Source organism: Giraffa tippelskirchi, chromosome 13 (assembly GCF_054371585.1).
Source record: "Giraffa tippelskirchi isolate mGirTip1 chromosome 13, T2T-mGirTip1v1.2.pri, whole genome shotgun sequence".
Lineage (NCBI taxonomy): Eukaryota > Metazoa > Chordata > Mammalia > Artiodactyla > Giraffidae > Giraffa > Giraffa tippelskirchi.
This window is the reverse complement of record NC_137287.1, coordinates 79,131,298-79,382,761: the sequence shown is the minus strand read 5'-3', so window position 1 is coordinate 79,382,761 and position 251,464 is coordinate 79,131,298. Positions and strand designations below refer to the sequence as shown.

At 41.0% G+C, this 251,464-nt stretch overlaps 2 protein-coding genes, 1 long non-coding RNA gene and 1 pseudogene across 14 annotated transcripts; 1 reads left to right on the top strand and 3 right to left on the bottom strand.

The window, feature by feature from the left end:
* Positions 1 to 2,511: 2,511 nt before the first annotated feature.
* LOC145530959 (ankyrin repeat domain-containing protein 26-like) lies at positions 2,512 to 27,788 on the bottom strand (annotated as a pseudogene).
* Positions 27,789 to 30,510: 2,722 nt separating this feature from the next.
* On the top strand, positions 30,511 to 251,145 carry LOC145533452 (uncharacterized). Of its 12 annotated transcripts, XR_014074076.1 has the most exons (6): positions 30,511 to 35,180; positions 40,173 to 40,237; positions 127,009 to 127,071; positions 156,705 to 156,847; positions 157,813 to 157,947; positions 207,371 to 207,907. XR_014074076.1 is itself a non-coding variant. In XM_081560871.1 (5 exons), the coding sequence occupies exons 1-5, from the start codon at positions 34,485 to 34,487 to the stop codon at positions 157,837 to 157,839; spliced, it is 921 nt and encodes a 306-aa protein (XP_081416997.1). In that variant the 5' UTR covers positions 30,511 to 34,484; the 3' UTR covers positions 157,840 to 160,364. The 12 variants fall into 12 exon arrangements, 3 of the variants coding, with proteins under 3 accessions (XP_081416997.1, XP_081417000.1, XP_081416998.1); XR_014074073.1 differs by lacking the exons at positions 127,009 to 127,071; positions 207,371 to 207,907 and adding an exon at positions 249,242 to 251,145; XR_014074077.1 differs by lacking the exons at positions 127,009 to 127,071; positions 207,371 to 207,907 and adding an exon at positions 249,242 to 249,412 and having other exon boundaries at positions 156,705 to 156,843.
* Positions 73,728 to 86,272, bottom strand: LOC145533453 (uncharacterized). The gene is made up of 3 exons (XM_081560875.1): positions 84,816 to 86,272; positions 75,831 to 75,996; positions 73,728 to 74,104 (listed from the first exon to the last, which is right to left on the bottom strand). Exons 1-3 carry the CDS (start codon positions 85,012 to 85,014, stop codon positions 74,062 to 74,064), a joined length of 408 nt encoding a protein of 135 aa, XP_081417001.1. The 5' UTR covers positions 85,015 to 86,272; the 3' UTR covers positions 73,728 to 74,061.
* LOC145533456 (uncharacterized) lies at positions 121,212 to 124,949 on the bottom strand. The gene is made up of 3 exons (XR_014074092.1): positions 123,950 to 124,949; positions 123,717 to 123,862; positions 121,212 to 121,579 (listed from the first exon to the last, which is right to left on the bottom strand). It is a non-coding gene; the product is annotated as an uncharacterized LOC145533456 (long non-coding RNA).
* Positions 251,146 to 251,464: the final 319 nt, after the last annotated feature.

The window sequence follows — 251,464 nt, the reverse complement described above, 5'->3', positions numbered from 1 at the left end:
AATAGAACTGCCATATGACCCAGCAATCCCACTGCTGGGCATATACACCGAGGAAACCAGAATTGAAAGAGACGCGTGTACCCCAATGTTCATCGCAGCACTGTTTACAATAGCCAGGACATGGAAGCAACCTAGATGTCCATCAGCAGACGAATGGATAAGGAAGCTGTGGTACATATACACAATGGAATATTACTCAGCCATTAAAAAAAATACATTTGAATCGGTTCTACTGAGATGGATGAAACTGGAGTCCATTATACAGAGTGAAGTAAGCCAGAAAGAAAAACAACAATACAGTATACTAATGCATATATATGGAATTTGAAAGATGGTAACGATAACCCTATATGCGAGACAGAATAAGAGACACAGATGCATGGAACAATTTTATGGACTCTGAGGGAGAAGGTGAGGGTGGGACGTTCTGGGAGAATGGCATTGAGACATGTGTATTGTCATATGTGAAACAGAGCACCATTCCATGTTCGATGCATGTGACAAGGGCTCAGGGCCGGGGCAATGGGATGATCCAGAAGGATGGGATGGGGAGGGAGGTGGGTGGGGGATCCGGGAAGGGGAACACATGTAAACCCATGGCTGATTCATGTCAATGTATGGCAAAAACTATTACAATATTGTAAAGTAATTAGCCCCCAACTAAAATAAATAAATTTATAAAAAAAAAAAAAAAGAAAAGAAACTCAACAGCTACAGGTATAAGAAGGAAATTAAAACACTCCCTAACATCATACACAAAAATAAACTCGAAATGGACTAACGACCTAAATATAAGGACAGGCCCTATAAAAAACTCTTAGAGGAAAATATAGGCACAACACTCTCTGACCTAAATTACAGCAGTATCTTTTTCTTAGAATAATGAAAATAAAAATGGAAATAAGCAAATGGGATCTAATTAAACTTAAAAGCTTTGGCACAGCACAGGAAATCATAAACAAGACAGATGACAACCCACATAATGGGCAACAATACTTGCAAATGATGCAACTGACAAGGGATTAATCTCCAACATATTCAAACACCTCAAAGAGCTCAATAGCAAAAAACAAGCAACCTGATCACAAAATAAGTGTAGGATCTAAATATACATTTTTGTAAGGAACATCTACAGATGACCAAAAAGCATGAAAGGATGCTCAGAAAGGATGTTCTGTATCACTAATTATTAGAGAAATGCAGAAATACTACAATGAGGTATCATTTCACACCAATCAGAATAGCCACCATCAAAAAATCTATGAACAATAAATACTGGAGAGAGTGTGGAGAAAAGGGAACCATCCTGCACTGCTTATGGAATGTAACTAGGTACACCCATTGTGGAGAACTCTATGAGGTTTCTTTAAAAACTAACTATAGACTTGCCATATGATTCAGCAGTCCCAGTCCTGGACATATATCTGGAAAAACCATAATTCAAATAGGTACATGCACTCCAATGTTCACTGTAGAACTATTGACAATAGCCAAGACATGGAAGCAACCTAAGTGTTCATCAACAGAAGAATGGATAAAGAAGATGCAGTGTACACACACACACACCACACACAAAATGGAATATAACGCAGCTATAAAAAGAATGAAATAATGCCATTTGTAGCAACACAGAAGGATCCCGAAATTACAATACTAAGTGAAGTAACTCAGAGAAAAACAAATATCACATCACTTACATGTGGAATCTAGTCAAAATAAGCTTATTTACAAAGCAGAAACCAACTCATAGATCTCAAAATCCAATTACAGTTATGAAAAGGGAAACATGATGGGAGGGATAAATTAGGAGATTGGGGTTAAAACATAGACACTATTTTCCAGTAGTGATGTATGGATATATGAGAGTTGGACCATAAAGAAGGCTGATTGCCAAAGAATTGATGCTTTTAAACTGTGGTGTTGGAGTAGACTCATGAGAGTCCTTGGACTGTAAAGAGACTAAACCAGTCAATCCTAAAGGAAATCAATCCTGAATATTCATCGGAAGGACTGATGCTGAGGCTGAAGCTCCAATACTTCGGCCACCTGACGTGAAGAGCAGACTCACGAGAGAAGACACTGATGCTAGGAAAGACTGAAGGCAGGAGGAGAAAGGGGACAACAGAGAACGAGATGGTTGGAGAGCATCACCAACTCAATGGACATGAATTTGAGCTAACTCCACAAGACAGTGGAGGACAGAGGAATCTGGCGGGCTGCAATCCATTGGTCCCAGAGTTGGACATGACTGAGTGACTAACACTTTCAATTTGAATATGGAAAACTTAACAGTGCTGGGTTTTAAATGTGACTAAAAGTAAGTTAGGTGCAAAAGTACTTAGATACTACTGCTTAAAAGCAGTATAAATACTACTTAAAACTGGTATTTTTAAAATACCATATAAATTTTCATCATACACACAAAAATATTTCCCTTTAATAAAGACTTTCTCATCATGTTTAACGGGAAACAACTAAAAATGTCATGAAAACAGTCCAGAAGGGAAATTTTTAATATTTATCTTTCAGATCATATATTTTTTTCTTCAAAATCTGTACATATTCTTGTGATATTTTCAAAAGTAGGTCCTGATACAGATTTGACCCATCTGTAGATCCTAGAGGAGACACTCCATAGGACTCAGATTCAAATTCAGCAGCAGCAGGAAAGAAAAAGGATTACATTCTTTATCTAAAATACTTGAGTTAACTAAGTATTAGTTAAAAAAAAAAAAAAACCTGAGATATTTCTAAGTGTTGCGAAAAACGAAACATATCTATAGATGACAGGAAACAAAATACAAGATTACAATTACATAATCTGCCCTTGGTCCCACATGTGGCTAAGTGTCAGAGCTTCTGGTTTTCTCATTCTTCATTCATTTACTCAATAACTATGTGCAAACGTGCTGTGACAAACCCTGGAAATACAAGATGAAGGTGACCCAGTCCACCCTGAAAAATGATATCCCATAAACTGGAAAAACAGACAAACAGGCAATTTCCACACAGAGTCATAAATACTAAGACATAAAAGACAGCACAAGAACCCTCAGGAGGGAGAGCCGGCTTTGTGTCAATCCTGCCAGCTTTTTGGTGGAGGCGCTGTGGAAGCAGATACATGAAGGACAGGAAAAAGTACCGGAGGAGATGGAGCAGAGAAGCATGTACAAAGACCGGAGGAGAGGAAGCGCACCTGTGGGATCCTACAGTCTGTCTGGTGAGATGCAGAGATAAGGAGGGTGGTAAAGAGATAAGGCCAAATACTTTGGCAGGATCCATATTGATGTGGGTGGCTGGAATTCTTCCTGAGGGCAAAAGATAAACTAGTGACAAAATCAATGTCTGGGAAATTAAGGTCACCCACCAAGTGACGGCGACACAGACGTGATTGCTTGAGTCTGGGTTTCCAAGCCTTAACAACTACCAGAAACTTCACAAGTTGATGAACTCCATGTTTTCTGAGAATAGTGTCAGGGTGCAGGTGGATAGTTCTACAGAGATGGCAGAAGTAGAGGGAGGATATAGCCAGGCACAAAAAGAAACACATACTGTCGTGATGATTGTAGCTCTGTAGTATAGTCTTAAGTCAGGCAAGTTGATTCCTCCAGTTCCATTGTTTCTCAAGATTGCTTGGCTATTCAAGGTTTTTTGGGTTTATATACAAATTGTGAAATTATTTGTTCTAGGTCTGTGAAAAATACCATTGGCAGCTTGATAGGGATTGCATTGAATCTATAAATTGCTTTGGGTAGTATATTCATTTTCACTATATTGATTCTTCCAATCCATGAACATCATATATTTCTCCATCTATTTGTGTAATCTTTGATTTCTTTCATCAGTGTTATATAGTTTTATATAACTCTTTTGTTTCTTTAGTTAAATGTATTTCTAAGTATTTCATTTTTGTTGCAATGGTGAATGGGATAGTTTCCTTAATTTCTCTGTTTTGTCATTGTTAGTGTATAGGAATGCAAGGGATTTCTGTGTGCTAATTTTATATCCTGCAACTTTATTATCTTCATTGATTCACTCTAGTAATTTTCTGGTGGTGTCTTTAGGGTTTTCTATGTAGAGGACCAAGTCATCTGCAAACAGAGAGAATTTTACTTTTTCTTTCCCGATCTAGATTCTTTTTATTTCTCTTTCTTCTCTGAATGCTGTGGCTAGAACTGCCAAAACTATGTTGAATAGTAGTGGTGAAAATGGGCACCCTTATCCTGTTCCTGATTTTAGAGGAAATGCTTTCAGTTTTTCACCATTGAGGACAATGTTGCTGTGGGATGAGAAGTGAGGAGATTTACTTAACAGTTAAGTTTGGGACAAGGAACTTCTCCCAAAGTGCTTGGTTGGTTCCAAATCTCTTCTTCGAAAAGATATATGTGTCCACAGCACCATGAACTCGGGTCTGCAGTAGGCAGCCTGCCCCTGGGACGGGGGTCAAGCATTTGCTTCCTCCTCTTAGGCCTGTGTGGGAAAGTCTCTGACTTGGGATTAAGTGTTCAGAGGCCTGCTGCGCTGCACAGCTAAAGCACGTTCTCCAGTTTTACAGCTCTCAAGTACTAAGACCCACCGTAGCCACAGTGCTGTTGAAAAAACCTTAGATTGCTCTTCTAAGATGGCAAGAAGCCAAATGAGAAAAAGGTTGAGACTGTATTTAACAAGGGCTATTTTTATCTGTACCACAAACATCATGAAAATACCATCAAAACCATAAACCCGAGTGCACTGACTGAAATGGATATTTTAATCACAATGATTGCACAATGATAACTAGTTGCAATTTAAAGACTCCCCATCATTGCTATCTCAGTCATCATTCATCCAGGTGATGTCAAGACAGAGACAAAAGTGAGCTTCAGTTACAATTTTTAAATATTTGATTTAACTACAAATTTAGAAACATTCTATAACTGCTCAGCACGATATTTTTTAGAAATTTAAATGAAAAAGCTATAAGTAAAATAGTAATGAAATACCTACTCTTGTATAAGAAAATAACAAAAAATCAACCTAGAACCAGAAATTAATCTTCTGACTTAGTATCACAAGTTTGTTTAATTCATTTTCAGTTACTAGGCAATAAGATTCCATTTCTAAATTAGAATTTAAATGCAGCTTTTCAAGAACCAGAAATTAATCTTCTGACTTAGTATCACAAGTTTGTTTAATTCATTTTCAGTTACTAGGCAATAAGATTCCATTTCTAAATTAGAATTTAAATGCAGCTTTTCAAGAAATTTAAGAATTTAATAAGTATCTCTTAAAAACGAGAAACCTAGGACCAAAAAAGATCACAAGATTTCTGGGTCCTTGATTACCACAGTTACTTATGGCTTTTACTTAGTGTGCATAAGTCAAATAAACAGCTCAGAAGTTCACCAAATCAAAAACAAGAATCACTTATCAGAAATCAGAAACTCAAAGCAAAAAGATAACAGAACTACCCTTAGTCAAGTAAATCTCAAAGCTCTTATGTAAAGGGCATGGAATTGAGGTAGAAACCACTACATTTGCTCTTGGAGTAAGATTTCAGTTGAGCACTAAAGTACTATAGAAATTTCTAACACAAGGGGGCTCCAGGACTGGCCTCGTGGTGAGAGTGCTGAGTCAAGTTTTGTTCCGCTGTTTCTCCACCTCAAGTTTGGTGCTGATCTCTGCCAGCCTCTCAGCAGTCCTGGAGAAGACGGCAAATAGCAATTTCATTTATGTTTCCCTAAAAAAGCATCCACATGTGGTTAGTGTTTCAATGCCAGTCAGTCCCTTATGCTGAGGGGTGGGAAAGCTGCGGCGGGTGCAGCGGAGCCTGGAGCTGATTATGAAGCGCGGCCACAGTGAGATCAATTAGAAAGTTAATCAAACTTCTGAAAGTACACTTTTGGTTACTAGACAATCAGATTCCATTTCTAAAGTTGAATTTAAATGCAGCTTTTCAACAAATTTAAGAATTTAATAAGTATCTCTTAAAAATGAGAGACCTAGGACAAAAAAACCATTAAATGTCTCCTTGATTATCACAGTTAAGTATGGTTTTACTTAGTGTGCATAAGTCAAAAAAACAACTCAGAAGTTCACCAAATTAAAAACAAGGATCATTCATATCAGAAATCTGAAACCCAATAGAAAAAATAGAAGAGAACTAACCTTGCTCAAGTAAGTTTCCACACTGTCATTTGAAGGGCGTGGAATTGAGGTAGAAAACCTTATGTTTGCTCTTGAAATAAGATTTGTGTTGAACCCTGAAGCAGGATTGAAATCTCCAACAGAAGAGGGCTCCAGGACTGGCCTCATGGTAAGACTGCTCAGTCAAGATCTGTTCCGCTGTTTCTCCACCTCAAGTTTGGTGCTGATCTCTGCCAGCCTCTCAGCAGTCCTAGGGAAGATGGCAAACAGCAATTTCGTTTATGTTTCCCTAAATGATTTACATTTTTTAAGTTGCCACATAGTAAATGGTATTCCCATTCAACTTTTTCAATACTGAAAACACAGAGCAGACCTACTGTAACCAATGACAGCTGTAACCTTGTTCTAAAGAAGTCCACATGAGTCTGGGGCTCCTCAAGTAACAAGTGACAGTTGGGAGAGGAGAGAAAGCGCATCAGAGAGAAAGGGAGGTGGCCACACAGTGACCCCTGCTGCCCTCTGGGACACATCTGCCTCCAGGAAACAGTTCAGGGATGAAGAAACACACCATCCCACAAAGCCATTTTAAGCACTTCCTTTTACCATTCTGGTATATACGTTTCACTCATGACCTCAGAGAAATTAAGTATTTGGCTCTGAGGAATCACCTAGAGCCACAATCTCGAGGGGAAGGTGAGAAAGTCAATCGATGAGACTGAAGAGAGCTAAAACAGCCCCAGGAATAATTACAAGTATTCCCTGCTTTTCCAAAGTTCACTTAATGCTACTTCACTTCATGTTACTTCACTTCTACGAAGGGCCTATGTCAGCAACTGTTTTTGATTGGAAAAAAAAATCTGAAGAGAATTTTTGGTTTAATTTCAAAAGGCAAAAAGTCAAAACAGCATTCAGCATATGTTTTTACAGTGAGAGGCATTATGCTCTCCAAGCAGGGAGAGTGGCTCCACTGTGCTCCTTCTCCAGAAGCCACACCCCACATCACAGCATCAAGTTGCCACAGCCCTGAATCCTCTCTGCAAGCACCTGTGCTTCTCTTGTGTATACTTATTTTATGCATCAACTAGCAGAATGTGTCGGAGAAGGCAATGGCACCCCACTCCAGTACTCTTGCCTGGAAAATCCCATGGACAGAGGAGCCTGGTAGGCTGCAGTCCATGGGGTCGCTAAGTCGGACACGACTGAGCGACTTCACTTTCACTTTTCACTTTCATGCATTAGAGAAGGAAATGGCAACTCACTCCATTGTTCTTGCCTGGAGAATCCCAGGGATGGCGGAGCCTGGTGGGCTGCCGTCTATGGGGTCGCACAGAGTCGGACACGACTGAAGTGACTTAGCAGCAGCAGCAGAATGTGTCCTCTGTTAACTGCTTCTTTGCTTTATGCTGTTTTGGCTTATGAAAGGCTCCCTAGGAATGCTCTGCTTTCAGATGTTGGGGAAACCTGGACTAGGCACTGCAGGTGGGATCTGCCTTTTCCATTCTCCACACACCCTGGTCAGTCAGGTCACCATGTTAGTTTCAACCACTTTGTGAATTACCTTGCCTTTCAACCCTGTGTTAATTTCCCCCTATTTCACAAGCATGCTTTTAAGTAGTGTAGAAAAACTTGATACAGTATTAACACAGATTGTCTTAGAGCACCTCTAGAAATGACTATCTAGTTAGCATTCACTTCCTACTAATCTCAGGCACCCAGCTCTATAAAAATTGGCTTTCAAGACAAAGTAATGAACTAAATTTATTTTCTGTGATTCTGTGTTGACTTGTTTACTTTATTTGCCAATGACTTTCTGACTCCTAGTTTTTCTAGGTAGAGTTGCTTATATTTTTCCCACTCTGCTTTATTATAATCTTCTGGCAAAGTTTTCATCTTGAAGAGTTCAGATTCCAAGTCTTCAGTTCTGAGTTCCATCTGATTTCTTTTGGAAACATTATTCTTCTTGTGTAACTACTCTAAGTTCTCTTGAGATGCTGCTTGTTATCTGAGGCAAATGTAAAAAGATAACATTTTTAAAATAATTTTAACTTGGATAATTATACTTGTTCCCTTTAGTTTTGAGTCAGTGATTCAGAGAACAATTTTCAATGTGAAAAAAAGAGTGGAAGTTTAAAACAGTTATCGTCAATTTGAAGTGAATTAAATCTGAATTATAAAATAAAAGTGGAATCAATGTTATAGGAGTACTTATATAATCTGATAATTCAAAGACTACGAAGATCAACTTAAAATTTTAAACACTGAACAAGACAACTTAAGAATAATTCAAGAGGATGGTGCTGGTTCTAAACCACAATATTGTCTTTTCCTCCTAATAGTCTTGCTGTATACCAATTGTTCTTATAAGTAAAAGGATTCTCTAGTGAGAATCATTCTGAAAGGTCAGTTTACTGGTAACTGTGATGGAAACTGAAATATTTAAAGGGAGAAACAAGTGTCCCCTTCCTTCCAGAAATCAACAAAATAAACTGCTCTAAGGGAAGTAGAGGGAACACATAAGCTGTATACATCCCAAATGTAATGTACAGTGAGGTGAATTCAAGCACATGACAGGTCAACAAATTAGCCTGTAAAAATAGGTTGACTTCTTTTCATTTCTCTACGAGATCCTGTCTCGCTCTTTCTTCAGTCTCCAATATACACTGTTCTACTTGACTGTGTTCTATCATATTCAGTCCTATATGACTTTTGAGGGTCACTACTTCTTGCTGCAACTGCTTTTTCTTCTCTAGTTTTTCACATTTCTTTTGCATTCCTTTCATAGATAATAACTCCTTGCAAAGAACTTGTTTTTTCTGCATCCAGGTGCAGATATTTTGAAGATGCAGTTCCTAGCTCTGCTGGAAGATCATCAATCTTCAAGAAGAAAACAATACCATTTGGTAATGAGGCAAGTGGGCTGAGCACAGCCTAACTCAAACCCCGGATCAAATAAATATGATGTTATCTGTATTATAGAATGTAGGGCCAGGTATTACTCAGAGAATCAAGAAAGAAGTTCAAACCACCAAGAGTCAAAATATACTCTTCACTGTCATCATCTTTGTCACACAACATTTGCATTTGATTTTACACTTTTATTGTTCTACAATAAATATTTTTCTACCTTTCCTCCATAAAATGACTGTAAGTCCCCTCTTAGTAGAATATCTCTTACTCCTCTCCATCCCTCATCTTAATGCCTCAAGGTTCTCAAAGAAGTGTGAGGGATACTGTATTGGGTTATCTAAGGCTGAGTTAATATCCCTCCCAAAAGAAGACTGTGACAACAAGACTCTAATTACTAAATCTGTAAATATGGATGCTAACCCCATAAGCCTTTTTCTGAACTACAACAACTTTTTGCTCATTTGAACTGTATTCCAAAGCAGTTAAAGAAATTCCATTTCCCAATAGTTTACTGAGATAATCTATACATTTACCTGAAAAGAAAAATGCCACATTCTTGTAAATCTTTGTTACTTTCCATTTATGCAAGATAAGTGCTGTGTGTATCAATAAATATTCCCTGTTAGACCAGTATGTACTTAAATAAGATTCTCCCTCATGGAAAAAATGACAACACCGTAAACTTAAGGGCTAAACTGCTCTTCACAGACTAGATGACAAGGGCTAAAGAGAAAAAGTTCCATGAGAGCTGGACAGTCAGAAAAGATCCATGAAGGAGCAGAGACTGGGCACCAGGTCTGAATAAATGGAGGACTACCCAAGAGGAAAAGAAACTGTAAACACAGAAAGGACTGTCTGAGCAAAGGCCAGGAAAAGGTGAAATCAGCCAGTGAACTCTGAGGATAAAATTCTACCTCAGGGAAATAAAAATATGCCCACACAGAAACATGTAAATCAATGTTCACAGCAGCATTATTAATAGCCCCAAAGTGGAAACAACCCAAAGCGTCATCAACTGATGAATGGATAAATGGCTTAGTCACAAGCTGTTCATTGTTTGACAATCAACAGAAACGGAAGAACTGATACGTGCTATCACATGGATGAACCTCAGAAACATGACGTCAAATGAGAAAAGCTAATCCCAAAGGACCACATAGTGTACAATTCCATTTATATAAAATACCCAAAACAGGCATGTCTCCAGAGACTGATATTAGACTGAGGGTTGCTTGGGACTGAGGAAGATGAGGGTGGGGGGGCAAAGGCGGTAGCTAAGGGATGCAAGGCTTCTTTTGGAGGGTGATGGAAATGCTCTAAAATTGACTTTGGTCACAGCTGACACCTCTCTAGACTAAGAGATACTAAACTACACGTGTTGAGTGGGTGCATTCCATGATACGTGAATTATATCTCAATACCTTTTTTAAAAAATTCAATGGAAGGATCTAGATAATCTTCTTAATTCTCTAGTTTGGATGAATGTACTATACACCATCTGAGTACCTCCATGTCTTTATAGTATATCTAAAATGAAAAGAAGGCAATGCCTTACTTCAACTGCTTTGTGTAATACCCTTTCTGCACAAGTTATACTTAAATGCACGAAATAAATATATACAGAACTCTACAGCCATTCACAAAAGTGAAGATGAGAAATGACAATTTTCTGGAACATTCCATTAAACATTATCCTCTGATTTTATCTGGCTTGCCTCATCACGGTAATAAAAAAGTCTATCAACTTGTGTGAAGAATGAGGTGCAATTCTCAACTTTTCTAAGGGTACCTAATATAAGAAAAAAATATATAGTGCAAATGGCAGAATGAAAGTCAGAGTTTAAGAAACAAGTGCATTTAAAGATAGTAAAACTGTAGTAAACTACTTGTAATGAAAATACAAAAGAAAGCTGTCTATGAAAATGAGTGTTCTAAAACACTTTATCCTATATGTTGACTGTTGACACATTAAATTTCACACCAAACTGACTTGTGAGTTGAAAAGTTGTTCCTTAAGTCCTGTGCCTCAGCTTCTAAGCTAGCACAATAATGTGACATGACCTCCAGTGAAGCCTCTGACATAGACTGGTTTCTTAGGGTATCAGCCAGTTCTTGTTGAAGTTGTCTCACAACTGCCTAATAAGATGCTCTGTCACTGAGTTTATAAGATCACTTTACTATTATGTTATGCTAATAATACATAACGTCAACATATGTACTTTGATCTCATCTCACATGATAGCAAAGTAACGCTCAAAATTCTCCAAACTAGGCTTCAACAGTATGTGAACCAAGAAGTTCCAGATGTACAAGCTGGATTTAGAAAAGGCATAGGAACGAGAGATCAAATTGCCAACAACCGTTGGATCATAGAAAAAGCAAGAGAGTTCCAGAAAAACATCTGCTTTATTGACTGTGCCAAACCCTTTGACTGTGTGGATCACTACAAAGTGTGGAAAATTCTTCAAGAGATGGGAATACTAGACCACTTTACCTGCCTCCAGAAAAATCTGTATGCAGGTCAAAAAGCAAGAGTTAGAACCTGATATGTAACAACAGGCTGGTTCCAAATTGGGAAAAGAATACATCAAGGCTGTATGCTGTCACCCCACTTATTTAACTTAGATCAGAGGACTTCATGCCAAAGCTGGGCTGAAGGAAGCACAAGCAGAAATCAAGAGTTTCAGGAGAAATATCAATAACCTCAGATATGCAGATTACAACACCCTTAGGGGAGAAAGCGAAGAAGAACTAAAGAGCCTCTTGATGAAAGTGAAAGAAGAGAGTGAAAAAGCTGGCTTGCAACTCAGCATTGAGAAAACTAAGATCATGGCATCTGGTCCCATCACTTCATGGCAAATAGATGGGGAAAGAGTGAAAATATGACAGACTTTATATTCCTGGGCTCCAAATCAATGCAGATGGTGACTGCAGACATGAAATTAAGATCCTTGCTTCTTCGAAGAAAACTATAGACAGTATATTAGAAAGCAAAGACATTACTTTATCGACCAAGGTCCATCTAATCTAAGCTATGGTTTTTCCAGTAGTCATGTATGGATGTGAGAGTTGTGTCATCAAGAAAGCTGAGCAGCAAAGAATTGATGCTATTGAACTGTGGTGTTGGAGAAAACTCTTGAGTGTCCCTTGGACTGCAAGGAGATCCAACCAGTCCATCCTAAAGGAAATCAATCCTGAATATTCATTGGAAGGACTGATGCTGAAGCTCCAATACTTTGGCCACCTGATGCAAAGAACTGACTCATGGAAAAGACCCTGATGCTGGGAAAGACTGAAGGAGGGAGGAAAAGGGGACAACAGAGGATGAGATGGTTGGATGGCATTCCTGACTCAATGGACATGAGTTTGAGCAAGCTCTGGGAGCTGGTGATGGACAGGGAAGCCTGATGTGCTGCATGCAGTCCATGGGGTCATGAAGAGTCAAGACATGACTGAGCGACAACTAAACTGAACTGATGTACTTTGAAAACTATCACCACAGACATCTACTCACCTTCTTTTCTATCCTCACTGAATTTCGTTACAGACACAGAAGTGTCTCTGGCCTTCCTGATACTAAGTTACTCAGAAAAAAGATGCAGACCCACTGTCCACGCCCTGCCCCTCCCAATAAATTTGCAGAGCTTCACCACCTCATGTCCAGAAAGAAACAGGTGTGAATGTGGGACAAGTGGTGGAAAATTCCACACTGTGGAACATTTTCACTCTTTCTTTATTAGAGGTTTGATTAAGTTCAGAGATCTTCACATATTCTATCCAGTGCTCAGATCTTTCCAATAGATTCCTATCTCAGCAAAAAAAAATGAGGCCATTCCCTCGCGCTTATCTATTTTATATCTAGTAATGTGTCTATGTTAATCTCAAACTCCTAATTTATCCCTCCTCCCCACCTTTGCCCTTGGCTAACCCCAAGGACTAGCATAGAACAGGGAACTCTACTCAATATTCTGTAGTCACCTATATGGGAAGAGGATCTAAAAAAGACTGGAGATATGTATACATATAACTGAATCAACTTGCTGTATATCTGAAACTAACACAAAATTGGAAATTAAGCACATTCCAAGATAAAAGAAAAATGAAATTTAAAAAATGAGGTTGTTCCCATGGCCTTCAAGGAGCCTCGATAACCTGGACTCCACCTGCCTCCAGACCGCAGACCCTACAGCCCACTCCCCAACTCACTCCATTCCTGCTGCTCACGAATCCTGCCACCCTTCAGTTTTAGTGGACAAGTGTGTATTCAAATGATAGTAATTCATCCTTAAAATGAGAATTCTCCAAGCCATGCTTCAACAGTATGTGAAATGCGAAATTCCAGATGTTCAAGCTGGTTTTAGAAATGGCAGAGGAACCAGAGATCAACTGTCAACATCCGTTGGATCATTGAAAAAGCAAGAGAGCTCCGGAAAAACATCTACTTCTGCTTTATTGACTATGATAAATCCCTTGACTGTGTGGATCACCACAAACTGTGGAAAGTCGTTAAAGAGATGGGAATACCAGACCACCTGACCTGCCTCTTGAGAAACCTGTATACAGGTCAGGAAGCAACAGTTAGAACTGGACATGGAACAACAGACTGGTTCCAAATTGGGAAAGGAGTACGTCAAGGCTGTATATTGTCACCCTGCTTATTTAACTTATATGCAGAGTACATCATGAGAAATGCTGGGCTGGATGAAGCACAAGCTGGAATCAAGATTGCCGGAGAAATATCAATAACCTCAGATATGCAGATGACACCACCCTTACAGCAGAAGGTGAAGAAGAACTAAAGAGCCTCTAGATGAAAGTGAAAGAGGAGAGTGAAAAAGTTGGCTTATACCTCAACATTCAGAAAACTAAGATCATGGCATCTGGTCCCATCACTTCATGGCAAATAGATCGGCAAAGAGTGGAAACAGTGACAGATTTTATTTTTTCAGGCTCCAAAATCACTGCAGATGGTGACTGCAGCCATGGGATTAAAAGAGGCTTACTCCTTGGAAGGAAAGTTATGACCAACCTAGACAGCATATTAAAAAAGAGACAATACGTTGCCAACAAAGGTCCATCTAGTCAAGGCTAAGGTTTTTTTAGTAGTCATGTATGGATGTGAGAGTTGGGACTATAAGGAAAGCTGAGTGCCGAAGAATTAATGCTTTTGAACTGTGGTGTTGGAGAAGACTCTTAAGAGTCCCTTGGACTGCAAGGAGATCCAACCGGTCCATGCTAAAGGAAATCAGTCCTGAATATTCATTGGAAGGACGGATACTGAAGCTCAAACTCCAATACTCTGGCCACTTGTTGCAAAGAACTGACTGATTTGAAAAGACCCTGATGCTGGGAAAGATTGAAGGCAAGAGGAGAAGGGGATGACAGAGGATGAGATGGTTGGATGGTATCACCGACTCAATGGACATGAGTCTGAGTAAACTCTAATAGTTGGTGATGGACAGGGAGGCCTGGCGTGCTGCAGTCCATGGGGTCGCAGAGTCGGACATGACTGAGTGACTGAACTGAACTGATTTGATTTAACTGAAAATGAGAATTATGAGCAAATTGTTTGCAAAAATGTTCTAAGTAAATCATAAATAGCAGATGCAAGAGTAAATCAAGAACAGTTTGGGTAAAGCTCACTACTTGAGTCCCAAATTATGATTTAATGACATGTAGATGCCTTTAAACAGTTGAGAGGCCACAATAATAAATGATTCAAGGCTGAAATGTTTCTGAAATTAATTTAAATTGACATGAAGAGAAAGAAAATTATCCCAAGAAATATCTCCAATAAACACCACCACTTGCTAGCTTTAAAAAATGTACATCTGATACCTAACCTATACAGCTACCCCAAAGTAAGAGCCTTAGCTCTGTACATATTGAAACAGATTAAATTTTGTAAAAAAATTTTTTCTTGAGAATATGCTACTGTTCTAACATTATAATAGTCAATTATAAGAATTATACCTATTGATAGCTGCACTAAGCACTTCTACAAACATCAATTAACTCATTAGCTATAATGATTTGAGAAAGGAAGACGTTAGAAATATAAGTAAGCTTCAGATTTTTCACCAGGTCTTCTGACTCTACTAGTCCTCTTACATCAAACCAAGTTACTTCTCTAGTACAAACATATAAACACAAAATAAGCCTCTCATTTCACTCATGGTACATACACTAATGGTAAATAAGATAAAATTTAGAGACCTCTTCTTAGACAATCATGAGATTATTTGCTGCTTCCATAACTTTCAATACCTTTTCGTAATGTTTAAAATAGTAAGATAGGGCAAAAGACAATGAAAAACACTAATTAATTATCACTAAATATATATTATGGCATATCTGTCACTGTTTTCAAATGTTCCTTGTACTAAAATAGGACACTACTAGAGCAAAGTGTTAACTTTCTCACAAGAATGACAACCAAAATTCAGTCTCTGAATTGCCTGTATTTTTCCTCCTTACCATCAGTGGAAGTGATAAACTACCCTAATGATCTATCAAGGAAGTGAAATCACTACCAAAAATTAAGAGTATCTATTGCTAGTAGCAAGAGTTATGGTTTTTCTTGGGGGGCAGGGGAGGCGGGACTTTTAGAAGTTTATTCTGAAGAAGTTACTTTTTAAAGTGTTCAAAATTGTTTCTACAACTGATCTTGCAGTTTTTACAAATTGGAATATGGTAAATGATGTGCAAAGGTCGTTGACAGGGTATTGGTTAAAGAAATGATAGTGGAGCCAAGAACAGACTCTGATTTAGACACTGAAGGTGATGACGTGCATGGAGTGACGCACACGCTCAGTCCAAAGCAAGGGACTTGGGTGGGTAGTGCAGTCGATGGTGGACCACACGCCGTCTTCCTGACCTGAACCACAATCATGATGCTGGTTCCTCTGAGATGGTTGCAATAATTTTGAGATCAATTCTGATGGAAAATATTAAAGGCCTCCTTGGATGAGGTCATTGTCCCTACCTGACTGCTGTAGACAAATGGATCTGAATTACAAATATTACTTTTCCGACAGATGAAAAATGTCATCCCTCCTCAAAATATAGATGTATAGGCTTTCACAATCCTCTATACTTTCTATGATGCATACTGTTGGTTTATAAAATATATTCATACACAGATACATACACACACATATTGGAAAATGACTACAGAAAATACCTCAGAGTTCATTTCCTTATTAGCCATTTTTTCTCCTTTTGTTTGGCAAGGTGATTGGCCAGGATTCCCTCCTGCAAGATTCTGGCATTCCGTTCTCCAGAAAGCTGCTTCAGAGTATCATACGTCACTCTTCCATAACCTGGAGAGACATTATATGAAGTTTTTGGGCCCATACCATTAAAAGAAAAAAAACAGTTAAAAGCTTAGAATCAGAATATAAAATGCAATAAAACTGTCTAAAGGAAGTAGCCTTTTAAAGCATAAGGATCTTTATCCCATGTGAGTAACTCGGATCTTAATTTAAATGTCTGCTAAATTTCAGTTCAGTTCAGTTCAGACGCTCAGTCGTGTCCAACTCTTTGCGACCCCATGAATCACAGCACGCCAGGCCTCCCTGTCCATCACCAACTCCCGGAGTCTACCCAAACCCATGTCCATCGAGTCGGTGATGCCATCCAGCCACCTCATCCTCTGTCATCCCCTTCTCCTCCTGCCCCCAATCCTTCCCAGCATCAGGGGATTTCCCAATGAGTCAACTCTTCGCATGAGGTGGCCAAAGTATTGGAGTTTCAGCTTCAACATCAGTCCTTCCAATGAACACGCAGGGCTGATGTCCTTTAGGATGGAATGGGTGGATCTTCTTGGAGTCCAAGGGACTCTCAAGAGTCTTCTCCAACACCACAGTTCAAAGCATCAATTCTTCGGCGCGCAGCTTTCTTCACCATCCAGCTCTCACATCCATACATGACTACTGGAAAAACCATAGCCTTGACTAGATGGACCTATGTTGGCAAAGTAATGTCTCCGCTTTTTAATATGCTATTGAGGTTGGTCATAACTTTCCTTCCAAGGAGTAAGTGTTTTTTAATTTCATGGCTGCAAGCACCATCTGTAGTGATTTTGGAGCCCAAAAAAATACAGCCTGACACTGTTTCCACTGTTTCCCCATCTATTTCCCATGAAGTGATGGGATCAGATGCCATGATGTTAGTTTTCTGAATGTTGAGCTTTAAGCCAACTTTTTCACTCTCCTCTTTCACTTTCTTCTAGAGGCTCTTTAGTTCTTCTTCGCTTTCTGCCATAAGGGTGGTGTTATCTGCATATCTGAGGTTATTGATATTTCTCCTGGCAATCTTGATTCCAGATTGTGTTTCTTCCAGCCCAGTTTCTCATGATGTACTCTGCATATACATTAAATAAGTAGGGTGACAATATACAGCCTTGACGTACTCCTTTTCCTATCTGGAACCAGTCTGTTGCTCCATGTCCAGTTCTAACTGTTGCTTCCTGACCTGCATACAGGTTTCTCAAGAGACAGGTCAGATGGTCTGATATTTCCATCTCTTCAAGAATTTTCCACAGTTTATTGTGATCCACACAGTCAAAGGCTTTGGCATAGTCAATAAAGCAGAAATAGATGTTTTTCTGGAACTTTCTTGCTTTTTCAATGATCTAACAGATGTTGGCAATTTGATCTCTGGTTCCTCTGCCTTTTCTAAAACAAGCTTGAACATCTGGAAGTTCACGGTTCACATATTGCTGAAGCCTGACTTGGAGAATTTTGAGCATTACTTTACTAGCATGTGAGATGAGTGCAATTGTGTGGTAGTTTGAGCATTCTTTGGCATTGCCTTTCTTTGGGCTTGGAATGAAAACTGACCTTTTCTAGTCCTGCGGCCACTGCTGAGTTTTCCAGATTTGCTGGCATATTAAGTGCAGCACTTTCACAGCATCATCTTTCAGGATTTGAAATAGCTCAACTGGAATTCCATCACCTCCACTAGCTTTGCTCGTAGTGATGCTTTCTAAGGCCCACTTGACTTCACATTCCAGGATGTCTGGCTCTAGGTGAGTGATCACACCATCGTGATTATCTGGGTCATGAAGATCTTTTTTGTACAGTTCTTTTGTGTATTCTTGCCACCTCTTCTTAATATCTTCTGCATCTGTTAGGTCCGTACTATTTCTGTCCTTTATCGAGCCCATCTTTTCATGAAATGTTCCCTTGGTATCTCTAATTTTCTTGAAGAGATCTCTAGTCTTTCTCATTCTGTTGTTTTCTTCTATTTCTTCGCATTGATCACTGAGGAAGGCTTTCTTATCTCTCCTTGCTATTCTTTGGAACTCTTCATTCAGATGGGAATATCTTTCCTTTTCTCCCTTGCTTTTCGCTTCTCTTCTTTTCACAGCTATTTGTAAGACCTCCTCAGAAGCCATTTTGCTTTTTTGCATTTCTTTTCCATGGGGATTTTCTTGATCCCTGTCTCCTATACAATATCATGAACCTCTGTTCATAGTTCATCAGGCACTCTGTCTAGCAGATCTAGTCCCTTAAATCTATTTGTTCACTTCCACTGTATAATCATACAAAGCACGGCAGCTGTGATGGACCATGGACAAGTGCGGTGGTTGTGATAGACCATGCAGAAGCTCAGCCCAGAGCAGCTACCCCACGGCTGAGGCAGGGGGTGGCACCCGAGAGGAGCTACCTCGGGCCAGAGGTCACGGGGAGAGGCTGAGAGGAGCTACCCCGCGCCCGAGGTCGGGGGCGGCAGCCGAGAGGAGCTTCCCCACATTCTACGAGCAGTGGCTGCGCAGGCACAGGAGGGCTGAGAGGAGCTACTCCACATTTAAGGTCAGGAGGGGCTGCCGTGAGGAGATACCCCTTGTCCAAGGTAAGGAGCAGCGGCTGTGCTTTGCTGGAGCAGCCGTGAAGAGATACCCCATGTCCAAGGTAACAGAAACCCAAGTAAGTCAGTAGGCACTAAGAGAGGGCATCAGAGGGCTGACACACTGAAACTACAATCACAGAAAACTAGCCAATCTGATCACATGGACCACAGCCTTGTCTATCTCAATGAAACTAAGCCATGCCGTGTGGGGCCACCCAAGAAGGATGGGTCATGGTGGGGAGGTCTGACAGAATGTGGTCCACTGGAGAAGGGCATGGCAAACTACTTCAGTATTCTTGCCTTGAGAACCCCATGAACAGTATGAAAAGGCAAAAAGACAGGACACTGAAAGAGGAACTCCCCAGGTTGGTAGGTGCCCAACATGCTACTGGAGATCAGTGGAGAAATAACCCCAGAAAGGATGATGGGATGGAGCCAAAGCAAAAACAATACCCAGCTGTGGATGTGACTGGTGATAGAAGCAAAGTCCGATGCTGTAAAGAGCAATATTGCATAGGAACCTGGAATGTTAGGTCCATGAATCAAGGCAAATTGGAAGTGGTCAAACAGGAGATGGCAAGAGTGAACGTCGACATTCTAGGAATCAGCAAACTAAGATGGACTGGAATGGGTGAATTTAACTCAGATGACTATTATATCTACTACTGTGGGCAGGAATTCCTTAGAAGAAATGGAGTAGCCATCATGGTCAACAAAAGAGCCCAAAATGCAGTACTTGGACGCAATCTCAAAAACGACAGAATTATCTCTGTTCATTTCCAAGGAAAATCATTCAATATCATGGTAATCCAAGTCTATGCTCCAACCAGTAACGCTGAAGAAGCTGAAGTTGAACGGTTCTATGAAGACCTACAAGACCTTTTAGAACTAACACCCCCCAAAAGATGTCATTTTCATTATAGAGGACTGGAATGCAAAAGTAAAAGTCAGGAAACACCTGGCGTAACAGGCAAATTTGGCCTTGGAGTACAGAATGAAGCAGGGCAAAGGCTAATAGAGTTTTGCCAGGAGAACACACTGGTCATAGCAAACACCCTCTTCCAACAACACAAGAGAAGACTCTACACATGGACATCACCAGATGGTCAACACCGAAATCAGACTGATTATATTCTTTGCAGCCAAAGGTGGAGAAGCTCTATACAGTCAGCAAAAACAAGACTGGGAGCTGACTGTGGCTCAGATCATGAACTCCTTATTGCCTGCTAAATTTATCACAGAGAAAAAACATGCAGATATACTACTGTGAAAGGAAATTTCTTTACTAAGCATTTAACTAGTTCCTTCACAGTCTCAAGGCAAGTTAGCCTGTATTTTAACATTAAAAAAGCCAAAATTAATACATGGATTGGAATTAAGAAGATTACTTTGTCTACTGTATCAAAAGTGCCAATCATTATGTTAATAATTAAGCTCAAGTTACATCCATTCCTCCACTCAGAAAACACATACAGAGCATCTATTAAAAGCCAAGAATGGCAAGAAACTTATCACTTAAACTCTGAATGTCACAGTTCATACCTAGGTTGAGATTACATTTTGTTTGAAATCTAAATAATACATATTAAATAAAAGGGATATTATAAATAATATTGATGCAATGGTGTTAGAAATTTGAAATTTTCACCAACAATTACTCTACCTGATTCAGATCATTTCCCAGTCTTTAGTTCTATCTAGTGCTCTGAGAGTGAGTTCAAGTTGCTGTTTCATTTCAACTTCTTTACTGTATTGGTCTTCCTTTCTTCTTAACTGCTCCCTAATTTTTCATATAACATATCAGACTTTCTTCTATTCTCTTCTTCTTGCTTTAAGGTGAATCTGCAAAATTTATAGAACTCTTCTTAAAAAAACACGAGACTATTCACTGCTGCAATAACTTTTATTCCCTCTTCACAAAGTTTAAAATAGTAAAATGGGGGAAAATACAATGAAGAACACTTAATAATGATCACTGTTTTCATGCAGAAGGTTACAAATAAAACAGCATAAATTTTTTTTTTCCTTTTCTGTCTTTAGAAAAATGGCTACTTGTTATTTCTGTGGGTGGGAATGTAAAGTAATATAAACTTTCTTAAGAGTAGTTTAGAAATATGGATCAAAGACTGTTTCCAAAAATTCTTATAGTTTAACCAAATAATACAGTATTATTAAAGAAAATGAATTTAAAATAATTAGAAATGTAGAAATGAATTTGTAGAAAAGATGTTCTTTGTAGTATTAAATATAATACAGTAAAGTGAAAACCAACCAAAAGTCAATCTGTTAAATCATTAATGAGGTTTCCGTTATGGTGGACTTCTGTATGATCATGAAAATAGTGATTTGGAAAAATACACATTAAGTCATTAGAAGCATTCACTGTTAAGAACTTCTATTATTTCCATGAATTTCTCACTCTACAATACTAACGACGTTTTATCCCCTGTAAAATCCCAGAGGGTAAGTTAAAAATTAGAACACAGCTACGTCTCTGCAGTATTCAAGTCAATAATGGTTCAAATATTTCTTTATAAGTAGGATGTGCGGTATCTCAAGCTGCCGAGCTCTCGTTCCCACTTCACTTTCTGATGCCCTAACTGTGATTCACTTCTTTTCTTTCGGACAGTTCTTTCTGTAGCTCACCAACCTTATTTTCCAGTTTTTAAATTTCTCCTCTAAGTAGTTCACAGTGGCTTTTTTAAAGTTCTATTTATCTTTCATATGAAAGAATTGCATCCCGAATTTTCAACAAGTTAACACAATCTGCACCATGAAGAAAACACATAGAAACAAGAAACACATTGATATGAGTAATTTTTGAGTATAAAGGACTGTGCCTTTCATGTTCACACCTCCATACACTGAACAAGTATTCAGTGTTTATAAAGTGAAGACAGTATTCTAAGCTCTCCAGATAAAACAGATGATCCTGGCTCTTGGTTAGCTTGAAGTCTAGTAGAAGAGAAAGAGAAATAAAATAACTACATATATATATATATAAAATAATTATAAATTCAGGTACAGTAAGGATGATCATAGGCCTATAGCTCAGAGTATATATATACTCTCTTTCACTGTCTTTTAATACAAAACATACTTCTAAGATGCACAGCACTATAATATATCCGTAGCTCTAGAGCAGTACTAGACAAAGTGTGCATATATTACTACACTATATACAAACAGGCTTTGTATTGATATTTACACCATGGTCCTACCTTTATACCTCAAGCCAAGTGCTTCTACTTGCAATGTGGAATTCTTAGAGTCAAGACATCGCCATCCTTGGAAGCAGTTTCAGATGACTGAGTTAAGTCATTCAGGTAGCTCACGTCATTAATCTGTTCTTTGACCTACACATACATAATACTGTTTCACAATGTCCTTAAAATATTTATAAAATATACTAACTGTAAAAAGGTGATAAATAGCTCTTCATTAAATCAAAAACAGACACTACTTAAAAGGACAGATTTTTATCAAAATGATAATTTGATCAATAGTGTTTCTAAATTAAGTTCTCAAAGTATATGTCTCTACAACAAATGAAGATTTTTTGTTTTTCCACTATTCCTGTTACAAAACATCTTTTACTTGGATGATATTTTTTATAGTTAACTTTTTTATTATACCTTGTTCTTTTCATTACATGTTTTCTTCACAGTCCTAAAATAACAAATGATTCTTTTCAGGTTAATATTAAATACTTAAAAATACAAACAATACCTAAACTTTGGCTTTTTACATAAAACCTTTGCACTGGGAAGTAATTTTTTATTAAAGGATTAAAGAATAAAGAGCAAATTAATAAATATAAATAAATTAATAAATATAAATAAAAAATTAATAAATATAAATAAACATAAATATAAATAATAAATATAAATAAAGAGTAGCATTAATGGACAAAGAAAATATATTAATAATACTATAAAGCATTCACTTTAGATCAAAGGAAAAGGAAAAACATAACGTTATTTGTGCTATTTGATAGGAAGCAGTATACCAGGGTTTTCGGCAGGTGTCATTTCAATAAGAACTACCTTCTAGGGCGATAAAACCTATCTCGGAAGTATTCCTAATTCCTTATAAGAAAGAAACCCATTTTTAAGAAAACCATAATAACCATGATATTAGCCTTCTGAGGACTTCCTATGCAACTGCTATGCATTATTATAAGCACTTGACATGTCATAAGGCATTTTAATCCTCACAGTAATTCTGAGAGACAGGTAATACATTAGGTCCTTTAAGAAATGGAACATGGAAAGGCTGAGGATCTTGCCCAAGCCCACACAGCAGGTCACCAACAGACCCAGAATTCAAACCCAGGAAATCTGGCCTCAACACTGTGGTTCCAAAACATGCTGAGAAAGTAATATTTAAATAAGTCTTTCTAAGTAATATGATAGCAAATGAATCTATATTATTATTCCATGTCTAGCAATAACTATAAATAATAATTTTTGAATCTTAATATATTTCTAAAAAAATCAAACATCATTCCAGGTAGGCAATATTGGAAACCTACTTGCAATAAAGATTTGCTTTTTGTAAAGAAATTCGTCAATAGGCATTCATGTAACCATTCTGCTGTTTCTTCACGTACCTGACACGCACTTATTGAGCACACAATATGTGTTAATGACACTCTATGTATGGGAAGGATGGTAATTTAGAACTTTATCATCCAAAAATAATAATTAATGAAAGATTGTCAATAGCTTTTTCTACTGAATATAAACAAAAATTTCCCCTCTTCCCAGGAATCTATAAACAATATGAAGTTAATATGATGTGATGTTTCAGAGTACCTCACAAAACCGTAGCTACTCACGATGATACCATCATCCAGAATCATCAAGGAATGATTAAATCCTATTCAGTATAGCCTAAGTATTTGTGTATTCATGATTCTATAATTTTTTAAAATCTATGTATGATAGAGTTAATTTAAGTAATCATCTGCATATTCAATTACATAACAATATTACACTTCAGAACCAATGAACAAGCCTTTACCATAAAGCTATATATGAACAGAAGTATTATGGACAATTAGTTTACTGTAATAGTTTAAAGATGTCATACAATCAATAAGCTTTCTAATATTGGAAATGGAAACAAGATTCAACTCAATAAACACGTCCTCTGCTGGCTCATTTCCAACAGCTCATATACTCTAAAAGCTCCCCTCTGAACATAAAACAAGAAACTCCTTTGAACTCCCCATTCCTCTTCAGTTACCATCCAGTTCTCCATTGCCTGTCCAAGGAAATATTGTCTATGGAGCTGTTTACATGTATTCACTACAGTTCAGCTTCCAAGGGGACTATTCACTGAAATGACTTCTGGCCAAAGGCACTCGTCCTCACCTAACCCTTTTGGGGTTAAGTGAAAAATAACTCGCCTTACCCAATTTTGTCACAAACTCACAAACCCAATTTTGTCCCTGTTTGAATTAATTCATGTATATTAAATCTACCAAAAATGAATTAGGAGATGATTTTTAATGTTATAAAGGCTAGCTTCTCTTGAAAACATTAGAGGACACAAATAGATGGAGAAATATACCGTGTTTATGGATCAGAAGAATCAATATAGTGAAAATGAGTATACTACCCAAAGCAATCTATAGATTCAATGCAATGCCTACCAAGCTACCAACGGTATTTTTCAGAGAACTAGAACAAATAATTTCACAATTTGTATGGAAATACAAAAAACCTCAAATAGCCAAAGCAATCTTGAGAAAGAAGAATGGAACTGGAGGAATCAACCTGCTTGACTTCAGGCTCTACTACAAAGCCACAGTCATCAATATGGTATGGTACTGGCACAAAGACAGAAATATAGATCAATGGAACAAAGTGGGAAGCCCAGAGATAAATCCACGCATCTATGGACACCTTATCTTCGACAAAGAAGGCAAGAATATACAATGGAAAAAAGACAATCTCTTTAACAAGTGGTGCTGGGAAAACTAATCAACCACTTGTAAAAGAATGAAACTAGAACACTTTCTAACATCACACACAAAAATAAACTCAAAATGGATTAAAGATCTAAACATAAGACCAGAAACTATAAAACTCCTAGAGGAAAACATAGGCAAAACACTCGCCGACATAAACCACAGCAGGATCCTCTATGACCCACCTCCCAGAATATTGGAAATAAAAGCAAAAATAAACAAATGGGACCTAATTAAAATTAAAAGCTTCTGCACAACAAAGGAAACTATAAGCAAGGTGAAAAGACAGCCTTCAGAATGGGAGAAAATAATAGCAAACGAAGCAACTGACAAAGAATTAATCTCAAAAATATACAAGCAACTTCTGCAGCTCAATTCCAGAAAAATAAACGATCCAATCAAAAACTGGGCCAAAGAACTAAACAGACATTTCTCCAAAGAAGACATACAGATGGCTAACAAACACATGAAAAGATGCTCAACATCACTCATTATCAGAGAAATGCAAATCAAAACCACAATGAGGTACCATCTCACGCCAGTCAGAATGGCTGCTATCCAAAAGTCTACAAGCAATAAATGCTGGAGAGGATGTGGAGAAAAGGGAACCCTCTTACACTGTTGGTGGGAATGCAAACTAGTACAGCCACTATGGAGAAGAGTGTGGAGATTCCTCAAAAAACTGGAAATAGAACTGCCATATGACCCAGCAATCCCACTGCTGGGCATACACACTGAGGAAACCAGACTTGAAAGAGACACGTGTATCCCAATGTTCATCGCAGCACTGTTTATAATAGCCGGGAAACCGAAGCAACGTAGATGTCCATCAGCAGACGAATGGACAAGAAAGCTGTGGGTACATATACACAATGGAATATTACTCAGCCATTAAAAAGAATACATTTGAATCAGTTCTAATGAGGTGAATGAAACTGGAGCCTATTATACAGAGTGAAGTAAGCCAGAAAGAAAAACACCAATACAGTATACTAACGCATATATATGGAATTTAGAAAGATGGTAATGATAACCCTGTATGTGAGACAGCAAGAGACACAGATGTATAGAACAGTCTTTTGGACTCTGTGGGAGAGGGCGAGGGTGGGATGATTTGGGAGAATGGCATTGAAACATGTAAATTATCATATGTGAAACGAATTGCCAGTCCAGGTTTGATGCATGATACAGGGTGCTTGGGGCTGGTGCACTGGGATGACCCAGAGGGATGGGATGGGGAGGGAGGTGAGAGTGGGGTTCAGGATGGGGAACACATGTACACCCATGGCGGATTCATATCAATGTATGGCAAAACCAATACAATATTGTAAAGTAATTAGCCTCCAATTAAAATAAATAAATTTATATAAAAAAATTTCCCCTCACTATATCTTAAACAGAGAGTCCCTACAGCACATTTGTAAGGTTTTGTTTTTTTTTTTTTTTTGAGGACTAATATCTGGAGAACAGACAAACTTTATATTACTAGGAGCCAGAATCTATTAACACCAATCAGAAAGAGGAACCAATTCCTAAATTTTAATGCAAATTATATATAATGATAATGTTATACATCAATACATATTACCTGCTTACATTCAGTTATGTGTGTGCTCAGTCGTGTCTGACTCTGCATCCCCTAGGACTGTAGCCTGCCTGGATCCTCTGTCCAGGCAAGAATATGGAGTGGGTTACCACAACCTTCTTCAGGGGATCTTTCCAACACAGGGACTGAACCCAGGTCTCCCAACAATACTGGAGTGGGTATCCTATCCCTTTCACCAGGGGAACTTCCCAACCCAGAAATTGAACTGCGGTCTCCTGCATTGCAGCTGGATTCTTTACCAGCTGAGCTACCTGGGAAGCCCCTACATTCAGTTATATTAAATCCTAACAGCCACCAATGAAAGTGGACAAAGCACTTTTAATAATATTTACTGATTTCCCATCTGGAAATGAAATAAGTTAGAAAGTTATTATTTGTACCCTAACAACAAAGGCCCAATCTGAAAGGTTCAATTCTTTTAATAGGCAGTTGGGCTGATTCTATGACCTACTCTCTCCCTGAATGTTCATCCCTAAGTCCATCCTAAAGGAGATCAGTCCTGAGTGTTCATTGAAAGGACTGATGTTGAAGCTGAAACTCCAATACTTTGGCCATCTGATGTGAAGAGCTGACTCATTTGAAAAGACACTGATGCCGGGAAAGACTGAAGGCGGGAGAAGAAGGGGACGACAGAGGATGAGATGGTTGGATGGTATTACCGACTCAACGGACAAGAGTTTGGGTAAATTCCAAGAATTGGTGATGGACAGGGAGGCCTGGCGTGCTGCAGTCCATGGGGTCACAAAGAGTTGGACACGACTGAGAGACTGAACTGAACTGAACTGAAGTCAACTATGCCAAGATATCAGACAGAATGAATCTTTAGTTTTGGCATCAGTGACTGACAATTTCAACAAAAAACCTTGACCACTGGCAATGATTTCTCTTTCCACATATCTAGGTCAGGGACCATCATCGTCATATTGTTGATAAATTCAACTCTTTAATCTTATGATTCAGTATTTGGTCTCACCTTCTTTATCAAGTAAATAAATTATAAAAATGGAAGAAGTAAACAGTAGTCAGGAAAGTTTTTTGCCTCAGTTCCAAAGACAAGCTATAAATTATAACAAATTCTAACAATATTTTAAGTTTTCTAATTGAAGTGCTATAAAAACTTAAATTATCATCTATCGATTCTAAAAGGCTACTTTTGAAAGGTAATTTTATTTGTTATGAACTCTGTTGAAAACTGTATTATGTTGTTAAAGAATAGAAAACAGTATTAAACCAGAAATTTAAATTTATATTTTTACATACCTGTGAATGGTTATTTTCATCTCCATCAGATTTTTCTTGTTCTTTCTCTGATATCATTTCTAAGTCTAGTTCTGCTGACAAATCTGTATGTTTTGTTAAAATTACTTAGAATGTTTAGATAAAAGAATATTTAAAACATAGATTTCAAACATTGTATCAAATGACAGCTTATATCAATTTTAATCTTCAGTTGCATGTTTACTTCTTTAAGAAATACTTCCAATGATCGAAAACTTCAAGAAACCTTTTGGGAAATACCAGGATTCATCAGGTTACAGGCACACAAACATCTCAAAGATTCATTCACAAATTCACCCAAGCATCAGTGAACAAAACAATCAGAAACCAAACAAAATTTCAAAATACAGGACAGACATATAAAATTACAATATATTCTCTTCTCTACTTCATAACAGGACCTTGATTACAGATATCTTTCCCCAGATAAACAGGTATCTTTCCTTGTAGCTACCTTAGTACTTCATAGATTTTTCTAGTGTATCTTCATCACCTGAATGTAAATTATTTCTTCACATGTCTACCTTCTTGGCTCTTAGACTGCAGAGGACAAGCTCTTAAAAATCACCTTGGTATACGTTAAGTCTTTATTTCTTTTATTCAACAATTATTTTTCGGGTTTCTGCTCAGTACTAGACACCGGAGCTTAAAGAAAAATGTAGATAAAGGGTGTCATGAATGGCTTTTCTAGAGGTAATGCCTGAATGCAGACTTACACAGTTCAAGTGAACAGAGGGCAGGAGAGGGAGAGCATGGAAGGCTGTAGCAAGATGAGGAGAGAAGCACACACAAGACAGGGTAAATATTTGTCCAAAGCACAGGGACAGGTGAGGAGGGCATCAGCAGCAGTTCAGGATTCCAGAGGAAAGGACAGAAAGGGCGAGGGATGGAGTGTCAGGCAGAAGTCAGATTATGAAAGCATCATGTGTCACCTTAGATGTCTAGGTATTAATGTGATTTGACGAGTGGTTCATGGGTCATATATGCTTTTGAGACAGGTGACTCTAAACACTACGGGAGATAGAATTTGAAGGGCATACAAATAAATGGAGGGAGATGAATCTGAAGGCATTAATAATGGGGAAAAAAAAAGGTGATGCAGGCCTGAACTGGGAGAGTGTTTCCAGAAATATTTAAATAAATATTTAAATAAAACTTTTTGGGTCGAGTATAGAATAAAATCTTCATGAAATGAATACATGTACAAATCCTGGGACCATGAAGGAGAAGACTGCTGGTTACTCTATACAAGGCATCAACTGACAAGAGAAACAATCTACATGAACTGTCTGAAGCTGCTTCTATTTATTTGGTGGTTTTCCTATGTCACATCTTCCAGTGTTGAAGGGATTCATGTAGGTATTTTATTTGAATTTGTGCTTCTTGGACCTACCAATCTCACTGAGAAACAAGAGCAAACAAGTCACTTGTAGAGATTTAAAACAAAACAAAACAAAACCATTTTGAGTTTATAGCTTGTAGTCACTATTCTAGGAGATAACTGAGAATCTTTTGTAAATGCAAAGGTAACTTCTACAGATAAGGAAAGAAAAGAAATGATAGGAGTGAAAAAACAAACAGCTTATTATTTCTTACTATAGCCCTGATTGTATGACTGATTGAAGGCACTAAATTAATTGGTATTTATGGACAACACGTATTAGATGTGGTTCCTCAATAGACTGGGCATCCCAGTAGAATAAGAATTGCTTTTCTATATACTGCTTTTAAATGATACAGCACTCTTTAAAACCAACATTCCTTCTGAACTATTAATTCATTACAAATAATGGAACAAGTTGATATATTAGATGGATACAACTGAGGAGGTACTATGTAGCAAATTTCCCATGACTCCCATTATCACTGGGAAAGCCGATGGTAAACTATGTAAAGTCATAGAAAACACAGGAAATATTTTAGTATTTGGCTTCAGAGGTGCTTTTGCAGTCATACTGTATATAATTTATAACTAATGCTTATGAATTCAGAGCTATATAAAAAATATAAAAAAGGTATATAAAAAATATAAAAAAGGTATATAAAAATATAGCTAGGAAGCCACATTTTGAGAAGGCAATCTCTAGATGTGTATCTAGGTCTCCCAACTAGATGCAAAATTCTAAATATAATCCTGCTACCCACTCTCAGGTATGCTACATACTAGCCTAAAAGAATTTACTTTCTCCTAACTCTCTTTGTCATTTATTGTCTTACTATGGTCAGAGGAAGAATGCAAATGCCTTACTAAGAAATACTGTTTGGCTGTAGGTTGCATAAAAGGAGTCAGTGCAAGGTAGATTTTGCCACAAAATCTAATTTTGGAAATGTCAGTGCCCAGGTGGCCCAGGGCTGAGTGCTCTGGGCTTCTTCATTACTGTGTTTGCTTTCTCTGTTTTCTGGCAGCTGAGACTTGCACAGCTGATGGAGCGTGTAATTCCCTACGAGAAACACCACTCCAATATTCACCTTTTCTTTATCTATTAAGGTTGTCAGGGGAGTGTGTTATTTCCTCGGTTCTGTCTTGTCACAGCAAAAATTTGAAGCGACAGACATTAAAGCCCTTGGCGCATCACAGCTCTTAGACAGTGTTACAGCTCTGTGTTACAGCTCAGTTTTATTTAGAAAATAAAGGAAACTACATCCTCAAGACGTGAGGGCATGCCGACCCAAAAGATGTGAAGAGAAGAGAGGGGGGGAAAGAGAAACAGGGATTGTGAGTGTGGGAGAGAGACCCTTGGCCCTTTGGCTCCTCTTTTTGTATGTTTTTTCCCTCCCCCTGGGCTTGCCCCATGTAAATTGGGCTAGCCAGGAGTGCTGTTTGTTCTACCTAAGGTCCTCACACCGGTCCTCAGACCTTCCTTTGTTCTCTCTTTGCGGGCTCTACCCTTCCTTGTCTTTTAGCCACCGCCATTCTGGACTCTTTTTTCCCATTCTAACTACCTAACAAGGTCATCTGTCCCAATTCTGTGGATGTTGACTGATTTTTGATCATTGATTGTGAAATCAATGGACACTGGTCATCAACTTGCAAATGCCTGGCTCTTTGACAAATCTCATTATTGAGGCTCAAATTAGTAGAATCCCAACTGGAAAAATCTGCAAAGTCTCCATTTATTAGAATGTGAGTAAGAATACAACTCTGACTACATCCTACAAACTTTTATTTCAGAGAATCAGTTCCATGTCCTCCTCTCCCCTCAAACTCATTACTCCTTCACAGCTTGTTGTATCTTACATGTCTCTGCCATTCATGAAGAGATGTTAACTAGTGTGTCTCATTTTGTCTACTTTTTACTTTTCTAGTATTACTTACATGAATTCACTCAATCTGCTACCTATTCTGTATTCCATAAGAATTTTATTAATAATTTAATTGCCACAGAATTATTAGATATTAAAAATCTTGCATGTTTCAAAATCAGTGTAGTACTTATTGAAAATAACAATTCTAGCATTTAGGGAATGAACCCTATTAATCTGTTTTGTTTCAAAACTTAGTTTGGTTTGCTACATCACGCTAATGTTTCAAAGGATTTTTGTGAAACAACTGCCAAAAAATCAGCTATCTTTAAAAAACAAAAGTCAGTGCCTTCCATATTCAAATTAATCCACTTCAAATAACACATACCAATACAACATATACCTTTGATGCCTGAGAGTTACTTATAGTGGCTGGGGTTTCCCCTACTTCTAGCACCACCACACCTCTCCCCCACCCCCAGTGTTGTCTGGAGCAACAACGATCTTATCTCTTTTCAGTGGAAATACACTGAAGCCATCTAGTAGGAATTCTCTCAAGTGTCCTCATCAACTCCAAACTCACCCTCTAAGGACTTACTTTCCTCCTTTCACTAGATTCTCTCTTCTCCAAAGGGTAATCTCTGGGTCTGTGGTCTTAATTCTTCCCCCTTTACATTCTTTCTATGGATCATCTCCACCACTTCTTTTTCCCTCTTTGCTTAGCAATGGTATCTTACACCTGTAATTGCTACTTCAACACTTTGCTTCCCTCTGGCTATAAACACGCTCAGAAAGAAAAACAAAATAACGCTTTTTCTTGATCCTGTTATGTCCTGCACTATCCAATGCTCTTCTTCCAGATTTCTCTAAATGCAAGGCTACATCCTTGCTGCTCGGAGAGCTTGTTAGAAACGCAGAATCTCAGACATCCTGCTCAGCAAGTGCACTTCCCACAATGTCCCCAGTCAACTAATTAAAATTTGAGAAACTCTGGTCTATACTGAGTCTGCTTCTACATTACTTCAACTTAATTTATTCTTCTAAAATCTCAGCCTCAACTTACCCTCACTCTAACACTTCCCTCCAAACTGAAACTGCATTAGAAGTTGGAAACTTTCCAGTGTACTCTGCATCAGGCTGTAGGTTCCTTGATCTCCCCATCATGGCCCCTGCTCTCTCCTTCTTTTCAGTTCTCTTGTTTTTGCCTATGTAACACCATCCTATAAAGCAGCAACCTTTCATATGACATCAATTTGCACACATTTACAGCTGAGTACCTATGCCCATGTTCTTGCATAGAGGCTAACACACAGTTCCGCATGCCTAGGAACCTCAATCCTGAATGCCTTCTAACAGCCAGGAAAACAATAAGACGGGGAAAACTCTGCTGGTCTTCTCCAACAAGCTCACTTCAAATTCATCGCCCATGTCAAATATTCTCCCTTTTTCTAAAGACCTATCTTACTTATTGCCACCTTCCCTCATAGACCCTTGCTTCCTTTTCCTTCATTTCCTCCCTGTACTCTATGCCTCTCTCATCCTTCATTCCCTCTTTCCTCTTATTTCTCAACCTTCCTGAGGTTGTAGAGTATCTTGAAACAGAACTAACAATTTTTTTCTTTTGGCCATGGACCACATGGAATGTTAGTTCCCTGACCAGGGATCAAACCTGCACCCCCTGCATCGACCACACAGAGTCGTAACCATTGGACCAGACCACCAAGGAAGTCCAGGAATTCACAATTTAGCTCCTTAAATGGCATTCTCAATTTAATCTGTGGCTGACACCTGACAAGATACACCATTTCCCTCCTTGTCTTTTTTGTTACTACACATCCAACAGGTGATTCTATCTGGCTATTAGAATGTGTCACCAGTCTCATTTTAATTCAACGTTTTGTCAAATGACTTTTCTATCAAATCCAGTTCTTACCTTCTACTTGTCCATTTAATGTCTTTTTTCCTCTTTGACCAGCAGTTCCAGATAAACGATCCACATACTTCTGTGGAAGGCTCTCAGAGATACTCAGTTAAAATTAATACTGAGTTGCATGAAGATTTCCTAATCCCTTTCTAAGAAAATACCGTACTTTTAAAAACTGCCCACGTTTAACCTGGTTAAGACAGGTTTTGCCAAGGTCCCACAGATGCTAAGTGACAGAACCAGGATGTTGACTTCAATCATGGTGCTTGATCACCAGGCAGCAGCCACCTGCAACTAAGAGATCAGGGCTTCCTATCTCCTTCCATAGGTGCCACCTTCAAACAGGGCATCCTTACTTTCTGTTACTTCAAGTATGGCTGCCATACAGGTTTTCTGCACATCCAAAATGGTTTGTACTTATTAGTGTAAAAGTGAAAGTCGCTCAGTTGCGTCCGACTCTTTGCGACCCCATGCACTATATACAGTCCATGGAACTCTCCAGGCCAGAATACTGGAGTGGGTAGCCTTTCCCTTCCCCAGGGGATCTTCCAGACTCAGGAATCGAACTGGGGTCTCCCACATTGCAGGCGGATTCTTTACCAACTGAGCTATCAGGGAAGCCCTTACTACAACATCACTAAAGCAAACTGCTGTTGTCATAACCCCACATATTTATCACTACCCCTCATGCTTTTGCTTCTCTTGAAATGCTCCTTGCAGATCAACTTGACAATCCAAATGTAGTACTACTTTCAAGTTTCAAGAACTATCTTTTCAAGGCCGAAGTGGTAAAAAACCACAATTCAGCCTGTTTCTCTCTGACCCTCTCCAGCAGTTTTACACATGCATATGTACTAAAGAAAGATACATTTGGTTGGGAGATTTGGGCTGACACATACACACTACACACTATTGTGTATAAAATAGATAACTAATAAGGGCCAACTGTATAGCACAGGGAACTCAACATTCTGAAACGGCCTATATGGAAAAAAAATTTTTTTAAAGAGTTGATATACATATATACACATAACTGATTCCCTTTGCTGCACACCTGAAACTAACACAATACTGTAAATCAACTGTACTCCAATAAAAATTGAGGGAAGAACGGAAGGAAGAGACAAAAACATTTGACTATAGACTGACCTGGAATAATGTAGTAATTTTTAGATAAATGTAACTTCAGAACCCAAAGTGTGGGGTAGAAAAATCACAATATTGTCATTATCCTCTAATTAAAAGTAATTAGGAGCCCGGTGGCGGCGGGACCCACGCACTGGCCAAGCCCACCGCTGGCGCCTCGCAGCTTTCTCCAGGCGGCCCCGCCGGCCCCACACGGAGGGGGCCCGGGTTCCAACGCCAGCTGCCCGCCCCTCAGGCCAGAGGATGACCGCCCGCCTTCCAGGCTAATACTGGCACGGGGCGCCGGCGCGGGTTTTCCACTGACAGGGCCCCGTACCCGGCTCACATGCCCTCAGCGCTGCCGGCCCGGCTCACCGCTCACACGCTCCCCACTCACACACACCCCTCCACCTGCTCCCCGACGGCCCGGGCACACCGCTCACATGCCGCCCTCGCCCCAGTGCGCCAGCCCGAGCTCCCCGCTCACATGCCGTCGGCAGGGCTGGACTGCGCTCTCCGCTCTCACAACCCCCAACGCCGGCCGAGCTCCCCGCTCACACGCCCCCTGCCCAGGAGCCTGCCCAGCTCGCCGCCCGCACAACCCCCGACCCCCAGGCTCCGGCCGGTGTTCGCCGCTCACACGCACCCTGCGCGCCGCCGGGTCCTCCGCCGCCGACCCTCGCAGAGGCCCAGCCTATGCTCTCTGCTCGGCGCCTGCGCCATGTTCTGCGAGAAGGCCTCGGAGCCGGTCCGGGAGCTGCCCCGCGAGGCCGAGGGAAGGCTGCCTGAAGCGGGGCACCGTGAGAGCGGGGGCGGGCGGGAGCCTCCCGAGGCCGCTTCTCTGGGGCTGCACAACGGGGAGCGGGATGGTGGGTGTGCCTGTGGTTCCACTCCGTGGTTGTGGGCAGGTCGGTTTCGGTGGCTTCCCGCGCGCGCGGCGGTCGCCGCCATTTCCTCACCGCCCCCCCGCCGCCCCGCGTTCTCGAAGCCGCTGTGCGCGCGGGCTGGGCGGTGGGCGTTTCGCCCTGGTGACGCGCGGAGAGACCGAGAGACTGGGTGTTGGAGTTCAGGTGTGAGTTACACCGGGGAGGTGTGGACCGGGGTAGCCCAGGCGTTAGGGCCGCGCCCTGAGAGCTCCGGTGAGTGTAGCCCCACCTGGGAGCCGGCCATGCAAACACACTCCCCTCCCCGCCGGGGAAGGGCGGGCAGCAAGGGGGCTCTGGGGTGGGAGGTTTGCTCTTCACTCACAAGGCATTTCAGAGGAGTGATGGGATTACTTTGTGTTTAGATAGCTGTCGGAGCGTTTGTGGCTGTGCCTGCAAGGTGGGAGACCTGGGTTCAATCCCTGGGTTGGGAAGATCCCCTGGAGAAGGGAAAGTCTACCCACTCCAGTATTCTGGCATGGACTGTCGCAAAGAGTCAGACTTTGCAAAGAGTCAGACTGAGCGACTTTCACTTCACTAATTAAGGGGCTTCCCTCATAGCTCAGTCGGTAAACAATCTGCCTGCAATGCAGGAGACCCGGGTTTGATTCTTGGATTGGGAAGATCCTCTGAAGAAGGAAATGGCAACCCACTCCAGTATTCCTGCCTGGAGAATCCCATGGACAGAGGAGCCTGGCAGACTACAGTCCATGGGATTGCAAGAGTCGGACACGATTTAGGGACTAAATCACCACACAGCACTTTGGGGAATGGATTGGATAGAAAAAAGACTGGTTCATGAGTGGGTTATAATAGACCACAGGAGAGATGGATGCGGTCAACAGCCCGGTCCCTGAACACCTTGTCCTGAGACGACAGGACTTGTAGCTACAAAGACAGGGGTGGAGGTGAGAGGAGTAGTGGGGGATGGGTGTCTCTGGAGACTTCTCTCAGGTAGCAGAGTATAAACATTGGCAGTCAGCGGGAAGAGCCTTTTGGTGAGTTTTCTTTTGGTTTTTTTTTTGTTTGTTTGTTTTTTTACTTTACAATATTGTATTGGTTTTGCCATACATTGACATGAATCTGCCATGGGTGTTTATGTGTTCCCCTTCCAGAACCCCCCTCCCATCTCCCTCCCATCCCATCCCTCTGGGTCATCCCAGTGCACCAGCCCCGAGCACCCTGTATCATGCATCAAATCTGGACTGGCGATTCTTTTCACATATGATAATTTATATGCTTCAATGCCATTCTCCCATATCATCCTGCCCTCGCCTTCTCCCATAGAGTCCAAAAGACTGTTCTATACATCTGTGTCTCTTTTGCTGTCTTGCATACAGGGTTATCTTTACCAGCTTTCTAAATTCCGTATATATGCGTTAGTATACTGTATTGGTGTTTTTCTTTCTGGCTTACTTCACTCTGTATAATAGGCTCCAATTTCATCCACCTCATTAGAACTGATTCAAATATTCTTTTTAATGGCTGAATAATATTCCATTGTGTATATGTACCCACAGTTTCCTTATGAGTTTTCTTTTGAACGTTCAAGAGCAGTTAGTCTGACACTTGGGTTATTTAACAGATGGGGAAACTGAGCCACTGGAATGAAGGATCAAGTTAAAGGGCTTGTCTGAACCTGCAGCGTGTTGGCAGCAGAGCCTCAACTTGAACAGGTTTCTTCGATTCCAGCCTGTTGTTCTTGCAACCTCAGGCAGTTACCTTGTCTAAAAAGTTAGGAGACCACAGCGGGAGGTTCACTGGAGCTGCAGAATGCAGAGGGGTGGTGGCTGTTGGTCAGTCCTTAATCCATGCCCCAGTCTTTGTGACCACATGGACTGCAGCATGCCGGGCTTCCCTGTCCTTCACTGTCTCCCTGAGTTAACTCAAACTCATGTCCATTGGGTCAGTGATGTCATCCAATCATCTCATCCTCTGTCCCCCACTTTTCCTCCTGCTCTCAATCTTTCCCAGCATCAGGGTCTTTTCCAGTGAGTCAGCTCTTTATGTCAGGTGGCCAAAGTATTGGAGATTCAGCATCAGTCCTTTCAATGAATATTCAGGACTGATTTCTTTTAGGATGAACTGGTTGGATCTCCTTGCAGTCCAAGGGACTCTCAAGAGTCTTCTCCAACACCACAGTTCAAAAGCATCAATTCTTCCGTGCTCAGCCTTCTTTATGGTCCAACTCTCATATCTGTACATGACTACTGCAAAACCCATAGCTTTGACTACCTGGACCTTTGTCTGAAAAGTGGTATCTCTGCTTTTTAATATGCGCTCTAGGTTTGTCATAGCTTTTCTTCCAAGGAGCAGGGATCTTTTAATTTCACTGCTGGAGTCACCACCTGCAGTGTTTTGGAGGCTAAGGAAATAAATTATGCCACTGTTTCCATTTTTTCCCCATTTATTTGCCATGAAGTGATGGAACCAGATACCATGATCTTAGTTTTTTGAATGCTGAGTTTTAAGCCAGTTGTTTGAGAGGGGTGGAGGCTTTCCAATATGGCCCCATTAGAGTGGGAAGAAATGAGCCCAAAGGCGTAGACACTGCCCATAGGGGCTGGCTTTTCAGACTGTTGGTGCAGCTATTTTTTCGCTCAGATTTTAAGTGTTGGTTTCTGGTAAAGCGTCTGCCTACAATGTGGGAGACTCAGGTTCGATCCCTGGGTTGGGAAGATGCTCTGGAGAAGGAAATGGCAACCCACTCCAGTATTCTTGCCTGGAAAATCCCATGGATGGAGAAGCCTGGTAGGCTACAGTCCAGGGGGTCACAAAAGGACACGACTGAGCGACTTCACTTTCACTTTTCCCTCTTTGGGAAGGGGCAGGGGGGAATCACGGGTGGTCATAGAAGTGTAAAATCCTGGCTTTTCTGGGTCTTAGAGGGTGTAGGTGCACCTTTTCTTGCAGTTGCTCCTGCCTTTGGGGGCTGGCCACTGGGACAGCTGAGCTGGGTTAGACTAAGAATTGATCTTGATCTGATTGACCCCACACACCCTTGACCCGCACATCCTTTCGAGAATCATTCCTTCCTGACAGATGGTAGCTGGTTGAGAGCATGGACTCTGCCTGTTCTTTCCAGAATCCTCCATGGTTAGGTGCTGTGTTTGGCAAGTTGGAATGATGCACTTTGTTATCTGCAGAACTGATAATCGTTTGAGTCTTTAGGAAAATATTCTTGAGTTCCCAGGGGCTTACAGCTGGAGATGGGACCACAAAATGATGCAATTCCCAGTGTAAATTTAAAAAAATCTAAGTCTTTTTTTTTTTTTTCTTTTTAAAAATCTAAGTCTTAAAAAAATAAATAAAAATTTGAAAATCTGAAAGCTTGGCTGTATCTTTAAAAGTTTACTTCATACTTGTCTTTTGTATACCTGCTGATCTCCTAATTGTGCAAGGGTTTCAACTGTTCCTTAAAATAATATTTGTGATAAAAGGAGTATTTAACTGAATTCTAGGAAATCAGACTTTTCCATGATAACTTTTTAACCAGTTGATGAAAGAGAAGGTAGAAGTCACGTTTCATCAGAAATCATTTCTTACATTCAAGCAGGGTTAGGTTGTGTAATTTTGTAATTTTACCAGTAGTGCTAAAGCATTTTTGCTAATGCATATATTTTGGCTCCAAAAAGTAGATGGGTTGCTTATTGTTCTTTTAAGGTTTTTTTTTTTTTTTTTGGTTGTCATTGTTATAGCATTAGTGGTTTGTATTATTTTTTTTTCTTTTGTAAAAATTTTCCTTGAAGTGCAGTTGATTTACAGTGTTTCAGATGTAGGGGTTGTTTGTTGACAGACATTGTGTAACATTTGTGAATTTTAAAATTCTAATGTTTATATCCTACCAAGGGAAGTTTTTTTAGAAATTTGCCCAAGTAGATAACAGAAAAACTCCTTGGACATTTCTGTTTTCTATCCTAGCAGTGTGTAGTTTTCTTTTTGACAGTAACCTTTTAGGATCCTTTTCCAGTAAATAATAAGTTCATTACATGCTTTTGTCATGCATTTTTACTTCTGTAGGATTATTGGTTTTTTATCATTAATTTTATTGAGGTATAATTTATATACAACACAATACACATTTTAATAGAACTTTGAGGTTTGACAAATGTGTACAATCCTTGTAACCAGCAACCCAGCCAAGATTTCTGCTATCCCAAGGGTTCCCTTTTCTGTTTTGTAGCACTTACTACCTCCCATCTGCAGCCTTAGGTGACAAAGGATTTTCTTTCTGCTACAGATTGTATTTGTCTTTTTTAATGTATTTCTGGAGTCAGCATGACCGGAATTGCAAACTTTTCTGTTCAGGACCAGTTAGAAGCATACAGTATGTCCTCCTTTCTGTCTTACTTCGCAGTACAGTGTCTTTAAGATTATTCTTAATGACTATGTTGATTGTGTATTTTGTTAGTATTTCATTCCTTTTTATTTTTTTTAATTGTGGTAAATGACACATAACAAACATTGCCATTTCTAACCATTTTTCTGTTGTCCCTTCAGTGGCATTAATTACATTCCCACTGTTGTGCAGCCATCACCCCTATTTCCAAAGCTTTTTCATAACCCCAAATAAACTCTATAGCTTTTAAGTAGCAACTCCCCACTCTTCTTCCCCTTCAGCCTGGTAGCCTCTAATCTACTTTGTTTCAATGAGTTTGCCTATTCTAGACATTTTGCTAAGCAGAATCATACAAGAATCATCCTTTTCTGTCTGGCTTAGTTCACTAAGTATAATGTTTGCAAAGTTCATGTTGTTGTATATATCAGCACTTCCCTTTTTTTGCTGAGTAATAGTCCATTGAATGGACATACCACTTTGGCTTATCTGTTCTTCAGTTGCACATTTGGATTGTTTCTACTTTTTGGCTGTTGTGAATAATGTTGCTGTGGATATTTGTGTACAAGTTTTTGTATGAACATAGGTTTTCAGTTCTCTTCTCTTGAGTGTATACCTAGAAATAGACTTGCTTGATAATAGTAATTCTATATTTAACTTTTTGTGAACCCACAAGAATGTTTCCTTAGGGTTATACCACTTTACATTCCCACCTGCACTGTTCCAGGTTCTCCCCATCCTCTCCAACACTTGTTATTATAGCCATCTTAGTAGGTGTGGAAGGACTATTGGTTTCTCATAAGATACGTAAGCATGGAATGTTACTACAAGTTTGGTGGGGGAATTAATAAGTGTAATTTTATATGTTCCAGGAGGATGGAGTCAGGCAAGTTCTGGAGGAGAGGAAAGCTTTACACAAACAAAACCAATCTGATGTGTAAGTTGGTAACCTTGATATGTTAAAACAATTTAAGAAATACAATATTGAAATCAGATGCATCTTAACATTAGTTTTTAGATATGATTGGATTTTAATTCTCTGTGAGCCTGATCAGACCCTGGCTATACAGAACTAGAGGGATCTGTGTTAATGATTGCCATGTCTATAGGGACCAAATAGCGCTTGACACATAGTAGGTGTTTGATAAATAGTTATTGTTTGACGCGGTATGACTTGAAAGGAATTAGAGTGGATCCAGAAGAGTTGAAACGGGAGCAAGTAACAGACCTAACGAGTGAATTGTTTCCATCGCTTGTTTTCATCAGGTGAGGCCTTAGTGGGTTAGAGGGAGAACAGGCAGGTTGCAAATTTAGCAGTAGTAGCAGTGACTTCCTAAAGCTTCACTGAAGTTCGCTGGGAACTCATGCTACAGAAGGCTACAGCTTGGTAGATTAGAGGGTTCTGGAGTTGCAGACTATTTACAGCCAAACATGGTAGTTGGCACAGCGGAGAATTTGGGCTGAATGACAAACTTCCGAGGATCCTGTGACTGGGTGAAGAATAAGATGACAAGAGTACTACTAGAGGAATGCAGAGGTATTCAGAACTCATCATGGAGGAAGGTTGGTCTGCAACATGAGATTTTGTCCTTGGCCTTGTTAGATAGTGTTTTCAGTTAGTTGGGCATAGAAATCAGTATCCTGTTGTTAAGGTTTGTGGAGTACACAGAACAGTAGGAACACTTTGTAGTGACCATGTTTAAGAATAGATACCAATGAACAAGGAACTGATGTGTAAGAGATCTGTAGTAAATGCAAGGGAAATGGAAAGCCCTGAACTCAGGTTGCCAAGTCATTCATTTGTTCATGCAACAGATATGCACTAAACAATTACGAGCTGATAAAGGGCTCTGGTATTTCCACTGTAAACAGCAGAATCAAGATATTTGCCCCCATGGCCCTCAACAGTGTCATTCAGAAGGCAGATGTTAAATGCAAGTAAACAAGTCAGACTACCTGCTGTGAAGGAAAGCGCAACACTTGGAGAGAGAGTAATGCACTGAAAATATACGTAGATTGAGGAACCCGGGAAATTCTCTCCAAGGAAGAGACACTTCAGCTGGAGCCTGAAGAAGCAGGTTTTGGAGAGGTAGTAACTGTGGGCAGAGAGCATTCTAGTTGGAGCAAACAGCATGTGCAAAGGCCCTGAGTCATGAAAGAGTGTGGGATGCCCAGGGACCTGATCATTCCCAAAGGCCAGTGTGGCTGGAACTTAGTGAGCAGGCAGAGGGCGACACCAGGGGAGATTTTTAAGCATGTGGGGCAGGTGGTGGCATGTCTGTGTTCTAACCATCACCCTGGCCCCATGTGGACAGTGACTGGTGGGACTGAGAGGGAGGATGGTGGTCGTGCAGGTAACAGGAGAGGTGAGCCAGGCTGGGGAAAGGAGAACAGTTTACAGACCTACTGAGGAGGTGACTGAACAAGCCTTGGTCCAGTAAAGGCATGATTTTCCTGTATTCGTACCATTGGGAAATTCATGATCCAAAATTTTGTGCCCTATCCTCCTAGATTGGTTCTGGGCAGGACAGCCACTATTACCAGTTTCTGGTTAAAATTCTTTGTCAGAAGAAATCTATTCCTATTTAATTGCTCCTGTGGAAATGTGAATCTTTTAAGGAAGTTCTTGTGTACTTAATCAAGTACTTTGATGTTAAGTTAGGTGTATTTTATTTGTGCTATTTCTTTATAATCAAGAGCACATTGTAAACAATGTGGAGAACAAATCTAATGTTTATAGAGTGGCAAAAGCGTCTAGAACAGATCTAGAAGACATGGTACATGTACATCTGTACATGATACAAATCTAGAAGACATGGGACATATATATTGCCTCTATTTTCACGACCTAGAGCAGGCACATACATTTTGTATTTATCTGTTTCCTTTTAAAACTCCACAATGATACTTATTAATTCTGTACCTCTGGTTTTGTTTTCCTTTTTTTTTTTTTTTTTCCAGTTGTGGTAAAGATACACACCAGGTAGCTCAGTGGTAAAGAATCTAGCTGCCAATGCATGAGATGTGGGTTCAATGCAGGGGATCTTCCCAACCCAGGGATCGAATCCCAGTCTCACATCTACAGATAGTGCAATAATATTTATGAAAAAGATAAACTTGCATATATCTGGACATGCTTGAAAATGCAAAGAAAATGGTTTGTAATGATAAACTCCCACTTTTTAACACTTTCATTAAGAAGAGGAACATGATAGAAGGAAGTTTTAGGACAGAACTTAGGGTTCTTCTATTCCCACTTTTTATTTTATCCATTTACTTCTAACTTTTTACAAGGAGAATGTTATGTCTGTAAAGAATAAAAATAGCTAAATGAGGTGTACCAGGTTTACCAAAGCCTTACCTGAGAACTATGCTTCTAGATGATCCCCTCAAAGGTAAAATCTGCCACTTAGAACACAGGGAAAATCTGTGCCTTTTGTGTGCAGGTGTGTGTGTGAGTGTTTGTGTGTGTGTGTCTGTGAACAAGCCAGATTCTCCCAGTCGATTCTGAGTCACATAAGCACTCATTTCATTCGCCTTTAAGAAGTGCCTCTCGTATTAACTAAATCCTGAGAGGATGGGTGCCAAGGACAAATTTGGGACCAGTTAGATCATGGGATCTGGTCCCATCACTGCATGGCAAATAGATGGGGAAACAGTGGAAACAGTGAGAGACTTTATTTTTAGGGGCTTCCAAATCACTGCAGATGTTGACTGCAGCCATGAAACTAAAAGACGCTTGCTCCTTGGAAGAAAAGCTATGACCAGCCTAGACAGCATATTAAAAAGCAGAACCACTACTTTGCCAACAAGGGTCCACCTAGTCAAAGTTATGGTTTTTCCAGTAATCATGTGTGGATGTGAGTTGGTCTATAAAGAAAGCTGAGCACCAAAGAATTTATGCTTTTGAACCCATGGTGTTGGAGAAGACTCTTGAGAGTCCCTTGGACTGCAAGGAGATCCAACCAGTCCATCCTAAAGGGAATCAGTCCTGAATATTCATTGGAAGGACTGATGCTGAAGCTGAAACTCCAATACTTTGACCACCTGATGCGAAGAACTGACTTTCTTCCAGGTGAAGAAAGACCCTGATACTGAGAACAATTGAAGGCAGGAGGAGAAGGGCTCAACAGAGGATGAGATGGTTGGATGGCATCACGGACTCAATGGATATGAGTTTGAGTAAACTCTGGGAGTTGGTGATGAACAGAGAGGCCTGGCCTGCTGTAGTCCATGGGGTCACAAAGAGTTGGACATGACTGAGTGACTGACCTGAACTGATAGAAACTATTCATGTACTAAGGAAATAATCACTTGTTCCTGTATTTTGAGTGATGAATATCCCCCCACCCTGTTCTCCCATTTTTCTGGTTGCTGTGCCTTATGTTTGTAGTTGAATTAACTTAATTTTTTAAGTGAGTTCTGGATTTTGTTGCAAAATAGACAGTGGTTTCCCTTGCACTACAGCTTTCCTTGTGGCTCAGCTGGTAAAGAATCTGCCTGCAATTTGGGAGACCTGGGTTTGATCCCTGGGTTGGGAAGACCCATGGAGAAGGCAAAGGCTACCCACACCAGTATTCTGGCTTGGAGAATTCCATTTGCAAAGAGTCAGACTCGGCTGAGCAACTTTCACTTTCACTTTCCCTTGCAGTAATTATAATCTACTTTAAAATTTACTTATATTCCTTTCTTAAATTGTTGAAGTATAGTTGATTTATAATTGGGTTAATTTCTAGTGTATAGCAAAGTGATTCAACTATACATATAAGTTTACTTACTGTTTTTTAAGATGGCCAAACATTTTATTCAGCTATTGCAGTAGCAGAGAGACTTCAGTGTAAGCTGAGCTCATCTTTGCTGAAAAAAAAAGATGGGAGTGAGAGGGTAGCAGGCAGCCAGGCAAGGGGTCTCCAAATGGAGGAAATAGGCTGCAAGTGTCAGACAGTTTTTTATCTCTCTCTTAAGGGGAAGGAGGAAACAAACTACAAGTGTCAGATTTTTTCCTTCTCTATACAAATTTAAAAGAAGATTTCTTTTGAAATTCTGTGTTGCCATGACTACACCTCGTTCCACCTGAACTTAACTTTTCTCAAACTGTGAGCTAACCAATTGGTTTTTCTTATAGAAATGTTTTTCTTAAGCTATGTTAAAGAAGTATGTATTTACCCTAGACTCTGTCTTTCTTCAAGTCTATTCCGCCTAAGACCTAGAACCAACTTGACAAGCCAGTATGTTTTACTCATGCAAATGCTCTCTTAGGCTATGTTAATGAGACTATGTCTTTGCTTGGAAACCTGCCTTTCTTCAAGCAAGATTGATGTCAATCGTTTTATGGCCCAGGACAACTCACCTTGTGCAATGTTATCTCAAAATGCATGTTGTGGGTGAGGGGCCTGGTGTCACTCTGAGTTTTGAGACATTTCCCTTCTCTGATTAGTAGCCTGCTGATAGGAATATAACATACTGCTGAAGGCTAGCAGGAGGGTACTCTTTCTGCCCGCTTCTGATGTCTATGTCAGAAGCTTTGTCTATCTCTTTTATACTTTAATAAAACTTATCACACAAAAGCTCTGAGTAATCAAGCCTCGTCACTGGTCCCAGATTCAATTCCTCTCCTCTGGAGGCCAAGAATCCCGGCATCTTTCACAGTTCAGCAACAACCTCTCAGAAGGTTTCTATTTATTTGTTTACTTAGAGGATAATTGCTTTACAATTTTGTATTACTTTTGTTGGGGCCAGTGTGAGGAAAGCAGGAGAGACTCCATCTTGAAGCCTGTCATCCCTCTTAAAGACAGGATGTAAACTGGGCCTAAACCCTGCCCAAGAATGAGGAAACCATTGCTAATGAAAACCAGGTCTCCTGGAGACTTCACTCCCTACAGATGGCAAACAGAGACTGTAGTTGAGGTCAGGCTGCCCCTGTTACATTAACCATGGAGACATCCCCCCATGATGTATAATCAGTGTTTCCCCCCTTCCACCTTAATTGTTTGTTCTCCTAGCACCTTCTTGTTGTAAAACTCAATCATATAAAACAAAGAGGTTGCTAACACGTAACCAGTCATGTAGCAGTATTAGGGGACTGACTGAAACCACCCACCCTGGCCAGGCGCCATAGTAACTATTTGCATGAGTTGTTTTAAGACAGGAGGTCCTGGTAAGGAACACAGAACTAATAAGCCACCACCAACTGGAAGAGTTCAGGAAAGGTCAAAAGGAGATACCACATGTCCGACCACCTCCCAGAATCTCTAGCATCCATCTTGGCTGAACAAGGCGTGCACCACCAGGAAAGAATCTGAGTCAGAATGATTGGCTAAAGACAACCCGGAAGCTAATCCCATCACCATAAAAACCTGAGACTGTGAGCCTGGCCGAGCTGTTCTCCTGAGTTCCCTTACCCTACTGCTCTCCACCTGGGTGCCCTTTCCCAATAAAATCTCTTGCTTTGTCAGCACATGTGTCTCCTTGGACAATTCATTTCTGAGTGTTAGACAAGAGCCCAGTTTTGGGCCCTGGAAGGGGTCCCCCTTACTGCAACAGCAGGGGGTATAAAACTGAGCCTCTAAGAAACATCAGGTTTCCTTGTTGGGAATTGATTCCCCTTGGACCCTGCTGGTTTAATAAACTCTACTCCACTGTCTTGAGTGTCCTCTGAGGTGTGTTTTGCAACTCCAGATTCCACAACACTTTCTGCCGTATAGCAATGTGACTCAGGCATAACTATATATAACTATATATATCCCTTCCGTCTTAAGCCTCTTTCCCACCTCACCCCATCCTACCCCTCTAGGTCATCATAGAGCGTTAAGCTGGTCTCCCTGTGTTATATAGCAGCTTCCCACTAGCTGTCTATTTCATACATGGTACTGTTTATAGGTCAACATTACTTTCTCAATTTATCCCACCATCTTCTTCCCCCACTGTGTTCATAAGTCCTTTATGTCTGCATCTCCATTCCTTCCCTAGAGATGGCGTTATCAGTACAATTTTTCTAGATTGAACATATGTGTTAATATACAATATTTTTCTCTCTTGGACTTACTTAGCTCTGTGTAGGAGAAGGCAATGGCAATCCACTCCAGTACTCTTGCCTGGAAAATCCCATGGACAGAGGAGCCTGGTGGGCTGCAGTCCATGGGGTCATGAAGAGTCACACACGACTGAGCGACTTCACTTTCACTTTTCACTTTGATGCATTGGAGAAGGAAACGGCAACCCACTCCAGTGTTCTTGCCTGGAGAATCCCAGGGATGGGGGAGCCTGGTGGGCTGCCGTCTATGGGGTCGCACAGAGTTGGACACGACTAAAGTGACTTAGCAGCAGCAGCAGCAGCAGCAGCTCTGTGTAACAGGCTCTAGGTTCATCCACCTCACTACAGCTGACTTAAATCCACTCCTTTTTATGGCTGAGTCAGTTCAGTTCAGTTCAGTCGCTCAGTTGTGTCCGACTCTTTGCGACCCCATGAACCGCAGCATGCCAGGCCTCTCTGTCCATCACCACTGAGTAATAATATTCCATTGTATATACATACCACAACTTCTTTATCCATTCATCTGTCCATGAACATCAAGGTCATTTCCATGTCCTGGCTATTGTAAATAGTGCTGCAGTGAACACTGGGGTACATGTGTCTTTGAGTTGTGGTTTTTCTCAGGGTACATGCACAGTACTGGGATTGCTGAGTCGTATGGTAGTTTTATTACTAGTTTGTTAAGGAATCTCTATACTATTCTACATGATGACTGTATAAATTTGCATTCCCACCAACTGTGCAGGAGGGTTGCCTGTTCTCCACATCCTCTCCAAAATGTATTGTTTGTAGAGTTTTTGATGGTGGCCATTCTGACGAGTGTGAGGTGATACTTCATTATAGTTTTGACTTGCACTTCTCTAATAATTAGCTGGATGAAGCACAAGCTGGAATCAAGATTGCTGGGAGAAATATCAATAATCTCAGATATGCAAATGATACCACCCTTATGGTAGAAAGTGAAGAAGAACTAAAGAGCCTCTTGATGAAAGTGAAAGAGGAGAGTGAAAAAGTTGGCTTAAAGTTCAACATTCAGAAAACCAAGATCATGGCATCTAGTCCCATCACTTAATGGCAAATAGATGGGGAAACAGTGGCTGATTATTTTTTTGGGCTCCAAAATCACTGCAGATGGTGACTGCAGCCATGAAATTAAAAGAAGCTTACTCCTTGAAAGGAAAGTTATGACCAACCTAGACAACATATTAAAAAGCAGAGACATTACTTTGCCAACAAAGGTTCATCAAATCAAGGCTATGGTTTTTCCAGTAGTCATGTATGGATGTGAAAGTTGGACTATAAAGAAAGCTGAGCATCAAAGAATTGATGCTTTGGAACTGTGGTGTTGGAGAAGACTCTTGAGAGTCCCTTGGACTGCAACAAGATCCAACCAGTCTATCCTAAAAGAGGAGCTACCAGGCTCCTCTGTCCATGGGATTTTCCAGGCAAGAGTACTGGAGTGGGTTGCCATTGCCTTCTCCTACACAGAGCTAAGTAAGTCCAAGAGAGAAAAATATTGTATATTAACACATATGTTCAATCTAGAAAAATTGTACTGATAACACCATCTCTAGGGAAGGAATGGAGATGCAGACATAGAGGATTTATGAACACAGTGGGGGAAGAAGAGGGTGGGATAAATTGAGAAAGTAATGTTGACCTATAAACAGTACCATGTATGATCTCTTTTAGGAAGGACTGGTGTTGAAGCTGAAACTCCAAAACTTTGGCCACCTGATGTGAAGAACTGGCTCATGTGAAAAGACCCTGATGATGGGAAAGATTGAGGGCAGGAGGAGAAGGGGACGATGAAGGATGAGATGGTTGGATGGTATCACCGACTCAATGGCCATGAGTTTGGGGATGGGAGTTGAGGATGGACAAGGAAGCCTGGCATGCTGCCAGTCCATGGGATCACAAAGAGTTGGACATGACTGAGCGACTGAACTGAACTAAATAACTAGCAAATTATTGTATTTATCATAAAATTATTATAAATTCTCTGTCTCCTGAGAAACCTGTATGTGGGTCAAGAAGCAACAGTTAGAATCAATCATTCAACAACAGACTGATTGAAAATTGAGAAAGGAGTATAACAAAGCTATATATTGTCAACTTGTTTATTTAACTTATGTGCAGAGTATGTCATCTGAAACGCAAGGCTGGATGAATCACAAGCTGGAATCAAGATTTCCACAAGAAATATCAACAACCTCACATATGCAGATTTGTTGTTGTTTAGTCACTCAGTTGTATCTGACTCTTTGCGACTGCAGCACTCCAGGCTTCCCTGTCCTTCACCATCTCCCAGAGCTTGCTCAAACTCATGTTCATGGAGTCGGTAATGCCTTCCAACCACCTCATCCTCTGTTGCCCCTTCTCCTGCCTTCAACCTTTCCCAGCATCAGGGTTTTTTCTAATGACCCAGTGCTTCCCATCAAGTGGCTAAAGTGTTGGAGCTTCAGCTTCAGCATCAGTCCTTCCAATGAATATTCAGGACTGATTTCCTTTAGGATTGACTGGTTTGATCTTGTTGCAGTCCAAGGGACTCTGGAGAGTCTTCTCCAACGTCACAATTCAAAAGCATCAGTTCTCTGGCGCTCAGCTTTCCTTCTAGTCCAACTCTCACATTCATATATGACTACTGGAAAAACCATAGCTTTGACTAGATGGACCTTTGTCGGAAAAGTAATGTCTCTGTTTTTTTAATATGTTGTCTAGGTTGATCATAGCTTTCTTCCAAGGAGCAAGTGTCTTTTAATTTCATGTCTTCAGTCACCATCTGCAGTGATTTCAGGAGCCCAAGAAAATAAAGTCTCTCACTATTTCCATTGTATCACCATCTATTTGCCATGAAGTGATGGGACTGGATGCCATGATGTTAGTTTTTTGAATGTTGAGTTTAAAGCCAGCTTTTTCACTCTCCTTCTTCACTCTCATCAAAAGGCTCTTTAGTTCTGCTTCACATTCTACCATAAAGGTGAATGTAGAAAATGATACCACTCTAACGGCAGAAAGTGAGGAGAAACTAGAGCCACTTGATGAGGGTGAAAGAGAAGAGTAGCCCACCATGCTCCTCTGTCCATGGCATTTCTCAGGCAAGAAAACTGGAGTGGGTTGCCATTTCTTTCTCTAGGGGAATCTCTCTGAGCCAGGGATCAAACCTGCGTCTATTGTGTCTCCTGCATTGACAGGCGGATTCTTCACCACTAGCATCACCTGACTTCCTAGAACATGGACTATCTGCAGTGCCTTCCAAGCCTGCAGATTGAAATTGTGACACATTCTGCATTCCCCTTTGCAATCTGTAGTTTGAATTTGAGATCGTTAGATAGAGTTCTTGGTTTTGACTTTTCTGGAGAATTTAAGTCTATCAAACAAAATTCTTTGTGACAGCTCCATGAAAGCTCTTAGAAGGAAGATTTCAGAACTTGAACTTCAGCTTTAGAAATCAGATATCTAGAAAGAAATGACAGCTCATTTTCCACAAATAAATTTAAATTACAAGGTTTAAAACTTTCCAGAGTGAAGCTCTGGGAAGTGATAGCATTTGGGCACTAGTTTTGCTAATGGGTAATTTAAACAACATATGGTAACATTTACAAAAATATGTAAGTGATTAAAATGAATTCATTAAGTATTTGTATTACTGTCGTGTACTTGCATAGGTGTTTCCTGATTCTATAGGGTCAATGGTTCTTTTCATGACATAGCATATAGCAAGCAGATGGAAAACATTAACTACTATTTTCCATAGTTGTCAAAAATATTTTGTAATCATTACTCTATGTATACTTATTGTACTAAATCACAACAGAGAAAATATTCATGATAAAGTGGACCACTGGTGTGAAAGGAAAATAAACTAGACTTTAAAAGGAAAACAAATATGAGCTGGATCTTGAGTAGTAATTTCAAATTAAAAACCTTGGAGAAATAAAATGATAAAGATTGGATTTTGCTTTCTTGTGTCCTTATAAAACATTTCTATGTATTTTTAGCATCTACAGAGCCTGGGCTATATCTGATACTTCACAAATCACCTCTGAGAGCTAGTGACAATTTTTCATCAATGCAAACTTGATAACTAGCTGATAAAGCAGATTCTGAACCAGTTGGTCCAATTGTATCATCGGTACTAAGTTAGCTAAGCCCTCCATTTTTAATATTTGTCATATTTTGAAGATTTTAAAAATGTTATAAATTACCGTTGATGTTTTTAACATCAGAGCTAAAGAAGTTTAAAGCTAGTAAGGAGGCAGGCAGTTATCTGGTCCACACCTTTTATTTTACACCAAACTGATGCATTTGCACAGAATTTAAATGGTTTATTCATGTTGATTGGGAGCTGTTATTTCTACTTTGCCTCTTGATTTTTTTTTTATCCTCTTTTTGCAAAGAAATTCTGCAACCCTGGTGATTTTTCTTTTGTCTGTTTTTTGACATGACTAATAACTTTCCAGGTGGCTTAGTGGTAAAAAACCTGCCCGTAGATCCAGCAGATGCCAGAGGTCAATCCCTGAGATGGGAAGATCACCTGCAGGAGGAAATGGCAACCCACACCAGTATTCTTGCCTGGAGAATCCCACGGACAGAAGAACCTGGTGGACTACAGACCATGAGGTCACAAAGAGTCAAGTTGGACGTGACTGACCATGTGTGTGTATGCGCGTGTGCACACACACACACGTACACTTCTTGGTTTGCTATTTGTATTTTCTTTTGGCTGTTCAGTAGAAATTGTTGCTGTGAGTCTATAACCTCTTGAACTCTCAGTGACTAGCAGAGAAAGTCCTTATTAGCTGGATAACTGTCTTATACTTTTGCAGTACCACCTGTTGATTAATTAACGTAAAGAAATGAGAACTATGTTAGGTTAAACTTTCTAAAAAGTACCTTAAAAAGTATTTTATTAAATGTACACTGTAGACTCTTAAAAAACAACTTATGTTTGGAAGGTCTTGGGTGTAGGTGGGTCTTGGGAACTTCTGGAACCAAGCCTTGAATGTCATCAAGATTCCCAGTGGCTTTTCCTTTTTTATTTTGGTCTGCTTTGCATTCCTTCTTTTTGAATACAAATGAATTTTTCTCCAAAAATCTACTACCATATCTGAGTTTGAATCTTAACAGTATTCCAATTCTGATCCTAAAATTCTAGGTGAAGGACACTGACTGGCTTAGCCTCAATCACATGCCTACTTACAGACAGGTCGACTCAGGCCAGGAAATGAATTACCGGAGTTACAGCATCTTGTTTCAAGGGAGAGCTCTTGGCTCCAAACAGTGGTATCCAGGAAGTGGGATCATTCATCTCCCACCAAAACCATGAATTACCGGAGAAAGAGTAGTTTCAAGAAAAGTGGATTCCGGAGGAACAGTTGTCTTATGGGTCATTGTGTGACCAGACTCGAGATTTGCTCTTCACGTTTTCCTAAATCACCATTCCAATCTCTCCTTTCCCCAGCCATGTAGGAATAAGTCAGAAATTTTAAAGCAGTCTAAAGAATTAGTCTTTAGATTTTACCCACACATCTTTATACCAGTACTGGAATATTTTTAACAGTTTTAATTGTGTAGTAGATGATACATATAAAAGTTCATAAGTGACATTGATGTAAATTAGGAAACATAAAAATAAATCCCTGTGAATCCATAACCTAAGTTGAGGAAATAACATATTACAAACACTGCTAAAGCCCACAGTGTGTACACTCTGTAGCCTTCCTCAAAAAAGTGAAGTGAAATGTTAGTCGCTCAGTTGTGTCCTACTCTTTGCGACCACGTGGACTATAGCCCACCAGGATCCTCTGTCTATGGGATTCTCCAGGCAAGGATACTGGAGTGTGGAGACATTCCCTTCTCCAGGTGATCTTCCCCACCCAGGGATCAAATCCAGGTCTCCTGCATTTGAGGCAGATTCTTCACCAGGGAAGCCTCTGACACCTTACTTAATACAGTAGATAAGTATTATTATAGTTCCATTTGTTGGCAGAAAGACAATGGAAATAATAAAGGTAAGGCTTTGGATCAGAATTCTACCTTTTTCCACTTATTACATGCATGAGATTAGGTGAATTACTTCATTTCCCTGTACTTTTCTCTAGTTTTCACCTGTGAAATGGGATTAAACTGTTTCCTTTTATAGACAGATTCATTAACAAGGGACAAGTTAAACAACTGTATGCTATTGGGCACAGAAAAAGAAATCAGATTTTTTGTTCTCAAATGGGAATGAAAGAAAGGGTTCTCCTGTGTTTCTCTGGCAATAGAAGCAAAAACTAATTACATTTCACTTAGAAAGTAGAAGATATGAAAGAATCTGAATATCTTTCAGTGATACCCATTTCCTAATATCTATTTATTTTATTTTCTATTGCCAGGTATACACACCTCTACTTTGAAAATATACTTAGCAAAATGGATGCTAAAGCAATGAAATCATCCCTTGGGGAGAGAAATTCCATTTTTTAATTTTATTTAATGTGAATTTATCTGAAACTAAACTGTAGCCATGTGGACACTAGTGAAATTAAAAGCATTGTCATGTAGTGACCATTTGGGCCACCTATTTTGGTCCTTTCAAGGGTCTGTCTGTAAATACAGGCAGCAAAACTACTTGAGCATTAGTGAAGTCTCAATGTTTTCTGCATAATGTTTCTGTCTACAGGGTTTTCTTTGTGGATCCATGATGTATCCCCAAAGCAGAACTTAGTGTATTTGTTGAAGAACTTTAAACACACACACACGTACGCATGCACACACACACACACACACACACACACACACACACACACACACACACACACACACACACACACACACACACACACACAGCCTGCTCTGTAGAGCAACGGTCCCCAGACTTTTTGGCACCAGGGACCAGGTTTATAGAAGACAGTTTTTCTGTTGATGGAGGGGTGGATGGTTTCTGGATCATTCAAGCACACTACATTTATTGTGCACTTTCTTTTTATTATTATCATATCAGCTCCACTTGAGGTCATCAGGCATTAAATCCCGGAGGTTGGGGACCCCGGCTCTAAGAGCCTCCCAGGAGTGCTTTCTCTTGGTCCAAACAAGGTAACTCTCACTGCTGGCAAGAGCTGCAAGGGAGGGTGGAGGCAAATGCCTTAGAAATTCTGGCTCTCCCCCTGTCTCAGCGGTCAATTCACTGTTTCCTCTTGGCGATCTTTTCGTAATCGTGAAAGAAGTTTAAAAACATATATATCCAACTAGAGCTGACAATGCAGTTCTACTGCACAAATGACATTTGGTCTTAGTACAGTTACATGCGTCAAACACACATTTAGACGTCTGATAGTAATGGCTGACATAAGTTTAACATTTACTTTGTGCTCTTTCTATTTTAATTAATCTGCAAAACAGCTCACTGGGGCTTCCCTGGTGGCTCAGTGGTAAAGAATCTGCCTGCCAATGCAGGAGACACAGGTTCGTTCTCTGGTCTGGGAAGATCCTTCATGAGGAGGAGCAACTAAACCCGTGCACCACAACTATTGAGCCTGTGCTCTAGAACCCAGGAGCTGCAACTACTGCAGCCCACACTCCCCAGGCTCTTATGGAGCCTGTGCTCCGTAAGAGAAGCCACTGAAATGAAAAGTCTAAGCACTGCAACTAAAGAGTAGCCCCTGCTTGTTGCATTTAAAGGAAAGCCTGCACAGCATCGAAGACCCAGCTCAGCCAAAAAGTAAAATAAATTATAAAAAACAAAACAGCACATTGATGTGATTATTACCATTAGCCCCATTTTACAAATGAGGAAATAGGCCTTAGAGATGAAGTAACATGTCCCAATCTATCCAGCCACTCAGTGGGGCAGCTGGAAATGATGTTCTCCAGTCACAGCCATAAGACCTCCTAGAGCAGCTGGTATGGTCTCCCAGGCTTCCAGGCTCTTAACTAACCCCAAATAAGGCATAGAATACCTCCTCCTCAGCAGCTTCTCAGGAGACCAGCACATTGCTAGACCCTTTGACAGAAAGGAATTAATGCCTGTCCTTGATGAGCAATGTCCTAGAGGCTTAGAGAGTTAAAGATACTTGACAGTTGGACTCAGCCAACTGGCAGTTTACTCACCTGGCAGAATCTGGTCAATGGGAAAAAGGAAAGAGCCAGAATTAGCAGATAAAAACCACCACTTTTCCTTTTCCTGAAAGTTACACTGGAAAAGGATTCTACTTTTAGAATATGTAAAATCTAGAATCAAAAAGGACTTCTAGAAGCAAAGAACAAATCACTTCTAGTTGCTTTTTATTGTAAGTGAATTCTTGAACGTGAGTCTTTGTTTTAAAATGTTATATACATTTTGAAGTTTTACAATAACCAAACATGGCTGGTTTTCAGGTCTTAAATTTCTCCAAAAGGAAAAGGATTGCCTTGAAAGCCTTTCTAGCTTAAAAAAAATGCTTCAGCAAGCCCTGACTTAGGAATCATGAGCAACCTTGCTCTTTCTCAAATGGTTCCACTCAGAAGTCATTGCTATTTACTCCCTGCCAAATGGCTGGGCTACTCTCCACCCTGCTGCCTCCCAGAATTCATCTCCAGGCAAATTTGCCTTGTGGCCTCTCCCAGTTGATCTGCTTCTGTGCTCCTGATCAGGGGGATGGATCCAAAGGCTGTAATACACTTAGGTGGTATTTTCCCTTTGTACTGCCAGCCTGACTCAGACCCAGATGGGTGGTGATTCAAGTTGAAACAAACATGGGCTCGGTCCAAGCCTTTGGTTTTGATCTGCAGGAAAACTTTGTAATGTGTGCCAGGGAAAAGCAATTTAAAAAATAATAATAGTATGTAGGGAATTGTTATGTAAGACCTAAGACTGCTTTAGGGTCCCTTGGCTGGGCTGTTTAAAATGCTGTATTGTGAGAAGAAAAATGTAAAGTGGAGGAATATTACAACTAAGTTTTGGTATAAAAACATAGCCTTTTAAAGGAGGTTGGAGTTAAAGTGCTCCTTGTAAACGATTTTGAGGCCATCATCCTTCAGCTTCTCAAAAAGTCAGCCTAATGGCTGATGTTGGTTTCTCCCAAATTGTGAGCATGTTGGAGGGTGATGAATTACAAAGCCAAGAAGAATCTTCTCATTCTTGTTCTCATCCTCTGGCGAGAAACTATTGCAGGAAGACTCTTTACTATCTGAGTTATCAGGGAAGCCCATATGACTGTATAATATAATATAATAATGTAAATAATATCCTTTAAAAGAAATTAGGTATAAAAGGAGATGTCTTGAGCTCTAAATTTATTTATGTGCTGTGCTTCGTCTCTTAGTCATGTCCGACTATTTGCGATCCCATGGACTGTAGCCTACCAGACTCCTCTATCCATGGGGATTCTCCAGGCAAGAATACTGGAGTGAGTTGCCATGCTCTCCTCCAGGAGATAGTGCCAATCCAAGGATTGAACCCAGGTCTCCTGCATTGCAAGAGGATTCTTTACTGTCTGAGCCACCAGGAAAACCCAAATTGATTTATAGTTTAGGTAAATTTTTACTTAAGACAACATAGGCCCAAATTGACATCAAGGTCATTTATTTCTCCTTTCCCATCATTCAACCAATTTTAATCTGTAGAATGAGGTGGATCATTGTAAAACATTATTCAAGTAAGCCTCATTAAAATTTTATAAAACATGCATTGTTAAAATGATTGCTTCAGTTCTCCATTTATTAATGTAATGCTGACATATCATTTATAGAAAAATTATTTATACTCCAGTTTTTCTCTAATTAAATATTTTTATTATTAACATTATAAAACATATTTAATGCTCATAAGTCCTAAGAATGTGTATAATAACAATCTGCTTAAATTAAACTATTTTTTGTGCATCTCAAAATTAAAATTTGTCATTAACAAGCAAAATCAATACTTTAGGTATTGAATTTAGGTGGAAGGTGTATGGAAACTCCCTGTAAATTTCTTTCAACTTTCCTATATATATGAATTTAAGTAACAAAAAGTTGTCAAATAAACTAGACTTACCTGATGTAACCTCTCTAAATTTTTTATTAAAATACCTGGGAAGATACACAAATGGCCAACAACTGGAAACAGTGCTGGAAACTTAGGGGCAAAGAAAACGCTGTTTGCAGCATTGAAAGACAAGTGCTCTATTGTGTCCCTGGAGGTGGGCTGAGGGACACATTCTGGGGCTCTGTGTGCTGTGAACTCTAAACTAAAGCAGCAGGGCTAACAGCAATAAAGCAAAAAGCATCGATTCACCTGATCTGCCTGCCCAGAACCAGGAACTGTCTTGGACTAAAACACTGAAGAAGCATTCAGCCATTGACTTCTGTGTGTGAGCTCTATTGTGAGCTGGACAGAGCTTTCTCACTGACCCACTCCCAGCCCCACTAACTGCTCCTTTCTTTCCAGATCTACCCAGAAGGTAAAACTTCTGCCACAGTGCAGGCAGGTAGTAATCTGTTTCAATATAAAATGATTTTTTAAAGAATATAGTCAAGAAGAAAGAAAGAAAGAGCCCCAAGGATAACATCTGTAGGGGCTGTGCTCAGTCAATACAGCCCTGACTCTTTGTGATCCCATGGAATGTAGCCGGCCAGCTCCTCTGTCCATGGAATTTTCCAAGCAAGGATACTGGAGTAGGTTGCCATTTTCGATTCCAGAGGATCTTCCTAACCAAGGAATTGAACCTGCGTTTCCTGCTTCAGGCAGATTCTTTACCACTGTGCCACCTTTCCAAGGTCACAAGAGAGCTGGAGACAAGGGCCAACTCTTTGTTGCAGCTGGAGAGCCCGCACTCTGAGAAGAAAAGGCTCTAGTTCCCTTAGGGCAAAGGATTGGTGACCATGACTTGGGTTTTAAATCCAAGCTTTTATGCCAAGCAAATCTTAAGCTACATATTTATTATCCTTTTGATCCCTTCATTTTGTCTTAAGAGTCTTACTTCCGCTTGGTATCATCTCCCTTCAACCTAAAACCTGTTACTTTTTTTTTTTTTGCAGTGACTGTCTGTTGGGAAAGAGTTCTTCCAGTGGTACTCTGTAATGTCTTTACCTTCATTTTTAAAAGAGGTTTTCAATGGATATAATAGTTTAGCTTGACAGCTTTTTAGCCCCTTAATTGTCCTTTCAGGACTAAAGATATGGTTCTAGTGTTTTCTGGTCTTCATGATTTCTGAGAGAATTTAGCCTTCATTCTTACCATCGTTTCCCTGAAAGTAAAGATTTTTCACTCTCTGGGTGCTCTTAAGGTCTGTTCTTGGTCTTTGCTTTTTAGCACAGTTTGACTCTCATATGTCAGGGTTTCCCAGGTGACATTAGCGGTAAAGAATCTGCCTGCAGGAGACTCAAGGGATTCGGATTCAATCCCTGGGTTGGGAAGATCCCCTGGAGTAGGTAATGGCAACCTGCTCCAGTATTCTTGCCTGGAAAACTCCATGGACAGAGGAGCCTGGTGGGCTACAGTCCATGAGGCCACAAAGAGTTGGACATGACTCTCCAGTCATGACTGTTCCAACAGTCCCATCCCAGCTGTTTTCTTTGTGTTTAACCTGCTTGGAGTCCACTGAGATTCTTGAATCTGTGAGTTGGTATCACTAATCAACTGAAGAGATTTCTCAACCATTATTTCTTCAAATTTTTCCTGTGCTCCACTCTCCTCTCCTTGGATTTTAATTACATGTACAGTGTTCGACTACTGTTGTTATTGTCTTGCAGAACTCAGATTCCATGGCTTTTTAACCTCCTTCCCTCCCTCTATTTAATTTTGGATCATTTCAATTGACTTGTCTACAGGCTTCACTAACATTTTTTTCTCTTCTGTGTCCAATTGGCTAAGTTCATTGAATGATTCTCATATCTGTTATATATTTTCTAACATTTCTAAAACCTCCAGTTCTCTGTGGATTTTGCCCATCTACTTGTGCAGTGTCCATTTTCTACCCACTAGAGCCCGTAACATTTATTATTTATTATAGTTATATAAAGTCCCTGTCTGATAAGCCCAACATCTAGGCCATTTCTGGGTTTGCTTTTATTGACCGTTTCTTTTTTCAACCCTAGCTCATATTTTCTTACTTCTTTGAATGTGTCTTAACTTTTGATATTAGATAAGACATTGTAAAAGATAAATGGAGAGGAAGTTAATAATATTTGTTTCCAGAAAAGTGCATTTCAATTATTCAACATGGCTCTAAGGTTAGGGGCCTGAGTTCCTCTAACCTGTGTGTGAGTTAGTCGCTCAGGAGTGTCTGACTCTTTGTGACCCCATGGACTATAAGCTGCCAGGTTTTCTGTCCATGGAATTTGCCAGGCAAGAATACTGGAGTGGGTTGCCATTCCCTTCTCCAGGGGATCTTCCTGACTCAGGGATTGAACCTGGGGCTCCTGCATTGCAGGCAGATTCTTTACCATCTGTGCTACCGTCTAATCTGTAGTTGAGCTGAGTATGGACTTTGTTTCAGGTTTGCTAGATTCAGGTCACTAGTTTCACATGTTTAGAGAGAAGAGCTAGCACTTTCCCTTCAGCAGGACATGGGACCCTACAGTTCTCTTGTTCTGTAGCCAAATTACCCAGCTTGCTAAATCATGGGAGATGTCTCTCTGCTCTATAGGCTAGCTGCTAGCTTTTGGGGTCCATGGGAAGGTCTCTTTGCTTTTCATCTGTGATTCCCAATCAGGGCCTCAGGAGGTTTCTCTGCAGCCTACCCTCTGGCTTTGGAAGCCTATGCAGTGCTCTCAGTGAGGGACTGGTGTCAGCCCTCTGACATCCCTTAGCCATAGGAAGCTGCCAGCCAATGCCTTGCACTGAACGAAACCTTCAGAAGTTTCTCTCAGCTCTCCTTGCCTGCTCTCAGGCCTTGGCTCAGCACCAGTGTGTATTCAGCGAAAGCCCATGGGATAGAGTTGACAGGACTATGAAGACTTGATCTGTGGATAAGGCTCCTTGGGATTCTAAGCCGTCATGACCACCCATGTGATGCATTAACATAATGGGATACAACTAAAGTTGCCTTCAAGGAAATACTGCACAGACTCTTCCAGATAATAGGAGATAAAAAGAGGGAAGACTTACTTTGTGAGAGTAGCTTAACTTTGATACTAAAGTCTGACACAGGCAACACAAGAAAGGAAACTCACATGCAAATCAAAGTGAGTAACATGTAAAAAGGATCATCCATCATCACCAAGAAGGGTTTATATAAAAGATAAAGATATTTTTTAGAATTATTTATGTATTTATTTTTAGCTATCTTGGGTCTTCATTGCTGCATGCAGGCTTTCTCTAGTTGTGACAAGCAGGGGCTACTCTTCTTGCAGTGCATGGGCTTCTCACTGCAGTGGCTTCTCTTGTTACAGAGCATGGACTCTAGGACACATGGGTTTCAGTAGCTGTGGCGCATGGGCTTAGTATTTGTAGTTCCTGGGCTCTAGAGCACAGGCTCAATAGTTGTGGCACATGGGCTTATTTGCTTCACAGTATGCAGACTCTTCCCAGACTAGGGATCAGACCCATGCCTTCTGCATTGGCAAGCGGATTCTTTCCCACTTAGCCACCAAGGAAGCCCAAAGATACAGATTTAACATTAGAAAACCAATAAATGGAATTAATTAACAAATGAGATAAATCCTATAATCACCTCAACATATCCATAAAAATGTATCTGATAAAACTCATTTCCATTTACAATTAAAAATCCCCAGCAATTGTGAATAGAAGGAAAATTATTTGTAGACAACCCAAAAACCTTCCATAAACTTCAGATATAATGATGAATCATTGGAAGTTGCCCTTTGAGTTCAAGAAAAGACAAGAATGTTCATTACTACTTTTTCAATTCAACATTTTAGTGGTATTCCTAGGCAGAGCATTAAAGCAAGAGAAAGGCATAAAAGTTTGATGACTGGAAAGGAAGAAATAAAAGTGGCATAATTCACATATGACATGGTTGTGTTTGTACATGAAACAATGTAATTTAGAAATACAATATTAGAATCAGTAAGAGAGTTTAGTAAGGTAGCTCTATATAAAATCAGTATACAAACTCCAATTGTATTTCTGTAAAGTAGCAAATTCTTAAACTTATGATTTGCAATAGCATCAAACAAAGTCAATTATCCACGAATAAATCAGGCTAGGGATATACAAAACCTTTAGAGGAAAAGAAAATAAAAAATTTCAGAGACACTTATCGATTTAAATGGGCTTCCTAGGTGGCACAGTGGTAAAGAATCTGCTCGCCAATACAGGACATGCAGGAAACTTGGGTTCCATCCTTGGGTCAGGAAGATCCCCTGGAGTAGGAAATGGCAACCTACTCCAGTATTCTTGCCTGAAGAATTCCATGGACAGAGGTGCCTGGCGGGCCACAGTCCATAGGGTCGCAAAGAGTTGGACATGACTGAAGCTATTTAGCATGCAGCATGTGTTTTAAGGTGAGTTAGTCCACTCCAGTACTCTTGCCTGGAAAATCCCATGGACGGAGGAGCCTGGTAGGCCACAGTCCACGGGGTCGCTAAGAGTCGGACACGACTGAGCAACTTCACCTTCACTTTTCCCTTTCATGCACTGGAGAAGGAAATGGCAACCCACTCCAGTATTCTTGCCTGGAGAATCCCAGGGACGGCGGAGCCTGGTGGGCTGCCGTCTATGGGGTCGCACAGAGTCGGACACGACTGAAGCGACTTAGCAGCAGCAGCAGCAGTACAAAAACATTTGACATCAATATAATCTTACAGGATTGTTCTAACCAATAGTTTCTACTTCTCTGTAAATCTAGAGTTAATGAAAGTGAGGTATCCTGTGTGTTGTTGAGAAATCATTGCACAACAAAGGATATCTTAACTCATTCAAACTAGTGGGTTATTTTTCCAGTTTATTTTATACTTGGAGTTAATGAACACGTGTAAGAGCTCCAGGAGATCAGAATGATGAACCTGGTGCTGCCACTTGTGTGACCTTGTGTGTGACACTCAGACATTCTAGGCCTTCATCTCTTTGCTTGAAAAGTGAGGTTGGAGTAGAAATCTTTCAAACCTATATAGTGTTAAATGTGTAATATTCTTTGAAACCGTGGCTAGCTGTGGTGAAGTAAAGAAGCAGCAAGGTGTTTCAGAACTGGAAGGGATTATAGAGACCTGCTATTATTTAATTTGCTGTCCCTCCTGTGCCTCTTATGTCCCTGTCCTTTTTGACCAGTTTCATTTGTAAACTGAGAAATGCACCTTAGTTATAATCACACTGATTAATTATACATTTGGTCTCTTCCAAGTGGAATGGCAGGAGTTACTCCTTCCGTCTACAGCTTAACCGTTGACAATGAAGGCTGAACCATACATCCTTTAGAACAGTATTGCTTAATCATTTTTGGGTTGTGGATTCCTTTCAAAATCTACTAGAGAAGTTTAGACTCCCTATCTAGAAAAATGCCCACATAGAATTTAGAATGCATTTTCATCTGACAGTGTACCCATGGCTAAAATCTGCTGCCTTATCCTCAGAGCCTGTATTAAAAGTTGTTTTACATCCTTGCCTTTCCTGACAAAATACCGTTAATGACAAGTGATGTTTTAAGGATTAGTAATTATGTAAGAAACCCCCCCCAGCTCAGTATCTGGCTCGTTGTCAAAGTTCAATAAATAATAGCTCATACTGTTGCTATCACTTATGTTATTGTTATGGTATCATTACTACTACTGCTCAGTAAGGGTCTTCATTTTTGTAATATTGTCTTTGGTGAGTTGAGTATAAATATAAAAGTTTTCTATTCTTAAATTAAGAGTAATTGACATTTTGGGGCTTCCCTAATTTGAAGATTAATGTTGGGGAGAGAAGAGAATTTTTATGAGTAGTCTTTTAAGATTCTTATTAGTGCTGTCACCTAATTCATGTTGGAATTAAATAAAATTAGTTATAGTTCAATGTTAAGTAGAAAAATCTCCAATTTGATTCTTTTGTTTTACTTTGCTTTTGTTGTGCTGGTTTTGTGACCATCAGAAAGCAAAATTGGGAAAGGGAGAGTTAGTCCTTCAAATTGAATTAATGACACTGGGTTTGGAAAGTACCAAGAGGCCATTATGTTTTGCAATATATCCTGTGGACAGAAAATATCTTTTTAGCAGCAATAATTGCAGTCTATAGAAATAGTCATACATTTTTTGTCCCCTGCAGTTCAGACATGAGATAGTTATTGTCTTGATTTTATTAATGCAAATAAGTCAATAGAATGGTCTCATCCTGCTTAGGAGATAATGTGAGGGGAGATTTATTAATTTTATAAATCTAAAGAGCTTTCACGAAAACTTTTTGAAGAGCTTCTAATAACTGATATTTATGCCTTATATTAAATAAAATAATTCTGGAAGACAAAATCTTGGAATACTTTTGTGATTATCTTTTCCTTCCATTTCATGCCTTCCTTCCTTTCTTTACCATTTCGTAGGTGTAGTCTTTCATTATCCCTTATTATAATCATGGCAGTTTCTTCTCTTGATTTTCTTAGATTTTTTTTTCTGGCATTAACTTTTCAATATATAGAGCAGTTCCTGCCATTCCTTTCTTTGGCAGCCTTTGGTAGCTGCATATTGCCAACTAGATTTCATGCACCGTACCCAGCATTGCCAGAGGATACCTACACTGGCCAGCGTGTGACCTTCAGCCTTCACTTTTTATTGTATCTCGTCTTTGCACTTCAGTAATAGTCAGACTACTTGTTTCAAAATGCTCAACTTCACATCTTTCTGATTCAAAGTGGATGACACGTTAGATTTCTTAAAAAATTAATTTGTTGCATTCCAAAGGACTTCCTTTTCCCCTTTTGTCTATGTCAGTTAAAGCATTACATGTTTGCTAATATCATTTTCTCAGAAGGGCATACCAGTACAGTTATATTTAAAAAAAAAAAAACTCTTTTCATACTTGGGAAATGGAGCATGGGAAATATATTTGCTAGTAAACTACTTTGCTTTGGGGATTCTTTAATTGCCTTTCCAATAACTTAATTCCTTTGAATATACCTGCGATGAGGCCGTATTTCTGGAAGCTGACTATATTAGCTCTTCTTAAGTTGTATCTAACTTGTGACAAAATACAACAATCAGGAAGATTTACCAAATGTTTAGAAAGGAAAGTCGAAATTACTCATCTGCCTTTTTGACATCTTTTTTAGCCTGCTCTTGAAGTTCACAGATGATACTTTTGATCCGGAACTTGTAGCAACAATAGGTAAGCCCATGTTTAAACATTTAGTAGAAATGCCCAATATTTTCTTGCCTTCAGGCTGTTTTATCTAACTCCCCCTACCCATCCTCTCACTACCCCACTGCTTCCATGTCTGTCAAAATCTTGTCTTTCAAGTGTTACCTTTGGTAGTCATTCAGTTTCCGAAGTCTTTGTATGCTGCCAGGTAAAAGACATCCCACAGCACAGGAATGTGTATACAGATAATCATAACATCTTCAGTGTTAACAAAGGACCATGAGACAACATCAAAGGAAGTTATATTTTTGCTTGGTGAGATCTACAAAGACTTCAGAAACTGAATGACCGCCAAAGGTAACACTTGAAAGACAAGTAAGATTTTGACAGACACGGAAGCTGTATGGCACTGTCCTAAGAGGTGGGTTATGGTGATCAATAATACAGACCTGGTTGTCTGCAATAATGGACCTAGCAGTGTCACCCACAGTAGAGTGTGTTGATTTTGTATTTTTAGCATTTCGTATAGTATCTGACATGTATTCTGGGAACATATTTATTGATATTAGTTATTAAAGACTGCACATAAATGCCTTTTAAAAACTGAAGTTTAGATTGCCTGAAAGTGGTTTGCCACACCCGCTTATTAGAATATCTGAGAAGACAGAGCTAGATATTTTGGTATCACCTGTCTAGGGAGTAGATGACAATGTAAAGGTACAAGAGACAACTTGCAGTAGTAGAAAGAGCTGAGTCAGAGCAGGATGAGCGTCTCGGCTCTGCCTTGAACGTTGTCATCTTGAGCAAGTCATTAACTTCCTCGTCCTCATCTGTAAGTTGCGAGTAATTTGGGTGAGAATATGTTTTTCTTCCAGCTCTAAAATTTCATGATCTGATGAGCAGAATGTAGTAAAGATCTGATCTTGTATTACTATTAGGGAAAGTGTCTTAATCAGATTCCCAAAATGTTCACATTTATCACATATGCATACTCTTTAGCATTCTCTCCACATACACATACACAGTATTCCAGGTCTTTTTGAATTGTTTGAGAGAAAATTGCATTCAGTATCTTCAGTGTCTTTAACTCTAAGTACTTTAATGTATATTTCCTCGATGAGCATGGATACAGTTCTCCTGTATACAGATAGATTTTTATCAGTTGTCCCACTTATATCTTATATACCAAAGAAAAGAACTCTTTCTGGTCCAGAGTCCAGTCCAGGATCCTACATTGAATTTTGCTGTCATTTTTCCTTAGCCTCTTTTAATTTGTACAGTTCTTCATTCTTTCTCTGTCTCTTTGTGGCCTGACATTTTTGAAGAGCATGTGCAGGCCAGTTGTTCTGTAGAATATCCTTCCATTGCAGTTGTCCATGTGTCCTCATGGTTAGATTCAGGTTGTGCATTTTGGGCAGGAATTCCTCAGCAGTGCTTCTCAGAGCGTGGTGTCTATTGGTGCCGTTAGTGGTGATTGGACTCAGTTACCTAGATGAAGTACACCATGTCTCTTCCTGTCCACTGTCATTCCAACTCCGGTGGTTTTTCAAATTTCATCATCCCATTTACACTTCCTACTTAGAATTCTGCAAGGAAGAGCTTTGGACATGAGTCTGAGTAAACGCTGGGAGGTAGTGGAGGACAGAGAAGCCTGGTGGGCTACAGTCCGTGAGGTCACAAAGAGTCGGACAGAACTTAGTGACTAAACAACAGTGACAGAGGAAAGGCTTCTCTTTGTTTCTATCAACATGATCTCATGGTGCCTCTAAATTTAATAAATTATATCAGGCATTACTTTGCTTTTGTATGACATATTAGCATCGACAGATTTACTGTTATGTGTGAAAATGGAACCATTTAAAACACTACTAGTTCAAAATCTGCTTAATTTGGTTTTGGTATATTACTTGCTTCTTTAAAAAAATGAGCTATTAGTAAAATTTGATTTTACTCAGAACATCCCTGGTATTGGATAAGCAAAGAGTAGAGAATAGTAAGTGTCAGGTAAATAAACTTGCCTAGAGTTAAATTTTTGCTAAGGGAATGATCCTATATATAATATAAACTTGTTGCTTAGTCTCTAAGTCGTGCCTGACTCTTTGAGACCCCATGGGTGTTGGCCATCATGCTCCTCTATGCATGGGATTCTCCAGGCAAGAATACTGGAGTGTGTTGCCATTCCTTCTCCAGGGGATCTTCCTGATCCGGGGATCAAACTCCTGTCTCCTGCACTGGCAGACAGATTTTTTACCACTGAGCCACTAGGGAAGCTCATAATATAAACTTTCTTCATTTCAAACCTAAATGTCATTGGGGTCTTGCAGATTGAGAGATGATTTGTTGTCTTTATTACTAAAAAGGTTCTGCTTTAAAAACAAATACTAAGATTGTAGCATACTGAGAGATCATTCATAATTTGTCCCCCCAGTCAACCCTGGGTCTTGAAAAGAATCTTTTACATTTTGGGATCAGATAATTTTCTGCCCTAGGTTATAACCAATACACACAAGAGGTTTTGAAATAAAAATAATTATCTCAGTTGTTAATGGCCATATGCAAATTAGTATTTTATGGAAAATTAGTATTTTACCTCACAGTGTAATAGTAAGTAAAGCACACCTTTGTCTTTCAGTAGTATAATGAGACATTCAAGTTTCTGTCGTATATAAAATACTCTACTAACATTAATTATTGGATTTGGGGTTTGAAGATGGTACTATTAAGTTGGTATTTTCTTCTGCTTTCTGGCAATTGGCTAATAACAACAAAGACAGGGAAAAACTAAAATACAAACCCCATAGTCTACTAAGCCACAAAACAGGGGAATGGCTGCCTGAAGCAGTGGAGACCAGGCAGGCCACCTGTGGGAGAAAGTGGACGATGCCATGGCTGCAGAGCTTGGAGCCAGCGGGAGATGCTTCATGAAGTTGAGAGGCCCACCCTGAGGTGCAAAACCTGTTAGCCTTTGTTTGTAAGAGCAGAATGGCTTCTCAAGCCAATGGCAGGAGTTTCTCTGCATCTGGTTTTATTCTGAGAAGTTGGGAAGTGAAACCAAACAGGGAGTCATCACACTGCCAAGGGGAGGAGATGCCTTTGACAAATGTCAAGGCCTTCTATCTCCTCTGGATGCTGAGAAGTAAATAGCTAACTGATTCTCATGTAAAACCCTGAACCAAAACAGAATTTTGCTGGTGCAGAACTGATCCACTATGGCCTTCTGCATTAGCTTACTGTAGACAGCTTATCCAGGAAAACGTCATCACTTTCAGTGATGACTTGGCAAAAAGTATCCAGCTCAAGACCACTACTGCCATTCAAGAATCGAAAAAGGAGAAAGGAATGGAAAAACAAAGGACAGGTGAAGAATACTCATCAAAAAACAATATTGTTGTAAAGAAGATGAAAACAATGACCAAACATTTTGCCATGAATTTAAGACCATTAATGGAAATATTTATCAGTAAGAGCACAAAACAGTGGTATGAAGTCAGGGAAGAGACAGTGTGACTACATGAGAAAGTGCATTGTAAGCTGACTGAGTGAAAAGAAAAATAAGATAAGAAAATAAAGCTATGGCTGAAGTGAAGATGAAATAGGAAGGCTCACAAGGGACAGTAGAGAATGTGGAAAACACAATAAAGAACAATAAGCTAGAAATGGATGAGTGGGTAGAATTTACCAAAATGAGTAAGAATGTTAAAACAAATTAGAGTGAGAAAACATGGAAATCACAAAAGAAGATTGTTACATAGTCTGTTTTCATCTTAAAGAAGAAACATAATGAAACAGCCAATATTTAATGATATAATCCAAGGTAACATTTCTGACATAAAAATAAACACACACACAGATAAAACTGTAAGAATATTTTGACCAGGCTTTTGTTTGTAACATGGGAGTGTTTTGAGGGGAAAAATTAGATTTTTCTTTTTTCCGTGGCCAGGCCATAAGATGATGCTTAATCATGTCTTTACCTAAAGTATTTAATCAGCTGCATAGATACAGTTGGTTGAATTTGAGCATGGATATTAGATCTAGTCTGAGTAAATAGCCAAAATTTTCTTCATGTATTTTGTTTGTGTTTTTTTTTAATTTACCCTTTCTAAAGAAACCTTGGAATGCAAAAAGAGTGCTTTAAGTAAAACTTTTCAAATAAAGAGAAAATTTAGAACTGATTCTCTACTTAAGACAGGTTCACAAGCTATTTCTTAATTTGTAAGACTTATAATTATTACAAATGCAGAAGTATTTTTGGGGAGTTGATGCATTTCAGCTTAAGTTAGACAAATTTTGGTTGTTGTTGGTGGACTTAGGTCAGTGATTCTTATCACTCCCTTAGTAAGTTTTTAAAGATACCCATTTTGGCTTCTAAGGGCAGATACAAGATCTCCTCCATCCACATGTTACTTTATCATTTGGGCTTACGTAACAGAAAGATAACTTAATGAAAATAGAAAGCAGCTAATACATCTTGTTTAATGCCATAACACAACCTTGTTAAAATACTTGGAAATGTGAGATAACCTAAAGAAAAATAGAACTATTCTATTTCATATAATTTTATTCTGGTAAGCATTTTAAATGGAATAAAGCTATAAATATGGCTCTAACATTTCTTTACTTAGAATAATGACAAATGGTGTTCATCATATATAAATTGTTTCTTTTTTCCATTCTACTTAGAGGCTTTATTAGGAAAGGTTTTGATTTTTTTCTCATGTGCTTTTCAGCACTGACTATGGCTGACAGACCTTTTTATACTGAAATGCCCTTGCTTTCTTAGTTAAGTCTTTACTCATTTTGTTTGATGTATTTCTGGATTTGGTATATTGCTTTGGGTGGTGTAGTCATTTTCATAACATTCTTTCAGTCCACGAACATGATATGTCTCTGTACTTGTGTCACCTTTGATTTCTTTCATCCAGTATATTTTTCTGCATTCAGGTCTTTCTGAAGTGATTCATGCCATCAGTGCCTTATTCTGATTTTATTTTTTTAACTTGTTGCTTAGACTAACCATACATCTCTTTGGGTGAACTGCCATCCTACATCTTTTCCTGGTTTCCTTTTTGGACAGTTAGAATTTTCTTCTTGACTTTTTCTTTTGTTTTGAGTCATGAGGACTCCCTTCCTTAACCTCTTTTTTCTGGTTGCTATGGATAAGTTTGTGATTGAATCAACTAATGCTTTTTTTTTTTTTTTCCTTAATGAGTTTGGGATTTTGTGTCACAGTAGACAGACTTTTTTCTTTCTGAGATTATAATTATCTACTTTTTTACACTTAAATACTGAGCCATCTGGAAACTTATTTTAAAGTAATGTAAAGAGGTTGAGAATCAATGATATTGAATGCTTGCTTCAAACAAAAATTGTTCCTCCTTTTCATAATATGGAATTTAATTAAAATATGGCTGCCAAATCAAAGACTTCATTTTCTAAGTCCTTTAACTTACATGTGTGGCCATGTGACCAGTAGTCACTAGAAAATATACATGAGAGTGATGTGTGTCACCTGTAGGCCAAGACCTTTAAGAAGTTCTCTGTCCCATGTGCCATCTAAACACAGGCAACAGAAGAGACAATTGGATTCTGACACCAGAAGTTGGCAGGAACCTGGGTCCCTGAATTACTGGGGTCAAGATAGCCACTCACTGACCAGGAACATCAATAGTGACTGTTACACAAATGAGAATTACACTCTCATTGTGGTAAGCCACTACAAAGTTGGGGTTTATTTATTGAAGTGGCCAGTATGGCTTCACCAATACAGAATCCAGAGAAGCTAACATTCCCTGAGCACTTGTGTCTGAGCACACTTCACTGTATTCAGTGAGCACTCTGCCCACTGTCAATGAACAGGAAATGTTAGTTACATAATATTTGTAAAGGCTCGGGAAGGGGGGGCGGTTTATCAGTGGGTGACTTTCACAATTAACTACATGTTAAAGTGAAAATTCTATTCAGTGCACTTGTGTCATCCACATCACTAAACTAGACCATGGAAAAATCTGAACGTAAAAAGCAGAGGTATATCAAACTAATCCAGGCTTACTTTCATTTATCTCTTAATAATAATACTTCATTTAAAACAAGGCATCCAGTACGAGCTTAAAATAGATGGTATACCAGGATGACAGTAGGAAACAATTTTGGCTTCTGGAGACAGAATTCACAATTGTGCAGGAAATTTATCAGTGACCTATATTAAGCAAAATAGACTTCATCTATAAATATGAATGGATAACCCAAGATTACATCTGGAGGAATACATGAAAGGAGGAGATGAGCTAATAAAATACCTAAAGTGACTGAACAACAAATATTTGGCAATTAAGTTGAGGTTGAATTAAAAATATTCAAGCATGATAGCACACAGTTGTTCCTGTTACTGCCCAGTATCAGGCAGAGTTTACAAATACTTGATTCTTTGTGGAACTACTTTGAAAATCAAGCTGCTGCTCTGCAAAGTTATTGAGCTAATTTGTGAAACTGTGACTAGTTTCTGAATAGAGTCCTCTACTCTTTTTTGTTGCAATTTGTTCAAAATCAGTTGTGATTCTTTAATCAAAATGTTAAATGAAGGGAACACCATAGAAGCATAAAGTTTTGAAGACTTGAGCAAAATGGAATTCTTGAAAACATGGTACATAAATAGGAAGTTTGAATTTGTCAATTCAAAAGTGAGGGATGAAATGACAAAATCAAATAAGAAGAGTTCAGTGTACCTGATTGAACTTTCATAACTGTGGTTTGTAATTTCATAACTTGTGAGAAGAATTTTTGAATGAGCTTCCATTTGTGGGGTAAATTTACATTCTATAATGAATAGAATGAAATTGAAAAGCCCTATTTTTGTGACATCTCTATTTTGTTTGGCAAAGTATTCAAGATAATGAGAAACAGAGACAACACTGTTGAGGAGTTTTGTGTTATAAAATATTTGTCTAAGAATGAGTCTTAATGAAATAAAAATGATAATATGATGAAAATATTTGGACTAAAATATTTAAACATTTCCATACATAAAATCATAACTATGTACCTTCACTGAGAATTTTCCTGAGCTTACCAGGAATCTTAACATATGTAGAAAGAGTTAATTTTTTCAACAAAATATGGGCTAGAGAGAAGAGCTTTTTGAAAGTGTCAATAAATTTCAATTTATTAATGATAAAATGCAATCTTGGGGACTATTATAATTTTATGACAACTGAAAATAATGAGAACATATTTGTAATTAAGGTCACTGAATGAAAGGGGAGAGACAATGTGGCAGAGAAAAATTTGAAGAAGGCTAAAATATTTCCAAATATGATGGAAAATATCAAGCCACAGGTCCTAAATGCTTAAAGATATCTAAGAAGATTGAATAGAAAAAAACACCACATATAATCTCATCATAGTCAAATTGCTGAAAGCCAGTAATAAAAAAATATTAAATGAATATAGAGGGAAAAAAGGCATATACCATAGAAAAGATCAATATGAAAGTAAAGACTGAATTCTAATCAACATTGAATCAAGAAGACAATGCAATGACATTTTTAACATGTTGAAGGAAAAAAGTCTTCTCAACCTAGAATTCTATATCTGTTTAAACTATTTTTCAAAAATGAAGAGAAAATAAAGGTATTGTTTAATTCATGGTCAAAGAAGAAATCACAAGGGAAATAGGAGCTTATTTTGGAATGAATGATAAGGAACATCTCTCATAAAAAAATTTTGTGGATACAGTTAAAACAGTAGCTAGAAGGAAATTGATAGCATTAAGAGTTTTATCAGAAAAGAATAAATGTAACTTATCCTACCACCTTAAAAAACTAGAAAATGTAGAGAAAGTTAAAGTCAAAGAAAACTAGAGAGAATAAAGAGTACAAATCAATCAATTAGCAAATAGAGAAACAAAAGAGAAAATAGAGCCAAAAGTTGGTTCTTGAAGAAATTTAATAAAACTGATAATTCCTTAAGAAATAAAAGGTATATAATACAAATTTCCAATGTCAAGAATTGCGTTGGGGATTTCCCTAGAGACATTTAAATGATAAGAAAATAATTGGGCTTCCCTAGTGACACATCAGTAAAGAATTGGCCTGCCAAAGAAGGAGACTCAGATTCAATCCCAGGGTCAGGAAGATACTCTGGAGAAGGAAACAGCAACCCACTCCAGAATTCTTGCCTGGGAAATCCCATGGACAGAGAAGCCTGGTGGGCTACAGTCCATGGGGTCACAAAGAGTCTGACATGACTAAACAACATGAAAATAATCAATTAGCCAATTAGCAGAATGGAAAAATTCCATATAAAAGAAACATACCAAAATTGACCCAAGAAGAAAAAGAACATCTTAATGGCCTTCTATTTGTTAAAGAAAGGGAATCTGAAATAAAAATTCTTCTCAGAAAAACTCCACGCCCAAAGACTTCACTAGTGAATTCTACCAAAATTTGATAAGAAATGAAAAATGATTCCAACCGTACATCATATATTTCAGAAAACAGAAGAAGAGGAATATTTACAGGCTTGTTTCCTGAGGGCAGTATAGCCCTGATATCAAGATCTGAGAAAGACATTACAAAAAAGGGAATTGTAGACGAATATGCCTCAAGAACACAGGAACAAATATCACTGACAAAATATTAACAAAAAAAACAGCAATATGTGAAAATAACAACGTGCCATGACAATATGTGAAAATAACAATGTGCCATGACCATATGTGAATTATTCTAGGAATGCAAGGTTAGTATAAAATGATTCCATGTAAGTTGATTTGATTTAAAAAATCATTCAGTACAAGTTATCACATTCCACAGACTAAAATAGAAAAATAGACATGATAATCTCAGTTGACAGAAATTTGACACAATTTAATACCCATTCATGTTAAAACATCCCAGAAATCTAGAAGTAGAAAGGAGCTTCCACAATCTGACAGAAGATGGCTATGAAAACCTTCCAGGTAATCATTATATTTGGTGAAATATTGATTCCATTCCTTACAAAGTTGACAAGGCTATGGTGACTCTATGTTTTCCTACATTTTCCTGGATGTTTTAAGCCAGTGCTTAAGTAAGAGATAAAGTTTATGTAGGGAGAAATAAAATGGTCTTTGTGTGATCTTTACATAATTGCATAGATTAAAAACTACTTAAAAAACTACAAAAATCTACATGAACTAATAAATGAACCTAAAAAGATTACACAGTATAAGATAGGTATACCAAAACCAATTGATTTTTATGTACTAGTGAAAAAAAATGAAAAAGGGGTTTAAAATACTTACAATGCTAAAAAATTAATATACTTAGAAAGTAAATCCATGTATATTTATAGGATACTTCTGAGAGACATTAAATAAGGTAATAAGTAAGAGATAAGCCATGTTCACAGATTGGAAGATTCCATATTGCTAATACATTGATTTTCCCCAAATTGATCTGTAGATTTACCGTAACCCAATTCTGATCCCAGAAGCCTTTTTTTTTTTTTTTTGGATAAATGGACAAGTGACTTTAAAATTAGTATCTAAATGCAAAGAACCTATAACAGCCAAAATAATTTGGAAAAGAGGAAAAATGCTGGATAACTTACCTAACGTAATTTCCATAATTAATATAAAGCTTCAGGAATCAGCACAATATAGTATCCACTCTATTTTGCATTGATCCAACAGATCAATGCAAAAAAAATAGAGCCACACGTAAACTGTCACATGGTTCTCTGATAGAGGTTCCAAGTTAGTCCATCTAGTGAAAGGATAGGCTGTTCACTAAAAATGCTGGGACAACTGGCTAACTATTTACCAACAAACATAGATCTACGAATCATAGATATAAATGTAACAATAAGACTATTAGCATTGAGAAGAAAATATAGATGATTTTTTGTAATCTTGGATTAGGCAAAGATTTCTCAGAAAACACTAACCATAGGAAAAAAAAGGATACATTTGATCCCAAAACTTTAAAATCTTCTGTTTGTCAAAATACACCATTAAGAAAATGCATAGTAAAACCTCAGACTAGGAGAATAGTCAGTTGCACCTTTACATAATAATGCATATGAGAAGTACAATGAAAATAATAGTCTATTTTAGAGTACAATATATAAAATATTTGAATTCCAGGCATAAACTACTAATGATGAAATAAAAGGACAAATAATTGGAAAGTTATGCTTGATTGTATAGACTATAATAAAGATGACAACACTTCCTAATTTAGTAAAGATATTTTAATGTAAGACAAGTTGATTTTTCTTTTTTCTTCCAAATTTTAATTTCATGGCTACAGTCACTATCTGAAGTGATTTTGGAGCCAAAAAAAAAAAAAAGTCTCTCACTGTTTCCACTGTTTCCCCATCTATTTGCCATGAAATGGTGGGACCAGATGCTGTGATCTTAGTTTTCTGAATGTTGAGTTTTAAGCCAACTTTTTCACTCTCCTCTTTCACTTTCATCAAGAGGCTCTTTAGTTCTTCTTTGCTTTCTGCCATAAGGGTGGTGTCATCTGCATATCTGAGGTTATTGATATTTCTCCCGGCAATCTTGATTCTAGCTTGTGCTTCTTCCAGCCCAGCGTTTCTCTTGATGTACTCTGTGTATAAGTTAAATAAGCAGGGTGTTAAATAACATTTTTAAACAGTATTTATAAGCCTAAGAAGCATGCCTTTGCTTTTAGTTTATTGACTACTTTTAATAGTGCGTTTTCATCGGATTGGATTGGGCCAATAAGGAATTCTATAATTGGTCTTTGATATGTTAGTGGCTATTCAAACTCACTTTCAAAAAAAAAGGTTAAGAATACTGGGATAAAAATTAGACCATGAGCAGCTCCAAATAACATCACAAGAAACATAGTCTTAGAAAATATCCTGAGGATGTATGCTTCATACCCCTGTTATTGTTGAAACTGCATTTTGTCACACAGGATAGCCTAGCAGATACAATGCTTCAATGACTTTTCGGTTTACTGAGGGCACTGAACTGGAAATGCATAGGAAATGTGACCAGAAAAGTCAAAAGAAAACCCTATACAAATAACAAGATTAATCATGGCTTTGCAGTTAAGATTGACATTCCAGAAGGCCACAAATCCCATGATGCCCATGATCACAGAAGCAATAGCAAAAGTTACCCACAAAGAACACAGAGGATGAGGAATTAACAATAAGGAAACAATGAACATCGCTGTTGATGCAACAGTCACATTTTGAAGAGTGTTTTCTAATTTTGCACAATACTGATCAAAATACATGAATGCCTGGTTGTATGCCATTAGGGGAACTTTCACACTTCTCTGTCATGTCTCAGAACTGGAGTAACATCAGCTTTTTATTGGTTGAAGAAGAAATACCCGTGGTTTGAATGAAGGCCTGGGAACAAATGATTTCCTGTGGTGATGTAATATTAATATCATACACAGAAAGTGGAAATTCCATTAAAAAGTGGGAATATTGCTTAGAAAAGCTGTTTTATTTAAATCTTGATGGAGTTTTCCCATATATTTTATATATTCTCATAACCAAAACTCTGTAAGGTTTTTATCTACAAACTCACTGTTTCAAAAATCTGCCAGACATTTTTCCAATTTTGCCTACTATCTTTATCCCAGTAGTCAAGAGTCTGTACAAAGTGCAGAGTTATTACAGAACAAGGAGTGATGAGTTGTTTTGTGGACTCAGAGGCAACCAGAGAAGTCGTCAGAGAAAGCAGTATCCAAACACAGACTCCACAAGATCATTGAGACCTTGAGAGATGGGCAAGGTCTATCTCTGGGATAACCATAACCCTGGGACTATAACTTGAAAACTCTTCTTCTACATTAAAATATGGTATGGTGTAGAAGTCATCACTTGCCAAATTTCAGAGATCTAAACCTTCCTGCACTCAGAAACACCCATATACTACTTATGATGTACAAAATGTATAGGAGCACTACAAAAATCTTAGACTCGGTGCTTGCGAGAAAAGGACCAAAATAGTATATAAAGAATAGATTCACTGGATGGATATCAGATTTATGTTCATCTTGGAGAGAATTACATGAGAGGCAGCAGGACTATTTAGTGAGGAAAAATTTTGGTCATTTGTTTCTGGCTTCTTCAACCAGCATAGACAGACTACTTCTCTTTTCCCATCTAGGGCCATAAATGCTCCAAAACAGGTGATGTTATAAAAATAACAAAAGATGTGAAGTGATTGGCCCCCAACTAAAATAAATAAATTTATAAAAAAAATAAATAAATAAATAAAAATTAAAAAAAAAAAAAAAACAAAAGAGCAGGGTTGTTCCTGTATAGATGCAAAAGTGTTGTACAGACCTGAAAGAGGTCGTAATTCCTGTATAGAAGGCCAGGACATTGGTGATGGTGGTGATTGTAATGGGTACTGCCACTTTTGCATAGACATCAGACATCCGCTTGCTTATGCTATCCATGAGGCTGGTCTTCTGCCAGGCAGAAATCATGGTAAACATGTCATCGACACCTGTTAGAGAAAGAAACAGTCTTTGTACTTTTTTAACATCCATTAAAAATTAACCAGATCAACTCAAACCGTTTTCTTTGCCCGTCTCTCAAGGTCTCATTGATCTTGTGGAGTCTGTGTTTGGATACAGCTTTTTCTGACATCTTCTCTGGTTGCCTCTGAGTCCACAAGACAACTCATCACTCCTTGCTCTGTAATAACTCTGTGCTTTTTACACACTCCTTTTTATACACATAGTGCAATACACTCTACTCCTAGTCATCATTCAGGGTGTTCAGTGAAGAGTCAGGAAACCTGGCTGACTGGGTATTAGGTGAAGCAGGATTAGCAATGTATCTCTGATTCCATCAGAACATTTGAGAGACCATTTTCTCTTACAAACCATTTTACTCTAAGGCACTAATATTGAGGTAACATCCTGCTGTTTAAAATATGAGCTGGATTTATCTGTTCCCCAGTTAGCATCTAGCTATCGATGTGGTATGATTTTAAAGGCACCCCATAGTTTATATACATACACACACAACACACACACACACACAAACACACAGATATATACATACATGTAGCTTTCCTGTTAGTCTGTTTCTGATACAAAGAATGCTATCATTCAGACTTCACTTGCCCAGGTTAAGGCATTATGTCAGTAAAATGCAGGTACTCTTGAGATCAGAAACCTTACGAATCCTTTATATATTAAGTGAATACTAAAGTAACCAGCCTCTTCCACAGTGATGTTTTCTGATTGATTTGTAATAAAGAGGACTGGAGAACATTTGAGGACTCTGAAATTGTCACCGAAGTTTAGGAGAGGAGGACTACAGAGAAGAAAGAGGGTTACAAAGGACAGCCTAAGCATGTTGCAGATAAATTTCACTTCCCTCAAGCTTCTTACCGCTTTCACTCCTGTATACCTCTGTTTCTGTGTGTATTGATACAAAATCAATACTTGGAACTGAAAAGTGAGAAGAAAGTGAAGTTGCTCAGTTGTGTCCTACTCTTTGCAACCCCATGGACTATAGCCTACACTAGGCTTTTCCGTCCATGGGATTTTTCAGGCAAGAGTACCGGAGTGGGTCACCATTTCCTTCTCCGGGAGATCTTCCTGACCCAGGGATCGAACCCAGGTCGCCCGCATTGCAGGCAGACACTTTACCCTCTGAGCCACCAGAGAAGCTTGGAACTGAAATGCTGATTGATTTTAATATCAACCTTGGAAGATCTTCTCCATGGATTACATGGGAAGGTACTGGGAATTGCACTTTGCCTCTAATTTCGATGTTCTGTGTGTATGATCTGGGAGAAGGGACTACAGTGACACAGGCTTATGTAGTCTGTCACAAACTGCATCCTGACACGCCCCCTGCTGCCAGCTTTGTGGATTTTGCTTGCTTTCAGCTGGACGAAGGGCAAGAATCTGAACTACTAAGGACCACAAACAAACTCACTGATATGGAACAGGTATTTAAAAACCGGTTTTATTACTTATGGAACTTGGTTCAGAAATTGTCCTCATACATTTCTTGAGCTACTGAAATCACAGCCCCCCCCCCACACACACATGAGCCCTTACACTCACATGTCTATGTATATACAGACAATATGAAGATGGTTGACATGAAGTCAGTTGTCTACACTTGAGTTGTTTGTGGCTGTGGGAACATTGAATAAGAGTGAGTGTGTGCTAGGAAGGTATACATCCAGGGCACAATTCCTCCCCTATCTCCCCTAGGAAACCAATTATTAATTCTTTCAAGCTGTTTACCTTCCAAAATATAAACATATTTACCTTCTTACACTTACTGGAAAATAAACCCTGAAAGTACAGGAAAATACAAAGAAAAACTTTAAACTGCAATTCCACCTGTCAGGGATAATCCTTGCTAATATTTTAAGTGTTATCTATCCAGAATTTGCTATACAAATAGACATGTATATTTGTATATATTGCTCAATTTTAAACATCTTGTTTCATAACCAGCATTTTTCCTTTAACACTTTATATCTACCTTTTTTTGAAGACTGAATAGGATTCCAAAACTTTGATGTGCTCTGAGCAGACCAATCCCATGTTGATATAGGATTAGCTTGTTTTTGAACACCAAGAACCACCAAACTATTTTTCACAGAAGCTACACCATTTTATATCCCACTAGCAATGTATAAGTTTTTACGTTTATAGTTGTTATATATTCTTGATTAATTGGCCCTTTTATAAATATATAATGTCATTCTCTCTCTTCTAACAGTTTTTGACATAGTCTATGTTGTCTTTTATCAGTACAGGCACTCCTAGTATCTTTTGGTTACTATTCATATGGACTATCTTTTTCAGTCCTTTTAACTTTTGATCTATTTATGTCTCTGGATCTAAAGTGAATCTCTTGTAAATAGCATATAGTTGAATCATGCTGTTTCATCCATTCTAACAATATCTGCCTTTTGATTGGAAAGGTTAATCTGTTTAGATTTAAAATAATTGCTGACAAGGAAGGACTTACTTCTATTGTTTTGGTATTTATATTCTGTATATATTATAACCTATTGTCTTCATTTCATCCATTTATACCTTTTCTTTTTGGCCAAACCCAGGCCCCAGCAGTGAAAGCACCAAGAAGTCCTAACTGTTGGACCACCAGGGAACTCCTGATTTACGCTTTCTTTAATGTATAGTTAGTGAGCTGTTTTGATTGGTCATTTTGCTGTCAGTGATGCCCAAGTCAACCTGAACCCTGGAATCACATGAAGACATTTTTAGACACATGGATTCTGCAACTTCTCTACAAAATGTAGATCAGAGTCTGCGGAGCTCTGTTCCAGGACTGCAGGAATCTAAAGTTCTAAGACTCTCCTAAGTGATTCTGATAAACTGCTTAACCAAAGTCCTTCTTGGGGACTAAAAAATCTGCAAGTGTATTCACTAGTGTTCTACATTCACATCTTTCCTTCTATTGCCTATTGAACATTAAAATAAAGGTCATTTAGAGGGAGTCAACACAGTGACTAGTCAAAGTCAAATCACTCTAGCCAATAATATACTTCACTGCCCCCATCCTCTGAAAAATTTATACCACCAATCCACAAACCTGAAAGAGGGAATAGGGCTAAACATGTCATATGTAGCTTTTATCCTGTTAATCTTTCTGATTTCAAGGTTCATCTTGTTACTTTTATCTTCAGTTCAGTTCAGTTCAGTCGCTCAGTCATGTTCGACTCTTTGCGACCCCATGGACTGCAGCCCACCAGGCCTCCCTGTCCATCACCAACTCCTGGAGTTCACTCAAACTCATGTCCGTTGAGTTGGTGATGCCATCCAACCATCTCATCCCCTGTCATGCCCTTCTTCTCCCACCTTCAATCTTTCCCAGCATTAGGGTCTTTTCCAATGAGTCAGCTCTTTGCATCAGGTGGCCAAAGTATTGGAGTTTCAGCTTCAACATCAGTTCTTTCAATGAATACCCAGGACTGATACCCTTTAGGATGGACTGGTTGGATCTCCTTGCAGTCCAGGGGACTCTCAACAGTCTTCTCTAATAATACCACAGTTCAAAAGCATCAATTCTTCGGTGCTCAGATTTCTTTATAGTCCAAATCTCATATCCATACATGACTACTGGAAAAACCATAGCCTTGACTAGACGGACCTTTGTTGACAAAGTAATGGCTCTGTTTTTTAATATGCTGTCTAGGTTGGTCATAACTTTCCTGCCAAGGAGTAAGCATCTTTTATCTTAAACTCCTGTAAATCAATATTGTTGCTTTAAGAAAGTATTGATTGTAATCAAATTTTGTCGTAGTAAAGAAATTTACTTTTGTTTTGGTGCATGTATGTGTGTGTGTGTGTGTGTGTGTGTGTGTGTGTGTGTTGATTTGGGGCCCTGAGTTTAACTGATAGCACCAGCAGTTTGAGAAAAGGTGAAATAGAGACCTTATAGTTGTTTTAATAAGAAGAAAGTTTAATTATTTTAATGTGGTCTTGCATGAATAAGGTGTTTATTTATATTCTTGCTCTTTGGGAATCAGTAACTCCATTTCTGTAGTTGACTTTCTTTGTCTTCAAACAAAACTTAGTTTCTCTCTCCTATTAAAAGTTTTTAGAGGCATTTATCAGTCATTTGTTTTGAAGCAGTTAGCAATGAAGTAAAACAGAGACCTAGAGATTGTCATCAATATTTTAAGATGTAAAGTTGTGGTTGTTGGGGAGTTAAAGTATTAAATCTTCAAAATGCTGTGTATATATTCCCATTTTTGTTGGTCCAACCTAGAAACAGGCAAAAGTTGTGTTATTCAAAATGGAGCAGGTATTACTTTTTTTGCAATTAGTAGCCACTTTTCTTGGGCTTCCTCTGTGGCTCAGCGGTAAAGAATCTGCCTGCAATGCAGGAGACACAGGTTTGGTCCCTGGGTTAGGAAGATCCCCTAGAAAGAGGGCACGGCAACCTACTCCACTATTCTTGCCTGGAAAATCCCATGGAGAGGAGCATCGTGGGCTACAGTCCATAGGATCACAAACAGATACGACTGAATCAATGAGCACACACATGCAGCCTCTTTTCTAGAGCACACTTCTCTAGCAGAGGAGAACAATGAAAATCTTTTAGAAGGAGGCTCTCATTCTTTTTGTTAGCCACAATATATATATTAAGCCAGCTTTGACATACAGGAGGTATTTAGGATTGTGTTTATGGCTAATTGGAGTCATAAGTGGGTGAGAAGATACCTGGACATGGGCACTTTCATGCTGCTTGCTTCCATTCGCTCTCCTTTGAAGATCAGAGGGGAATTAGCTATTTGCAATGTTTCAGTGTATCTTTGTGGTTCTGAAAGGCCAGTCAGTGGATTCATGCTTGGCTCATTACATAAGAATCGACCAGAATAGTTACATTTCATGCAAAGATGAGCACAATAAAGGACAGAAATGGTATGGACCTAACAGAAGCAGAAGATATTTAGAAGAGGTGGCAAGAATACACAGAAGAACTATACAAAAAAGATCTTTATGACCCAGATAAGCATGATGGTTTGATCACTCACCTAGAGCCAGACATTCTGGAATGAGACGTCAAGTGGGCCTTAGGAAGCATCACTATGAACAAAGCTAGTGGAGGTGATGAAATTCTAGTTGAGCTATTTCAAATGCTGAAAGATGATGCTGTGAAAGTGCTGCCCTCAATATGCCAGCAAATCTGGAAAACTCAGCAGTGTCCACAGAACTGGAAAAGATCAGTTTTCATTCCAATCCCAACAAAAGGCAATGCCAAAGAATGTTCAAACTACCACACAATTGCACTCATCTCACACACTAGCAAAGTAATGCTCAAAATTCTCCAAGCCAGGCTTCAACAGTATGTAAACCATGAACTTTCAGATATTCAAGATGAATTTAGAAAAAGCAGAGGAACCAGAGATCAAATTGCCAACATCTGCTGGATCATCAAAAAAGCAAGAGAGTTCCAGAAGAACATTTACTTCTGCTTTATTGGCCAGTCCAAAGCCTTTGACTGTGTGGATCACAACAAAATGTGGAATATTCTTCAAAAGATGGGAATACCAGACCACCTGACCTGCCTCCTGAGAAATCTGTATGCAGGTCGAGAAGCAACAGTTAGAACTGGACACAGAACAACAGACTGGTTCCAAATCAGGAAAGGAGTACATCAAGGCTGTATAATGTCACCCTGCTTATTTAAGTTATGTGTAGAGTACGTTATGCGAAATACTGGGCTGGATGAAGCTCAGCTGGAATCAAGATTGCTGGGAGAAACATCAGTAACCTCAGATACACAGATGACACAACACTTATGGCAGAAAGTGAAAAACTAAAGAGCCTCTTGATGAAAGTGAAAGAGGAGAGTGAAAAGTTGGCTTAAAACTCAGCTTTCAGAAAACTAAGATCATGGCATCTGGTCCCATCACTTCATGGCAAATAGATGCGGAAACAGTGGCTGACTTTATTTTTGGGGGGCTCCCAAATCACTGCAGATGGTGACTGCAGCCATGAAATTAAAAGCTGCTTGCTCCTTGGAAGAAAAGCTATGACCAACCTAGACAGCATATTAAAAAGCAGAGACATTGCTTTGCCAACATCAGTCCATCTAATCAAAGCTATGGTTTTTCCAGTAGTCATGTATGGATGTGAGAGTTGGACTATAAAGAAATCTGAGCACCAAAGAATTGATGCTTTTGGACTGTAGTGTTGGAGAAGACTCTTGAGAGTCCCTTGGACTGCAAGGAGATCCAACCAGTCCATCCTAAAGGAAATCAGTCCTGAATATTCATTGAGAGGACTGATGCTGAAGCTGAAACTCCAATAATTTGGCCACCTGATGTGAAGAACTGACTCATTTGAAAAGACCCTGATGCTGGGAAAGGTTGAAGGCAGGAGGAGAAGAGGACAACAGAGGATGAGATGGCTGGATGGCATCACTGACGCGATGGACTTGAGTTTGAGTGGGCTCTGGGAGTTGGTGATGGACAGGAAACCTTGGGTGCTTAAGTCCATGGGGTCGCAAAGAGTCAGACATGACTGAGTGACTGAACTGAACAGATTCCCAGCTTTTCTGTTCCCTCCTCCCTCCTTTATTTTTGTTCAGTTGCTCTGGGGTAGTGCCTGGAAATTAACTTTATCCTGCAGACAAGTATGGGAATTATTGCCCATGAGGACTCAGAAGAGGTGTCTGAGTCAAGAATGTTATGAATTGCTGGAATTTCAGTATGGAAGCTACCACCACAATTTCCATGACTTTTCCTTCCAAATTTACAGATGTGACTGTATACAAAACAAAATGTGGGTCACAGCCTTTGGAGTCGTTTCTGCTGCCTTGGCAGTGGTGAGCAGCTTTGACCTGATGTTGTACATTGGGGTGCCATTTGTGATCATAGTTGCAAATTCACCGTTTCTTATTCTAGGTGAGTAAAACAAAGCGTGAGGCTGCACACTGTGTATGTGGGAGTGTGGGGTGGGTAAAGAAAGGGTATTGTGTTGGATTAAGCAAAATAATAATATACAGGTGACTCTACAGATCCAAAATGAGGAATCAGGAGAAAAATAAAATCAAATGGAATTATGTGCCTTTAGAGTTGGAAAAATCTAGTACCCCAAATGGAAAAACACACACCAGGGAAATGAATATGCTGTTCACACACACACACACATACACACACACACACAAACACAGAATCCAAAATACTACTAATCATTGAAAATATAAGAAAGAAATATTTGACTTTTTGATTAATCAAGGGATGCAAGTTAAACCAAAAGTGAGATATCTTGTCTTCTTATTAGATTAATGAATATTATAGCAAGACTGAAGGTTTGGGGAAGGCTGTATGAAAATGAACACATATTCTGCTGAGGAAAATTTATAAATTGATACACTTTTAAAATATAACTTTGCAACAAATCAAAAGACTTAAAAATTTAAACCAGAATACCTTTGACCTGCCGACTTCACTTCTGGGAATTTGTCCTAATTATTGGACAGATTCTTACAAAATAGAATAAGTATGTTAATTTCAGTGTGATTTAGAAGAGGAAAAAGCAAAAACAAGCTAATCCTATATCCACATGCTTGCTCTACTGAATGAATAATTCTGAATATGGTCAGTGTTGGGAACTTCTCTCATATGCAGCCAGCAGCCCCCCAAAATGAGCTAACTCAATGGGAAGCTGGTGGACCACACGGAAACATCTCTAAGTAAGTGTGAGCTGACCCCCTAGGCCAGCTGCTCCCCCCTTCCCAGGTAAAATGCTCTTTTGTTGTTCAGTTGCCCAATTGTGTCCAACATTTTGCAACCACATGGACTGCAGCATGCCAAGCTTCCCTGTCCTTCACCATTCCTGGAGTTTGCTCCAACTCGTCCATTGAGTTGGTGATGCCTTCCAACCTCTGTCATCCCCTTCTACTGCCTTCAAACTTTCCCAGCATCAGAGTCTTTTCCAATGGATTGGCTCTTTGCATCAGGTGGCCAAAGTGTTGGAGCTTCAGTTTCAGCATCAGTCCTTCCAATAAATATTTGGGGTTGATTTCCTTTAGGATCAACTGGTTTGATCTCCTTGCAGTCCAAGGGACTCTCAAGACCTCATAGGCTGAAGGGGAGGGCTTGGAGCCTCTTGAGCCACAGCACGCTTACCTGGTTGGCTCCTGCAGGCCAAGCAGGTTGCTCCTAACCCTGGATGAACTTCTGGAAGCTTCCATTCCCTTACTTGAGTTACTCCTCCTGTCCTGCCCCCTACTGCCTTTTTCCTTGTGATAGCTTATGGTGAACAGTGTCGGATTCGTGATCTCCAAAGAAGAACATTTAGCTTCGGGACCGGGGACCAGGCTTGATCACTCAAGAGCTTTTGTGTAGCAGAGTTTTATTAAAGTACGAAAGGGGACAGAGAAAGCTTCTGACACAGACATCAGAAGGGGATGGAGAGTGCCCCCCTGCTAGTTTTAGCAGGCTGTTTTATGTTTGTTAGAAAGTTATTAATCAGATAAGAGAGACACCTCAAGGCTGACAAGGTTTCACCAGGCCCCTCTCCCACAATATGCATTTTTGAGATAGGATGGCACGAGGTGTGTCATCCTCCAGCCATAAAATTATTGATATGAATACTGGTTTATTGACCTATTATCAGCCAAAAGTTAGTCTTAGGTGGAACCATTTTGAAGAAAGGCAAATTCCAAAGCAAATATATAGTTTCATTAACATTGCCTAAGAAAAACATTTCCATAGAGAGTTTGTTTCCTCCTGCCACTTAAGGGAGAGAGAAAAAAATGTCTGACACTTGCAGCCTATTTCCTCCATTTGGAGACCCCTGGCCTTCCTACCTGTTAGCCTCTCACTTGCTTCTTCACCTCTGTCTGGGGTAGAGCTTCCAAAAGCAGGTACAGGTGACAGGTCCTGTTCCTTAGCAGGTGGCAGCCTGGCAACTCCCGTGGACCATCCTGCAGAGCCCCCCTCAGCCTGGGCTACCTGCAAGGTCCTCACTCCTTCTCCAGCCCAGTCCCAGGGCAGAAAGCATGGCATCAGGTACAGCTGCAGGCACTCTTGCTGCCTGGAGGGGGGCGTTATAAAGACTCAATCCAGACACACCTAAGAAAGGCTCAGTGACTGGCCTGGGTCAGCCAATCCTTGCCCATCAGGGGCTCATAGTTGCAAAAAATGGGTCTTGCTGCACTGCCAGTTCCAAGGAACAGGTTTGAGTCCTCAGGTTCAGAATGGACATGTGGCTGCAGCTCTGGTTTTGTTTTATAACCATTTTAACTGGTCCATGAGTAGGAAGCAACTTCCCAAAGCCCCTCTCTGTACGAGAGGAACCCAGGAGTCAGGGAGAGGAGGGGTGGTGGATGCAGACAGGTGCCCAGTGCCCCAGGGGCCATGGAAGCATCTTGAAGATCTGCTGGAAGGAGGCCACACAGAGGGAAGCCCGGGATCACAGACCTGTCCAGGAGCTGCTGTTTGTTAGTTCAGGTCCTGCTGTGAGGGGCTCAAGGTCCGCTCTGACCAAGAAATGCATTGGGGATGCTCTGCAACAAGGGCTATGGGCACGGTTCCTGTGCACCAAGCCTTGCCTTGGTGCCCGTCCAGATGGGCCTTGTGCCCTAGAAGGGGCCTGGCTGTGTGAACTTGGCAGGCTGCTGGATGCCTGCTCACAAGAGCTCCGTGCCTGGTGCAACGAAGCCCATGTGTCACAACTAGAGAGAAGCCTTCACGCTGCAAGGAATGAGCCTAAGATTCCATGTGCTGTAACTAAGGCACCATGCATCCCAAAATAATCAAATAAATAGATATTAAAAAACAGAAAACCTGGAAGAAATGGAGAGATTCCTAGAAACAGCCTCTCAAGACTAATCATGAAGAAATAGGAAATTGGAACACACCAATAATGAGCAGGAGGCTGAATTGGTCATTAAAAACAAAAACAAAAAAACCTTCCCAACAAAGAAAGGTCAGGATCAGATGATTTCACTGAACCATGTTTCAATTCTACCAAACACTTAAAGAAGAATGAACGCTAGTCCTTCTCATGCCTTTCAGGTCCAAATTCTTATACTCAGTCGTGTCTGACTCTTTGCAACCCCATGAACTATAGAGTCCATGAAATTCTCCAGGCCAGAATACTGGAGTGGGTAGCCTTCCACTTCTCTAGGGGATCTTCCCAATATCAAACCCATGTCTCTCACATTGCAGGGGGATTCTTTACCAGCTGGGCCACAAGGGAAGCCCAAGAATACTGGAGTGGGTAGCCTATCCTTTCTTCAGCAGATCTTCCTGACCCAGGGATCAAACCCAGGTCTCCTGCATTGCAGGTGAATTCTTTACCAGGTGAGCCACAAGGGAAGCCAGTCCTTCTCAAGTGCTTCCAAAAATTGAAGAGGAGGAATAGTCTAAAGGAGAATTTCACAAAGAAAATATCTGTAGAAGATACAAGAAGTATGGGCCACTTTCTCTAATTCTCCTCCCTCACCCTTGTCCCTGTTGTCAGCCTGCCTGTTTCATCACTGTTTCTCTGCAGACATTTGTTCTCTCAGGTTTATGGCTAATGGTGAGAATGTCAGAGCTTCAGAATTTACACATCCTATGATTAAATCTCCAGTGGGGATTCATGACATCTTTGCATTTCAGGTCCAAATTCTTGCAAGATAAACTGTCTCATTGGTTCGGTTGGGCTTTATTGGTAAAACTGAACCCAAACATCAGTGGCTACACAGGTGGTGGCGGCAGCTATGGCTTTGCAGGCTATAGGCAGAGCACACTCTGGGAACTGAAAGACAAGGGCACCACGACATCTTTGTATATTACATGTGCGTGTGTGCTCAGTGGCTCAGTGTGTCCAACTCTTTGTGACCCTGTGGACTGTAGCCCACCAGGCTTCTCTGCCCATAGAATTTTCCAGGCAAGAATACTGGAGTGGGTTGCCATTTCCTACTCTAGGGGATCTTTCTGACCCAGGGATTGAACCCTAGTCTCTTGGATCTCCTGCATTGGCAGCCAGATTCTTTACCACTAGAGCCACCTGGGAAGCCTATATATTTCTTAGTTGTCTACATAGACAGTACTGATGGCCCAAGTCAATCCGGGCAAATTTCAGTGTGTTTGCTTACAATTTGCTTAGCGTATCGGTGACTTGTGCATTATAGAGTGGTGGAGAAAGGCTGGTGATTTGTGTTCACAACAAAGAGACTGTGTTTAAATATTTAAGCAGTGTCAGTATGAGACAGAGAAAGGCATGATTTAAATGGTGCTGGGTAGATAATTTTAGCCTCTGTTGTTGTGCTGACGTAAAAAAAGAATAACTTTTGTTGCTTTTAGAGGATAAGGAAGAGATAAGTAGTTTTCCAAAATTGATTTTTTTAAACTCAGGATTGAGGTTTGTTGACATTGTCTTTATTTCAAGGTCAAGAAGATGGAAAAATTTCTAGGTGTGAGAGAAAGTCAGTGTGTTTTGAGGAAATATGACTATTGAGGACAGTCTTAAAGACAAAAGAAAAAATCGGTTTATTATGTATGCTGTGAGTGGTGAATTCTAAGTATAAGGGAAGGAAAGAAAGATTGCTGAAAGATAAGAAATAAATGAGGAGTGTGAGAAGCCTGTTTGGCCAATTTAAAAGAAAAAATAAAGGGAAGGCAAAATCAATACAGATTTATTCCTCAAGTTCATCTGGAGGAAAAATAAAAGTATCAATAATTGGTGAAAATAGAAAGCTTTTTAAAGAGCAAGTACAAGGAGAATAACGGGTTTCTCCTAATGAAAAATATAGTGTAAATATTATATATTTAATATAAAAATAAACTAGATGGCTACAAGAATTAAAGGGGTGGCTGCTGCTGCTGCTAAGTCGCTATAGTCGTGTCCAACTCTGCGCAACCCCATAGACGGCAGCCCACCAGGCTCCACCGTCCCTGGGATTCTCCAGGCAAGAATACTGGAGTGGGTTGCCATTGCCTTCTCCAGTGCATGAAAGGGAAAATTGAAAGTGAAGTTGCTCAGTCGTGTCCGACTCTTAGCGACCCCATGGACTGTAGCCTACCAGGCTCTTCCATAAAGGGGTGGGGCACTGGTCAAACACCTAATAAACAAAGCAATAAAACAAAATAATGAGTCCTTAAAGAGACTCGAAAACTAAAAAAAAAAAAAAAAAAACTTTGAAAATAAGATACAGGAAATATCACAAAGCAGTGATGAAATAGGATGGGGGAAAAGATAGATCTTTGATTTACAATATATGCTCAAATAAAATCCAGGAAGAGGGAACTAATGGAAACAAAACAGAGGAAAGAAATAATATTTTCCAGGTAAACTAGTAGTTGGAGTTGAGCTGAATTTGGTTGGGAAATGACTTCACAGTTGCTCAGCCTTGCTGTGTCCCTCCACCCAAGGGAGAGCTAACTGATCACAGAGTGAGAGCTGACTTCCTTTCACCTGTGCGAATTATCTCCTGAAACAGGGGGATCTGGGATTTCAGGATCAGGACCTGATGGCTCAAGACTGTGTTTCTCTCACTGTGGTCAGTAGACCAACTGCATCCGAACCTCCTGAGATAAACTATGAATGAAGGAATCAAGGAATGAAGGAGGAAGAGGAGAGAAGGAAGGACAGGAGGGAGGAAGGGAGGGAAGAAAAAAGGGAGGAAAGAAGATACAACTAAAAAGAGAAGATTAAAAAGAAATTTAGATTCTATCTTAAACTGAATTAAAGTCTCTGGCAGTACAGCTCAAGACTCTATTTTAACCCATATTTCAAGCACAGTATTAAGTTTTGAGAATTGCTGGCTTAAAAAGAAACATTGCTAAGTGGACTAGAAGGAGGGCTTTTGAACAGAGGTGTTAGAACATTTCATGGTCCCTATTGTGACATCCCAGGGTCACCCACAGGAAGACGTGGGTTTCTGGTTAAGGACAAGGCAAGTTCCCTGACTCTGATCCCACTCTCTACCCTTCACAGCCCCTGCCATTCTGTCTGGCTTCACGGCAGCAGTTGATCCATTTGCTCACAATCAATGGGTAAAAGTGCAAGAGAGAAATCTGTACAGTGTCTAGGCGGATTTTCTGTTGCTTGCAGAGAAAGTAAGCTACTTGCCATTTGTCATCACTGGACAAATTCCTGTTGACTAGGTCCAAACCAGAACTGGCTCATTCAATCTTCATTTCACATTCCTTCTAAGTTTGAGAGGTTAGAAAGCTGAACGCTCTATTTCCCAGGCTTCTTTGCTGTTGGAGGTAATGGATGAAAATTGGATTCTAGTCCTCCTGAGAAAAAAAAGAAAGGAAAATTGGATTCTGCGAACTGGATTGACTCACATGATACTTGGATCATAGGAGCTCAGTGAAGATAGTCTTCCCGTGCTCTCTGCTGCTAAGCCAGGGGACTCTGAAGCATCTTCCTATTATACGTCCCCAGTTTCTTGGTGTATAGACACCAGAGTCTTGTTGATGTGGGGACAACTCCAGGGGTGGTCTCCAAGGAGGTAGTTCTGCTGGTGGTCTGTTCTACAGTGTTCTGACAATGAAGATCCTGGAATCCCAGCCTAGAACTTCTGTTAGATTCCACAGTAACTGTGTAAGCACCTAAGACTACTCAGCCCTTTCTTGCTTAAAATATGCAGAGTGGATTCTGTTCTTACACCAAGACTTCATGAACAAAAAAACAATTAACAGTGTCAGGGGTTCACCTTTAAATGTCTTGATCAGGTTTTAAAATGCCAGTTTCACTGATGAATGACCTTGAAGAAGCAGTAACAATTATTAATTTTACTATTTACCCTTAAAATACGTGTCTTTAAAATTTTCTGCATGATGTAATGGGAGGTAAGCATAAAGCACTTCTGCTTCACGCTAAGTTGTGTTTGTCCAAAGGAAAAACACTTGGAAGGTTGTTGAGTTGTGAAATAAACTATTTACTTTTTCCACAAAACATCATTTTTACTCTAAATAACAAATGACAGGCAAAGCAAGTTTATTGGGATTCGGGTATTGGCAGATATTTTCTCAAAAATGCACAAAATAAACCTGTCATTGCAAGAAAAGTCACTTGGCAGTTGTTGTCAATGACACAGTTTGAACTTTCAAAGCAAAAAGTAAAAATTTGGGAAATTTGTGTCCACCACAGTGAACTTGACATTTTCTCAACTTAAACATTTTTCTGATGACATTGGTGGTGAAAATACTAAGTACATTTATTCCTGTTGTAGAATGTAGTGGAATATATTAAAACTCATAACTCAGCAGCCAGTGGCTTTCCAGATGGTCACAGGTCAGTGTTACAAAATCAGGTGTGGATAAAGATAGATTCAAAGTGCAATAGAGACAACAGATTTTAATGTAACAGAAAAGAAGTTCACTGATGGGCTTTAAGATTTCACAGAGCAGCTAAACCTTAAGGAACTACCACTTGTCAGATTTCAATGTAGTATCAGAGAAGAATATACCCTATTATTCGAAAAGGCTTTATACCTATGAGGGTGGATTTTCTTCATGTACTTCAACTAAAGCATCGCCTTGAAATTGACTGAATGTGTAAGTGGACATGAGAATCTAGGTGTCTTTTATTAAGTTCTATACTAGATACGCAGCAATTTAAAACAAGACAGTTATTCTCACCAATTTTTTGTTTTGGGAAACTGATATTTTTCATGAAGATGTTATTTATATTAATATGTAATGACTTTATTATTGCTATTTTAATGCTTTAAGAAATGTTAACATTTTTGTTTGCAATTTATAATACTATAAATATTGATTCTCAATATTGATCCTCAATAATTTTGGGGTGTGCAGGGGTTTCTGTGAACAAAAACCTTGAGAACTGTTTTAGTGTGCGGTTCAATACCACATGTTACCAGGAGGTGGAGTCATGAGCACACGTTGCACGCTCCCCGGCAGTGGCTTAAATTGAACGTTTCAGTTTCCGCAGCACACACAACCTTGCACCAACAACCTAAGGAGTCTAATACTCTACATGAGTTGATGGTGAGGAAGGAGACAATAAAGAGAGGAAGATCGACTCTAACTCTTATTAAAGCCTAAAAGAACCTGTGATCGTCCTTAGGGAGGGAAGGAAGAAAACCAAACAGATGGTTGGAAATCTGCAGGGGTGAAGTAAGTGCGTTTTAGCGGCAGCGCCTACATTAGCGATGCTGGCTCTTCTGCACCTTGAACCTGGAAAGCATCTCTCTATGCCCAGCTGTTAAATGAGACCAGACTTTTCCCCGAAGGAAACCTTCTACTCCTCTGGTTGCTCTTTTCACCCAGAGAACGATTTCTTGCTGTGAACATCAAGTTACTGTGAGACTTGGCCCTAACTTCATTCTTCATTGTCCACAAACTCAATTTCCCTCACCAAATTAACAGAAGCAGTTCTCTGCGTGGTAAGTCACAAAGCTGTAGCTAGTGTATATGTAGAAGTGCCAATTTTCTAGCATCATGAAAAATTATTTGATACAGCATATGTTCATGTGGTTCGTTCCGTGGGAAATTTGTTCTGAAAAAACCACATCATTTTGAAGATGTGGTGCCCACCCCCTGGAATGTAATTGTGGTTATTGTAAGGTTAGACTCTTCACCAGTTCTTTGCTGCTAATCACCCAGCCCCAGGAGCAACGCTCTGAAAGGTCAATGTCCCCTCCATGGACTGAGGTCACTGCGCTCAGAGGTCACCCACCCCTTCTAACTTGCAGCTGCTCTAAACTATGAAATGTGAGGCTATTACTGTCCTGAGCTTCAGTTCTGGAGCAGCGTCACTTCCTTTACCGACCTTCCGTCTCTGTTTCCTGTTCTGTGTCTGAATCCTCCTTGCTGGGCTGGCGCAGGCTCACTTCGTTCCTCCTGATTTTCATTTCTCTGTCCCTCAAGGAAATCCCCATGCCTTGAGCTGATGTCACACCCCCTGGCCTTGCTCTCACCACCCTCCACCCTCCACCAGACAAGAAAAGGCAATAGCTGTGTCTTCACCTGCAGAAGGAGAACCCCATCTAGATCCGGCATGGATAGGAGATGAGGCAGGATTTCTTAGGGTTTCTCACTTACTACTGTCCCTTTTACCCTGCTTTTCAGAGAGCCAGATGGACTTGACCATCAGAGCCACCCCTCTGATTTGCGACCCCATGGACTGTAGCCCGCCAGGCTCCTCTGTCCATGAGATTCTCCAGGCAAGAATACTGGAGTGGGTTGCCATGCCCTCCTCCAGGGGGTCCTCCCCACCCAGGGATGAAACCCACGTGTCCTGCATCTCCTGCATTGCAGGTGGATTCTTTACCACTTGAGCCAGAAAAGCAAAAGGCCTGGGACAGACAAAATAACTTTGAGAAAAGAACAACAGAGTTGAAGGGATAATTTCACCTGATTTCAAGAATTCTCATAAATCTGGACAATGTTTAAAAGTTCTGAGGCACCCATGCTCAGCTGGGGTGGGGCTGAGCAGCAGGAAGTTTGAGTCTCCCTAATTCCTGTGTGCTAATTCCTCTGGGCAGACTACTCTGAAAATCTACTTTGAAAGATAAAGTGAACATATTTTATGAGACCATTAGGGGGCAGCCTAAGCTTAGGACTGCTGGGATATTGCATTTGCATCACAACAGAGGGTCAAACTGACACTGCCTAATTTTTTCAGATAATCAGATAATGTAGGGAACAGGGGGAAGGGGAAAGAATAAAGAAAATAAGACGGATGCTTACTACCTCTCGTAGTACTTTAAAAAATGCACTAAATGTTCACTGGGCATGGGGACTGAGCATGCCTCTATTGGTTTTTGATTCTGTGTTGATTGATGGCGTCCTGATGTAACAAGTAGCACCTACTGCCTACACATGTTGGTGGCTGATAGAATTTCAGACTTAGCCTGGCACTTTAAACCTTGTCAAACAAGGCTCTAGTTTAAACTTCCATGCTCTTCGAAGCTTTCCCAGACTCCTCCATAAACCCTCTGCTTCAGCCACATTGGTCTAGTCTAATCACCTCTTTCTCAACTTGAGGACAACCCCACTCTGACCTTTGGGTCACCCAGACAGAGAATGCCCCAGTCCTCTTCCCCAGGATGTCCTCTGTTTCTCTCCAGCCCTCAGGGACCGCTCCTCCTCAGAGTCCACTAAGACCTCTTGTTCCTTGCTGGGAATTTATTACAAGTGTGTGCGCATGCTCAGTTACATACAACTCTTTGCAACTGCATGAACTATAGCCTGCCAGGCTCCTCTGGCCATGTAATTTTCCAGGCAAGTATACTGGGATGGGTTGCCATTCCCTACTCCAGGGTATCTTCCCCACCCAGGGATCGAACCCACATCTCCTGCATCTCCTCCATTGGCAAGAGGATTCTTTACTACTGAGCCACCTGAGAAGACCCACTTATTACGGGACACCCCCCTGTAATCCTGAATTGCTTTGCACCTTATCCGACTGACCATATTGGAAGGCTCTTTGAGTCCTGGAGCCCCACTCCCTTTTAATTTAATAATCGTTGGTAGTGTTGCATGTAGATGATTGATGATATTTACTTGATGAAAATTTTGTTATGATTAGATGAGCTTAAAGTGAATTTCCCAAGAGAAGAGCTACATTTTATGATTCTTAACCCTTGTGCTTAGCATCCTGCCTGGAACACTGCAGGTGCTTGATATATGATCATTGCCTTGAGATAAATGTGTCCACATTCAGTATTTCCTTGCTTTAAGCTGAATCTTTTCCCTCCTCCTCTTTTTTCTCCTTCTCTCTTTTCAAGAGACAGCTTGGTGCAATCTGGCCCTGGGCTGCTGCTTTTCCTTCCCTCCTCCTACCTCCCCTCTCTTCTCCTCTCCTCTCTCTGATACATGTGCATCTGTGATAGAATAAGAAACCCAGGTTTGGTCTCTGCCCCCAGTTTCTGGCACAGAACTCGCAAAACCCTTGTAACTTTCTGAGTGATGGGTGCCGGGAACATCTCTTGGTTTAATATTTGGTTTTTGATTCCCAGTTCCTGACACAGAGCTCCTGAATTCATTGGAATTTCAGGGGTGATAGGAACATCTTTTGTTCTAATGAGGTCACTCTGGGTGGGCTCCCAGGTGGCTTCAGAATGGAGGGGGGTCACCAGAAAGACAAAGATGTGATTAGAAGCTTAGGACTTTCAGCTCCATCCTCCATCCTCCATGAAGGGAGAGAGGCTGGAGACTGAGTTAGTGAGAGGTCATGCCTACGTGGTGAAGCCTTCATTTAAAAAATCCATAAACTATGGGGTTTGGGGAGTTTCTGGGTCTGTGAACACATCCACTGGTGTGGGGTGATGCACCCCAACTCCGTAGGGACAGAAGCTCCTCAACATGGGACTCTTCCAGACATCACCCTACTCACCTCTTCATCTGGCTATTCATTTGTATCCTTTGTCATAAACCAGTTGGTCCTAAAGGAAATCAATCCTGAGTATTCATTGGAAGGACTGATGCTGAAGCTGAAGCTCCAATACTTTGGCCACCTAATGTGAAGAGTTGACTCATTAGAAAAGACCCTGATGCTGGGAAAGACTGAGGGCAGGAGGAGAAGGGGACGACAGAGGATGAGATGGTTGGATGGCATCACTGACTCGATGGATATGAGTTGAACAAACTCTGGGAGATGGCAAGGGACAGGGAAGCCTGGTGTGCTGCCATCCATGGGGTTGCAAAGAGTTGGATACAACTGAGTGACTGAAAGACAACAATAAACCAATGTAAATGTAAGTGCTTTCCTGAGTTCTGTGAGCCATTCTCACAAATAATGGAACCTGGAAGGGAGTCGTGGGAACAAACTCCAGTCTAGACCTGGTTAGTCAGAAGTACAGGTGATGTGCCAACTTAGGAAGTGGGATCAGCCTTGCAGGCCGATTCCCTGACATGTGGGTTCTGTGCTGACTCTGGGTAGTTAGTGTCAGCATTGAGTTAAGTTATAGGACACCCCTTACCACTGAGGTTATCAGTGAGAAGAAAAACCCTATACATTAGTGTCAGAAGTTTTATGAGGGGAGAAATGGTTCTCCTTGAGCTTTATTAACACATTCAATAACAAGACTGAAGCAGAGACAGGCACAATAGCCAAGGTATTTACAACAACTCTCAAGCGTTCTGCACAGAGCCATGATGTTACTGGTGACACAGTCACGAGAGCCACCAATGCCACTCTGGTTTATCAACCGATGTTCAGGGTTGAACAAAAGTGTTAAATTGTGGCAGAATTTAGTGAGCATGAAGGTGTAATTTCTCCCCAGATATGCTCACAAATCCATTCTGTCTAGAAACCTTTGGTGCCGGGAGGGGTCTGTGGTGTCCCCAAGTTAAAAACCTCTCTGTAGCATGATATGTGAAGCACGTATTTTTCTTCAATGGTCAAACGAATTCTCTTTCATTTTCTTTTTATTAAAAAAATTCTAATCTTCAGAAAAGTTTCTAAGCTGCTACCTTTGAGTATAAGGTCCCACGAATAACCTGAGACCAATATCAATGGCACTTAGACTTAAGCATCGGAACCAGAGGGCGTGTTCAGCCCAGAGGCCAGGAATGGCTCACCTGAGGCAGGTAGGCACTGAGCATCTTCATCTCCAGCAAGCTCCCAGGTGATGTTGCTGGTGTGGGATGCCCCTCCGAGTGCCACTCCCTTATAAGAGTTTGGCCTTCTGACATGCTGAGAGTTTGAATTGGGCGAGTGACCACTTGGGAAGGAGGTAGCCCAGGGGAAGCAGGAAGAGCTGCTATGTGTGCTTATGACCTGAGGGGGCTTTGAGGGTGGACAGCCTTGGGGAGGGGCTGTGTGTGGACACTGGAGATGGAGCCAGGTGGCAGGTGGCTTGGACATCCCACCTCGCTCTGTGGTCACCTTCTAGCTTGCTGACGTTGCCTGGGGCCAGGCCTGTCCCCTGCATCACTGGGGTCATATGCACCCCGGGAGATGGGTGCCCTGGTTGGCAGCATCTTCCCGTCGAGGTCTTGGAACACATTCCCAGCCTCACTATTCTTGCACTACCTGCTTCCATGTGGCTGAAAGCCTGTCTCCCAGGGCAGGGAAATGCAGGCTGCATCCCACTTTACCTGCTGTCTCTGCCTTTCCTGTCTCACCCTCTTCTCTCTCCTCTCACCTTCCAAAGAAAATGACTGCTTCCCCAGTGCTTCCAGCAGGGGCTGTTTTGTGGGGGAAACTCGATTCACCCTAAGGCTTGCCTTCAAATCCCAGTCTGCCTCTCACCCTCGGGGCGCCCCAGGAGTGGATTGGTCTCCTCAGCTCCATTTTTGCACCAGAACTAGGGGGTCCACCTACCTACTTCCCAGCTATCACCGAGATGGACTCATGTTCCAGAGACACCCTGGGGCCAGAGCCTGCAGTGGGTTCCGGAGCTCAGCAGAGTGTAGTCCCTGGTCCTCCCTTGAGGCTGGCGGCAACCTGGGAGGAGGAAGAAAGAAGGCAGAGGAGAGAATGAAAGTGTCAGATCCGTGAAGCCCACAGACGAGGGGTTCATATCCACCTGGTGATCCTCAGGGTGAGTGGGCGGACTGCGTCTCCACTCCCCAGAGATGCAGCTTTCCCTCTTAGAGAATCCGACTGACAGCAAAAACGTGGGTGGTGGCCTCGGATGCTTTGAGCCATCCTGCTTATCTCCTGGGATTTAAAAATCCTCCTCCCACAGCGCCTTCTCCCATATAACATATTCAGTTTCAGCGGCCGAGTTCTGAGTGGAGAAGATGGCCTCATTGATTATCTAACAACCTGGTCTTGCCTTCTCCTCCCTCCTCGTCTCCCCCAGGAAGTGGGTTTGCATTTTTATTATTCTGATCATTTATCGCAGAAGTATTAATGACATGTCTGGCATTCACTGGTTTGTTTGATGCTGGACCTTTTAATTTATTTATGGTTTGGATAAAATTCTATACAGTAGAGAAAGAAATAAAAAAAAATTTAAATTAATTTCAGAATTTCTTGCTCAGCAAGCGTCTCCTCTTCCAACTGAAAACAAGATATTGAAACGATCAGACAAGTGGTGCAGATGGAGAGAGTCTATCAATGGGACTACTTAATTTAAAAGAATTTTAAAAGACAGTTTTAATGAATTCAGACTGAAAGGAGGGCATCTTTCTTCTGAGGAAATTTTACATGTAATTTGAAGTACGGAGCTGTGGATAGCAAAGTGCGCTTTATCTGCCATTTCATCCCTCAACTTGGTCTTAGCTCAAAAGAGCCTGTGTGAGCCAGTGAGTCCATCTTTCTGGCTCCTGGCTGAACAATGGAATGTGACAGTGGGTTGGGAAGATCAGGGAAGATTTTAAATAGACAAATGGAATTTGAGATGCAGATGATTAAAAGCTAAGAAGTTGAAGTGAATCGCTTGTTCTTTTGATAGATCACAGCAGCCTGTTTCTTCAACCACAGTAGACACCAAGCTGCTTGGGTCCAGGATTCATACCTGGTACATCCTGAGTATTTTCATAGCACCCTTGGCCCTTGAAAAGATCTTGTGCAAATAGTTTTAGCCTTCAGATTTTATTGCATAACATCTTTTCTATATATAGTGTGTGTGTATAAGCAAGACTTCAGATATCAAGTGTATACATGTGCATTCACACACTCGGAGTGAAGAGAGAGAAAGGATAAAGATAGACAGAGACAGAGACAGAGAGAGAACTTTAAACACAGAGCCCAGAAGTTTGCATTGAATTCAGTTGGCCACAGGAGTCGGTCACTAAAAGTTTGTGCATAGAGTATTGATAAAACCAACATTTGCTTTCAAGAAATTCATAATGGTGATAGATGGATTATTATCTAAGAATTGGTAGTGCTGGTGTTGGTGATTAGAAGTAAAAAGGATAATCTGGAAGCTCTTGAAGATTGTCTGGGTGAAAAATAAGTCAAGCTTAACCAGTACCAGGAGCTTCCTGGGGGTTCAGATGGTAAAGAATCTGCCTGCAATGCAGGAGACTTGGGTTTGACCCCTGGGTTGGGAAGATCCCCTGGCGAAGGGAATGGCAACCTTCTCCAGTATTCTTGCCTGGAGAATTCCATGGATGGAGGAGCCTGGTGGGCTACAGTCCCTGGGGTCACGTAGAGTCAGACATGACTGAGTGACTAACACTTTCACTTTCACCCAGTACCGGAACAGAGGTGAATTAACATGCTGGGAGACATTGAAGGAGTCGGGGTCAGTGACACAGCAGCTCCCCATGTGAGGGGGGGGGAAAGGAAGGAGCCACAGAGAGTTCAGAAATGCCACATCCTGTCTGTCCATCTCTGAGTCAGGACCTCAGTAAAAGAGTCCCACACCCAGTTATTTATAGTGCTGGAAAGTCCTCCCAAGAAATGCTGTGTGTCCACCAGCCTCTGCTACCCTAATGCTTGCCATGCTGTCTATTCCACAGGTGACAGCACTCCTTCCTTCCAGGTAATCAGTGTGAAGGCTCTGGTTTTATATAAAAGTAAAGGGGCAGCCTTTTAACATTGGATATACTCTTTTTAGGGCTTCCCAGGTGGCTCAGTAGTAAAGAACCCACCTGCCAATGCAAGAGATACAAGAGACAAAGATTCCATTTCTGGGTTAGGAAGATCCCCTGGAGGAGGAAATGGCAATCCACTCCAGTATTCTTGCTACAGTCCATGGGGTTGCAAAGAGTTGGACATGACTGAGTGACTAAGCAGCAGCAGCATACTATTTTTTGAGATGGAATTTGGTTTGCCTTTATAAGATCAGCTGAATTATCTGAGAAGGAGAGAAGATGGCCTCCTCAACTTTTGGATGGGAAGATGGTACTTTGGGACACACAGACAACTGGGACTCTAGACCTCACAAAGGATGGTAGGACCTCAAGAGTGCCAGCCTGGATGTTTCTGAAGTCTGGGCAGTAAGCACTGGATCTGGGGATGAGAGGAGAGGAACCCCAGGGGTCCAGCCAGTGGTCAGTGGGGTGGACATTAAGAGGGACACACTTGTGGTTTTCCTGAGCCAGACTTCTTTCTTGAAGCCATGTTAGAAAACCTCTGGTTTGTCTATGGCCCAAGAGATGGAATGAGGGAGCCACAATAAGGACTGACATCGCATGGACATCTTACTGGTCCTAGTAAATGGAATCTGAAAGCCAGGCTTATCTTGATTTTTCTTTCACAGGTCTGTTCTCAACTTCACTCTGTTCCATTGATCCATTTGTTTATTTTGTGCCAGTTTCATACTTGCTTAATTATTACAGCTCCATCTGTGTGCTAAGTCACGTCAGTCATGTCCAGCTTTTGCGGCTCAGTGGACCATGGCTCACCAGGCTTCTCTGTCCATGGGATTCTCTAGGCAAGAATTCTGGAGTGGGTTGCCATTTCCTTCTCCAGGGGATCTTCTTGATCCAGGGATTGAACCCAAATCTCTTAGATCTCCTGCATTCGGCAGATGGGTTTTATTTTTTTTAACCACTCGCACCACCTGGAACCTACCACAGCTCCATAGTAAGCCTTAATATCTGGTAAGTCCTTCAGCTTAGGTTGTTTTCTTCTAGATGATTCAGAATTTCCATGTAAATATTATAACTAGTTTGTCACTTTTCTATAGGAAAAACTTCTGGGGTTTAGGCTGGAATTGCACTGAATCTATAAATCAGTTTTACATCTTTGTAATGTCAAATTGTTCTTCCCATATATGAACATGGCATATTCCTCCATACATGAACACGAGTCTCCCTTAATTTCTCTAAATAATGTTTACATTGTTTTAGAGAATAAAGACATAGGGTGATTCATCTACTAAAATACTGTGGGCCACAAATACCTGCTACAGTGATTAAAATGCATGGCTCTGCGGTTTTATTGGGCGTGCTTTTTAGAGGTGTTTCTATGACTGATTTAATTGGGTTTCAGTTCAGTTCAGTTCAGTCACTCAGTCGTGTCCGACTCTTTGCAACCCCAAGGACTGCAGCACGCCAGGCTTCCCTGTTCTTCACTAACTCCTGGAGCCTGCTCAAACTCATGTCCATGGAGTCAGTGATGCCATCCAACCATCTCATCCTCTGTTGTCCCCTTCTCCTCCCACCTTCAATCTTTCCAAGCATCAGGGTCTTTTCCAATGAGTCAGTTGCTAGCATCATGTGGCCGAAGTATTGGAGGTTCAGCTTCAGCATCAGTACTTCCAATGAACACTCAGGACTGATTTCCTTTAGGATGGACTGGTGGGATCTTCTTGCAGTCCAAGGGACTCTCAAAAGTCTTCTCCAACACCATAGTTCAAAAGCATCAATTCTTTGGTGCTCAGATTTCTTTATAGTCCAACTCTCATTGCAAAACGCTCAGCGTCCTGGGCTAGCCTGATGCTAGAGTGGAAATCTACAGCAATGTCATCAGGGGCTGGGGAAATATAAGCTATGTTGTGGATAATTTGTTTGACCCTTGTTAATTGTGCATGTGTCTCTAAGATAAGTTCTTTCTGAGCCTCAGCATGGTAATTCCAAGTCTGTTATACCATTCTGGAGATTGACATTGGGCATCCCTGTTGCTGTTGTTCATTCTCTAAGTTGTGTCAGTTTCTTTGTGACCCTATGGACTGAAGCACACTGAGTTCCTCTGTCCTCTGCTATCACCTGGAGTTTGCTGAAATTCATGTCCACTGAGTCAGTGATGCTATTGAACCACCTCATCCTTTGTCTGCCCCCTGCTTGTCTTGGATGGGTAGGATGATCATCTCTACTGAAGAGGAAAGTTACTTTCAGATCAGAAATAAATAGGAAATATTTTTTCTCTTCTTTTTTTACCGGAAAAAAAAAACCACTTTGACAACTGCTTTTCCCTTTAATTGTTTAACTAAGATGTAGTAAGATGTGACCTTATCCTGTGGAATGCTGGGTTAATTCTTTTAAAAATATACACACACACATACCCATAAACACACATGCAAACAAACAAATGTCAAGTCATCTAAATGGTAACATTACTTGCTTAGGACCTTATATCAGGTTTTTTGAATAAAGCTCTTGAGATTCTGCACCAAGGCTTAGAATCTATTTTGTAAAAGAAGAAGATAACCCTGTATTGGTCTAGAGGACACCTTAGACTAATGAGTGGAAGTTATTTTAGGGGGCTGGCTTCAATCTGATATGTGAAAAAAGAGCTTTCTTACAATCATGACATGACTACGTATTCATAATACACTCTGTTATCGGTTTTTAGAATATCAGTTTTTAGAGCAGTCTTTTCTTTAATTAGTTAATTAATTTTCAGCTGTGCTGAGTCTTGGTTGCTGCCCATGGCCCTTCTCTAATTGCAGTGCGTGGGCTTCTCATTGCAGTGGCTTCTCTTGTTGCAGAACAGAGGCTCTAGCGCTCACAGGGCTCAGTAGTTGCAGTGCACCAGGTTAGTTTCCCTGTGGCATGTAGAATCTTCCTGTACCAGGGATCAGACCTGTGTCTCCTACATCGGCAGGTGAATTTTTAACCACTGGACCACCAAGGAAGTCCTAGAGCAGTCTTTATAGTACAATACTATTTTTATCAAAAGGAAAACGTGCATATATGCACAGTAAAAAAAGTTTGATAAGACTTGAGTTTAAAATGATAGTAGTATTTTTCTTTCTTTTAACCTCTGTTTTCTAGTATGTATCCACAAGTCTGCATTTCTTGTGTCATAAAAATAGTCATGCAGAACAAAAGGACTTATTGATAGCCAGAGCTGTTCAAAGATGGGGCAGGGTATAAGGCAATAAAACATTCATCAGCAGAGGAAATGAGAAAAAGTGAGGAAGTTAATTGATAGGAATTCCATAGAAAGAGAGCCTTCCACTTAGCTGCATTGGGCGAAGATAGCCTCTAATCCCCAGCTCAGCCCCAAGGTCTGTAACTCAGAATTCCTCTCATATGGGCTCTATTTTTCCAAGCCAATTACAAATACTCTGACAGTAATGGCTCCTGGTCACATGAAGTGAAGAGACTGCTAAGATATTTTTAGCCAGTGTTAAATCTCAAATATCCTCGGTATGTATTTTTTTCAGCAAAGTGAAAAGGGTACCATTTTGTACAGAGACTGGGCTGGTTGCACAGTAACTGTCAGCATCCCTCATGCAGACCTGCCTCCTTCTGGCAACCTCATTTCATTATCCCCGAAGGAAGCCAAGTTAGCGGTCACTTAATGGCAGATCGCTAACTTCTTGATGAAGTAAATAAAATAATTGACAAATAAAGGATAACCCAGATTTTCCTGGCACAATGCCATCTATCTTTTTTTTTTTCTTTTTAAGAGAAAAAGCTAGAAAACATTTTAACAGGCAGTCATCCTCCTATCCAGACAGGCTTTTAAAAGAAAGGGAAGACCCCACAATAGGGCCTGTCCATGGGGGCCCTTGTTCAGTTTCTGTGGCTGGAGCAAACACTTTTCTATAGAAATGAGAAAAGCTATTTGTGGAGGATCAAAGCAACGCTTCCTCATGGGGCAGACAGGAGCGGAGGGATCTCGTCAGAAGACTTTATCCATTTCATGGGTCTCCTGCGTCTCACCTTGTGAAATGAAAGGAACTCTGTGAATAGAAACCCCAACTCATGAAAGAAAAGACACAAAACACCGAATACATTTTCTTCACTTTCCTCCTATTTTTTTTTTTTTTTCTCTCTTAGGACAGTTTGTTAGGCTGGTAGGACCTGAAGGCCGCCTGGCCCCATACCTACCGTTCCTCTAGATGTTCACTGGTCTTCTGCTTGTCCCAGGTGACTTCTCAGAAATAATGAGGTTAGCGATTGCTGCTGTGCAGAAATTAGCCAGCAGAGAGGGCGTCTCCGCCTAAGTAACCCCACGCTTCTTCTGGGATCATTTCTTAAGAAAAAAGATGAAGTTCAACCACTGAGGGAGATTTTTTGCATCATAGTTTTCTTTGCCGTTTTTGTTATCGCTGGGTGAGAAGGGCGGTATGACAGGGTTTTTGCTAATTGCAGGATATTTGTTCGGCATCTTGTGTCTAGCTTTGACACTGGGCTTTCTGACTGCACAGGGCTTCAAGGCCCCCGATTTTAACTCTGTTCACAGACTGTCTTAAACCAGCTTTCTGAACTGAAGTAGCAGTCTTTCATATCTAAATCTTTGTGAGGGATTCATTTTCCGTTTTCCCCTTCCATATAAAATTATTACACAGACAATATTGCGATGGGAAGGAAGGCACCTTTTATTTATTTGCATTTCCTACTACACAGCCTTCCTCAGTGATCAGTGCAAAGAAATAGAGGAAAAACAATAGAATGGGAAAGACTAGAAATGTTTTCAAGAAAATTAGATACACCAAGCGAACACTTCATGCAAAGATGGGCGCAATAAAGGACAGAAATGGTATGGACCTAACAGAAGCAGAAGATATTAAGAAGAAGTGACAAGAATACACAGAAGAACTATACAAAAAAGATCTTCATGACCCAGATAATCACGATGGTGTGATCACTCACCTAGAGCCAGACATCCTGAATGCAAAGTCAGGTGGGCCTTAGGAAGCATCACTACGAACAGTGGAGGTGATGGAATTCCAGTTGAGCTATTTCAAATCCTTAAAGATGATGCTGTGAAAGTGCTGCACTCAATATGCCAGCAAATTTGGAAAACTCAGCAGTGGCCACAGGACTGGAAAAGGTCAGTTTTCATTCCAATCCCAATGAAAGGCAATGCTAAAGAATGTTCAAACTACCGCACAGTTGCCCTCATCTCACACACTAGCAAAGTAATGCTCAAAATTCTTCAAGCCAGGCTTCAAGAGGATGTGAGCCATGAACTTCCAGATGTTCAAGCTGGATTTAGAAAAGGCAGAGGAACCAGAGATCAAATTGCCAATATCTGCTGGATCATTGAAAAAAGCAAGAGAGTTCCAGAAAAACATCTACTTCTGCTTTATTGACTATTCCAAAGCCTTTGACTGTGTGGATCACAACAAACTGTGGAAAATTCAAGAGATGGGAATGCCAGACCACCTGACCTGCCTCTTGAGAAATCTGTATATAGGACAAGAAGCAACAGTTAGAACTGGACATGGAGCAACACACTGGTTCCAAATCGGGAAAAGAGTATGTATTGTCGCCCTACTTATTTAACTTATATGCAGAGTACATCATGCAAAATGCTGGGCTAGTTGAAGCACAAGCTGGAATCAAGATTGCTGGGAGAAATTTCAATAACCTGAGATATCCAGATGATACCACCTTTATGGCAGAAAGCAAAGAACTAAGGAGCCTCTTGATGAAAGTGAAAGAGGAGAGTGAAAAAGTTGACTTAAATCTCAACATTCAGAAAACTAAGATACGGCATCCGGTCCTATCACTTCATGGCAAATAGATGGGGCAACAATGGAAACAGTGACAGGCTTTATTTTTTATTTTGGGGGGCTCCAAAATCACTGCAGATGGTGACTGCAGCCACAAAATTAAAAGACACGTTCTCCTTGGAAGAAAAGCTATGACCAATCTAGACAGCATATTAAAAAGCAGAGACATCACTTTTCCGACAGAGGTCCATCTAGTCAGACCTATGGTTTTTCCAATAGTCATGTATGGATGTGAGAGTTGGACTATAAAGAAAGCTGAATGCTGAAGAATTGATGCTTTTGTATTGTGTTGATGCAGAAGACTCTTGAGAGTCCCTTGGACTGCAAAGAGATCCAACCAGTCCATCCTAAATATCCATTGGAAGGGCTGATGTTGAAGCTGAAACTCCAATACTTTGGCCACCTGATGCGAGCAACTGACTCACTGGAATGGAACTGACTCATTGGATGCAGGAGGAGAAGGGGACAATGGAGGATGAGATGGTTGGATGGCATCACTGACTCGATGGACATGAGTTTGAGTAGGCTCCAGGGGTTGGTGATGGACAGGGAAGCCTGGCGTTCGGCAGTCCATGGGGTTGCAAAGAGTCAGACACAACTGTGCGACTGAACTTAACTGACCACACAACATGTGGGATCTTAGTTCCCTCACCAAGGTTTGAACTCATGTCCTCAGCAGTGGAAGTGCAGGCTCTTAGCCACTGAACTGCCTGGGATGTCTCAGGAAGGTGCCCCTTTTAACTGAAAAAATACGATCTCACCCTAAGGTATCAATTATTTTGTACTGTTGTGCTTTCTTCTGATCCTTATGTGTATTACATATGGTGCATATGTATTTTACAGAGGTATTTATAGAATAATCCAACTGTTGTTGGCTTCATATTCTGTGGTTTTCAGTTACTTTGTGTTGTAAACACCTTTTCCCATTTCTCATGGTTGTTTGTAACTACTCTGTGACATAATATCACAGGGTATGATGTACTGTAATTTTCTAGGCCTTCTCTTATTGAACTTCTGGTCATTTTATTAATATATTCACACTATTGTAGATATGATATAAAAATAAGCTTTGTTTGCATTTTAGTAAAGACACAAGCTATCATTTGACTCCCTAATGAGTTATTAAAGATGTCACTAGCTGTGTAATTGTTTGTTAGTGTCTTTTATACACAATTATAATGCCATTAGCCTGTTGTGTTTAAGGCATACACTTTCTACTGATTGGCTTTCTGGGAAACTAGAATTGAAACACGGCACCATGAGGGCCGCTCAAGTCTGAAAATGAAGTTTATTTATAAAAAGAAATTTGAGAAAATCCAAAAAGACCTTGATTAAACAAGAACAGTTGAGGGGAGAGTGTTCAAGTTTATCGAATTTCCTGATATTTGCTACTGCTGTTATTATTAGCATATATGTAGAGGTTAAAAAACCATTTTCATGATGATGTTGTTGTTGTTTTATCACCAAGTCATGTATGACTCTTCGCGATCCCATGGACTGCAGCACCCCAGGCTTCCCTGTCCCTCACCATCTCCCAGAGTTTGCCCAAGTGCATGTCCGTTGAATCAGTGATGCCATCCAGACGTCTCATTGTCTGCCGCCCTCTTTGTCTTCTGTTTTCATGGTATACTATTTTAAATCATGTATCTTGGGTTTGTAGAAAGAAAACATTGTTCCTTCTTTATCTTGGTTCCCAATACTGTGTGTAAATCCATGTGTCTCTCTGTGTCAGGGCAGCGCCACAAATAGTCCCTCACGTGGTGAATGTAATCCGCCCCCTTTGAGAACGGGCCATGTAGACTTGCCCGCTGACATTCTGGACACTGTGCAGCTGGAACATAGTCCTCGCCGTTGCAGTAGAGGGGCCACAATATGATGAAATTTGAGGATTTGGTCCAGAACCCACGGCTGCCTTTTGCACGCATGACCATTTCAACAAGATTCCAGATACGAGTATTTGGGTCTGTACATTTTACCTGCTCTTTCCCATGACAGTCAATTGCCACAAGAAATTCTAGATAATCAAGGATGCCATTGTTTAAGGTCTACAGAACTCCAGGACTTGAGAGATGGCAATGATCATCCAGGTGAGGAATTTAAAGCCCGGAGGAGTCATAAGTTTTCTTCAGAGATTAGGGCTTAACTTGAAGCTCTGAAGCTTCATGACCCAGTGCTCTTTCATCACCTTCAGCTGATATTTAAAGTTTTATTGCATATACTCTCGGATCTTTTTTTTTTGAAACAGAAGCAGTTGACAGAGCATCACTTAAAACATTCACTGATCTTATCCTTGATTTTGCTGTCAACTTGCTTAACAGGACTGCATTAAGTCATAAAGCCAAGATACTTGATTTATTGTCTTTCTTCTATTAAATTTTTTTATTGTGTATCTACATTGTGTTAGAATACGAGCTAGGTGCCTCAGAGTACAAGACGAAGACAGTTTGTGAGCCAGTTTGATGTGGTAGTCAAACATACTGGGGCTTGAATCCCAGTGCTGCCCTTAGGAGGGCTCCCCAGGTGGCGCTAGTGGTAAAGAACTGACCTGTCAGTGTAGGAGACATAAGAGATGCAGCTTTGATCCCTGTGTCTGGAAGATCCCCTGGAGGAGGACATGGCAAACCACTCCAGTATTCTTGCCAGGAGAATCCCATGGACAGAGGAGCCTGGTGGGCTACAGTCCACGGGGTCGCAAAGAGTCGGACATGACTGTAACAATTTAGCATGCACACACACTCCCACACACACAAACTGCCCTAAGGAACAGTGGGTTGTTGACAGATTCATGTATTCATTCACAAACTTTCAAAGACTGCTTCAGTAGCACACATGTGGTGAAAGGATAGCTAATACAACAATAAACTGATGAGATGTTACAAGAGTGTGACACACATGGGAAGAGGCCAAAATTTGGAATCCTGTGCAGTGACGTGCTACCCATGGGGCAAGAACAGCATGGTTGTCTCTCAGCAGCACCTGGAAGAGAGAGGGCACAAGCAGTAGGGGATTTACAACCAAAATCAGGGTGAAGACATGGTTTTCCAAGAGGCTAGTGAAGAAAAAGTTCCCTTGAATCCTGATGTTCAGTCTTTCTTCAGGTTTTGAGAGACATGATAGCAGCCTGAACATTAGAGTCGGAGAGGTCTGGTCCTGTCACAGATGTCAGCCAGGATGAGTGTCAAACCTTGAAACTCAGGGCTGTCATGTGGGATAAACAGAACCACTCCCTGTAGTCCCAAGGTGGGACTGAATCTTTGTAAAAGCATCTTAGTGTTATTGTCGTTGCTGTTTCTCCTCCTCCCTTTATGTTAGATGTAGCAAGAGGAGTGGAAAATGAGTTAGAAACCCTCTTCGCTTTCAAGGGCGTGCTTTTGTCTACAAATGGAAAATTACCTACACTCTGTGAATGTGAAAAGAAAGAGAACTTGTAACTCTTTTGAGTGGAGTGAGGAGCCTTATTCTTTGCACTCAGGCACACTGGATGCTGACTAATAGAAAGTTTTATGATATTTGTATGTGAAGTTAAATGAGTGATGACTCAGGAAACCACGGTGAATGAGTGATTGTGAACCAGGCAAAATATTTCTGTGTACTCCTTCCTAATTTTTCATTAAGTGAGTCACAGAAAGGAAATATGAAACTGACTCCATAGAAGCCAACCTGTTAAGTAAAAAAAACAACCCAAAGCTTAACAGCAGAAAAAAATGACCATAAATTACTCTCCCAAATGGAAGCTTGATGACAGTGTGGGGCTAGTGTTCACTGCTTTCAAAAGCAAGAAAAATTGAGCTACAACCTTTCCTTCTTCTCAGATAATAAAGAATGGAATTGCAATTGGAAAGGAAAATTTTTGAAGCTGGTTTATTCTAAATGAATAGCGCTGTGTGGTCCCACATGCCAGAGACCAACATTCCACCAGATTCATGGTCTCGATGGTTCCAATGATTTAATTCTATGTAAGAAACAATCCCAGGCTTCCCAGGTAGTGCTAGTGGTAAAGAACCGGCCTGCCAATGCAGGAGATGAAAGAGACGTGGGTTTGATCCCTGGTTCAGGAAGATCTGCTGGAGGAGGACATGGCAACACGCTCCAGTATTCTTGCCAGGAGAATCCCATGGACAGAGGAGCCTGATGGGCTACAGTCCACAGTGTCTCAAAGAGTCGGACACAACTGAAATGACTTATCATGCACGCATGCGAGAAATAATCCCAGTCTTCATTGGCTTAAAACAATTAACTGTCCATCATATCTTATAATTCCTTAGATACTTCAGGATAGCTGCTTCTGGGTAGTTATTCTGTGCCATGTGATATTGCCTATAGTCACTTGCTAGTATCCATCTAGCAGGAGAGCTAGTCCGGAGGGTCCAAGGTGGCCTCACTCATGCATCTGGCATCTTGGCTGGGGCCACTGGAGGGCTGAGCTCCACTGGGATTCTGGAACGGAACACCTACACGTGGCATAGCCCAAAAGGCAGTCTCAGGACAGTCAGATTTCTTCCATGGCAATTTAAAGCTTCTGGAGTGGGGATCAAATATCATGAGTGATAGCTGAAAGCATTCACACATGAAAGCTCAGCCCTCAGTCCCAGAACATCAATTTTACCACATTCTATCATTAGTCAAGCAACTCACCAAGTGCAGCCCTGTCTGAAACGGAAAAGAGTGAGAACTGACCTCCTCATGAAAGGAGTATCTGAGAATTTGTGGCCATATTTATTTGATTATAGAGACCAACTCCTGGGTTATAAATGCTGGGGACAATTCAGACTCAAGTTTCTCATTATATACTATCGTTTAGCTCTGGATACGGAGAAGGAAATGGCACCCCACTCCAGTACTCTTGCCGGGAAACTCCCATGGACGGAGGAGCCTGGTAGGCTGCAGTCCATGGGGTCGCTAAGGGTCGGACATGACTGAGAGACTTCACTTTCACTTTTCACTTTCATGCATTGGAGAAGGAAATGGCAACCCACTCCAGTGTTCTTGCCTGGAGAATCCCAGGGACGGGGGAGCCTGGTGGGCTACCGTCTATGGGGTCGCACAGAGTCGGACACGACTGAAGTGACTTAGCAGCAGCAGCTCTGGATAAGCATCTTTCTGTGTATTCTGAGGGCCTCTTCCTGCAATCATTCATTACTCTCTGCCCAAGAGTTTTCTCTGGCCACAGGGTTTTTCTCAGCCCAGTTGAGGATCAAGCTGGAAGACCTGGTACTTAATGCTTGCCAGTGAAGAATGGAGATGAAAGGTTGGTATTATTGTGTTACAGAAAATCATCGTGTTGGACTCATTTATCACTGAGGCTGTTTAGAAACTCTGACACACGGTGTTGAATACAAGCACTGTTAATGAACATGCCTGTTTAGCTCTGAGATGAAGAAAGAAAACATTAACAGTCACCCAAGAAAACACCATGTTCCCTCATCCTAGCTACTACCCCTCTCCCGAGGGCTACCACTCCCCTGAATTCTAACCCCATAGATTGGTTTTGCCTACTTTTTTTAAAAAATTAATTTTTATTGGAATATATAGTTGCTTTACAATGTTGTGTTGGTTTCTACTCTACAGCAAAATGGATCAGCCATGTATATACATATCTCTTATCTGTGCTCAGTTGTGTCCAATTCATTGTGACCCTGTGGAGAGTAGCCCTCCAGGCTCCTCTGTCCATGGGATTCTCCAGGAAAGAATACTGGAGTGGGTTACCATTTCCTTCTCCAGGGGATCTTCCTGACCCAGGGATTGAACCCACGTCTTCTGTAGCTCCCGCATTGGCAGGGAGATTCTTTATCACTAGCGCCACCTGGGAAGCCCCTATACAAATGTCCCCTCCCTTTTGGACTTCCTTCTCATTCAGGTCACCACAGAGCATTAAGTGGAGTAAAATGGAATGAAACTGGGTCATTGGTTTTGCCTGCTTTTGAATTCTGCCTGGGTGAAATTGTATAGCATATGCTTTATGGAATCTGGCTTTTCTCACTCAACATTATGTTTAATCGGCTGTTTAAATCACTGGTATATGTAGCATCTGTAGAGTGTCCCTTTGTTTAATATATCACAGTTTACTTTTCAATTCTGTTTTTCAGACATTGACTGGCATTTGGGTGGATTTCTGGCTTGGGCTCTTATGAACATGTCTTCTGATGGAAACAGAGAGCATTTCTTTGTTGGGCATGAACTGAGAAGTGGAGTCTCCCAAGTCTTCTCTGGAAATGCATTTTCCTTTCCTTTTCAAACACTAGACCTCTACTCATCTTTGCACCTTTACTTATGTCTCTCTTGAGCTACTGCAACACTTTCTGGTTTAAGTAGATCCATTCTCCAGTCTGTCTGTTTACTCTTTCATCACAGTTACTCTTCTGAAACTGATATGGCTTGATGTCCCTCTTCTAACCCCAAAACATCTGGCGAATCTTCACCGTCTTCAAAACAGAGAGCAGTGTGGGGGCGTCTTCCAATCTCATGCTCTGACCAATTCTGCCAGCTTCCGCTGACCTCTGCATCCTCTGGCACATTCTGTGGATTGGTCATATTATCTTATTCACAGTTCCTGAGTCACAGGAAGAGCTAGTGGTAAAGAACCTGCCTGCCAATGCAGGAGACATAAAAGATGTGGGTTCGATCCCTGGGTCGGGAAGATCCCTTGGAGAAGGGCATGGCAACCCATTCCAGTATTCTTGCCTGGAAAATCCCATGGACAGAGGAGCCTGGAGGACTACAGTCCATAGGGTTGCAGATCAGACATGACTGAAGCGACTTAGCATACACGTGTGAGTCACACCAATCCTGTTCTTTGGGGGTATTTGTTCAGCCTAAAATACTTGCTCTTCATTTTCCAGTTCTTGAAGTTTTAGACAAATGTTTGTAGCACAAAATGACAGTTGCTGTAGAATTACCAGTGGATCCTTGGTGACAGAATGTGTGCATGCTCAGTCGTGTCTGACTCTTTGTGACCCCATGGACTGTAGCCCCCCAAGCTCCTTTGTCCATGAGATTTCCCAGGCAAGAATACTGGAGTGAGTTGCCATTTCCTCTTCCAGGGGATCTTCCCGACGCAGGGATCAAATCTGCATCTCCTGCATGGTAGGCAGATTCTTTACTACTGAGCCACCAGGGAAGTCAGCTGTGAAATAAGTATTGGCACCTTCTTGATGGACTCATCCTCTATCTGCTTCTCCTCCACCCCAACCCAGTCAAATACCCTTCGCACTGGCTCAGCTCAACTCGGAAGCCACCTTCACATCCTCCTGCCCTCCTCCTCTCCACATTCAACTCCTGAATGGGTTCCGACCACCTGCTTTCTCTGCAGAACTCTTCCCGGCTCTGACTCCGGCTCCTTCCCGCTATCGGTCTTGTGCCAACTTCAGCACTCCAAGCTTGGACTGCTCTGACACCTCCCTGTCTTCCCAGCCAGTCCCTTGCTCTCTGCAGTCAGCTCTTCACAGCAGCCCACGTGATTTTTAAAAATGAATCCATTCCACATCATCCCACGATTCTGAAAACCCTCAAGTGTTTCTGACTTCACTTGAAATAAAACTCAGCCTCCTTACTGCCGCCTAGAAATCTGCACGATGGGATTTCTCTCATCAGTGTCTTCTTCCCAAATGTTACTTCCTCTGAGATGGTGCCCGGGCCCCTCCAGCTCACTTGTTCCCCCCTTGCCCTGCTTTAATCTCTAGACTACTGCTGTCACAGGGTGGCCTGGCATGCTGCAGTCCAAGGGGTTACAGAGAGTCGGACACAACTGAGCGACTGAACAGCAGCAACTGAAATAATACTTGTCATTTGTTTGTGGTCTCCACTCATCGGCATGTCAGCCCTGATGGCAGAGCTTCATATGGGTCATCCCTGCACCCCTTAGGAACATCGTAGTGTCTGCCCATAGTAGGCACTGAATAAATACTTGTTACGTGAGTGAATATGTGAATGAATAAATAGATCAATAAATACACGACACCACATTTCCTCTACTCATATCAGGACTCCAGATAAAGGCTTTCACTGCCCTGCCATTGTCCACAATGAGATCGACTTGCTCCTTCCTCTAGAATAATTTATATCAACTTTTCACATACTACTTATTTCATTCAGTCTGATAAACATAATCAGCTTACTTGTCAGCCTCCCCTGTGGGTGACAGGCTCCTGAGTGCAAGGCCTCTCCACGCAAGGCCATCTCTGTGTCCCAAACAGACAGACCCTGCACGTGGGCTTCCACCCTTCCAAGGTCGTTGGTGCATCATGGAGAGCACCATGTGCATTATGGGAAATTATTCTGCAATTCTTGGTTCTACCAGGAGGTGCCTGTGATGTCCCTGGTTCTCTCATGTGAATGTGGAGGATACATACGCAAAGGAAATGCCACCTTGCGCAGAACCCACAAACATTTGTTTATTTATATATTTATTCATTCATTCATCTGATAGCATTTACTTTTTAATAACCAAAGGGAGTAATAGAGATACAGGGACATCTTCTTTTCTCTTTTGAGATTTTCTGGTAGGACATCTCATGAGAACTAAAGATGCTTCATATGTAAAGAAAGAAATAGAACTTATGTTTCAAGCCATATTTCAATTATTTTAACAATCATCTAGGGTTTCTTTCTTTTTCCCCTTCATTATTCTGCCATCAAGTAAATAGGACAGATAACCAGGTCATCAGAATAACAAAAAGAAGTCTGACATAAAATCCTATGAAGTAGCAAATTCCTATTTTATTGCAAACGTAAAAAGTAGCAAAGTGGATGTTTCATTGATATATGAATTTCTTTTAAGTCCCATGCTAGTTTAGATTTCATAGCCCTAGCTCTAAAATGATTGGAGGCATATGGGTATGTATAGAACTTTAGTCATATCTCAAATCATTCCATCATATCTCTAAAGCCTTCCCAGGAGGCATTAGTGGTAAAGAATCCCCCTACCAATGCAGGAGACACAAGAGACAAGGGTTCAAGCCCTGGGTCAGGAAGGTCCCCTGGAGGAGGAAATGGCAACCCACTCCAGTATTCTTGCCTGGAGAATCCTATGTTCAGAGGAGCTTGGTGGGCCATAGTCCGTAGGGTTGCAAAGAGTTGGACATAACTGAAGGGACTTAGCATGCACGCACGCATGCTGAAGTCTACAAAATGACAATAACTTGTTATAAGAATGATACTGCAATAATAAACATCTCTTTGGGGAATTTCACCCTAAAATTTAACCATGTATAGTTAAGGGGATATAGCTGTGACACATCTAGTGCTTAAAAGCAAATCTTTCCTGTGATGACAAACACCATCTTTCTCCAGTCTGGCCTCACCGTTTACTAGCAAAATAAACTTGGATGAATTACAAGGCTTTGATGAGGGTTCTTGGTTATAAGCAGCAACTAAGACTCTGGCTTACTTACACAGGGAGGGAGTTAATTAAAAGGATAACAGACAGGAAGGTTGAGAAACCAGGGAGGGGAAAACACGAAAGAACAGGGAAACTAGCGGGAACCACAGCCTACATCCTGCCCCATAAGCATCTATTGAGGGGCTGCAGTCACTATGCCTGGACTCTAGTGCCACAACCACACCAGACACCCCCATGGTCACCCTGGACTTGGGTGTCATAGCAATGATAGTGTTGAAGAGGCCCAGGTCAGTCCTTGGTCTTCTCATCACCATCTACACTCAATCCCTTCATCTCACCTGGTCTCACAGCTCTAAACATTATCTCTATGATGCTAACTCCCCAGTTTACATCTTCTCTTCTCCTCTTTCCTGAACCCTAGACCCTTATCCAGTTGTCAGCCCAACATCTCCACTGGGATGTCCGAGAGAGAAAGCTCAACATAGCATGTCCAAAACTGGACTTCTGTGCTCTCTCATTTCAATGAAAACTCACTCTTCCTTTTTCTCACATTCTACTTTCCATCCATTGGGAAATTCTCCTCCTTCCATATTTAAAATATATGCAGAATCTGACCTCTGCTCTTTGCTCCTGCTCCCACTCTGATCTGAGGCACCATCATCTCTCATCTGGATTATTGCTCGAGCCCCTATTCAGTCCTCCTGCCTCTGCCCTCGACTCACCACCCCACCGCACCCTGCTCTTAGCACAGAAGCCAGAATGATCACGTTAAATGTCAGTCCTTGCTGGTCTCATGCTTGTTTCTCACTGCTGTAGCCATTCTGCCATCCTCAGGGCATTGGTGTGGACCGCTGCCTCTATGTGAACGATTTTCCTCTGGGTCCATGGATCTTCAGATGTGTACTCAGGTGCCTGGGGCATCAAATCCAACTCACAGAGGCGCTGAGGGCTATTTTCCACAGCTTTATTGAGATATAATTGGCATACATCACTGTATAAGCTTAAGGTGAACAGCAGAACAGTCAGATTTACATGTATTATTATATTTTTAAAAGTCAAGGGAAATACAGTGACATCTGCTGGACACACCACAAACTACTAACTTCAGGTTCTTAGCAGTTTCAGCAGTAGGTTGTGTCACATTACTTTCTCGGATATTCCAGTTGTGGGGGAAAAAATAATAATAATCGTGGAAGTTAACAAGGAAGCACTGAATGAAAATTAACATAAAACAAGAAATGAGATAGTTCTTTCCTAATCCAATCCCAAATTGTTGCATGTCCAACTAGGCATCTGAAAGTAATCCCATTAGAAAGCTATCATGGTCATTTACGAATTCAATAATTTTTTTTTCTATTAAGGAAAGCTAAGTAAACACGCCAGGGTCCATGCATAGAAATGATCACCGCTTACTCAGTCTTTGCTGATGGGTGGTGAGGTAGTCTCCCATCTGAATTCATACAACATCTGAATTCATACAACAGACTTTCCTAAACTTAGGGAGAGTGCAGAGACACTGGATAACCAAAGTTTTAAAAAAAGGTTCACATCATGATGTAAACTCTCCCTGCCTTAGTTTATTCATAGATTACGTGGGGCTTTTAATAGCATCTACCTTTCAAGGCATTTTGAGAATGAGAATGAGGAGATCTGATGCCTAGAAAATAGTTAGCAAAGTGTCATGTATTCAAGGGACTCCAGGTCATTTAAATGAGTACTTTGTCTTTTTTTTTTTTTTTTTGGCTGAGACCTGTGGGATCTTAGTTCCCTAACCAGGTATTGAACACATGTCCCCTGCTTTGAGTGCTTCCCTGGTGGCTCAGCTGGTAAAGAATCCAACTGCAATGCAGGAGACCTGGGTTCAACCCCTGGGTTGGGAAGATCCCTTGGAGAAGTGAATGGCTACCCACTCCAGTAGTCTGGCCTGGAGAATTCCATGGACTGTATAGTCCTTGGGGTCACAAAGAGTCGGACATGACTGATTGATATTCACTTCACCCGTGCATTGAAAGGGCAGAGTCTTAACCACTAGACCACCAGAAAAGTCCCAGTATTTTGTCTTTGGGACCAATACAGCCCATTTATGTATAGGAGCTGTAGTTTGATGAATTCATCAAGAGAACTTTAGAGAATATGAGGGCACTCATACCTCTTACCCACCTCAGCTACCTTTAGTGTTTCGCTTCTCATAAAGTCTTCAGGAAACAGTGGTATTTGGGTTTTGTTTTATAATTTTCAAAGAAAAAGTATAATGTAACATTGTTGAGTCTTCTGCAAGGTGAATGGACATGTCAATGGGGTAACCATTCAACTTAGATGAAGCATAAGACTATCTGTTTTACTGAACATCTTCTAATCCCCTAAAGATGATAATTCACACAGAAAGTAGAATTTGATTGAGCACTCATGCATGACCATAAAAGTATTAGAAACCAACAGGAGAAATCAGCTCGGGTGGAGCAGTGGATAAAAGGCTTTAGTGACAAGCTCATTTTTAAGACGGCTCCTGGATCTAATCATGTGGGCATTTGGGCTGTTGATTTTTAATTTTTAAAAATGGAAAATATTTTTAAAATTTTTAAAAATTAATTTTTTTTAAAGTTTTAGAGCACTGTGTTGGTTTCTGCCATACAGCAACTTGAATCAGCCGTACTTAAACATACGCCCTCTTCTTTTTGAGCCTCCCTCCCCTCCCCCCCCACCCCTGTAGGTCATCACAGAGGCCAGACTGGGTTCCCTGTGTTATACAGTAGCTTCCCACGAGCGGTCTATTTGACACATGATAGTGTTTTTGTATACGTTGATGCTGCTTCTCCGCTCGTTCCACTCTCTCCCTCCCCCACTGTGTCCACAAGTGCATTCTCTACATCTGCATCTCCATTCCTTCCCTGAAAATAGGTTCATCAATACCATTTTTCTAGATTCCATATATATGCATTAATATGTGATATTTGTTTTTCTTTTTCTGACTTACTTCACTCTGTATAACAGGCTCTAGGTTCATCCACCCAGGGCTGCTGATTTTTAAAGAGGAAGGTGCTTATGATGTAGAGGTGTGTGTATTTGGAAGGAGAGGCTGAGAATGTCAGCAGCTCACCTGTTTCTCTTCTGAATACATTCTGGTTAATTCTGCATTGGATTCTTCTTCTAAATGACACTACCGCTTTCCTGGTGCACTAGGCATGAATGGTCAGGGCACCTTGGATTCAATAACTATTGGGTTGGTATGCCTTCAGGATTATTATTTGTCTCAACTCTTCTTGCTCCAAAAGATTTTGTGTATATGTGTGTGTGAAATAGTTAAAATTGTAGTAAAAATTTTTCTCTTGCTCTGTGTAATATTCTAGTCACTTCTGTTTTTATCTTACGAAAGTGGGATAATGGAGAATCCATGGAATTCTCCAGGCAAGAATAATTGAGTGGGTTGCTGTGCCCTCCTCCAGGGGATCTGCCTGACCTGGAGATAGAACCCGCATCTCTTATGTCTCCTGTATTGGCAGGCGGGTTCTTTACCACTGGGGCCACCTAGGAAGCCCCTTGTCCATCTTTAATGTTCAATAAGAACTCTATCATGGCCTCTCTTGGAAGCTGATTTTTCTCCTTTGTGCTGTTTCCAGAATTTGAGCTTCCATTTACTTTGCTCTTTTATTCTATTGGTCCCTAATCCAGAGCCTTGCTAACAAGATTGCCAGCTGCTTTAAAAGATGCCTTGAGTAAATGCCAGAAGGTACAAGTGGCATTTACTCAGAAAATATTTTTAGAGCTGCTGATGGTGTTTACAGTTAGAGCGATACTTGAAGGCATCATTTTCAATTCAGAAGCAAGTAAACAAAAGGGTCTTCTCAGCTTGAGATGTGTTGCCTTTATAAAACATCCATCTAGCTTGGAGAAGAACAGTGACGTTGACTTACTTTCACCCTCCACTCTCTGCTTGACACCAGCAGCCACATTTCTACTTAGAAGAAAGCCACATCATCAAACAGTTTGAGGTTAATTTGGTTTTTTGTTTATTTGTTTAATTAAAAAACATTCTGGATAGCTGAAACATGACAAAATACAAAAAGCGTAAAATGTTATACAGGGGAAAGTATAACTATTTCCCAGTCCTGTCTAGTTCCCTTTCCCAGAGGCAAACACTGTTGGAGGTTTCTTATGTATTCTCACAGCTAAATTTTATATATACTTAGCACAGGTGGTAAAGAATCTGCCTGCCAATGCAAGAGATACAAGGGATGCAGATTCGATCCCTGGGTCAGGAAGATCTCCTGGAGTAGGAAATGACAACCCACTCCAGTATTCTTGCCTGGAAAATTCCATGGACAAGAGGGAGCCTGGCGGGCTACAGAACATGCGGTCACAAAGAGCGGGACACGACTGAGTATGCACACAGTTCTGTTCTAGTTCTAGACATACTTTACATATATGAATATTTTCCAAATGGCACACGCTGCCATGCATCTTGATTGTGTCGACTGACGCTAAGTCTTAGAGGTGCTATTACACAGTAATATACAGACCTGGCTTATTCTTTGTAATGAAGGGGTGTAACTTTCTACCATGCAGCTCCACTGTCATTTGTTGAACCTGCCTCTGCTGATAATCATTCAGGTTGTTTCACTATTACAGGCAGTCCTACAATTACTATCCTTGCACACATCATTTCTCATATCTGTAAAATATCTAAAGATAAATTTTTAGCTGCGATTTTCTGAGTCAGTGGGCATGTGCCGTTAACTTCTAGTAGAGACAGCAGGACCTCATTAGATGTTTTCATTTTCATGACCCCCAGCGGGCCAGCTCCTCCAAATCCTCCCTAAGCCTGTTTTCAAACGTGATGACTTTTCCAATCTGACATTTGAGAAAATGAAATTTCATGGCAGGCGAATTTGTGCCTCTCCTATTGGAAATGATGTTGAACATCATTTCATGTGATTTAGGGACTTCAAGATGTCTTATGTTTTTTGTTTCATGTCCCTTCTCTATCTTTTCTATGAGGTCTTGCTCACTTATCTACTTGATTTTGGAGATTTCTTTACATATTTAGAAAATAGTTTTTCTTGTGATATGGGTGGCAGCTTTTATTTTTCAGAGATTGTCATTCGCACTTTGGCTTTTTAAAGAATGTTTTTGTGATGCCGAACTTCCTCCATCCTTCCCTTCTCCTAACGCTCCCCTCCGCTTTCCTCCTTTTCTTTCTTTATGCTTAAAAGGACTTTCTGCACTTCCAGGTTAGGAAAAACCTCCCATGTTTTAGCTGAGCTCTTTGGGGACTTTGTTTCTGCTTTTATGTTTTGTTTTGTTTTGTTTTTAATCTATCCAAAATTGATTTAGCACAGGCAGAGACACAAACACATATCTTACTTGGAAGCTGCTTGGATGTTTTGCACCATTCATAGATAATTCATTTCCCCCATCTCTGACATGCAGTATTATCTTTATCAGTAAAATTTGGATTTACTTTGTAACATTTGTCTGTTTCACTGTGGTCTTGCATTTGAGGGCTGTCTTGTACCTATAAAGAGTATGTTCTTATATCTCATTGGGATAGTTCCCCTTCATTCACATTCTGGCTATTTTTGCTTTTTTTTTTTTTCCATATAAACTTTAGAATCAGTTTTAAATAATTTAGAGTTTGTTCTTTTAAAAAAAATCTTTCTGTAAATTTTTTAATGAATTAAAATATATTACTGATTCTTTCTGTCACAAAACAGGGCATGCATTTTTTTCGTGTTCTCGTGTGGCATTTTACTGTTTTCTCCATATAAATCCTGTACATCTTTTGTTAAGTTTACTTCCATACTGCATGTTTTTTCTATAATCTACATATATTAGTATTTTAATTTTTTTCTCCTAAGTTTTCTTTTCTTTCTCTTATTTCCCATTTGGTTGTTGTTTATATATAACTGAGTATTGATTTCTGTATATTTATGTACTCAGGCAGCTTGCTGAATTCTGGTTTTAAAAGCTTTTCAGTTTGTTCTCTTGGGTTTCCCAAGGTATACAGTATATAATACATAATTCATAATAATTTTACCACCTCCTCTCCAACTTTCAAACACCTATTATTTCTTTCTCCCACTAACTGTTATGACTAGGACCTCCAGAACAATGTTAAATAATAGCAGTAATTCTGGACATCCTTGTCTAGTCACACTTTATTAATGTTGTTGTTCAGTCACTAAGTTGTGTCTGACTGTCTGTGATCCTATGGACTGCAGCACACCAGTCTTCCCTGTCTTTCACTGTCTCCCAGAGTTTGTCCAAGCTCATGTCCATTGTGTTGGTGATGCCATCCAACCATCACATCCTCTGTTGACCACTTCTCATCCTGCCCTGTCCTCAATCTTTCCCAGCATCAGGGTCTTTTCCGATGATTCAGTTCTTCGCATCAGGTGGCCAAAGAATCGGAGCTTCAGCATCAGTCCTTCCAGTGAATATTCAGAACTGATTTCCTACAGGATTGACTAGTTTGACCTCCTTGCGGTCCAAGGGACTCTGAAGTAGAGTCTTCTCCAACACCACACTTTATTTTTTCCCCATTCAACAGGAAGTCTAAATGTTTGCAGGAGACACATAGCATTAAGAATGTAGTTTTCTAGTCTTATTTGACTAAGAGACTGTTTGCTTACTGTTAAGAATAGATATAGAATTTTAATAAATGCTTTTCAGAATCAGAGGTAGTCATATTTTCTTTGGATCTATCAATATGTTGAAATATAGTAATAGATCTCCTAATAATGAAACATCCTTGAATACCTAAAACATGCACCATTTCTCCATATCCTGTTACTCTTAAAATGTGCTTTCAGCTTCTATTGTGCAAGATTTTATTAGGATCTATGTATAGGGTTTTGGCATCATTGTTATTTGTAAGTAGAAGTTAGAATTTTTCCTTTTTTCAGTGATTTGAAACAATATAAGTACATGCTGAGGTATCTATTTTTTAATGATGTGATAGAATTCTTCTGTGAAAAAGCCCAGAATTTCAATTTTTTGAGTTAGAAAGAACATTATTCTTTGAGATTTTTCTCAGTTGTTTTCAGGATTTTTAGTCTCTTCAGATATTTCTAGTTTTTTTGGGGTCACTGTTGGGTCACCATTGACAAATTCTATTTTCTAGAAAGGTGCCATTTCCCCTACATTTAAAAATTTTAGGATTGAAAAAAGCTATCTTTCATTAGTCTTTTAATTTTTTTCATTTGTATTATTTACCTGACCTTGTTTCTTGTTTTGACTATTTTATGCATTTTCATTTTTTTTTGTTCCTGGATGGAGGTAGCTACTTTACTGTGTTCCCCTCCAAAAAAATCAACTTTAAACTTTTTCTACTTATTCTTATATTTTCTAACTTATTAATGAATTTTAATTTTATTAATTTCTTTTTCTGCTTTCCTTAGTATTGCATTTTTTTCTAACTATCTAATTATTTTTCTTTTTTTCTTCATTTAGGTATATGACTATCAAGTTTCCTCTGAGCTTTGGTTCAGCTGAATCCTATATTTTCTGATATATATCTAAATCACATATATACTTATATCCATATTCACATTTATTTATATAGTAGACAAATGGTTTTACTGTTACTTTTCCAGAATTCAGTAATTTTAACTTTCTTTTTGATGCAAAAAAAATTGTAAGCAGAATTATTTTTAACTTCTAGGTAGATGAGCTTTATTCACTTAAAAAAATTAAATACTAGTTATGTTGTAGTCTGAGAAGTGAGGAAATGAATGCCCTTGGGGTGACTTTCAGATTCTGAAGTGTAGAAGTTGGTGGACAATGCCTCAGTTCCTCCAGCAGCCCCAGCCTCTGTGGAGTTGTTTCTGAGTTGCCCTGGACACAGTATCTCAGAAAGTTCCCAGCTGAATGGAGTTCAGATTTCCCATGGAAGTAACTCACTTATTAATGCACTCACTTGGCTTTTCTTTTTTCTCTATTTCTTTCTCCCCTTTCCATCACTATCCATAGAAACTAACAGCAGCCAGTCCTGTCATGGTGTCTGTGCTGGGAGAACCTAGGTAAGACACAAGGTATCTTATGAAAAACCACTGGAGAGTGATATCATGTAGTATTTTACTGCCATAGAAGGATAGAGGTCAACATTGGCTGGAAGGAGAAAGAAATGAGAAGTACTTCGATGCTTAGAGTGACTGGAAGTGTTAGAAAGAAGAGAGAGAGAGACCATATTTAGTGGCTGAGTAGGAATATTCCAGAAAGGTAGACTAGCATAATCTAGATGGGATACCAAGAGTGTGTGATGTCACAGTCAGTGAAGTTATCCACAGATTTGCATGGCTCAGTGGGTAAAGAATCTGCCTGCAATGCAGGTGACACAGGAGACATGGGTTTGATCCCTGGGTTGGGAAGATCCCCTGGAGGAGGAAATGACAACCCACTCCAGTACTGTTGCCTGAAAAATCCCATGGACAGAGGAACCTGACAGGTTATATTCCATGAGGTCACAAAGAGCATGACTTGACTGAATGACTAAGCACTCACGAACACCTTGAGGGAGTACTGAATGCCAAGCCATGTTCTAAGAATTAGGCTGCAGTGGAGAAGAGACCCCCAAATCTTTCCCCATAAGAGTCTGTGTTCTTCAGACATAGAGAACAGACTTATGGATATGGCTGCAGAGGTGGGGTGGGGAATGAAGGAGAGGGCGGGATATGTGGAGAGAGTAACATGGAAACATACATTACCATATGTAAAATACATAGCTAATGGGAATTTGCTGTATGACTCAAGGAACTCAAAACAGGGCTCGGTAAAAACCTAGAGGAGCGGGATGGGGAGGGAGGTGGAAGAGAGGAAGACACAGGGGACATGGGTAAACCTATGGCTGATTCATGTTGATATTTGGTAGAAACCAACACAATACTATAAAGAAATTTCTTTCAATTAAAAGTAAATAAATTGAGAAAAAATAGTCTGTGTTCTCCTTGGCCACCTGCAGTGTGATTCTGTGGATCAGACAGATGTGGCAGGTGCGACATGTCAGGCATTTGAAAGACACAGGGGAAGTAGTAATTACAATGACTATGGAACTGGGTGCCTCTTGCTAAGTATAAGTGATGTGTTGGAAAAATTTAATAAAAGGTCAGGAGTGATTAATCACAGATTTAAGGCAAAATGTGAAAGTCAGAGGACGTCCTTGCCATTGTGTGAAGGAACTGTCATATCCTGCAGCCGGAAGGCAGTACAAATCCAAGGACCAGGCCTAGAATTTAATTTAAAACATGGCAGAATTCCAGAGAAAGTGGTCCAATTAATACCATCTGGACACCCTGTTGGGCTAAATTAACAAGGATGGGCAAGAGTACAGAGGTCTTGGTAAGAGTCATGTGTTCCAGATGAACGGATAAACCCTACAAAGGATTCAGGGCCTCCTACATCAGTGACATTGTTAGGGGTACAGTGAGTTAGGAACATGGAGGATATTCCATGCAAATTATTGGGTCTTCACAAAACTTTGATCACTAAGAAGGAAGCACAACTCCTGGTAGGACTTTTCAGATTCTAGAGTAGCATGTCCAACACATCATGTGTTTCTGATCCATTTTCTAGATGGCATGGGAGACTGCCAATGTGGAGTCAATGCCAGAAGATGAAAGACTCTGCAGCAGGTCTAGACTCTGATATACACAGTCCTGCTGCTTGGCCCATCAAATCCTAAGGCATTAGAGGAGTCTTTGGGGCAAAAGATAGTATGTAGTCTACATAGTGTGGCAAAGTCACTATGTAGAGTTTGGCAAACCCCTCCAGGGGCCAATCTGCAGCCATGACTGGGAGAGGCAAGCATAAAAAAGCTGCCTTCTTACCCTCAACTTGTGATATCTCTGAAGGACCATCTAAGCTTCAGAACATCTCCTAGGGTCAGCTGAGTCTCTGTTGAGACTGAATCCATTTAACCTTTCCCTTTGCCCATGCCCGTGACCCTCATTCTCTGCAGCGGCTCTTAAGGTTTGTTCAGAAACTGTTTGGCATTCCTTCCCTCAAAAGGTGGAGCTGAATTCCCCTTCTCTTGTGTATGGGCAAGACTTGAGGACTCACAGATTCACAGAAGCCATGCATGGGGCATTATACCCTGGATTAGCTCATGGGAAGACTGGTTCAGCCTCGCATACACCCCATCCCTCCCTCACTCTTACACTCTTTCAAGGAGGCCAGCTGCCATCTTCCAAACACTGGGAAGGCAGTGAGCTTGAGAGTGGATCCGCCAATGGACAGCTTGATGAATCCTTGTGAGAGCCAAAACCGCACATCTAAGGTTTCTTGAATCCCTGACCTACAGAAACTGTGTGAGACAATGAATGTTCATTGTTTTAAGCTGCAGAGTTTGGGGTAATTTCCTACATAATAGATAGTGAATACACTCTCTTACAAATGTCCTTGAGAGAACTCTCCAGGGGATGTCTTGCCTGCAGATCTCTGCCTCAGAGTCTGTTTCCCAGGAAATCCATCCCAAGAGAGAAAGAAAAGGCATGTTGATATTACAGGGCTGGCTTTTTCTGAGGGATGCTGAATAATTTATTGCAGCTGAGTGTAGGGAAGCTGATTTATGACAGTGAATGTGATGGCGAGTGAGACAGGAGGTTTTCTAAACCAGGCTTATGAAATGTAACTTTTATTGTATAGGCAGTTGGGGGAGGGGGACTACTGAAGGTTTGGGGGCCAGAAGAACATTCTGGAAACAGAATGAAGGGTGGAGAAAATGGAGAGACTAGCAGTAGGGAAGCAAATCTGCAGCTGGGTGTGATGTTTGAACAAGATATAAGGAAATAAACTACCCCCTAACCCTAGTTGGTGGAACCTATAAAGTCTACCTGACAAGGAGTTGTTAAGACTGAGTGAGTCGACAATGGCGAAGGGCTGAGAAGAGCTCCTGGCCTGTTGAGTCCCTGTGCATGTGTTCGTTAGGTAAAGGTGTGCTAGGCTGGATGGTTCCTCCATGGACAGAGAATTTACCAGTCAATACTGGAACATCCAGAGTTCAAATAGGAGGGAAGGGCAGACAGTGGTGTGATTCATGGTAAGGTCAGTGTTCTAGGAAACTCACTAATGGGAGAAAACACGTTGGATTGATGGTCATCATTCCAAGTTCAAGGCCTTGCTGCCTCTCTCAAATTGGGTTTGTGCTCTTGATAATAAGGGCCACTGGAAAGAGAGGCAAAAATCCATCACTGTGACAGTAAAAATAAATCCAGATCTTACGTCTTGCTGACATCTGATCAGCCACTCTGAAGTCTCCCGAGGAAACTTCAAGATGGAAGCCTATCCATCACGGCTGGCTGTGGCCTTTACCCTACTCTCGCTCTGCAAAGTGGATGCACGGCTGGAGACTTCCAAAGCCTTCACGGCTGCACTGTACCTCCTCCACGAATAGGAGGGTAAACTGCGGATGATTTGACCTGGCAAGTTCCTGCTGCCTCATTGCATAGGTCACAATGGATTATTTTCCTGAAAGGAAATTTCCCACTTACTCAGGGCTTAAAAGGCTTCCTCTGATATTTCGGTTGCTGGCTCCAGCTAATGGACCCGGCTAGCCCACATCAGTCACTCAATAGCTATGTAATTAAGAAAGTATTAGATGTCATGTAGAATAAAGAGGAGGAAGTTTATGGCAAAAATAATAATAATAATAAGATGGACTGATGCCACCTAAAAACTCGGAAATAAGGCAGAGTCTGCCCAAACTAGGATTTTAGGTACAAAGCCATCTAATGGAGGTGCTTCAATGCGGGGCTTTTTTGAAGATGACAAGTGAATTTCTGGAGAGCCATGAAGCCCGCATTCTCGAGGGGAAATGACATACAATTTTCTCAGCTGGGATTACATCCTCGAAAGAGAACCTGTGCCAGGGCTTACACAGGGAGTCTGTCTGGGAGAGTGAGTCCAAGGTCAGGGGTGGGGCTCTGAGAAGAGTCCAGGTACACGCACAGATGCTATTGCAGTGTGATTTTTTTCACAACTCAACTGCATGTTTCTGTCTTTGTGGGTAAGTCACGATTTGCTTATCCATTTTCCCATTGTTTAGTATTTATGTTGACCCCATTTTTTTTTCTGTTAAAAACAGCATTTTGAAATGTCCCTGTGCATTACCTTTGCAAGCATAGCTGATTTCCCTAGGATAAATTTTAAAACCGAAATGGCTGAGTCAAAGATTTTGATGCAGATTATCACATTTTCCTACAGAAAGTTATACTAATTTGTAAATTAGTATACCCATGCTTTTGGGTAGTGTATGGTAATATATATTCCTTCCTAAGTGGCATATTACTATTCTTTTCAATTTTTCCTAGATAGAAAATGAGATCTCAGTTGCTTATTTCTGATGTGAACATTTTAACCTAGAACAGAACATTTAAAGATGTACTTATTGGCCATTAGAATTTTTTCTTTTATGGATTTCCCATTCATATCTTTTGTTCTGTTTTTTAGTGAGTGTGCCAGAATATTTTTCGTATTTATTTGAACAAATTCTTTATATAATAAGGAGTTTAGCCCTTTGCAAATATATATATAAAATACATATATTTTCACCATTGTTGCTTATTTTAAAATTTTGTTTTAACAATGCATGAAATTTACAGTTTATAATATAAAATCTGTCAAGTTAAAAATATTTTATGCTTTTCAACTAGAATGTGTAAGTGCATATTCACCATATATTTAAGATATTTGCTTTCAAGATAAATTAGTTTTATCTTGATCAAAGTTTCATTTTCTGATCTTTTCTTTCTCAACTGATCTGATGCTATCTTTATCATAAAATAAATACATACACTTGAGTCTGTAAAATAATCACAAGATGAGAAATACAGACATTTGAAAATGTTTAGAGGAAACTGTGTATAACTCTATGCTAATAACTTGCAACCATAAGTGAAATGGCAGTTTTCTATGAGAACATGAATTTTCAGTTAATCCGTATATAAAATTTGAAAAGATCGATAACCACTTAAGAATTTTTTACCTTTTAATTTTAGTTTTGAAATGAATAGAAATTGAATTTTTAAACTTATCAAATCTATATTTTTTTCTTTTTGATATCTTATTTGTAGACTGAAAAAAGCAGCTCTTTTGCCTGGATGAATGAAATATTTTCCTTTAGAGTCATTTATGATTTATTTAATTTTGTATTAACTCATATCCCATCCAGGATCTAATTTGTGTAAGGTGTGACACAAAGAACTAACTTAATTTTCTCTTTCAAACAGTCAGCTTGTAAACACCAGTTGTGAATCATCTATTTGTTCCTGTTTTGCTGGTGCTTCTTTTACTGTATACTAAGTTCTTAAAAATTATAGGCTCTTTCTCAGGGCTTCAGCTATGCAACCATGGGTCTCGTGTTGATACTCCAACTTCCTAATTACTGAAAAGCTACAATACCAAGTAGGTTTTTATCATATGATTTTAAACCATATAATTCTTTTATTCCAGTGTGAGGCTCTTAAGAGTTACATGGTGGAAAGAGAACATACGGCTCAGAGAACCACACCTCAGGTATGCTGCCAAGTAACTGGGTGGCCCTTGAGAAGCCTCTGAACCTCCCCAGCCCCCAGTTTTCTCATTTGTTAAATAGATAATCAACCCTGAATATTCATTGGAAGGACTGATGCTGAAACTGAAACTCCAATACTTTGGCCACCTGATGTGAAGAGCTGACTCATTGGAAAAGAAAGACTCTGAAGCTGGGAAAGTTTGAAGGCAGGAGGAGAAGGGGGCAGCAGAGGATAAGATGGTTAGATAGCATCACTGGCTCAATGGACATGAATTTGAGTAAAATAGGCCTAAGATGGTAAAGCATCAGCTTGCAATTCAGGACACCTGGGTTCCATCCCTGGGTCGAGCAGATCCCCCAGAGAAGGGAATGGCAACCCACTCCAGTATTCTTGCCTGGAGAATTCCATGGACAGAGGAACCTGGTGAGCTACAGTCCATAGGGTCACAAAGAGTTGGACACAACTGAGCGACTGAACAGATAGATAGAATCACATTAACTTCCTGGTTGCTGGACTTAATTCCTCCAGAGAAACAAGCAATTATAATGTGTAAACATACACACACAGAGAGAGACAAACAGAAAGAAATAGAGACTGAGTAACAGAGAAACAGGGGCAGAGAGAGACAGAAAGATAGAGACAGACAAAGAGACAGAGAGAGACTGAAATACTTATTGCAAAAATTGATTCATATGGTTGTGGAGCAGGGAAAATTTGATGCTGCAGTATGAGTCTGAAGGCATTCCAGAGGTGCAATGCCTTCCTCCTCAGGGGACCTTGGTCTCTTCTGTTAAGGCTTTCTCCTGATTGGATGGATAATTTGGCCACCTGATGCGAAGAACTGACTCATTGGAAAAAAATCCTGATGCTGGGAAAGATTAAAGGCAGGAGGGGAAGGGGGTGACAGAGGATGAGATGGTTGGATGGCATCAACGACTCGATGGACACGAGTTTGAGCAAGCTCTGGGAGCTGGTGATGGGCAGGGAAGCCTGGCGTGCTGCAGCCCATGGGGTTGCAAAGAGTCGGACATGACTGAGCGACTGAACTGAACTGAATTGAACTGATTAGATGAGGTCCCTCCACACTGCAAAGGGGAACCTGCTTTACTCAGAGCCCACTGATTTAAATCTTATCATGGCTTAAAGTGTCTTTACAAGCAGTAACTAGACTGGTGTTTGGCCCAAAATGGGATACCATGGACTAGCATCACAATTATATAACCTTCAAGGTACTTTTACTTCTAAAGTTCAGAGGTGCCATGAATCTGAGTACATGCTTCTTGTGGGTTACATACATTCATTGTCTCAGATTCTTTACTCCATTTGGACTCCCTGTCCCAGAACCTTCTCACTGTAGTTCCTTCTTTAGCCTACGCTGGGTGGATGACCTGGGTTTATCCTACAAATGTGATATCCCATGTTAAGTCAAGTTCTGGGTCTCTTTCTCCCATCAGTGCTGTGTCCTCAAAGATGTCTAGCTTTCTTGTGTGCAGGACTGGAGTTGCTTTGCCAGAAAACACCCCTTCCTTAACATTCTCAGAGAAAACACAGATATTAGGAATGGCCTCTTTCTGAGCATAAATTTGGTGTCTAAATTTGGACTTGTCAAGGAGCATTTCCCTTGCAGGATATCATGTTGTCTTCCTGACAGTTCGGAATGTTTGAGAGTGGAACAAGGAGTGGCAAACTGCCATCTTGCCTTGGAATAGCATGACTTTTCTTTCCCAGAGTGAACTTAGTACAGTCCTGCATTTGAAGACTCTCTCCCTGAGACATCCCATAACCACTAATATCTCACCCTTTCCCATTCAATCAATTGAGTTGACTTTTATGAAGTCCTGTTATCCACAGCTTCCTATATCCAATTTAGGACAGACATAACAGTCATGCAGGAGACCCAGTAACTCAGATAGTAAAGAGACTGACTGCAATGCAGGAGACATAGAGATGCAAGTTTGAGCCCCTGGTCAGGAAGTTCCCCTGGAGAAGGACATGGCAACCCACTCTGGTATTTTTGCCTGGAGAATCCCATGAACAGAGGAGCCTGGAGGGTCGCAAGGTGTCAGACATGACTGAAGCGATATAGTATGCATGTATAGCCGATTAACAACGTTGTGATAGTTTCAGGTAAAGAGCGAAGGGACTCAGCCAGACATGTACATGTATCTATTCTCCTCATCCACTTTGCACAAAAGCTTTATACCTCATCCACTTTGCACTAAAGTCATGTTATCTGTGACATAACCTACTGACTCTGCTTTCAATGTCTGACTAAACAAAATTAGAGTAACACATACTTCAGAATCTCAGTGAAAACAAATGTGACGTATTGGTCACATCACTATTTGATGTTTACTCTTAAACATTACCAGGTCGAATCATGAGACATTCACGCTAGCCCTTGTTTTAACGTGTGACTTTTAAAGAAGGTCATTTTATCTTTTTTCCTTGAGCTCTGGATCTCATAAGACTTTAGTCAAACTCATAAAAACTCTGACCTGATCACAGAGAAATGATCAGGCTCCAGGAGAGGGGACTTGAGAGCTACCCAAGGAGCTGCATGTAAGGTGAGTAAGTGCCTCTCCGTGTTGGTTCTGATTGTATTACTGCTGTTCCGTGTTCCAAAAGGGAAATTCTTCTTGATTAAAGGGTAAAAAAATTACATTTTTTTTAAACCAGAGCTTGTTCAACATAGTTTATTTTGACAAGGACATATTTGAGTAATTCTGGGTTATGGAGTGAAAGTGACAAGTTTTATTTATTAGCCTCAATTGGCAGGAAGATACACCACAGTGAATACAGCTCTGTATTCATGCAGGGCAGCCAAGGGAGAGACTACACCTTCTAAGCATATTCTCAGGGCTTTAATTGTATCGTGAAACCACAGACAGGACAGATGTAGAATTAAGGAAAGAAACATATATATACATATATATGTATATATATATATGTCAGTTTCCCAACTCAGCTGGGTAATAAATAAATTTGATTTATTTGCATAATTCAAGTTAATATTTCAAACCTATTTCTGCCAGAGTGACTTGGAACTAGCGCGACTTTTCTTTTCCAGGAAGAATTTATTTTAAGAGGTGAGAAGAAAAAGAGAAATGGGAACAACAGTAAGAAAAGAGAGGCAGGAGGTGGTCTTCAGGGCTCAGAGACTCCAACCCTATCCTCAGGGAGAACAATTCTCTTATCTGCTGTCCCCATTACATGTCCCTTTCACCCCACTTCCCCACATCTTTCTTTCTAGCTTTATTTGTTCCTCTCTTTATAAAAGGGAATACCTTTTTGCCTAACTCTTGAGATGCCTGTAGAGCTTCTAGGGTTACAGTGTTTTCCATTCTGCAACAGCCTCCCCTCCTCTGATGACAATAGCTGACCCCTACGCTTTCCAACAATTCAAAGTTTGTTTTCTATGGGACAACAAGTATTTTGATACCCATTCCACGTAGAAAGGAAAGTTGAGGTTGGCAGGGGTTGATGTGTGCCCGGGTCTGGTTGTCTGAAGCTTAATGAAGGTTGTTGAAGAGCGGCACAGGCTGAGTTGAACCCCGGGTCCTCTCCAGATGTCACTTCTGGGGCTTTGTGTACTGCCACATGGGTTCTTTCTCAGTGTTCTTGCAGGTGACTTTGCTTGTGTAAACTGAGAAGATTGGAATAGAGTCCAGTTCTGAAAAGATGCAGGGACAGTACAGAGATGGCCCGATGCCCAGGACAAAGCCCAGAAAAGCTGTGTCAGATGAGAAGACCAGGCTCTCTGACACTTGAGAGCCCTCAGAAAGTGAGCTGTCTGCTCAGAAAACATTCCCATCGAAAAATAAACCTAGGAAGAGAGTGATAGGCTCAAAAGAGGTAGGGGAGGGGAATTCGCCCATCCAGCCTAAAGTCTAAAAATAAAAATCTGTGTGCCAAGTTTTCATATTAAGAGAATACATCACATGAAATCTTTGGGTGTATCTTGGCTTGTTCCTATCACTGAGATCTGCTTTTGACTCATTCTGGTTGCCTGAAATTATCTTTTGTCTGCTCTGTCAGAGTGAATTGCTTCTAAGGAAAATCCAGAGAAAGCTTACAGAGAATCTCTGTAAGTTATGGGAAGGAGTTATGGGAAGGAGATTCAGGCAATGCAGTGTGGTCCCAAGCCAGCAGCATCAGCACCCCTTGGGAACTTGTGAGTAACGCAGATCCCCAGGCCCCATCCTGGCCTCCTGAACCAGAAATGCTTGGGGGTATGCACAGACTTCTGTGTTTTGACAAGCCCACTGAGGGATTCACATGACCCTCAAGGGTGTCCTGGCTTAAGGATGGGTTTTCAGGTCAGGTCTGCCCTGGGCAACAATCCTGAGGATGAACAGGGCTTTGCCATCCTAGACTCCTCCCTTCTCAGGCAACTGTGTTCTGCAAAGTAACTCAGCCCCACCCCCTCTCAATCATGCTCCCTTCCCAGGTGTCCTTTGAGAGTGTCTTTTTTTTCCCCCTAGGAGTTCCTGTATTCAAAAAAAAGAAAAGGAATCAAAATGTATTGAGCATCCATGAATGTGACAGGCACTTGGGCTTGGCACCTTTGATGAGTTATTTATGTGATCTTCACAAAAGCCCAAAGGGTAGAAAAACACGTCCCATATTTCATACAGAGGGATATCTGAATGTTGTTAGAGGAACCCTTAAAGACCTAAAACATTTCATGACCTGGAAGGATTTCTATTGGTGGAATCTCATGCACTTTATGGGGGTGGAAGAGATATTTTTGTCAAGGAGGAAGGCCAGGCTGGCACATGCACTAACAGGATGGTACTTTCTAATGTAACTGTGGTCATCTTGTCATCCCCTTTACCAGGGTGCACACAGACCCCCAGGAGCAAGGCTTCATCTGTCCCGATTCTTGCTACATCTTCTGGTCTCAGTATCCCTTTTGCACAAGATTTCAGATTAAAAGAAAAAAAATTTCCACCAAAACATGGCTGATGGCTAAGCATGCATGTCCCCCTTCAACCTTTGTTTTGCAGATTTAGTAGCCCCTGTTTTCTCATTTAAGAGTAATGCTGCCTCAAAGGAGTATTACTTGGTCATAAAAAAGAACAACATTTGCAGCAACCTGGATGGACTTGGAGGACACTAGGCTAAGTGAAATGTCAGGCAGAGAAAGACAAATACTGTATGATCTCATTTACATATGGAATCTAAAGCATGCCGCTAACTAGTGAATGAAACAAAAAAGAAGCAGACTCACAGATATAGAGAACAAACTTAGTGATCACCAGTGGGGAGAGGGAAGTGGGGCAACACAGAGGTAGGGAAGGAAGAGGTACAAACTCTTAGGTATAACATAAGCTATAAGGATACAGTGTACAGCACAGGAAATAGAGTCAATATTTTATAACAACTATAAATGGAATATAACCTTTAAAAGTTGTGAATCACAATGTTGTACACCTGTAACTTACATAAGATTGTACAGCAACAATACTTCAATTAAAAAAAAAGGAGTAAAGCTGTCTGCTAGGTGTGTGCCTGGTGGAACAGCTGAGAAGGGGGAACCCAGGCTGCCAATCTGGGTTCTCTCCTTCCTTTAAAAGTCTCCCTAAATCCACTTGTGTCTATATCGGGGAGTTTGAGGCTGTCTGTAGAGCAGCCAGAATGGCCTGCAGGCTAGAGTTTTGGGCTCTAAAGTCAGATCCTGATGAATCAATGGTCAAGGCTGTGACCTCCAAGGACTCATTTAACCATCTACCTCCAGCTTCTTCCCCTGGAGAATGTAGTATTGGTGCTTCCCTCATGGCACCATTGTCAGGATTAAATAAGACAATACATACAAAATACTGAAGCACAGCCTGATTGGAAGAAAGCACTAAAAATCATAATCATCACTATTACTATTCAAGGATAAAAATGAATAAATAGGTGGATCCATATGTTGGTGAGGGTAAATCTCAAAACCGTGTGTGTGTGTTACAACAGCATGTTCATGTTCATGTTCATGTTCGGGTAATGTACATGGCATCTTCCAGATAGTGGTTACCTCTGGTGGTGACGGTGGTGGTGTGTAGGGGTATGTGTGTGTGTGTGTGCACGCATGCACGCATGTGTGTGCACATGCACGTAGGCAGAACAGAGGTGGTCTGCATGCTTGGAATGTTTCATAATTAAAAACTTTGGAGAAGGCATTATAAAAACTTCCATCTGATAATGAGAAGGCTGTCTTGCTCATTTGTATTCTGCTTGGCCGTTCAAACTTTCCTTTTGATATGCAAGAGAAGCTGCAGTGTGATACCCATCTGATATGTGAATTATTAATGAGGCTTTTGGTCCTGGGATCCTTCCAGACCAGGATTCTGTGGCTGGAATGTGGGGGCAGGATGGGAGGAAGGCCAAGAGACTGGTTTTATGAATTTAACAACATACTGCCTTCCATGATCTGGGGAAAGAGAGATTTACAGCAAAACACCACAGACAGCTTGCTTAATCTCTCTCAGAACATTCCCTTCACTATAAAATAGGAATAATAAATCATATTTTACAAGCTTGCTGTGAGAAGTAAATAAACACAGAACATGGCACTTGGTAAGCATATCGAATACCCAGCATTCTGACACCCAATTTATTTTTAAAGCTTCTATGTGACAGACTTTAGAGAGGGAAAAAATATCCATCATTTGCCAGGCTGAAAGATGTTTTCTGCAGGGGTCAGAGCAACCAGCAAAATCTCCCCTCCACCACAACCTACCCCAAATCAACGGGTGCATTTGAGACACCATCAAAGAAACATCCAAGTAAGATCTTTCTGGGTGTTTATGAAACCCTGCCTGTCTTCCCCTACCTTGTGATGTGTGAGTGCTTCAAGCATCCAGTGAAGGGGGTGGAATGGGAGCAGGTCCCTCCCTGGGAGGGAGGACAAACCGAAGGCAGCGGCCACAGGTGGCTTTGGGAAAGGGTGAGAGGCTGAGCAAAGCCAAGAGAAGGAGGGTTTCAAGGGAGAGAGGGTTGCAGGTGATGGAGGGAGGAGCTGCCGAAGGACCAAGGCTCAAGTAGAAAAGGTGAAGGCTGAGTGATGCCGTCCGAGGTCAGGGATGATATGTCTGAACTACAGAGCAGGGAGAGGAGAAATGTGACTTCCAGTGGAGGATCGGATCCAGGAGTGCTCTGAGCCTCCTAAACCAGCTTGTGACTTCAAGCTGGACAACACAAAGGTGTTCTTCCTGTATGAATCTGTAGTTAATCTATCCATCAGGGACTAAGGTAGCAAGAACAGCAGATAGCCATAAATGAATCTTCAGTAGGGGGATGATGTGTTCTACACAGCCGGGAAAATCAAATATCATCTATGTTGCCAGTTCTGCTAATGATTCAAATCTCCATTTTGTGACTCTTGTCCTCCATGGATGTGAATGTTTAAAAAAATCGCCAAGCTATTTGGTGCCATTTTGACTCAGACATCACCATTTCAAAAAGCGTTTTTGTCACTGATGCTTTTAGCCACAAAGGATGACAAAAGAAAAGTGTGTGGACTCCATTAGGAGGCAACTCAGTCTGGTGAGAAGAGTGATTTTGAGGTCGGACATACTCTGGCTTGCTTCCCAGGTGGCACAGTGCTAAAGAATCCACGTGCCAATGCAGGAGATGCTGGTTCGATCCCTCAGTCAGGAAGATCCCCTCCAGCGTTCTTGCCTGGAGAATTCCATGGACAGAGGAGCTTGATGGGCTACTACGGTCCAGGGGGTTGCAAAGAATCGAGTACAACTGAGTATGCTTGCACACAAGCATACCCAGACTCATCCATTGTTTCATTCAACAAATATTTATGGAACATGTCCTATGCACTGGGCTTGTAGTATTTACTTTCTAGTAGAGGGTGATAAAAATGCCAGTAAGAAGTGAAAGATGATGATGTAAGGTGTGGTAGAGACAGTGAAGGAAGTAAAGGGAAGTGACTACATCAAAGTGTCCAGGAAGAGTGGGGGCTTTATAATGGGGTGACCGTAGACTGCAGCCTCAATACAAAGCAACCAACCCAGTGTTAGTTGCTCAGTTGTGTCCAACTCTTTGTGACCCTGTGGAGTGTAGCCCACCGGGCTCCTCTGTCCATGGAATTCTCCAGGCAAGAATGCTGGAGTGGGTTACATTCCCTTCTCAAGGGGATCTTCCCAACCCAGGGTTGAACCCAGGTCTCCTGCATTGCAGACAACTTATTTACCACTGATCCACCAGGGAAGCTGGGGATGGGCATTTCATGCATTTCATGTAATGAGCTCACTCTGTACTGCTCTATAGGAAGGCACTCAATTTTAGTGTACCATTCATATTTCTAAACATCTTACCCAATTTTCATAAAATTTAAATGGTTTGAAGTGGACTCTATTGAGTTTTCTAGGTGGATGAATATATAATTGAAAGATTAATTACTTGTCTCTCCTCCCCCTTTTAAAAATTGATTAGCTTGAATCCCCAGAACAGTTTTGCATATAGTAGTGACAGCTGGCATCTTTTCTTTGTTCCTGCTTCAGTGGAATTGCTTATGATGTTTCCACATTTAGTGTGGTGTCTGTTGAAATGGTCTAGTAAAAGTAATTGAGGTTTTTGCATTGTTGAAATTTGCCATTTAGTATTGGAACACATTCTTGAATAAAGATGGTTATGTTAGACATCATTTTAATGCTCATTTCTTGTTTTATTTATTGATTATTTTTGCTAATGACATTACTAGCTACATATTTTGTATATATTTTAGACTATGGAAATGATGTTAGGCAAAATGCAAATTCAAGCGATTTTCTTATTTGATTACAAGATGGGATGCAAAGCAGCAAAGACAGCTCGCAACATCCACAACACATTTGGCCCAGAAACTGCTAATAAATGTACAGTGCAGTGGTGGTTCAAGGAGTTTTGCAGAGGAGACAGGAACCTTGAAGATGAGGAGCACAATGGCAGGCCATCAGAAGTTGATAATAACCAATTGAGAGCCATCATTGAAGCTGATCTCTTACAACTAAACAAGAAGTTGCCCAGGAGCTCAACATCCACCATTCTGTGGTTGTTTGGCATTTGAAGCAAATCAGACAGCTAAAAAAGCTCAATAAATGGGTGCTTCATGAGCTGACCAAAAATTGTAAAAAAATCATTTTGAAGTGTCATCTTCTCACATCCTATGTAACAATAACAAACAATTTCTCAATTGGATTGTGATGTGCAATGAAAAGTAGATTTTATAAGACAACCTGATATGACTAGCTTACTTGTTGGACCGAGGAGAAATTCCAAAGCATTTCCCAAAGTCAAACTTGCACCAAAAAAAGGTCATGGTCACCACTGGGTGGTCTGCTGCTGGTCTCATTCACTACAGCTCTCTGAATCCTGGCAAAACCATTACATCTAAGAAGTATACTTAGCAAATCAATGAGATGCACCCAAAACTGCAACGCCTGTAGCCAGCATTGGTCAACAGAAAGGGCCCAATTCTTGTCCCTGACAATGCCTGACTGCATATTGCACAACCAACCTTCAAAAGTTGAATGAATTGGGCTACAAAGTTTTGCCTCATCCGACATATTCACTTAACTTCTCACCAGCTGACTACCACTTCTTCAAGCATCTTGACAACTTTTTGCAGAGAAAATGCTTCCCCAAACAGCAGGAGGCAGAAAATGCTTTCCAAGTGTTTGTCAAATCCCTGAACACAGGTTTTTATGCTACAGGAATAAACAAAATTATTTCTCATTGGCAAAAACGTATGATTGTAATGTTTCCTATTTTGATTAATGAAGGTATGTTTGAGCCTAGGTATAATGATCTAAGTTTCATGGTCTGAAGCTGCAATTACGTTCACACTAACCTAAACAAGTATCTTTCTCATTTTGGTTTGTGAAGAATTCATTTTTTTCCCCCTAAATTTTCCTGGCATCTGTGGCATTTGTTACAGGTTTTTTCTTCTTTAAACTGTGAATATAGTAATTTACATGAATGCTTTTTAATATTGAATAATTCTTACTTTTCTTGGGTAACTCTCAGTTATGATCATTTTGTCTCAATATGTATTCAGCAAGCTGATATTTTATGTAAAATTTCTCCCATCCATATTTGTAAGTGAGATTGGCCTATGGTTTTGCCCATCCTTTGCAACCATTTTATAGTTTATGCATTGAAAATTGTACTTGTCTTACCAAATGAAATGGTAAGTGGTAGACACCACTCAGAAATAATGTATTTAAGATGGAGATTATCTGTTCTTAAAAGTTTAGTGGAATACTCCTGGATCTACTGCCTTTCCAGGGAATAAATCTTCCACTACAGTAACATTTTCTTCTGTAATCGTTGATCTATTCAGATTTTCTAGTTTTCCTGCCAAGTTTGATGGTTCATATTTTTTTACTTTATGTTGTATCAATTATCGATATAAATTTGTATGTAGTATCTTCTTATGTTTATGTTTTCTGTATTTGTTAATTATAATTTTTCCTCATGGGTGTGTATTTCTCCTCTCATTTTCTGTTTCTACCTTTTTGAGTCATACTAGCCAAAGATTCATCTCTTTTATTAGTTTTCAAAATTTACAATTTTAATTATCTTAACTATATTGCATTTTTGTTTTGTTTAGCACGCATAGTAGTCAGGATTCTTCAGAGAAAATATATAAAATAAGAACAAAGAGATATAGACAGATCTATTACAGAAATTGGCTTAGATTATGGAGGCTAAGAATCTGCTATCTGCAAACTGGAGAACCAGGACACCTGCCTGTGTAATTCAGTTTGAGTCTAAAGATCTGAGAACTGGGAGCACCAAGGATGGAGGGCAGGAGAAAGTGCAGGTCCCAGCTCAACAGAGAGCAAATGTGCTCTTCCTCAGTCTTTTTGCTCTTTCTATTCAGGCCCTCAAAGGATTGGATGACGCTCACCCGTGCTGGGTGAGCTCATCTCTCCTGGAAACCCCGTCACAGACACAACCAGGAACAATGTCTTATCAGCTTTCTGGACACCCTTTACCTCAGTCAGGTTGACACACAAAGTTAGCCATCACAGCATCTTACTACTTTCTGCTTTCATCTTTATTATCTTCTACCTCTACTCTTCATTGTTGTTCCTTTATTCTACCTCCTAGTATGGAGGAAGAAATCATATTTCCAGACCAAGCTGCAAAACCTACTAAGAGACAAGTCAATAAACTGAGGGATCTGAATGTTCTACTAGATAAATTTCATGACTAATTTAAAACATCTTGGATTGCATCTGTTTAGAAAAGAAAACTGTCATTTGATATTAGCTGTATATAAAATTCTAAAATTTAATTATTTTCCATCAACACTTGGATGATACTCATCTACTGTCAACTTGCATTTGGATATTTGTCTATCTGAATATGGATCGGCTTTGGTGACTTGCTTGTAATGAGTAGAAGTTGATGCCGCCCAACTGCTTTTTGCCTTATTGAAGGTGATATAGCCTCCATCTGACCTCTCTTGGGATGCTTGCTCTTGGAACCCTGCCACCATACTGTGGGGAAGCCTAGGACATGTGATGAGGCCATACTCAGTAGTCCAGCCAATGGTGTCAGTCCGAGGTCCCAGCCACCAGCAAGCAGTAGCCAACAGGAGAGTAAGGAAGCCTTTGAGATGCCCCCAGTGCAGCCACTGTCTGATGCAACTGTGTGAGGAACCCTATGTGAAAACCATTTAGTTAAGCCCAGTTGATCCCCAGAAATCTTGAGCTGGGCCTCCAAGCTCTGCCATTGACAAGCTGTGTGACTTTGGGCAGATTATATAACTTACCTATTAAAAGGTGCTAATAATATCTACACCAGGGGGCTGTATTATTAGTCAAAATAATACCTCTCCAAGGTAGCATTGTTAGGCTCTTTTTCATCCATGAGAACATGTACCAGGAAAGGTCAATTAATTTACACAAAATCAGTCAAGCATATACCAAGGGGCAGAATGTGAATTTGAACTTAAGTCTGACTCCAAGCCTGATCCTCTTTACCATTATTCAATTTCACCTCTAAAAAGCGATCACCATAGCAACTCATTAACCTACCTCGTCTCACACAAGGACCTAAGGAAATCATGCCATCCTTTTGCGTGTTGAGGTTTATTTTAGATCAAACTTGGCAGCAGGCAAAGTTGCAATGCCATTTAAAGCAAAAGAGAGAGAAAAAAAATTGTACCATAGGTTTTGAATACCTGAGCCCACAGGCAGGGTGAGCAGACATCGCACTGTGCCAGTGTGTGTGAGAACAGCAAGTTCTTTCTAGCCTCACTTTCTCATAGTGCTGTTTGGGGAAAATGATTTCTTACCAAAATAGCATGCCATGGATGAATCTTGTTCAAATTCCAGAGTCACTCTTGTAACCAGAATGTAGTTGTATTGTGTGTATTTGTAGAGGTTTCCAGCTCATGGAAACAAGGAGAGAGGAGCTGAGTAACAGAGTGGGGTGGGGGAGGGAGAGCAGAGTCTCCATGCAGAAGTAGATTTGCATGTGAATTTCATCCATCAGCCTGAGTTCAAATGACATCTCAATGTATATGATCAACACCAACAGCAGAAGTCATATTTTATCTGAGCGTGTACCCTGCAAGCAATATTATGAACCAAAAGATAATGTCAGGGTTCTACCTTTGTCACATGGAGGAATGGGGAAAATTTATTTTAGAAAAGGAAGGCTCGTTTCTCTGCTTTACTGTTATTTGCTGCTGACAAACTGGTTTACCTCCTCATCGGTGTCATCCTTGCCATCATCAGTTAATTTGTTGAGCACATCCTAAAGGAAATCAGTCCTGAATATTCATTGAAAGGACTGATGCTGAAGCTGAAACTCCAATACTTTGGCCACCTGATGTGAAGAACTGACTCATTGGAAAAGACCCTGATGCTGGGAAAGATTGAAGGCAGGAGGAGAAGGGGATGACAGAGGATGAGATTGCTGGATGGCATCACCGACTCGATGGACACGAATTTGAGCAAGCTCTGGTAGCTGGTGATGGACAAGGAAGCTTGGCATGCTGCAGTTCATCGGGCCGCAAAGATTCGGACATGACTGAGGGACTGAACTGAACCAAACTGAACTAACAGGCTTAGTATGTAATAAAGTTACTGTGTTATATACTTACTATGAACCAGGTAGAATTCTTAATAGTTTTCTTGTATTCTCTCCTTTAAAACCTCAAAACAAAGTATGTTGTAAATACTTTTGAATGTGTATTCTACAAAAGGTGAAACTGAAGCTCAGAGAGGCTAATTTAGCAGCCAGGGTAGGAAATTTGGAATGTGCAAGGAGACAGAATTCAAATCCAGAACCCATCATGTTCTTAAGTTCTCAGTTATTTATTAATGTTATTAATATTAGTATGGGTGCCTGCTCAGCCACTTCAGTCATGTCAGGCTCTTTGCAACCTCATGGACTTTAGCCTGCCAGGCTCCTCTCTCCAAGGGATTCTCCAGGCAAGAATACTGAATTGGGTTGCCATGCCTTCCTCCAGGGGATCTGCCCCACCCAGGGATTGAACCCATGTCTCCCGTGTCTCCTGCATTGCAGGCATATTCTTTACCCACTAAGCCACCTGAGAAGTCCCATTAATATTAACATAATCCTTATTAATTATTATTTATTGATATATGTGCCTAGCTAGATGCAAAGCCTTGACCAATGCAGAAGAATGAAAGGGAGTGAAAAGATGTTTTTCCTCAATGTGTGAGTCAATGTTACCTAATTCCTTGCTTCTTTCCTTACTGCTCCTTAATGAATCCTTTGGGTTCCTTGTTACAAAATTTGAACTCATGGGTTCACAGAAAGCCAGAACTATGCCTTTTCTACTAGCTCCTTAATTTAACAGATGAGATCTGAATATCGATATAACATGAGAACTGTGCTCTCTGTCCCCTGGGGGCAGGAGTGAAATTATTCAGTCATTCTCATATACCAGGTTCTGTGCCCCTGACTCACTGTGCAACACTGGCCGAAGTGTCTAATCTCACGGGGCCATGCTTTTCTCATGCATGTGAGGAACTGGCTGACCCATGACATCTCAGATTCTTCATAGCCATTGTCTGGGTGGAATGTCTGTGGTATGGCTATTGCATCCCAATATTAGGAGATAAAGCACTCACTTATACAAAGATTTCATTGTTCTATAAGTCCAATCAGATTATCCTGTCCTAACCAGTGCTTCCCCAAGTAGGGGCTAAGATCACCCCTAGAGAGTTCTGATTATAAAGAAGAAAGGGACAGGAATTCAATGACATGGAATTACATCTTTATCTTTTGGTCTCTCTGCCCTCATCAAGGAGAAAGTCTTACCTTGAAGGTGATGTGTCTTAATCACTCCTCTAGCACTCATCTCTCTTTTCTAAAAAAAGCAAAAAACTTCCCAGACAACATATCTAGCCAAAATGTAGTAACATTCTTCAGTGATTTTGTTGTATTTGTTTTTGGTTAGTTTCCATTTGTGTTAAGTGAAATTATTTTCTATTTGCACAGTGCTATGAAGACTAAAAATTAAGTAGAAAAGTTGCTTTAGAGAAAAATGTTAAACACAGAATAGTAGGTTCAGTCACTAAGTCATGTCCAACTCTGCAACCGGATGGCCTGTAACACATCAGGATCCTCTGTCCTCCACTATCTCCTGGAGTTTGTGGAAACTCATTCCCATTGAGTTGGTGATGTTATTTAACCATCTCATTCTCAGCTGCCTCTTTCTCCTTTTGCCTTCAGGGTCTTTTCCAATGAGTTGGCTCTTCACATTAGGTGGCCAAAGTATTGGAGCTTCAACTTCAGCACCAGTCCTTCCAGTGGATACTCAGGGTTGATTTCCTTTAGGATTGACTGGCTTGATTTCCTTGCAGTCCAAGGGACTCTCAGGAGTCTTCTCCAGCACCACAATTCAAAAGCAACAATTCTTCAGTGTTCAGTTTTCTTTATGATCCAATTCTCAGTCAGTACATGACTATTGGAAAAACCATAGCTTTGACTATACAGACCTTTGTTGACAAAATGATGTCTCTGCTTTTTAATACACTGTCTAGATTTGTCACAGCTTTTCTTCCAAGGAGCAAGTGTCTTTTAATTTCATGGCTGCAGTCACCATCTGCAGTGATTTTGGAGCCCAAGAAAATAAAATTTGCCACAGCTTCCAATTTTTCCTCTTCTATTTGCCATGAAGGGATGGGACTAGATGTCCTGACTTTAGTTTTTTAATGTTGAGGTTTAAGCCAGTTTTTTCACTGTCCTATTTCACTTCATCAAGAGGCTCTTTAGTTCCTCTTCACTTTCTGCCATTTAGAGTGGTATCATCTGCATATCTGAGGCTGTTGATATTTCTCCTGGCAATCTTGATTCCAGCTTGTGATTTATCCAGCCCAGAATTTCTCATGATGTACTCTGCATAGAAGTTAAATAAGCGGGATGACAATATATAGCCTTGTCATACCCCTTTCCCAGTTTGAACCAGTCAGTTGTTCTCTGTTTAGTTCTAACTGTTGTTTCTTGACCTGCATACAAGTTTCCCAGGAGACAGATAAGGTGGTCTAGTAGTCCCATCTCTCTATGATTTTGTGGTTTGTTGTGATTCACACAGTCAAATGCTTTAGTGTAATCAATGAAGCAGAAATAGATGTTTTTCTGGAATTTCATTGCTTACTCCATGATCCAACAGATACTTGGCAATTTGATCTCTGGTTCCTCTGCCTTTTCTAAATCCAGCTTGCACATCTGAAATTTCTCGGTTCACATACTGTTAAAGTGTAGCTTGAAGGATTTTGAGAATAACCTTGCTAGCACATGAAATGAGCATAACTGAATGGTAGTTTGAACATTCTGTGGCATTGTCCTTCTTTGGCTTGTGGCCACTGCTGAATTTTCAAATTTCCTGACATACTGAGATCAGCACTTTAATAGCATCATCTATTAGGACTTAAAATATCTCAGCTGGAATTTTGTCACTTCCACTACCTTTGTTCATAGTGATGCTTCCTAAGGCCCACTTGACTTCATAATCCAGGGTGTCCGGCTCTAGGCAAGTCACCACACCATCATGGTTATCCAGGTCATTAAAACCTTTTTTTTGTATAGTTATTCCATGCATTCTTGCCACTTCTTAATCTCATCTGCTTCTGTTATGTCCTTACTGTTTCTGTCCCTTATCATGCCCATCCTTACATGAAATGTTCCCTTGATACCTCCAATTTTCTTGAAGAGATCTCTAGTCTTTTGCATTCTATTGTTTTCCTCTATTTCTTTGCATTGTTCATTTAAGAAAGCCTTCTTATCTCTCCTTGCTATTCTCTGTAACTCTAAATTCAGCTGGGTATATCTTTCCCTTTCCCCCTTGCCTTTTGCTTCTCTTACTTCCTAAGCTATTTGTAAAGCCTTCTCAGACAACCACTTTGCCTTTTTGCATTTCTTTTTCTTGGAGATGGTTTTGATCACTGCCTCCTGTGCAGTGTTATGAACCTCTGCCCAGAGTTCTTCAGGCACTCTGTCTACCGAATCTAACCCTTTGAATCTATTTGTCACCTTTACTGTATAATCATAAGGGATTTGATTTAGGTTTTATTTGAATGGCCTAGTGGTTTTCCCTACTTTCTTCAATTTAAGCCTCAATTTTGCAACAGGGAGCTCATGATCTGAGCCACAGCCAGCTCCAAGTCTTGTTTTTGCTGACTGTATAGAACTTCTCCATCTTTGGCTGCAAAAAATACAATCAATCTGATTCTGGTATTGACCATCTGGTGATGTCCATGTGTAGAATCATCTTCTCAGTTGTTGGAAAACCATGTTTGCTATATGACCAGCATGTTCTCTTGTCAAAACTCTGTTAGCTTTTGCCCTGCTTCATTTTGTACTCCAAGGCCAAACTTGCCGGCTATTCCGGTTACCTCTTGACTTCCTACTTTTGCATTCCAATCCCCTGTGATGAAAAGGACATCTTTTTTTGGAGTTAGTTCTAGAAGTTTTTATAGATCTTCATAGAACTAGTCAACTTCAGCTTCTTCACATCAGCGATTGGGGCAGACTTGGATTACTGTGATGTTGAATGGTTTGCCTTGGAAATGAACAGAGATCATTTTGTCATTTTTGAGATTGTACCCAAGTACTGCATTTCGAACTCTTTTGTTGACTATGAGGGCTACTCCATTTCTTCTAAGGGATTCTTGCCCACAGTAGTAGATATAATGGTCATCTGAATTAAGTTCACCTATTCTGGTCCATTTTAGTTCACTGATTCCTAAGATGACAATGTTCAGTCTTGCCATCTCCTGCTTGGCCACAGGCAATTTACCTTGATTCAAGGACCTAACATTCCAGTTTCCTATGCAATATTGTTCTTTACTTTCGCCACCAGAAAAATCCACAGTTAAGCATCATTTCTGCTTTGGCCCAGTTGCTTCATTCTTTCTGGAGCTATTGGTAATTGTCTTCTGCTCTTCCCCAATAGGATATGGGACACTTTCTAACCTGGGGGGCTCATCTTCCAGTGTCATATCTCTTTGCTTTTTCATACTATTCATGGGGTTCTCGTGGCAAGAATACAGGAGTGGGCTACCATTTCCTCCTGCAGTGGACTATGTTTTGTTAGAACTCTTCACTTTGACCTGTCTCTCTTCAGTGGCCCTGCACAGCATCGCTCATAGTGTCATTGAGTTACACAAGTTCCTTCACCATGACAAGGCTGTGATCCATAAAGAGATGTTTATTGGTTATTTATTGCTATATGACAAACCATTCCAAAAGTCAGTGGCTCAGACTAGAACCATTCCTTTTTACCATGATGTGGGTGGGCAGTGTTGGCTGGACTCAGTTGAGTGGTTCCTCTGGTCCCAGCTGAAACTCTCATGTATTTACAATTAGTTGAAGTCCATGGATTCTGTCTCAAAATAGTGTCTCTTGAGGCATAAAATATATGGAACTACAAAATAAACCAATTATTTCTGAAATACAAGTGTCAAAATACTATAAAATTTTTTATATCACAGAATATTGATTCTTTATTAACACATGAAATAACAAGATCCAGTGACAGGTCCATCAACTACTGTAATTTTGAATAGTGATGAATGTCAACAGTATTTTGAGATCTCTGCAAAAGCTTTAATGTGGTATATCTATTATTTCTATTGGTTCCAAAGTCATGATTCTAACAATATGACTGCCATCTGTTGTCTGTATTCATAATAAGATGGTAAATATTTCAGAAGATAGTGAAAAATCAAGATATACATTTCTTTTATCCATTCAAGTTCATTGTTTTCCTCCCCATAAAAGGGGAAATCTGCTTATGGGTTATAGCTGCACTCATCTTCATTCTTTTTTCCTTAAGGAAAACAAAGGTGTGTCAAAAAATCTGGGGAAAGAATGATTTTATTTTGATGAATATATGTTTTATCAAATTCTCATTGGCTCTTACTACTTGGGATTTTTAATGGGCTATGTGTTCTCTTCTAGTATCTTGCATAGCAAAGTGTTCCTTCTGATTCTAATCTGAGGTTCCTTGGCATTCTGCTAAAGCTCCAAGGAGCTATCTTTGACCCTTCTCTTATTTTCACATGACTTAGCCTTCCTTGACACTGTGTTTGTGCTCAGTCACTCAGTTGTGTCTCACTCTTTGCAACCCCATGGACGGTACAGGCTCCTCTAATCCATGAAGTTCTCCAGGCAAGAATACTGGAGTGGATTGCCATTCCCTTCTCCAGGGGATCTTCCTGACCCAGGGATAGAACTTGTGTCTCCTGTGTCTCCTTCATTGGCAGATGGATTCTTTACCATTGAGTCACCTGGGAAGCCCTCCTTGACATTATCCATTCCTAAATATTTCCAAAAGATTCTCTGATGCCTGCCACTCCAACATATTTGTAGTTGGTAGCCTGAGAATGAAGGTGGTGTGTGTGTAGGTGGGTAGGTGTGGGGAGCAGTGAGATTAGGAAGTATATACAGGGAGGGATGATGGATGAGATGAAATTCTGGTTCTTCTTGGATGACAACAATGTTTAGGAAATGTTGGAGATGCTGAGTGTTAGGGATGCTGAAGCAAACCCAGAAAGCGCCTATATTTCCTCCCATTCCTCTGCTCTTTCTGGGTAATTCTCTAAGCATTGTGGGGGACATCACAAAAGATCTAAGGAATGAAAAGAGCCTGAAATAATTGATCCTTTGTTTCAAAGGATTTTAGTAGGTATTTATCATGCTTTGCTATGTGGGGTTCATTATGGTGTGGAGACCATTTATGCCAGTACATCTGACTCCTATATTACTGTTGAACTGTATGCAATATACAAGAATATTTCTATGTAGAGTATTTCAGGGCAGTGAAGACATAAAAATTTTAAAAAACAAAAGACCATGATGATTATGTATAGCTGATGACTAATATTGGCTAAGGAGTTTTTTAAATCTCCTTAGTACATTTGCAAGCAGAACTCTCTGCAGAAGAAAGAGTGATGCTACAAGTACAATGATGTATAGCCAAGCAAGTCAGCCAAGAACACAGTTATTTTGGGGGAAATTGAGAATGCAGAGGTTCCAATGGCTCTCCTAGGGACTGAAAAAAATGAAACTAGCATTTTCTCCCTGCAGGATTAAATAAAGGATGATACCTGAATAATTCAGTGTCAAAACTAAGGAATCATTTGTACCCAGTAGATTATTTTTTTTCTACTGTGTCATCAAACAACCATGATTCATTCAAAGCATTGTTTGTTTTACTTGTTCTTCTTTTAGACTGCATAATTAATAAATGTTTATTGCAAAAAAAAAAACCCACAAACAATACAAGTAAAAAGAGAAAGTTCTTTCTCCTCTACCAATCTCATTCTTCAAGAAAACAGCCTTTAACAACTAAATATGTACACTTACTTTCTATATTTCTAAATGGGCATACCCACATACAAGTGTGTGTGGATATACAAGCAAAATGGGATTATTCTCTACATGTAGTTCTGAATGGATGGAGGAGCCTGGTAGGCTACAGTCCATTGGGTCGCTAAGAGTCAGACACGACTGAGCGACTTCACTTTCACTTTTCACTTTCATGCACTGGAGAAGGAAATGGCAACCCACTCCAGTGTTCTTGCCTGGAGAATCCCAGGGACGGCGGAGCCTGGTGGGCTGCCATTTATGGGGTCGCACAGAGTCGGACACGACTGAAGCGACTTAGCAGCAGCAGCAGCAGTTCTGAAACTTGCTTATTTCACCTAAAATAACCTTCTGGCAGTCCAGTGGCTAAGATACCATACTCCCAGTGCAGGGGGCATGGATTCGAACCCGTCTGAGAACTAGATCCCCAATGCCACAGTTTAAAAAAGATCCCTCTCATAGCCAAACAAATAATAATAAAATATTTTTTTAAATAACTGTCTTCTCTCTCTCCAGGTGTGTATTAGAGGGAAACTTTTTTTTTTTTTAACAACTGTGTTCTGTGAGAGTCCATTGTGTGGCTGCCCTACCATTTGTTTAATATTCTCCTAGTGTCTGGTATTTAGGTTTTTTCCCACTCAACAGATATGAATTGAAATCTTGTTATTCTCTAGAGATGCCGTGGAGGAGTATAAGATATGTAAGGAGCTATTTCTTCTCTTGAGGAGTTTGAGACTGAATATGTGAGTTGGAGAGATTGTGTAGCCTTCACATTTCAACAGAAGAGACTAACGATTCCAATGTCACAAAATCTAATAGCAGACTGAACAAAAATAGTCTTTCCAGAGAAAAACATTGTACAAGAGCATTTTATTGGTAGAAAATCAAATATAACAATTCAGAATGGTTAAAGGGCAATTATTCACAGAATAAAGGCTTTTTGTTACAAAATGTTTGATTTGTGAAGTTCCCCTCTAGTACTTAACTCTTGACTTTTGTACTGACAGCTATTTGATACAGTTGAAGGGGTACTGCCAAGTAAACAGAAGCTTGAACATTAGGGGGTCCATGAAGGTTGGAATTCTAGCTCCATCTCTTGAACTGTTTAAGTGAAGAAGTACAATTCAATATGTTTGAAAGGGCTTTTCAGAACCTAGGTAGGTCAGGAAATTTTAGTTCCTCTTCAGATCATCCCAGGTTCATCTCCAAGATCCTTGGCCATTTTTTTCTCTTCAGCTTTCACTTGGAGACCAATTTCATATAGGTTCTCATAATTGTCACAGCCTCATGCAATATTTACTATGCAAGAATTACCTGACAGTAGCTTGTCTCAGGTCCATGAATTGAGCCTCTTGTCTTCAACCTAGGGTTTCCCTGTTGCCATTGAGACTCAAGATACATCAGGACCTGCTTGAAACTCACAGGGGCACACATCAAAGTGCAGGGTAATTAATGCCCCAGGGGATGAACCTTTGATCTGTGGGAATGGAGAGATTTGGTGGACAAATTTTCCTCCCTCTTTCTTCACACCTCAACTCCTCCCTAGAGACTGTCTTAAGATGCAAGAGCCCTCATGGCCTCTCAGAAGAAGGGCCCTTGAGGTGATGCAATTAGTTGATCTTAACATGGAACATTGGCCATCTCTGGAGTGCAGCCCTCACATTGGGTCTTCCTTGATCTATTCCTTGTCCTCACTTCTGCTTTCCTGGGATTATACTCCCTGATAGAAGAATTGCAGAAAAGCTATTGACTCAGCCTCTGTTTTCTGGAGAATGCATGTGAAGACAACACAGTCTCAAGAGGTGAGGTAGAGGTGGATACATTGCCCTGTATGTGTTCATTACCTGATTTATAGCTACCCATTACTGAGCACCTAAGTACCCCAAGGTTTTTCAATTGCTTTATATGCCATTGAATAACCACCTTATGAAGAGGCTATCACTATTAACAGCAGTTTTTATTCTGTGTTATTTATTCAGGTTTGGAGAGTATCTTGCTCAAGGATGCATCAGATAACTTTCCAACTTCTCAATTATTGCATTTGGTGGAGGATTGGGAAGCAAGATGGTGCCCTTCTCTACATGATAATTCAAGCCTTGTTTGACCTCAAGTTTCATCTTTGCTTAAGGTCTCAAATAGATGTATCAAGTGTGTATAAACATGGTCAGTGAATGAGAAAGACAGATTTTTTGACTCAGAGTTTTATGTGTGAGGCAAGGCAGCAGAGGTGCCAACTCAGGGAGTCACCAATCTGCATCAAGTTGGAAAGGCTGGGCTCAACCAGCATGGGAGGCTGTTCATGGTGTGACTCAGCTGTGGCTTCAGCTTTCACACCTCGGGGATGAGTAAGGTTGGCAAGAGTTCTCTGCTGAAATCATCCCCAACTTCTCAGAGTGGCTCATGGGAAACAGGGTGGAGCGCTCTGTCATCAGGCTCTCTGATTCCTGCCATTCCTCCTGCCTCATTGCATCCTCTGCTCCAGGACCATCTCCTTCACCTGGGTTCAATCCCACCCAAGTTTTCTGCAGGAGAGTTTCCCTTATCTGACTGACCAGCAGCCTTCTAGACCTGACTTCCAACCAGGGCCACCACACTGTCCAGCATTCATTTTCTCAATCTCAGGGCTCCCTCCTTTAGTTCATTTTACATGGCAGCTGTTCTAAGCACTCACTGCTCTTCTGCCTTCTCTCAAATGGTTGTCCCCTGCCACCCACACACTCTCAAGAGAAGGAAGGCAAGAGCTCTTTACCATATTCCCCCAAAACTACACTCATCCAGCCCTTCACCTGTCCTCCCTACTTCTGTCAACTCAGTCATCAATTCTCTCTTTGGTGCTCCATGCCCTGGTGGGATTCAAGAAGAGACCCCAGACCTCCATGCTGTGCTCCCAGGTCTGAGGCTAGGTGTGGAGTGACAGCTTTCCCTCCCCTCTTTCCATATGATACAAAATATAGAAGGAAAAACATCACAGGGCTTTTGTTGTAATCCTTTAAATATGCTTAGCTAGCTTTCTGTGCATGTGTGAGTCTTACTTATAGAAGCCATTGTTGAGATTTCCCTGGTGGTTCAATGGTTAAGACTTTGCCTTCCAATGCATGGAATGTGGGTTTGATCTTCAGTTGAGGAGCTAAGATCCCCCATGCCTCATGACCAACAAACCAAAACATGAACAACAGAAACAATATTGTAACAAATTCAAAAAGACTTTAAAAAATGGTCCATGTTGAAAAAAAAAACTTTACTAAAAAAAGCCATTGTTGACAGTGGTCGCTTATGTATATGGATTCTTGTGGAAGAGATGGACACTGAGATTAGGTCACTTCAACCTTTATTGTACCTGGGAAGGTGGAGACTCAGAAGTAGGAGAGATAAGTACCTGGTTTTATTTTAATTGACCATAAAAGTTGTGTAAAATCTTGTAAAAGTCATGATCTCTTGAATCACAGCAGAGTACTCTTCCCAACATATTCATTCCTGAGCTCATCACACCAGCAGCCCTAATGGTAGCACTCATATTGTGCTTTGAGCTGGTGGAAATAAATTTAAATTAAGGTTGGTCATGAGTGTGTATCTGTGGTGCTGCTCCTGGGTTATTAAAATAAAATTCAGGTCAGAGAAAGCAAAAACCCTTTTCACAGAGATAAATCACTTTTTTTTTTTTTTTAAACCAAGTTCAATTAAAGAAACAACTTTCTCTTCTTGGCAAGTTTTTTTCATTTTTTTACAACCTCTCAGGTCTATTCCCACCAATACTTCTAATATATAATCAAACACAAGAAAATATAAACAGTAAACTTTCACTAATGGCTTAAAAAAGAAGAGGTTGGTTTAAAGACATTTGCATTAGACTTGGCAAAAATACAATAGAGTATTTTTCAATGTGCTGGAGAGCACTATTTCATTCACGGTCTGCATCACATCTGAAACCAGGTGTGTGCTGATGGACACTTGGGTTGTTTCTATGTCTTGGCTGTTGTAAATAGTGCTGCTATGAACACTGGAGTGCATAAATCTTTTCAAATTAGAGTTTTTATCTTTTCAAGATGTACGCCAGAAGTGGGATTGCTAGATCAAATGGTGCCTATATGTTTAGTTTTTTAAGGAACCTCCATACTATTCTCCACAGTAGCTATACCAATTTGCATTCCCACCGACAGTACAGGAGTGTTCCCACACCCTCTCTAACATTAATTATTTGCAGACTTTTTGATGATGGCCATTCTCACCAGTGTGAGTTGATACCTCATTTTAGTTTTGATTTGCATTTCTCTAATCATTAGCAGTGTTAAGCATCTTTTTATGTGACTATTGGTAATCTGTATCTTTGGAGAAATGTCTTTTTAGGTCTTCTGTCCATTTTTGATTGAGTTTTTTGTTTGTTTTGATATTGAGTTGTATGAGTGGTTTGTATATTTTGAATATCGATCTCTTGTCAGTTGCCTGTTTGCAAATATTTTCCCCCATTCTGTAGGTTGTCTTTTTGTTTTGCTTATGGTTTTGTTCCCTGTGCAAGATCTTTTCAGTTTGATTAGATCCCATTTGTTTAGTTTTGCTTTTCTTTCTTTTGCCTTGGGAGACTGATCTAAGAAAATATTGCTACAATTTATGTCCAAGAATGTTTTGCCTATGTTCTCTTCTAGGAATTTTTTGTGGTATCATGTCTTATATTTAGGTCTTTAAACCATTTTGGGTTTATTTTTGTATAAGGCATGAGAGAGTGTTCTAATTTCATTGATTTACATGGAGCTGTCCAGCTTTCTAAACACCCATGTTGAAGAGACTGTTTTGTCTCCATTGTATATTCTTGACTTTTTTGTTGTAGATTAATTGACCATGCATGTGTGGGTTTATTTCTGGGCTTTCTATTCTGTTCCATTGAACTACATGTCTGTTTTTATGCCAGTACCATGCCCTTTTGACTACTGTAGCTTTGTGGTAATTGTCTGAAGTCTGAAAGGGTTATGCCTCCAGCTTTGTTCTTTTCCCCTCAGGATTGCTTTGGCAATTCTGAGTCTTTTGTGATTTCATCTAAATTTTAGTATTATTTGTCTTTGTCCTGTGAAAAATGCCATAGGTATTTTGAAAGAGATTACATTAAATCTATAGCTTACTTTGGGTAGTATGGCCATTTGTGCTGGTTTCTGCCGTACATCAACAGGAATCAGGCATAGGTATATACATGTCTCCTCCCTCCGGAACATTCCTCCCAACTCCCACCCCATCTCACCCCCTCTAGGTTATCACAGAGCACAAGGCTGAGCTCCCTGCACTATATAGCAACTTCTCACTAGCTATCTATTTTACATATGGTAATGTGTACATTTCAAGGCTACTCAATTTGTCCCACCCTCTCCTTCCCCCGCTGTGTCCATAAGTCTGTTCTCTATATTTGAGTCTCTATTCTTGCCCTGCAAATATGTTCATCAGTACCATTTTTCTAGATTCCATGTACATGCATTAAAAATATTAAATTAATACATATATATGGAAACTTTTGAAAGATATTGATCAGTCATTTCACGGAATATCCTTTGATTTGAGTTTTTCCAATGTTTCTCTTAGAATTAGTTAGGTGATGCATTTGTTACAGACTGAATGTGTCCCCCAAGTTCCTATGTTGAAATCTTAAATACCAATGGGTTGATACTTTGTGTGTGCTTTGCTCTGTCAGTGTATCACGTTGAGGAAATGTGGCATCAACCTTTCTTATTTCTGGTGAGACTTACTCTCATCACATTGTCTACAGAGTTTCTTCATTGTAATTCCTCCTGTTTTCCCTTCGGTAAAATGTTGTAAGGAAATTCTTTGAGACTATGGAAATATTCCCATCCCTCTTCATACTTTCATTTAACTTTAGAATCCAAGGAAGAGTCTCACTGTCAACAATTATCACTGTGGTGTCTGCCTAAGATGATTTTCTATTTTAATCATGTCCTCTACATTTTCAATGTTCAGCCATTGGAATTTGACTCAGACAGAATTTAGTAAGCATTTTCTAAATGTCTGTGCTGTGAGGGAAGGAGGTCAGGGAACCAGCCTTCCTTCTGTTCGTGGAGCGTTCAGAGCTGGTCAGTTAAGCTACAGTGGGTTGTTTGATCCCCACAACAGCAGCTGCAGAGGGAGGAGGAGAGGACTCACTTCCTTTGGCTCTTTGCTGCCCTCTGCGTGGCTCCTGCTGTTACCTACACCAGATGCCCTCCCCGCTCACCTTCTAATTGTTCCAACAGCCTCAGCTCCAGGGAAGACTTGGTAGGGAGCTTTCTTATTCTCCCCCACAACCTTAGCACTTCTCTGGGCTGATTCTGTCACAGCAAAAAATATGCTATCCTAAAACAGCCAGATTTTTCCTTTACATCCCCCACCACACTGTGAGTAAAGAACTCACAATTTATCTCTAGATTTCTGAGCTATTGGGCAGCATCTGACAAACAGAATCTCCCTGGGAAGGATCTAATAGAGAAGGAATGAAAAGTAAGATAGAGTATTTGTCACAAAATCCTTCCTTACACTTAACATTTAAAAAAATAATTTGAGGTATCATTTGTATACAGTTAAGTTCATTATTTTAATGTTTCATTCTATGAATTTTGACAAATGTATCCTCTCAGATGGGGCTTCCCTGGTGGCCCCAGGGTGAAGAGTTTCCTGCCATGCAGGGGCCACAGGAGATGCGGATTTGATCCCTGGGTGGGAAAGATCCCTCAGAGAAAGAAATGGCAACCCATTCCAGTATTCTTGCCTGGGAAATCCCATGGACGGAGGAGTCCATGGGGTTGCAAGAGTCAGACATGACTTAGCTACTAAACCATCACTGCCACTCACACTCTCAGGTAATCATTACCACATCAAGAGACAGAAATCTCATATCCTCCCACAAAGTTCCATTGCCTCCTCTGTAGTCATTCCTTCCCCCTCTTAGCCCCTGACTGATTTATTCTCTTTTCTTTTAGTTTTGCCTTTTCCAGATGTCATATACATGTAATAATAAAACATGTAGCCTTTGGAATCTGACTTCTTTCACTTACTGAAAAGCTTGTAAAATTCACTCTTGTTGTTGCTGTGAGGACCTCAGTTCTTTTCATTGTTGAGAAGTATTCCCTTTTACAGATTTATCACGGATTATTTATTCACCAACCACTGGACACTAAATTGATTTCAGTTTGGGTGCTTATGAGTAAGCTGCCACAAACATTCATGAACTAGTTTTTGTGTGGACTCATGTCTTCATTTTTCTTAGGAACATGCCCAGGGGTGGAATCGCTGGGTCATATGATAACTGTATGGCGAACAAACCTCTTCCTAGAGTGTCTGTATCTTTCTTCATTCTGACCAGCAATGTGTCAGCATTCCTTCATGTCCTCCTCAGAACACTCAGTAACTGCAGTGAGGCTTTCATCCCATTACTTGAGACTAGTGAGGGTGAGCATCTTTCCATGTGTTTATTTGCCATCTGTATACCTTTTCTACTGAAGTATCTACTCAAATCTTTATGCATTTCTTATTTTTTTTTTATTTCCCTATTATTGACTTTTGAGAGTTCATTATATATATTCTAGATATAATATCTTTGTCAGATATATGACTTATAAATATTTCCTCCAAGCCTGTGGCTTTTTTTCATTATCTTAACAGAGTCTTTTGAAAAGCAGAACTTCAAACTTTTGATAAAGTCCAACTTATCATTTTTTTTTTTTATGGTTCATGCCAACATGAAGGTTAAACCTCTTTGTCCAAATTATTTTCTTCTGATAGAATTTCTGAAAAAAAGTACAAGTCTTGATTTCTAAAGCCATAGGCAGGACAGGTCACTCAGCTTTTGTGTAACTCAGTTTTCTCATCTGTTAAATGGGAACAACAGTGCTGTCTTTCTTGGAAACATTTGTGTTGCCTCCAGGATAAAAGCTAGAAGACATTTACCTGAAGTGAAAGGGAAAAGAAATGATTGGACTTTGAGAGTTTTATGTTAGCAGCAACAGGTTGAAGAGGCAAGAAGGAAGTGAGAGTTTACAGGGGAAGAAATGATGGATCCTTACCTACAGGGAGACAAGGAGAAGCAGTAAGCCCAGAGGCTTCCCCCTTGACTTGGCTGGACTCTAGAGCAGGAAAAGGGAAGTCTAGGAAGCAGATTTTAAAAAATCAAATCTGATTAATATTCAATAATTTTAAGAGGAAGTCCAAAAATTGAAAGGTTAAAAAAAAAAACAGGGTTTTTTAAAATGTTTTTATTTTTATTATTTTTGATTGGAGTATAATTGCTTACAATGTTGTGTTAGTTTCTGCCGTATAACAGCATGAATCAGCCAAATGCATATATATACTCTCCCTCTTGAGCCTCTCTCCCACCGCAGCCCATCCCACTCCTCTAGGTCATCAAACTGAGCTCCCTGTGCTACACAGCAGCTTCCTACTAGCTGTCTATTTTACACATGGTAGTGTATATTCACCAGTGCTACTCTCTCAGTTCATCCCACCCTCTCCTTTCCCCATTATGTCTACAGGTTTGTTCTGTACACCTGTGTCTCTATTCCTGCCCTGCAAATAGGTTCATCAATACTATTTTTCTAGATTCCATATACATGCATCAATATACAATATTTGTTTTTCTCTTTCCGACTTACTTCATTCTGTATGACAAGCCAGATGTTTTTATTCTTTGATGATGTCATTACCACGTCCTCTGGAAAGGTACTTTTCTGTGGAAATATTGTCTGGCCGTAGTTCCCTCTAGAAGGTTAATTAAAAAAAAGTAAAACAAGACGATCCCAGATACTGAATCTGAGGAATCTTGTATAAGAAACTTTGCACACCTCTCTCTCTGGGTGCTCACACCTCCCCGGTGAGGAGTTAACTTGCAAGGAGTCTCAGTCCAATGACTGAAGAGGGAATCGATTATGAGTGACTTCATCACGCAGCAGGACTGAAAAACTGAAGGATCCTCTTCAGAAGGCCAAAGTTCATTCCTCGTTATCACATGTCAACACGCTAGGCTTCTTTCTTTTTCTAAAGACAAGTGGATCCAGAGAGAAATACAGGATTCTTGGTCACCGTTACCAAGAATTCTTGTTGAGACAGAATGGCTTCTCGACATCCTGTTTTATTACATTCCATATCATGGTAACAGTTCTTTGAAAAAGATGTCCTTCAGTGGCACTGCTTGATTAGGGAAATTGAAGCCACGAGGGTGGGTGGCCCTTTCACCCAAACCACCATAACGAACCGCTGATTAATTCTTCACCACCCACTTTGCAAGCGAACTGGGTGTTGTGTTCAAGTAGGATGGGATAGAATCTTATCAGACAGGACTTCACCAGCTGGAACTAGAAACAAATCTGCCCATCTGGCCTGGGCAATGTGCCCTCCTGGAAATTACTGAACAGCACCCAACTCCATAAAAATACATTCCTTAAAATGCCAGCAGAAGGCACAGACTTATGGTGAAACGAAGAAATTATACAGCCTGCGCAAAGCTCAATTCATCACCAGGCTTGGATAATGGAAATAAATGCCCACCCAGACTTCGCGCCAAGAACATTAATAATTAGTTCGTGGGAACTGTCATGCAGGAAGGTCCTGGCTGTGATTCAGACTCTGGGCGTGAAAGAATGTGATGTAAGCGCTGTGAGACACTAGAGTAATGAGACATTTGGTCCTGCGTGGGCTGGGAACCAGAAGCAGCTCCCTCTCTACAGGGAGGCAGGGGGAAGCGATGGCTTAGGGGATGGCGCTATGGGTTGGAGAAAACTGGCCACGTTTCATCTGGCTGCCTTTCCTTCTCTCTTGCTGCACCCTTTCCAGGACTTTGGCTGTGGCTGTCTCCCGTCTTCCGAAGGGGAAAGCCGTCGGACTCACTCTGCACCTTGCTGCACTCACAGTCTGTCCCTCGTCGCCCGCTGTGATGTCCCCTCCCTGTTCTTCCTGCAGTCATGGTCCCCAGGCAGGTATGGGCCCCCTTCTCCATGAAGCTCTCCTTGCTCTCCGGGCTAAGGAGACACCTCCCTCTTGGCTCACAGCTCATGTGCTCAGTCCTGTCCAATTCTTTAAGATCCCACGGACTATAGCCTGTCAGGCTCCTCTGTCCCTGGCAAGAATACTAGGAGGGGTTGCCATTTCCTACTTCAGGGGATCTTTCCAACCCAGGGATTGAAGCTGCATCTCTTGCATCTCCTGCTTTGGAGGTGGATTCTTTACCACTAGCCACCTGGGAAGCCCCACCTCCCCCTTATATTCCCTCCCCTTTTTTTTTTGGTGGCATGTGTAGTTCCTATTTCACATCCTAAATATTTTGTGAAGCTTGGAACCATGCCAGATTCAAATTCAGTTTCTTCTACCCAGCACATTGCTTGGCACGTTGTGAGTTCTCTACCAACATTTGTTGAGTGAATCAAAGAAATAATTTGTGATTGATAAGGGCTGTGTGACCTCCTGGCCAGGAGCATCTTTGTTTTACACGCACTTGAAAGGTGGCACAGGGTGACCAAAATAACCAAGTCTTTCTGATTAGACAAATCTGGCTACGAATGCCAGCTAGACCACAGACTCTAATTTATTGTCTTTATTTTACTCATCTTTAAAGGGATATTTCTACCTATTGTATAGGATTCTGGTATGGATTAGAGAGGGCTTCCCTGGTGGCTCAGATGTTAAAGAATCCACCTACAATGCAAGAGATCTGGGTTCGATCCCTGGAAGGTCCCCTGGAACCCCTTCAATCCCATGGCTACCCATTTCATTATTCTTGTCTGGAAAATTCCATGAACAGAGGAGCCTGGCAGACTACAGTCCATAGAATCACAAAGAGTCAAACACGACTGAGCAGCTAACACACACACACATGCATTGGAGAAGGTAACACATGCAAAGACCCTTTAACATTTAAAATGTTAGTTTCTCCTCTCCTTTGCAGTTATCAGAATGGAAGTGCTTAACCTGAAGAAATAAAGTTCTGATGAGAATGTTAAGCATCAGAGGCCCCAGGAGGGACAGCCGCCCCTGCAAGAAGCCCCATCCGAAGAGCCCACCAGAATCCCTCAGCTCGCAGGTGAGAAGGCAGCTCCTCACCCTTCCTAGGAGGTAAGCGTGTTGAGAAGCAGAGTCAGGAGAGAGGCCCAGGAGTTCCAGTCATCAGAGCTGAAATGAAAGCTCCAGACCCCGGGTAAGAGCCTCGCTGTCTGAGCCCAGAGGGGCACCAGCTGGAAAGGCCAACCTGGCTCCATAAGCCACCGGCTGCCAAACCACAAGGTGTTCACACACATGAAGTTCCACTCAATTCAAAAGATACTTAACATATGGTGGCTCCCTGCAGATCCACAGAGCAGTGTGACTCTGACCTTCAGGGTTACCCTGTTGCAGCACAGACAGTCACATAGCAGGGCTGGGAACCGGAGAGCGGGAGCTGTGGGCACAGCAAGCCTCACCCTTCCTGGGTTCCACACTGGCAAGCGCACCGACTCGATGAAACCTATTACCTCCTCCTTGATTCTCATTTTCCCGGTCACTCACACATGTGTGCAGAGCAGGGACGACATCTGAATCCCTCAACACGCACATTCCCAGGTGAGGTGAACGAGGTGCTATTTCAGCTCTCACACTATGAACATGGGTCCTTTTCATGACCTGTGTACTGTGCCACATTTTCCCCATTTCTGTGCTTTTTGCTGGTGATTTTTCTGTTCAGAATGGGGCTTCTGCACTGATGGCTCAGTTGGTAAGAATCCACCTGCAATTAAGGAGACACAGGAGATGCAGGTTTGATCCTTGGATCGGGAAGATGCCCTGGAGAAGGAAATGGTACCCCACTCCTGAATTCTTGCCTGGAAAATTCCATGGGCAGAGGAGCCTGGCAGGCTACAGTCCATGGGGCTGCAAAGAGCTGGACATGACTGAGCGACTAAGCACACTTTTCAGTTCAGAATAGTTCTCAGAACAGCACTGAAGAGCCATCTCGCTTTCCTAAGGGCAAGAAGCCCGTGATGTGCCTTGGGGGAAAAATGCAGTGTTGGATAAGCATCATTCAGTCATGAATTATAGTGCCGCCGGCTGTGTGTTCAGTGTTAACGAATCAATGTTATATGTTAAATAAGGTGTTTTAAAACAAAGTCGCATAAAACAAGGACCTGTTGATCAGCTAATGAAAATATTGTGACCAGAAACTCCTGGGAACTGAACTCTGTATTTCCCCAGGATGATTCAATATTCTCTAATTCATTGTTCACAGTGACTTTATAGAACACAACTCCAGCAAATAGTAAGAACTGACTACATTTTGGTGTGAAGTACAGTTCAGAGTTGGACACAATGGGAATAGCTGGAGAGACCCAAGCAGGGAATTTTCTCCAACAGCAGGGCAGGACCAGGCCTAGATTTTACACTCTGGTGCCTGTGAGAAGAAAGGATCAGAAGAAAGATTTTGGCAAATGGAGTCAGGTTTAAAATTACTCTCCAGGTACATTTAACCTATATCAGCCAGCCACACACAACTTGTAGGTTCACATAGATTTCTGAAAGTATGATCCTGTGCGTGGTGTGGACTGAATTGTGTCCCCCACTCTGAATTCAGACATTGAAACTGCAACCTCAGATGTGATGGTAGTAGGAGGTGTGGCCTTTGGGAGATAATTTGATTTGAATGTGGCCATGAGGAAGCCTTCATCATGGCATTCAGTTCAGTTCAGTTCAGTCGCTCAGTCGTGTCCAACTCTTTGCAACCCCATGGACTGCAGCACGCCAGGCTTCTCTGTCCATCACCAACTCCTGGGGCTTGCTCAAACTCATGTCCATAGAGTTGGTGTTGCCATCCAACCCTCTCATCTTATCATGGCATTAGCACCCATATAGAAAATGCTGTCTCTCTCTTTCTACCATGTGAGGAAACGGTGAAGGCAGCTGTCTATAAGCCAGAAGAGAGTTCTCATGAGAAATCCACCATGCTGCCTCCTTGATCCTGGACTTCTAGCCTCCAGAACTGTAAAAATATACATTTTTGTTGTTTAAGTCTCTAGGTCTATGGTATCTTGGTATGGCAACCTGAGCAGACTAAGGCAGTATGCAGACTCTAAAATTTTTAAAGGTGATTTCAGAGAAGACTCAGACACCTTTTTTTCTTTTTGATTGGGACAAACATCATTTTGGGTATTGGATATATGGTCATCTTTCTACCAAAAAATTACGTGATGAAAAACAGTCGGATATTTTCTAATCCGAATTATTTCCTTTAATTAATTAAACACAAACACATTCACATTCAAACACGTCTCCCGATTTTGGAATACATTACAAAGAGCAATGACTTGGGAGGCAGGTGATTTGAGTTCAAGCCCCAATTTGCCACCAGCTAAAGGCACCTTTGTGCCTCAGTCCCTCAAGGCTTAAGCGAGGACAATAATGTTGTGTCAGCTCAACCCAGATCACAGGGTCATTGCTGTGAAATGAACAGACCACAGATGTAAAAATAAAAAAGTTAAAAGGCTATATAGATGCAAAATATGAACACGGCAGAAATAGAAATTGCTTCTGAATTGCTGGGAATCCAAGCCTGAAATAATTCTTGGAAGCAAGAAAGTCATTTGGGACTTGATAAGTGTCACATTGCTCTTTATGGTTCAAGAACACCAGAGGAACTAAGACATGTTACTAAGGAAATTCGTTCCCACCACTTGATAATAGTCACTTTTATGGAACTCCATTTTTACTGTCATCTGTATGACAAATATGCCCCTATGCTAACTATGTCCAGCTTCAACTGAAATTCTAGGGGGAAAAAAAAAAGAAAAGTTAGAAAGTGAAGTGGCTAACAAATTAATTTTCCTGTCCACATGTATCTGTGTCTCCATTATGTGCTAAGAAATGTTGGAAATGTTTGAGGAGGCATAAGGTCAAATTCCTGCCTTTGAGAAGATAACAATGCAGCTGAGAACAAGAGAATGACACCAAGCGCTGCTAAATAGAGCTGGAAGTCGTAGAAGCGATGTCACAGGCAGATATGTGACAAGTGCTGCCAGGACGTCAAGATTTTAGAGAAGGAAGAGATGAGTGAAGGCTGAACCCGTCATTGAATTTCTTGTTGAAAAGAAGGGACTTGAGTTGGGTCTTTATGACTGACTAGGAGTCTGAGAGGAAAAGAGAACCAGGCTGGCTTTGCAAGGGGAAGGCTTAGGGGTCAGGAAGTAACATGCAAATCAACTGGCTGGAATGGGCTGGGAGGAGCCTTCATGGACAGTGCAACCACAACATAGCTGGGTTCAGTCTGGGCTCTTGAAAACCCTGCTAAAAGAGCTGAGGCCACAGTCCTCGCTGCTGCTGCCTTTTAGGTCACAGGGTCTTCAAAGTACACGAGCCCTTCAGTTCAGCTCAGTTTAGTCGCTCAGTCGTGTCTGACTCTTTGCGACCCCATGGACTGCAGCATGCCGGGCCTCCCTGTCCATCACCAACTCCCAGAGCTTACTCAAACTCATGTCCATTGAGTCGGTGATGCCATCCAACCATGCCCACAGTGATTTCCATGGAACCTTGATAGCTTCTGGAGACTTCCCTGGTGGCTCAGCTGGTAAAGAATCCTCCTGCAATGTGGGAGACCTGGGTTTGATCCCTGGGTTGGGAAGATCCCCTGAAGAAGGAAATGGCTACCCACTCCAGTATTCTGGCCTGGAGAATTCCAGGACTGTATAGTTCATGGGGTTGCAAAGAGTTGGACATGACTGAGTGACTTTCACTTGATACCTTTTGAAGATCAGTAGGTCTTGCCCCCAAAATAAAAACGTATGGCCAGAAGAGTTTAGGAAACATGATATACAGAGATGTTCAACACACATGAGTAGATTCACCAGATTGATTTTGGTAACTCTGACCCATTCCTTATCCCTTTTTATAAGATTTAAAGATTCTCTGGGGCTTCCCCCATGGCTCAGATGATAAAGAATTCACCTGCAATGCAGGAGACATGGATTCAATCCCCGGGTCAAGAAGATCCCCTGGAAAGGGAATGGCTACCCACTCCAGTATTCTTGCTTGGAGAATTTTATGGACAGAGGAGTCTGGTGGGCTACAGGCTTCCCTGGTGTTTCAGACAGTAAACAACCTGCCTGCAATGCAGGAGACCTGGGTTCAATCCCTGGTTGGGAAAATCCCCTGGAGAAGAAAATGGCAACTCAGTCCAGTATTCTCGGCTGGGAAATCCCATGGACAGAGAAGCTGGGCAAGCTAAAGTCCATGGGGTGGGTCACAAAGAGTCGGACACTGAGCAACTAACACTTTGAAAGATTCTATGATTGCAGGCAATGGCACCCCACTCCAGTACTCTTGCCTGGAAAATCCCATGGACGGAGGAGCCTGGTGGGCAGCAGTCCATGGGGTCGCAAAGAGTCGGACACGACTGAGCGACTTCACTTTCACTTTTCACTTTCATGCATTGGAGAAGGAAATGGCAACCCATTCCAGTGTTCTTGCCTGGAGAATCCCAGGGACGGTGGAGCCTGGTGGGCTGCAGTCTATGGGGTCGCACAGAGTCGGACACGACTGAAGCGACTTAGCAGCAGCAGCAGCAGCAGCATGACTGCAGGATGCAACACAGAAGCACTCAGCTGAATGAAAGCAAAATTCTGTCACATACAGCTCCAAAGGAGAGAAGGCTGCCATGCAGGACTGTGTAGTGGGTTGCACCCACAGACAGGGTGACAGCAAACTAGAGATGCTGGGGCAGCTTATATGTGACAAGCAGGCTGGGGTTTGCAAAGTTTCAAGACTTTCTGTGAACTGGTTAGTTTGAATAACTTTGTGGGCTCTGGAGCCTAGGGGCTGTCCATTGTTTGGCACCTGACCCTGGGCAACTGGGATGAGTGTGCAATGGCCAAAAGTGTGAGATCCTGGTAGGGAAAAGGCTTGGGATGTGGACTTCATCAGGGGAAACTGACTGGCCTCTAGCCAGGTCTTCCGAATTCTAAAAGCAATAGCAGCAAAATATATAAATCTTTTTTTATAATCTCTGTAAAATTTAGGGACTAGCAGCCTGGTAACTACATTACTGAGTCCCTAAAGGACAGAGCTCTGATAAGATGCTGCCCTGGAAAGATAATTATCTAAGAAAGAAAAGACAGAAGAGAGAGCAGCTCTACTGTTGCCTTTCCAGCTAGCAGCAGGAGCACATGCAAAGGGATCTAAGATTTCCAGAGAGCTTCCTGAACTTCTGTCTCAGGGCTGGAGATGGCGGTGGTATCTCCAACTTTCAAACTCTGATGACCCTTGGATCTCTTGGAACCTTCACTTGACCTTGGCAGCTCCAGCCCTTTCAGGTGATTGTAAGTTCCCAGTCTCCCATCAGTTCAGTTCAGTTCAGTCGCTCAGCCGTGTCTGACTCTTTGCGACCCCATGGACTGCAGTCAGTCCTTTTCTACTGGAATCCTCATGTGGTTGCTGCTGTCTTGACTGGACCCCAACTGTATGGCATAGGTAAGCTTCTGAGAAGTCTCACTAGGAGACAAGACAACATAACTTAAATTAGCATTTCCCACATACCTGATCACAGAAACCGTCTCTCCTCCCTCTAAACCCTGCCCTACCCCAAGCACTTTCCAATATCCTGGGGAACTTGTGTTCCATGGTCCGCCCTTTGCAGAACACCCAAGGTTTGTAGACTGAGCACTAAGGAATCCAGAAATAAGGGTGTCATCTCAGCTGTGTGATCTTGGATAATTCACATCTGTTTTCTGGCCTTTAGATTCATGGAATCTAAGGAAGTATTGGATGAAGTTCACCAGCAGGAGTTGTCCCAGCTGTAACATGTTTTGATTCTGTGAGAAATGGTGTCCTTAAAAAAAAAACAATCATTGTTCAGGTAGTAAAGGCAGAAACAACAGCAACAACAAACCCACTGTACAGTATTTTGCTTTGCCTTCTCTTTCTTTCTGGCTTAATTAGCTTGGATATTTTGAGATTTGAGCTAGGAAATGCAAGAAAAGGGAATAAAAGATATCAAAATTGGGAAAAAGGAATAAGACTTAATTTGCAGAAAACATGTTGTATATATAGAAAATCTAAAGGAATTGACTTCTAGAAAAAAAATGAGTTAATTTATCAAGGTCAAGGTCACAAGATAGAGGTGAATATAAAAATGTCAAATGTATTTCTATGCTAGAAACAAATGGTGGGAAAATGATAGTAAAAATAACAATATTCATGTTAGTATAAAAATATGAAATCTAATAAAAGATGTGCAAGACCTCTATGCCTAAAGCTACAAATATTGCCGAGAGAAACTGAAGATGTCCTGAATAAGTAGAGTTGGACATGACTGAGTGACTGGACTGAACTAAATAAGTACAAGTGAAATACCATGTTATGAACTGGAAGACTCAATATTGTTTAAAATGATAATTCTCTCTAACCTGATTTATAGCTCTGAGGCAATATTAAGATTCAAACACAATTTTTATAACTCAAAAGCTTTATGAAAATGAAAAATCTTATAATTTTGTCAAAATGAATAAAATTGAAGGATTTACGCTACTTGACTTCAAGACATTATTAATATAAAGCTACAGCACTCAAGACAGTGAAGGAATGATTGACATGTAAATAAATGGTACAAAATAGACAGCCTAGAAGCACAATGGTACATATATGGTGGAATGATTCTAAACAAAGGACTCAAAAAAGAAAATCTTTTCAACAAATGATGAAACAACTGGCCATCTGCAATTTTGTGATTTAGAAGAATTATATCTCTGGTCATTCAGGTTATCAAAATATATTTCTCATATGTATTTGATTTTCATTCATGATTCATTGGAGAAGGCAGTGGCACCCCACTCCAGTACTCTTGCCTGGAAAATCCCATGGGCGGAGGAGCCTGGTGGGCTACAGTCCATGAGGTCGCTGAGAGTCGGACACAACTGAGCGACTTCACTTTCACTTTTCCCTTTCATGCACTGGAGAAGGAAATGGCAACCCACTCCAGTGTTCTTGCCTGGGAGAAGGAAATGGCAACTCACTCCAGTGTTCTTGCCTGGAGAATCCCAGGGACAGCGGAGCCTGGTGGGCTGCAGTCTATGGGGTCCCACAGAGTAGGACACGACTGAAGTGACTTAGCAGCATGACTCATGGTCCACAGCTTCCCAGACCTTTAGCATTTCTTAAGCAAAAGAACAATGGGAGCAGCCTTTGCCCTAGTATTTTATCTCTTGTCCTCAGTTTCTGAAATGACTTCAGAATGATAAAGGTGAGATGAGTGTCTTTATTTGTTATTCGTAAGAAGCCCATTTCCACCATAAGGTTTATGGTAATGAGTTGACTTTTGGAACACATCTTAAGAGGGCGGCTGGTTGTCAGGGAAACCAAGGGATAATAGGTTAGACCTTTAAGTCCACCCTTTCTGGGGAGGGGAGAGAGCAAACTGAGTTAGACTCAGTCTCCAGTAGCAGATGACTCAGTCAACCATACCTCTGTAATAATGATGCCTCCACAAAAACCCAAAAGGAGGGGCTTTGGAGAGCCCCCTCTCCAAACATGAAGAAATCTGGGGAGAGTGGTCAACTCAAAGAGAGTATGCAAACTCTGTTCCCTCTTTTTTCTCATTTTCTGGTTCTTTTTCTGACTTTGTTTCATCCTTTTTACCATGATCTCCACCTGCTTCCCTGATGTTTTTCCCCCTACTCTCTCTGGACTTCAGAAAAGGAAGGATGTAATCTTGACCACAGATCACTCTTTCTGGGAAATTCATTGCTTTGTAATGCTCCACTAAATCTCTGATCATGGACAAGTATTTTAGGGAAAGGCCACAGGTAAGCAGAGACATGACTGAATAAACATACCAAGTGAGCGAAAGTTGCTCAGTTGTGTCTGACTCTTTGCGACCCCATGGACTATATAATCCATGGAATTCTCCAGGCCAGAACGCTGGAATGGGTAGCCAGGGGATCTTCCTGGCCCAGGGATCAAACCCAGGTCTCCTGCATTGCAGGCGGATTCTTTACCATCTGAGCCCCCAGGGAAGCCCATTCAAAAGAAGTGCCCCAACAGGGTACCACCTCTGGTGCATGTTCCGCAAACCACTTGAAGATTACTCATGGGACACCTGGCTTGCTCCATCTCAGGGAGTTTAAAGTATTAATTAATAAGTGATTAGTTCAGCCTCACAAGTTATCACTCTAATAAAATGGATGTTGAAGCCCGAATCTCAACCAATTTGAGTGTGTTATTGCTATTCTAACAGACCTCTTTAATTTGACAACTGAGAAGCATGAAATGTAGTTTAATAGACATAATTTGATGATGTAAAATTGTTATCTGGTGTGAGCCATTCATCTTTATTAATACATCTCAGGTCATGGGAAAATAACTCTTTAATTCGACCTACAAAGGCTGTTTGCTTTTCTTCCTGGTCTTCTGACACAACTTAGCAGCTGAACAACAACAATGAAAGTCCTCTAAACTACTGATGCTGAGAAACCAGGGGAGAGCTTTTTCTGATGCAGTCTTTGTTATCAACTCTGCTGTTGGGCAAGCCAGACCGTCTTGTCAGGCTGGATAGTTTGCTGATGTGCATGTCTTAACTGCACAATAAAATCAAGCTCTGGGCAGAGAAACCCAGTTTTTTATCTCATGTGTATCCCCATTGTGTCTAAAAGTTACAATTAACATTTTGAACTAAATTAAAAATTAAATTTCAGTCATTGAATTGAATCAAAAACAAAATCAGAAGACTTTCATGTGGAAGTCCTGTGAGTTCACATAAACTGTAGGTAATTTATTAAATCATGTGTGTTTCTCTGTGTAGTGGTTCCCATTTCATTTATTCTTAGAGAATTAGCAGCTTCATAGCTTCTTTCCTAGACCCTCCACTGGCTTTCTAACATGACCACCATCCAGCCCTGACATGCTCCTGCCTCATTCATCTGCTTTTGAGTTTCCACCATCATCTTTGTCATTCATAAAATCGCTGGTCAAACTTCTTTCCATTTTGGCCTATTCTTTGATTCCTAGTGTTATCATTCATGACCCTTTGGAAGTTGCTTTTCAGAGAAACTTTGATAATTAAATAGAATTTATATTTTCTTAAAGTATACTAATTTAAAAAGAAAAAAAAGAAACATTTTATTGATCAATTTTTAAAAAGTACATTAATTTAGTGATAACCATTTCTTTTGTTCTTTAAGGATTTAATGTTATTTATTCTTTTTTGCTGCCTATTGGCCAAGTCAGCAAAACTTTGCCTTATTCTGAATTTGAACATTAAAAGGGGCAGCATGACAATGATGGAAATGAAATTTAATTGGGAAGGAAATGCCCAGGTTCCTTATTTCCTTCTGCTGATAACTTAGGTTTCTCTATAACCACGGACAAGTTTCTAAACCTCTCAAAATCTTGTTTTACTTACCTGTAAATCGAAGATAATTATACCTCCTAGGGTTGCTGCTAAAATCAATTGGGGATAACTGATGTGAAAATGCTTTAAAAAAGTAAGAGTTCTGTACTTAACCATGATTAGCAATGTAGTCATGCATGACAGCCTGAAGTATTGGTCTTTACCTTCAGGGCGGATTTGTATAAAACTTATCTGCATCTCTAATTAAGTGACTGTCCTTTAGTGCCTCAGTCTCCAAAGTTCAAAACCAAGCTGAGCATCTGCCTGCAAAATCTGCCATTTGACTTGTTTCATAACATGGCCAGTTGTGTCGCCATCTTTGTTGCCCAATCCTAAAACAAAATGAAGCTATTTTGGACTTGGGTGGTCATGTTCCAACTTGGATGGACTCATTCTGGTTTATATCTGGTGACCCTGTATATTAGTTTCTAAATACTACAAAGTAGATGGTTTAAAACAATAGGAATTTATTTTCTTATAGCTCTGGAGACGAGACATCTAGAACTAGGAGTCAGCTAGACCGGCTTTCTGGAAACTCTAAGGGAAAATCTATTCCATGTCTCTCTCCAGCTTCTAGAATTCACCAGGAATCCTTGGTGCTGTGGACACATGGCTCCCATCTCTGCCTCCTTGTTTACATGGTGTGTTCACATGGTGTGTTCACATGGTGTTTCTTGCCTTTTAGAAGGGTGCCAGTCACTGAGTTTAGAGCCACACTAACCCAGTGTGGCCTCTTCTTGGATTACAATCCTACTTCCGAATGATTAAGACTCGAAGGTATCTTTTCGAGAAACATAATCCTTGTCACTGGGTTTCCCTGGTGGCTCAGATGGTAAAGAATCTGCCTGCAATATGAGACCAGGGTTCAATTGCTGGGATGGGAAGATCCCCTGGAGAAGGGAATGGCTACCCACTGCAGTATATTCTGGCCTGGAGAATTCCGTGGACAGAGGAGCCTGGCTTATCAACCAACTCCTCATTCCCAGGTTGAACCACAAGTAATCTGCATGGCAGATCAGCCTCTTCAATGGTCTATTTGCCTAAGGTAAAAATCATTCATCCTTTGAGTAATATATAATTTGGAATTCATGTATTTCAGTCTCTCCTCCTGTGGGGATAATGCCTTGGACTATGACATATTCTGCTGCTTTTTAAAAAAACTAAATTGGGTACATACCATGGTACTTGATGTACACTCTTACATCCTTGTAACTTCTTTTTAAATTTTTGAATGAAGAGTAGGATGAGGAAAAGAATTGGAAAATGAGGTGGGACAATCAGCCCAAGTTCAAACATTTGCAAATTATTTAAAAAATCGGATGATAATGTGCTTCTTTGGGTAAATATCAGAATGTTGAGTAAAAGGCACTCATGATATTCTTACTTCAACTCTTTAGCTTTTAACAACTTGGTCTAGCTTGGTTTGTGTTTGTAGAAATCTGTGAGATCATGTGGAAGAAGGTTATTTCAGAACCTGAGTGAGTTCTGAGCCAGAGACTGTGGGAGGCACACATGACGTCTGTCTGCTTTTTCCTTCTCGTGACTAAAATTGTAGTATTTTTGACTGACTTAAACTTCCAGAGATAGAAAAAAATTTGAGCAGTTTCTAAACAGGCAGTCTGCCCTGAATTCTGCTACGTATATGCATAACAGGTCACCAACAGGCAGGGCATGAAGGCTGACTGTTTTTAAAAAACCTACAAAAGATTCCACATTTCTTTTTAGATTCCACATATAAGGGATGTCATATGTTATTTCTCCTTCTCCGTCTGACTTCACTCAATATGACACTCTCTAGGTCCATCCATGTTGCCGCAAATGGCATTATTACTTGATACAAATGAACTTACAAAACGGAAAGAGACTCAGAAAACAAACTTGTGATTGCCAGGGAGAAGGGATAGTTAGGGAGTTGGGGATGGTCATGTACACACTGTTGTATTTAAAATGAATAATCAACAAGGACCTACTGTATAGCATATGGAACTCAACTCAATGTTATGTGGTGGCCTGCACGGGAGTGGGGTTTGAGGGAGAATGGATACACGTAAATGTATGGCTGAGTCCCTTCGCTGTCCACCTGAAACTATTAGAACATTGTTAGTCAGCTATACTCAACACAATACGATGCTTCCCTTGTGGCTCAGCTAGTCAAGAATCTGCCTGAAATGCAGGAGACCTGGGTTCGATCCCTGGGTTGGGAAGATCCCCTGGAGAAGGGAAAGGCTACCCACTCCAGTATTCTGGCCTGGAGAATTCCATGTCCATGGGGTCACAAAGAGTTGGACAACGACTGAGTAACTTTCACTTTTCACTCCAATACAAAATAAAAAAAAATTTTTTTTAATCTTCAAAAGAAAGATGGTATGTTTCTCTTATTTAGTACCTCAAAGTGAATGCTTGTGAGAGAGCCAGCAAGCTCTGTGTGAAGCCCATTATGTTTAATTGTGTTAAAAATAGAATTAAAAAAAGAAACATCTTTTGGGGAATAGGTTTAGGATGGACTGGAAGATTCTGACATGGTGAAGTGTTCATCTTTGGCATTTGGAGCTAAGTACGTTAAACCAGTTAAGCTTCAAAGGACGGGAAACTGCAGTATACGCTGGGGTGATTTTCTTTTAGCTCTGGCCAAATCACTGGAGCAGTGATTTCTTCTTAAAAGAAAAGAAGGTAAGAAAGAAAAGGGAGAAAGAACTCTTTCTGGTGTAGTCAGAGGAAATGCTAGCTGGAAGGGCTGAGGATGACCTCTCCAAGGAAGGAAGTGAGCAAATGAAGGCTCTCTCAGACCTACACCTGCAGTTACTGAGTGGCTGAACCTTGTGTCTGGGTCCTCATTCTTCTAGTACACTACAAGGAGGGTAGAAAAATTCTTATCATGGTGAGCTCCAGGATGATTAGAAATAGGTGAAGTTTGGTATGAGAAAGACAACAAATTGTAGCATTGGTCTTTTTAGTTTTTTTTTTTTAATGTGAACCATTTTCTTACAGTCTTTATTGAATTTGTTACAATATTGCTCCTTTTTTTTTTTTTCTTGTTTTGGTTATTTTGGCCTCCAGGCATGTCAGACATTAGCTGCTTGATTAGGGATCGAACATGCACCCTTTGAACTGGAAGGCCCCACTGGACCACCAGGGAAGTCCCTGTGGCATTGGTCTTGACTCTATTTTAATCTGTGTATTTGTGTTTTTTCGCATGGTAATTAGACATAGTGAAAATACAATGCTAATTATGCAAATAAATAATTATATCTTAAAGGAAGTACACAGGTGACAGGATGGCAGGCCCTCTTCCTTCCAGCTTTATCTCTTCTTATCTTGCTAAGAAATACTCTCAGGTTGGGGGTTGGCCCTTACAGCTGAAGCTGGCTCCACCCTCACCCGTGTGGGAGGACCACCCTCATCTGTGTGGGAGGATCACCTGCACAGTCTAGGAGGAAACAAAAGCTTATAAGGCTCATAATGTAAACCTAGATCTCAGTGCATTTGATTGCAGAAGTCAGGCTGCTAGCTGTCAGCTCGTGAGTCCTAAGATCAATGCAGAGAAGGGAAAAATGTCATTTTCCTTTTTTACAAGAAACTTTCTGCTTTTTAGATATTTATAAATAAGGGATCTTCCAGAAGCAGCACACACACAAAAAAATGGTGAGTGAAGAAAGGGCCACATCAATGCAAACATTTTTTCAGGAAAATAGATTCCTACCAAAATTTTTCTTTTCCATTACTTTTGTCTTTTCTCATTGGAAGAAAGCTTTGAGAAAATGCCTTTGCCTTCTGGAGAGCTGTGAAGCAAACGGAAACTAATTTAAAAGTGCAGCTTCCCATGTGGATGATAATGTTTGTTCAGCCCAGTCTAAGTGAAGTGAAAGTTGCTCAGTCCTGTCCGACTCTTTGCAACCCCATGGACTATATAGGCCATGGATTTCTCCAGGCCAGAATATGGGAGTGGGTAGTCTTTTCATTCTCCAGGGGATCTTCCCAACCCAGGGATCAAACCCAGGTCTCCTGCATTGCAGGCGGATTCTTTACCAACTGAGCTATCAGGGAAGCCCCAGGATAAGAGCCTCTCAGTTGGCAGGTGATGATATCCCAGGGGAACTGACAGCTGAGAAATTCAAGAGCTGCAGGTGAAATAACCACCTCCTCTGTCTCTTTCCACCATCTTCCTCCCCCCACCACCCCCTTGCCATCCAGCATCCTGATGAGCAGAGGATGTTTCAATACAAAGAGTGCACAGATGTTAGAGGAGGGGCACTGAGGGCCAAAGGCAGTGATTATGTTAATCTTTGTACTGATAATCTTTGTACTGATAGGTCCACTTTCAGATATAGATAAAACTGTAGACTTGATAAAAGCACAACCTGAAGGTTATGACCACCAGAGATGATGCTGTGAAAGTGCTGCACTCAATATGCCAGCAAATTTGGAAAGCTCAGCAGTGGCCACAGGACTGGAAAAGGTCAGTTTTCATTCCAATCCCAAAGAAAGGCAATGCCAAAGAATGCTCAAACTACCACACAATTGCACTCATCTCACAAGCTAGTAAAGTAATGCTCAAATTTCTCCAAGCCAGGCTTCAGCAATACGTGAACCATGAACTTCCAGATGTTCAAGCTGGTTTTAGAAAAAGCAGAGGAACCAGAGATCAAATTGCCAACATCCGCTGGATCATCGAAAAAGCAAGAGAGTTCCAGAAAAACATCTATCTCTGCTTTATTGACTATGTCAAAGCCTTTGACTATGTGGATCACAATAAACTGTGGAAAATTCTGAAAGAGATGGGAATACCAGACCATCTGACCTGTCTTCTTGAGAAACCTGTATGCAGGTCAGGAAGCAACAGTTAGAACTGTACATGGAACAACAGACTGGTTCCAAATAGGAAAAGGAGTACCTCAAGGCTATATATTGTCACCCTGCTTATTTAACTTATATGCAGAGTACATCATGAGAAATGCTGGGCTGGAAGAAGCACAAGCTGGAATCAAGATTGCCAGGAGAAATATCAATAACCTCAAATATGCAGATGACACCACCCTTATGGCAGAAAGTGAAGAGGAACTAAAAAGCCTCTTGATGAAAGTGAAAGAGGAGAGTGAAAAAGTTGGCTTAAAGCTCAACGTTCAGAAAACTAAGATCATGGCATCTGGTCCCATCACTTCATGGGAAATAGATAGGGAAACAGTGGAAACAGTGTCAGACTTTATTTTTTGGGGCTCCAAAATCACTACAGATGGTGATTGCAGCCATAAAATTAAAAGACGCTTACTCCTTGGAAGGAAAGTTATGACCAACATAGATAGCATATTAAAAAGCAGAGATATTACTTTGCCAACAATGGTCTGTCTAGTCAAGGCTATGGTTTTTCCAGTAGTCATGTATGAATGTGAGAGTTGGACTGTGAAGAAAGCTGAGCGCTGTAGAATTGATGCTTTTGAACTGTGGTGTTGGAGAAAACTCTTGAGAGGCCCTTGGACTACAAGGAGATCCAACCAGTCCATCCTAAAGGAGATCAGTCCTGGGTATTCTTTGGAAGGACTGATGTTGAAGCTGAAACTCCAATACTTTGGCCACCTCATGTGAAGAGTTGACTCACTGGAAAAGACCCTGATGCTGGGAAGGATTGGGGGCAGGAGGAGAAGGGGGGGACAGAGGATGAGATGGTTGAATGGCATCACCGACTCAATGGACATGAGTTTGGGTAAACTCTGGGAGTTGATGATGGACAGGGAGGCCTGGCGTGCTGCGATTCATGGGGTGGCAAAAAGTCAGACATGACTGAGTGACTGAACTGAACTGAACTGAACTGAAGGTTGTGAATAAAGTTTTATTTAGGAGAAAATGAGGACTATAGTCCAGGAGACAGTACCTCAGACAGTTCTGAGAAACTGCTCCAAAGAGGTAAAGGAGGAAGGTCAATATTATGTGATTTTGGTGAAGGGGGAGTACATGCAATCCAGCACATATTTTTTGCAGATGATTTCTGCTGCTCCTGAGGAGCAGACATTACCATGAAGGAAGTTAGAGCTTTTCTAGATATGATGAGATACAAGAAGTGGGCTCATAAAATGAGCTCTTGAAAACATATAACTATCTGAAGACCTGAAAAGTGAAAGTGAAGTCATTCAGTCGTGTTTGACTCTTTGCGACCCCATGGACGATAACCTGCAGCATCCATGGGATTTTCCAGGCAAGAGTACTAGAGTGGGTCACCATTCCCCTCTCCAGGAGATCTTTCTGACCCAGGGATCAAACCCAGGTCTCCCGCATTGCAGGCAGACACTTTACCCTCTGAGCCACCAGGGAAACTATCTGAAGACCTGTCCTGCCAGTTCCCTGCTTCCCTAGAGCACAGAGTGCCTTACTTCTGCTCTTCACCCTGAGCTCCTTTCAAGGGGCGTTGAAGGTCAGCAGCTGCAGCGGCACGTGATTTAATCCAGGTAGAGGTAGATGGCAAGTGCCCATGGCAGATAGTTGACAGCAGTATCATGGTAGCTTATTGATGAAACACTGACAAAGATTCTTCGCTTGGCCAAACTTTGATCAGGCCTCCTGAACCCTTTCCCTAGCCCCCAGAAAAGACCCACCTGGGTGTTTCTTGTAGAAACCAATTTCAGCAAAAATCCACCTAAGTCAGTTTAGGAAGAATTCTCCACAGTCAAATTCCTCATCCCTACCATCCCCTCCCACACCCCAGATGGTAATTGATCACTCTGGCCTGCCTTCAGCAAGAATCCTATTGGGTCAGCTCAGCCAGCATCCTCCCAGACTTGATATCTCCTCTTAGTAACCTTCCACTTCCTCCCCACAACTTGCTCCTTCGCTTAAAAATCCCACTTGTTCTGGTTGTGTTTGGAATCCAGCCCAGTTATAACCTGGGCTCCCTCTTCCTCTCTTGTCATTGTTTATTGAATAAAATCTGTCTTCTTTAACTTCTGTCCAGTTCTGTTTTTTCTTTAACGACACTAGCACTCTTCAGGTAAGATTTGCATCAGCTTTCCATTAACACATCAGTGTTTGCTCTGTGACGATTCATGGGGACAGCATCCTTTTCAGACAAATTCCCTGCTTTCATGTTGAGCCTGCACAGTGTGAGCTGGGGAGGCACTGGCCAAGCGGTTGGCCTTGCATCCTCTTTCCTGCAGCCCTGAAAAATGAGAACCCTGGTCTACACCAAGCATGGAGAACATGGGTGAGTTTGGGAACTGCATCCAGGAAGGCTGCTGGAGTGACATCAGTGTGAGGACTGAGCCTCAGCAATCAATCACCTTAGAACATTCCAGTTGGATTGAAATCATGTTAACTGTGTCCAGTCCACTTTCACTGCTGTTCCCATGCCAAACTGCATTTTCAGCCAGTGTGCTCAAAACAAAGAGCTAACAAGCTGAACTGAGCAACTCTCTTCCTGCTCAACAGCTGCCCTCAAACTGACAACTGTGTCAAGAAAACAACGGCTCACAATGGAATAACTCAGAGGAGCAGTTTGCATCGCACTTGCTCTGCACTTGGAAATTTAAATTTGTATTCTATTTCTTTTGCTTGCTTTAAAATTAATTGTGTAACATTGACCACTCTTCTCTTTCATTTGAGACCACTTATTGCCTGCTTTTGAGTGTTAAAATGTTCCCTTTCTCTTATGAACTGATGTTAACAGTTAAGCTGAATCCAGCCTCTGTAGCCCGACACTGAATTAAATCTTGGAGGCAGAGTTAAGGGTGAAGAAGAAAAGAATAGTTTTATTGTGTTGCCGGCAAAGAGGGCCACAGTGGTCTAATGCTGTCGAAACTGTGCCCTGACCTGGATGGGGTAGTGAGGAGTTTTATAGAAATGTTTCAAAGAGGGCATGATCAGCTCGTGGACATACTTCTGATTGGTTGGTGGCGAAGTAATTGGGAGTCAGTATCATTACCCTTCTGGTTTCAACTGATCTGGGGTCTATGTGCGTGTGGGCAGCACTCATTCCACTTGATGGGAGTTTCAGTATCTGCAAAACAGCTCAAAGACTGATTCTTTACCACTGAGCCACTAAAGAAACCCATTTGAAATATTATTTTAACATGCAATCAACATAAAATTTGTTATTAATGGGATATTTTACATTCTTTTTTTCATACCAAGTGGAAGAAATCTAGTTAGTCTTTTGCTCTTGCAGCTCCTCTGAATTTGGACTAGACATCTTTCACGTGCTCTAACAGCCCCAGATGTCTCATAACTACTAAATTGGACTACGCAGCTCTAAGGAGTTGCAAGGTTAAAAACAGAGGGTTTCTAGCCTCATAGAGAGGAGATAAAAAATGTACGTTATTATCATTCAAGTCAATAGGAAAGAACAAGTGTACAAAATGGGACTAAGCCTCGCCCTGTGAAACTCCCTGTATTGTTTTAATCTGTGGGGATTTGAGATGCTTCTATGGGGATGGGGAGTATCTGGGGCAGATGAAAGGTAAGTAATGGAAGAGGCAGATAAAAAGGATTCCACGTGGGAGGACCAACTGGAGTGACTTAAATACCCAGTACTCAAACACAAGAGCCCGAGGATCCCAGCCTGTTCCTCTCACAGGCTCACCACCACCTCGTATCAGCCTCAGGGAGGCTTCTTCTAGTTGAAATCACTGAAGGATGGCATTTCATTTCCTACCTCTGTGGTGCCCTCACCTGCATCTCTGCCTTAGGAAAGGATGGGGAGACTTCTGTCCGCATCCTTAGTTCCTTCCTTGGCCACTCAGCTGAGGGAAAGCAGCTGACTTCTGTACCGGTGCTTCTGTACTTCTTTTAGTTCTCTTTACCCCTTCCACCAGTTAATTACCTTCTACTGGTTAATCATTCTTTGGATTAAACTTGCCTTGTTCAAGTAACTGGGGTGGCTTTTGTTTCCTGTTTGAACATTGACCAATATTCTCATTCACTCTCTCTCTCTTTAAAAATTACTGTTGTTCTCCTTGTTGTTTTTATTCAGTTTTAGAAAGGAGGCCAGGACAAAATGCCTCTATTTCACATTTAAGCAGATTTGCTCTGGCTTCATTGTGTGTGCAGCAAACTTGCTCATGCTCTGCTCATGTGCCTTGGGGCTCAGGGCTTCAGTGCAGCCACCTACTTCCAGCTGATGACATCTGACATATGACGAGATGCATATGAAAGGAATGATCTCAGTGAACCCAGACTCTTGCATCTTCCCATACATAGAAAAGTGTTAAATTCCTTAAAGTGGGAATCTTGTTTTCTTTAAATAAGAGCAACCTTTTGATGTTCAGACTACCTCCCCTTTTTTGCAAAACTTCTGTATAAACCTGCCCCTTCCCTCGCCTCTTCAGAGCAGTTCTCTCAGGGTTACTTGAGATGCTGTCTCCCAGGTTTGAAGTCCTAAAAATTCCCACCAAATATAACTCCCACCAACCTAACTCTCAACTTTTAGGTTGTGAACAATTTTTAAGGCCACAGCCTGACACTCCAAGTTCACTGGGACGGTATATGTTAGACTACAGGCGATTCACCATATATAAAAGCTACATAGATCATCAGTTATAAAACCAAATCATCTATCACAAGCTGAAGAAAATGAATTGTTCTTTTTAAAATCCTTAATATCCCTTGAAGCTGTGAAAACATGTTGCTAAAACATCTGTTTGGTTTATTTACTTCAGTCTAATCATCAGTCAGTTAAGCCAGAAACATGTTTGCTGGTATAAACCGAATACCCAGGGGACCGTTGAAACTTTCCACATTTCAGTTACTCACTCTGCTGCTGCTGGGACACATCTGCCATCTCTAGATAAACTGAAATAAGCATAGCACCACGTTCCCTAGGCTGTTGTAAGGATAATTCCTTAATGTTGTTGTGAGGCACATGGCACATAGGGAAGTGTTATACAAATGTTAAATAACAAACGTGGTATACACTATTTCAAGGTACCCAGAGGAAAAACACGGAGCTATATCAGTGCTTAGAACTGGTGCTATTTTTCTCCTGTGTACCACTGATTAAAAAGATACTGTATCCAGTAGGTTTCCTGGGCACTTGGCTTTATTCTAAATGTGAATAGTTCTTGGTCTTGGTGGTACCATTGTTTTGCTTATGAAGTCTGATCACACAGAACTGACAAAACAGCATGAGCTAGAATGGTTAATCGTTCATTGTATGCTAAGTTGTGTCTGACTCCTTGTGACCCTATGGACTATAGCCTGCCAGGCTCCTCTGTCCATAGGATTCTCCAGGCAAGAGCACTAAAGTGGGCTGTCATTTCCTACTCAGAGCTGACAAAACAGCATGAGCTAGAATGGTTAATCGTTCATTGTACGCTAAGTTGTGTCTGACTCCTTGTGACCCTATGGACTATAGCCTGCCAGGCTCCTCTGTCCATAGGATTCTCCAGGCAAGAGCACTAAAGTGGGCTGTCATTTCCTACTCTAGGGGATCTTCCTGGTCCAGGAATCACACCCACGTTTCTTGTGTGTCTTGCATTGGCAGGCAGATTCTTTACCACTAGAGCTCCCTGGGAAGGTTAATGTGCTGGATTTCAAATATGACCTGATTCATCATCCATCCTTGCACCCACCCCTTCACCGTGAGGCTTTGCAGTGTGGTACTTCCCACCTTGGGAAACCTGTCACTCCTTGATGCTGGGCTCAGGCATGTGACTTGTTGGCAGACCCCTTGCCAGCAAAGCCCTTGATGGGGGCTTAGCCTACTTTAGCTTGCTCTCCCTTGCATCATCTCTGTCTTTGCTATGAACACCTGGGTTAGTTTTCTGGCAGATGACAGGCATGTGAGACAATATTGAGTCACCCCAGGTGAAGCTGGTCATAATCAGCCAACAGCAAGCCACCCTCCACCCATGTGAGTGAGCCCTGCAAATAGCAGAAGAACCACTCAGCTGAGCACAGCATATATTATAAACATATGGACTCATGGGCTAAATTTATGCTTCTTGTTTTAAGTGATTGCACTGTAGGGGATGTGTAGGCAGTGCTACATGAGTATATAACTTTCCATCAAATGTGGGCTTCCTTGGTGGCTCAGCAGTAAAGCATCTGCCTGCAATGCAGGAGACGCAGGTTCAATCACTGGGTGGAGAAGATCTCCTGGAGGAGGAAATGGCAAGCCACTCGAGTATTTGTGCTTGGAAAATCCCATGGACATTTTCTTGGACAGAGGAGCCTGAAGGGCTATTGTCCATGGGGTCGCATAGTCAGACATAACTGAGCATGGATGTGTACACCTCCACTAGACACCTCTGCTTAAACATTGCTGCTCCAGCTTCCTGCCTCATCTCCTTGGTGTGGGTTGATACCCTCAGATTTTCTACATGGCTCACCTCTGAGATTTCCCTTCTTCTCAAGAATACCAAAGCTTTTCAACCTTTCTCTCCCCTTGGCATCATCTCTCTAGCCTGCTATGAGCCAAATTCGGAGGCAAACTGTTCAATCTTATAACCAACTCCTCAGTAAGCTTCCTGCCCCCTTCACCTTTTATAACCAGAGTTCATTATGACACAGCCGGCAGCAACAAAAATATTTCATTACTCTGAGAGACAGCTTAAAGTAATTTTTCTTTGACATTCTCTGAGCCATCGTGGGAGCTGGAGAAACACACAGAGGGTGGGAAGAAGCCGAATGATTGGCAGAGACATTTCTAATATAGATTTTTTTTACACAAAGGGATGCATCTTTAGTTTTCATAGCATTTGACTCAAGTTAGAACTGTAATAGCTAATTTCCTTCAAACAATCTTAATACTGTATTCAGAAGAAAACTGTCTTCTTACCATGAATACACTTGTGAAGCACACATATAGCTGAGTTTCCTCTGTGGGGCCTTTGCATGCCTACCTCTTCCTTTCCTCCATTGAAGCTCTCAAGTAACCCCACAAGTACTAGGAATTAGTGAGGGATTTACTGGGGAAGCAAAGAATGAAGTCATATTGCCCATCAATTTGCAAAATCTACATGAAGAACTCTTTCACCTTTGGTCTTAGAGGGAAGGAATTTTATAAGCAAACAGTAATGTAAATACTAAAGTCCGGATATTTAATATTATTTGGCTGGCACTAGTAGAGAAGGAAATGGCAACCCACTCCAGTATTCTTGCATGGAGAATCCCATGGACAGAAGAGTTATATTCCATAGGATTGCGAAAAGTCGGACACTACTGAAGTGACTTAGCACATACACAGCAGTAAAGAAACCTCCTGCCAATGCAGGAGACATGAGACATGAGTTCAATCCCTGGGTTAGGAAGGCCCCCTGGAGAAGGAAATGGCAACCCACTCCCATATTCTTGCCCAGAAAACCCCATGGACAGAGGAGTCTTGTGGGCTACTGTCCATGGGGCCGCAAAGACTCAGACACAACTGAAGTGACTTAGCATACACTCACCCAAGGGTAACAACATGTAGTATAAAATCTCCCTACTTCTGCTTTAAATACAAAATAGCTTCAAAAATTTGAAGGCTGCAGGATTTCTGGCACTGCCTCCTGAATTCAGTTGTTTTATTTGGGAGGGGGAGGGGGTGGTATTGCTGAATATTAGCCAAGAAACAGCAGGCTCCAACAGGAATATGTCTGAGGGGACCGTCTTGCAGCCAGTGCTAGAAATGAGAGAGACATCTTTCTGGAGTTTCACCAACCTTTGGAGCCTTAGTGGACACCACCGTGGAGCCTGGAGCAGAAAAGGAAGAAGGAGGAAGGCAGCCATTTCTCTTCCAGCTATATTTGTTTGTGAAAAAGGGTGTGACACCACCATGGTGCCCAGAGATATGCATGAGGTTTGTTTTACAGAGCACTGGAGACTCTGCTCTGTTTGGCAGGGTGAGAGCCAGCAACATAAATGTTATTCTTGGTTTTAAGGAAAAACATGAGTTATATAAGAATAGGCTCCATGTACTAGAAATTCAACCTTTTCTAAGCTTCTTTAGTTTTGAATGGTATTACTTTGCAAAATTCTTCATTAGCTTTTATTTAATTGCAAATACTTGGTATTATGCATTTGGAAACCAAGAGACAGTGTGAGCCATAATATATTCACTTCAGCTTCTAATTTTGACTCTGGAGCCAAAAAATAAAATGGAAATAAAGGGGGTCTATTCCAAAATGAGTCATAAGATCCACAAAGGTCTGCAAAAATGATTTTTAACTCATGGATCATATTAGAATATACATAAGCTAATGAATCATATATCAATGCTACTTTCTGGGGTGCTAACAGATGGCACTTTCTCTGAAGGAAAGTGAATTTATTCATCTCTGTAGAATCCACATGGGTTGAGAACGAATGGTCCCAACTCTAGTGGCGCTCAGGCAGCCTATGTCCGTCTCTGTCTGTGCACAATGGAATCAAATCATTAGATATAAATAAGATGGAGAGGTGAATTATTGCAAGGGGACTGTCCTATTCCTAATTCAAAGAGGAGAAAGTGTAGAAGAAGAGGGTTTCTCCCTAAAGAGGAAGAAGCCTTACCGTTGGTTACACTGGATTTGTTCCCATAGAAAAGGGATGGATGTTACTGAAAGTGAAAGGACAACTGAGTTGACCCTCAGGACCCAGAGGCGATGGTTGTTGGCTTGGTTGGGTTCACATGGTCTTCTCTGCAACCTTTGTATCAGACACTCTAGGGGCTGCGTCCACATCTTCTTAATCTCTTTGATCATTTCTTTCCTTCTCCCTTGGGTCATGTTTGTTTTTGCTTTTAATGGCCTTTGCCTTGGTTCTCCTTGAAGGCAGGTCATTGGGTTTCTGGAGCCACTTGGCCCAGGTGTGCAGAATGGGACATACCTTTGAGTTTAAGGGAGGCTTCCCTGGTGGCTCAGACAGTAAAGAATCTGCCTGCAATGCAGGAGACCCAGGTTTGATCCCTGGGTTGGGAAGATCCCCTGGAGAAGGGAATGGCAGCCTCCTCCAGTATTCTTGCCTGGAGAATCTCATGGACAGAAAAGCTTGGTGGGCTACAGTCCATGGGGTCAAACAGAGTCGGACACGACTGAGTGACTAACACTCTCTCTTTAGTTTCAGACCCACCACGGTGTCTGTTAGCAAAGACCGGTGAGTGGGACAGATGAAGGCCCAGCTCCTTCTGCTCCCGAGCTCCCCCAGGGTGCAGTCGAGCCACAGTCACACCCTTGCTTGGCTTCCTCCCCTCGCCTTGTCTGGCTTCTCCACTCCTTCACTGGTTTCTCCTGGGAGAACCTCCTTAATACGGTCCTGACAAATTCTTTTTTAGTGTCTGTTCCTAGGAGTCCAATCTAAGGTCCTCTCCAAAGATGGTCCTATCCATTTACATGTTCAAAGGGGCTTTCCTGCACAGCCCTAGTGTCTGGTTGTAGGTTGTTGAATCCTTCACCTGGTTGTAAACTCACCAAACACATTTCATCAGAACATCCAGGAATGTGTAGATGGCAACAGCGTTCTGAACTCTAGGCTTTTGTGGAATAATCAAAACTGGAATGAAGATAAGCCTCAATCTTCTAAGGACAAGAATAAAAAGTGACTTTTTCATTACAAGAAATACAGCTAGGGAGACTGATAAATTGACCCTCTTGATGAACAAAAACATATGCCCTTCTCACAGTCAGCAGAAGTGAATAGTTTGCCTATTCAAGTTGGAGGTGAGTTGGAAGCTATAATAATTCTGAATCTGAAGAAAGGAGTTGTCATTAGCTTACACAGAACATTTCATTAATTATGTGAGTTGCCACATATTAAGAATGAGGGACATTTACCCTGAGAACTGGGAATGTCAAGTGATGACTTTACCCAGACACGATAGGGAGATCTGAATCCTCCTGGCCTAGAGCTCAGAGTCACAGTTGCTGATAGGAGGAGAAAATTCAGGTCATTACTTCCTGCTTCCATTTCTTAATGGAGATTTTGTTTTAGGAGGATTGATCCCAGTCAAATTTATGTTCTGTGAGGATACAAATAGACTTTGCATGAGGAAACTGTTGTTTATTTTAATCGACAGAACTTCCCAGAATCTATATCTTGCTAATGTGTGTTGCAAATCTCTCAACATATTATTTCCAAAATTTAATGGTTATAAAACCATTTTTCAAAGTCATCTTTGCTTTTATAGACAAGATCGTGAACTGATAGTTTTCTTCACCTTCCTGCCCTTGACTTCTTTGTCTCCTTTCTTTGGTTTCTTATAAGAGCCATCTGGTATGAAAATAAATGTGAGAAGTATAGGCGTCTATTATTTTCCTATTCACTTGTTATTTGAACTCAGATATCCTTTCTACAAAAATTCAGAATGTATTTCTTGGGAGAAACAGGGTCCAATACATTCTGAAATGCTATATATAATATTCTGTTATTTCAGGTGTATTTTTCTGTCTCCAATTAGATTGTTGTTCAGTCACTAAGTTGTACCTGACTCTTTACTAACCCCCATGGACTGCAACAGGCCAGGTTCCTCAATCCTCTGCTCTCTGCTGGAGGGAGTGTGGGAGGGGGCAGAGGAGGAGGCAGAGGAGAGAGAGAAGAATCATATGCATGTGGTCATGGTACTTTGGTGCTTTTTGTTAGGATGCTTTACCCTCATATCTAAAATTAAGTGATGTCTCACTTAACAGGTGGGTAAGTGGTCTTCTGGAACTTGAGTGCTTTGGAATCATTCTGTTAGCAGAATGGGCTCCCCTGGTGATTCAGTGGTAAAGAATCCCGCTTGCCAATGTAAGATGTAAGAGGCATGTTTCCATCCCTGAATCGGGAAGATCCCCTGGAGAAGGAAATGGCAACCCACTCCAGTATTCTTGCCTGAAAAATCCCATGGTCAGAGGAGCCTTGTGGGCTACAGTTCATGGGGTCACAAAGAGTCTGACATGACTGAGCAACTAAACAACAACTTAAAAGTCCTCAGTGATTGCCAAATCTGAACGTGCCTTAGGAACACCTTGAGATATTTTCAAAATGTGGGACAGGGAAAAGGTGCAGCTTTGTTTGGGCTGATCCAGCCAACTGAAGAGGCTTCCACAGAGAAAATCCATGTACAGGGCAGGTCTGCACATGTTTAAATATCCAGTACAGCATAGTCCTAGGTAATCATACAGAGTAAGTCCAAATGAGCAATGGTGGTCCCAACCGAGAGTCCAAGAGCAAATCAGGAGGAGGCGTATGACCAGAGGGGAGAGGTTGTGGAGAGGGGGATGCCTTCTGCATATCCAGCCACCCTCGGGTCATTGGCGGCTGCTGTTGTCTTTCTCCTCCTGTTCTGCATAATGAAGCCTGTTTTGATCGTGGTGGGAGCAGACTCTTAACTCTCAAAATCCTGAGTTCCGTGCCTCAGCTCTCATCCTTCACTCACAGACCATCCTGAACATTCTAGCTGAGCTAGAAGACAAATTCCCAATGAAAGGGACTGGGGAGTATACTTATCCCTCTATATCTGGAAAAACAAAACACCAAGAATTTTATTAAATTATACATGATCAAGCTGATCTAATTTCTGGATTTATTTACTTAATTTCCAGATGCTTTTGGCGAGTCTTCACTGACTATCTCTTCCGAAATTGAGCTTCAGAGCTTATACCAAGTCTGTATTCCTACAGCTTGTTATTATCAAATAACATTTTAAAAGGTTGTTCAAAAAATAATATTGCTAGATTGTTTTGGTGCATTGCCTAAGGTATAATTTTGGTGACATAATGTTGCATTATGTAAATATCACACCTGAACTAAAATGATAAGCTGTGGGTATAAATTGTGCTTGGTATATATCACAGCCTTTTGTAGGACAAGTTGTAACTGGCTATGTGTTGATATATTATTAGTTTAAAATGATTACTCTTGCATATTGGAGGTAAAACGTAAAACACAAGAATGTTGCTATGTGCAAACTCACTGTTTTTTGAACTTTCAAGTTGGGCAGAAATTACAAATCGACCAGAGAGGTGACCAGAAGTTGAATAAGAGCACAACACTCTATGTTCTAATATTTGAAACAAAGATGGAAGACTTTGCTGTGACTCAGAGCCCCTTCCCCAGCCCCCTCCAAAGCAGTGCAGGGGAGAGAAGATATGTGGACAAGAATCTTTAGAAATGTGCCCAAATTCTAAGAAGAGTGAATTAAAAAGTTGTGTAGGTGGTCCAGAAATAAATGAAATATCTATGAAAATAAATGTTTCAACCACCTTGAGGTCACAAGAGAGATTAAAAATTCTATCAGGTTTTGCCATTTAGTTTCTTCTGCTGCGAGAAAAGGGAACTAGAAGACAGAATATCATAATGACTCTGAACTAATTATCTTCAAAGATGATTGGGAATCTAGAAGAATAGAAGTCAAAAGAGGAAATAAATATGCCAAAGTTCTTTGAAGGAGGGGGAAAGAGTAGTGGAGTTTCCTCCCTCTACTTCCTCCCTCTTGAAGGTTCTTCCTTCCTCTTGAAGACTTGCGTGCCTCACCTATATTTTCCCTTCTCTTGTTGGACGATGTGAAGTTGACGTAAGATACAGGTGACATTGGGGAAGGGAAGAACGAGATGTTTGTGAGAGTAAAGGCCATAAAACCCAGTTTTGAATTGGAGAATGACATGAAATGTGCAGATGTCTGTTAAGTACCTCCTGGACCAAAGAGAGTAAACCTTGGTTCAAGACAATTAAAATTTCAAGAGAGAACATAGAAGTATTTCCAACTCCCAATCCACTAAGCTACAGAAAAATCCTAAATTTTCACAGCTTTTAAACTAAAGATCTGAGAGCAAGAAAAGTAGCCTCAGGAGTTTAAGGAAAATTCACCCACATCATTGGAGAATAAATTGAAATTTTTGATATAATTTGAATTCAATCTCACACAAAATAATTTTAAATTTTTAAATAAGAATATAAGCATATGGAGGCCATTAGCACCTTAAGATCATGGAGAAGTTAACCACTAAAATTCAAGAATGTTTAAGAATTAATAAATATTAATATGGTGTAAAATCTAATAATAGAGTGAACTATATTATGCATTATATCCATATTATACTATAAATAAATGCCTATACTAAATGGTAGATTACAATAATAATAATTAGGAAATTAAGGGGGAAATTTAAGAATATTTAACATCTATTTCTATGAAAACCAGAAAAATTGCCTTACAACACACTTGTCTATTACTCAAAATGATTTTGAAATGTATATAATGAAAGCCAGGATCTTGTGAGCCAATATTTGTTGATTTGGGGGAGAGGGCTTCCAATGTCCCAAAAGGCATTGGGTTTACATGTTAGAAAGAAAGCAGAAAATGTATCATTATTTGTAGACCTTTTCATTGTCTATAATAAAATAAATAGAAACAAAAATAAAAAAATAAAATAAAAAGAAACAAAAAAATTATGAACAATAGAATAATTCAAAGTGATTGCTGGTTACAAAATTAAAATGCAAAAATTAATAGCTTTTCTTTTGCACAACAAAGGAAACTATAAGCAAGATGAAAAGACAGCCTTCAGAATGGGAGAAAATAATAGCAAACAAAGCAACAGACAAACAATTAATCTCAAAAATATACAAGCAACTCCTGCAGCTCAATTCCAGAAAAATAAACGACCCAATCAAGAAATGGGCCAAAGAACTAAACAGACAGTTCTCCAAAGAAGACATACAGATGGCTAACAAACACATGAAAAGATGCTCAACATCACTCATTATCAGAGAAATGCAAATCAAAACCACAATGAGGTACCATTTCACACCAGTCAGAATGGCTGCTATCCAAAAGTCTACAAGCAATAAATGCTGGAGAGGGTGTGGAGAAAAGGGAACCCTCTTACACTGTTGGTGGGAATGCAAACTAGTACAGCCACTATGGAGAACAGTGTGGAGATTCCTTAAAAAACTGGAAATAGAACTGCCATATGACCCAGCAATCCCACTTCTGGGCATACACACCGAGGAAACCAGAATTGAAAGAGACGTGTGTACCCCAATGTTCATCACAGCACTGTTTACAATAGCCAGGACATGAAAGCAACCTAGATGTCCATTAGCAGACAAATGGATAAGGAAGCTGTGGTACATATACACAATGGAATATTACTCAGCCATTAAAAAGAATACATTTGAATCGGTTCTATTGAGATGGATGAAACTGGAGCCCATTATACAGAGTGAAGTAAGCCAGAAAGAAAAACACCAATACAATATTCTAATGCATATATATGGAATTTGAAAGATGGTAACGAGAACCCTATATGCGAGACAGAATAAGAGACACAGATGCATAGAACAGTCTTATGGACTCTGAGGGAGAAGATGAGGGTGGGACATTCTGGGAGAATAGCATTGAAACATGTATATTATCATATGTGAAACAGAACACCATTCCAGGTTCGATGCATGAGACAAATGCTCAGAGCTGGGGCAATGGGATGACCCAGAGGGATGGGATGGGGAGGGAGGTGGGAGAGGGGTTCAGGATGGGGAACACATGTAAACCCATGGCTGATTCATGTCAATGTATGGCAAAAACCACTACAATATTGTGAAGTAATTAGCCCCCAACTAAAATAAATATATTTATATAAAAAAAGTTAATAGCTTTTCTAGCTCCCAGGGACGGGGGAGCCTGGTGGGCTGCCATCTATGGGGTTGCACAGAGTCAGACACGACTGAAGTGACTTAGCAGCAGCAGCAGCAGCAGCAGCAGCAGCTACCAATAATAGAGTCTTCATGACAACAAAACAAATATGACTGTGGCTTGAATATAGGGATTTATTTCTCTCTCTCCCTAAGTCCAGAAGCAGGTAACCCTGGGATTATCACTCTCATTGCTATCAGGGAAGCTTCTATTATTTAGAGAAAAATGAGGTGTTCTATTGGGGAAGAGTTTGCTACTGCCAACTTTAAAATATAATTGTAGTAAAGATTTCATTTTAAAAAGAAAAAAGAAGCTCAAATAATTTTTAAATACTGGAAATAAACTTAATAAGATACATAAAATTTTATATCCCATGTGGAACTCTTACAGAACAGAATGGATAAAGTTCTTTACATAAAAATGTGGAAAAGATAGTGAAAAGTTGTTTGGGAGCAAGGCATCTTCATGGTGCTAAAATATCACTCCACCAAGCACTCACTAACATCCAAGGGAGTCACCAACATTCACAGTGGCAAGATCAACTGGATCAACTGATGGAACAGTATCATTAGCATTGCAACACCTGATGCTGAGGGCTTTCCTGCGTGATTCAGTCTGAAGAGGACAGCATCTCTTGCAATGCGCTCTCACTAAGCCTAGTCAACCAACGAAGGGAAGGTATCCAATCTATCGACTTCACTCTAGATTCACAGGAAATATAGAAATATCAAAGAGCAGGTTATTCAAGTAAAATACAAGATGGAGACCAAACTTGAAAATTCCTTAAGCAAACAAAACCATTTAAGACATATAAGTGAAACTTAGCATATTCTGCAAAGTGAGTCAAACTTCTCTTGGGCTGCCTCTTGTAAATGCCTCTGAAAATTGTAAAGGAAGCTTAAGCCCTTCTCCAAAACTGACATGCTGTAGCCACTTTTAACCAATCCTGTGTAACTTGGAAAACTCTAAAGCTGCAGCTAATCATTTTAAAGAATAAACACACTCTGCATTTTCACTATATTAAGTTGTCTTATAACCATATACCTCTGAGTATCATTTTATTGTTGGTTTGAGAGCTCCCAAATCACAAACTATTCTGATATGCACAACAAACTCTTACTAAATTTTATTTCATTGATCTGGTGGTTTTAATTTTGCTATGTTGAGATTTTTGACAAAATTAAAAAACTCCTTAAGGAAATAAACACATAAACCCAGAATGTGGATTATTCAATGCGGCAAATGACCTCTTTAAAAAGCTAGTATCAGACAAAAAAAGGTAAAGGACTGTTGTATATCAAAGAGACATAACAACAGAATAAAACAGGTGGACACTAATTAAATTCTAGTTTTAAAACAAACCCAAATATTTATCAGTTGATGACTAGGTAAATAAAATGTGAGATATATCTGTAGAATGGAATATTTTTCAATAATAAAAAGATAAATGAAGGACTGATTTATACTATAACATGGATGAACCTTGAAAACAGCATAACTGAACAAAGTCAGACTCAAAAGGCTACATATTTTATGATTTTATTTATATGAAATGTTCAGAATAGGCAAACCCTTAGAGACAGAAAAACATCTATTTCTGCATTATTGACTATGCCAAAGCCTTTGACTGTGTGGACCACAACAAACTCTGGAAAATTCTTAAAGAGATGGGAATACCAGACCACCTGACCTGCCTCTTGAGAAATATGTATGCAGGTCAGGAAGCAACAGTTAGAACTGGACGTGGAACAACAGACTGGTTCCAAATAGGAAAAGGAGTACGTCAAGGCTGCATATTGTCACCCTGTTTATTTAACTTATATGCAAAGTACATCAGGAGAAATGTTGGGCTGGATGAAGCACAAGCTGGAATCAAGATTGCCAGGAGAAATATCAATAATCTCAGATATGCAGGTGACACCACCTTTATGGCAGAAAGCGGAGAAGAACTAAAGAGCCTCTTGCTGAAAGTGAAAGAGGAGAGTGAAAAAGCTGGCTTAAAGCACAACATTCAGAAAACTAAGATCATGGCATCTGGTCCCATCACTTCATGGCAAATAGATGGGGAAACAGTGGAAACAGAGAGGCTTTATTTTTTGGGGCTCCAAAATCACTGCAGATGGTGACTGCAGCCATGAAATTACAAGATGCTTACTCCTTGTAAGGAAAGTTATGATCAATGTACATAGCATATTAAAAAACAGAGACATTACTTTGCCAATAAAGGTCCATCTAGTCAAGGCTATGGTTTTTCCAGTAGTCCTGTATGGATGTGAGAGTTGGACTGTGAAGAAAGCTGAGCGCTGAAGAATTGATGCTTTTGAACTGTGGTGTTGGAGAAGACTCTTGAGAGTCCCTTGGACTGCAAGGAGATCCAACCAGTCCATCTTAAAGGAGATCAGTCCTGGGTGTTCATTGGAAGGACTGATGTTGAAGCTGAAACTCCAATACTTTGGCCACCTCATGTGAAGAATTGACTCACTGGAAAAAACCCTGATGCTGGGAAGGGTTGGGGCAGTAGGAGAAAGGGACGACATAGGATGAGATGGCTAGATGGCATCACTGACTCAATGTACATGAGTTTGGGTAAATTCCGGGAGCTGGGTAAACTCCTGGTGTGCTGCGATTCATGTGGTCACAAAGAGTTTGACACGACTGAACGACTGAACTGAGATAGAAATAAGATATGGCAAATGTCAACAACTTTTGGATCTAAGTGGTGAGTATATGGATTATCATTCTACTATTGTTTCAGCTTTTTTGTATCTTCAAAAGCTTTCACAGAAAGCTCTGGAGAGTCCTGAGATTCTTAAGAGATAATGCAGGCTCACGGGGAGACACATAAAAGGAACCAACGAAGGGAAGGTATCCAATCTATCGGCAATTGTCTGTACTTTCAGTGCCATCCCAATAGGAATATCACCAGCACCATTTCTGGAAGTTCTCGTCATAATACAAAGGGTAAGCTGGAGAAAGAAACATGTGGGAATATCCAAGGAAATCTGAAAATGAAGGTTAATATGTGGAGACCAACCTTATGGGCTCTTAAGCCATTATATAAAACTAAGCCATCTAAAAACAGCTTAATATAGATGAAAATAGCCAATTTAAGAAAATAAGATAGGGAGTTCAGAAACTGACTCAAATGCATGTGGGAATTGCTTGTATTTAAAAGTGGCATTAAAGACATAAGTGGAAAAAAGGAAGGCTATATAATAGAGTTCTCCGGATCAGATGGCCGGCTGTTTGCAAAAATGCAAATATGAATTTCTACTTGCCCTTATTCCAAATACAGTCTAGATGATACAAACATTAAAAACAAAACAAAACCTAAAACACTAGCCTACAGATAATTAAACCATATCTTACTGAACAGCAAACTGAGGCTTAAAAGTAACTATGTAATACTTGACTTTTCCTCAGTGAATAAAGCCATGATTCTTCAAATTAGAGGGTGGTGAGGGTTTTCACTGCATTGCATTTAGTCAAGGCAGCCTTTTCTAAACAGCTTGCTGTTCTGAACATCACTGAATGTGGGAAGTTACTGCTGCCCCTTGTCTGGAGGGAGGGAGAGGGTCTGACTCTGAGTTGATTGTGGTACCTAGGAGCTAGAGATGCTCGTTATCATAACTCAAGATTAGATGGGCTGTGTGGGCAAGTGTGTGTTGCTTTCAAAGACAGGAACATGTGGCTGATACCCAGCATTTTGCAACCTTCAAGGAGCATCCCAGGGCCTCCAAGGTTAAGTGAATGACAATCCTAGTGCCATTTCCTTACTCAGAGCTGTGCTGTGAACATAAGAATGGACCCTAAGAATCACATGAGGCTAACATGGGAAACTAAATAGTCCACAGATCTGTCATATTCTCAGGAAGAGCATAGTAAAGCTACATCCAAGTTCCCCCTTTCCCTCCCCAATGCAATTTCCTGGCCCTCATAAATAGTCAGGCTTCCCAAATGTCTGGTATAACCAACAGCCACTGTAGACATATAAAAAGTAAAATAAAACTCAGCAAATGCATGAACAGAAGGTCCAATTTTGAAGGGTCAATTTCTCCAAAATTAGCTGATGGCACACTGTACTTTTGAATGAGGTCATATATGTGGAGCTTAAAGGAAAGTGGGGAGAGGTGGGGTGTGTTTTCTAAACCAATGGTTTTGGTTTAAAACGATTGCTTTCTAGCCCTTTTTTCTGACAATAACTGACATGAGTGGAGATGAAAAAAGCCCACCAACTGCAGACAAGAGAATGCTTCTTATTTTTTCGTATTTATTTTGATCACCAAAGGGCATGCGCTGGGCCCAGCATTATATGTAATACCATGAAACTGAATAAGCACCTGAACACAGTCCCTGGTGATGCAGATGGATCACAAGAATGAAGTCGACTTGTGAAACAGTTGGAATTCTCACACACTGCTGGTGAGAATGTACATGGTGCAGTCACTGGAAAACAGCTTGGCAGTCCTGCAAAAAGTTAAACATAGACTTACCATATGACCAGCAGTTCCACTTTGAGGCATATTGCCAAGAGAAATAAAAATATACAACCATGTGAAAAGATTGTACATGAATGCTCAGCACAGCATTATTCATATTAGACAAACAATGAAAATGACCCAAATGTCCATGAACTAAAGACTGGATAAACAAAATATGGTATGTCCAAGCTATGAAGTATTATTCAATAATAAAAAGGAATGAATTACTGACATACTACAACATAAATGAGGCTTGAAAGCACTATGAAGGCAATCACAAAAGACCACATGTTGTATGAGTGAAAAGTCACCATCTGCAGTGATTTTAGAGCCCAAGAAGAAGAAGGACAGATGCTGAAGCTGAAGCTCCAGTACTCTGGCCACATGATGCAAACAACTGACTCATTGGGAAAGACCCTGATGTTGAGAAAGATTAGGGCAGAAGGAGAAGAGGGCAACAACGGATGAGAATGTTGGATGGCATCACCGATTCAATGGACATGAACTTGGGCAAACTCCGGGGAGATTGTGAGGGACAGGGATGCCTGGTGTGCTGCAGTCCATGGAGTCACAGAGAGTTGGACGTGACTTAGCAACTGAACAACAGTGTGAAAAGTGCAGAATAGGCAACTCTATTTAAAGAGTAAATATACTAGTGGATGGTTAGGACTGGAGGGAGAGGATGGGAGTGATGCTGATGGATAGTTTCTTTTTGAGGTGATGAAAATGTTCTAAACTTAGATTGAGGTGATGGATGCCCAACTCTGTGAATAAACCAAAACCATTGAAATGTACACTTTAAATGGATGAATTTTGTGGTATGTGAATTATGTTTCAATAAAGATATTAAAAAGGAAAGAACCAAGTAGGCAGTTTGGCTGAAACTGTGGAGGAAAATGTTATTCTAAGAGTAACTGTGGGAAAGAACCACACATGGGATATTCCAGGCCAGGAAACACTTAGAACTGTTACCAATTAAGGGCAATTTTTGTCCCCCAAAGGACATTTGGAAAGTGGCTCAGATGGTAAAGAATCTGCCTGCAATGATGGAGATCTAGGTTCGGCCCTGGGTTGAGAGGCTCCCCTGGAGAAGGGAATGGCTACCCACTCCAGTATTCTTGCCTAGAGAATCCCATGGACAGAAGAGCCTGGTGGTCTACAGTCCATGGAGTCGCAAGGAGTCGGACACGACTGTGTGACTACCACTTTCACTTTCAAAGATGTTTTAGACTTTCATAACAGAGAGGAAGGCTACCGGTAGCTGGTGAATGGATGTCAAGTGAAAGTCACTCAGTCATGTCTGATTCTTTGCAACCATATGGACTATACAGTCCTTGGAATTCTCCAGGCCAGAATTCTAGAGTGGGTAGCCTTTCCCTTCTCCAGGGGATCCCAACCCAGGGATTGAACCCAGGTTTCCCACATTGCAAATGGATTCTTTACCAGCTGAACCACAAGGGAAGCCCAGCAGTCGTCAAGGATGATGCTGAAATTCCAGCCCCTGCACCAAAGAATTATCCAGCTCAGAATGTCCACAGTGGTAAGGCTGAGAAGCTCTGCTTTAGCTGAAAGGAGTCAGGCAAACAGTGGAATCTGCTTCACAGGGTTGTTCTTTGCATCTCCACCCTCCCAAATGAGTCTGGATTAAGTAGAGGTAGGGCATTATTATCCAAAGGCATCATTCATACTGAGAATTTCACAGTCTAACCATCTTCAGTCTGATTCTTAGAGCTGCTAGTCACCCAGGGTCTGGCTTGGTGGAAATTCACTCACATTTGATCAGTTTCCAAGAGCTGGTAGATTGGAAATAAATAGAAAATAGTATGTCACTATTGTTCCTATAAGCATGTCCCATGTTTAGTGTATCTTTCATAAACTCTCAGGGATCAAAGAAAAGTTACCATTTATTCTGAAGACTAGAAAATAAATTTATCTTAATTTACAAATAATCAGAATTAATTGACTGTGTTATTTTTAAATCCAATTTCAAAGAGTTGTAAAATAGTCACAAGGTGGAGGAGGGGACTTTTAGCCATTATCTAGTCCAAAAATAAAGTTTGTAGATTTACTTACTTGATGGAAAATCTGTATAGAAGCCAATACAAACACATGGGAGCTAGAAGCTTCTTCTAGGTTTTCCAGAGCATCATTATAATGAGCCACACTTAGAGATGAGCCAAGTAGCTAATCAATCAAATTAGAGGCAGGGAGTTTGGGGAAAGGATGTCACCAGAAAACCAGGCACTTATCAGGTTCATGCAGATAATTCTCCTAGAACCCAGGGACATCAAATTTGGCTTGGTTTGAGCGTCAGGTACAAATAAGTTGCCAAAGGTCAGGAGATTTGGTTTATTCACTTCCCAGGGCTTTAGGATCTCATTTTTTAAATGTACAAAATAAAAGATTTGGAGTGAATTAGTGTTTCCCTACAATTCATGGAGCTTATTAAATAAGTCTGGGTTCTTAGACTGAATTACTTTGAAGAGTGAGTTCATAGGTCTGGAGTCAGGCCCAGGCACCCAGGCTTTAAGTTATGGATGATTCTCATGTACATCCCATTTTGGGACTAACTGGACATAATTACTCTGTTGATCCTGGGTGCTTTAGCAAGACAGAGATCTAGTGCTTAGCATGGTGTGCTATTCATTGCCCCTCTGCACTCTGTGTCCACGTAAATCATGAAGTGAAAAAATAAAGAAATCTGCCAGGGAAGATGAGAGCCTGGCAAGGAGGGTGCTGAGGGGAGTGCTGGATGATGTTGCTATGACAACCCCATCCTTTCTCAGCATGTGTTCTGAAAGGCTGCCTGTGCTGTGCGGTGGGCTCCACCTCTGATGGAGTGCAGATCACTCATGTCATCAATTTGGGGATGAAGACTTGTGGATAGAGCAGGATAATTAAATAAAAGAGCATCTGAATATTAACCATCGGCAGCGTTTCTCAGTAATCTTAATTAAGTGTCTGGTTGTTTGGTTCAAGCCCATCACAGGTAAAACAAGTGGAGTGCTGGTTTCTAGTTTTTGTTTTTCCAGAATTTCTTTGAGTTTGCTACTTCTATGCTTTTTCCCACTCCAAGCCCCCACCTCCTGAAGGTTAATTGCATTTTCATTTAGAAGAACGACAAAAAAATCACCAAAATTTTTGATTGACTTGAGTAAAGTGGCAAATTTAACCACAGGAGGATGAACTTCTCATTCATGGAGTCAGTTTTTCTACATCCTTTGCTTTTTTCCCTGTACTACTTGTAAGATGGTATGAATGACAAAGAGGAAGGAGGTTGACTGTGGAATACTAAGTGTGGGCAGTGAATGTCCACAGAGAGCCGGCCCAGCTCAGAGGTTGTTTTCTTGCTGATGGCTCAGAAATTTGAAGTGATGGGCTAGGGGCAACAGAAATGTGAACAGAGCATGCTGTGTGCTGCCTTAAGTGTTTTCATGAATTATTTATTTAGTCCTCAGAGCGACCCGATGATTTAGCTTCTATTTATCCCATTTTACAGAGAGAAAAACTGAGGTTTGGAGGGTTTCTATGACTTGTCCATGATCCTGCTGCCAAGTGTATGCATGCATGCTAGATCACTTCAGTCCTGTCTCTTTGTGACCCCATGGACTGGAGCCCACCAGGCTTCTCTGCCCGTGGGATCCTCCAGGCAAGAATACTGGAGGGGGTTGCCATTTCCTTTTCCTTCTGCTAAGTGAGTAGTACAAAAAATCCTGGCATCTGTCTGTCAAAGCCTTTTCTCTGAACTAACACTGTCTCCTAATTACCCACATGGCTTTTCTTATGTCTACATGAAAGGGTTGAGTTAGACAAGGGCACTTTGAATAGAGATTGCTTGAAATACATTAGGGGAATGCCAGATGAAATAAATTAAATGAGAATTTTTTACAGGACTTCTTAAAGCCTGTTTGTTATGCTAACATATTCTGATGGAAAACATGCCTCCTTAATTAAGGAAATTAATTAATTTCCAAGCCCCCCTTTTCCTTTTTACTTTCATTTTCACTAACACAAAATGGTGTGCCACCCAGCCATTGCATCAGTCATGTATTCAAAACTGGCACTGGAGCCCTCATCCATCCAGCCCATTGCCATGACAGGAAGTCCAGCAATGCTCCAACCATCAGAAAAGAAAGAAAAGGCTTCTATGTGTGGGATGTGGGATCTAGGAAATGTTTATCATCATAAGAAATAGAAAGGCAATAGGAGATAATTCACTGAATTCCTCAAAAAGATGTTTGGCACTTCACAAATATTTAGGAGAAGAGAATTAATTGTGTAATCTCTTTATTCATAGGGAAACAAGAAAACTTGGAGACCTGTACTATTTAGATGAGTCATGTGATCTGGAGGCTTTTTCTTAATTCAGGGATTATCTAGGAAGCTCTTACTATGGGAATCAGTACTTCACCAGATCCTAGTGAGACAGAGACAAATGAAACAAAGCACCAGTCATGAAGGAGTCAAGAGTCAAAAGTCTCCATATCATTGATTTTCATCTCAGCATTTAGTTTTTAGCTTTGTAGTGAGAAATGAACAAATAAAACTGTTTCACTTATCAAGTTGTTTTTTTTGTGACAGAGTCAAATGTTTAGAGATTATTTGCAGTATAGCACTTAAATATCTCCTCAAGGAAATTTGCAAAAACTGATCTCCTAGAAAATGGTAAAATTTTAAAAAACCTTATTTTAATGTCATGTAGTCATTTCAATTTTTTTCAACAACCTCTGACATGATTTAGCTTATTTCAATGCCCAGATGACCTGGTAAGATAGGTGAGAGGATGTTATCATTCCAATTCTGTTGGTATTTTAGGAAGCCCTCTGAAGGGAAAAAGGCAAAGATGCTTTCATATTCTGGTTGAAAGATGGCACCTTACAGCTTGACAGCTGTGATCGCCTCCACGAGACAAAGATAAATGATACAATCAGCTCAGGAACACAGCAGGTCAGTGCTGGAGTAAGGCAAGAATTCACCATTGGAAATGAAGCAAAATATTAATATGAATTTGCTGCCCTGAGGTGGAACGGAACCCGCACATCCATAGGACAATGTGTGCAACTCCAGAGGGCTTGAGCCAACTGCACAGAGACTGGAGGCGGGGCAGACTCACCCCAGCATGGAATGAATCTGACACAAAGCTGACCGGTTGTCTCCCAGGACATTCTGCTTGAGCCTTCAGAGAGAGCTCTCACAGAAAGCTGACATCCTCTCTGCTGGACAGAAGTCATGATCGGCCACCTTTTAGCATTTAACTTTAAGGCAGACCTCTTGATTGGGGTGAAGAGAAAATTAAGGGTGGGGATTGTACCATGAGTTACCTAAGGCATTGAAGTAGGTTTATCCCAGACGTCCCCACTAACCATCTTCATTAGTTGGTTAATGCACTCATTGATTAAGATCCCCTGGAGAAGGAAACAGCAACCCACTCCAGTAATCTTGCCTGGAAAATTCCATGGACAGAGGAGCCTGGTTGGCCACAGTCCATGGGGTCACAAAGAGTCAGACACGACTGAGCGACGACACAAGAATAATATACTCACCAACTCAAATTTCCTCACAATGAATCTTTTGGTTTCCATACAGTATTTTTGAAAGGATGAGAAGACTTGTCCATGCTTTAAATGCAAACTCTGTAGAAATTTCAAAATTCACATTTTATCTGGGATTTTCTCAGATTGTAACTATATATTCTTCACATACTCTTTCACCTTCCACATTTACATTTCTTAAAATTGGGTTCCTTTGTTTTTATTCTTTGTTCTATGGCTTTAAAAACACTACGCTATTATCTATCATATGAATTACTGGCCTGGATTCTCTGCAGTTATCAGGAGGGGTGTGGGTCTAAAGTCAGACACCATGGCAGTAAACGACTTCAAAAAAAGCCAACCAGCGAGCTGTTAGAACCTCGTTCCCATTAGAAGCATATTGCCTCTTTCTAATCAAGTTACCTTATGATTGTCAAGTTGTTTCTTTCACAAAATCGCCTCTAGTATATTTCCACAAGTGGGGTCAAACCGCCTAGCATGTAATTATTTACTTCAGCTTATTTTCTGTCTTTAAGTAATGCCATTTAAATTTTTCAGACTTTGGGTATTTAATGTGCTACAAGATATTTTCGGTTTTTCAGGATTAGGGCCAGAAAGACTGTGTCTTATTCACTATCCTTGACCCCCTAGAGTCCAGCAGACTGCTGGAGACACGACATTAGTACTTGTTTTTCCTCATCATTTTCTTTCTTTCCTCATCCTGGAGTTGGAACTCAGACATTTACTACATGTATGTTAGGTTGGCCCTCAGACCTCAGAATATCTCCTATGTTTTCTCACTGAGCCCACGTCCAATTCTGTGATTCTTCTCATATTTCCCCTGTAGCAGAAAGAAAGGGGCTGTTCTAACAGCTGCAGGGTGTAGACATCGCTCTATACGAACGTTATCTCATTTTATCCTCCCAGCAGTCCTTAGAGATAAATCTTTTTATCTCCTTACTACAGCTGAGGAAACCTTAAAGGGCTGAAGGAACTGGCCTGATCTGACTAGAAGAGGAAGTGGCAGAATCAGAGTCCAAATACAGCCGTTGGATTCCTAAGTCTGTGTTCTTTCTTTTACATCCTTCTGCCTCACTTTTCCAGCCTGTAGTTTCTTGGCAGGTTGTTTAGAATATTTTCTTCAACGTTGAGAGTCAGCAGCTAATTTTATCTGATCTTCGGCTTCCAAACTTGTAGTACTACTCTCTCAATTTTCTTCTTCTTTTTTTTTTTTTGGCCCATTTCTTTATCTAGATCAACCTGATCTCTCTCTTGAGCCCTGTACCTGGTTTGTTGCTTACTGTACCTCTCTCTCACTTCTGCCCCAGCGTCTTCAGGCTGCTCCTCCCTCCTCTGCCTCCACTTTGGTTCAAGAACTCCAAAGCAATTTCTATTAATACCAGAGCCAAAGACTCCACTCTCCTTCAAATCCTGCTGACCACAAACCTGGCCTCCAAATGGGATACAGGCACGAAGCTGTGATCTACTAAATGCTGAAGTACAATTCAAGATTTAAAACATCATTGAAGACAATAATTTGAGAATGATCACAAGACCGTGTGTGACAACTGTCTATTGGGAGGATATTTGTGTTGTGTGGGATGTTGGAGGAGCAAGATGATCTGGCGATGTAGGAAAGCAGGACCCAAACAGGCAAAGAAGAGCACGGGGGCGAGGCTGTCAGGGAAATGATGGGAAGAAGCATGGGGGGATTACACAAATGTGACAAATGCAAAGGACAAGGGAGGAACGTGTATCTAAAGAGCTTCTTCATGAGGGACGATGTGTTCTTTTGAAGAACAGACTTAAGGGCCATTGAAGTTGCAAGGACAGTGTTTTGTTTCATTCTTTTCATTATTCAGTTTCTTCATTTCTCAGCAGGTTGTTTAGAACATTGCTTTAGCATCACAGAGGACAGATAAATTTAGAAGCTATGATTTAAGCACCAACTTGGGTATTTATTGGGTTCTATAGGAATGTACCTTGCATCTCCATAATAATTATTAGTATTGTTCCTTCAATTATCTATGATTTCAGCTTTGCCTCTGCTAACACATTTTTTTTTTGTATTTTTAGCAATGACTGAGTTGTATATATTAAAATCAAGTTCTTCTCTGTCCTTTAAAATAAATTCAGCTGCAGCCTGAATACTCTGACTAAATATTCTGATGGTAACTTTGACCTGACTTCATTTTCAAGACTGTCAAAAGTAATTAGGGACAGAGAAATTTTCCCGTTCAGCATCTGGAACTGCTAAGATACCAAGAAGGAGTCCAAGTGTCATTAGCATCACCTTTCTGCCTACTTTTTCTATCACTCTATAAAATAGTCTATTTCACAGCCAGCAAGGTCTATTATGAAGCTGTCCTTCTCTCTGCAGTGTTGGATTTCCTCCTCTGTTGCTGCTGCTGTTTAGTTGCAAAATCATGTCTGATTCTTTGCAACCCCATGGACCACAGCCCACCTGGCCCCTCTGTCCATGGGATTTCCCAGGCAAGACTACTGGAGTGGGTTGCCGTATCCTTCTCCAGGGAAGCTTCCTGACCTAGGGATCGAACGCGCATGTCCGGCTTTGCAGGCAGATTCTTTACCACTGAGCCACCAGAGAAGCCCCTTTCTCCCTCTAATGGGAAGCAAAAAACAAGTCCTACCTTTGGAAGGTAGCACCAGTTTTGTTGTCACACTGACATTGTGCCATTTAGTTTCCCTCCCTGTCTCAATTTCCTTATTTTAAATTACCTCTAAAGATTTTATGAGGATTTCATGGAATAGCACATGTAAGGCAACTTGCAAAGTGATTGGCGTATTATAGTCCTCAATAGCATTAGCTGTTGGGGTTGATGAATGTACCAGTGGAGAGCTTTGAACTCATAGTATTTGATAGACATTACATTTTGTTTTAATGAACAGAAATCATATCCTAGAAAAACTTAATTTTTCTCCCCATAAATAGCATGACCAATCATGGTCATAATTTTGGAAGAATAGAGTAAAATGCAGAATATCAGAAAAGTGAAGAGTGTGTGTTATGGTCAGGACCCATCTTTCATTCATTGATAACCAAAGTCACAGTGCACTTAATGGTTTTTATTTTGTAATAATTTAAATAGTACAGAAAAGTTGCAATAATGCACCCATCTATCCAATCAGATAAAAGTAAAAGCTGAAGCAGAGGCTGAGAACAAAGACGGACTTTCATGAATTCACCTCTTCACCAAGGGCTTCCTTTCCTTCTCTTCTTCAATCAGTGAAGAAGTAACAAAACATTTTCAGGACTTTTCTGGTTTGTGCACTCCAGTAATGCATGTTCAGAGAAGCATTGCCTCTCTGCTGCAAGATAACCCAGCTTCTTATGACTTAAGGTAGACTTTGTTTTCAACACCATTTCCCTTTTGTTATAAAAGACTTAATAACAAAGTTATTCTTCACTGGGCTTCCTTGGTGGCTCAGTGGTAAAGAATCCTCCTGCCAATGCAGGAGACACAAGAGACTGGGGTTTGATCCCTGGGTGAGAAGGATCCCCTGGAGTAGGAGATGGCAACCCACTCCAATATTCATGCCTGGGAAACTCCATGGACAGAGAAGTCCAACGGGCTATATTCCATGGTGTGGCTTAGAGTTGAATACGACTGAGCACACACATGTATGTTATTCTTTACTGTAAAACCTAACTAACTGAGCTAAACCTCAACCTAGCTCAATGAAATGTAATCTTTTTGTCATTCTAATTTTAGAAGAGAAAAACAAATGACAAGAAGAAAACTTTAATTAGTCTGAATGACACTGGGCTACACAAAGGGTCTCTCCATCTGAGAGTCATGATATCTGGAGTTGCCATGTAATTACACATGTAATTAAAAACACTCTGGTTATTAATGTTACCCTTTATAAAATAATCTGTTAAAATGAAGCTGTGCAGTACCTAAAGATTTCAGTTTTAGCAAGAAGCAACATTGGATGAAACACATAGCAGCTAGTTGTTATGGTGAGATTGGTCCAGGCAGGTAGCTGCTAGTTCTCAGGATGAACTGATGGTCACCAGGGTTACAAAGAGAGCTCAGGGCGAGGAAGGCCGAGGGCTCCAGGAAGGTTCTGGGAGAACAATTGTTCTGATGAAGGCAAACATGCAAATGGACCAACCTATTCATAGGCCCTTAGCTACCTTTACTTTATTTCTGCAGCAAAGAATCTTGGAAACTAAGGTACAGTCCCACTTTGGTTGGCTTTACCATTTTAAGTGATCTGTTTTCCTTTGCCTAGAAAACTTGTCCACCGGAAGTGTTCTGTATTCTGAGATAATCAGAAGACAGTTGGGGGGGGGGTGCGTCTAGTTTCTGGTTTGGATTAAACACCACCAACCCCACCCCCCAGATATAAGGGGGATGACCAGGTGTGCTCTCATCTCTGTGATCCCAAAATCTTCCCCAGTCTGCCTAGGGAACTGAAGAAGTCTAGGCTGTAAGGATGAAAGCTGGAAAGTAAGCCCACATTTACGGGAAACAGGTAGGGTCAGCCCACACTCACATGTGTGCATGTGCACACACATATACACACAAGGTCTCATCTTTACATTTTAAATTCTCCAAACTTGCATTTAGAAACAAACGTTCTCACTGCAGATCTACTGAGTCAAAAACTCCAGGGTGAGAACTAGCACTCTGTGTTTTAATGAGAACGCTATAGCATCCTGGGGGCCCTAAGGTTGGGGAAACCACTACATTGAAGAAACTCTGACTCTGATGCTGGGAAGGATTGGGGGCAGGAGGAGAAGGGGACGACAGAGGATGAGATGGCGTCATCGACTTGATGGACATGGGTTTGGGTGGACTCAGGGAGTTGGTGATGGACAGGGAGGCGTGGCGTGCTGCGGTCCATGGGGTTGCAACGAGTCGGACACGACTGAGCGACTGAACTGAACTGAACTGAAGAAACTCTGAATGACCAGAGCCAGTGCCCCAAAAGGTTTTCTGCTTCTGTTGCAGCTACTTACCTAGCAAATGAAAGCAATGTTGGCCTTATCGGTAACAGTTGTGCCTTGAAGAATGAAGGTTCAGATGTTTATTTTCATGTAGAAATAAGAATGATTCTCCTGCATTGCAGGTGGATTTTTTTTTTACCATCTGAGCCAACAGGGAAGCCCCATTCTCAGTCAGGCAGATTTAAGGAAAAAATAGTCATAACCTGAAAAGTTTGCCTGAATCCTTTTTTGCTCCATGGAATTTTAAAATCCTCATCTAAAACTGCCACCCTCTGAGGCTCCAAGTCTCCTGTTCAGGACAGATGTGGGTTCCTGTCCACTGCTCGCCTTTCTGTGACTCCAAGAGCAGCCTCTTCCTGGCATGGAACGTACTTGTTCTGTCCATTAGCAAACCACCACAGAGAAAAGAACCTATATAATGATGCAGGCTTGGACTTACCTGGTGGTCCCGTGGTTATGAATCTGCTTGCCAATGCAGTGGACACCAGTTCGATCCCAGGTTTGGGAAGATCCCACATGCTGAGGGGCCGCTAAGCCCACATGTCACAAAGACTGAAGCCCGTGTGCTCTAGAGTCCATCCTCTGCAAGAGGAGAAGCCACCACAAGGAGAAAACCATGCACAGCAACTAAAGAGAAGCCCGAACGCAACAACAAAGACCCAGGGCAGCCAAAAATAAATACACAGATACACAAAATTTTTAAAATGATGCAGCCTTCCAGGGGTTCAGAGAAAGCAGGAGTTGTGCTCATCTATGGAGGTGAAATGTCCATTTTCTTCATTGCTACTAGCATTCGAATGCTTCTCATTTGGGAAATTGCCCAAAGCAGCTTTGCTTTGAGAATCTGAGATCCTGAGGGAGAAAGTCTGTGAATGGAGGCAGGTCAATCAAAGAAGACTAAAGAGCTCCTTGTGGTACCAGAGGAGGGATGCAGTGTTGGTATGCCTGAGAGCAGGAAGAGGAGTGAGAAATAAGCGGGGAGAAGAGACACAAGCATGTGGTGATGCTGGGATTTAGGGTCAGGGAGGAGCCAGTAGAGGATGCTCTGTGTCCTGGCAGCTGGAAGAAATTCCAAGATGCCCGATAGTATTAATAAACTGACAACTTGCGTGTGACATCATTGGAAAGGCTTCTCGTCCCCTACACTCCTCATAGCATATTGTGCGGGTGGGATATTTTGTGCTTGGAAAACAAAGCCAACGAGCTGGCTGGAGGTCCAGGTTGGTATGGAAGGAAAATGAGCTGGCTGGATGTCCAGGTTGACATGGAAAGAAAGCAGAAATCGGGGAGACAGAAGTCATCATAGGAACAAAGCAGCCATGCATACATTTAGAAATCTGGGACAGGATTTAAGACCTCCACAGAGTGTTGAGGGAGAGTTGAGGCTGAGCTTATTTAGCTTCTTCAGACAAAGAGACCTCAGTGGGTGCTTTTCTTTGTGGTGGTGTTCATAGTCATTGGGCTTTTCTTTTGTCTCAGATGGTAAAGAATCTGTCTGCAGTGCAAGAGACCTGGGTTCAATCCCTGGGTCAGGACAGTCCCCCTGGAGAAAGGAATGGCAACCCACTCCAGTATTCTTGCCTGGAGAATCCCATGGGCAGAGGAGCCTGGTGGGCTACAGTCCATGGGGTCGCAAAGAGTTGGAAACAACTGAGTGACTAATACTTTCACCTCCACTTCATAGTCATGGGAGTTGTGGGACTTGCTTTCTTCATGTTGCAGGAATACTGTATGAAAACTAATGAAAATGATGTTCTTCTCTCTAGACCAGAGTTGGCTGGTAGAACTTTCTGCAATGATGGAAATGTTCTTTATTGGCACTGCTCAATTCAGTAACCACTTGCCACATGTGGCTACTGCACACTTGAAATGCAGCCAGTGAACCTAAGGAGCTGAACTTTTAAGTACATTTAAATTTAAGCCATTCCATGCTGGGTGCACAAGTAGAGAAAGATTGGTATTTATTCTTGAACTGATTGAGCTAGACTTCCAATTTTATTCTCAAAGCTTTTAGAAATGTTGTTTTGTGATTATTTTTAAATCTCTCTCTACCAGTTAGCGTTTCCCTTTTAACATTTTACTTCTTTGATAGTTCCATATTCCCACCTCTTCTCCCTAAGTGAGTTATTTTTATAGTGTATTGTCATTTTAATACAGTTCTGTGTTGAACGTGTTGGAGACTTGTTAGGATCTCTTGTTTTCTTTCTGATTTCTAATTCCTTATTTGACTTTCTCTTTATTACCTTTCCCTTCTGTTTTCCTTTAGCTCATTTTATTCTTCTTTGTCTTTTTTGACTTAGGTGTTTATTTAATTATGTGTTTCCTAATAATTACATAGTATTTAAGAATTTAAACTTTGTTATGAACTAAGCTTTAGCTATAATAAATTGCTGTTTCTCTTAGACATTTTTGCTTCTTTTATTCAGTGAATTTTTCTTTTCACAAAGTATGCCATATTTTCCTTCCCTTTCATTATGATGGGGTCTTTTTTGTTGATGTCTACTTGACTCTTGATGGTGTCTTTATTATTTTGTATGGCAAAAAAAAAAAAAATATTTGGGGCAATCTATTCTCAAACTGCCCCTGTAATCCTCAAGTTCTGGGTAGATTATCTTTGTTTACACATTTTAATTGAGACATATTTGACATTTAATATTATGTTAGTTTCAGGTGTACAACATAATGATCCAATATTTGTGTATATTATAAAATGATCACCACAGTAAGTCTAGTTAACATCCATCACCACACATAGTTACACTTTTTTTTCTTATTATGAGGACTTTTAAGATCTACTTTCTTAGCAACTTTCAAATATACAATTCAGTGTAAAATATAGTTACCATGTTGTACACTAGGTCCTTAGGATTTACTTATTTTATAACTGAAAGTTTGGTATATGACTTTTTGACATAAGTTTTTTTAAATATCTATTTATTTGGCTGCACTGGGTCTTAGCTGAAGCATGTGAGATCTTTTAGTCACAGCATGGGAGCACTTAGGGCATGTGGGACCTAGTTCCCCAACCAAGGATCGAACCCCTGTCCCCTGCATTGGGAGCATGGAGTTTTAACCACTGCACCACCAGGGAAGTCGCCCATAGCTAGACAGGACATGCAATCATGTCAACATGTTTTTGGACGACTTCCCTGGTGGTCCAGTGGTTAAGGTTCCACACTCCCAGAGCAGGGGACATGGGTTTGATCCCTGGTTGGGGAACTAAGGTCTCCCATGCTGCACGGCACAGCCGAAAGAAGGAATGTTTTTGATTTTGTTTTTAATATGAGGATGTTGTGATAAGTCTTGAACAAATTTATAGCTTTAAAAAAGAACTGTAGCACATATGAAATTTAGCCTCAAATGTGGGTGTGCCATACATGTAATGTGATTTTCTAACTGAAATATCTGATGACTCTGCACCCTGTCTCTCTAGTATAATTCAAGCCAGTCCTTGTGAAATGCAGTGATTCCTCTGTCACCTGAGCCTCATTTGTATTTGTGTCCCAGTTGCAGACCAGAGCTCAGAAGCTCTGTGCCACCTAGACAGTTCTAGCACCAGGGATATTAGCAGAGGCTCCTACAGAGGCTGAACATGTCCACTACTTGTTGGCTAAAGTGATATTGAAATCAGTGGTGCACGGGTGGACGAGGCAGAGTTCCACTCCCACTCCAGGCCTGGCTGCACTAGGTCTTAGAGCTGTGACTATGTTTCCTCCAGCTCTTATCACAGCACATGTTGATGCAATAATGCATATCGTGTTTCACCATGTGACCCCAGAAACTGTCTCTCCGTCTCTCTCTCTCTCTCTCATTGTCAATCTCACCTTTGTACTTGCTCCTTTCTGCAAACCTCATACCAGGGATGGAGTCATGATTCAGGATCCTCTTGGATTCAAGGGAGGTGCAGGGTCTGGAACACCAAGAGTTGCCAATGATGCCAGCTATCTCATGTTACCTATCATGCAGGTGAGAGGGACAGAAAATTCAGTGTTTCTATCCCCTTGAGGCCCAAGCAAGAAAAGACCCCCAATATCAAGGCGGAGAGTTCACTCCGTCCATATTCTTCTTACAAAGGTTTCATCTCCTTTCACCTTTCAAACTCTTTTCTCTCCTCATTTTACATGTTTCACCTCCCTTTCTTCTTGTTTGCATAGTTTTTAAGCAGAAGTTAGATGTGATTCTTGTTTGTTATTCTACTGCTAAGGCATTTTTCTACAGGCTTGCTTCTCTCAAGATTGGCTAAGTGAGGCCACAGCTCAACTCTGTAGATGGGCAGGGCCATTGGCTGGATCTCTGCTCAGAAATGGGGTCCAACAAGATCTGAGGACCAGTCTTTGTACACCCCTCCCCCTTCTCCACAGTCTAGTTCAGTAAATTCCCCCAGTGACCCTCATGAGCCCTGGGGAGGTACTCCCCAATACTGGGGGAGCTGAATGTTCATCTTTGACTCTTTTTCTGCTGGAGAAGCTACAGGCCTGGGGACCTTCTTGGGGCAGTGCTATACCTGCCTGGAGGTGGTGTGATGCACTCAGAAGGCAGGCTTCTCAGTCTCTGTGGTCTGGGGAAGCTTCAGCCTTAACTCCAAATGCTGGGGTCTTCCCACTGGTGTCTTGTCCATAGCTGGGTAGTTGTTGGTGGGTCTCCTTGTGAGGGGTGTTTTGTTTGGGGACCACCTGTGTCTCCGCATTAATGATGTCACTTCTGTCTGCCTTTGATTAGTGGGACTTGCTCCAATTTCCACTTGAAATTTTCAGTGTAGTTTTTCAGTGGCTAAGTTGTGTTTAACTCTTTGCGACCCCATGGGCTTGCAGCATGCCATGCTCCCTTGTCCTTCACCATCTCCTGGAGTTTGCTCAAATTCAGGTCCTTTGAGTCGGCAATGTTATCTAACCATCTCATCCTCTGTCGCCCCCTTCTCCTCTTGTCCTCAATCTTCGCCAACATCAGAATATTTTGCAGTGAGTCAGCTCTTCTCATCAGGCGGCCAAAGTACTGGAACTTCAGCTTCAGCATCAGTTCTTCCAATGAATATTCAGGGTTGATTTCTTTAGGATTGACTGGTTTGATCTCCTTGCAGTCCAAGGGACTCTCATTGTACATCACATTCTTTTTAGAGGCTTTTTAGTTATGCCAGCCTTATTTGATCTGTCATCTTTGGGCTGTGGGGGTGTTGGGGGTGTTCGTTCACAGTGTGAGCTCTTCTTCTCAGCTCCAGGGTGGATCTTTATTTTTTAGTCATAAAATTTCTCAAACTGATAAATCATTTAAGCAATACAGAAATGAAAAAGATAAAGGTCCTTATGCTTGGGTTTGAAATTAACCTGGGACAAGAGGCTGGAATGGAGTAATATTGAGGTAACGTCAATTGTATCCATGGTCTAGTAATAAGCATCAGTTTCACATTTTGACTCAGCTGAGAATGTGACACAAAAATGACTGCCCTAAACCAACTCCATGGTCGAATAGGAAGCCTTCTGTTGTAAACTTGGCTGTGATGGTAAGAAGATAGAGCAATACTTGGATGGGTTTGCAGAGTTTAACTTTTTTTGGTTGTTATTCTTAATTAAAGGTGACTCTTGGAATATGTGAAAGCCGAGGAGAGACTCTTCCAACACAGCTGGGATCAGATCTGCAGATGGCAAGGAGCGCAGAGCCAAACCTACCCTCACCCTTCTGCTGTGTGGGGCTGATGTTCCTGGCTTTCTTTAAGGTGCCAGATGGAAACCATCCTTGAGCACCCCTCCTGGGTGACTCACTGGCTCATTAGCCCACGGCCAGCTCATGTATTTATACCCTTGGTCATTTGATCTGGTAAACACTCCAGCACACTGGGACCTGATGGTACATTTTATTGGCTCCCTCACTGACTCTCAAGCGCAGTCTTTAACTGAAGAGATACATCCAATGCCTTGTGAATAGTTTTCTTATATAAAGGTAAGCACTTGTTCAAGGCAGCTAGTTATAGGGAAATAGTGCTTAGTCATCAATCATATCCACCTATCCCTTCCCTATGTATGCATCTCTATTTCTGCCCTGCAAATATGTTATCTGTACAATTTTTCTATATTCCCTATATATGCATTAATATACAATATTTGTTTTTCTCTTTCTGACTTACTTCACTCTGTACGACAAACTCTGGGTTCATCCATGCATGTATGTGTGTTCAGTTGCTCAGTCATGTCTGACTCTTTGGGACCCTATGGACTATAGCCCACCAAGCTCCTCTTTGCATGGAATTTTCTAGGCAAGAATATGGGAGTGGGTTGCCATTTCCTTCTCCAGAGGATCTTCCCAGCTCAGAGACTGAAACCCTATCTCTTGAATCTCCTGCACTATCAGGCAAATTTTTTACCCCTGAGCCAAATGGGAAGCCCCTAGGTCCAACCCATCACTACAAATGACCCAATATTGTTCCTTTTTATGGCTGAGTAATATTCCATTGTATATATGTATCATATCTTTTTTATCCATTCATCTATCAATGGACGTTTAGGTTGCTCCATGTCTTGGCCACTGTAAATAGTACTGCAGTGGACAATGGGGTACATGGGCCTTTTAGAATTATGGGTTTTTGTTTTTTTGGGTTTTTTTTGAGATAACAAGGATTGAACCAATAACTTGGTCTGGAGTTCAACTAAATGAAACAGAAGTCTAGGTAATATGAAACCAAGCAAGTACAACTCCTTTTGCCCCAATTATGGACTTCTCTAGGATAATACAATGAGAAATGCCACATGCATTGAAGTAAACAGTAATTGCAGCAAAGGCATGTGTGGTCTAGAAAGTTCCACCTGGAGGAAGGCTAGGGAAGAAGAGAGAGAGGGTTGCTTAGTAGGAAAAGGAAATCATGAGGGGAATGGACTTGAGTTCTAAGTAAAATCTAAGCATTTACCGATGTCACAGATTTGAGAGGCAAATTAATACAGTGTTAGAAGGTGTAGATCTCCAGTTCAGACTCCTTGAGTTCAAATCCTGGTTGGGTAAGAAGCCTAATCTTTTAGTTTCCTTCATAGTCAAATGGTAACAGTTGGGGGTGATGACTGTGAGAATTAAAGGATACTTAAAACAGCACTTGATCCAAGGAAAAGTAACTCTAAATATCAGCTATTATCATCCCCCAATGATTCGGTCATAATCAGTGTAGACAAACTGAGGGTATTGGAGGTACATTGCTTCCCTTGGCTGTTACTTCCTGCAAGATGCTTAAGGATTAAGTATGTTCCGATGGTTTGCCTTAGTGGGTTTTGTGGACAGATTGTACTTACTAGAAGCCTTAATCACTTTTTTCTGCTTAAAAAAAATTTTTTTTTTTTTTGCAGTTCTTTCTGACTAAAGGCTTAGGATAGTGATATGAGAGTCAATATTTGTATATTGTAACATACATGTGATTTGATTTTTTACTTAATATTATAATAAGCCTTCTCCAATGCCAGACATTTTTGTAATATTAATACTGTTAATTCATCTAGCTCAATATTCCACCAATGGAATTGCTATAATTATGATTTAAAATTTGATGATACCAGTGATGACTTTTGGGACACTAGTATGCCTTAGCACACCAATGAATATGAAAGATATTTGCATCTGGTAATTTCTAAGGGGCTGCAGTTACTTCTCTGGCTTTGTATTGTGCTTGTTGGAAGACTTAAGTTGAAGAAAGTAGGCAAAACCACTAGACCATTCAGATATGAACTAAATCAAATCCCTTACGATTATACAGCAGAAGTGAGAAATAGATTTAAGGGACTAGATCTGATAGACAGAGTGTCTGATGAACTTTGGACAGAGGTTTGTGACATTGTACAGTAGACAGGGATTGAGACCATCCCCAAGAAAAAGAAATGCAAAAAAGCAAAATGGCTGTCTGAGAAGGCCTTCCAAATAGCTGTAAAAAGAAGAGAAGCTAAAGGCAAAGGAGAAAAGGAAAGATGTACCCATTTGAATGCAGAGTTCCAAAGAATAGCAAGGAGAGATAAGAAAGCCTTCCTCAGTGATCAGTACAAAGAAATAGAGGGAAACAATAGAATAGAAAAGACTAGAGATCTCTTCAAGAAAATCAGAGATACCAAGGAAACATTCCATGCAAAGATGGGCACAATAAAGGACAGAAATGGTATGGACCTAACAGAAGCAGAAGATATTAAGAAGAGGCGGCAAGAATACACAGAAGAACTGTACAAAAAAAGATCTTCACAACCCAGATAATCACGATGGTTTGATCACTCACTTAGAGCCAGACATCCTGGAATGTGAAGTCAAGTGGGCCTTAGGAAGCATCACTATGAACAAAGCTAGTGGAGGTGATGGAATTCCAGTTGAGCTATTTCAAATCCTGAAAGATGATGCTGTGAAAGTGCTGCACTCAATATGTCAGCAAATTTGGAAAACTCAGCAGTGGCCACAGGACTGGAAAAGGTCAGTTTTCATTCCAATCCCAATGAAAGGGAATACCAAAGAGTACTCAAACTACCACACAATTGCACTCATCTCACATGCTAATAAAGTAATGCTCAAAATTCCCCAAGCCAGGCTTCAACAGTACATGAACTGTGAACTTCCAGATGTTCTAGCTGGTTTTAGAAAAGACAGAGGAACCAGAGATCAAATTGCTAACATCCGCTGGATCATCGAAAAAGCAAGAGAGTTCCAGAAAAACATCTATCTCTGCTTTATTGACTATGACAAAGCCTTTGACTGTGTGGATCAGAACGAACTCTGGAAAATTCTGAAAGAGATGGGAATACAAGACCACCTGACCTGCCTCTTGAGAAATCTGTATGCAAATGAGGAAGCAACAGTTAGAACTGGACATGGAACAACAGACTGGTTCCAAATAGGAAAAGGAGTACATCAAGGCTGTATATTGTCACCTTGCTTATTTAGCTTATATGCAGAGTACATAAGGAGAAACACTGGGCTAAATGAAGCAGAAGCTGGAATCAAGATTGCCAGGAGAAATATCAATAACCTCAGATATGCAGATGACACCACCCTTATGGCAGAAAACGAAGAACTAAACAGCCTCTTGATGAATGTGAAAGAGGAGAGTGAAAAAGTTGGCTTAAAGTTAAACATTCATTTTGAGTTTATTTTTGTGTATGGTGTTAGAAAGTGTTCTAGTTTCATTCTTTTACAAGTGGTTGACCAGTTTTCCCAGCACCACTTGTTAAAGAGATTGTCTTTTCTCCATTGTATATTCTTGCCTCCTTTGTCGAAGATAAGGTGTCCATAGGTGCGTGGATTTATCTCTGGGCTTTCTATTTTGTTCCATTGATCTATATTTCTGTCCTTGTGCCAGTACCATACTGTCTTGATTACTGTGGCTTTGTAGTAGAGCCTGAAGTCAGGCAGGTTGATTCCTCCAGTTCCATTCTTCTTTCTCAAGATTCCTTTGGCTATTCGAGGTTTTTTATATTTCCATACAAATTGTGAAATTATTTGTCCTAGTTCTGTGAAAAATACTGTTGGTATCTTGATAAGGATTGCATTGAATCTATAGATTGCTTTGGGTAGTATATTCATTTTCACTATATTAATTCTTCTGATCCATGAATACGGTATATTTCTCCATCTGTTTGTGTCCTCTTTGATTTCTTTCATCAGTGTTTTATAGTTTTCTATATATGTCTTTTGTTTCTTTAGGTAGATATATTCCTAAGTATTTTATTCTTTTCGTTGCAATGGTGAATGGTACCATTTCACGCCAGTCAGAATGGCTGCTATGCAAAAGTCTACAAGCAATAAATGCTGGAGAGGGTGTGGAGAAAAGGGAACCCTCTTGCACTGTTGGTGGGAATGCAAACTAGTACAGCCACTATGGAGAACAGTGTGGAGATTCCTTAAAAAACTGGAAATAGAACTGCCATATGACCCAGCAATTCCACTGCTGGGCATACACACTGAGGAAATCAGAATTGAAAGAGACACGTGTACCCCAATGTTCATTGCAGCACTGTTTATAATAGCCAGGACATGGAAGCAACCTAGATGTCCATCATCAGATGAATGGATAAGGAAGCTCTGGTACATACACACAATGGAATATTACTCAGCCATTAAAAAGAATACATTTGAATCAGTTCTACTGAGATGGATGAAACTGGAGCCCATTATACAGAGTGAAGTAAGCCAGAAAGAAAAACAACAATACAGTATACTAATGCATATATATGGAATTTGAAAGATGGTAACGAGAACCCTATATGCGAGACAGAATAAGAGACACAGATGCATAGAACAGTCTTATGGACTCTGAGGGAGAAGGTGAGGGTGGGACGTTCTGAGAGAATAGCATTGAAACATGTATTTATCATATGTGAAACACAACACCATTCTAGGTTCGATGCATGAGACAAATGCTCAGGGCTGGGGCAATGGGATGACCCAGAGAGATGGGATGGGGAGGGAGGAGGGAGGGGGGTTCAGGAAGGGGAACACATGTAAACCCATGGCTGATTCATGTCAATGTATGGCAAAAACCACTACAATATTGTAAAGTAATTAGCCCCCAACTAAAATAAATAAATTAAAAAAAAAGCTCAGCATTCAGAAAACTAAGATCATGGCATCTTGTCCCATCACTTCATGGCAAATAGATGGGGAAACAGTGGCTGACTTTATTTTGGGGGGCTCCAAAATCACTACAGATGGTGACTGCAGCCATGAAATTAACAGACTCTTACTCCTTGGAAGAAAAGTTATGACCAACCTAGACAGCATATTAAAAAGCAGAGATATTACTTTGCCAACAAAGGTCCATCTAGTCAAAGCTATGATTTTTCCAGTAGTCATGTATGGATGTGAGAGTTGGATTATAAAGAAGGCTGAGCGCTGAAGAACTGATGCTTTTGAACTGTGGTGCTGGAGAAGACTCTTGAGAGTCCCTTGGACTGCAAGGAGATCCAACCAGTCCATCCTAAAGGAAATCAGTCCTGAATATTCATTGGAAAGACTGATGTTGAAGCTGAAACTCCAATACTTTGGCCACCTGATGTAAAGAACTGACTCATTTGAAAAGACCCTGATGCTGGGAAAGATTGAGGGCAGGAGGAGAAGGGGCGGATAGAGGATGAGATGGTTGGATGACATCACCTACTCAATGGACATGAGTTTGAGTAAACTCCAGGAGTTGGTAATGGACAGGGAGGCCTTGTGTTCTACAGTCCATGGGATCGCAAAGAGTCGGACACGACTGAGTGACTGAACTGAACTGAACTGTTGGAAGAAATTAAATAATAATGAACAAATAGCCCCAACATTTTATGGAAAAGGGAGATTGTTCTCCTATGAAGATAGATTTATTTTAAAATGAAGAAAAGGAGGGCAAGACCGTCTGAAAAAACGTTTTTCCCCAAAGTCCTAGAATATTAACTGAATACAAAGATCTCAAACACGTTTTTTAATAAAATAATGGCCATACATAAATCATTGAGGTTTACATTAAGGAGTGTGACATGTAAGATTGCAAAGTAGGAAGGCCCTGAGCTTATCTCCTCCCACAGGCATACCAAAATTACAGAGCAAGTCTTTGCAGAGCAACTTTTTTTTCCCTCTTTTTTAAAAGTATGTAGTGAATTTTGTTACAATATTATTTCTTTTTCAGGTTTTTTTTTTTTTTTGGCCTCAAGGCATGTGGAGTCTTAGGTCCAAGATTAGGACTGAACCTGCCCTCCTTGCACTGGGAGGTGACGTCGTAACTGCTGGATCACCAAGGAACTCTCCAGAGCAACTGTTGATGAGAAATACCAGAAGACTAGTGGAAAATATATAGATATAAACTAAATACATTAAGAAAGAATCATGTTGGGAAGGTGGGAGGGGCAGAGTCATGGTAGAGTCAATACTCACCCCGAACCAAGGTGGGTGGCTACCAAGCTAGAGGATAATTACAATTGCAGAGGTTGTCTTAGGAGCGAGGGTGCTAAACCACAACTAAACCAACAACAACAATAGATGATTCACTTCTCTGTACAGCCGAGACTAACACAATATTGTAAAGCAGTTTTACTCCAATCAAAAATAGTAAATATTACCCAAAAAGGGGAAAAGGGAGGAAAAAAAGTACTGGGATGTAACATACAACATGATGAATACAGTGAACATGGCTGTATATTGTATATGAAGGTCATTAGGAGAGTAAATCCTAAGTGTTCTCATGACCAGGAAAAATATTTTTCCTGTTTCTTAAATTTTGTACCTATATGAGATGATGGGTCTTCACTAAACTTGTTTCAAGAATCATTTTGTGATGTGTGTAAGTCGAAATACTAGGCGCTATATACTTTAAATTTATACTATATACTATAAACTTTTACAAGTTAGTGAAACTTAAAGAAAAAAACACAAACATGCAATTTACCCCATTTTGATGGGTATGTGGTACAGAAAATAGAGTCACAAAAGAATCATACTTGCTTTGCCCAGGCCACCATCTTGGGTAGAATGCACATATCCTGAAAAAGCTAGAGAATTAACACATTGCATTTGAAGCTTTTAATGTCATTGTTTTATGATTTTAATTTTTTTTCTAATAACAAAATTAATAAATCCTCAGAATGTAAAAATGTGAAAAAATACAGAAAGACACAATAAGAAAGCATTGCTCACTGATTACTCAGAGATAATTTCTGTTAACATGTTAGCCAATTTCCTTAGATGTTGAGTCTAAATTTCCCTGGGATTGCAGAAATAGATGTTGTTAAGGATAAAGAGATATTAATAAGTCAGAAAACCAAACTTTTCTGTATATAGCATCACTGTTGCTATGGAAACCAACATCTGACCTGGAGGTAACAAGGAAGCTTGCTTGATGAGGAGGAAATGTGGTTGAGGAGGGCTGCTGGGTGGAGGGGCCTCTTCCCTGTGGAAGCTGATTGTGCCCCAGACAAGGACCCCTAGAGAAACACGCAGGGCACCCAGATGTCAGTGTCAGGACTGAGGGCCTGTGAGGTCTGGTGTCTGATAAGAGGCTGGTCTTCCTGACCCACTCATAAAACCTGGACCCCAGAGCTCTGACCGGACCACACGGGACCATTCACCACTGTTATGGCGAAGAAGGTGTTTTCAACATGTTCTGTTGGGTGTGTGAGCAAAATAGGGAGAGTGAACGGAACAAATGGCCTTTTCCAAATCCTTTCTTTTCCATTCATAAATGGCCTCTAACCGCCTGTGATCGTTATTATGACTATAAATTCAGAAGACTCGCTATAACGTGTTGGTTGAGTTTTCCCTGAAAACACATCTCCCTGGCTCTAGTGAAGCCCTCAGAACCAGGAACTCTAAACACAATACAACTTCGCACTGAGTTGCCAATTAGAAAATGATTGGGCACGGATGACCTTCATCCTAGAGAAATAATTTAATAATAGTATGCCCTGGCTGGGGCCTATTTGCTATAATCCTGACAAAGAAAGCAATTTTACAGCTGAGTGACAGTATCCCAAATTCATGATGGAACCCTCTTTCCATAGCAGTCCAAAGGGTAAAATTACTGACTAAAATTTTTATAAGATCCTCCGGGAGGTCGCTTTCACTGCCAGTTGCAAAATTTATGAATTTTTATGAATGCATCCAATTAAAGAAATAGAGTCTCTCTCAGAATAAAGTCTAATTTCCTTCTATTTTTATTCCAGTTGATTCTGTTGATGGAGGCCAGATAATAAGGCCCACAACTTTCCTATGATATTGAAAAGCAAGTGAAAACAACTCCTTTTGAAAGTCATTTACTGATTATTTTGTAAACGAGGGTAATTTGTTTCTGAGCGATTAAAAAAACATAATAAATAGGAAAATGTGGGGTCCTAATTAAGAGAGTAGCCTGAATAAGACCTATTTTAAGGTCACATCTATAAGCTGTTGTAGCCTGTTAGGCGGTAAGAATTTGGGGGTTCTGTCATCACCAGTGATGGGAGAAGAGCCTAACCTCCCAGGCAGACCACACTTGTACATGTCATCTGTGTCACAGGAGTCATTAATCTTCTCTTAGTCTCACCGGAAGCATCAGCCCATTGTCTTGACAGTGATTTTCAAGGTTCTCCTGGTTCCCTGAGAGGTTTACCAGTGGAATGTAGATACACACACACCTGGGAGCCAGTGGTGTATAATGAAATCCACACTCAGCAGGAAACACAAAAGTGAAAGTTGCTCAGTCGTGTCCAACTCTTCGCAACTGCATGGACTATAGAGTCCATGGAACTCTCCAGGCCAGAATAGTGGAGTGGGTAGCTTTTCCTTCTCCAGGGGATCTTCCCAACTCAGGGATTGGGATTGCAGGTGGATTCTATACCAACTGAGCCACAAGGGAAATAGGAAACACGAAAGGGGGTGACAAGCAATGGATTTGTGTGCTGGTATTTAGTCCCCTGTGTGTCCTTCCTCATCATCCAGGCTGCCCCCATGACTCCCAGATGTTTATTCTTGTTTGGACTTCGTACACCTGCCTGTATCTCTTCCCCAAGCCTGATACCTCGAAGATCTGGTTTTTAGACCTGCCACCAATTCAGGGCAATGTTGCTTGACTAATTCCATAAAAACAGGGCCTTTGAAATCAAACATCTCCTCATGAAGCTATCCTTGTAGATTGTGAAGTGACTTGCGGCCATCCTGTGACAAAGGAAGCCCCAGGAAGGGCCAGAAAGAATCCACCCACCAGAGAATGGTATAGCAGTTTTTTGAGGGCTCTGGAGTCAGAGGTGATGCTGGCTTTGGAAGAAGGCATTTTCTGTGCAACTGTTCTTTGTGCTGCCAACTCTTGGTCTGTAAAATGAGGCGCCCACCTCAGCTGGTTGGTGGGGGTTGAGAGGATTGATGCATGTGACACTGTTACTCAGAGACGATGGAGTCACTCAGAATGACGTCACTAACCACTGCTGGTTCCATCCACGTCAGCCCCCCAGGCTTGAAGGCCTCATTCCCCCAACTGCAAACTTCTAGGCGCTAGTGACTGAAGCACCCAATATCCGATCCTATCTGATACTGGACACGAGATGCTCGAAACCAGGGTCAGGAAACCATCGCTCCAGTAGCTTCCTATCCAAACAGAAACAAATTCATAAGGTTGGACACATATAGAAGCTATATTTGTAAATATAGCTGGAGCCTGAAAAAAATATACATGCACACGTAAATGAGGACATTCCATGAAAGTAATCAAGCATTAGGTCAGCCACTGGTTCCATTGCCCCCTGAGTCCCTTTAATTTTTACAAAGAGCTGGCTGTTCCTCAGGCTTCCCCCAAGGATGGAAGGCGTTGTGACTGAGAGCTGTTGGGTCACCTTGCTCTATTGTGGATTTACACCTGAATGATTTGGGGGCATTTCAGGAAAGATCATCTATCCAGCTGTGGCCATTTTTCCAAAGTCTCTAGGCACAAATGGGGAGATCAATTGTAGTAATAGCTTTTAGCAAACAGTTTATTCATCTCCATCATCAGTGATTATCGGTAGTTCCTGACAGTGTTTCTTCACCAGGGGTCCCCAGATCCATAAATAGATATCAGGGGAGTCTGTGAACTTGGGTTGAAGAAAGTCTTTATTTTCCTCACTGATATGTTTCACGTGCCTCTGATTTAAAGCTTGGGAACAATCCAGAGCACTATTGGCAGTATTTGTGATTTTGTCACTAACAGAAGTCACACATATTTTCATACCACATTTTAGTTGCTGCATCTCACAAACATCATTTATGCCCATTGAAAGTGAAAGTGAAGTCACTCAGTTGTGTCCGACTCTTTGTGACCCCATGGACTGTAGCCTACCAGGCTCCTCTGTCCATAGGATTTTCCAGGCAAGAGTACTGGAGTGGGTTGCCATTTCCTTCTCCAGGAGATCTTCCCAACCCAGGGATCGAACCCAGGTCTCTCACATTGCAGGCAGACGATTTACTGTTTGAGCCACCAGGAAGTCCAACCCATTGCCACCTCAAAATTAGGGTAGTTATATATTAAGGGCGTTAGTTATTTAATGCACTAAACAGATAATTAGGACTTCCCTATAGCTCAGATGGTAAAGAATCTGCCTGCAGTGCAGGAGACCCAGGTTCAATCCCTGGGTCAGGAAGATCCCCTGGAGAATGAAATGGCTACCCACCCCAGTATTCTTGCCTGGAGAATTCCAGGGACAGAGGAGCCTGGCAGGCTACAGTCCATGGAGTTGCAGAGTTGGACAAGACAAAGCAACTAACGCACACACACACAGATTATTATTAATATTTGCTGCATTGATTAAGGTAGCTGGTTATTAAATGTACTCATTATCAGAATTATTTTGGAATTGTTTGAAACATACTAATGCCCAGATATGGCTTTTTCCCCTCAGAGCTCCAGATATGTTTCTGATGACAGCCATATTTAAAAGCAACTGGATTACATGATGATCTTTATTTTTATCCAGTTTGTTTCACTTTTTCTATTTCATATTCAGCATGCCTATTTAATTTAGCTTATGTTTCCCAATTTCTCCACCTCTTCTCTTTTTTGATGTGCTTTCTCAACTCTTTATCAAGTGTAGAAAAGCTTTTGTACATATAAATAATATATATAAAACTTGTGAATTTTTGCCTAACTAAAATGTTTATGACATTTTGATTCCACTTGTTTGACTTAGTATGAGTAGAATGCTAGATTTCTAATTTAAAAAAAGATAGATATGCAACAAGTAACAAAGTTTTACTGTATCACACAGTTCCCTGTGATGATAATCTGTGATGGAAAATAATTTCAAAAATAATATATGTGTATATGGATAAGTGAATCACCTCACTGTGCGCCTGAAACACTGTGACTCAATTACACTTCAATGAAATACACATATTAAGAAAAAAAAGAAAACACATCTTGTAATAAATGCATAATCACAATCTAGTCATAAGAAACACCAGATAAACCCAAATTGAGTGCCATTCTAAAAATAACTAACAAGCATTCTTCAAAAGTGTCAAGATCACAAAAGACTAAGGAGACACAACAACCAAATACAGTGTGAAACCCTGGATTGGCTCTTGGAACAGTGGAAAGACATTGATGGAAAAGCCAGTGAAGTTCAAGTATAGTGCACAGTTAAGTTCAGAGAATTGCACCAATACTAATTCCTTAGCTTTGATAAATGTACCACAGTTGTCCAAGATGTGAACGTTAGGGTAATCTGAGTGAGGTGTGTATTAAATGCACTATACTGTTTTTGCAACATTTCTATAAGCCTAAAGTTGTTTCAAAATAAAAACTTAGAAAGAATCACATTATTTTTTATTTGAATAAAAAATAAAGAACCACATCTACTACTCTACCATAATTTATTTTTATAATATTTTGGCAAAAGTATTTTAAATAATTATTTTCCTTTGAAGTCCTGTGCACTGTACTTCATGATTTAAAATATTATCCTGAGAGGGACCACTGACTCTCTCAAACTGCCAAAAGGATCATGGAGCAAAAAGATGAAGAATCACTGATTTAAGACAATCAAAAGCTGCAGACACCAAATGTCAAAGTGATTGGATTAAAATCTATGGGAAACCAGTAGCCAGAGGAGCCTCCTCACTTTGGCTTTAGTTTTGAATGAGTTGGTCTGAATCCAAGGTCTTTTCTTTAGCCTCCTTGAGTTCTCCTCTATAGATGTGTCGTGGGGGGAAAATGATCTTGGATGACAGGCTGGACCTGCACACCGTTGGGAGCCATACACGCTACTCACTGGACACTCACATCCTCCTCCTTGCCCAGCACCACACTTCAAAAGGCTCATCTTTCTCTATCATCCCACTTGTGTTTTGAGCTTGGGTCAGCGTTTAAATTATTTGTCACTTTTTGGGGATACTTGTTTCTCAAGTCAGTTTCCAAACCACCTGAACTTGTGCACACAGGTTTTATCCTTCTGCCATGCAATGATGTAAAAACAGCTTTGTCGCTGTTACTAGCCCCTCTGCAGGTGCTGGCGATGGAGCCAGATCCACAGAGGAAACTAATTGGAAACATGTTAGGATGCTTTGAGGAATAGTGTTTGTTCAAATGGCTGCGTAACACAAGAGGCAGAGAGGAGAAAAAGCAGTGCCAAGAGAGAAGAGTGGGATGAGGAATGTGGCTGCAGCCTCGATCTACTGTAAGGATGGCTACAAAATCTGCCCCCAAGAAAGGTTGGGCATCTGGGCACCAAATCTACACCCTTCTCTCTCCACTTCTGACCCAAAGAGGCCAGGAAGCCTTTACTGGGATGAACTTCAGTGTTTCAAAATGGAAATATGGTTTTCAAACAGTGTGGAAACAGCTCTTTTAAAATAATCTAATTAAATGAAATGGGAAAACTATAGACTGTTGGTTTTACAGTAGTGAATTATGGTTTGGCCGTCGTGTTCAGAAGTACTGTGACATGTGTGCTCAATAGCTCAGTTTTGTCTGACTCTGCGACCCATGGACTATAGCCCACCAGTCTCCTCTGTCCATGGGAATTTCCTGGCAAGAATACTGGAGTGGGTTGCCATTTCCTTCTCCAGAGGATCTTCCTGACCCAGAGATTGAACTTGTGTCTCCTGCATCTCCTGCATTGGCCGGTGGATCCTTTATTGCTGAGCCACCAAGGAAGTCCCTGTTCAGAAGTAGGGCAATACTAAAACAGTGCTGTCAAGTGACGTGGGTCTGTCCACAACCCCTCCCTACTTAGTAAACCCCTTCTGTCAGACTTTCAGAATGGGGATACCTACTGAATTGTGCCTGTGTGTAGCCAGTACCGTGTTGAGATGCTGCAGATGTAGGAACCTTTAGTATCCATGAGAACTACTGAGGTTCAGGCAGATTCAGAACTGACAAAAACCTAAGGGAAGTCTCAAAAGCAGAACTGAACATAAACACCAAATGAGGGTCTGGAAACACCCAATTTGCAGACCTGGAGGGAGGTATTTGAATGAATGCTGGATGATTTTATTTGTGTATGAAAAGAGGTTTAGGGATTTTCCAGGACCTCAGCAACCTTACACCCCGTAGGATTTTATAACCCCTCTTTGCACTTTCTCTATTGAACAGAATTACAAATGAGGCAAATGTGTCTCGCATTCTCTCAAGGAACTCTTGAAACTACTGAATGGAAGTGTAGGTGGATCACTTACCATATGCTGCTGCTGCTGCTTAGTTGTTGAGTCAAGTTCGACTCTTTATGGCCCCATGAACTGTAGCATGCCAGACTTCCCTGTCCTTCACTATCTCCTGGAATTTGCTCAAATTCATATCCATTGAGCTGGTGATGCCATCCAAACATCTCATTATCTGTCGTCCCCTTCTCCTCCCTCAATTTCCCAGCATCAAGGTCTTTTCCAATGAGTCAGTTCTTCGCATCAAGTGGCTAAAGTATTGGAGTTTCAGCTTCAGCATCAGTCCTTCCAATGAATATTCAGGACTGATTTCCTTTAGGATTGACTGGTATGATCTCCTTGCAGTCCAAGGGTCTCTCAAGAGTCTTCTTCAGCACCACAGTTCAAAACCATAGTGTTGGGAAGTGATAACTATTATGCAGAGATTAAACTGGACTATAAATAGGAGAGAGCCTTGGTCCTTTTGACATAGACACAATCTCGGAGGAGCAGGTCCCTCTCGATGTGTCAATCACAGCGGTCACTTGACCACACATCTGTCCTGGAGACTCCCTTCTGCCAGCCAACTGGCCAAGCAACTGCTCTTTTGCTCCACAGGACAGGGAGCATGCTTTTTTTTTTTTTCTCATTATTCCAGCCTCTGCACATGGAACTCTTTGCTGGGAGGGAGGGAAGGAGTATGGGAAAAATAGAATTAATATGACATAAGAGAATGATTATAAGTTACTGGTACACGCAATCCTGGAGGTTGAGAAGTCCCATGGTCTGCCCTAGGCAAGCTGGAGACTCAGGAAGGCTGGTAATTAGTTCTAAGGCCTGGAGGCTGCAGAGCTGATGGTATAGATTTGAGTCTGAGCCTAAAGACCTGGTAAACAAGAGTGCAGAAGGCAGGAGGTCCTTGTCTCAGTTCAACAATCAGGCAGAGCAAGCACTCAACCTCCCCCACCCCACCCCGCCCACCTTTCTGTCCTATTCAGGCCCTCAACAGATTGGAAGAGGGCCACCCACTCACACACAGGGGTGGCGTTGCATCTGCTTTACTCAATCCACCAATTCAGATGCTCATCTCTTCCAGAAACACCCTCATAGACACACACAGAAGTAATATTTAGCCAGCTATCTGGGTAACTGTGGCCGGTCCAGCTGACAATAAAATTAACTCTCCCAGAGGGAAGCAGGCAGCACCTTTTCTCCATCACTTGGTCTGCCTGCTTCACTGCCCTTTATGGAAATTCCCTGTCCAGTCCTTCCTCCCCACAGTCTATTGCAGAAGAAAGCAAGAGTTGATCACAGAGAGAATTCATTACCTTTTATCTGTGATGCTTTATGCCCAAACTCTGAGGAAGCTGATCTTTCTTGTGCTTACTGCTTGGTGCAGGTACTGAAGAAAAATGAGCAATTGTCTCTCTGGACCAACATTTCCAAAATGTGCCAGGCTGGAGGTTTCATTTGCATGACAAAGATGCCAGCCCTGGTGGGCCAGGCACACTTTGAGGCCAAGGGATGCTATGAAACTATCGAATTGCTTGTTATGGGGTCCCCTCCAGACAACCACGCTCAGGCTGCAGGAGCTCTTCCCTGCAGCCTGCATCCTTGTCCTTAGAGGATCCTGGGTGCAGAGTCGGGGGGGTGGAGGTAGAGGAGCAGGGACCAGTGAGAACCATGCAAACTCCCCGGCTCCACCCCCAGGGCTTGAGGGCCACGCCTTCAAGGTGGTAGTGGGCTAACCCTGACTCACAAGACTCACCTCTACCATAACCATTTTCTTATTTATATATATTTGACTGCATCTTGTCTTAGCAGCACTTGGCATGTGGGATCTAGCTCCCTGACCAGGGATCAAACCCTGGCCCCTTGCACTGGGAGCATGGAGTCTTAGTCAGTGGATCACCAGGGAAGTCCCAGCCATGATCATTTTCTTCCTGATATTCTGCTTTATAGATCAGTCATGTGGCCTCTTTGTATGTGCTCAGCTGCTCAGTGATGTCCAATGCTTTGTGGCCCCATGGACTGTAGCCCACCAGGCTCCTCTATCCATGGGCTTTTTCAGACAAGAATACCGGAGTGGGATAGCCTCTTTAGGCTACAGGATTTTCATTGTTGAATAGTTCTTGGGAACAACTCTCACATCCCGAGCGTGTGCTGAGCACCAGGCATCATTCCAAGCACTCTAGTGGGTTATCGTGTGTAACACTGATGGCTGCCCTTGAGCTACAGATGAGTCTCGTATGCATTTTACAAATGAAGATGCTAACCTAGTGCCATACCTAAAGTCCACCTTGATAGACAGCAGTGCCCTCCTTGCTGGGCTCCCTGTGTTGTGTGGAAATGTAATTTCTGTCTGTTCAGAATGCCTCTGGCTGCCTCCTGCTACCCCGTCCCCCTCCCCTCTCCTAACGGATTCTGGATTTGCTCTAAGGAACAACACCAGGAGACCAGGGATTGGCAGCATGTGTACACAGGATGTGTGGGGAGATAGGTGCAAGGGTTCTCTCTCTCTAGTTTTCCAATCTCGTTTCCCCTTTTCCTTATGGTGTGTTCTTCATCTTGTCCACTCACAGCATCTTTCTCCCTCTCTCTGGTCACCCCAGAACCATAATGATGCTCTTTCATTACTTCCATTAAAACATCCCCTTGCCAGCAGTATATATATGTGTATATATATATATATATATATTTTTGAGCCTCCCTCAGATAGGTCCATGAAAGAAGGCAAAGATCCCAGATTCTATTGGGGGAAATATTGATCTACATGTTAATTCAGTTCAGTTCAGTTCAGTTGCTCAGTTGTGTCCGACTCTCTGCGACCCCATGAATTGCAGCACGCCAGGCCTCTCTGTCCATCACCAACTCCCGGAGTCTACCCAAACCCATGTCCATCGAGTCGGTGATGCCATCCAACCACCTCATCCTCTGTCGTCCCCTTCTCCTCCCGCCCCCAATCCTACCCAGCATTAGGGTCTTTTCCAATGAGTCAACCCTTCACATGAGGTGGCCAAAGTATTGGAGTTTCAGCTTCAACATCAGACCTTCCAATGAACACCCAGGATTGATCTCTTTTAGGATGGGTTGATTGGATCACCTTGCAGTCCAAGGGACTCTCAAGAGTCTTCTCAAACACCACAGCTCAAAAGCATCAATTCTGCGGCGCTCAGCTTTCTTCACCGTCCAACTCTCACATCCATACGTGACCACTGGAAAAACCATAGCCTTGACTAGACGGACTTTTGTTGGCAAAGTAATGTCTCTGCTTTTAAATATGCTATCTAGGTTGGCCATAACTTTCCTTCCAAGGAGTAAGTGTCTTTTAATTTTATGGCTGCAGTCACCATCTGCAATGATTCTGGAGCCCAAAAAAATAAAGTCTGACACGGTTTCCACTGTTTCCCCATCTATTTCCCATGGAGTGATGGGACCAGATGCCATGATCTTAGTTTTCTGAACGTTGAGCTTTAAGCCAACTTTTTCACTCTCCTCCTTCACCTTCATCAAGAGGCTCTTTAGTTCTTCTTCACTCTCTGCCATAAGGGTGGTGTCATCCGCATATCTGAGGTTATTGATACCTCTCCCGGCAATCTTGATTCCAGCTTGTGTTTCTTCCAGCCCAGCGTTTCTCATGATGTACTCTGCATAGAAGTTAAATAAGCAGGGTGACAATATACAGCCTTGACGTACTCCTTTTCCTATTTGGAACCAGTCTGTTGTTCCGTGTCCAGTTCTAACTGTTGCTTCCTGACCTGCACACAGATTTCTCAAGAGACAGGTCAGATGGTCTGGTATTCCCATCTCTTTCAGAATTTTCCACAGTTTATTGTGATCCACACAGTCAAAGGCTTTGGCATAGTCAATAAAGCAGAAATAGATGTTTTTCTGGAACTCTCTTGCTTTTTCAATGATCCAGCGGATGTTGGCAATTTGATCTCTGGTTCCTCTGCCTTTTCTAAAACCAGCTTGGACATCTGGAAGTTCACGGTTCACGTATTGCTGAAGCTTGGCTTGGAGAATTTTGAGCATTACTTTACTAGCATGTGAGATGAGTGCAATTGTGCGGTAGTTTGAGCATTCTTTGGCATTGCCTTTCTTTGGGATTGGAACGAAAACTGACCTTTTCCAGTCCTGTGACCACTTCTGAGTTTTCCAAATTTGCTGGCATATCGAGTGCAGCACTTTCACAGCATCACCTTTGAGGATTTGAAATAGCTCAACTGGAATTCCATCACCTCCACTAGCTTTGTTCGTAGTGATGCTTTCTAAGGCCCACTTGACTTCACATTCCAGGATGTCTGGCTCTAGGTGAGTGATCACACCATCATGATTATCTGGGTCGTGAAGCTCTTTTTTGTACAGTTCTTCTGTGTATTCTTGCCACCTCTTCTTAATATCTTCTGCGTCTGTTAGGTCCATACCATTTCTGTCCTTTATCGAGCCTATCTTTGCATGAAATGTTCCTTTGGTATCTCTGATTTTCTTGAAGAGACCTCTAGTCTTTCCCAATCTGTTGTTTTCCTCTATTTCTTTGCACTGATTGCTGAGGAAGGTTTTCTTATCTCTCCTTGCTATTCTTTGGAACTCTGCATTCAGATGGGAATATCTTTCCTTTTCTCCTTTGCTTTTCGCTTCTCTTCTCTTCCCAGCTATCTGTAAGGCCTCCTCAGACAGCCATTTTGCTTTTTTGCATTTCTTTTCCATGGGGATTTTCTTGATCCCTGTCTCCTGTACAATGTCACGAACCTCTGTCCATAGTTCATCAGGCACTCTGTCTATCAGGTCTAGTCCCTTAAATCTATTTGTCATTTCCACTGTATACTCATAAGGGATTTGATCTAGGTCATACCTGAATGGTCTAGTGGTTTTCCCTACTTTCTTCAATTTAAGTCTGAATTTGGCAATAAGCAGTTCATGATCTGAGCCACAGTCTGCTCCTGGTCTTGTTTTTGCTGACTGTATAGAGCTTCCACCTCAATTTCCATAGGGTGTTACTTTGTTTGCAGACCCAGCTTAAGCCAGATCCAAGGTAATGGAACAACTGAACACCCTGGGAAGGACAATGATGAGTGATGGGTTCAGAATCCTCTGCCCCAAATGCATCACCATGGCATTTTGAATATTTTAAGCTAAAGGAGTTTGAGAAAACAGCAGAACCACCCTTCTCCCCTGAAAAAGGTCATAAAATCCTTGTGTGATAGATGCCCTCCCTCTACCCATAAGAAAAAGCATGTTTCTCCCAAGACGAAAGGACACCAAGAGGAATCTAAACAAGTAGGACATGGTGAGTCTCCCCCAGTTCACTAGCTCTCCTCCTACTCCTTAACCTACCATATTCCTCCACGATTGTCTGCTCTTCATCAAATCCAGTATAAAAATAGCAGTTCTGTTTCTTTGGGTCTTCATTGTCTTATGAAGGCTCCCATGTCATGTAAAACTTGAATAAATTTGAACCCTTTTCTCCCTTTCTTCTGTTTCTAGCATTCTATTAATACATTTCAGACACAGTCAGGCACCCTACGAGGATCCAGGAACATTTCTCTTCCAGCAGGCTCCACAGGATGAACCCACGGCTCAGGAACCCCAGAGGGTGCTCCTCTGTGCTTGAGTTTCATGTCTCTTTCTCTGATAGTTTTGTTTCTCTCTCATGAGAAGGAAAGCATGGCTGGTGGCAGCTCCCAGGCTTTCTATTTAACAACTTCACAGACAGACTTGCGGTGCCCCTTTTTCTTCCTCTGGGAGGATTCACTGGGCCAATCAAAGGCCCAAGATAACAACATGGCAGCCATTGGGATCACAGGGCTCTGCAGAGGAGGGTAGGGCATATGGAATCGTAGATATCCAGGACAGCCCATCATCTTCATTAACATCTCAGCATAATCTCTAAGGTCAGCATATTATTGGACTTATTGAGTATTGAATTATTTCTGGACTGTTAAAGAGCACCCATTGCCATCTGTTTTGATGTTAGCTTCGGCCAGGAAGATTCCAACCCCCCTGCTACCCCATTTTCTGCATTTGTTCCTTTCCCATGTCTCCCCTACCATGCACCTCCCTGGATTGTACTGATTCAAGCTGCCCGAGTTTTTCTTCTCTGAAGACACATTATTATATCACACCTTTCACTTCATTCTCACTTCCTGCTTCTACCTCCTAATTAGCACCTTTTCTATAATTTATTAAGCCAGAACATATTGCTGACAGCATGGCGCCTCACTAACTGGATAAAGGGAGGGAGCAAAGCATTAAGAGCAATAATCCCACCCGTTCAAAATTATCTTTTCATCAGCCTCTTAATCTCACCTGTCCTCTGGCCTCTTCTGAACCCCAAGGCAGTGCCTGGCTGGGTCTGTCTCCTGAGACTCTTCATGTGTCCTGGCATTTCCTGCAGGGAAAACCTCTGTAGTAGACTGTCTTGGGGCCCACCATGCAGCCATTCTTCAGCCGCTGTGAGTGTTGACTGCTTAGGCTCAGAACTGTCCCCCTCGACCCCCACCCCCATCTCCACAGAACCACCCTCTGCAGATTTGACACCTCACTCTGGGAAGGGAACCCAGAGACATGACTGATTCATGCAGAATACAAAATCCAACCCCATGCCCCAAAGTGAGGACACCTTGGCAATATAACTTAGCTTCCAGAATGTGCCTGTGGATCAGGTCAAGGCTAAATTTTCTTTGAGACTACATCCTTTTTGCTTTTTCTATCCTGTGTCTCTTACCTCATTTGCAGTTTTCTTTTAAGAGACAGTCTTCGAAAAACAAAATGCACTGTAGTCTTTTTCTCAGGCTCTGCTTCTAGGGAATCTGACCTAAGACAATGCCTATTTTTCTGAAATCTCTTTAGTGCCTCCACAGTACCCAGTACCCTGCCACTTCACAAACTGAAGTGCCTGGGATGAACAAAACATTTAGAAATTTCCCTTGCTTAGGTTGGATATGTGAAGGCTCCTCAAAGCCTGTATTCAATATTTCTAGCCATCTGTACCAACATCTACTTCATTTCTTCATCTTGACCACATGGTCACTGCAGTTCCTTATACAACATCTTATGTGACCTGTGTATACCTAGAGTGTCTTCTCACCTGTCACTTCCAGGAAGAGTTGTGTTCAGTTGAGTGTGTTTTCACTTGGAACTTGGAATTTTGACTAAGAACCCCTGAGGTTCTGAGTGACCACACTCCCTTTTCTTTCCGCACGGATGTTAGCCTGGAGGTCCAGGACAGGAGATGCTGATGTTCACAGAGGAAAGAAAGTGAGCGTGGACTTTGGAAATGACAGATCTGTGTTCAAATCCTAGTTCTGTCCTTTATAAAGCTGTAGTTTTGACCAAGTTACTTAACATCTGAAAGTCTCAGTTCAGCTTCTATACATTAAGTATAATGGTATTTGAATAACAATGATACTCTCCTTTGCACTCAGGAAAAAAAAAAAATGTGGTTACAAAGGCAATCTCCTGCAATGCTATGAGTTGCTTTTGCGCAGTGTCCTGAATCCCAGGTGTGTTTCACATAGAGAAAATGGGACGCCACGCCGGCGTCAGGCAGTTCTGGGGCAGTACTAGCCCAGTACTAGCACGGTGCACGGCTTCCATGCATTAGGTGCTTGTGACATGTCGGCCAACATGCTCAGCTCTCCACATACGTCCTCTTGGAATCCTGTCAACAACCTGGCATTGTTCTATCTCCTGCCTCTTGGTGGCTATGGGCAGTTGATCAGCTAATGACCTTGAAAATGTTCACAGCTGTTGACTTCCATCTCAGGAAATCAAGATTTGGGAGAAGGTGGAGGAGTCGAACTGGAAAGTGCAGATGTGTGTTGCCTGGAAGGACCAGATGTAATGAAGGAGCTCACCCACTGCACTCAGAGAGCATCTGAACTAAGAGGATTTTTACCCCAACTGTGCATCCTAGAATCCATTTTTGTTTGCTTTCTGTAGTAATCAATCTTCATCATCTCTTCAAGACTAACTGGTTCCACCGGTTCTCCTAAAACTCTTATTTCATCTTCCTTCTGTGTATCTAGAGACTTTCCTGGTGGCTCAGACAGTAAAAGCGTCTGCCTACAATGTGGGAGACCCAGGTTTGATCCCTGGGTTGGGAAGATCCCCTGGAGAAGGAAATGGCAACCCACTCCAGTACTCTTACCTGAAAAATCCCATGGACGGAGGAGCCTGGTAGGCTATAGTCCATGGGGTCACAAAGAGTCAGACACAACTGAGCGACTTTACTTTTTTTCTCTGTGTATCTAAATCCTTTCCCCAACCTTGCCTTCACATTCAGATTTCTGCCTTTCCACAAATAAAATTCTTGGACTTTGGGGGGATAGACACTGACTTGGAGGAAGAAAGACCAAAAAGTTAAAAATACCCTACTCTCCTGTACACTCAGGAAACTGTGATCACAATTTCTAGTTTCTACAAGGCTAAGAGCTCCTGGTTCCCTGGTGCCTTGTGTCCGGATCTGAAATGATAGCCATTTTTTTTCCATATCCATGACTTTTCTTGGCACCAAACACAGCTGTGTAAATCTCCAGCCACTAAATCCAGCTCTGCAATTCCCCAGGCTGTTCATTTATTATTAATTACAACCATTATTTATATAGAACTGGAGAGTTTTATGTCAAGGCTGAGGCCCAGCTAGAACATAAAGCTGAGTGGGGACCAGTTCAGAGGCAGGGACATGAGGGATCGGTAACCTTGTCCCCCTCATGACCCGTCCCTCCAAGGACAGAGGTGGAAAAAGGAGGCATGAATGGATGTAGACAGGAAGCTGAGGGAGATGCATGCCTTTCATGAGCTTTCATGTTCTGATAAGTTCCCTTTTGAAGCAAAGGGAGCAAGCAGCTTGAGTAGGCAGAGATGGTAGTACATTCTGAAATTGTATGATTGGAAGGACCATTTTATTCATGAATTTATTTATTTGCTCAACAGTTAGTCACTGAGTGTTGATTATGTACTAGGTGTGAGGAATACAGAGATGCACAAAACAGACATGGTCCCTACCTTCCTGGAACTTACATATTGGTTGCATTAACACACAAAACTGAGACTAGGGCAGTGGTTTGGGTGTTGGGGTAGAAGAGGGTGGTGGAGTGGAGTGGTCAGGGTGGCAGGAGTGGGATAAGACGCAAACTATTACTTAAGAGCAAACATCCTTTTCATGGAGGCCCGTTGCATCTCAGCATGGCCATTTTGTAGGCCTGTATTTCTGTTCTAATTCTCTTGGATGAACTCAGAGGCTATGATTCCAACATCAATAGTGTTTGGTGTCAATTGTTACTTAATACACACTAAGCTGGCTTTCTACATGCCAAGTACTGTGCTAAGTGTTTTATACATATTGATTCATTTAGTTGACATAACATTTTCTCAAGGTAGATTCTATCAATACTATTGTTTTCATGTTATTGAAAAGGAAACTGAGGCACAAAAGTTTAGCTGTCTTGCTGAGGCATGAAGGTGGCAAATTTGGCATCCCTGAATCCAGATTGATCCTTTCAGTCACCTGTGCTTGGATTTGAAGCTGCTGCAGCTCTACCCCCTGAGTCTTATCACAGTAAATTATCACTTGTTCTCCCCCTAAAAGAGAGTATCAAATGCTAACTACATACATAGGAATACAGAGAGACAGAAAGCAATTTGATGGATGCCAGGAGCTGAGGATGGGAGAAAATTGGGAGCAACTGCCTACTGGCTACAGGGGTAGGGTTTTCTTTTGGGTGATGAAAATGCTTTGGAACCGACTGATTACACAACATTGTGAATGAACCACATGCTATGAAATGTTTACTTTTACACGGTTAGTTTGATGTTATGTGGATTTCATCTCAAAAGGAAAAAAGAAAATAAGGATGGAAATGAGAGACCTGACAGGATGAGAGAGGGGTGCCCACTTCATTCCAATGTTGTGAGGGATGAATGCTAAGAGAACCTTAACCCATCTTGTGTATTAATACAGAGACCCAGAGGATGCAGGAATTAATTCAGCCTCAGTGGTCAGGGAAGCTTTCACTAAGGTTTCCATTTGAGCTGAGCCATAGCAAAGCTCCCTGATGGCTCAGCGGGTAAAGAATCTGCTTACAATGCGAGACACGGGTTCTATCCCTGGGTCGGGAAGATCCTCTGGAGAAGGAAAGGGCAACCCACTTCCATATTCTTGCCTGAGGAATGCCATGGACAGAGGAGCCTGGTAGGCTACAGTCCAAAGGGTTGCATAGAGTTGGACACAATTGAGCAACTAAGCACAGCACAACAAAGATTATAAATCAGGAGGCTCTATACGGGACGGGGCATAATGTAAATGAGTTGTCAGCAGAAAGATGATAGGATGAGGTACAGACTCTGTCAAGTGTTCATGTCCCATTCTGTCCTCACTATCCAACAGTCTCCACCCCATCTTGCCACCAGGGTTGTCTGAGTGCCAAAAAGACATTTGCCTGAGAGTCACCAAGTCACAGTAAGGCCCTGTTTTTCATAAGATATGTTGGGAGTGTAATGAAGTTAAGGAACTCTGAGACAGACTGGAACCAAGCTGGACAGTCTGCAAACATGCATTTTCCTAGATTTTAGAGTGCGGTGTCACTGACTACACTCCTCAAAACCAGGGTTTGAGCTGTGTAGAGGGCTGTGCCTGTGACTTGGGGAGTTGGAGCCAGTCTGCAGCTCCTCTTGCAGGAACATCTTCATTGCCTGTTGTAACCTCTCCTTTTTCACTTCTAATCTTGTTGATTTGATTCTTCTCGGTTTTTTTTTCTTGATGAGTCTGGCCAAAGGTTTGTCAATTTTGTTTATCTTCTCAAAGAACCAGATTTTAGTTTTATGAATCTTTACTATTGTTTCTTTCATTTCTTTTTCATTTATTTCTGCTTGGCTCTTTACGATTTCTTTCCTTCTACTAATTTTGGGGGGTTTTTTGTTCTTCTTTTTTCAGTTGTTTTAGGTGTAAAGTTAGGTTGTTTATTTGATGTTTTCTTGTTTCTTGAGGTAGGATTGTATTGCTATAAAATTCCCTCTTAGAACTGCTTTTGCTGAATCCCATAGTTTTTGAGTTGTCATGTTTTCATTGTCATTTGTTTCTAGAAATTTTTTTTATTTCCCTTTTGATTTCTTTAGTAATTCTATTATTTAGAAGTGTATTGTTTAATCTCCATGTGTTTGTGTTTCCTACAGTTTTTTTTTTCTTGTAATTGATGTCTAGTCTCATAGTGTTGTGGTCGGAGAAGATGCCTGATATGATTTCAATTTTATTAAATTTACTGAGGTTTGATTTGTGACCCAGGATATGATCTATCCTGGAGAATGTTCCATGTGCACTTGAGAAGAAAGTGTATTCTTTGGATTACACCTTGCATTTGGATGGAATGCTTTTGTATGGAATGCATTTGGATGGGATGTCCTGAAGCTATCAATGAGATCCATCTCATCTAATGTATCATTTAAGACTTGTGTTTCCTTATTAATTTTCTGTTTTGATGATCTATCCATTGGTGTGAGTGGGCTGTTAAAGTCTTCTACTATTATTGTGCTACTGTCAGTTTCTCCTTTTATGTCTGTTAGTGTTTGTCTTATATATTGAGGTGCTCCTAAGTTGGATGCATAGATATTTACAATTGTTATGTCTTTCTCTTGGATTGATCCCTGATCATTATGTAGTGTCCTTCCTTATCTCTTATAAACTTCTTCATTTTAAAGTCTATTTTGTCTGATATGAGGATTGCTACTCCAGCTTTCTTTTGCTTCCCATTTGCATGGAGTATATTTTTCAATCCTCTCACTTTCAGTCTATATGTGTCTTTAGATCTGAAGTGGGTTTATTATAGACAGCATATATATAGGTCTTGTTTTTGGATCCATTCAGCCAGTCTGTGTCTTTTGGGTTGGAGCGTTTAATCCTTTTACATTTAAAGTAATTATTGATATGGATGTTCCTATTGCCATTTTCTTAATTGTTTGGGGTTGATTTTGTAGATCTTTTTCCTTCTCTTGTATTTCTTGACTATGTAAGTCTCTCTAACATTTGTTGTAAAGTTGGTTTGGTGGTACTGAATTCTCAACTTTTGCTTGCCTGAAAAGCTTTTTATTTCTCCATCAATTTTGAATGAGATGCTTGCTGGGTACAGTAATCTCAGCTGTAGATTTTTCCCTTTCAGTACTTTAAATATATCCTGCTGTTCCCTTCTGATCTGCAGAGTTTCTGCTGAAAGATCAGCTATTAAACGTAAGAGGTTTCCCTTATATGTTACTTGTTGCTTTTCCTTTGCTGCCTTTAATATTCTTTCTTTGTGTTTAGTCTTTGTTAGCTTGATTAGTATGTGTCTTGCCATGTTTCTCCTTGGGTTTATCCTGTATGGGACTCTTTGTGCCTCTCAGACTTGATTGGCTATTTCCTTTTCCGTGTTGGGGAAATTTTCAATTATAATCTCTTCAAAAATTTTCTCATACCTATTCTTTTCTTCTTCTTCTGGGACCCCCAGGAACATCTTCAGAGACATTGTTTGCCCCTCAGATCTGGGTCTGAAGCCCAAACAAGGATTATAGGGCCTGTTTTAGGACCTCAGCTGTGTCCTACAAGATGAAATGTGTTAAGAGTAAGTTTAAGTACTATTAACCCAATTGTGATGGATTTAAAGTTTGTCTTCCTCACAGTGAAACTGTGGACATCACATGGGCTCCTCAGGGCATGAGTCCTGACAAAGTTGGCTCACTTGTGAGATGATCCCAGGAAGTACCAGTAAGAAAGTAAGGAAGTGAGATAGGGAAGGGACAAAGCAAAAAGGATGGAGTGTTAAAGGAGGTGAGTGAGTGGACCTACACCAAAGGGGATGCCAAGAAGTAATACGGAACAGAAGAGCTACCAGCCAAAGGTAGAAGAAGTTGGAGCATTTCCCTGCAGACCCTCCAGCATTGGTCACTGAAGGTTGCTTCCGTGGTTACGAGCTCTTCGCCACCTCTGGCTTTTCCTCAGTGACTGTAGAAAAGGCACTTACCTGTAGCCAGAAACAAGACATACAAACAAGAAACTGCTCAGGCAGAATCTGGGTGTGAGGACCCCAGGAATATGGGCAGGGCTCTGGCAGCTCTGCTGGGATGCCTGGAGCTGAACTGAAATTATTTTGTGCTTCGTAAAGCATTGGGCACATTATAACACTGTTTCTGAGTTCACATCATCTGTCTCCATTCACTATCCTTTTTTTCCTGCCACTGCAACCAACAATCATAATAATAGTCCACCACAGGCAGAGAACGTTTCTCCCAGTAATACATCACAGGCACTGTATTCAGCTCTATCCATTAATCAGTTAATTGTTTATTCAACTATTCAAACAAATTCATCAAACATTTTCCACAGCCAGGAGCTGTGACAGGTTCTGTGAACAATGTCATGTGCAAAACAAGTCCTGCCTCTGTCCTTACAGGAGGGTAGACAAGTGGGGGGATAAGCATGAGCTGAACAATGTTATCAATAAATGTCTGTATACTAGGGTAAGGGTTCTGATGGATGAAGTGCACTTTCTGGGGATCCCATCCATTAGCCTGGGGATTTAGAGGAAAGTGCAAAGGAAAAAGGACATGTAGGCTGAGGCTTAGAGGAGGAGCAGGAGAAAAGGAGGTGAGAGGTGAGCTCAGAACACAAATATCAACAAAAGCACATGCAAAGACTCTGAAGGAAGAACATGCGAAATTGGAGAAACTGGGAGCAGACCAGTGAGGCTGGAAAATGATGAATGAGGTGGGGATGTGGTGAGTGCTAGACTTGAAAACCGTGAAGGACACATGAAGGGTAAATGCAGTAGAAGCCACTGCCAAGTTCAAGCTAGAGCCAAGGGGTAGAGAAGGAGGAAGTGTTTTGTTGCATTTTAGAAGGTTGCTCTAGTTCCAGAGTTCTGAAGGGTTGGAGTAGATCAGCCACAATTTGGGAGATTGATGAAGAGATGACCCCAACAACTTAGCAGCAAGGTAAAAGGAGCCTGTGAGGTGTGGCAGGAGAAGAAATAGGGAGATGTGAGTAAAATGGGGCGATCTCAAAAAAGGAAAATGCACAGGACTCAATGAGTTCATAGGTGTCGGGAGAGAGAGGAGGGGTTGTCCAGAAACACTCTGAGATGCTGGCTTGTGCCATTTGCACAGATGGGTGTGCTTAACTCTTCAGTGCTTACTCAGCTTCTGGAGACAGATACCAACATTATCATTCATTTACTGAATGAGGAAATGGAGGCTCAGAGAGGTTAAGAAGTGTGCCAAGGCCACAGAGCTAATAAGTTTCCAAGTAGGGACATAACTGAAGAGCCAGTAGTTACTAAAATCCGTGCTCTGTCATACTCTGTGTGGCACCTGCTCTGTCCTGTCCACCTCCGTCACCTTGCATACAGTGCTTTTGTGTATCCCTTATGCGGCCTCTCTAATTAAATCAACCAGCAACGTGCAGGTGTTGCCCTCTTGGAAGTCAGCTCTGTGCTGGGTTTTGTTGTTGCTTAGTTGCCAAGCTGTATCCAACTCTTTGCAACCCCATGGACTGCAGCACACCAGCCCTCCCTGTCCCACACTATCTCCCAGAGTTTGCCCAAGTTCATGTTCTTTGAGTCAGTAATGCAATCCAACCATCTTGGAAGCCAGCTCTGTGCTGGGTGTTATCCAATAAACCAATCAATAGAACTAATTTGTGCTGCTGCTGCTGCTGCTAAGTTGCTTCAGTCGTGTCTGCCTCTGTGCAACTTCATAGACAGCAGCCCGCCGGGCTCCGCCATCCCTGGGATTCTCCAGGCAAGAACACTGGAGTGGGTTGCCATTTCCTTCTCCAATACATGAAAGTAAAAGTGAAGTCGCTCAATCTGTCCAACTCTTCGCGACCCCATGGACTGCAGCCTACCAGGCTCCTCCATCCATGGGATTTTCCAGGCAAGAGTACTGGAGTGGGGTGCCATTGCCTTCTCCAATTTGTGCTAATCAGACAAAATGTATCCCCTTGACCAAAGGCTTTCTGACTAGCACCTTTGTGCAAAGTTACAAGAACAGTATTCAGGATTTTGACATCCTGGCTGAGTAGCTTGTGACCCCACCCTTGGGCAGCAGCACTGGCTTTGCTAGAAAGAGGTTCAAGGTCTGGTCAGAGCTCCCAAGCAGACCGCCTTGATCCTAAGATCAGGGTCCAGAAGAAACAACGTGTGGTGTCTGTCGTGTCTGCTCTCTTCAAATCTCAACAGTTCTCCTACTTAGAAGCAGACTCTAGAAATGCACGTGGGCTCGCCTGGGTTTTCTAGAAGCTGTCAGCTGGTTTGAAGACAAAAATCAGGAATATTGAATGGACTCTGAATACCAGAAGGAAAGTTTAAAACAACATCGAACTATGAAAAAGTAATAGTCATGCTCATGAACCGATTCATTCACGTATTGCAATCACAAAGATTTTTTTTTCCATTTTCAGGAATCATCTAAAGCAGACAACATCTGAATAGATTCATAGTGTTTTTCAGGTCTACTTTATCCTTCTACTTTTCTGTCTATTCATTCTATTAATTTTTGAGAGTTTAATATTGAAGCTCCAACTAAAAATCTTAATTTATCTACTTATAATAATTGTAATATATAATGGAATTAGATGTAATTTTGTTCTGTTATTTTCCAAGTCACCTGGAAATGTGTTATCATATTGTCATAATTTTAAAAATTTAAAAAAAGAAAGAGAAAATAACAAAGTGAGCAGCATAAGAAATCTCAAGGAGGATTATTGTGCAAGTTAACATAGGAGGCTCAGATGACCTGACCTCGTTCTTCAGTTAACTCAGGACCACAAACAGTGGGCGAAGTTTGGCTTCTTGATGTTTCAAATATTCTCTGTCTCCTCCTGGGGACACTCATCCAACTGGAGTGGGACCTCAAAACTGGGGTAAGTATTAAGCCCTCTTAAGTGGCCACAGGTAGCTGAGAGCCATGAGTGCAAAGGAGAGGTGTGTGTCGCTAATACCATTTTACATCACTGATTCTCAGCCTATAGGAGATGTCACAGCAGATGGCAGCCATCAGCACCCCATGTAATCATCGTCGCCTCCATCCCAGGACACACTGTCAGAACTCGGAAGGCAGGTGCTGTCAGATGCACACTTCATTTGGCTGCTTGTTTTCTAGTGTATAGGTTTCCTGCTTGCTTTTGACTTCTTTGCCTTCTGTGATTGGTTAACTGTCAAAGGATAAAGAAAAACACTCCTAATAAAGCCCTTTTCATGTATTTTATCTTCTGAATAGATGGGAAATGATGTTTATGAAGACACCCACCAGTGGACCCCTATAGAGAAGTCATTTTGTGTCAAAAACCTACACTGATTGAGAACAGTGCAAAAACATTTAAATTTCTTCCCCCCTGAAGCTTGGAAATTATGTTTTTCAAGATCCTTCAGGGGCTTTGATAAATAGCATCTAAATCTGAACAATCTTGTGTTTATTATGGGTTCTGATTTTTAGAAATGTAAGTTGTTATTCTAGGGCCTTGCTAAGCTCTTCTCCATTCCCCTGGAAAGAAGAACAAGGAGGAATGAATGCATATTTCAGCAAGGAGCCTATCTGTGTTCAATAGGAAAAACTTAGAAACACAAAAATGCAAGTTGGGTCGTCCTGATACATGTTCCAAATGAGTTACACAAATACTTACTGCCATTTTAGAAGTGTAAACAGGGCCTCATTTGCCATTGGAATGATCTACTAAAGGAATTATGTTCACATTGGACAGGATTCTTTGTATTTATTGTATATATGGCATCATGGGCAAATGTGACTAAAACACAGTTTACTGCTGTGGATTCAAAGAGGAACACTTGAAATTCTTATTTAATGTTAATAGTTAACCTTCTTGGCACTTGTGAAAGATGGCCTATGGATATTCATCTTGAGAACTTTCTTATTTTAGGAGATACTTAAAACCCAGGATATCCTTTGTTCCATAGATCAACACTTCTCAAGCTTTCCTGTGCCCACAGATCTTTTGGGGATCTTGTTAAAATGTGGGTGCTGAATCTGCGGGTCTGGGGTGTCTCCCAAGAGGCTGCATTTCTAACCAGCTTCTGAGTGATGCTGTAACTGGGATCAGTCCTGAGTGGGAAGCTGTAGACAGATCATGTAGATTCTGTCTGTCAGGCACTGCCAGCCTATTCTAGGAAAACTTGACAAGTTGTACACACTCAAATTCTCCTTTAGATTGTGAAATTCACTCTATTTTTCTCTTTAAAAGAAAAGTGAATTGGAAATAATTCAGAAATATATGTATAAGAGAAAGGAGCGAAGACTACATAATTCATATGTAACCACTCTTAACTTCATAGTCTTTCTCAGTGGGTCTCAACCTCTCCTAACATCACAGTTGCAGAGAACTTTTCATACACCACAGACCCTGGAACTCACCTATCTGTGGAACCCTGGACTAAACCTACAGTAATAAATGAACCCGAGAATGGAATAACTGGGATATAGCTAATGTTCTATGTGCAGAAGAGAGAGGGTTAGAGAAGAGGGAGTCTTTGAAAGAGAATCTTAAGAGACTAGACTTGGGAGTGATGCTGGGCATAGAGGGTTCTGGAAGTAGGCATTATAAACACAAAAACCTCCTAATTTCTAAGGTAAGCTCTGTTCCTGCAGGGAACCTTCCAAGTGTGTGGTGTGTTGTCTGCAGAGATACTGGCCCCGCAGTGGTCTCAGGTGGGGTTCTTTCTGGTGGGAACAATATCACTGAGATCCAACATCACTGATACAATTCCTAATGCAGGGCAGGCCACGCACAGCCATGATTCCCTAAGAAAAGAATCCAGGAAGCCAACAGGACAGGGTTATACATATGTTCCCTTGTTTCCCTAGTTTGAGACAATGGCTGACAGCATTTCCAAGGGTGAATATGAAAACAGCGGAAAGTGTTACACCACATCTGTGTGAATGGTTATTGTGTAGATGGAGGATTCCTGTTTTGTTTTGAATGAAAAGAACAGGAACCCAGAGGATCAGATAAAGGAACATATGATATTACTGTATAAATCGGTCTCAGTTTCACAGAGGGCTCTTGCCTTTGACTCCTGCAGAAAATATATACAGACTTTTGGCCAGTAAGATATAAAAATTATAACATTGGCCCAAGTAATAAAAAGTTACCATAAAATTTGAAAATATTTTGATGATTTTATTGTATTAATTAAAGGAGAAAAATTGTATAGTTACCTTCATAGTTTCAAAAAGATTTTTATAAAATACTCATAGAAATTAATAAAACAAAGCAAACACAAATAGCTAGAAATGGAAGAGAAGTTACTTTACCTAAAAACATGCCACCACAAATTATTCTTATTTTTGAATAGAGTATTAGAAACATTCCGTTTATTCTGGAATGAAACACAGATAAACACTCTAGTCATTTCTCTCTATAGAATCAACGGCCAGTGCTCTAAGTATATGAAATGACATTGAAAACGAAGAAACAAAATGGTCAGTATTTCTGATTATATGATTATCTACTGTGAAAAAAAACCCTATATACATATATATATGTGCTAGTATATATATACTAAATAATACTTGTTAATACTACAAATTCAACAAGATTTCTGGGTACATGATCAATAATCAGAAACAAATTATAAATATAATAATAATAATAAATCCATCATCAAAGCAACATGAATTCTAAGAGGCAAGAAATATTTATCTATCAAAATAAGTATAAAACCATTATGGAGAAAAATGTAAGGCTTTAGTGAAATACATATTAAGTGAGCTAAATGAGAGGAAAATATACCATATCATAGGAAGGACATTGAAATTGCAGTTACATCTAGGCATGTATAACTTAGAAATAGTCTCAGACATAAATACTGAAATATGTTCTAGAATAGTATTGCAGAACTAATTATAAAGGAACAATAAAAATCAAGTAGCTTAACTGTTAATCAATAGAAGAAATGGATGCAAGCACATATATGTTATAGTATTTAAATAGCATACAGCATTTAAAATTAATGAGCTAGGTCTATATATATCAATATGTGTGAGTCTAAGACAATGTTGAGTCAAAAAAAGGAAGTTGTGGAAAAATATATCATGTGTATATAATGTAATGTTATAAACCAAGAAATAAGACTTAACGCTTTCCAATAGATACATATGCACCCAGTAGAAGCAGAAAATTATGGCTGAGAATAGTGCCCACTGAATTCAGATTGTGAAGGCTCACCTCTGGCTGAGAGGAAAATTTAATGGGTGAGGGCTTCACCTGTATCTGTGGTATTTTATGTCTTAAAAAAAGAAGAGAATCTGAAGTTAATTTGTTGATATTCATTAAATCTGAGTGATGTGTTCACAACAGTATGTTTCTCAACTGATCTCATCCCTGTTTGTTTCATTGCAGAAGCTCCATCTTTGCACAGATCAGAATCACCTTCATGGCAGAAGCTGTATACTAAACTTAGGCTTCTCCCAAAGCAAAAGAAACCTCCTAGAAACCGTTAGTTGTTTTCTCACTGGAATCCTAGTATGGCTTTGCATGAGACCTCTCAAGGTTTCTTCTCATTGACAAGACTTTAATCCAAAATAAATAATCAGCAACTTTAATGGTGCTGACTAGAACATGGTGAACTCCATCACATGATGGCTTAGCTGCTGGGAATCTTTGCAATTTGCACTAAGTGATCTCCTTGACAAAGAGGTCAGCCTTGGATTAATCCACTTTTTAAGAAATCCTGAATAGCTTTTTCCCCCCCATTCTAGCTCTCTTCTCCATGATTTAAGAATTAATGATAAAGCTTTCATCAATCTTCAGAACAGAAAAATCAAAATGGGTCCTCTATGCAGACAAGTCTACCTGAAACACAGGTGATTACGAATGCAATGCCCATCATGGTTTATCTACTAAATGCTTGTGTTGATCACATGATCTCATACCATGAGCTGTTTGTAAAAAGGACAGCTGGCCATAGGTCACAACCTGCCCTCCAGTGAGTGCTGCAGGGGAACAGATCACCAAGAATTGGGGCTTAATGGGGAGGGGTGAGCTTTGTATGCAAATAACCAAGGCTGACCAAGTAGGTGGGCATAGGGGCCAGCAATATAGAAAGTGCCTGGCCAGGGGCAACCAAGAGCAGGGATCATCTGATGGAGCTGTAGGTATGGAGTTTGAGGGTGCTCAGTGTTAAAAAAAAAAAAAAAAGCCAAGAGCCTAGCTACTGTCTCCATGAGGCGTAACAAGATAGAGAAGTAACGAAGAGCAGAGACCAACAGTTCAATCTATCACACTGAGCCCAAGGTACCCAGTCCTCAACACACACACACACACGTATCCATTTTACCAACACACAGTAACTTCTTCAGACTGAGACATTATTTCTGATAAGACTCTTGCTAACATGCAAATCCCTTACCTGAGAGTGAAAGAATGAAAACCTCAATAGTTATAAAGAAACAGAAAGTCATATTTTGTTGCTCCCTGTCTGCACGACATAAAACTTGATGAGGGAGCTCTTGGTATCCCCAGGTTTTATAAAAGGAAAACCATGTTCAGTCATGTAATTAAATATTGCTATCAAGAACAGGGCCATCTCTGAACAAATACCGTTATGTTAACACATGTATATGGAATCTAGAACAATGGTGCAGATGAACTTATTTTCAGGACAGGAATAGTGACAGAGATGCAGAGAACAGACTCGTGGACATAGGGGGAGACAGGAGGTGGAGATGAATTGGGAGAGTAACATTGACATATCTATGCTACCATGTGTAAAACAGCTAGTTAGTAGGAAGCTGCTATATACCACAGGGGCTCTGTGATGACCTATTAGAGGCGGGATGGGGTGGGGAGAAGGTGAGAGGCTTAAGGGGGAAGGGACATATGTATACATATAGCTGACTCACTCTTACACAGCGGAAACTAACACAACATTGTAAAGCAACTATACTCCAATAAAATCAATCAATCAGTCCATAAAGGACAAGATCGGTCTCTGAAATTAGCACAGAGCAGGGCAGTTTTGATTGGGGCGGGGGGTGGGGGTGGGGAGGCACAGACCCACCCCAGGAGCATGTGGGAGGAATCTGCAGCCTGACAGGTATACCAAAGTGCAACACAAGTCCACCCACAATGTGACCTCCTGCTGTTGCTACTCTCAAGCTTGCTAACCTCACGGCTTTCCTAGGTGTGGACCTTCTCAGACACTGTCTGTTGCTCTTGCTGTTGTGATGATCTGTACTTTCCCCAACATTTCAGAACCCAGAGTTCCTCTCCCCATCAGGCTTTGGGTACACCACGGGCAGCTTCCTGGGCCTCGTGGTCTAAATTTACAGCAGCAGCAGACAGCATCTGACAACAGCAATTTGAAGAACTATTGGTTGGTTCCTGGCTCTAAGATTAGCATCAAAGGCTAAATCAATAATGGAATGTCCCGCATCACAGAGGCACAGGCAGCAATTAGGACTACATTACTGGGATGACGCACCACTCCTCTCTCTGTACCTGAGATCAAACTCAGCTCATTTGCCATTCTTATTTTAATTCTGTCAATTAGAGAAATAAATTGCCAATAAAAGATCATCTTTTAAAAAGGTTTATTGTAACCTTTTATAAAGTACTTGGGCAAAAGTATAGAGAAGAGCTTCCTAAGTGACTGCTAATTTGTCAGGGTCGGGAGATAGACGCTGTGAAAAATACTGCTTCAAACAACAGCTGAACACTGTCAACCAAAGGGGAAAAAAAAGAAAAAGAGGAATGCATTTTCTAGAGCTTTCAGAAACAAAGCATTTTAGCTTAGAATGGAAATATATGGGACACTTGAATATTGGGTTTAGAACATAGTATTAATATGAGCTAGCAGGAAAATATCAGTCCTATTTTCAAGCATCCATTCTGTTGACAATTATTTATTGAGCGCTGACGGTGTACTAAGTTCTAGAAAGACAGTGATAAACTACATGGTCATGGTTCTTGCATTTATAGAACTTGCAGCCATGTTGCGGAGATAGTCATTAGACAGATGGACACACAGATATGAACAAAATGATGGTATTCAGAGATGGCAGTGGTGGTAGGGCAACCATGGTGGCATCCAGCAGGATGACACAAATTAGAGTGAAAAGATTAGAAGAGGGACCCTTAAGGGGAGACTTGGATAAGGGATTATGTTTAGTCACTCAGTCATGTCTGACTCACTGTGACCCCATGGACTGTAGCCCACCAGGCTCCTCTGTTCATGGGGATTCTCCAGGCAAGAACATTGGAGTGGGTTGCCATGCCCCGCTCCAGGGATCTTCCCAACCCAGGGATCGAACCCAGGTCTTCCACATTGCAGGTAGATTCTTTATCATCTGAGCCACTAGGGAAGTCCAAGAACATTGGAATGGGTGGCCTATCTCTTCTCCAGGGGATTTTCCTGACCCAGGAATAGAACCAGTGTCTCCTGCTTTGCAGGCAGATTCTTTACCAAATGAGCTACCAGGGAAGCCGGATAATGGATTAGAGCTACCCAAGTGGAAGAGCCCATTCCAGGCAGAAAGAACATCCAGTGAAAAGATCAGGAGGCAAGAAAAGCATGGAGGGATCTGAAGGACCCTTGCTTGGAGGGTGGATGCAAGGAGAAAATAGAAAAATGTAAAAACTGTGATTTGAGACAGAATCTTAAGGCTCCAGAAGGAACCTCACTCACCACCCATCCTGACATCCTGATTATACAGAAGACAAAAATCCAAGTTCCCAAGACAGGACTGAATTATCCAAGATGTCAGAGCTAGGGTGAAAACTCTAATATTGAGTACTCGGGGTTTTTCTAGACATTAGATCCAAAGTGCTCTTTTTAAGCTTATTCCTGCCTAACTTTCACTGTGACTGTCACCGTGATGTTGTAAAAGACTGAAGTGTCTAAGATTTAAGTTGAAAGGCCTAGAGAGGAGATGGGACCAAGGGCACATCTTCCTACTCTATGCCTCATCCCCCCCACCCCCATTGCACTGTGAGTATATATGTGGGTGTAAGGTTATGACTGATGACTGTTCACAACTAGAGTATAAGCTCCATAAAGGCAAGGAAAAGGTTTGTGGTCTTGATTTCTACAGCTATGGCAGTGCACCTTGCAGAAGGTAGACAACCCAGGCTTCCCTGGTGGCTCAATGGTAAAGAATCCACTTGCCAATGCAGGAAACTCAAGTTCGATTCTTGGGTTGGAAAAGGGAATGGCAACCCACTCCAGTATGCTTGTCTGGAGAATTTCATGGACAGAGGAACCTGGTGGGCTATAGTCCATGGGGTCACGAAGAGTCAGACTGGACTGAGCAACTCACACATGCAGTTAGAACAAAGCAGTTTCTTTTAATCCCAGGCTTTGTGAAGAAACAACATGCATTATTTAAGGAGCAACAACAAAAATAAACCCTTGTAAATATTGCACATTCATTTGCAAGCAGAAGATTAATACAATAATAACATCTTGGATATGAAAAACAGTCAGTGAAATGCAAACCTTGCTGAGAGAAATTGCCTTCCTTCTTGGAGAAAAGTCACAGGAGACTGGAGAGAAAATTATTTTTCTCAGCTCTGGTCCTTTAGGGCATCTGAGCTTGCGGAAAAGGATTATGCATCATGGAAAGTGTTAATGTACCTTATTATTCCATTTCTCTCTGATGAATTCTTTGGAATCAATAAAGGTACTTAACAGTTAAGAATTACATTAGGCCACATTGCAATACCAGGAATCTCTTAGATTAATATAACACCTATCTTCAGCAAGTTCTTTTGAAGCAATCACAGAGGATGAATAGGTTTTCCTACTGTGAGAACCCAGTGAATCATGCCAATTTAGGGTGTTTTTCTCCTTGTGGACTTGTTGAGCTGTGGGTAGCATGGAGCTTATGCAAGTACTGCAAGTCTCCTGTATGTTTAACTTTCTGTTGGTATGTTTTTGAAATATGTAGTTCATTAAGCATGTGTCCAAAAAGTGGCTGAAAGATGGGAGAAATACTACGACTGCTCTGGGACAAAGAATTTGATTTATGTAGCTGGGAAGAGAAGATGGAGACGTTGCTGTTGTTCAGTCTCTAAGTCGTTTCCAAATGTGTGACCCCATGCCAGGCTTCTTTGTCCTCTGCTATCTCCCGGATTTGTTCAAATTCATGTCCACTGAATCAGTGATACTATCCAACCCTCTCATCCTCTGCCACCCCCTCCTTCTTTTGCCTTCAATCTTTCCCAGCATCAGGGTCTTTTCCAGTGAGTCAGTTTTTCACATCAGGTGGCCAAAGTATTGGAGTTCAGCTTCAGTATCAGTCCTTCTAAGGAAGATTTGGGGTTGATTTATTTTAGGATTGACTGGTTTAATCTCCTTGCAGTCCAAGGGACTCTCAACAGTCTTCTCCAGCACTACAATTTGAACACATCAATTCTTCAGTGCTCAGCCTTCTTTATGGTCCATCTCTTACACCCATGCATGACTATTGGAAAAACTATAGCTTTGACTACATGGACTTTTGTCAGCAAACTGAGGTCTCTGTTTTTAATATGCTAAGTTTGTCATAACTTTTCTTCCAAGGAATAAGCATCTTTTAGTTTCATGGAAGAGGGAGACAGGGAAGGTCAAATAGCTCTGCAAGACAAAAATGAAAAAAATGCCACAAGGCAGTCCTTTGAACAATCAGTTTGTGAAGGATAAAGCTGGAGGTATTGAGTTTGGGAGGGCATTACCCCTGGGGTCTGTTGTGTTCTTGAGAAGAAGGAATTGACCCTTGGAGGAGAAAAATATGAGTGGCAGACATGAACACTGAGATTATTCTGAGAGGCATTCAAGGATGGCATACTATTTGTGTTGATTATGCATTTCTTGCAAAACTTCTAGCTATTTCAAATTCACTCCCAAGGGCAATGATCACTGATGAAATATAAAACTTGCATGAGGATCATCAGGAAAAGGAAAGGAAATTGAAAGGAAACATTTTACCAAAGCTGGGGAACCAGCTTGAGCTTGAAAGGCTTCTGCTATGCCATGTTTTTCTACCTTGACTATTTTGTAAACCTTACTGCCCTAGAGGATCCTGTAACTAGACTATTCTGTGGCTTTGCGAATTAAACCATCCTTTGATTGCTCAATTATTCTGGGATCATTTGATAAAACAACTGATCCAACATGAAACAGCATAGAACAGGTCTTCCTTGATCCCTACTGATAAATATGCAGATACCGAAAGCTAAAGAGCTTCCTCCTTGTAAAACTTAACCACCTATCACAACTTGAACCCATTCACAGATTTGCATGCATTTGGCAAAACTTACAATAAAACCAACTTCTCTGTGTGTTGCTGAGTGTTGTGTGAGATATCACAGCCCTGAGTCCAGCTGATTCCTTGGAACTGTGAACGTTTTCTACACAGGAACATGCAGGGGAAAAGAGAGGCAGTTATCTGAAATGATACCGCCAAGAAAGCTGCCAAGGGGTGTTGGAGAAACAGAAGCTTTGGTTAAGTCCACTGTATACTTACTCTTTTTTTTTTTGCATCTTCTTTGTTTGTATGTGTATAGGGTGTCCTTAGAATGTTCTTATTTAGAGAAACAGTACCTGTGTTTCCTTGTAGAAGAGATTTTTGCTTTGTTTTTTTTTTTCCTCAAGTGCAATGAAAACACAATGACTATTCTGATGACATTCGTGGTTTCTGGGGCAGGATTCTTTGAATCAGTTTTATCCCAGTGCATTCCAACTTTGATCTTCTCTGATTTTTCACCTCTGTGCTACATAGGCATCACTTTCCTAAAGCTAATAGAAAGATTATAGTCTGATCTATCAGGAAACATCTATGTCTTGATAAACACCTCCTCCTCCACCTCCAAACTAATTAATTTCAGTTCTAATCACTTTTTTCTTTGTGTGAAACAAAACATCTAAATTTGTTCCTCCCAATCTTTGTCTACCTTCAGACTCCTAAAAATATCTCAAAATATGCATAAACATAAGGTTCTGAGAAGCAAGCCTTCTCTCTTAACCCTTAGCATTTTTCAACTTGAAAACTTGTCAGTGAAATTGGATGCACAACATTCTCTCATTAGCCAAAGAAATATCAGCATTTCCCGTATTTGGGAATGTTGTTTCTTCAAGGTAGATTTTCTTACTTTGGTTTCAGACCACATTAATTGCACTATTTATCTCTCTTCCCTTGAAGGTTCTTTTTCATCTGTTCTTACTGTCTCCTGAATACATTTCTGACTAGCAGGAGGCTCTAAATGATAAATAAGGTAAGAGTCTTAACTTTACCAAACTTTAAGGCACTGATGTCTAAATTTTGTGTTTTCTGATAGCAGGAGGCTTTTTAGTAGGGAAGGAGGTTGTAAGCATCAAACTGGGTGGGAGGAGGTGATTGTCTCCTGATCAAAGGCTTACACAACAATCTGTGAGTTTTAGAGAAGTTGATCCATGGCCCCCTAAGGGCTTAGATGGTGTGTTGTCAAAAGAAAGTAGCAAAAAGCCCCATGGCTACTTCTTAGATCTGCCTAGAAACCCTGAACAAGGTTTCAATCAATCCTTCTACTTGTTAAATAAAACACTTGGCCAGAATACAAACCATGCTCCGGAGAATAGTGTGCCACATGGAAAGACCTCTCGACAGAAAGTCAGGAACCCTGGGTTCTAATCCCTGACTGACTCCTAACCTAGACATTTGACCTTTGGCTTGGCTTGTCACCTCTCTGTGGCTGCTTCCACTGGTGTTACAAAAGGGTGAATGAAAAAAACATGATCTCTAAGTCCTTTTGTAGCTTTAATACACAGTGAGGCCATAATTCTAAGGGACTAAACAGTAAAATGAAAGGACTGAATTTTGAGTCTGAGTTTCTCTCCCTTTGCATTGTGCAAATCTGGACACCTTCAGCATATAGACAGGGAGGATCACATCCTACAGTGTGATTAGTTAGCCTATTTCTGGAGTGAAGGGAAAGTGCGGGGAGCTGGAGGATGTGAAGATGTGAAACTCCTCCTGTGTAATCAGGGGTACAGAGGGCTGGGCAGGCATGAACACCGCAGAGATAACCACCACCCCGGCCTTTGGCTAAGCTTCTGAATTAATGTGTTTAAACCCTTGTGACTGTTAAGTGTTAAAAATACCAGAAGCATCTTTTGTTCAAATATGTGGTCTTTGTCCCTGCCTCTGGGTATGCCTGCACGTGCATGCTCAGTCATGTTTGACTCTTTGCAACCCCATGGATTGTAGCCCAACAGGCTCCTCTGTCCATGGGATTTTTCCAGGCAAGAATATGAGAGTGCAGAGCTCCTAAATCCCTTAGGATTTCCTGAGTGGTAGGATTGTCTTTTGTTCTAATGAGTCAATACTTGGAGGGCTCTTGGATGAAGAGTAGTCACTAGAAAAACCAAGCCATGAGTAGAAGCCTGGAACTTTCAGCCACCTCCCATCCTCCAGGAAGAGGAGAGGGGCTGGACACTGAGTTAATGATGCATCATGCCTACATGATGAAGCCTCCATAAAAATCTCAAAGGTACAGGTTCGAGGAGCTTCCAGGTTGGTGAACACACCCACATGCCCGGAGAATGGGGATACCCAACCTCATGGAGACAGAACCTCCTGCTCCCAGGACCTTTCTAGACCCTGCTCTATGTACCTCTTCATCTGGCTGTTCATCTGTATCCTTTATTGAATCCGTTGTTACATAGTAAACTGGTAAACATGTTTCCCTGAGTTCTGTGAGCTGTTGTAGCAAATGATTGAATCCAAAGGAGACATGAGAGTCTCAGTTGGAGCCACATCGGACAGAAGCCTTGGGTCACCTGGGGACTTACTGTTGTGATTGGCGTCTGAAGTGGGGAAAGTCTAGGGAACCAGCCCTTACATGTGCAGTTTGTAATAACTCTAGTCTCAGAATAGAACTCAGTTGTAGGGCATCTAGTTGGTATCATGGAGAATTGCTTGCGGGGGGAGAACCTACACAGCTGATAATTAGTAATCAGTGTCAAAGGTGAAGCTTGCTGTGTGGGCAGTACAAGAATGCTTTTTCCTTTATGGGACACTTCTGCAGAAATCTTCACTTTACCTCTTAACCATGTCCTGAAGGTCCCAGTATTTCTAAATCAATCTAAGTGTATACTTCTGTATTTTCCCAGAAAAAAAAAATGTGATGGATTATGTCAAATCCTGCCATGGTCAACTCTGCAGCATGGGAGCAAACCCAAATGGGAAAGTCTTTCATTTTTAGGATTCTCAGGCCATCTTCAATCTCCCTCCGGGTTCCCGTGGGTCCTTTCTAACTGGTCTGCATCTCTTCTGTCTTCCGCCAAAGTGTTGTCTCTCTGAGAAATGGAAGAATGTGGGGCGGCTGACCACTGCTGGTGAGGTGTCTGACTTTGTCTTCTGCTATTTTTATTTCCCTGTTTCTAAGGCATCAAAGTGAACTGGTGGACTGTCAACCTCTGGCTGGTGAACACTTTGTCAGGTTCACAAGACACTTGTTTAGTGTCTTGCCTTGAATACTTCCTCCCCATTCCCGAGGCTGGATTTACTTGTGATTTGGCCCAGCTGAGCCATAGGTGTGCAATATCTTCTGAAACAGGTAACACCCTTGAGATACATGCCTTATCTGTTAGATGGGTGGAAATATTCCTGTAGTGGAATTGCTGGAGTATCCATCAGGGTCATTTGATCCACTGGCCCTGGGCCATCTACTTACTAGTATCATTTATGATCAAGAAGGGTCCATAATTTTTGTAGTATAAACTCTTTCACTATGACTAAGGATGGGGAAAAAATGGAGAGAGGGAGTTAGTAAGGAAAATGGTCGTATGGAACAAGATTGAGCTCTCCAGGAGGTCACATTCTTTGTGTTAGAAAATGAAATTACCTTCCATACATCTTTATAGACATAACAAACACCATTTGCCTCTTTAGAAGTGTATTCCTATTTTAGTTAATCCTGAGACATGCCAGTGCTCTCTAACTATCTAATTAGTGTCATGTCAGTCTCAGAATGTTCTACAACCTTCCTTCATGAGTGAGGTAGTGTTGAGATAGTTAGAGAAGGATTTCTTTGCCTTCCCATTATTGTATAGTTAGGTCTTACCTGAAATTTTACCTGTGTCTCTTTGGTTCAAAACAGCCTTGGTATATGCCTGTTGCCCTGTAATAAGTATTAATAGCATCCCCTTTTCCTATCAACATGTCCTGGGCTAGACATTAAGTGATATAGACATTCTGGCTTTGCTTATCATGCCAGGAACCATACTGGTGCCAAGAAGTCCTGATTACTCAGACTCAGATGGTGACTTTAAAGTATTTTTCAGTCCATATATATAAAGGGCTCATGAGGTCACCAAATAAAACAGTCTCCTTGTGATAAATGCCCATCAATTGGGTACAAAAGCAAATCAGAAATAGGATTCATTTTCTCCATTTTCAGATGATCTCCTGCTTAGTATGGGGTGCAGGCTTTTATGTGATGGAGTGAAGTCACATGGAGGATAGTTATAAAAGATATTGCACTATGGCCTTGAGACGTCACATCAGTTATTCCAGTGATGTCTGTGAACAGTGGCTAGTTGAGAAAGTAGGAACATTGGAACCTTGGTTATGACCATGTCAACATCCCAAAATGCAGAGCTAGGTGAGACTGGCCTTTCCCAGGTTGAATTCTTCTTTCTGCTTCAGTCCTCTTTCTCTTCCTTTTATTCTTCATGCCCAGAGGTTATATGAAGGGAGCAGGAAGCCTAGCTCATTCCATTTTGACTAATGGCTAAATCAGGACAGTGTCTATGGAGTTGAGATAATGATATGAGTGTTGAGTTGTTGGGGCTGCTCTACGGTTGATAGAGTCTGTTTGGTTCTTTGCTTCCACATTTGGTATTCTGCCATCAGATAATATCAAACTCAGTTGATTATCACAGGGTGGTTCAATTGATTGTTTTATATACTAGTTCTGTTTAATCAATCACAGTCCTTATATTCATCACTGACATTTGGCAGCATGGAAATAAGGCACTGCTTGCACTGCTCATAGGTAGTGAATGCTTGAGCTCTAGAAAAGCAATCATCCACACAAACTCAGTTTATTTTAAAAATTTTCCCACATTATGTCTTTTTCAGAAAAAAACATGAAGTACTCTTCCTTGTATGCCTGTGGTTTAAAAATGTAATTTTCAAAATGGGACAGTTCTTTGCCTAGTGATGTATAAACTAGGGTTCCTTGTAGTTAGTTTATGGGGTACATTTGAAGATGCTGGAATTGACAGTACAATAAATAAATGCCTGTGGCTGGAAAACACCCAGGCCACTTGTGCAGCATCTCTCAAACTAATAGTGTGTGAAATCATACTGGAATATTTGTGAGCTTTGTCTTGCCATCATTTTGTAGCAACATATATATGTGTGTGTGTGTGTGTGTGTGTGTGTGTATACGTATATGTATATATATATATATAGACTCTCCTTCTATATTCTGCACAAATTCAGACCATGAGCTTATAGTATGGGCCACAAATATTGATTGATTGAGTGAGTGAAAGTCATTCAGTGGTGTCCAACTCTTGGCAACTCAATGGACTATAGAGTCCATGGAATTCTCCAGGCCAGAATACTGGAATGGGTGGCCTTTTCCTTCTCCAGGGATCTT

Excerpts from the sequence above, each read along its gene's own strand:
- LOC145533452 (XM_081560871.1), top strand. The coding sequence starts at position 34,485 with ATGCCGCCCTCGCCCCAGTGCGCCAGCCCGAGCTCCCCGCTCACATGC. Across the intron at positions 35,112-40,172 it reads GACTGGGTGTTGGAGTTCAG|GAGGATGGAGTCAGGCAAGT; the intron begins GTGTGAGTTACA and ends TATATGTTCCAG. Across the intron at positions 156,844-157,812 it reads CCTGCAGTCATGGTCCCCAG|TTATCAGAATGGAAGTGCTT; the intron begins GCAGGTATGGGC and ends TCTCCTTTGCAG.
- LOC145533453 (XM_081560875.1), bottom strand. The coding sequence starts at position 85,014 with ATGCCATGCTTTCTGCCCTGGGACTGGGCTGGAGAAGGAGTGAGGACC. Across the intron at positions 75,997-84,815 it reads AGCAAGTGAGAGGCTAACAG|GTGTCGATGACATGTTTACC; the intron begins GTAGGAAGGCCA and ends TTTCTCTAACAG. Across the intron at positions 74,105-75,830 it reads GGAATTACGACCTCTTTCAG|AGTACATCAAGAGAAACGCT; the intron begins GTCTGTACAACA and ends ACTTATACACAG.